This window comes from Narcine bancroftii, chromosome 12, assembly GCF_036971445.1.
Source record: "Narcine bancroftii isolate sNarBan1 chromosome 12, sNarBan1.hap1, whole genome shotgun sequence".
Taxonomy (NCBI): Eukaryota; Metazoa; Chordata; class Chondrichthyes; order Torpediniformes; family Narcinidae; genus Narcine; species Narcine bancroftii.
The window spans coordinates 59,716,167-60,004,524 of record NC_091480.1 but is presented as its reverse complement, the minus strand read 5'-3'; the positions used below and the strand labels follow the sequence as shown (position 1 = coordinate 60,004,524).

At 47.7% G+C, this 288,358-nt stretch overlaps 4 protein-coding genes across 5 annotated transcripts in view; 2 read left to right on the top strand and 2 right to left on the bottom strand.

Moving 5' to 3' along the window:
- Window positions 1-78,093: 78,093 nt before the first annotated feature.
- smug1 (single-strand-selective monofunctional uracil-DNA glycosylase 1) lies at window positions 78,094-235,927 on the bottom strand. 2 transcript variants are annotated; one of them, XM_069906182.1, is made up of 3 exons: window positions 235,840-235,927; window positions 233,808-234,081; window positions 78,094-80,315 (listed from the first exon to the last, which is right to left on the bottom strand). In XM_069906182.1, exons 2-3 carry the CDS (start codon window positions 234,066-234,068, stop codon window positions 79,773-79,775), a joined length of 804 nt encoding a protein of 267 aa, XP_069762283.1. In that variant the 5' UTR covers window positions 234,069-234,081; window positions 235,840-235,927; the 3' UTR covers window positions 78,094-79,772. The 2 variants fall into 2 exon arrangements, with proteins under 2 accessions (XP_069762283.1, XP_069762284.1); XM_069906183.1 differs by having other exon boundaries at window positions 235,852-235,921.
- Window positions 235,928-239,405: 3,478 nt separating this feature from the next.
- LOC138747188 (G-protein coupled receptor 84-like) lies at window positions 239,406-244,208 on the top strand. Its single transcript, XM_069906178.1, has 2 exons — window positions 239,406-239,652; window positions 243,095-244,208. Exons 1-2 carry the CDS (start codon window positions 239,620-239,622, stop codon window positions 244,202-244,204), a joined length of 1,143 nt encoding a protein of 380 aa, XP_069762279.1. The 5' UTR covers window positions 239,406-239,619; the 3' UTR covers window positions 244,205-244,208.
- Window positions 244,209-256,371: 12,163 nt separating this feature from the next.
- Window positions 256,372-288,358, top strand: part of LOC138747189 (transcription factor NF-E2 45 kDa subunit-like) — a 90,739-nt gene continuing 58,752 nt past the window's right edge. The window contains exon 1 of the mRNA XM_069906180.1: window positions 256,372-256,948. The gene's annotated coding sequence lies outside the window, so the exon portion shown is untranslated. The remainder of the gene's footprint in view (window positions 256,949-288,358) is intronic.
- Window positions 258,240-288,358, bottom strand: part of LOC138746638 (coatomer subunit zeta-1-like) — a 63,476-nt gene continuing 33,357 nt past the window's right edge. The window contains exons 7-14 of the mRNA XM_069904927.1: window positions 261,224-261,292; window positions 260,952-261,033; window positions 260,792-260,883; window positions 260,327-260,382; window positions 260,039-260,116; window positions 259,798-259,849; window positions 259,141-259,179; window positions 258,240-258,891 (exon numbers count right to left, since the gene is read on the bottom strand). Of these exons, the coding sequence (XP_069761028.1) occupies window positions 258,844-258,891; window positions 259,141-259,179; window positions 259,798-259,849; window positions 260,039-260,116; window positions 260,327-260,382; window positions 260,792-260,883; window positions 260,952-261,033; window positions 261,224-261,292 (516 nt within the window). The 3' untranslated portion in view covers window positions 258,240-258,843. The remainder of the gene's footprint in view (window positions 258,892-259,140; window positions 259,180-259,797; window positions 259,850-260,038; window positions 260,117-260,326; window positions 260,383-260,791; window positions 260,884-260,951; window positions 261,034-261,223; window positions 261,293-288,358) is intronic.

The following is a 288,358-nucleotide window of genomic DNA, read 5'->3' as shown; positions in this document are numbered from 1 at the left end:
ACACACACAGAGACACATACACATAGTGACACCCACAGAGGCATCCACACACGGACACATACACAGACACAAATGCACAGACACACACAGAGACACATACACGTACAGACACACAGAGACACCCACACACGGACACACACAGACACAAATACACAGACACACACAGAGACACATACACGTAGATACACACACAGTGGCTCCCATACACGGACACACATACAGACACAAATACATAGACAAAAACAGAGACACATACACATAGAGACACACACAGACACAACCACACATGGACACACACACGTACAGATAGAGAAACACAGAGGAACCCATAGACACATACAGGGGCATCGATACACACACAGAAGCACCCACACATGGACACACACAGAGACACAAATACATAGACACACACAGAGACACATTCATGTAGATGCACACACAGAGGCACCCACACATGGACACACACACACAGACTCAAATACACAGACATATAGAGTGACACGCACACATAGAGACACACACAGACACCCATACATGCACACACACACAGAGACACGTACACATAGAGACATACGGAGTCATCCACTCACCGACACACACACACAGACACAATTACACAGACACACACAGAAACAAATTCACGCAGATACACACACAGAGGCACCCACACACGGACACACACACACTGACACAAATACACAGACACACAGAGTGACATGTACACATAGAGACACACACAGAGGCACCCACACACTCACACACACACAGAGACACGTACACATAGAGACACACGGAGTCATCCACTCACCGACACACACACACAGACACAATTACACAGACACGCACAGAGACACATTCACGCAGATACACACACAGAGGCACCCACACACGGACGCACACACAGAGACACGTACACATAGAGACACACGGAGCCATCCACTCACGGACACACACACATAGACACAAATACACAGACATGCACAGAGACACATTCAGGTGGATACACACACAGAATAACCCACACACAGAGACACAAATACACAGCACACACAGAGACGCATACACATAGAGACACACATAGATGCACCCACAAACGGACACACACACATTCACAAATACACAGCACACACAGAGACACCCACACACGGACACACACAGACACAAATACACAGACACACACAGAGACACATACACGTAGATACACACACAGTGGCTCCCATACACGGACACACATACAGACACAAATACATAGACACAAACAGAGACACATACACATAGAGACACACACAGAGACAACCACACATGGACACACACACAGATATATACACATAGAGAAACACAGAGGAACCCACAGACACATACAGGGGCATGTACACATCGATACACACACAGAAGCACCCACACATGGACACACACAGAGACACAAATACGTAGACACACACAGAGACACATTCATGTAGATGCACACACAGAGGCACCCACACACGGACACACACACATACACAAATACACAGAAACGCATACACAGACACAAACACATAGTGACACACACAGAGGCATCCACACACAGACACACACACAGAAACAAATACAAAGACACACACAGAGACACATACACATAGTGACACCCACAGAGGCATCCACACACGGACACATACACAGACACAAATGCACAGACACACACAGAGACACATACACGTACAGACACACAGAGACACCCACACACGGACACACACAGACACAAATACACAGACACACACAGAGACACATACACGTAGATACACACACAGTGGCTCCCATACACGGACACACATACAGACACAAATACATAGACAAAAACAGAGACACATACACATAGAGACACACACAGACACAACCACACATGGACACACACACGTACAGATAGAGAAACACAGAGGAACCCATAGACACATACAGGGGCATCGATACACACACAGAAGCACCCACACATGGACACACACAGAGACACAAATACATAGACACACACAGAGACACATTCATGTAGATGCACACACAGAGGCACCCACACATGGACACACACACACAGACTCAAATACACAGACATATAGAGTGACACGCACACATAGAGACACACACAGACACCCATACATGCACACACACACAGAGACACGTACACATAGAGACATACGGAGTCATCCACTCACCGACACACACACACAGACACAATTACACAGACACACACAGAAACAAATTCACGCAGATACACACACAGAGGCACCCACACACGGACACACACACACTGACACAAATACACAGACACACAGAGTGACATGTACACATAGAGACACACACAGAGGCACCCACACACTCACACACACACAGAGACACGTACACATAGAGACACACGGAGTCATCCACTCACCGACACACACACACAGACACAATTACACAGACACGCACAGAGACACATTCACGCAGATACACACACAGAGGCACCCACACACGGACGCACACACAGAGACACGTACACATAGAGACACACGGAGCCATCCACTCACGGACACACACACATAGACACAAATACACAGACATGCACAGAGACACATTCAGGTGGATACACACACAGAATAACCCACACACAGAGACACAAATACACAGCACACACAGAGACGCATACACATAGAGACACACATAGATGCACCCACAAACGGACACACACACATTCACAAATACACAGCACACACAGAGACACCCACACACGGACACACACAGACACAAATACACAGACACACACAGAGACACATACACGTAGATACACACACAGTGGCTCCCATACACGGACACACATACAGACACAAATACATAGACACAAACAGAGACACATACACATAGAGACACACACAGATGCACCCAAACACGGACACACACACATACACAAATACACAGAAACGCATACACAGACACAAACACATAGTGACACACACAGAGGCATCCACACACAGACACACACACAGAAACAAATACAAAGACACACACAGAGACACATACATATAGAGACACACAGAGGCACCCACACAAGGACACATATACAGCCACAAATATACACACAAACATAGACATAGAGACACACACAGAGGCACCCACAACACAGATATACACACACACAGATACATACACTTAGAGACACACACAGAGTCACTCGGACATGAACACGCACCATACATAAATACTCAGACACACAAAGAGACACATTCACGTAGATAAAAACACATAGGCACCCACACACTGACACACACACAGTCTCAAATGCACAGACACACAGAGAGAGACACATACACATAGAGACACACACAGAGGCAAACACACAAGGACACACATACAGTCACGAATATACAGAGACACATAGACATAGAGAGACACACAGAGGCACCCACAACACAGTTATACACACACACAGATATATACACATAGAGAAACACAGAGGAACCCACAGACACATACAGGGGCACGTACACATCGATACACACACAGAGGCACCCACACACGGACACACACACACAGACTCAAATACACAGACACACAGAGTGACACGCACATATAGAGACACACACAGAGACACCCACACATGCACACACAGACAGAGACACGTACACATAGAGACACACGGAGTTATCCACTCACCAACACACACACACAGACACAAATACACAGACACGCACAGAGATACATTCATGTAGATACACACACAGAGGCACCCACACATGCACACACACAGACACAAATACATAGACACACACAGAGACACATACACGTAGATACACAAACAGAGGCACCCACACACGCACACAGACTCAAATACACAGACACACAGAGAGACACGTTCACATAGAGACACATAGAGAGGCACCCACACAAGCACACACACACAGAGACACGTACACATAGAGACACACGGAGTCATCCACTCAACGACACACACACACAGACACAATTACACAGACACGCACAGAGACACATTCACGCAGATACACACACAGAGGCACCCACACACGGACGCACACACATAGACACAAATACACAGACATGCACAGAGACACATTCAGGTGGATACACACACAGAATAACCCACACACAGAGGCACAAATACACAGCACACACGGAGACACATACACATAGAGATGCACCCACAAATGGACACACACACATTCACAAATACACAGAAACATACACAGAGACAAATACACATATAGACACACACAGAGGCACCCACACACAGACACACACATAGACACAAATACACAGATGCACACAGAGACACATTCTCGCAGATACACACAAAGAAACACCCACAAACGGACATAAATACACAGACACACACAGAGACACATGCACATAGAGACACACACAGAGGCACCCACACACCGACTCACACATAGACACAAATACACAGACACACACAGAGACACATACACATAGTGACACCCACAGAGGCATCCACACACGGACACATACACAGACACAAATGCACAGACACACACAGAGACACATACACGTACAGACACACAGAGACACCCACACACGGACACACACAGACACAAATACACAGACACACACAGAGACACATACACGTAGATACACACACAGTGGCTCCCATACACGGACACACATACAGACACAAATACATAGACAAAAACAGAGACACATACACATAGAGACACACACAGACACAACCACACATGGACACACACACGTACAGATAGAGAAACACAGAGGAACCCATAGACACATACAGGGGCATCGATACACACACAGAAGCACCCACACATGGACACACACAGAGACACAAATACATAGACACACACAGAGACACATTCATGTAGATGCACACACAGAGGCACCCACACATGGACACACACACACAGACTCAAATACACAGACATATAGAGTGACACGCACACATAGAGACACACACAGACACCCATACATGCACACACACACAGAGACACGTACACATAGAGACATACGGAGTCATCCACTCACCGACACACACACACAGACACAATTACACAGACACACACAGAAACAAATTCACGCAGATACACACACAGAGGCACCCACACACGGACACACACACACTGACACAAATACACAGACACACAGAGTGACATGTACACATAGAGACACACACAGAGGCACCCACACACTCACACACACACAGAGACACGTACACATAGAGACACACGGAGTCATCCACTCACCGACACACACACACAGACACAATTACACAGACACGCACAGAGACACATTCACGCAGATACACACACAGAGGCACCCACACACGGACGCACACACAGAGACACGTACACATAGAGACACACGGAGCCATCCACTCACGGACACACACACATAGACACAAATACACAGACATGCACAGAGACACATTCAGGTGGATACACACACAGAATAACCCACACACAGAGACACAAATACACAGCACACACAGAGACGCATACACATAGAGACACACATAGATGCACCCACAAACGGACACACACACATTCACAAATACACAGCACACACAGAGACACCCACACACGGACACACACAGACACAAATACACAGACACACACAGAGACACATACACGTAGATACACACACAGTGGCTCCCATACACGGACACACATACAGACACAAATACATAGACACAAACAGAGACACATACACATAGAGACACACACAGAGACAACCACACATGGACACACACACAGATATATACACATAGAGAAACACAGAGGAACCCACAGACACATACAGGGGCATGTACACATCGATACACACACAGAAGCACCCACACATGGACACACACAGAGACACAAATACGTAGACACACACAGAGACACATTCATGTAGATGCACACACAGAGGCACCCACACACGGACACACACACACAGACTCAAATACACAGACACACGGAGTGACACGCACGCATAGAGACACACACAGAGACACCCACACATGCACACACACACAGAGACACGTACACATAGAGACACACGGAGTCATCCACTCACTGACACACACACACACACAGACACAATTACACAGAAACGCACAGAGACAAATTCACGCAGATACACACACAGAGGCACCCACACACGGACACACACACACACACAGACTCAAATACACAGACAAACAGACGTACACATAGAGACACACACAGAGGCACCCACACATTAACACAGAGAGACATGTACACATAGAGACACACACAGAGGCACCCACACATGCACACACACACAGAGAACGTACACATAGAGACACATGGAGTCATCCACTCACGGACACACACACACAGACACAAATACACAGACACACACAGAGACACATTCACGCAGCTACACACAACGAGGCACCCACACACAGACATAAATACACAGACACGCACAGAGACACATTCATGTAGATACACACACAGAGGAACCCACACACGGACACACACAGAGACACATACACATAGAGACACACGGACTCATCCACTCATGGACACACACAGACAGACACAAATACACTGACACGCACAGAAACACATTCACGTAAATACACACACAGGGGCACCCACACACGGACACACACACCAACACAAATACATAGACACACACAGAGACACATACACATAGAGACACACACAGAGACAACCACACACGGACACACACACAGACACACACATAGACACAAATACACAGATGCACATACAAGTAGAAACACACAGAGAGGCACCCACACAAGGACACACATACAGACACAAATATGCAGAAACACACAGAGACACATGCACATAGATACACACACAGAGGCACCCACACACAGACTCCCACCCAGACACAAATACACAGACACATACAGAGAAACACACACACAAATGTGCATCATTCCCGTGGTTTCCAATAAGTTTTATCTGTTAGAAAAATAATTAAACGGGCATTTGACCATTTCCATTGCGTGGTTCCATTGGTGGCAATGTGCGCCGAATACCTGTCCATTTCCCCCCTTTCTTGTGTGAGCAGATACAGTTGTTATTGTTCGACAAAGGCGTGCTTTTGCTTTTCTGTGAATGAGTGCTGCCTTTAAAATATCATGATTGTATGTTTGCCAATACTTTTTGCCCATGTGTCTAATGCGCAATTTGAAGAAATCTTTATTTCTCTGATTAATTGTGTACATGGGGGCGTGTAAAGTGTGCTGACACCATTTGGTTGCTGTTTAAATGTCTTTCAGATTCAGAATTCCGAATCTTTTCCCCAGGGTATATATGTCACACACTGGAGGACGTGTGTTTAAGGTCAAGGAGACGGGGTTAAAGGAAATATGAGGGCACGTTTAGTTTTCCATCAAGAGTGGTGGGTAGCTGCCAGGGGCAGCAGATTTCAGATTTATTGCCAGAGGACATCCATGATATCAGATACAACCTTGAGATTCTTTTTCCTGTGGGCCAGGCAGAATGACCATTAATTGGGAGCTCAAAAAATAAACTGAACACAGCTTAAGTGTGCAAACGAATAAAGAAATGCGAACAGACAATGAATGCAAACAAGCTAACTGTGCAGCATCTGTACAAATAGTGGTGTTGGTGAAGTGTCCAGAGAGATCCATGAACAGGCAGCGAGTTGAATTGGGGACTTTGTTAAATGTGGGCTGAGTGACCTGCTCCCTTTTTGTACACTTCTCTATCGGCATCTGCATGATTACAGAAGTGTTCATGTGTGGGTGGGTGTGGGATCGGTTGCTTTGCATCTTGATATGCTGCATGAGTTTGTCTCAAACAAGCTGACTGATAATTAGGTCGGCAATGTGTACGCACATTGTAAATGTGGAAAAAAAACTCTAACTTTTAAGGTACATGTTTAATATGACCCTGTTTTGTGTGAGTGCGTCCATGTGTGTGTGCAGATGTTTAGAATATGTTCTTGTCATAGTTTGACAGAGGGTGCAGAGTTACAGAGGCCGGTGAGATTGGTGCAAAGGTGAGGTCATTTCACCCGCGTGAGGTTCGTTCAGGAGTCCGATCACGGTGGGAAAGAGCCTGTCCCTGAATCTGGTGAGGCTTTGGGATCTCCTCCGTGATGGGAAGGGGTGGGGGGGGGGGGGGGGCGTGAAGAGCGTGTGAGCAGAGTGGGATGAGTGTTTTTTGCCATGGTAGCAGGAAGTGTAGATGGAGTCGCTGGAGGGGAGTGATTGTGTGATGGCTTGGGACATGTTCGCAAGCCTCTGCAGTTTCTGATGGTCTTTGGTTGGAGCAGGTCCTGTCCCATGCAGTGACACACCCTGACAATTCAGTGGTCCTCAACCTTTTGTCTTTCCACTCACATCCCACTTGAAGTAATCCCTATGCTTCTGATTAGTAAGGGATTGCTTCAAGTGGGATGTGAGTGGGAAGGGAAGGTTGAGAATCACTGCTCTAGACCCAATTGTCACTGAAATATTTTGCTTGAGAAAAACTGGAGTTCTGAAACCGTGCACATAATGAGTCAATTTGGGACAATTAAAACAGTAGTTTTCAAACTTTTTCTTTCCACCCACATCCCACCTTAAGTAATCCTTTATTAATCACAGAGCACCGATGGCAAAGGGATTACTTAAAGTGGGATGTGAGTGGAAAGAAAAATGATTGAGAACCACTGGTTTAGACAGATGTGAGAACTGTTCATGAACCTGGAGGTGCCAGTACCTTCTGCCTGAAGGAAGCAGCGAGAAGAGATCGTGAATCATGACCAGTGTGGTGTGGAGATTTGTTCTGGTGTATTTCTTCGTGCATTCGTGAATGCATAGAAAATTCCCCTTCAGCTGGGGATACGTGAACAGAATGAAAGAAATGCAATTCTTCTGGTGGAAGAAGGTGCAGAGGGTGTTTGGCCTTCATTGGATGAGGGACTGAGTACAAGAGCAGCGTTATCCTGTTACAACTGTACAAGACATTGGTGAGGCCACACTTGGGGTACAGTGCACAATTCTGGTCACCCAGCTGTAGGAAGGGTGTGAATACCTTCGAAAAGGGTTTGAGTTATCGGAAGAGGTTAGATAGACTGCGACTTTTCTCCCTGGATGGGTGATCTTATAGAAGTTTGCAAAATTATGAGGGTTGTGGATAAAGTGAATGTCCAGTCCTTCTTACCAGGACTAGAGTGCATAGGGTTAAAATGAGAGGGGAGAGATTTAAGAGGTGCTGGGGGGGAAGGGAACAATTTTTTTCACTCAGAGGATGGTCCGTTTATGGAACAAGCTACAGAGGAAACTCGGAGTCAGTACAGTTGCATTTAAAAGAAATCCAGATGTGTGGACAGGGAGGGCTGGGAAAACATGGACCAAATGGAGGCAAATGTGAATAGCCCAGACTGGCAGGCTGGTCAGAATGGAGGAGTTGGGCTGAAGGGCCTATTTCCTTCTGCTTGACTGTTACTCCACTTATCCCTCAGTTCCAATCTTGCATTGCTACAACTTGGTTTCTCAAGGGAGTGTTTTTTTTTTCCATTCAGTACAAGTTTATTTCATTCCTGTCAACCAGTATTCAATTTCTGCAAACCCTGCCTGCAAATTAGCCAAGAAAACAGGGCCAGCTCGTCTGCTTACAGAACAAGCTCTTTTTAAAAAAATGTTTTATTGAGTTTAACATATAATTGCTACATTGCAGGAAGATTGCACTCATACGCCACTTGAGAGCTCATAGGAACGAGGACCTCGAGGGATAGCCACAATCCTCTAATAAACAAAAAACAGGTCATATCACAAATTAATATCAATGTAAATCGAAAACCATATTTGTTTATTTAACAATATTTCTTTTTTTTAAATCCTGGATAGAAAATAAGTAAAACTACATTAGACAATCTCTTGATCTGAACAAAGGGTAAATTCTGTTGAAATTAATTGTATGATCTATTGCAGTGGTTTTCAAACTGCCCCCCCTAAACTCGCATCGCACCTGAAGCAATCCCTAGGCCATCGGTACTTGGTAATTAATGAGGGATTGCTTCAGGTGGGATGCGAGTGGGAAGGGAAGGTACCTCATTGACTCATTATGTGACGGTTTCAGAACTCCAAAGGGAATGGGTCCAATGACAATTTTTCTCAAGCAAAATATTTCAGTGACAATTGGGTCTGGAGCAGTGATTCTCAACCTTCCCATCCCACCCACATCCCACTTGAAGCAATCCCTCACTAATCACAGAGCACTGATGGCCTAGGGATCACTTCAGGTCAAATGTGAGTTTAGGGGGGGCAGTTTGAAAACCACTGATCTATGAAAACCATATTTAACAAGTTAATCTAAAAAACAAGAGTAAAAAGAGAAAAAAATCTAAAATCTAAATCTAATCTGTCCCCTCCCTCAAATCAAGGTTACCTTGTAGAAAAAGATGTAAAGGTATGGATGGAATAGCGACCTTCAGACAATAGAGAATCACTAGAGCATCCAGACTCCTTCAATCTTCCCATCGTGATAATATTCTATGAACGGGCCCCACATCTTTTCAAATTGTGAGATAACCAATTCTTGAAAGTGTAATCCGATAAAGGAGTTAGACTTATTGAAAACTGTTATGAACAAGGACAATTAATGTCCTTTACTCAAATGAGACTAGAAATAGACTTCATTTTGCTATTTTCAAATAAAGAGTTTTAAAAGTCAAGATAGGATCAGAGAGATTGTTACTCCCGTGCAGTGAAGTGGAAACTCTTATTAGAGAGGGACAGTTGGGTAATTTACCTCTGCAATGTACCTTCTTCTACAAAGAGCAACTTTTAAACCTGGACTTTATAAATCTAAACAGAAGTGGGAACAGGATTTGGGTATTACCATAGAGGAACAAACATGGATGGATCTGTGCAGAGACTGTATGTCAATACAATCAATGTTCGACATAGACTGGTCCAGTATAACTTTTCTGCACCGATTATCTATCACGCCATACAAGTTGCATAAAATAAAATCGGATTTATCAAATAAATGTTTTAGGTATAGTAGAAGGTACTTTCTAGCACTCAATACGGGCGTGTCCAAAAGCAAGACCTTTCTGGGTGAAAGGTAGGGAATTAGAACAAATTAATGGTATTTCATCCCCACAAAATCCTGATCTTTTGTTTTTGCGAGTGAAAGCAGACAGGACAAATGCTAAACTGAAATGTCCACTAAATCTGAGGAAGTTTTTGAAAATAGCGTTGGCAGTGCCAAGAAAATGTATTGCAGTTACTTGGAAGTCGGACTCGTGTCTGGGTGTTGACAGATGGACGACATGTGGAAATTCAAAAATCCATCCTGTTAGAAAAAAAACTGATAATTGGAGGTATAAGTAGGAGAGATATATTTACAAATATGGAGTCCATGCGACCTTACCTGTTAGAGTGAATACTTGACTGTCGGTTAAAGTCCTTGGTGCACCATGGCCTATCCTAGTACAATCCACTGACTTTTCTGGTTTCTTTCTTTCTTTAATATGTTACAATAGAACATGAAAATGTATAAGTAATAATCAATTTTGTTTTGGGGAATTTGGGTTAGGTGGGTTTTAGTTTTAAGGGGAATGGGGTATATTTCCTTTTGTAGTCAGTTCTAATATGATGGAGGGAAAATTCTGAAGTATTCAACAAAAAAAATAGCTAAAGCTCTCTCCTGAGATGCAGACAGAGGTACATCTGGTTCACAAGAGAAAAAAAGCAAACAAGGCAATGAAGGGGCATTGTTCCCTTTTAATCTTAAAATAAATATAGATAAAGTTTGGAAAATGTTTTCCCCAAATCTTCCTAAATCGGGGCACTCCCAAAACATATGAATCAATGAAGCTTCGACAATTTTATGGGGGTGTTGTTATTTTTTAAGGCATGGTGCCTTATTTTTACAATGGTTTCTACTTTTATTTTCATCTGTCCTCCTCTCGGGACCTTGATGTGGTGTCTCCTTTCCCATGCAGTGTTCGGACAGTGCAGATCCGTGGCCATTGGACCTCCCTGTCATTCATACGGGACTGCGCAAGGTCCATCCACCCAATGAGTCAGCTCCGAAGGTACCTCAATGCCAGGGGAATGGATTCCCAGCTGGACACACCAGAATTTCAGGGTAAGTGAGAGGCCCTTTATTTGTCGATCGGAGTTTGATTTTGTGCAACAAACTCATTGCTTTTTGTGTGAAGTAATTCTGGCTGAATCTACAACGAACAACAAGTTTGCTTTCCCTGGGGAGGAGGAGGTGAAGGGGGAACATCAGTGAGGTGTGTAAAAAAAATCAAATGAATATCAAGTTGATCTTCATTGTCAGGTTGGCCAATATACAGGGGCAGATTGGCTTTGTTATCCAACAAGCAACCCCGTTCTTGGGTACAGCCCAATGAAATCAGTGACCTGACCTGGTCCACCCACGTCGATGCAACGACCCAGAAAGTGACCAGCACCACGACTTTCTCAGAAGCCAGAGGAAATTCAGCACATTCCCTGTGTCCCCCATCAACTCCGACAGGTGCCCCATTGAAAGTATCCTGTCAGGATACATCACTTTGTCCGACAGGAACTGCTCCACACAAGTTCACAAGGAACTGCACAGAGATGTGAAGGTGGCTCAGACCATCACAACCCCTCCACTCCATCGACCTCATCTACACCTCATCACAACCCCCTCCCCTCCATTGACCCCATCTACACCTCATCACACCCCTTCCCCTCCATCGACCCTATCTACACCTAGTCACATCCCCACCTCTCCATTGACCACGTCTACACCTCATCACACCCCCTCCCCAGCAGTGACCCCATCTACACCTAATCACCCCACTCCCATCCATCACCCCCATCTACACCTCATCAACCCCCTCCTCTCCATCAACCCCATCTACACCTCATTGCACCCCCTCCCCTCCATCAACTCTTACACCTCATCACACCCCTCCCCTCCACCGACCCCATCTACACCTCATCACACTGCCTCCCCTCCGTCAACGCGCTAGTGAGGGTAGAAATAGGAGGATGTGGAGGATGAATGCGTGGCTAAAGAGATGGTGCAGGGGGCAAGGGATAAGATTTCTGGATCATTGGGATCTCTTCTGGGGAAGGTCGGACCTGTACAAAAGGGACGGACTCCACTTGAACTGGAGAGGGACCAATGTGCTGGCAAGCAGATTTGCTAGAGCTGTTGGGGAAGGTTTAAACTAGTTTGGCAGGGGGTTGGGGAACAGAGTGTGAGAGCAGTGTCAAGGGAGCATGGCCACCTAGATAGGAATAATAACGATAACAAAGGTAGGATGGAGATTAGGGTAAAAGGTAGAAAAGAGAATATATGTGAGGGTCATTCTCTGAAATGCATATATTTTAATGCAAGAAGCATAGTGAACAAGGTAGATGACCTTAGAGCATGGACAGATACTTGGGGTCATGATATTGTGGCAATTAGTGAGACCTGGCTACAGGAGGGGCAGGACTGGCAACTTAATATTCCAGGATACATTTGCTTTAGATGTGATAGAGCAGGGGGTAAAAAAGGGGGAGGAGTTGCTCTGCTTGTTAAGGAGGGCATTACTGCCGTGAGGTGGCAGGATGGTCTGGAGTGATCATCCAGTGAGGCTGTTTGGGTGGAATTGAGGGGTGAAGGAGGCATGAAGGTGCTAATAGGGGTGTATTACAGACCACCAAATGGGCCAAGAAAATTAGAGGAACAAATTTGTAGGGAGATAATGTATATGTGTGAGAATCATAAGGTAGTGATCATGGGAGATTTTAACTTCCCTCACATTGATTGGGATACCCATACAGTTAGAGGGCTGGATGGGCTAGAGTTTGTTAAATGTGTTCAAGATTGTTTTCTAAATCAATTAGTAGAAGAACCAACTCAGGACGGTGTAATACTAGATCTCCTGTTAGGGAATGAGCTAGGTCAGGTATCGGACATTAATGTTGGAGAACAAATTGGGTCTAGTGATCATAACTCTGTTAGTTTTCAGGTGGATTTAGGGAAGAGCAAGGAGGGGCCTAAAGTTGAGGTTCTGGATTGGAGAAGAGCAAATTTCGAAGGAATAAGAAGGGATTTGGGGAGTATTGAGTGGGACAAAATATTTTCAGGTAAGGATGTAAATGAAAAATGGAGGATATTCAAAAAAGAAATTTTGCGGGTACAGAGTAGATATGTCCCAGTGAGGATCAAAGGAAAAGCTGGAAGTCATAGGGAGGCTTGGTTTTCGAGAAATATTGGAAATTTGGTTAGGAGAAAAAGGGAGGTGTACAAGAGGTATAAAGAGCAGGGAGCTGAGAGTTTGAAGGAGGAGTACAAGGAGTGTAGAAGGAATCTTAAGAAAGAAATTTGAAAGGCCAAAAAAAGGCCAAAAAAAGGCACGAAGAAGCTTTGGCAGACAGAGTAAAAATAAATCCAAAGGGTTTCTATAGGTACATTAAAAGTAAAAGATTAGTGAGGGATAAAATTGGACCCCTTGTAGATAGTGAGGGTAGGCTGAGTGAGAAGTCAGAGGAAATGGGGGAAATTTTGAATGATTTCTTTGCCTTGGTATTCACTAGGGAAAAAAATATTGAACCAGTTGAAGTAAAGAAAAATAGTGGGGAGGTCATGAAGCATATAAGGATAACTGAGGAGGTAGTGATGGCTGTGTTGAAAAAGATAAGGTGGATAAATCTCCGGGACCGGACAAAATATTCCCAAGGACACTCAGGGAGGCTTGTGGACAGATAGTGGGGCCATTAACAGAGATATTTAGGATGTCACTGGTCACGGGGGTAGTGCCAAAGGATTGGAGGGTGGCGCATGTGGTTCCGCTGTTTAAGAAAGGGTCCAAATGTAAACCTGGGAATTATAGGCCTGTGAATCTGACGTCTGTGGTGGGTAAGTTGATGGAAAGTGTTCTGAGGGATGGTATTTACAAATATTTGGAGGTACAGGGATTGATAGGGAGTAATATGCATGGTTTTGTCAGGGGTAGATCATGCTTGACAAACCTGATTGAGTTTTTCGAGGGGGTTACAAAAAAGGTTGATGAAGGGAAAGCTGTGGATGTTGTCTATTTAGACTTTAGTAAAGCTTTTGACAAAGTTCCCCACAGGAGGTTAGGAAAAAAGGTGGAGGCATTAGGTATAAATAAGGAGGTAGTGCAATGGATTCAGCAATGGTTGGATGGGAGGTGTCAGAGTGTAGTGGTGGAAAATTGTTTGTCCAATTGGAGGCCAGTGACTAGTGGAGTTCCTCAGGGATCGGTCCTCGGTCCACTATTGTTTGTTATATATATTAACGATCTGGAAGTAGGGGTGGAAAATTGGATAAGCAAGTTTGCAGATGACACAAAGATTGGTGGTGTTGTGGACAGTGAGGTAGATTACCGTAGATTAAAAGGTGATTTAGGAAGGCTGGAGGTGTGGGCTGAGAAATGGCTGATGGAATTTAATACAGATAAGTGTGAGGTGTTACATTTTGGAAAGGCAAATCTAATATGCATTAAATGGTAGGCTATTGAGATGTGCAGAGCAACAAAGGGATTTAGGAGTGAAGGTAAATAGTACCCTCAAGGCTGATACTCAGGTAGATGGTGTGGTGAAGAAGGCATTTGGATTGTTGGCCTTCATAAATTGGAGTATTGAATTCAAGAGTAGGGAGGTTATGATGAAATTGTACAAGGCATTGGTGAGGCCAAATTTGGAGTACTGTGTACAGTTTTGGTCACCAAATTATAAGAAAGATATAAACAAAATAGAGAGAGTACAGAGAAGGTTCACAAGAATGTTGACAGGATTTCAAGGTTTGAGTTACAGGGAAAGGTTGTGCAGACTAGGGCTTTTTTCTCTGGAGCGTAGAAGATTGAGGGGGGACTTGACAGAGGTGTTTAAGATTTTAAAAGGGACAGACAGAGTAAATGTGGATAGGCTTTTTCAATTAAGAGTGGGGGAGATTCAAACTAGAGGGCCTGGTTTAAGATTGAAGGGGGAAAATTATAAGGGGAACATGAGGGGAAATTTCTTTACGCAAAGGGTGGTAGGGATGTGGAATGAGCTTCCGACAGACATGGTCGAGGCGGGATCATTGGTTACATTTAAGGAAAGACTGGATAGTTACATGGATAGGAGAGGACTGGAGGGGTATGGACCGGGTGCTGGTCAGTGGGACTAGGAGGGTGGGGATTTGTTACGGCATGGACTAGTAGAGCCGAACTGGCCTGTTCTGTGCTGTAAGTGTTTATATGGTTATAAATGGTTATATGGTTAACACTTCATCACACCCCCTCCCCTCCGTCAACTCCGTCTACACATCATCACACCCCTCTCCCCTCCATCGACCATCTCTACACCTCATCACACCACCTCCCCTCCATTAACTCCATCTACACCTCATCACACCCCCCTCCTCTCCATCAACCCTGTTTGCACTTCCTGCTGCCTTAAGACAGCAGCCAACAGATGAAAGTGCCTGTCCCACATGGCTGCCCTCTCTTCTCCCCTCTCCTGTCGGGGAGAAGATCACATCCCACCAGATTCAGGGACAGATACTTTCCTGCTGTTATCAGACTTCCGAATGAACCTCACATGGGTGAAATGATTTCATCTTTGCACCGATCTCACTGATCTTTCTCTGTAGCCCTGCTGTCTGAAAGGGATTTTCATTGTTGTCTATATGAGATGTCCAACTGACCTGCTCCAAATGAGCCTCTATGACTGTATCTTGGTCATTGAGTTGAACTTGAAAACACAGTATATTAAGAGACCAGTTTGAATATAGTAGGGATCCACTCTCCCAACGAATATGTTACCGTGATCTCCCAGCATATTGTGTTTTATACTCATTCAGTGTGGAAACAGGCCATTCAACCCAATGTGTTAATACTAATCATATCAACCATCCACATCTATCCTTTTGGTCAGTGGCATTTGAGTAATGGTCCAGTTACTTTTCATGTGAGAGTCTCTGCCTCCCCTTCCCCTCAGGAAGAGTGTTCCTGATTCCAGTCCCATTCCCCCCCCCCCCCACTCTGTGGGAAACAATTCCCCCTAGGTCCCCTCTAAACCTTGGACACCTCACCTCCAACCTAGGCAAGTCTGCTATATCGACCTCTCAGAACTTTGCCTACCTCCAACAGGACCCCGCCAACCTCCAGCGCTCCAGGGAGAACAGACCAAGCCTCTCCGCTCTCTCCTCGTAACTGAGACACTATGTTCCAGGCAATGTCCAGGTGAATCTCCTCAGCACCCTCTCCCATGTGACCACATCTTTCCCTCGGTGCGGTGTCAAGAACGACGCACAGTACTCAGCCGTGGTCCAACCAGTGTTTTAGAAAGTTGAACCATAGCCTCCCTGCTCACATGCTCCATGCTTTGGCTCATAAAGCCCGATCTGCTGTATGAGATGAGAGTTTATTGTCAGAAACGTAAACGTAAGTACAATGTACAGATGCTCCAAAATTTTTACCTACTGCAGCCACACAGGATGTAGATAGAGCTAAAATGCAAATTAAATTACCACAATATGCCAATGCGGAAAAGATTAATGTAAAATGATAGAATTATAAATATTTACAGTTCAGAATCAGAATCAGGATTTATTGTCATGAACAAGCCATGAAATTTGTTGTTTTTTCAAACATTCATATTATAACCATTTTACAACATTGCTATAAATAAAAAAAATAAAATTAATAGTGCACAAAAAGTCAGGCAGGGTCTTTGGCAGAGGGGAAGAAGCTGTCCTTGTGCTGCTGGGTGCTCACCTTCAGGCTCCGATGGTAGCAAAGTGAAGAGGGCATGGCCTCGGTGGTGGTGGTGGGGTCTTTGAGGATAGAGGCTGCTTTTTTAAGACAGCCTCATGTCGACATCCTCAGTGGAGTGAAGTCTGGTGCCTGTGATGTTACAGGCCGAGTTAACTACCCTCTGGAGTTAATTCTTGTCCTGAGAGTTGGTGCCTCTCTACCAGGCAGTGATGCAACCAGCCAGAATGCTCTCCACGGTACACCTGTAGAAGTTTATGAGAGTCTTCAGTGATGTACTGAATTTCCTCAGACACCTCACAAAGTCTAGCCACTGATGAGCCTTCTTCGTGATTGCATCAATGTGAAGTCTCCGGAACAGATTCTCGGAGATGTTGACGCCCAGGAATTTGGAAGCTCTTGACCCTCTCCACTACTGAGCCCTTGATGAGGACTGGGTCGTGTTCCCCTGATCTCCTCCTGAAGTTCACAATCATTTCCTTGGTTTTGCTGACGTTGAGCACAAGGTTGTTGTTGTTACACCATTCAACGAGCTGATCTATCTCCCTCCTGTACACTTCCTCATTGCCCGTTTGTGATTCTGCCGACAACTGTGGTGTCATTGGCAAACTTGTAGATGGCATTGGAATTGTGCCTGGCCACACAGTCATGGGTGTATAATGAGTAGACCAGTGGGCTAAGCAGTGAGGAGGAGATGTTGTTTCTAATTCATACTGACTGTGGTCTTCCGATGAGAAAGTCAAGGATCCAGTTTCAGAGGAGGTACAGAGTTTATAGCTTTTTGACCAGCTCTGAGAAAATAATGGTGTTGAAGGCCAAGCTGTTATCTACAAAGAGCAGCCGTATGTATGAGTTGCTGTTTTCAAGGTGATCCAGAGCTGAGTGCAGATATTGCATCTGCCATGGAGCATTTTTTTTGTGACGATAGGCGAATTGCAGGGGGTCCAGATCTTTGTTTAGGAACGTGTTAATTCTGGCCATGACCAGTAGAAGTTAGAGTAGTCTACTCATTATACACCCATGACTGTGTAGTCGTTGAGACAGCTCACTCTACTCTTCTTGGGTACCAGGATGACTGATGCCCTTTTGAAGCAGGTGGGAACCTCTGACTGCAGCAAGGAGAGAGAAAAGTTGCAATCAGTGAAAGAAAAAAGTACTCTTTCGAATGAGCAGGTCCTGAAGCACTTTCTCATCAGGAGGTTCAGGAGCCCCTGATTTTAAAATAACTGTTCTTGATGACTCCTTATCCAGCCATGTTGCCAGGATCCTTGGATCTGTCCACCGAGAATCCTCTGCTCCTCAATTTCCCCTTAGGTCCATTCATTAACTGTTTTTTTTAAATTAAGTTTAGACATACAGCACAGTAACAGGCCCTTTCGGCCCACGGACCCATACTGCCCAAATACCCTAATTCACCTACTACCCCCCACCCCCCCACCATGGAGGGTGGGAGGAAACCAGAGCACCTGGAAAAAACCCATGCAGACACAGGGAGAATGTACAAATTCCTTGCAGACAGGGCTGTAACGACGTTGTTCCTCCCTTCTTAGTGGTTCCTTATTACATCACTGCACACCTTTCTCCCTGGAGTGGAGGAGGCCAAGGTTTATTAAATCATGAGGGGCAGGGTCAGGTGGATGGTCACAGCTTTTTCCCCAGGGTTGGGGAGTCTAAAACCAGAGGGCACAGGTTTAAGGGGAGAGATTTAAAGGGGACCTGAGGGGCACCTTCTTTACACACAGGGTGGTAGGTGTGTGGAACGAGCTGCCCCAGGAAGTGGTGGAGGTGGGGACAATTACACCATTTAACAGACATTTGGACAGTTCCGTGGATGGGAAAGGTTCAGAGGGAGATGGGCCGGATGCAGGGAAAGGAGGCTGGATTTGCAGGAAGGAGTGGGGCTGAAAGGCCTGTTTCCATGCTGTAGAACACCATGACTCTATCAATCCATAATACCTAGGGGAAATGCACATGGTGACAGGGAGAATGTGCAAACTTCCACACACACACATGCACAGACACAGACACACATGCTCACAGCACACATGTATAGATGCAGAAACACACAAAAATGGACACACAGAAACACACACTCACAACATATGCACACATATACACACACACATAGAAACACATGCTCACAACATACATTCACACAGAAGCACATGCACACACACACCCATAGACAGAAACAGACACACTCACATACCAATCAGAAACACACACAAAAATGGATGCACGCATGCAGCCGTTTTGAATTGTACATTGGGAGAGTTGGGTGTCTCTGCTATATCTAGGTATCTACAATTATCAGCCCTTATAACCAATTACCAGGCTGCACAATGACAGCTGCACACTCATTTACTATTTATCTCACTCTTTTTAGATTGGATCAAACTACTCAAATTGCAAGATTGGATTATGTTATGCATAAACACACATCGAGGAGACATTAACAATGGATTCGATAATTTTTCCCTCTCTCTAAGATTGTAATAGATAGCATCCATTTTTTAACATTCTCCCCAAGGGTAAATAGTTCTTTGACTCTGATGTGCACCTGTGGGTAAGTTTTTTTTTGTAAAGTTGTCTGGAATGGTTACCCTGTGAGAATGAGAGGATACGATTAAAGAAATGGGGGTGGGGAGGACGGTGGAAGAGGGGCAAGGAGAGAGAATAGTGTAAATGGGAATGAGCCAGAGAGGGTGAAAGGGGGGAGAGAGAGAGGAGTAGGGAAATGGAGAGTGAGGGAGGGGAAAGGGAGGAAGAGAGAGAGAAAAATAGACAAAGGGCCAGAGAGATAGAGATGGATTGTGAAAGCCCTTGAGAGAGGGAAGGGAGAGGGGGGGGTGTGAAACAGCATGTGATGGAGGGGGGGGGCGACACACATACAATGGGGAAAGAAAGGGGTATGAGAGAGAGAGAGAATGAGATGGAGAGGTAGTGAAAGGACAGGGAAACTGGAAGGTGGGAAAATAGAGACAGAAATACAGAGAATGTGAGAGTCGAAGAGTCATGCAGCCGAAATAGACCCTTCAGTCCAACATATCAATGCTGATCAAGTTGCCATTCTGGGCTAGCCCCATTTGCCTGCATTTGGCCCTTATTCTTCTCATGCCTCCTGTACATAAATCCATCCAGGTGTCATCTGAATATTGCAATTGCCTTCAGCTCTACAGCTTCCTTTGGCAGCTTGTTGCAGATAGATACCACTCTCTAAGTGATAATGATGCCCCTCAGATCCCTCTTAAATCTCCCCTTTCCCCATAAACCTATGCCCTCTAGTTCTGGAATCATCCAGCTGGAGAAAAGACTTGGAGATTTCACTTTATGAATTCCTCTCATGGATTTATAGACCTCCAAAATCACCCCTCAGCCTCCTACACTGAGAGAGAGGGAGGGAGGGAGATATAGTGAGGGACAGAGAGAGAGTGAGGGAGAGAGAGAGAGAGAGAGGAAAAACAGATGGAAACAGAGAGGTGGAGCATCTCAAAGAATGTTCCCTGGTTCTCTTTGATCACCTGTCGAACTGTCTCGCCCTTCCTCACTGGGTGTGAACCTTTAATGGATTAATTAAATTAAACTCCTCTTCACTTGCAGTGAACATTTTTAAACCAGACAACCTTCCCTCAGGATTCCCATCCATTCCCTTGGAGGCCTCATGTTCCTTCAATTCCCACACTGCATATTTTCAGAAGATACCACATCAATTGTTATTTGATCACCTGTCAGGTTTATTTAATTGTCACTGCATCACCCCCACCTCCACCACCCCCCCCCCCCCCACCCCGCGGCCCATTCCTTTCAAATGAGTTTGTGTTTGACAGATAGAGGGGATAAAGGGAGAAAATGATGAGGAGAGAGAAAGAGAGAAATAGATCGAGGGAGGGAGACAAGTGAATTAGTTTAGATGGGCAACCAGACATACACAGAGCTAGACATATGCACATCACATAGGCAGGTGTATAAACTCGCTCTCTCTCTCTCTCTCTCTCACCCACACACACACACACGCATACACACACAGCTGAACATATACACATCACAGGCAGGCATACATACATGCAGATGTGCAAACACAGATATATCCAGATTTACACAAACACACACATACACAGCAAGACATATACACATCACATAGGCAGGCACACATACACAACACACATACGCACACATGCAGATGAGTAAACATACATATATGCAGATTTTCACACACACACAGGCTGATCAAGAGGCAGGACAGACAAGCTACAGATAGCACTGTGACTCTATGTGTTCTCTGGAGATGAGGCTCTGTGGTTGAAATCCTGGATCCCATTGGGTTGTGATAAATGGACTTTGAGACCCGGGATAAGAGACTAGCTTTGTCTGCGTTGAGAAAAAAATATGAGAGTGGGGAGAGAGAGAGGGAGAGAGAGAGAAAAGGACAGATGAATGGTGAGCAGAAGGATGGAGAAATGAGAAGAGGTACGTTAATGGATAAGAACAGCTAGAAGAGATAGATGGGAAAGAGATCGAATGAAAGACAGAGAAAGAGATAACACATCGTTGGATTGAGAGAGTGAAGGAGAAAAGAAAGATAGAGGCAAACAGATCTACGAGAGAGATTAAACCGGGAATTTTGCAGATGCAGTCAAGAAACTCAGCAGGTCACGCAGCGCCCACACAGGAAGGGCTCGGGCCCGAAATGTTACTTCTTTACTTTTGCATCCAATAGATGCTGCGTGATCTGGTGAGTTTCTCCAGCACGTTTGTGTACTGCACTTTGGGGGGGTGGGGGGGGGGGGAGGTGAGAGAGAGAGAGAGAGAGAGAAGTAGGGCTTGACGGAGAGAGAGTTTGGAGTGGAAGGGGCTGAGGGGGCCAGAGGGAGGGGGTGATGTCGGGACGAAGGGCCTGGAGTTCGTGGTCAGAAGCAGCAAGGTGGGTAGATAGGGAAGGAGAGCGGTGGAAAGAGTGAAGGGCCAAAAAGGTGGCGAGAAACAAGGGCAGACGGAGAAAGAACGCGATCAGGAGAGGTCGAGGAATAGGAGGGAGCGCGTGTAGAGAGAGAGAGAGAAAAAAAAGCAAATTGGGAGAGAGAGAGATGGAGAGTTGGCAGAGAGAGAGGGGAAGAGAAAGAGATGTGACTGGGTTTCTGGATGAGAATGATTGAAGTATGTAGTGAGATTAACCCGTGAATGTGTCTCCGGCCCGGTGGAAGGAGCCACATTCGCGTTTTCTACGTGGACAGCCTCTTGGCTGGGCCCTGCCGAGACCCGGTCCCTTCCCCGACCCACCCGTACATCTCAACTCCGCGAACCCCGTCAATTACAGCCAATTCTTTTGTGCAATGCAACACGGACCAATGAAGCAAACATGACTTGGGTGGTGCACCCCCCCCCCCCCCCCCACTCCTTCCCGTTCCCCCTTTCCCACTCCCCCTCCCAACACCCCGACCCTCTCCCTTCATTTTTCCTTTGACTGATCCCTCGTTCTAAGGAACTTTGCGGTGTGCATCTACATGTCCCGGAGGAATTCAATCCGGGCAGTGTGTGCGTGACCTTTCTCATACCTCCCTCTAACTCCGGACGCAACTATAAAGTCGTAATCCAGCGCGCACAGCCCCCGGCCACATAAAACATGAATTGGGATTGCTGACAATTATCGCCGTCAGGAGAGACCTTTGCCGTTTAATTGCCGAGGGAGATTTACGACACTGCCAGTTCCCTGCATTTGTGAGTCGGCTGGGGATTACCCTCAGGGTGAAGAATTTTTCTTTTTATTGCAAGCCCCCTCATAAAGACGCCAGGCATAATTAACCAGTTGTGTGCCGGGTACTGAGGAAGCAGATCAAACACCAAAGAGCACCTCACCCCCGCGGCATCCGAATCCACCCCCGCCTCCCACCCCCCCCCCCCCCCCCACCAACCCAACAACCTTCTCCTGCCTCGCCCCTCCCTCAGGAGAAGTTCGGCAACCTTTCTGCAATATTCTTACGAGTCTTTGTGGTTGAGTGAACTCTCAGTACAGTAAGTGCTGGATTCCTTTGGGGCGCGCGCGCGCGCGCGCGTGTGTGTGTGTGTGTGTGTGTGTGTGTGTCTGTCTGTCTGTGGTTTTAGATTTGAGATTGGAAATTTAAGACAATTATCTGTGTTTTTCTCTCTCCCTCATAAATACAATCATTCTGTCGCCAACGCATAAAGCAGATACCTCAAAACATTTCACCCCCAATTCCTGTAATGCAATAAACACACACACAAGCACACATAGACACAACACACAGACACACACAAATCACACAGAGACACACACACAGGCACACGCACACAAACAGAGGCCGCACACGCACACACACACATTCATTCCCCTGTGGGTGGTGCAGTAAGGCAAAGTGAAAGACCGTGGTTAATTCAGATATTTTTTTAAAAAGGGAAAAATCATTAATTGTTCAAAAGATCAAAGTGAAACTAACTCGCAATGACAACGCTGACGTGAATCCACTCCAGAACAAGAAACCATCAGATTGTTTATAACTTTGAAAGAATCGGAATCTTCCCCAATCAGAGAAGTTTGGCTTAATCTCGTGAAATGCCGCCGTGAAAGGGACACCGCCAAACTAAGACATGTCATAATCCTGACCTTTATTTAATAGAAGAAGAAAAAATATAACTGATGACCACGTTTATTGTCACGGTGTGAAACTATTGGATCGTTTGGCTTTAAAGAGGGGAGTTATCAATATATATTATATATAATTTAACGTATTTTCCCTGCCAGTTTTAACCAATACTATGAAATTCCTTTAATGTCAAAAATTGAGCAGTAAAATTTGCAACAATAGGCTCTGCGTGGTAATACATAATTTATGAATTCGCGAACAGGCAGTTATTTCTGGCACCGAGTTTGGCCTGGGAGGCGAGGTGGGAGTTCTTAACCACTCTGCTAAATAAAACTCCGCAGATTGGACCCAACCACAAATTAGTGTCTCACTCCCATTTATTCTCCCCACGTTAAACGTCTTCCCTGTTAACATCCCTCATGTTAGAAGCCTCCTTTCACTGGTGGCTTAATAAATGTTCTGGTGGTGATTTGAAAACATTTCTTCATTATTTAAAAAAAACATTTAATTTCTCTGAAGCATCAATTTGAAGGGCACTCCCTTGAAAATCTTCAAAAGTCATAAAATCTAAATAAGTGTGCAGCGTTCTAACACGGTTCAAACACCCATGTCTCGCTCAACGCGAATGGTGGACCCTTCAGCTCAATCTTGGCCCAACAAATATGCAGGTTGACTGCGGATTTTTTTGCGGGGTGTATTTTACCAGGACTGGGCTGTGTGTGTGTGTGTGTGTGTGAGAGAGAGAGAGAGAGAGAGAGAGAGAGAGGTGCTGTGATTATAGTGAACTGCTGGAGAAACTCAGCCGGTCTCGCAGAGTCCTCAGCCTTTCGGTGTTTTGTGTGTAACATGATGCACAATTCACGTCCAATATTATATCTTTGGGTGTTGTTTATATAATTAAATATGGATGGGCGTATTTTTCAATCAATAACTGTGTACACGGTTCATTTCAACGCGTCTTTATTTATCCATAATTCATGTTACGTTCTCTTCCATTTTCCGTGGTCCGTTTGCGCCTATTTGACTAATCATTGCGAATGTGCATTTACGTTTGTGTTCATTAGGCAAGGAATTTGTGTGTAAGTGTGTGTCTATGGGTGTATCTATTGTGTGTGTGTGTGTCTGTGTCTGTGTCTGTGTCCGTGTAGGTGTCTATATATGTGCATGCGTTGGTGTGTGTTGTGCGTGTCCATCTCTGTGCTTGTGAACGTGTGCGCGTGTGTATGTGTATTTATGGAAATGGTATGATTGTGCATTTAGAGTAACGTGTACAGATATAAAAATGTTGAAGGTCTGTGTGTCAGTCTCTTTCTACCCAGTGATCTGAGTGCGTCTGTATGTATTATTTTATATAATTTGAGCATTCGCCCTCTTCTCGCAAAAGCTATGTGTACCTGTGCACCATTTAATCAATATGTTTGATTATGTCTGCGTTCGTCTGCAGAATATTGCTGTAATCCTTTTTTTTATCAGGATGCGTGTCTCCCGCGAGTGTGTCATGCATAGATTATGTCATTGTTTTTAAAATGTAAAAGGATCATTGTAAATGTGCATATCTGTTGCTTCTTGATATGTTGTCAGATATTACCCGGCGTCTACAGTTTGATATTACTTTCAATGTTAGGTCAAATGGGTGTTGGCCAGTGAGCTTTCATCACAGAGTTTCCGCGGCGGCCTTTCTGGTAAAACCGGACGACGTGATTCGCCGATTACAAGCGGCTCGCCTGCAGAGCCTTATAGTTCTGCCCTGACTTCAGGACGGGATGTTTTAAAGCTATAATTTCACGAAATTGATTTCTACGGTGTCAGTTGCAGAGAGAGAGAGAGAGAGAGAGAGAGAGAGATCTAGGGGGAACAACCAGAGAGGGGTGGGGAAGAGAGAAATAGACAGGCAAACAATTTGCACCGGATGACACGCGCATACCCACGCATCGAGATAAAAATCCCAAATAAATGATCAGTTGTGTATAATATTAAATCTATGACTGAAAACACGACCTTAAATATAAAATATTACACTGTGCGTGTATACAATATGTGACAATTATTTAACCATGAACGATAACGTTAACTAGCATGTGTCATATGTGATGTAGAACCTGCTGGTGAATAAACGGACAAAGCCATTTTAATGCAACGTTGCAATTTTGGATTTCTACCTGTATAAAAACATAATCTTTAGAAATAACGTTTCTGGGTGTTAACGCGTTCCTCGTTGCATATCATAGACACGGATATAACTTCATCTTTAGATATGTTCTGGATTATACATGTAGTGATCTCTGTATGACATGCACAATGTCACACATACAGATCATGTTTTCCGTGTGTATCACATGTAATGTGTAACGTGCAACCCAATTCTATAACATTACAATCTATATATAAACCTGTAATGCATTATGTAGAATTTTATGCATATAGACAATTATCTGAAGACATAACCTGCAGCGTTTTCCACGTATCAACTTAGATAACACTAGTAGCGTTTCAAATAAAGATTCTTTTATGCACGTATATTTTTGTCATAACCATTGTGTGTGTACATAAATCAAAGTATTGAGTACAGGAGCTGGGATGTTATGTTGAAGTTATTCAAGTTATTGGTGAGGCCGCACTTAGAATATTGTGTGCAGTTCTGGTTGCCCAGCAGCAGGGAAGAGATCAATAAGATTGAAAGAGGGCAGAGAAGATTTATTAAGATGTTATCGGATCTTCAGGAGTTGAGTGACCGGGAAAGATTCTCCTTGGAACGAAGAAGGGTGAGAAGAGACTTGATAGAGGTTTATAAGATGATATGGGGTATAGACAGCGTAGATGCGACAGGATGTTTCCACTTAGATTGGGGATATAAATACGAGAGGTCATAGCTTCAGGCTGAAAGGGGAGAGGTATAACGGGGACATTAGGTAAAGTTTTTCACTCAGAGAGTATGGAATGAGCTGCCATCCGATGTAGTGAAAACAGATTCAATCTTGAGTGTTAAAAATGAATTGGATCAATACATGGATAGGAGAGGTCTGGAGGGTTATTATGGAATGAGAACAGGTCAGTGGGACTGGCTAGTTTTATTGGTCAGCACAGACTAGAAAGTCTTTTTTTTTTCTGAGCTGCAATGTCCTATGGTTCTAAGTCTAAAATACGTCGAGCAAATCTCTATAACATGTAAGGTGCAGCACATTTCTCAAATTGTTGTGTATAAAAATGCACCAAAAAGTGGATTGTACATGTTACAAAATGTATTTAAATAGAAACAGTAACTATAGAGGAAACATTAAACAGGTGCCATGCATTGAAATGGAATATATATATATAACGTTATATATATAAAATGTTACATTCGAAGGGCGTCCACATTTTCCGCTCTTTATGTGTGTAGTATATATTCCACCGACACAGCATAAATTTCTGTTCCAACTGAATATTAAAGATCTAACTCAGGAATGTTCACATGTTGACTTCTAATTCTTTCTTTCTTTATTTTTTGGTAAGCCGCGCCATTTTCAGAAGCGGACACTAATTTGCTGCGTCGGGCGGCTTCCGGGATATGTCAAATATGTCCACTCAGTGAGAAGTCCTGACCTGGGCACTTTTTAACGATTAAAATAAAAATCCGGATGTATTTCTGAATTAATCCGCTGTAACCGCTGGTCTAAATTTTAAGGAAGCGTTTTTGGGAAGAAGATCAAATTTACAACGCGTGACCTGGAGTTCATTTTAATTGGAAGTGATTTTTAAATTACATTCTTAAAATCGCACTTTGATAAACTTAAAATTAAGAATTGTCTCCGGGAAATGCTCCTTCAAATAACAAAGACGATTCGCATTGACTGTTTGTTTGCCAATGTCTTTCCACACACAAAAAAACAGCTGGTAAATATTTAACACCTTCAAACGCAAGGATACTGAGGTTGGCTCCTTCATGGCGTCAGTCGAAGGTTTAGGCTGTTATCGACTGAGGAAAAGTCCATCTCTCTCTCTCTCTCTCTCTCTCTCTCTCTCGCGGGAGAATGGACTGTGAATGAGTGTGCAAGAGAGCGAGGGGAACATATTAAAGTGTCGCTGAGCTAGTGATTAGGGGGAGAGAGAGCTGGAGAGAGAGGGCGAGAAGGGGGTAGAGGGAGAAACAATGTGTGGGAGGAAGATAGATGTGAGTCTGTATGAGAGGGAGTGAGAGAGAGGTGTGATCTGTGCTGGACAGAAGGACGGGACAGAGTCTGTGAGACAGAAAGCGAATGCTAGTGAGAGAGGGCATGTGTGCACCAGAGGGGATGAGTGTGTGTCAGTGTATGTGAGAGAGATTCCCTATATTTATTTGTTTATTGTGAGTGTCATCACAACACAGGAGCAGTTTTTAAATGGCCATAAAAAGCGCGAGAGTTAATATTTTGATAAATTGTGAGCGACAGCAATTATTACTTCACACGACATGGTGTGTATGTGTGTTTATATGTGTGTGTGTTTGTGTGTGTATGTGTGTATATGTGTGTGTTTGTGTGTGTATATGTATGTGTGTTTGTGTGTGTATATGTGTGTGTGTTTGGGTGTGTATATGTATGTGTATTTGTGTGTATATGTGTGTTTGTGTATGTGTTTGTGTGTGCGTATGTGTGTTTGTGTGTGTATATATGTATGTGTGTTTGTGTGTATATGTGTGTGTTTGTGTGTGTATGTATGTGTGTTTATGTGTTTGTGTGTGTTTGTGTGTGTGTATATGTATGTGTTTGTGTGTATATGTGTGTGTGTTTGTGTGTGTATGTATGTGTGTTTATGTGTGTGTGTTTGTGTGTATATGTGTGTGTGTTTGTGTGTATATGTGTGTGTGCTCGTGTGTGTTTGCGTGTGTGTATGTATGTGTTTGTGTGTATATGTGTGTTTGTGTATGTGTGTTTGTGTGTGTATGTGTGTGTTTGTGTGTATATATGTGTGTGCGTATGTGTGTTTGTGTGTGTATATATGTATGTGTGTTTATGTGTTTGTGTGTGTGTATATGTATGTGTTTGTGTGTATATGTGTGTGTGTTTGTGTGTGTATATGTGTGTGTTTGTGTGTATGTGTGTGTGCGCTTGTGTGTGTTTGTGTATGTGTGTTTGTGTGTATATGTGTGTGTGTATGTGTGTGTATATGTATGTGTGTTTGTGTGTGTAAATGTATGTGTGTTTGTGTGTATGTGTGTATATGTATGTGTTTGTGTGTATATGTGTGTTTGTGTGTGTGTGCGCGCACGCGCGTGAGGGAGCGAAAGCATTGTTTTAAAATATATTTCAGATTGTCACGCTACGATTTCTGATAATTTATTGAATAATTCGAGCTCTCCTTCCTCCCTGACAGATTGACTTCCCAATCTTAATCAATGCGAGATTTAAATTTTGCCCTTCTTATTTTAAATTACACCCCGATGTTGTATTTCTCTCTCTCTCTCTCTCCCTCCAGCATCCTGTATTTTTACTCCAACCACGGCGTCTACAGAATTTTGTGTTTTACTCCCTCTTACACAGGAGGAGTTCCCTGACTAGTCTTTTCAAAATTCCAGCCGATCTTTCCCCGATGCGAAATGTGAGTTCAGGTGCTGTCTATTGGTCTTTATTCTGGTTCAAGCAGAGGTCAAACATCTCCCTCTTTTCTCTCTTTGTGGTGCGTCTTTTATAGGGGCATTTGAGCGGAGGGTGTGGGCCCAATTATTTGAATTTCTTCACAGTTGACAATTGCAATCTTTACAGCGTAATTTATTTGCTTTAAAATGGAGCTCCGGAACCCCCTGTTTTGTTCAATATCCGGGAGAAAATATCACACCGAATAAATCACAGTTTTAGTTTTGAGTTCACAAAAACACACACTTAATTATCTGAAGGATGAGTTTTTCAGATCACTTCAATGCAAATTAATTTAAATATGCATAATATTCCAACGTGTGGCCAACCATCGTTTCTACTGGGCTCTCGTCCTTGTTTTAATTCCCTGAGATCGGGCTTGAAATGTCCATTTTTTAAAAACACACACGCACACAAATGAACGTGATGTTGTGTGTGTGTATATGTGTGTGTTTGTGTGTACGTGTGTGTTTGTGTGTGACGCGGAGCCGTCAGAGAGGGTGGTGAATTTGGGAGCTACACGGCCAGACCCCCCCGCCCCACGAGCGAGAGAGTTCACGCGTCCAGTGCATTCGCCGGGACCGCTTTTTGCTGAGTTCACCTGAGATTGAAAGTGTGTGTTGGTGAGATCACTAACATTCGCAAAATTGTTACAATGCACGGAGGAGGGCGGGAGGGTTCAGAAACAAGAGGGGAAGGGGAGAGGAAGGAGATTTAAGGAGGACCCGTGGGGTAAGTGTTTTCACACAGAGAGTGGTCGAGATCTGGAACTGACGGCCAGAGGAGGGGGTAGAATCAGATACAATCACTGGGTTTAATGGGCAAGGCAGAAAAGGACAGGGTCCTCAGGCGGGCGGGTGGGATTCGTGTGGAGGAGGTGCTGGGCCGATGGGCCTTTTCCTCTCCTGTACATCACTATTGAGTCCAATTGATTGTAAAAAAAATACTTGTGCCTTTTTCTTGAGATGTTGAATGAGAGAAAACAAATAATGTGGATTGTGACTGATTCACCCGTGTCCCTGCTCTGAAAACCGGAGATCTAGAGTAAGAGAGATAGGGGGAGGGAGTGGAAGAAAAAGAGAGTGGGGCGGGGAAGAGAGAGAAGGGGAAGGCCACATTTCTCTCGAAGAAAAAAAATGTGGAAAATCAGAGGGGAAGAGAGGATTCTGTGTTCCCGGCACATTGGAAGAGGCAGGATTATTTTCAGCTCACATTCTCTTTGCGAAACGGCTGCTTCGCTGAATTGTTTGAAGGTATAATTTAATGTTTTTTATTCAGAACACGGCGTTTAATGAAAGAATCGCCGGAGCGTTCGGAAAATTTGCAGAAACTAAACTCATTCGCGGAATGGCGGTCAGGGGTATATTTTAATCGCACTTTTAGTCCGGTGTTTTTGTCTTGTCGTGTTTGCGAGACGGAGAGCGGGGCCGAGAGGGATATATTTGGTGAGCCCGAACCATTGCTTCATTCGACTGAAAAAACGGATGTTTCTTTCGTCCAACGTAACCCCAATGTCGTCTCCGCACGTCGATTTAATGTCAAACGTGACTGCGGGGCTTTGATTTAAGGGTGAGAATAGTGAGGTGTCCTCTGCACAAGAGTGAGAGGCCACTGATTGCGTTTTATACAGTGTGCTTGAATGAGAGTCTGCATCTCAAATATCTGTGGGAGTTTGTGCATGAAATGCATGTATATTTGTGTCTTAAATATGGGTATGTCTATGTCTAATATGTACAGTTTATGTGCAAGATGAGTGTGTTAGATGTGAATAAGTGCATGTGTAAATTCTGTATAAGGATGTATCTAAAATGTTTGTCTACAGGTATGCACATGTGCACGTATGTATGTATCTGTATAAAATGCCTGTATAATGTATTGTTACACGTGGGAATCCAATAGTAACAAAAATGAACAAACAATATAAAAATAGACAAATTGATAGACAGGCAGGCAGAGCTCGCTCTGTGTGAAGGGTGTAGCAAATGTATGTGTCCATAGTATGTCTGTGCGTAAATGTATGTTTATAACAACTATCGACCTCTCTCTATCTCTCTCTCTCTCTCACACACACACACACACAAAACTGCGAAACATTTAATCATCTTAACGGGTGTTTGAATACATAAAGTGGATTTAAATCCTTGTACAAATGGGTATTCACGTATATAAAATTATGTCTGTTAGTAATAACAATGTCTGTGTAGGCCTATAAAATTGTGATATACGACGATATAATGTGTCATGTGTGTGTGTGCAGATGTTTTTAAAAATGTGTCCATCAGTAATATGCGTACATTACAAATGGGTATTTGCGTATACTAGAAAATGTTTGCCATATGGGGGAGGGGGTTGCTAATGTGTTTATTAAATATTATTGTTCGTTAATAGCTGTGTGCAGAAATTGTGCGTCAAATAGGGATGTAAACTTGAGTGTGGGGCACATAAAATGTATGTTTCCGTTCTGAACACATAAAATAATTGGCACAGAGTCTGTCTGTGAATAAACTATATGTTGTGTATATGTAATGTAATTTTGTTACTAGTATGTTTTTAAATGTTCTAAGTGGGTAAGTGTATAAGTGTGTGTGGGCGGGTGTGTCCGTGTATAAAATGTGTTACGATGGAAAAAAGTTCTTTGTTTATGTTCTTTCTACATTTAGATATATATACACAGACATCTTTAATTATAATATATGCCCGTAAGTAGAAATAATTGTATATTTGTGTGTGTGGAAGATCTTTCAGATGGATCAACATCCCTTTGTATATGAGTATATGAAATGTGTTATATGAACATAATTGCATGTGTATGAGACCTTTAGTGATTTATGCGCGACTGTTCAAAATATGTTCATGTGCAAATATAAAATGTTTTACATTTGAATATATGTACGAGTCTATAATGTATGTCTATATATACTGTATTTTGAAATAAAAATAACCTGATAATGTGTGTCCGTGTAATGTGCGTGCACGCGCGGGTGTGTATGTGTGTGTGTGTGTGAGAGAGAGAGGGAGAGATTAAAATATTATGTTTATCTGCTTTAGATATTACCGATCTTCATCGACCAGACAAGTATGAAACCGGTTTCCCCTTGTCACTCGGGTGGAAACCCAATTTGGTTTCTCTTTATTGTGTCTGCGAGACGTGCTCTCTATCTCTCCCAAATCGCACCCTCTCGAGTGCAGAGGTTTCAGGAGACGATTTTTATACTAAATGTTAGTTCATTTCGACCTAACAGTAAAACTTCACTGAACGAAATGTTACATCTCTCCTTTTCTCTCTTCGCTCTCAAAAGTGATCGCGGGAGACTCCCCAAAAATCTGAATAAAAGATGGTACTGCGTGACTCGGGCGCGTTAACGTTTCTGTCAAAACCCGAGAGTGGACAGTTTGCCGCGCCATTGTGTGTGTGTGTGTGTGTGTGTGCGTGTGCGTGTGTTAAATCGACCCCTTTAACTCTATACAGAGAGATATGGCCACGATTTTTTTTAAAATTCAAACCAACCAAATTAAAACGATAGAGTTAAATTTATTTCAATTCGGGACACTTGGGTCTCCCTTTTAAAACGCATTAAAAGAAAACAATTTTTTTTTTATCCGTTCTCTCTTTCTCTCTCCACACCTCCCCCCCCCCCCCCCCCCCACCCGTCCCAATTCTCTTTCTCTCCCTAGACGGTGCCATCAATCTCCCGGACACTAATTTTGCGAGCAAGGGTGAGCTTGATCTGATATCTTGATTATATGTTAAGACGCCAAAACCTTTAAAAATAAATACTGGAGCAATTCTTTTCACACACTCACACTGGATGTAAACATTTTTGGAAAAGCATCGCTGCGTGTTCCTGACGTTGGGAGGAAACACGTTTCATTTCACGCAGCCTCTCCTCCGCACCACAGCCCCACCATCAACACGTTTTCTTGAGTAGTCTTCCTAACTCCGTGACCTCTCTCCCTCCCCCCTTTCTCTCACTCTCCATCTTTTCTCACTCTCTTCCTCATCCTTTCTCCCCCCTCTCCACGGTTTCTCTCCCACCCGACCTACTGTCTCTGTCTATTCTGTCACTCTCGTTTTCTCCTCTTCCTCTTTCATCCGCTCTCCTCTATCTTGTTCTGCACCTATCATTCTCTATATATCCATCGATTAATCGGTTCTTTCTCTACCCATCTCTCGGACTCCCTATCTTTCCGTGGCTATCCCCCCCCTCTCTCTCTCGCTATCCATCACCCTCTTCCTCTCTTTCTGCCCGTTCTCTCTCTCGCTCTCTCTAACCACCTATTCCTCTCGTTCCCTCTATCTTTCTCACTCAATCACTCACTCACTCACACCAGCAAGAGGAGGAGGTGGTTGAAGAATGATGAAGGCAGATCACTCCAGTAGAGTTAACTTCTCTTTTCTCTTCTCTTTTCTCCACCCCATGCTCCCTCCTTTCTCCCGAATTATCGGCGCCCAGGTGTGTCTTAACCTGCAGGGCGGTGATCTGAGCGAAGGACATCGAGGGACAAGTCGCTGGCAATTCAGAATGCTCTCCTGCTTCTGGTCTCTCCCCAAGACTTGGAAGTCCCTACTCACGCCATAGACACCCCTATACATACACACACACAGACGGTCCTACACACACACACACACACACACACACCCTAATTTTCGGGCAATCCAACCCAGAAGAAGAAAGCGAGCACCAGCGGGCTGCTGGGTTGGGAAGGGGAGAAGGGGCACCCGGTTAGGAACATGCAGCAAACTCTCCCCTACCAGAGGTTGTCCTTACGTGGATGCTGGCCGGCTCCCTGTCCCGAATCTCTGGCCGCTCCCCAGGCGGCGGGACATCCGGCCGGGCAGCCAACAACAGCCAACAGCCACGACCAACTGGCGACCGAGTCGCGGGGCTCCCGTCCGACGCCGTGCACTCCTCCGCCGGCCCGCCGGCCCGACCCGCCTGGGAGCGCCTCCAGTCTCGCGGCAGCCTGCGCCAAGCAAGTGTTTCACTGGATGCAAGATAACCGTGGAGTTGCTCGCCAGAGTTCCCTCCACGCAGGTATGTGTCTCCGCCTGTGTCTCACTCCTTCAGTCGCTAGACTCTACCTGAACTCCCACCCTCCCCCCTCCCCTCACCCGCGAATTTCCGCCTTCCCGGTCGCACAAAACTTCTTTAATAAGACTCACATTCTTATGTGTCAGCTAACCAGCGCGTCCTATTGTCTGAGATGGCCCGCCGTCTCCCTGTCTGTCTTTCCCCTGTCTCCGGCTCCCAGCCGATCACAGCCCAGGCGAGAAGAGGAATTGGGAAGGGGCAGGTAGAGTTGAGTTGGGTGGGGGGTGAAATATCGCCAAGATGTGCACAAGATTATGTCCCCCACGTCTGTGAACACTTCGCTGTGTTTATGACTGTCTGTTACTGCGTGTGTACCTGTTTTTATGAGCGTGTGTGTGTGTGTGTGTGTGTGTACTTCTGTAGGTCTGTATTGGGGCTGTTTCTTTATAACAATGTATATTGATGATTTAGATTATGGATTGAATGGTTTTGTGGTGAAGTTTGAAGATGACAGCAAGATAGGTGGTGGAGTAGCAAGTGTTGAAGTAACCAAAAGGTTGCAGAGAGACTTGGACAGTTTAGGAGAGAGGGCAAAGAAATGGCAGATGAGATCCAATGTTGAGAAATGTAGGGTTGGACATTTTGGAAGAGGAAATAAACAGGCAGATTATTATTTGGATGGGGAGAAAATTCAAAAGTGCAAAGGGGCTTGTGTGTCCTCATACAGGATAACCTAAAGGTCATCCATCAGGTTGGATTGGCAGTAAAGAAAGCGAGAGCTATGTTGACATTCATTTCAAGGGGAATAGTGTACAAGAGTAAAGAGGTGCTGATGAGGCTCTATGGGGCAAGGGTGAGATCTCGTTTGGAGAACTGTGTGCAGTTTTGGCCCTTTATCTTAGAAGGAATGTAATGATCTTGGAGAGAATACGGAGAAGATTTACCTGGATGATTCCTGGAATGTAGGGGCTAACATATGAGGAACATTTAGCAACTCTTGGACTCTATTCATTGGAGTGTAGAAGAATGAGAGGGTTCCCATGGAAACATTTTGAATGCTGAAAGGATTGGACAGAGTAGATGTGAATAAGATGTTTCCCTTGGTGGGTGATTCCAGGACAAGAGGGCACAGTCTTAGAATGAGAAGGGACCCATTTAAAACCGAGATGAGGAGAAACCTCTTTAGCCAGAGGGTCGTGGATTTGTGGAATTTGTTGCCACATCCAGCTGTGGAGGCCAGATCATTGGGGGAGTTTAAGGGGGAGATTGATAGGTATCTAATTAGTCAGGGTATCAAGGGATTATGGGGAAAAAGCCAGAACTTGGAACGAAATGTGAGAACAGTTTAGCTCAGGGTGGAGTGACAGAGCAGATTCGATGGGCTTTATCTTGTGATCTTGTATGTATTGTGTCTGTGTGTTTACTGTGTACATGTGAGCGTGTGAACACCTGTTGTTTGTGTTTGTGTCTTGCTTGTGTGTGTGTGTGTGTGTGTGTGTGTGTGTGTGTGAGTGTGTGTGTGCACGCGTGAACCTCTGTTTTGGGCTGTGTGTGTGTGCGTGCGAGACCCTCTCCCTCTTTTCCTGCCCCCCCCCCGAAATGATTCTGTTGAACGACCAAAATTGAGAGAGAATGGGGGTGGGGGTGGGGGAAAGAGTGGTGCAGACACACACACACACGCATATTAACTTTCTCTCTGTTATTCCTTTCCTCGCCGTTTATAATAAACCACCCCTTGTGCCCCGTCCACTCCGGAGTTGACGAGGGTCAGGATGGCGCTTCCAGCCGGGCGGTGAAAAGACCACGGACCTCGTACACCAGCTCACAGCTGGTGGAGTTGGAGAAGGAGTTTCACTACAGCCGCTACCTCTGCCGACCTCGGCGCTTAGAGATGGCCAGGATCCTGCACCTCACCGAGCGCCAGATCAAGATCTGGTTTCAGAACCGGCGCATGAAATACAAGAAGGATATCAAGGGGCGAGCAGGCCCCAATCCTAACCCCACCGCCCCATTCTCAATCGCTGGCCCCGGTGAGTACGAGCAGCCCTCCGCCGATCTTTACAGCAAGGCTGAGAGAAGCGTGTATGGGGAGGCGGCCTTCACAGCATCTCACTCCCCTTCTGCCGTCTGTCAGCGCCGATACGAAGCCGTCGCGCTCGACTACACGCCGTTGCCCGCTCCGGAGGAACCGGCTTACAGTTATGCCAAGACACTACTGCCTGGTTTTTGCAGTCTTCCTCACTCCTCCGCCTCGCCGTCCTCCTCTGCCAGCTCCCCCTCCTCTTCCAGCGGCAGCCCCTTGCAGTATCGCGGCTGCCTCGCCCACGCTGCCGGTCTCTATCAGATGGAGAGCTCCCACTGCGGGTTACAAGGCCCGGACTTGACACAAGAGGTTCCGAGACTCACGCACCTCTGAGGGCCGGTCGCTCCGAACCTCTGGCGTTGAGTGCACACTGTATGATTGATATGTTATATCAAAATCTAATATATATTGGTTGTACAAATTGTACATCGCTCAGACGTGTGGTATGTGCACATTTGATGTTTGCCGTTACCTTTGGTTCCTGACTGATATGGGTACAGGACACACACACACTTGCACAGACGCATGAAGCAAAAACACAACGCTGGAAAACAAAACTCGGCAAGAAACTCAACTCAACACACTCCGATGAAGGGCTCAAGCCCTTTGCTACATGAAGTGCACTGTTTGACCTGCGACATTTTTGTTTTCACACAGATACACATGTATGGACACAGACACGTGGATAGATTACGGGCACGCGCATACATACACATCCAGGCATGACTGTCCATGGTCTCATGCACTGCCAGACTGACACTACCCACAAATTGGAGCAACAACACCACATCTTCCCCCTGGGCACCCTCCAGCCCAGTAGTTTTCAAGCTGCACCCCCCTCCCCGAAACTCACATTCCACCGATGCCATAAGTGTGACTGGAAAGAAAAAGTTTGAAAGCCACTGTTTTAATCGTTGATACGGTTTCATGACTCCAAAGGAAATGGGCCAATTATTTCAGTAATAATTGGGTCTGGAGCAGTGTTTCTCAACCTTCCCTTCCCACTCACATTCCACCTTAATCAATCCCTTACTAATCACAGAGCACTAATGGGAAGGAATGACTTAAGGTGGTATGTGAGTCTCGGGGGGCAGTTGAAAAACCACTGCTCCACCCGCTCCCATTACCCTCCCCTCCCCCATCTCCCAATGTCTCCTTTCCTCCAGCCCTGTCTCTCTCTTCCCTTTTTCCGTCTCCTTTCACAGAGACACCCCCTCCCCCAATCAATTCTCGCTTTCCTCTCTCCTATCCTGTCATATGCAATTGATATATTTTTGTCTGTTGGTCTGTACTTCTCCCCGTTCTTCCCCTTTCCCCGGCCTTTTTAATACAGTCACCTATCCCTTTTTTCCCTCATACCTTGAGGAAGGGCTAAGGTCGGAAACGTCAGTAATATATCTTTACCCTCTATGGGCGCTGTGAGACCGGCTGAGTTGCTCCTGCGTTTCTGTGTTTACACACAGGTGCACGCACACAAAACCACACTCACACACATATAGTACACGTGCACACGCATATGCGTGCACACGCATATACGTGCACACACAAACACATACAAGCACACACACACACACATATGTGCACATACATACAGGGCCCTCCATAATGTTGGGACAAAGACACTTTTTTTTCTTTATTTTTCCCAGTGCTCCACAGTTTTAAACTTGTAATCAAACCATTCACGTGTGATTAAAGTGCGCATTCCAGATTTTATTCTCAGTCATTTGCATACATTTTGGTTTGACCATATAGAAATTACAGCACTTTTTATACATAGTTCCCCATTTCAGGGCACCTCAGTGTTTGGGACATTTGGCGTCACAGCTGTTTGTGGTTACTCGTTACTCAGGTCTGTTTAATTGCTTCGTTCTTTGGAGTCAGTAGTTGCCATTTTTGAACCCGAGGACCAGAGTTGTGTGAAAAAAGCCATAATGAGGCTGGAAAACGAGAATAAAACAGTAAGAGACCTCCCCCAAACCGTAGGATGACCCAAATCAACGTCTGGAACATCATTAAGAAAAAAGAGTGAACTGGTGAGTTCAGTAACCACAAAGGGACTAGTACAGGGGTGTCAAACTCAAATTCACGGAGGGCCAAAATTAAAAACTTGGACTAAGTCGAGGGCTGAACTAAATATTTATTGAAAATTTTCAACAACATCTGCATGTTTTCTCTTCTTTCAACATATGTAATGTTAAACTTTAGGATATAACTTTAGCAGGATAATGTTACAGGTCAGGAGTAGGTAGCTCAAGTTCACCCTTTGCTTGACCTGAGGGAAACCTATTTGGTCCCTGTGGAGATGTAGTCAGCATTCACAGGCTGTGTCCATTTTGGCCTGCATCAGGACTCAGCATTTCCTGATCACTCCTCAGGCTCTAGGCCTCTATTCACCCTCGACCCACCATCCCTCTACCTGACCAGTCCTTTACCCAACCTCTACTCACCCCTCACTCCACTCGCTCTGCCTCTACCCACCCCATCCTATACATGCCCCTCTACTGCCTCTCCCCTCAACCTGTTCCTCTACCCGTCTCTCACCCTCTAATCACCCCTCCCCTACTCGCCCTGTCCCTCCCCTTTTACCTCTTCCCTATCCACCCCTCCTTCTACTCATCCCTCCCTCTAACTGCCCCTCATACCACCATAACTTCCCCTGCCCATTACTCCTCACCTACACCCTCTGCCCACCCCTGCTTACCCACCCACTCAGGCCCAGCGCACTGCTGATCAGCCTTTGCGGACAGCCACCATCTCTCTTCACGTGCAGGGCCGAACCAGCCATCCCTGGGGTCCGCGCGGGTGCAAGCGCTGAAGGCCATGGCGAACGGGAGAAGTGCGCTCGCGCTGTGGAAGGGCCGTCCAGTGCCAGTCGCGCGGGGCTCGCGCTGCCCGGGGGCCGTGCGCAGCCTGCCATGCCCGTCGCGCCGACAGGAAATCACAGGCGCTCGCCCATCCGCCGCACCGCTCGACAGGTGGGAGAAGTGACTGGTTGTGCGGGGAGCCTTCCAACTGGCTTGCCGGCTGATGACATCGACAGACTTCTCGTGTTACAATTTCTCGTGTTACAATGGGGAAGGATGTGCAATGAAGGGGGAGGATGGTGGGGGTGACATAACCAAAAAACAGCATCGGCTCTCGCTGCAGGGCGGGCCACCTCTAATACATTTTTGAAATGATCTTGCAGGCCAAATATAATTATATCGCGGGCCAGAGTTTGACATGTGTGGACTAGTAGGACAAGGAAGGATTCCACGGCTGATGACAGAAGAATTCTCATCATAATGAAGAAAAATCCCCAAACGCCTGTCTGACAGGTCGGAAAATCTTCAGGAGGCAGGTGTGGATGTGTCAATGGCAACTGTCTGCAGCAGACTTCATGAACAGAAATACAGAGGCTGCACTGCACAAACCATGGCAAAGATTATATGCTTTGGATCTTGGGCAGTTCCTTTACACTTCCACATTTTGCTCTTACCATCACTTTGATACAGGTTAATTCTTGGTCTCATCTGTCCAAAAGACCTTTTTCCAGAATTCTGCAGGCTCTTTTAAATACTTCTTGGCAAACAGTAATCTGGCCATCCTGTTTCTGTGGCGAACTAGTGGTTTATATCTTTCAGTATAGCCTCTGAGCTCACCAATTCACTCTTTCTTCTCAATGATGTTCCAGGCCATTGATTTTGGTAATCCTAAGGTTTGGACGATGTCTCTTACTATTTTATTCTTGTTTTCCGGCCTCATTATGGCTTCTTTCATTGGCACAACTCTGGTCCTCGAGTTGAAAAGTGGCATCTACAGACTCCAAAGGTGATCTAAAGCTTCGAAGTAAGTCTAGTTCTCTTCTACCTGCACCAATGAAGCAATTAAACAGACCTGAGTAACGAGTAACCACAAACAGCTGTGAAGCCCATGTACCAAACACTGAGGTGCCCTGAAATGAGGGAACTAGGCATAAAAAGTGCTGTCATTTCCACTTGGTCAAACCAAAATGTACGCAAATGACCTTGAATAAAATCTGGAATGTGCACTTTAATCACACATGAATTGTTTGATTGCAAATATTAAAACCGTGAAGCACTGGGGAAAATAGAGCGCCCTGTACACACATGCATTCTCACACACACACACACACACACACACACACACACACACACACACACACACACACACACACACACACACACACACACACACACACACACACACACACACACACACTGGATGCAACTGTGACAACTGGCCACAGTCTCTGTCCCCTCTCCAGAAAGAAACGATCCTCCCTCCAACTACCCACCACCCCAATTCCAAATGTTTCCCACATCCAACATGTATCAATGTCCTTCTCTCCCATTCTTCCCAGAAAACCAGCCATTTGCTTGGGATAGAGTAGGTATGAGCAGCCGAGCGGCCTAGTCTTCCCCCTGTTTTAATCCATGAACTGATCTGAGCCCAGCCAGATCCTGAACTCCCCGCAGAGGGAAATAGGGCCTCATCAGTATTTTCCACAGCTCCGTCCAAATGCTGCACACTTCCATCAAACCCCTGTCTTACCCACCCTCCCCTCACTCTCTCTCCTTCCAGTTATCTCAATACTCCCATTCACCAGTGACCTCCGTTCTACCCTCACACTCACATCTAACCCACTCTGCCCTCACTCTCCTTGCCTCGTAACCCACATCCCCTCAACCTCCCTACTATCCCATCTTCCCTCCTCACACCTCACTCTCCTTCCAAACCATCCATCCTAACCCACCCACCCCTCACCCTCCCTTCTAATCCAGATCCTCCTTTTGCATTCAATTTCCCTCCTAACCAGCCTCCCCCATAACCCCACCTCCTCAGGCCGGGGAACCATTTCACACTGCCATCCTGGTCAGGTGAGTTCACACAATCCAATTGACAACCTGCTGGGCATGTGGGGGAGAATGGAGGCCGCTGGGGAATGGGAGCATTGAGGTAACTGGAGAGATGCTTGGGTAACTGCAGGGAGATGGAAGCATAATGAGGTGAGTGGAACATCGAGGTAACAAACTGGAGTATGGGAACATTAGGGCAATAGGGAGGACATGCAAGTAACTCGGGAAATAGGGGCCACTGGGTGATGAGGGACTTGGGGTCATGGTAGGATTGCAGTCATTGGTGTAACTGGGGAAATGGGGATATTGAGGTAACTGGGGGAGATGGGAACATTGGGATAACTGCAGGAGATGGGGACATTGGGGTAATTGGGGGAGTTGGGGACATTAAAGTAACTGGGGAGATGAGGACATTGGGAAAAGTGGGGGAGATGGGGACCCTGAGGTGACTGCGAGGAGATGGGATACAGGGGTAACTGGGGAAGATGGGAAATATTGGGATAACTTGTTAGATGAGGACATTGGCGTAACTGCAGATGGGAACTGGAGTAACTATGGGACTGTAATGAGGATGTGGACATAGTGGCAACTGGGTGAGATGGAGAAATTCGGAGTAACTGTGGGAGAGGGGAAGTTGGGGTAACTGCAAGATGGGGTTATTGGTATAACTGGGGTAGATGGGAAATTGAAGTAACTGCAGGAGATGGGGACATTGGGGTTACTGGGGGAGATGTTGTCATTGGTGTAACTGGGGTAGTTACATAGGAACATAGGAAGTAGGAACAGGAGTAGGCCCATCGAGCCTGCACCACCATTCAATACGATCATGGCTGATCTAATTTATGACCTAACTCCTACCTGCCTTCTCCCCATATCGCCTAATTCCTCTATCATGTAAAAATTTATCTTACCGAATTTTAAATATGTTTAATGAGGCAGCCTCAACCACTTCCCTGGTTAGAGAATTCCAAATATTCACTACTCTCTGGGAAAAACTATTTTTCCTCATCTCTGTCTTAAATCTACTCCCCCGAATCTTGAGACTGTGTCCTCTCGTTTTAGTTTCCCCGGCCAGCTCAAAAAACCTTCTTACATCTATCCTATCCATACCCTTCATAATCCTATATGTTTCTATAAGATCTCCTCTCATTCTTCTGAACTCGAGCGAATACAATCCTAGACGATTTAATCTTTCATCATAAGTCAACCCCTTAATCCCAGGGATCCACCTAGTAAACCTCCTCTGGACTGTCTCCAAAGCCAGTTTATCCTTCCTCAAATATGGAGACCAGAACTGGACACAGTACTCCAGGTGCGGTCTCACCAGTACCTTATACAGTTGCAACATTACCTCCCTACTCCTGAATTCAATTCCTCTAGAGATGAAGGCCAACATTCCATTTGCCTTCTTAATAACCTACTGCACCTGCAACCTAACTTTTTGCGATTCATGCACAAGTTCCTCTGCACAACAGCATGCTGTAGTTTTTCACCCTTTAAATAATATTCAGCTCTTTTATTTTTCTTGCCAAAGTGGATAACCTCACACTTACTAATATTGTACTCCATCTGCCACACCTTTGCCCACACATCCAGCTTAACTATATCCCTCTGCAGACTCTCCACATCCTCATTACAATTTGCTCTTCCACTCAATTTGGTGTCATCCGCAAACTTGGCTACACCACATTTTGTCCCCTCCTCCAAGTCATCAATGTAAATGATGAACATTTGTGGGCCTAACACTGACCCCTGCGGCACCCCACTTACCACTCTCTGCCAACCTGAAAAACTCCCACTTATCCCAACTCTCTGCCTCCTGTCAGACAACCAATTTTCAATCCAGGCCAATATACTTCCCCGGACTCCACTTTCCTGTAACTTACTGAGAAGTCTCTTGTGCGGCACCTTATCAAACGCTTTCTGGAAATCCAAATATACAACATCAACCTGTTCCCCTCTATCCACCGCACCTATTATATCCTCAAAGAATCCTAACAAGTTTGTCAAACAAGATCTTCCCTTTCTAAAACCATGCTGCGTCTGCCTGATTGAACCCTTACGTTCCAAAAGTTTCACTATTTCATCTTTAATGACGGCTTCAAGCATTTTTCCAACTACAGACGTCAAGCTAATTGACTGATAATTTCCAGTCTTCTGCCTACATCCCTTCTTAAAAAGTGACGTGACATTTGCTGTCTTCCAGTCTGCCAGGACCTGCTCAGAATCCAAGGAATTTTGGTATATGACCACCAATGCATCAACTATAACTTCTGTCATTTCCTTCAGAACCCTTGGATGCATATCATCAGGACCAGGTGATTTGTCTGGCTTTAGTCCCATTAGTTTCTCCATCACTTCTTACTTTGTAACAACTATTTTATCAAGGCCCTCCCCAACATTCTCATCCTTAACTCCGCACTTGGGCATGCTGGACGTGGCTTCCACTATGAAGACTGTCACAAAATATTTGTTTAATGCCTTGGCCATTTCCTCATTTTTTGCTACCAGTTTTCCTTTCTCATCCTCCAAGGGTCCTATGTTAACTCTGGCCACCCTCTTCTGTTTTATATATTTATAAAATTTTTTGCTTTCTGTTTTTATATTTTGTGCCAATTTACTTCCATAATCCTTTTTCCCATTTCTTATTGCTCGCTTTGTAACCCCTTGTTGTCTCTTTTCCCAATCTTCCAGTTTCCCACTGCTCTTTGCAGCTTTGTACTCCTGCGCCTTCAATTTTATACTCTCCTTTATTTCCTTTGTTAACCACGGTTGATTTTTCCCTCTCTTGCTGCCCTTTTTCCTGACCGGAATATATTTTTGTTCAGCATTACAAAATATTTCTTTGAAAATCTTCCACTGTTCCTCAACTGTTTCATCAATTAGCCTGTGCTCCCAGTCCCAGCCCAATTCCTCCCTCATCCTATGGTAGTCACCCCTGTTTAAGCATAATATATTAGTTTTAAATCTAACTATTTCCTCTTCCATCTGAATGAGAAATTCAATCATACTATGATCGCTATTTCCCAGATGCTCTCTGACTATTACATCATTTACTCTACCTATCTCATTGCACAACACTAGATCCAGGAGAGCATTTTCTCTTGTGGGTTCCTTAACATGCTGCTCAAGAAAGCTATCGCGGATGCATTCTATGAAGTCCTCTTCTAGACTCCCATGACCAACTTGATTTTCCCAATCTATGTGGAAGTTAAAGTCCCCCATGACTACTGCCATATCATTATTACATGCCTCACTTATTTCTCTATTTATTTCCTGTGCCATTAAACTATTGTTATTTGGTGGGCGATAGATAACACCCACCAATAATTTTTTCCCTTGGTTATTCTTTTTCTCTACCCAAATGGACTCAACATTATGCTCTTTAGATCTTATATCATCCCTCACTACTGCCTGGAGCTCATCTTTGATTAAGAGTGCAACTCTACCTCCCTTACCATCCTGTCTATCTCTTTGCACCACCTGATACCCTTGAAAGTTTAATTCCCATTTAGGGTCACCTTGTAGCCATGTTTCCGTGACGGCTACCAAATCATAGGCATGGGTACCGATTTGCGCCTCAAGTTCACTAACCTTATTTCTAATACTGCGGGCATTCAGATAAAGTGCCCTGATGCTCTTTGTCCTTTTAATATCATGTGACTTCTGTAACCTTTTCTTTTGATTTTTCTGCCCACTATTTTTCTTTGTAATTTTCTTAACACTATCATTGACCCGAAAACTCACTGCACCATCTGATTTTTTACTTTCTCCTCCCAACATTACTTTTCCTATTTTACTTCTCCTGGCCATTACTTTATCTTCCCTACACTTTTCCCTATCACTCTGGTTCCCATACCCCTGCCAAATTAGTTTAAAACTTGCCCCACTGCTGTACCAAACATACTTGCCAAAATGTTGACACCTTTTGGATTTAGGTGCAACCCGTCCCTCTTGTAACTGGGGGAGACAACTGGGCAAAATGGGGAACTGTGGGATAACTGGGGAGATGGGGACATTGGGTTAACTATGGGGTAATGAGGAGAATGGGACATTGATTTAACTGGGAAAGGTGGGGCAAATTTGGATAACTGGTGAGATGGGAACATGGGGTAACTGCAGGAGATCGGGAAATTTGGGTAACTACAGGAGATAGGGACATTGGGTCACTGCATGAGATGGGGACATTGGAGTAATTAGGAAGAGTTGAGGAACTGGAGTAATTGGGGGAGATGTGGACAGGGGACTAACTGGGGTAGATGGGAACATTGGGGAAACTGGGGGGATGGGATCATTTGGGAAACTAGGGGATAATGGGAAATTGGGTTAACTGGGGGAGATGTGGATATTGGGTTAACTGTGGAGATGGTGACATAGGGGTAACTGTGGAAAATGGGAAACTGTGGGATAACTGGGGGACATGGGGACATTGGGTTAACTGTGGAGATTGGGACATTGGGTTAACTATGGGGTAATGAGGAGAATGGGACATTGATTTAACTGGGAAAGGTGGGGAAAATTGGGATAACTGGTGAGATGGAGACACAGGGGTAACTGCAGGAGATTGGGAAATTTGGGTCAGTACGGGAGATAGGGACATTAGGTCACTGCATGAGATGGGGACATTGGAGTAATTAGGAAGAGTTGAGGAACTGGAGTAATTGGGGGAGATATGGACATTGGACTAACTGGAGTAGATGGGAACATTGGGGAATCTGGGGGGATGGGATCATTTGGGAAACTAGGGGATATAGGGAAATTGGGTTAACTGGGGAGATGTGGACATTGGGTTAATTGTGGAGATGGTGACATAGGGGTAACTATGGGATTGGGACACTGGGGTAACTATGGGAGATGGGGACATTGGGTTAACTATGGGATTGGGACACTGGGGTTACTATGGGAGATGGGGACATTGGGATTACTGGGGTGGTTGGAGACATTGTGGTAACTTGGAGATGTGGGGAAAATTGGGATAACTGGTGAGATGGAGACATAGGGGTAACTGCAGGAGATCGGGAAATTTGGGTAAGTACGGGAGATAGGGACATTAGGTCACTGCATGAGATGGGGACATTGGAGTAATTAGGAAGAATTGAGGAACTGGAGTAATTGGGGGAGATGTGGACATTGGACTAACTGGAGTAGATGGGAACATTGGGGAAACTGGGGGGATGGGATCATTTGGGAAACTAGGGGATATGGGGAAATTGGGTTAACTGGGGAGATGTGGACATTGGGTTAATTGTGGAGATGGTGACATAGGGGTAACTATGAGATTGGGATACTGGGGTAACTATGGGAGATGGGGACATTGGGGTAACTGGGAGAACATGGGGACGTTGGAGTAACTGGGGAGATGGGGATGTTGGGATAACTGGGGTGGTTGGGGACGTTGGGGTAACTTGGAGATGTGCGGCAAATTGGGAGAACTGGTGAGATGGAGACAGGGGTAACTGCAGGAGATCGGGACATTTGGGTAACTGGGGGAGATGTGAACATTGGGGTAACTGCATGAGATGGTGACATAAGGGTAACTGTGGAAAATGGGGAACTGAGGGATAACTGAGGAGATGGGGACATTGGGATAACTGTGGAGATTGGGACATTGGGTTAACTATGGGACATGGGGACATTGGGGTAATTGGGACAAGATGGGAACATTGGGCTAACTTGGGGAGATGGGGACATTGGAGAAACTGCAGGAGATTGCGACATTAGGTTATCTGGGGAGATGGGGACATTGGGTTAACTGTGGAGATTGGTACATTGGGTTAACTATGGGGTAATGAGGAGAATGGGACATTGATTTAACTGGGAAAGGTGGGGCAAATTTGGATAACTGGTGAGATGGGAACATGGGGTAACTGCAGGAGATCGGGAAATTTGGGTAACTACAGGAGATAGGGACATTGGGTCACTGCATGAGATGGGGACATTGGAGTAATTAGGAAGAGTTGAGGAACTGGAGTAATTGGGGGAGATGTGGACAGTGGACTAACTGGGGTAGATGGGAACATATCATTTGGGAAACTAGGGGTGTAGAGCTCGTCGAAAGAACCAAAGAATTGTTGATCCAAACCAAGGCTTTTATTAGCAAAAGACAGGAGCTCTTCACAGGTGGCCGACCAGTCCGGAATGATCCGACCTGGCTAGGGACACAACCCTTTAAGCCCCAGACAATAGGCGTGGCTTAGCTCTCAGCCAATCGCTGTAAGCACAGTCTAGATACAGTAACTATATACACTATGTACATTGGTGATAGATCTGTACTATCACATTCACCCCTTCTTGGAGAACTGACCCTGGAAAAAAAAACAAAAAAAAAACGAGGGAGAGAATGAAAGGAAGGGGTAAGTCAAGGACTGTAGCGGTCAGGGGGTCTGACCATCCGGCGTGACTGCCGTGGTGCCGGGTTTGGGGTCGCTGGGATGGTGTCGCCAGCGGGCTCATCGGGTGCGACTGCTCCGTCGCTCAATTCCCCAGTCGTGTTGTTGGCAGGGTGGCCCGGGTCGTTGGGGTGCTGTTGGTCCTTCTGTTGCGGCACGGGGCCTGGGGAATAAAGAGTTGGGGAAGGTTGGGTTGGGGGGTTTGCTGTGTCTACCGCGTGCTGAGCTAGGTCCCGCACCGAAACAGTGTCCTTCCGCCCGTCTGGGAACTCAATGTAGGCGTAATGTGGGTTCGCGTGGAGTAGAGTCACTCGGTCAACCAAGGGGTCATTCTTTGAGTGCCGGACGTGGCGTCACAAAAGGACGGGGCCAGGGACGGTGAGCCATGCCGGTAGAGTGGTTCCTGATTCGGATTTCCTCGGGAAAAGGAACATCCTTTCGTGGGGGGTGGCATTTGTTGCAGTACATAGGAGGGAGCGGATGGAGTGTAAGGCACTAGTGAGAACCTGCTGCCAGTGAGAGGTGGGGAGACCTTTAGACCGGAGAGCCAGTGTAACCGCTCTCCATATGGTGGCATTCTCCCTCTCGACCTGGCCGTTACCGCGTGGGTTATAGCTCATGGTCCTGCTTGAAGCGATACCACGTTCCAGAAGGTACTGTTGCAGCTCCGCGCTCATGAATGAGGACCCCCTGTCACTGTGGATGGAATTGGGGTATCTGAAAATGGCAAAAATACTGTGAAGGGCCTGTATCACTGAGGTGGCAGTGGTGTCTGGGCAGGGCACAGCGAACGGGAAGCGGGAGTACTCGTCGATGACCGTAAGGATGTAGGTATTACAGTTGGTCGACGGTAGGGGCCCCTTAAAGTCTACGCTAAGACGCTCGAAGGGGCGGGTGGCTTTGATAACGTGGGAGTTATCCGGATGGAAGAAGTGGGGCTTGCATTCAGCGCACACCGAACAGGCTCGGGTCATGGTGCGGATCTCCTCGACTGTGTAGGGTAGATTGCGCGCCTTGACAAAGTGGGCAAACCTAGTGACCCCTGGATGACAGAGTGCCTCATGGAGTTTCTGTAGTCTGTCCATCTGTATGCTGGCGCACGTCCCCCTGGAGAGCGCGTCAGGCGGGTCGTTGAGCTTACCAGGCCGGTACAGGATGTCATAGTTAAAGGTGGAGAGTTTGATTCTCCATCTGGCGATTTTGTCGTTTTTTATCTTACCACGCTGGGTGTTGCTGAACATGAAGGAGACTGCGCGTTGATCAGTCAACAGTGTAAAGCGCCTCCCAGCGAGGTAATGTCTCCAACGACGCACCGCTTCAACTATGGCCTGGGCCTCCTTCTCGATCGAGGAGTGTCTACTCTCCGGACCCTGGAGGGTTCTGGAGAAGAAGGCTACAGGCCAACCGGCCTGGTTCAAGGTGGCTACCAGGGCGAAGTCGGATGCATCGCTCTCGACTTGAAATGGGACAGACTCATCGATCGCGTGCAGCATCGCAGCAGCGATGTCGGATTTGATTCGATCAAAAACCGCTGTGGCTTCGGTCGAGAGGGGAAAAGAGGTGGTCTTGATAAGAGGACGTGCCTTGTCGGCGTAGTGTGGAACCCATTGGGCGTAATACGAGAAAAAGGCCCAGGCAGCATTTGAGAGCTTTCTGGGTATGGGGGGTGGAGGGGTGGGGGGGTAAGTCCATTAGGGGACACATGCGGTCAGGATCTGGCATGACTATCCCGTTCTCCACCACGCAACTTAGAATAGCGAGTCATGTGGTCCGGAAGACACACTTGTCCAAATTGTAAGTCAGGTTCAGTCGACGGGCAGTTTGAAGAAATTTGTCTAGGTTGGGGTCGTGGTCCTGCGTGTCGTGGCCGCAGATGGTGATATTGTCCAGATACGGGAAGGTAGCGGTAGCGTCAGCCCCGGGGTTGTCTGTGGCGGCGGCAGCAGCGGCGGTAGCGTCGGCCCCAGGGGTGTCTGTGGCGGCGGCAGCAGCGGCGGTAGAGTCGGCCCCGGGGGTGACTGTGGCGGCGGCAGCAGCGGCGATAGCATCGAGTGTTCCGCACGGGGGCGAGAGGCAGGCCAACACCATGGTTGCGAGGGTGAGCTGCCCCTTCCGGGTTTGGCGTCTCCGTGACGTCAGGCGTTGCCATGCAGGGGAGCCCTCGCTCTCATTGGACGAGAGCTCTGGGGAAGAAGAGTTTGAATGGTATAGTGGTGGTTGGGCTTCACACGAGGCACTGTGTTTGCCGGTGGCCATTTTTGACCTAAAGACTGCAGCAAAGTGGCCCTTTTTAAGGCATTTCTGGCACCTGACTTTTCTTGCTGGCCACTGGGACCTGCTGTGTTTGTCCCACCCGCAGAAATAACATTTTGGGTTCACAGGGGGCAGGGTAGCAGCAGCCGACAGGCCGTCAGTGGTAGGGTAGAAGGGCACTCTACTCACATCAGAACGTGGGGTCCAGTCCCTAGAGAACTCGGTGGACTTTAAGGCTGCATCCTCCATTGTGATTGCAATCCGGGCCACGTCCTCTAGTTTTTCTACCCCATGCTCGAGCAAGCGCAGCCTCACTTCGTTCGATCGGAGCCCGGCCACATAGGCATCCCGGACGAGATCATTTGTGATCTCGGCAGCAGTTTTGTCCACACAGTTACAGTCCTTGCCCAATGCCTTTAATACTTGTAAATATGCCCTGTTGGACTCGCCGGGCTGTTGCTTCCTCGAAGCAAGCACGAGCCAGGCATGAACTCTGTTCACCGGTTGATTATACAGTTCTTTCAGTACCTTTATGGTTGCAGTGTAAGTGGTCTCATCCTGGATGTTCTCGTAGACTCTCAAGGACACCATAGACAGCAATGCTGTTAGACACTGGTTATCCTCCTCCACCTCACTGAGTCTCAGGTAGTTTTCAAAGTTCAGCAGCCAGAACCTAAAGGCTTTGAAGGCTGTAGCTGACTGTGGGTCGATATCAAGTTTTTCTGGCCGAGTTAAACGTTCCATCCCTTTCAAAAAAAAAATTCTTTTTGCTAATAAAATTGTAGAGCTCGTCGAAAGAACCAAAGAATTGTTGATCCAAACCAAGGCTTTTATTAGCAAAAGACAGGAGCTCTTCACAGGTAGCCAACCAGTCCGGAATGATCCAACCTGGCTAGGGACACAACCCTTTAAGGCCCAGACAATAGGCGTGGCTTAGCTCTCAGCCAATCGCTGTAAGCACAATCTAGATACAGTAACTATATACACTATGTACATTGGTGATAGATCTTGTACTATCACAAGGGGATAATGGGAAATTGGGTTAACTGGGGAAATGTGGATATTGGGTTAACTGTGGAGATGGTGACATAGGGGTAACTGTGGAAAATGGGAAACTGTGGGATAACTGGGGGACATTGGGTTAACTGTGGAGTTGGGGACATTGGGTTAACTATGGGATTGGGACACTGGAGTAACTATGGGAGATGGGGACATTGGGATTACTGGGGTGGTTGGAGACATTGTGGTAACTTGGAGATGTGGGGAAAATTGGGATAACTGGTGAGATGGAGACATAGGGGTAACTGCAGGAGATCGGGAAATTTGGGTAAGTACGGGAGATAGGGACATTAGGTCACTGCATGAGATGGGGACATTGGAGTAATTAGGAAGAGTTGAGGAACTGGAGTAATTGGGGGAGATGTGGACATTGGACTAACTGGAGTAGATGGGAACATTGGGGAAACTGGGGGGATGGGATCATTTGGGAAACTAGGGGATATGGGGAAATTGGGTTAACTGGGGAGATGTGGACATTGGGTTAATTGTGGAGATGGTGACATAGGGGTAACTATGGGATTGGGACACTGGGGTAACTATGGGAGATGGGGACATTGGGGTAACTGGGAGAACATGGGGATGTTGGAGTAACTGGGGAGATGGGGACGTTGGGATAACTGGGGAGGTTGGGGACGTTGGGGTAACTTGGAGATGTGCGGCAAATTGGGAGAACTGGTGAGATGGAGACATAGGGGTAACTGCAGGAGATCGGGACATTTGGGTAACTGGGGGAGATGTGAACATTGGGGTAACTGCATGAGATGGTGACATAAGGGTAACTGTGGAAAATGGGGAACTGAGGGATAACTGGGGAGATGGGGACATTGGGATAACTGTGGACATTGGGACATTGGGTTAACTATGGGACATGGGGACATTGGGGTAATTGGGACAAGATGGGAACATTGGGGTAACTTGGGAAGATGGGGACATTGGAGAAACTGCAGGAAATTGCGACATTAGGTTATCTTGGGAGATGGGGACATTGGGTTAACTATGGGAGATGGGCACATTGTGGCAACGAGGGAGATGGGGACATTGGAGTCACTAGGAAGAGTTGAGTAACTGAAGTAATTGGGGGAGATGGAGACAATTGACTAACTGGGGTAGATGGGGACATTGGGGAAATTGGTGAAGATCTGATCATTGGGGAGATGGGGACATTGGATAACTGGAGGAGATGAGAAATATTGGGATAACAGGGGAGATGGGGACATTGGGGTAATGGAGGAGATCAGGAACGGGGTAAACAGGGGGAGATGGGCCATTTGGGTAACTGGGCGAATGGGATCATTGGGCAATCTTGGGGAGATGGAGACATTGGAGTAACTCGGAGGAGCTTGGAATATTAAAGTAACTGGGGACGATGGGGACAATGGACTTACTGGGGTGGAATGGGACAATGGACTTACTGGGGTGGATGGGGACATTGGGGAAACTGGGGGAGATGGGATCATTGGGAAAACGGTGAGATGGGGAAATTGGGTTAACTGGGGAGATAGGGACATTGGGTTAATTATGGGATTGGGACATTGGGGTAACTATGGGTGATGGGGACATTGGGGTAACTGGGACAGATGGGGACATTGGTGTAACTGGGGAGATGGGGATATTGGCGTAACTGTGGGAGATGGTGACGTTGGATAACTGGGGTAGTTGGGGACATTGGTGTAACTAGGAGATGTGGAGCACATTGGGATAACTGGTGAGATGGAGATGGGGTAACTGCAGGAGATCGGGACATTTGGGTAACTGGAAGAGATGGGGACATTGGGGTAACTGCATGAGATGGTACATTGGGGTAACTAGGAGAGATTGGAACATTGGGGTAACTGTGGAAAATAGAGAACAGTGGGATAACAGGGGGAGATGGGAACATTGGGGAAAGTATGGGAGATGGGGACATACGGGTAACAGGAGGAGATTGGGTCATTGGGAAAGCAGGTAGATGGGGACATTGGGTAACTGGGGTAGATGTGGACACTTGGTTTAACGGGGAGAGGGGGACATTGGGGTAACTGGGAGATAGGGATATTGGGGTAACGGAGTAGATGGGGACAGTGCAATAAATGGACGAGATAGGGACATTGGGTAACTGGGGAGATGGGGATATTGGGGAAACTGGGGGAGATGGGAACATTGGGGTAACTGGAAGAAAATGGGAAATATTGGGATAACTATGGGAGATGGGAACAATGGACTAATTGAGTTAGATGGGGCCATTGGGGAATCTGGGACAGATGGGGACATTGGTGTAACTGGGGAGATGGGGATATTGGCGTAACTGTGGGAGATGGTGACGTTGGGATAACTGGGGTAGTTGGGGACATTGGTGTAACTGGGAGAAGATCAGGAACTGGGGTAACAGAGGATTTGGGGACATTGAGGTAACTGGGGGAATGGGATCATTGGGCAATCTAGGGGAGATGGGTACATTGGGATAACTGGGAGGAGATGTAAATATTGAAGTAACTGGTGGAGATGGGGACATTGGGATAACTATGGAATTGGGACATTGGGTAACTATGGGATATGGGGACATTGGGTAACTGGGAGAGGATGGGGACATTGTGGTAACTGGGGGAGATGGGGTCATTGGAGTAACCACAGGAGATTCGGACATTAGGGTAACTGGGAGAAGATGAGGACATTGGGGTAACTTTGGGAATGGGGACATTGGGATAACTGGGGGATATGTGGAAAATTAGGTAACTATGGTGATGGGGACAGTCGAGTAAATGGGAGGAGATCGGAACTAGGTAAGAGAGAGAGAGGATGGGGACATTGGGTAATTAGGGGAGATGGAGACATTGGGGAAACCAGTGGAGATGGGGACATTCGGGGTAATGAGGAGATAGGGGGAGATGTGGACAATGGACTAACTGGAGTAGATGGGGACATTTTGGAGACCGGGGGAGATGGGATCATTGGGGAAACTAGGGGAGATGGGGAAATTGGGGTAACTGGGAGAAGATGGGGACATTGGGGTAACTGGGACAGATGGGGACATTGTGATAACTGGGGGAGATGGGGTCATTGGAGTAACCACAGGAGATTGGGACATTGGGGAAACTGGGAGAAGATGGGGACATTGGGGTAACTGTGGGAGATGGGAACATTGGGATAACTGGGGTAGTTGGGGACATTGGTGTAACTGGGAGATGTGGGTCAAATTGGGATAACTGGTGAGATGGAGATGGGGTAACTTCAGGAGATCGGGACATTTGGGTAACTGGGGGAGAAGGGGACATTGGGGTAACTGCATGAGATGGTACATTGAGGTAACTAGGGGAGATGGGAACATTGTGGTAACTGGGGGAATGGGATCATTGGGCAATCTAGGGGAGATGGGTACATTGGGATAACTGGGAGGAGATGTGAATATTGAAGTAACTGGGGGAGATGGGGATATTGGGATAACTATGGAATTGGGACATTGGGGTAACTATGGGATATGGGGACATTGGGGTAACTGGGAGAAGATGGGAACATTGGAGTAACCACAGGAAATTGGGACATTGGGGTAACTGGGGAGATGGGGACATTGCGGTAACTATGGGATATGGGGACATTGGGGTAACTGGGAGAAGTTGGGGACATTGGAGTAACCACAGGAGATTGGGACATTGGGATAACTGGGGAGATGGGGACATTGGGGTAACTGGGGAGATGGGGACATTGCGGTAACTATGGGATATGGGTACATTGGGGTAACTGGGAGAAGATGGGGACATTGGAGTAACCACAGGAGATTGGGACATTGGGATAACTGGGGAGATTGGGACACTGGGGTAACTGGGAGAAGATGGGGACATTGGAGTAACCACAGGAGATTGGGACATTGGGGTAACTGGGGAGATGGGGACATTGGGGTAACTGGGGGAGATGAGGACATTGGGGTAACTTTTGGAATGTGGACATTGCGATAACTGGGGGAGATGTGGAAAATTGGGTAACTAGGGTGATGGGGACATTCAAGTAAATGGGAGGAGATCGGAACAAGGTAAGAGAGAAAGGATGGGGACATTGGGTCATTAGGGGAGATGGGGACATTGGGGAAACAAGGGAGATGGGGACATTCGGGTAACTTGGAAGAGATTGGGAAATGGGGTAACAGGAGAGATGGGGACGTGGATCAACTGGGGAGATGGGGACATTTTAGTAACTGAGGGTGATGGGGCTAATGGAGTAACTGGGGTAGATGGTGACATTGGGTAAACTGTGGGGATGGGGACATTAGTGTAAATGTTCGAGATGGGGACATTGGTGAAATTGGGGAGAAGTGGATGTAGGGTTAACTGGGGGAGATGGAAACGTTGATGCAGCATTTTTCCCATCCCATAACTACAGGCACCCCATTTCTGTGTTCAGCCCATCATCCTCTGAACTTTTCTCATCCACAGACCTGTCTGTTAAACGGTGTAATTGTCCCCACCTCCACCAATTGCTATGGCAGCTCATTCCACACACCCACCACCCTCTGTGTGAAGAAGGTAGCCCTCAGGTCCCCTTAAACCTGTGCCCTCTCCAAGTATGGTCTCCCTAAAGTCCTGGACAGTTGTAATGGGGCGTCCCTGGCCCTGGACTCAGTCCCCTGACCCATGAAGACAAGCATAATGAAATGGATTAATTTCAAACCACTGTGAAATGGACTAACTCTTTTAAGTCTGACACTGCACTGAGAGTGCCTTGTTGCCACAGGCGGTAGTGGAAGTGATGTTGTTGGGTATATGTAAGACAGAAATTGACAGGTACTTGATTAGTCAGGGCATCAAGGGGTGAAGGCCAGGGTGAAGTCATGGGAGTGGGGCAGAATGATAAGGATCAGCTCATGATTAGATGGCAGAGGAGAACCGACAGGCCAATTGGCCTACTTCTTTCTGCTTGTGATCTTGTGAAAAGCAAATTAATTTTGTGCCCTCAGACTGCAGGGTTATATTGTGAGGTGTTAAATTCTTTTCATTATAATTTTTTATTTATCACTTCACCGTAAACATATCAATAATATTTACAAATATTTGTCATTAAAATATACAGTGACATTTTCATTTACTTGTTTATACCCCCCTTCCTCCCACCCTCCCTGCCCCACTTCATGTTAAGTAAGAAATAAAGAAAAAGCAAAAAATAAATAAAGAATAGAAGAACACAAAAGAAAAAAAGAAAAATAAATCGTGTCGTCCAAAATTCCATATTTAAGTATTTTCATACTTGTATTTTATCACTTTAAGTGATGGAGGTCTGAAATCACTGGTTTCTAATAGATTCTATGTTTGGTTCCCAAATTTGTTCAAATAAAGCATATTTGTCTTTTAGATTGTAGGTATTTTTTCTAATGGAATACACTTGTTCATTTCTATGTACTATTGATGTATTTTTTAAGGTGGCCTCCGTTTTCCACGTTATCTTCATGCACTTTTTTGCTCCTGCAAACGCAATCATAGCAAATCTCTTTTGGGTCCTGTCTAATTTTAGGCCTAATTCTTTGTCTTTTATATTGTTTAACAGAGAGATTTCTGGACCTTCTGGTATCTTATTTTTTGTAATTCTATTTAATATTAAATTTAAATCCCAGCAAAAAGTTTTCACTTTTGTACATGTCCAAATTGTGTGTAATGTTGTTCCAATTTCTTGTTTACAATGGAAGCATCTGTCCAATATTGTTGGATTCCACTCTTTTAACTTTTGAGGTGTAACATATAGTCTATGTAGCCAGTTGTATTGTATCATACGAAACCAAGTATTTATTGTATTACTCATGGTTCCTGTGCATAGTTCCTCCCATGTTTCGTTCTTTGTTCGTATATTTAAATCTTTTTCCCGACCTTGTTTCCGTTCATACATTGCTTCATCATTTTCCTTGTATTGCAATTTGCTGAATATGTTTGTAATAATTTTTTTTACTATCGCGGTGTCTGTAATTAAGTATTCATAGCAGCTACTCTCAGGTAATCTTAGGCGAGATCGCAATTTTTCTTTTAAATAAGTTTTCAACTTATAGTATGAAAATATTGTACCATGTGATATTCCATATTTCTCTTTTAATTGTTTAAATGTTAATAAATTATTTCCCAAAAAGCAATATTTTATTCTTTTAATTCCTTTTTTTAGCCCATTCTTTAAAAAATAAATTGTCTATTGTGAAAGGAATTAATGGGTTTTGCATTAGTAGCATTTTTGGTATTTGATCATTTATCATCTTTCACTCCAGATGTATTTTCTTCCATGTTTTTAGTATATGATGTAGTATTGGTGAATTGTTGTGTTGCACCAGTTTCTCATCCCATTTATAGAGTAAATGTTCTGGGACCTTTTCTCCTAATTTATGTAATTCTATCTCGAGGCAATCCGGTTTTTCTCCCGTCTGGTAAAATTCTAATAGATATCTTAACTGTGCTGCCCTGTAATAATTTTTGAAATTTTGTAGCTGCAATCCTCCTTGTTTATACCTCCATGTTAATTTTTCCAAAGCCACTCTTGATTTTTTTACCCTTCCATAAAAACTTTCTTATTAATTTATTCAGTCTCACAAAAAATCCCCTGTCAAGGGGATGTTTGGAACAAATATATTAATCTTGATGCAGTTTACTCTCCCTAATAAAATTAGTGGTAAATCTTTCCATGTCTCTAAATCTTCCTGTATTTTCTTTATTAAAGATTGATAGTTTAATTTATACAAATGATTTAAATTATTATCTAGCCTGATACCAAGGTAACGTATGGCCTGTGATTGCCATTTAAAAGGGGATTCCCTTTTACATCTTGTATAATCGACTTTGTTCATTGGCATCACTTCACTTTTATTAATATTAACCTTGTATCCTGATATCTCTCTATATTCTTTCAATTTCATATATTGATTTATTGATTTATCTGGGTCTGTTAAATATACTATGATATCGTCCGCAAATAGGCTAATTTTAAATTCTTTCTCTTTTACTTTTATTCCTTTTATCATAGGATCCCTTCTTATCAGTTCTGCTAATGGTTCTATAACCAAAGCAAACAGAGATGGTGATAATGGGCATCCCTGCCTAGTTGACCTACTCAATTTAAAGTGATCTGAAACATACCCATTTGTTACTACTTTTGCCAAAGGCCCATTATACAGTGCTCTAATCCAATTAATAAATGTTTCTGGTAATTTGAATTTCTGTAGTACCTTAAATAGATAATTCTATTCCACCCTGTCGAAAGCTTTCTCTGCATCTAGAGTAACTAACACAGATGGTGTTTTATTTATTTGCACTGTATGGATTAAATTAATAAATTTACAGACATTATCTGCCTCTCTTCTATTTTTAACAAATCCTGTCTGATCTAGCTCCACTAATTTTGGTACACAGTCTGCTAATCTATTCATTAGTAGTATTGCAATTAGTTTATAATCTGTATTTAGCAAAGATATTGGTCTATATGACGCCGGTGATAGTTTTTGGACTTACTGCAATTATTCCCGTTTTACATGAGTCAAGCAAATTCTGGGTCTCTTCCACTTGTTTCATTACCTCTAGAAGGGGCGGAATTAATAGACTACTACATACTTTATAAAACTCTGTAGGGAATCCATCTTTGCCTGGTGTTTTATCATTCGGTAATGTCATTAATGTATCCTGTATTTCTGTAATTGTCAGGGGTTTTAGTAATTTATTTTGATCTTCCAATTGTAATTGGGGTAATTTAATGTTTGATAAAAATTCATCAATTTTGTCATTCTTCCCTGCATTTTCTGTTTGATACAATTTCTTATAGAATTTTTGAAAATTTCCATTAATCTCTAATGGGTTATATGAGATCTGTTTATCCTCTTTTCTTATTACTAAGATAGTTCTTTTTGCTTGTTCTGTTTTAAGTTGCCAGGCCAATATTTTGTTGGTTTTCTCTCCTAATTCATAATATCTTTGCTTTGTTTTCATAATGTTTTTCTCCACTTTGTACATTTGTAAAGTTTCATATTTTAATTTTTTTTCTCCGCCAATTCTCTCTTTTTCTCTATGTCTTCCCTTCTCATTAAAGCTTTCTCTATAATTACTATCTCTTTTTCCAACCATTCTATTTCCCGATTATATTATTTTTTAATCTTGGTCGTGTAACTAATTATTTGTCCCCTAATAAAGGCCTTCATTGCATCCCATAATATAAATTTATCTTTTACTGAATTTGTATTTATCTCAAAATATATTTTTGATTTGTTGTTCAATCTATTCCCAAAAGTCTCGCCTTTTTAACAATATAGGGTTTAGCCTCCATCTTTATGTTTTCGGTGGAATATTCTCTAACTCAATTGTTAGTAGGTGCTAAATCCTTCTCCAATGTGGGTGGGTGGCAGCAGAGTCCAGGGGTTGGTGGGGTTATGCAGGTTGCCAACAGAAAATTAGTGGGTGTTGGTATTTCTGGGAGAGCTGTTCCTGTGATGATGGGCTGTATCGTCTGTCTTAACATGAATTTTGTTGGGCTGTATGTAATTGGAAGAAATGGAGAAGCGATTTCACCCATTGTCAGTTTTGGAGGTATGGATGCAAAGAGAATTCGGCAGGGCAACTAGATTCTGGAAAGAGGGAGAGTGGGAGCTGCTGAGTGTGTGAGATTACATGCTGAACAATGGTGCTTTGATTCATGCATAAATAAAAAAAACCCTGGCACCTGCCAGTCAAAGTTTTCACCTAAAATAAATGAACTTCGTGAGTTGTGTGCAACAGAGAGAGAGAGAGAGAGAGAGAGAGAGAGAGAGAGAGAGAGAGAGAGAGAGAGAGAGAGAGAGAGAGAGAGGTAAAATGGGAGCCAGAGTCTCACTCAATCCCTGCACATAAGGAGAAGCCATGGAGGATGCATTTGCTTCAAGGACACAGATACACGATTAGCACACATACACACACACCCACACTCACACATGCACTCACACCCAATCACACAAACACCCACCCACTCACACACATGAATGCACACTCACACACACGCATGCACACATACACACACACATGCACACGCATGCACACTCACAAACATCCACACACACTCATACACAAGCACACAGACTTATTATACACATATCCACACAAAGAGTTGTGCACAGACTCGTAGACCTCATTTTATTTATTTTAAAATAAGAAATTTTAAGAGTACATGTGCCTCTGTGTGTGTGTTTGTCTCAATGTGTATATTTGTGCCTATCGGTGTATTCATGTATAATGATGAGAGTGGCAATTTCTTTTTGTTTTCATGCAAGCAGACACACATCCCACATACACATACACTCCGACAAACACACACACCCAACAGACACACACACTCCCAGAAACACACACACCCCACAGACCCACACCCCACAGAGACACACACACCCCCAAACACACACACGCCACATACAGACACACTCGCACAAACACACACACACTCCCACAAACACACACACTTCCACAAACACACACACCCCCCAAGTACTCACACCCCACAAACACACACACCCCCAAACACACACACCCCACAAAAACATACACTCCCAAAACAAACACACACTCCCACAAATACACACACTCCCACAAAAACACACAATGCACAGACAAATACCCCAGACACACACACCCCACAAACACACACACTCCCACAGACACACACACCCCTCAAACACACACACCCCACAAACATACACACTCCCGCAAACACACAAGCATTCACATTCCCACAAACACACACACCCTGACAGACATGCACTCCCCACAGACACACACCCAAACACACACACCCAAACACATTCGACTGAAACACACTCCCAGACACACACCCCACAGACACACACACCCCACAGACACACGTACTCCCACAAACATACACCCCCCAAACACAGACACCTCACTAAAACACACCACACAAACACACACACCACAGACACACAACCCAAACAGACACACACACTCCACAAACACAACATCCCACAGACACACACCACACACAGACAAAGACACCCACACAGACACACACCACACACAGACACACATTCCAGATAGACCAACACACTCCCACAAACACACTCACACCCCATAGACACACACTCTCGCACAAACACACAAACACACCCCCAACACACACACACCCCACAGACACACACACCACACAGACACACACACCCCCAAACACCCACACCCCATATACAGATACACTCTCACAAACACACACACCACACAGACACACACCCCACACAGACATACACACCCCCAAACAGACACACACCCCACAGACACACACACCACACAGACACACACACCCCCAAACACCCACACCCCATATACAGATACACTCTCACAAACACACACCCCCCACAGACACGCACTTGCACACCCTCCCACAGACACACAGATGCACACACTCCCACACACACCCCACATACACACACACCCAACAGACACTCACACCCCACAGACAAACACCCCCCAAACAGACACACACACCCCAAACAGACGCACCCGCCCTACAGGCAGACACATGCACACCCCCCACAAACACACACTCCCACTAACAGAAACACGCCAAAAACACACACACTTCCACAAACACAAACCCCCCCACATTCTCACACACTCCCACAAGCATACACACTCCACACACACACCGCACACAGACACACACACCCTGAAACACAAACACCCCACAAGCATACACACTCCACACACACACACCGCACACAGACATACACACCCTGAAACACAAACACCCCACATACAGACACTCTCCCACAAACACACACACCCCACACAGACACACACACACACCCAAACACACACACCCCACATACAGGCACACTCCCACAAACGCATACACCCCACAGACACACACCCCACACAGACACAAACATACCCCCAAACACACACACCCCACATACAGACACAATACCACAAACACACACACCCCACAGACACACACCCCACACAGACACACACACCCCACATACAGACACACTCCCACAAATTCACACACCCCACAGACACACACCCACACAGACACACACACCCCCAAACACAAACACCCCACATACAGACACTCTCCCACAAACACACACACACCCCACAGACACACACCCCACACAGACACACACACCACACAGACACACACATACCCAAACACCCACACCCCCAAACACCCACACCCCATATACAGACACACTCTCACAAACACACACACCCCACAGACACACACCCCACAGACACACACACCCCCAAAAACACACACCACACATACAGACACACTCCCACAAAAACACACACCCCACAGACACACACCCCATACAGACACACACACCCCCACACACAGCACACATACAGACACACTCCCACAAAAACGCACACCGCAGACACACACCCCACACAGACACACACACCCCTAAACACACACACCCCACATACAGACACACTCCCACAAACACACACACCCCACAGACACACACACCACACAGACACACACACCACACAGACACACACACCCCCAAACACCCACACCCCATATACAGACACACTCTCACAAACACACACACCCCACAGACACACACCCCACACAGACACACACACTCCCACAAACACACACCCCACAGACAACCGCACACAGACACACACACCCCAAACACACACACCCCACATACAGACACACTCCCACAAACACTCACACACCCCACAGACACACACCCCACAGACACACACCCCACACAGACACACACACCCCCAAACACACACACCCACATACACACACTCCCACAAACACACACACCCCACAGACACACACTCCACATAGACATACACACCCCCAAACACACACACCCCACATACACACACACCCCACATACAGACACACTCGCACAAACACACACACCCCACAGACACACACACCCCCAAACACACACCCCACATACAGACACACTCCCACTAACACACCCCACACAGACACACACACACCCAAACACACAGACCCCACCTACAGACACACTCCCACAAACAAACACCCCACAGACACACACCCCACACAGACACACACACCCCCAAACACACACACCACACATACAGACACACTCCCACAAACACTCACACACCCCACAGACACACACCCCACACAGACACACACCCCCCCAAACACACACACCCACATACACACACTCCCACAAACACACACACCCCACAGACACACACTCCACATAGACATACACACCCCCACACACACCCCACATACAGACACACACCCCACATACAGACACACTCGCACAAACACACACACCCCACAGACACACACACCCCCAAACACACACACCCCACATACAGACACACTCCCACTAACACACCCCACAGACACACACCCCCACAGACACACACCCCCACCCAAACACACAGACCCCACCTACAGACACACTCCCACAAACACACACCCCACAGACACACACCCCACACAGACACACACCCCACACAGACACACACACCCTCAAACACACACACCCCACATCCAGACACACTCCCACAAACACACACACCCCACAGGGACACACACCCACCCATATCCAAACTCTGGGATGAGAAAATTTGTATTACTCAGCGCTGACAAGTTTTATCTAGCCTTCCCTTTCTCCCACACCACGAATAGCCATGTTCAATGTCAAGAGTCAGGCGTCATTCACGCTCTAACTTGTTGTAAATTAATTGCCTATTCCAGCCCTTTCAAAGTTGCTTTCAATTCCACCCATACTGGTGAAGAGGGAAACAATTATACGGAGAGGGTTTCTATTCATGAAAAACTCAAACATCATCTGATGTGTAAAATTGAAATGATAAATAAAATGCTGTTAACAAATTCTTTGCTGTTTGGTTCTTAATTTGGGGAGTCATTATTAAAGTACTTTTGATCATGGAAAGAATACTGTTTTCAATCTTGACAGCCTGTTGGCCTGAACTCTCTCTCTCTCTCTCTATCCCACAACAGAGATTTACACGCCCTTCTTTAACCTTCATTCGTCATCCCAGAAGAGACTCCACCCACAAGACAGTTGTTTCCCTGCTCCTTGCTCCAACCCAACACAATAGGCAAGTGGAGGTGGCGGGGGGTGGGGGGGGGGTTGGGGTGGGGGGGCAGCAGCATTCTCACCTCACCTCCATGTGACGAGACATGCTCACACATTGAGAGGGGACCTCAGCTCCACTTCTGGGCTTATCCCCAGAGCTCTTTCAAAATATGATCGCCTTCCTCTTTGAAACCCTCCACCTCAGTGCAGAGAATTCCAGAGCCTCACCACTGTGAGAAGGTTTAAATGTGTGTCCCCCTAAAGTTACACCCCTATCTCTGAAACACTCCTCCAGTCCTCCACACCCCTCCCTGTCTCTGTCACCCCTCCCAGTCCCCCACAACCCTCCATGTCTGTCTAATCTGCTTCAAATTCCTGCATGTCAAGATCTCCAAGGATCTGTCCTGGAGCCTCCATGTTGATGCAATCACAAAATAAGCTCCTCACTTTGTGAGGAATTTGAGGAGATTCGGTACATCACCGAAGACTCTCGTAAACTTCTACAGGTGGACTGTGGAGAGCATTCTGGCTGGTTCCATCACTGCCTGGTACGGAGGAGCCAACTCTCAGGACAAGAATTAACTCCAGAGGGTAGTTAACTTGCCCTGTGACATCACAGGCCCCAGACTTCACTCCATCGAGGACATCGACATGAGGCGTTGTCTTAAAAAAGCAGCTTTTATCCTCAAAGACCCCCACCACCCAGATTGGGCCCTCTTCACTCTGCTACCATCGGGAAGGAGGTACAGGACCCTAAAGACGAGCACTCAGTGGCACAAGTACAGCTTCTTCCCCACTGCCATCAGGTTCCTGAATGATCTACGAACCACAGACACAGCCTGACTTTTCATGCACTGTTATTTTTATTTTTTTTAGTTAAAGTAACATCATAAGATGGTTATTATGTAAACGTTTGCCCCAAGATGATGCAACAAAACACCGAATTTCATGACTTGTTCATAACAATAAGTTCTTATTCTGATTCAGCTCCCTGTCTCTGTAACCCCCTCCAGTTCCCCACACCCCTCTGGTCCCTATATCCTTCCATATCATTGTAAACCCCTCTGAATCCCACACCTCTCCCCATCTCTGAAACCCCCTCCAGTCACCTACACCCCTCCAGGTCTCTGTAATTCCCTCTGGACCTTACACCCCTCCCCACACCCCAGCCCCCTCTCCCCCCATCCCATTCCTGCATCACTGTGTACAGTGTTGATTAAAGCTCCCTCCACATCATCCCAACACTCCCAGGGTCAGACACAGAGTGAAGCTCCCTCCACACTGTCCCATCACACACACCCGGGGTCAGACACAGAGTGAAGCACCCTCCACACCATCCCATCACACTCGCAGGATCAGACACAGAGTGAAGCTCCCTCTGCTAAAATTATTTTCACCTCCTTAGCAGAAAGTCAATGTATATTTTTTTCTAATGTTGGGTCTGATTTGGCTACGTTTCCAACACACCCCAGATGGGCTATTTTTCCAGCGGTTAACGCATAATAAATGGCAGATTAATTTGCTGTTGTTGGCTGCCAGCAGCGACGAGAGAGAAGGGTAATGCAGTTATTAAGCAACATTTTAATCGCCTCTGTGAATCTCCCAGCCACAAAGCAGCTGCCGTGTGTACATCCCAAGAAATTAAAACCATTGCAAACAGCACATTAGAAACACGCGATCTCGGGAAGAGATTTAAATTGCGTTTAAATTGGAGCCTGGGTAATTTTAATGGGGATGAGTCTTGGCTCTTTACGAGGCACTATCAACAACGATAATTCCACTTGCTGAGTTAGTCCAACATTTTCTGTTTAGATTTCAAATTTACAGTTGTTTTCATCTTGCATGCAATTTGTGTCATTCCAGAATTTGCAGATGGGATTTAATCCTGAGAAAGCACAAGGTGATGTATTTGGAAGGTCAGATAGGGGTAGGACGTAGACAGGGGTGAGTGGCATTCCACCATTCCAGGGGGTTTTAATGAACAGAGGGACCTCAGGGTACATCCTCAGAACCCTGAAGGTGGCAGCGCAGGTCAATAAGCTGGTGAAGATTTCCCATGGGATACTGGCCTCCGTAACCTGGGGCGCTGAATGCAAGAACGGGGTGATATTACTTCAGCTTCATGAAACATTACTGCTGGGGAGCTGCCTGCAGTTCTGGTCCCACCCCCTTGAGGAGGGTGTGTCTGTGCCTGAGAGTGTACAGAGGAGAATCCCCAGGACGCTGCCTGGACTGAAAGTCGGACAGGCTGGGTGTTTTCGCTGGAGCGAAGGAGGCTGAAATGGGTGGGGTGGGGGGGGGGGGTGCTGATGGAAATGGAGGAAATTATGGGAGACACAGGCAGGGGAAGTCATCAGAAACTTTCCACAGGGAAGGTGGGGGGGGGGGGGGCGTGTAAGAAACAAGAGGGTGTCAGCTTCTGTGAGAGGAAGGAGATTTAAAGGGGTTTTGGGAGGACCTTTTTTCCCCAGTTAGGGGGGTGGAGGCAGGGTATTGGAATTGGGAATATATTTTCTCTTTCTCTCTCGTTCCTCCTCCAACCAACCTCTGCACCCAAGCTATCCATCAAATCTGTCACCTTGCCGCCCAGTGCCTCTCTGCTCTTAGACAGCACTGTGAATAACCACAGGAGATTGTTTCTCTTGTTCCATCACTGTGTCCTGTCTGTCATGGATACAGGAACCATCACATAGTGTGGGAGCTGAGAGGGACGGTGGAAGGAGTGATTGTCACCTGCGGATAACCAGGATCTGATACAAAGCTCCCTGCCCCACTTGCTTGTATTTCAAACACTGGGCCTGTAGGGAGGGAGAGATTAAACTATATCCAGAGGCTCTGGGAAAGGATTTCTTTCCCACTACATAGCTGATGGTGTGTCTCTCACGGGATGCATGTGGGTGTGTGTCAGGGTAGTAGAGTGTGTGTGCATGTGTTGGGGTAGTGGGGTGTTTGTGTGTGCGTGAGTGTGTGTCAGGATAGTGGAGTGTGTATGTGTCGAGGTAGTGAGGGGTGTGTGTGTGTTTGTGTGTGTCAGGAGAGTAGAGTGTGTGTTTGTGTTGGGGTAGTGGTGTGTGTGTGTGTGTGTGTGTGTGTGTGTGAGGATAGTGGAGTGTGTGTGTATGTGTCAGGTGTGTGTGTGTGCACGTCAGGGCAGTGGAATGTGTGTGTATGTGTTGGGGTAGTGGGGTGTCTATGTGTATATGTGTCGGGGTAGCAGAATGTGTGTGGGTGTTGGGGCAGTGTGTGTGTATTGGGGTAGTAGGGTTTGTGTATGTGCATATACACGGTAGTGGGGTGGGTGTGGGTGTGTGTGTTTGTGTATATATGTGTCAGGATAGTGGTGTATGAGTGTGTGCGCGTGTCGGGGTAGTGGGATGTGTGTGTTAGTCACAGAGTGCAGGGTGCAGTGTTACAGTGAGTCACAGAGTGCAGGGAGGGGTGTTACAGAGAGTCACAGCTCCGGAGCCGGCTGCGGGTGTGCGCGAAGTGACATTCAGGTGGGAGCGCTGAAGGCGCTGTCCTGTCACCTGAAAGGTCTGCATCAGGGAGAGGCGCCGCGGAGCAAACGCTGGCTCCTGCCGACTGTGGCCATAGTCCCACCCACTTTCAGGTGCCTAGGAGGAGTGCTGGGAAGCGGAGAATACATCTACCCGAGGAGGGTTAGGTAAGTACTCCTCGGGTCAGGGTTCTCCGCTTTCAGGTGGCCTCCCAACAGCCGCATTCAGGTATTTCAGGCGGCTTTATGTTGGGGTATTCTGAAAGCGGCTACAGTATGAAGGGTGGGGAGTTACAGTGAGTCACAGAGTGTAGGGTGCAGTGCAACAGGGAGTCACAGAGTGCAGGGTGTGGTGTTACAGGGAGTCACAGAGTGCAGGGTGTGGTGTTACAGTGAGTCACTGAGTGCAGGGTGTGGTGTTACAGGGAGTCACTGAGTGCAGGGTGTGGTGTTACAGGGAGTCACAGAGTGCAGGGTGTGGTGTTACAGGGAGTCACTGAGTGCAGGGTGTGGTGTTACAGGGAGTCACTGAGTGCAGGGTGTGGTGTTACAGGGAGTCACAGAGTGCAGGGTGTGGTGTTACAGGGAGTCACTGAGTGCAGGGTGTGGTGTTACAGGGAGTCACAGAGTGCAGGGTGTGGTGTTACAGGGAGTCACTGAGTGCAGGGTGTGGTGTTACAGGGAGTCACAGAGTGCAGGGTGTGGTGTTACAGGGAGTCACTGAGTGCAGGGTGGGGTGTTACAGGGAGTCACTGAGTGCAGGGTGTATTGTTACAGTGAGTCACTGAGTGTAGGGTGTGGTGTTACAGGGAGTCACAGAGTGCAGGGTGTGGTGTTACAGGGAGTCACTGAGTGCAGGGTGTGGTGTTACAGTGAGTCACTGAGTACAGGGTGTGGTGTTACAGGGAGTCACAGAGTGCAGGGTGTGGTGTTACAGGGAGTCACAGAGTGCAGGGTGTGGTGTTACAGGGAGTCACTGAGTGCAGGGTGTGGTGTTACAGGGAGTCACAGAGTGCAGGGTGTGGTGTTACAGGGAGTCACACTGTGCAGGGTGTGGTGTTACAGGGAGTCACTGAGTGCAGGGTGTGGTGTTACAGTGAGTCACTGAGTGCAGGGTGTGGTGTTACAGGGAGTCACAGAGTGCAGGGTGTGGTGTTACAGGGAGTCACTGAGTGCAGGGTGTGGTGTTACATGAGTCACTGAGTGCAGGGTGTGGTGTTACAGGGAGTCACTGAGTGTAGGGTGTGGTGTTACAGGGAGTCACAGAGTGCAGGGTGTGGTGTTACAGGGAGTCACTGAGTGCAGGGTGTGGTGTTACAGGGAGTCACAGAGTGCAGGGTGTGGTGTTACAGGGAGTCACTGAGTGCAGGGTGTGGTGTTACATGAGTCACTGAGTGCAGGGTGTGGTGTTACAGGGAGTCACTGAGTGTAGGGTGTGGTGTTACAGGGAGTCACAGAGTGCAGGGTGTGGTGTTACAGGGAGTCACTGAGTGCAGGGTGTGGTGTTACAGGGAGTCACTGAGTGTAGGGTGTGGTGTTACAGGGAGTCACTGAGTGCAGGGTGTGGTGTTACAGGGAGTCACACTGTGCAGGGTGTGGTGTTACAGGGAGTCACTGAGTGCAGGGTGTGGTGTTACAGGGAGTCACACTATGCAGGGTGTGGTGTTACAGGGAGTCACTGAGTGCAGGGTGTGGTGTTACAGTGAGTCACTGAGTACAGGGTGTGGTGTTACAGGGAGTCACAGAGTGCAGGGTGTGGTGTTACAGGGAGTCACACTGTGCAGGGTGTGGTGTTACAGGGAGTCACTGAGTGCAGGGTGTGGTGTTACAGTGAGTCACTGACTGCAGGGTGTGGTGTTACATGAGTCACTGAGTGCAGGGTGTGGTGTTACAGGGAGTCAAAGAGTGCAGGGTGTGGTGTTACAGGGAGTCACTGAGTGCAGGGTGTGGTGTTACATGAGTCACTGAGTGCAGGATGTGGTGTTACAGGGAGTCACTGAGTGTAGGGTGTGGTGTTACAGGGAGTCACAGAGTGCAGGGTGTGGTGTTACAGGGAGTCACTGAGTGCAGGGTGTGGTGTTACAGGGAGTCACTGAGCGTAGGGTGTGGTGTTACAGGGAGTCACTGAGTGCAGGGTGTGGTGTTACAGGGAGTCACTGAGTGCAGGGTGTGGTGTTACAGGGAGTCACTGAGTGTAGGGTGTGGTGTTACAGGGAGTCACAGAGTGCAGGGTGTGGTGTTACAGGGAGTCACTGAGTGCAGGGTGTGGTGTTACAGGGAGTCACAGAGTGCAGGGTGTGGTGTTACAGGGAGTCACTGAGTGCAGGGTGTGGTGTTACAGGGAGTCACAGAGTGCAGGGTGTGGTGTTACAGGGAGTCACTGAGTGCAGGGTGTGGTGTTACAGGGAGTCACAGAGTGCAGGGTGTGGTGTTACAGGGAGCCACTGAGTGCAGGGTGGGGTGTTACAGGTAGTCACTGAGTGCAGGGTGTATTGTTACAGTGAGTCACTGAGTGTAGGGTGTGGTGTTACAGGGAGTCACAGAGTGCAGGGTGTGGTGTTACAGGGAGTCACTGAGTGCAGGGTGTGGTGTTACAGTGAGTCACTGAGTACAGGGTGTGGTGTTACAGGGAGTCACAGAGTGCAGGGTGTGGTGTTACAGGGAGTCACAGAGTGCAGGGTGTGGTGTTACAGGGAGTCACTGAGTGCAGGGTGTGGTGTTACAGGGAGTCACAGAGTGCAGGGTGTGGTGTTACAGGGAGTCACACTGTGCAGGGTGTGGTGTTACAGGGAGTCACTGAGTGCAGGGTGTGGTGTTACAGTGAGTCACTGAGTGCAGGGTGTGGTGTTACATGAGTCACTGAGTGCAGGGTGTGGTGTTACAGGGAGTCACAGAGTGCAGGGTGTGGTGTTACAGGGAGTCACTGAGTGCAGGGTGTGGTGTTACAGGGAGTCACTGAGTGTAGGGTGTGGTGTTACAGGGAGTCACTGAGTGCAGGGTGTGGTGTTACAGGGAGTCACACTGTGCAGGGTGTGGTGTTACAGGGAGTCACTGAGTGCAGGGTGTGGTGTTACAGGGAGTCACACTGTGCAGGGTGTGGTGTTACAGGGAGTCACTGAGTGCAGGGTGTGGTGTTACAGTGAGTCACTGAGTACAGGGTGTGGTGTTACAGGGAGTCACAGAGTGCAGGGTGTGGTGTTACAGGGAGTCACACTGTGCAGGGTGTGGTGTTACAGGGAGTCACTGAGTGCAGGGTGTGGTGTTACAGTGAGTCACTGACTGCAGGGTGTGGTGTTACATGAGTCACTGAGTGCAGGGTGTGGTGTTACAGGGAGTCACAGAGTGCAGGGTGTGGTGTTACAGTGAGTCACTGAGTACAGGGTGTGGTGTTACAGGCAGTCACAGAGTGCAGGGTGTGGTGTTACAGGGAGTCACACTGTGCAGGGTGTGGTGTTACAGGGAGTCACTGAGTGCAGGGTGTGGTGTTACAGTGAGTCACTGAGTGCAGGGTGTGGTGTTACATGAGTCACTGAGTGCAGGGTGTGGTGTTACAGGGAGTCACAAAGTGCAGGGTGTGGTGTTACAGGGAGTCACTGAGTGCAGGGTGTGGTGTTACATGAGTCACTGAGTGCAGGGTGTGGTGTTACAGGGAGTCACTGAGTGTAGGGTGTGGTGTTACAGGGAGTCACAGAGTGCAGGGTGTGGTGTTACAGGAAGTCACTGAGTGCAGGGTGTGGTGTTACAGGGAGTCACTGAGTGCAGGGTGTGGTGTTACAGGGAGTCACAGAGTGCAGGGTGTGGTGTTACAGTGAGTCACTGAGTGCAGGGTGTGGTGTTACAGGGAGTCACTGAGTGCAGGGTGTGGTGTTACAGGGAGTCACAGAGTGCAGGGTGTGGTGTTACAGGGAGTCACTGAGTGCAGGGTGTGGTGTTACAGGGAGTCACTGAGTGCAGGGTGTGGTGTTACAGGGAGTCACAGAGTGCAGGGTGTGGTGTTACAGGGAGTCACTGAGTGCAGGGTGTGGTGTTACAGGGAGTCACAGAGTGCAGGGTGTGGTGTTACAGGGAGTCACTGAGTGCAGGGTGTGGTGTTACAGGGAGTCACAGAGTGCAGGGTGTGGTGTTACAGGGAGTCACTGAGTGCAGGGTGGGGTGTTACAGGGAGTCACTGAGTGCAGGGTGTATTGTTACAGTGAGTCACTGAGTGTAGGGTGTGGTGTTACAGGGAGTCACAGAGTGCAGGGTGTGGTGTTACAGGGAGTCACTGAGTGCAGGGTGTGGTGTTACAGTGAGTCACTGAGTACAGGGTGTGGTGTTACAGGGAGTCACAGAGTGCAGGGTGTGGTGTTACAGGGAGTCACAGAGTGCAGGGTGTGGTGTTACAGGGAGTCACTGAGTGCAGGGTGTGGTGTTACAGGGAGTCACAGAGTGCAGGGTGTGGTGTTACAGGGAGTCACACTGTGCAGGGTGTGGTGTTACAGGGAGTCACTGAGTGCAGGGTGTGGTGTTACAGTGAGTCACTGAGTGCAGGGTGTGGTGTTACAGGGAGTCACAGAGTGCAGGGTGTGGTGTTACAGGGAGTCACTGAGTGCAGGGTGTGGTGTTACATGAGTCACTGAGTGCAGGGTGTGGTGTTACAGGGAGTCACTGAGTGTAGGGTGTGGTGTTACAGGGAGTCACAGAGTGCAGGGTGTGGTGTTACAGGGAGTCACTGAGTGCAGGGTGTGGTGTTACAGGGAGTCACAGAGTGCAGGGTGTGGTGTTACAGGGAGTCACTGAGTGCAGGGTGTGGTGTTACATGAGTCACTGAGTGCAGGGTGTGGTGTTACAGGGAGTCACTGAGTGTAGGGTGTGGTGTTACAGGGAGTCACAGAGTGCAGGGTGTGGTGTTACAGGGAGTCACTGAGTGCAGGGTGTGGTGTTACAGGGAGTCACTGAGTGTAGGGTGTGGTGTTACAGGGAGTCACTGAGTGCAGGGTGTGGTGTTACAGGGAGTCACACTGTGCAGGGTGTGGTGTTACAGGGAGTCACTGAGTGCAGGGTGTGGTGTTACAGGGAGTCACACTATGCAGGGTGTGGTGTTACAGGGAGTCACTGAGTGCAGGGTGTGGTGTTACAGTGAGTCACTGAGTACAGGGTGTGGTGTTACAGGGAGTCACAGAGTGCAGGGTGTGGTGTTACAGGGAGTCACACTGTGCAGGGTGTGGTGTTACAGGGAGTCACTGAGTGCAGGGTGTGGTGTTACAGTGAGTCACTGACTGCAGGGTGTGGTGTTACATGAGTCACTGAGTGCAGGGTGTGGTGTTACAGGGAGTCACAGAGTGCAGGGTGTGGTGTTACAGGGAGTCACTGAGTGCAGGGTGTGGTGTTACATGAGTCACTGAGTGCAGGATGTGGTGTTACAGGGAGTCACTGAGTGTAGGGTGTGGTGTTACAGGGAGTCACAGAGTGCAGGGTGTGGTGTTACAGGGAGTCACTGAGTGCAGGGTGTGGTGTTACAGGGAGTCACTGAGCGTAGGGTGTGGTGTTACAGGGAGTCACTGAGTGCAGGGTGTGGTGTTACAGGGAGTCACTGAGTGCAGGGTGTGGTGTTACAGGGAGTCACTGAGTGTAGGGTGTGGTGTTACAGGGAGTCACAGAGTGCAGGGTGTGGTGTTACAGGGAGTCACTGAGTGCAGGGTGTGGTGTTACAGGGAGTCACAGAGTGCAGGGTGTGGTGTTACAGGGAGTCACTGAGTGCAGGGTGTGGTGTTACAGGGAGTCACAGAGTGCAGGGTGTGGTGTTACAGGGAGTCACTGAGTGCAGGGTGTGGTGTTACAGGGAGTCACAGAGTGCAGGGTGTGGTGTTACAGGGAGCCACTGAGTGCAGGGTGGGGTGTTACAGGTAGTCACTGAGTGCAGGGTGTATTGTTACAGTGAGTCACTGAGTGTAGGGTGTGGTGTTACAGGGAGTCACAGAGTGCAGGGTGTGGTGTTACAGGGAGTCACTGAGTGCAGGGTGTGGTGTTACAGTGAGTCACTGAGTACAGGGTGTGGTGTTACAGGGAGTCACAGAGTGCAGGGTGTGGTGTTACAGGGAGTCACAGAGTGCAGGGTGTGGTGTTACAGGGAGTCACTGAGTGCAGGGTGTGGTGTTACAGGGAGTCACAGAGTGCAGGGTGTGGTGTTACAGGGAGTCACACTGTGCAGGGTGTGGTGTTACAGGGAGTCACTGAGTGCAGGGTGTGGTGTTACAGTGAGTCACTGAGTGCAGGGTGTGGTGTTACATGAGTCACTGAGTGCAGGGTGTGGTGTTACAGGGAGTCACAGAGTGCAGGGTGTGGTGTTACAGGGAGTCACTGAGTGCAGGGTGTGGTGTTACAGGGAGTCACTGAGTGTAGGGTGTGGTGTTACAGGGAGTCACTGAGTGCAGGGTGTGGTGTTACAGGGAGTCACACTGTGCAGGGTGTGGTGTTACAGGGAGTCACTGAGTGCAGGGTGTGGTGTTACAGGGAGTCACACTGTGCAGGGTGTGGTGTTACAGGGAGTCACTGAGTGCAGGGTGTGGTGTTACAGTGAGTCACTGAGTACAGGGTGTGGTGTTACAGGGAGTCACAGAGTGCAGGGTGTGGTGTTACAGGGAGTCACACTGTGCAGGGTGTGGTGTTACAGGGAGTCACTGAGTGCAGGGTGTGGTGTTACAGTGAGTCACTGACTGCAGGGTGTGGTGTTACATGAGTCACTGAGTGCAGGGTGTGGTGTTACAGGGAGTCACAGAGTGCAGGGTGTGGTGTTACAGTGAGTCACTGAGTACAGGGTGTGGTGTTACAGGCAGTCACAGAGTGCAGGGTGTGGTGTTACAGGGAGTCACACTGTGCAGGGTGTGGTGTTACAGGGAGTCACTGAGTGCAGGGTGTGGTGTTACAGTGAGTCACTGAGTGCAGGGTGTGGTGTTACATGAGTCACTGAGTGCAGGGTGTGGTGTTACAGGGAGTCACAAAGTGCAGGGTGTGGTGTTACAGGGAGTCACTGAGTGCAGGGTGTGGTGTTACATGAGTCACTGAGTGCAGGGTGTGGTGTTACAGGGAGTCACTGAGTGTAGGGTGTGGTGTTACAGGGAGTCACAGAGTGCAGGGTGTGGTGTTACAGGAAGTCACTGAGTGCAGGGTGTGGTGTTACAGGGAGTCACTGAGTGTAGGGTGTGGTGTTACAGGGAGTCACTGAGTGCAGGGTGTGGTGTTACAGGGAGTCACTGAGTGCAGGGTGTGGTGTTACAGGGAGTCACTGAGTGTAGGGTGTGGTGTTACAGGGAGTCACAGAGTGCAGGGTGTGGTGTTACAGGGAGTCACTGAGTGCAGGGTGTGGTGTTACATGAGTCACTGAGTGCAGGGTGTGGTGTTACAGGGAGTCACTGAGTGTAGGGTGTGGTGTTACAGGGAGTCACAGAGTGCAGGGTGTGGTGTTACAGGGAGTCACTGAGTGCAGGGTGTGGTGTTACAGGGAGTCACTGAGTGCAGGGTGTGGTGTTACAGGGAGTCACTGAGTGTAGGGTGTGGTGTTACAGGGAGTCACAGAGTGCAGGGTGTGGTGTTACAGGGAGTCACTGAGTGCAGGGTGTGGTGTTACAGGGAGTCACAGAGTGCAGGGTGTGGTGTTACAGGGAGTCACTGAGTGCAGGGTGTGGTGTTACAGGGAGTCACAGAGTGCAGGGTGTGGTGTTACAGGGAGTCACTGAGTGCAGGGTGTGGTGTTACAGGGAGTCACAGAGTGCAGGGTGTGGTGTTACAGGGAGTCACTGAGTGCAGGGTGTGGTGTTACAGGGAGTCACTGAGTGCAGGGTGTGGTGTTACATGAGTCACTGAGTGCAGGGTGTGGTGTTACAGTGAGTCACTGAGTGCAGGGTGTGGTGTTACAGGGAGTCACAGAGTGCAGGGTGTGGTGTTACAGGGAGTCACTGAGTGCAGGGTGTGGTGTTACAGGGAGTCACTGAGTGCAGGGTGTGGTGTTACAGGGAGTCACTGAGTGCAGGGTGTGGTGTTACATGAGTCACTGAGTGCAGGGTGTGGTGTTACAGGGAGTCACAGAGTGCAGGGTGTGGTGTTACAGGGAGTCACAGAGTGCAGGGTGTGGTGTTACAGGGAGTCACTGAGTGCAGGGTGTGGTGTTACAGGGAGTCACGGAGTGCAGGGTGTGGTGTTACAGGGAGTCACGGAGTGCAGGGTGTGGTGTTACAGGGAGTCACTGAGTGCAGGGTGTGGTGTTACATGAGTCACTGAGTGCAGGGTGTGGTGTTACAGTGAGTCACTGAGTGCAGGGTGTGGTGTTACATGAGTCACTGAGTGCAGGGTGTGGTGTTACAGGGAGTCACTGAGTGCAGGGTGTGGTGTTACATGAGTCACTGAGTGCAGGGTGTGGTGTTACAGGGAGTCACTGAGTGCAGGGTGTGGTGTTACAGGGAGTCACTGAGTGTCGGGTGTGGTGTTACAGGGAGTCACTGAGTGCAGGGTGTGGTGTTACATGAGTCACTGAGTGCAGGGTGTGGTGTTACAGGGAGTCACAGAGTGCAGGGTGTGGTGTTACATGAGTCACTGAGTGCAGGGTGTGGTGTTACAGGGAGTCACTGAGTGCAGGGTGTGGTGTTACAGGGAGTCACTGAGTGTCGGGTGTGGTGTTACAGGGAGTCACAGAGTGCAGGGTGTGGTGTTACAGTGAGTCACTGAGTGCAGGGTGTGGTGTTACAGGGAGTCACAGAGTGCAGGGTGTATTGTTACAGTGAGTCACTGAGTGTAGGGTGCAGTGCAGATGGAGTCGATGGAGGGGAGCCGTAGACGGGATCAATGGAGGGGAGGGAATATGATGAGGTTAGACAGAGTCGATGGAAGGGAGGGAGTGTGATGAGGTGTAGATGGGGTCAATGGAGGGGAGGGGTGTGTGTGATGGTCTGAGCCATATTCACAACCCTGTGCAGTTCCTTGTAATCTTCTGTGGAGCAGTTCCTGTCCCACGCAGTGCTAGACCATACCTGGCTGCAATGTAGCATCTCTCCCATTGTGAGAGTTAAAGAGAGCGGGAGAGAGCGGGGAGAGAGCGGGGAGAGAGCGGGGGAGAGAGCGGGGAGAGAGCGGGGAGAGTGCGGGGAGAGAGCGGGGAGAGAGCGGGGAGAGCGCAAGGAGAGAGGGAGGAAGAGAGCGGGGAGAGAGCGGGGAGAGAGCGGGGAGAGAGCGGGGAGAGAGCGGGGAGAGAGCGGGGAAGAGAGCGGGGAGAGAGCGGGGAGAGAGCGGGGAGAGCGCGGGGAGAGAGCGGGGAGAGAGCGGGGAGAGAGCGGGGAAGAGAGCGGGGAGAGAGCGGGGAGAGAGCGGGGAGAGAGCGGGGAGAGAGCGGGGAGAGCGCGGGGAGAGCGCGGGGAGAGAGCGGGGAGAGCGCGGGGAGAGAGCGGGGAGAGAGCGGGGAGAGCGCGGGGAGAGCGCGGGGAGAGCGCGGGGAGAGAGCGGGGAGAGCGCGGGGAGAGAGCGGGGAGAGAGCGGGGAGAGAGCGGGGAGAGCGCGGGGAGAGAGCGGGGAGAGAGCGGGGAGAGAGCGGGGAGAGCGCGGGGAGAGCGCGGGGAGAGAGCGGGGAAGAGAGCGGGGAAGAGCGCGGGGAAGAGCGCGGGGGAGAGAGCAGGGGGAGACAGCGAGGGGTGAGAGAGCAGGGGGAGAGTAAGGTAAGGGGGGAAAATTAAGGTAAGGGAGATAAGAGAGGATTGTTGGACTGTTGACAGTGGGATGTCAAAGGTATAGACAGATGAGGCTGGGGAGGGTGGGGGAACTCTATCCCCTCCAGAGAGGTGGGGGAGATCAGAAGTGCTCAACCTGCAAAAGCAGGTGAAGCAGAGAGAACCACATCATTTGGGAAGTTCATTGGCCAAAGCAGCCGCAGCAGAGAGAGTTGGGGATCGGGATGAATGGTCAGCACCAATGCAATAGACAGAAAAGGCCTGGACTGCACCATAAAACACTGCGACAACTCATTTCAGATTTGAAGACAATTTTATTGCAGCTGTGTAGAGTTTGCTGTATGACCCCATACACAACCATCACACTTGTGCGTTAACATCTGGTGAACAGTCAGAATCATCATGACACGGACATCAGGGAGACAATTCCAAGCAATACCTTGCCAGCACAGCATGCAAAGAATGTCGACTCAGCACCAGTCACACAGCGGTGGGGGGAGGGGGGGGGTGTGGAATGATCACACCAGACACACAGCCTATGTGGGAATACACTCACTTGCCAGAACACCAAGGTCAGGAGGAAGGGATTGCAGAGTGAAGCTCCTTCCACACTGTCCCATCACACACTCCTGGGGTCAGTCACAGAGTGAAGCTCCTTCCACACTGTCCCATCACACACTCCTGGGGTCAGTCACAGAGTGAACCTCCCTCCACACCGTCCCATCACACATTCCTGGGGTCAGTCACAGAGTGAACCTCCCTCCACACTGTCCCATCACACATTCCTGGGATCAGACACAGAGTGAAGCTCCCTCCACACCGTCCCATCACCCACTCTTGGGGTCAGACACAGAGTGAAGCTCCCTCCACACCGTCCCATCACACACTCCTGGGGTCATTCACAGAGTGAAGGTCCCTCCACACCATCCCATCACACACAGCATAGTTCAGTGGTTCGCAATATTTCTCTTTCCACTCACGTCCCACTTTACGTAATCCCTATGCCATCGGTGCTCTGATTAGTCAGGAATTGCTTAAAGTGGGATGTGAGTTGGAAGGGAAAGCTGAGAATCACTGCTCTAGACTCATTTGTTACTGAAATATTTTGTCTGAGAAAAATTGTCATTTGCCAATTTCCTTTGGAGTTAAAAAACCGGGCAAATAACGAGTCCATTAGGGACGATTAAAACGGTGGTTTTCAAACTCTTTCTACATCCCACCTTAAGCAATCCCTTACTAATCACAGAGCACCTATGGCACAGAGATTACTTAAAGTGGGATGTGAATGGAAATAAAAAGGTTGAGAACCACTGGTATGATAGCTTATTTTGCAGAAATATAAAGCATTAGCAAATCAGTGAGTGTTTTGCATTGATACAGCTTATTGTAGTACCAGTAAGTGACAGGAGACTTTCAAAGCTTATTGAAGATTCCGTGTGGAGAGTCACGGTGTGGGAAGCACATGAGATGATGTCAATCCCCTATTGAAATCTGAGATGAATGTGGTCTCTCTCTGATCAACAGGACCACCGTTCAACTTGCAACCCTCAAGGTTTCTGCAATGCCCAAAGCAGTGTAGGGAGTAGAGAGGTTGGGGATGGGAGAGAGGCAGGAGGCCAGGGGAAGGGGTGAGGGAGGGAGTGTTAGGATCAAGAGGGAGGGGTGGAGGGCGAGAGAGGAGAGAGGTGGGGGGTGAGTGGGGGGAGGGAAGCGGGGGTGAGGGTGGAGAGAGGCGTGGGGGCAAGAGGCAGAGAGATGGGTGGGGGGTGAGGAGGGACCGAAGCGGGGGTGAGGGGGAGAAGTGGCGGGTGTGAATGGGGTGAGAGTTAAAGGGAGACATAAAGAGAGAGGGAGAGGGGGAGTGGATAGATGGGCGTGGAGAGGGAGGTTGGGAGAGGGGGAGTGTGTAGAGAGGCAGGGAGAGGGAGATTGGGAGAGGGTGGCTGGGAGGTTGGAGCAGGTCTCTCATCACCTCATGGATTGGATGACAACAGTGGTGTGATGTGCAGCTCCTGCAACCGAGCTGCCGTGGCCTGCTGCCAACCTTGGTTGGCCCTGGGGTTGCGAGGAGAAGGGTGTGAGATGCCCTCGACCCTGACCCTGGTCTCTGCTCCCTTCGCCAGTGCCTTCCTGGCTCTCGTCTCCGCTAGCCTGCCCACCCCCACCACCATACCCACCCCCAGCAAAGAGACTGTCCTTCGCAGCGAGTCCCCGCAAACCTCCAGCAACTGTTCCCTCAGGGCCTGTGGAAGGTCAGCCGGGGTCAGATTGCGTCCCGCCCCATCCACAAAGGCCAAGGGGCACAGGTTGTGGACAAAGCAGCGGTGGAAAAAGGCTTGGGCACCCGCAGCTCCACACAAGGAACGAAACAGACCCCAGAACCGGGCGCCACTCACTTCTGAACGCTGACACTGCCAACCCAGCACCGGGCGCCTGGGGTGTTCTGTTGCGGGTCGTTCCACAATGCCACTCACTCCTAGCCACTCCTGCACCATCGTCACCTCTCCGAACGGTACCTGGACATAGAGGGAAGGTGATAATCACCAAGGGGGAGCTGATCAGCAAGGGACAGATCCATCATTTAGGGAACATGAACACGGGGAATGGTGGGGAACAGAGAACAGGCCCATCATTCTGGGAATGTTGAAACGGGGAACAGTGGGAATAGAGAACAGGACGATCATTACAGGAATGTGGACACGGGGAACAGGCCCATCATTACGGAAATGTGGATATGTGGAAAAGGCCCATCATTTTGGAATGTGGAAACGAAAGACAGACCCACCATTATGGGAGAGTGGACACGGAAAAAAGACCCATCATTACGGGAATGTGGACACGGGGAACAGGCGCATCACTACGGGAATGAGATCACGGGGAACAGGCCCAACATTACGGGAATGTGGATGCGGGGAATGGACTCGTCATTACGGGAATGTGGCCATGGGGTACAGTCCCATCATTCCCCAAACGTGGACACGAAGAACAGACCCATCAATACGGGAATGTGGACGCGGGTAAGAGGACCATCAATATGGGAATGTGGAGATGGGTAACTGGCCCAATAATCCGGGAATGTGAACACAAGGAACAGGCCCATTATTACTGGAATGTGAACATGAGAAACAGGTACATCATTACGGGAATGTGGACACGGCGAACAGATCAATCATTCCGGAATTGTGGGCATAGGGAACAGGCCAATTATTCCGGGAAAGTGGACACAGGGAAAAGGCCCATCATTACAGGAATGTTGACACGGGAAACTGGACCATCATTCCGGGAAGTGGAAACAGCCCGATTATTACTGGAATGTGGACACAGGGATCAGGCCCTACCTTACGGGACTGTGGACACGGAAAACAGACCCATAATTATGGGAGTGTGGAAACAGAAAACAGACTCATCATTACGAGTATGTGGAAACGGGGAAAAGGGACATCATTATGGGAATGTAGACATGGGGTACATGCCCATCATTCCCTGAATGTCGATACGAAGAACAGACCCATCATTACGAGAATGTGGAAACAGGGAACAGAACCATCATTACAGGAATGTGGACTCGGGGAACAGGCCCAACACTACGATAATGTGGATACGGGGAAAATGCCCCATCATTCCAGGAATGTGGATACGGGGAACAGGCCCATTATTACTAGAATGTGGACACGGGGAACAGGCACATCGTTACGGGAACGTGGACACGGGTAAGAGGACCATCAATATGGGAATGTGGAGATGGGTAACTGGCCCAATAATCCGGGAATGTGAACACAAGGAACAGGCCCATTATTACTGGAATGTGAACATGAGAAACAGGTACATCATTACGGGAATGTGGACACGGCGAACAGATCAATCATTCCGGAATTGTGGGCATAGGGAACAGGCCAATTATTCTGGGAATGTGGACACAGGGAAAAGGCCCATCATTACAGGAATGTTGACACGGGAAACTGGACCATCATTCCGGGAAGTGGAAACAGCCCGATTATTACTGGAATGTGGACACAGGGATCAGGCCCTAACTTACGGGACTGTGGAAACGGAAAACAGACCCATCATTACGAGAATGTGGAAACAGGGAACAGAACCATCATTACAGGAATGTGGACTCGGGGAACAGGCCCAACATTACGATAATGTGGATACGGGGAAAATGTCCCATCATTCCGGGAATGTGGATACGGGGAACAGGCCCATTATTACTAGAATGTGGACACGGGGAACAGGCACATCATTACGGGAACGTGGACACGGGTAAGAGGACCATCAATATGGGAATGTGGAGATGGGTAACTGGCCCAATAATCCGGGAATGTGAACACAAGGAACAGGCCCATTATTACTGGAATGTGAACATGAGAAACAGGTACATCATTACGGGAATGTGGACACGGCGAACAGATCAATCATTCCGGAATTGTGGGCATAGGGAACAGGCCAATTATTCCGGGAAAGTGGACACAGGGAAAAGGCCCATCATTACAGGAATGTTGACACGGGAAACTGGACCATCATTCCGGGAAGTGGAAACAGCCCGATTATTACTGGAATGTGGACACAGGGATCAGGCCCTACCTTACGGGACTGTGGACACGGAAAACAGACCCATCATTATGGGAGTGTGGAAACGGAAAACAGACCCATCATTACGAGAATGTGGAAACAGGGAACAGAACCATCATTACAGGAATGTGGACTCGGGGAACAGGCCCAACATTACGATAATGTGGATATGGGGAAAATGCCCCATCATTCCGGGAATGTGGATACGGGGAACAGGCCCATTATTACTAGAATGTGGACACGGGGAACAGGCACATCATTACGGGAACGTGGACACGGGTAAGAGGACCATCAATATGGGAATGTGGAGATGGGTAACTGGCCCAATAATCCGGGAATGTGAACACAAGGAACAGGCCCATTATGACTGGAATGTGAACATGAGAAACAGGTACATCATTACGGGAATGTGGACACGGCGAACAGATCAATCATTCCGGAATTGTGGGCATAGGGAACAGGCCAATTATTCCGGGAAAGTGGACACAGGGAAAAGGCCCATCATTACAGGAATGTTGACACGGGAAACTGGACCATCATTCCGGGAAGTGGAAACAGCCCGATTATTACTGGAATGTGGACACAGGGATCAGGCCCTACCTTACGGGACTGTGGACACGGAAAACAGACCCATCATTATGGGAGTGTGGAAACGGAAAACAGACCCATCATTACGAGAATGTGGAAACAGGGAACAGAACCATCATTACAGGAATGTGGACTCGGGGAACAGGCCCAACATTACGATAATGTGGATATGGGGAAAATGCCCCATCATTCCGGGAATGTGGATACGGGGAACAGGCCCATTATTACTAGAATGTGGACACGGGGAACAGGCACATCGTTACGGGAACGTGGACGTGGGAAACAGGCCTATCATTACGGGAATATGGACACAGGGAGCAGGCCCCAGTATTACAGGAATGTGAACACGGGGAACATGCCCATCATTACAGGAATGTGGACACGGGGAACAGACCAATCATTACGGGAATATGGACACGAAGAACAGGCGCATCATTACGGGAAAGTGGATATGGAGAAGGGTGGGAATAGGGAACAGGACCATTATAACGGGAATGTAGAAACGGGAAACACCATCATCATTATGGGAATGTTGAAACTGGGAAAAGTCCCATCATTATGGGTATGAAAGCATGCAAAACAGGACCAATTATTCCAGGAATGTGGACACGGAGAACTGACGTATCATTACGGGAATGTGGACACAGGGAACAGGCCCATTATTGCTGGAATGTGGACACGGGGAACAGGCCCATCTTCCAGGAATGCGGACACGGGGAACAGGCCCATCTTCCAGGAATGTGACACGGGGAACAGGCCCATCATTCCCCAAAAGTGGACACGAAGAACTGATCCATCATTACAGGAATATGAACACGGGGAACAGACTGATCATTACAGAAATGTGGACAAGGGGAACAAGTCCATCATTACAGGAATGAGGACATGGGGAACATGCCAACATTATGGAAATGTGCATACGGGCAACAGGCCCAACAGTACTGGAATGTGGACTCGGGGAACAGAGCAATTATTACAGGAATGTAGATACAAGAAACAGGCCCATTATTATGGGAATGTGGAAATGGGGAAGAGGCCCCATTATTGCGGGAGTGTGGACACGGGAAACAGGCCCATCTTCCAGGAATGTGGACATGGGGTACAGGCCCATCATTCCCCGAAGGTGGACAAGAAGAACAGACCCATCATTACGGGAATGTGGACACGGTGAACAGACTGATCATTACGGGAATGTGGACACGGGGAACAGACTGATCGTTACGGGAATGTGGACATGCCCATCATTATGGTAGTGTGGACACAGTAAACAGACACATCATTACGAGTATGTGGAAACGGCGAAAAGGCACATTATTACGGGAATGTAGACATGGGGTACATGCCCATCATTCCCTGAATGTCGATACGAAGAACAGACCCATCATTACGGGAATGTGGACACGGGGAAAAGGCCCATCAATACGGGTATGTGGACACAGGGAATAGTCCCATCTTCCAGGAATGTGGACATGGGGTACAGGCCCATCTTCCAGGAATGTGGACACGGGGAACAGGCCCATCTTCCAGGAATGTGGACATGGGGTACAGGCCCATCTTCCAGGAATGTGGACACGGGGAACAGGCCCATCTTCCAGGAATGTGGACATGGGGTACAGGCCCATCATTCCCCAAAAGTGGACACGAAGAACAGACCCATCATTACGGGAATGTGAACACGGGGAACAGACCGATCATTACGGGAATGTGGACATGGGGAACAGGTCCATCATTACAGGAATGAGGACACGGGGAACATGCAAACAGTATAGTAATGTGCATACGGGCAACAGGCCCAACATTACTGGAATGTGGACACGGGGAACAGAGCAATTATTACAGGAATGTAGATACAAGAAACAGGCCCATTATTATGGGAATGTGGAAATGGGGAAGAGCCCCTACTATTGAGGGAGAGTGGACACGGGGAACAGGCCCATCATTATGGGAATTTGGACACGTGCAACAGGCCCATCATTCCTGGAATGTGGACAAGGGAAATAGGTCCATCATTACGGGAATGTGGATACGGGCTCAGGCCCAACAGTATAGGAATGTGGACACGGGGAACAGAGCAATCAATACAGGCATGTGGACATTGACAACGTGCCCATCATTACGGGAATTTGGACACGTGCAACAGGCCCATCATTAAGCGAATGTAAACACGGGAAACATGCCCATCCTTACGGGAATGTGGACATGGGAAACAGTCCCATCATTACAGGAATGTGGAAACCAGAAACAGGCCTAACATTACAGGAAGTGGACACAAGGATCAGGCCCATGCTTACGGGAATATGGAAATGGGGAACAGGCCCATCATTACGGGATTGTGAACACAGAAAACAGACCCATCATTACATGAACGGTGACATAGGGAACAGACCCATCTTTTCGGGAATGTGGACACATTGAACAAACCCATCATTTCGGGAATGTGGACATGAAGAATATGCCCATCATTACGGGAAAGTGGACATAGAGAAGGGTGGGAATTGGAAACAGAAACATTATACAGGGAATGTAGACACGGGGAACAGCATCATCATTACAGGAACGTTGATACGGGGGAAAAGTCCCATCATTATGGGAATGAGGAAATGAGGAACAGGTCCAATTATTCCAGGAATGTGGACACGGAGAACTGACGCATCATTAGGGAAATGTGGACACAGAGAACAGAACCATCTTCCAGGATTGTGGACACAGGTAACCGGCCCATTATTCCGTGAATGTGGACACAAGGAAAAGGCCCATCATTACAGGAATGTGGCCACGGGGAACAGGCCCATCATTACGGGTATGTGGATACGGGGAATGGACCCATCATTACGGGAATGTGGACATGGGGAATGTGGACAGGAAGAATAGGCCCATCCTTACAGGAATGTGGACACGGAGAACAGACCCATCTTCCGGGATTGTGGACACAGGGAACAGGCGCATTATTCCGTGAATGCGGACACAAGGAAAAGGCCCATCATTACAGGAATGTGGCCACGGGGAACATACCCATCATTCGTGGAATGTGGACACGGGGAACAGGCCCATCATTACGGGTATGTGAATATGGGGAACAGACCCATCATTACGGGAATGTGGACATGGGGAATGTGGACAGGAAGAATAGGCCCATCCTTACAGGAATGTGGACACGGAGAACAGACACATCATTACGAGTATGTGGAAACGGGGAAAAGGGACATCATTACGGGAATGTAGACATGGGGTACATGCCCATCATTCCCTGAATGTCGATACGAAGAACATACCCATCATTTGTGGAATGTGGACACGGGGAACAGGCCCATCATTACGGGTATGTGGATATGGGGAACAGACCCATCATTACGGGAATGTGGACATGGGGAATATGGGACACGGGGAACGGGCCCATCATTATGGGAGTGTGGACACGGAAAACACACATCATTACGAGTATGTGGAAACGGGGAAAAGGGACATCATTATGGGAATGTAGACATGGGGTACATGCCCATCATTCCCTGAATGTCGATACGAAGAACAGACCCATCATTACGGGAATGTGGACATGGGGAACAGTCCCATCTTCCAGGAATGTGGACATGGGGTACAGGCTCATCTTCCAGGAATGTGGACACGGGGAACAGGCCCATCTTACAGGAATGTGGACATGGGGTACAGGCCCATTTTCCAGGAATGTGGACACGGGGAACAGGCCCATCATTCCCCACAAGTGGACACAAAGAACAGACCCATCATTACGGGAATGTGGACATGGGGAACAGGCCCATCTTCCAGGAATGTGGACATGGGGTACAGGCCCATCTTCCAGGAATGTGGACATGGGGTACAGGCCCATCAATCCCCGAAAGTGGACACGAAGAACAGACTCATCATTACGGGAATGTGGACATGGGGAACATACCCATCATTCGTGGAATGTGGAGACGGGGAACAGGCCCATCATTACGGGTATGTGGACACGGGGAAAAGGCCCATCATTACGGGAATGTGGATATGGGGAACAGACCCATCATTACGGGAATGTGGACATGGGGAATGTGGACAGGAAGAATAGGCCCATCTTTACAGGAATGTGGACACGGAGAACAGACACATAAATACGAGTATGTGGAAACGGGGAAAAGGGACATCATTACGGGAATGTAGACATGGGGTACATGCCCATCATTCCCTGAATGTCGATACGAAGAACAGACCCATCATTACGGGAATGTGGACATGGGGAATGTGGGACACGGGGAACGGGCCCATCATTATGGGAGTGTGGACACAGAAAACAGACACATCATTACGAGTATGTGGAAACGGGGAAAAGGGACATCATTACGGGAATGTAGACATGGGGTACATGCCCATCATTCCCTGAATGTCGATACGAAGAACAGACCCATCATTACGGTAATGTGGAATTGGGGAACAGGCCCATCATTACAGGATTGTCAACACAGAAAACAGACGCATCATTACAGGGACATTGACATAGGGAACAGACCCATCTTTTCGGGAATGTGGACACAGGGGAAAGGCCCATCATGACAGGAATGTCTACACAGGAAACAGGCCCATCATTACGGGAATGTGGACACACGGAAAAGGCCCATCAATACGGGAATGTGGACACGGCGAAAAGGCCCATCATTACTGAAATGTGGACACGGAGAACAGACCCATCATTATGGGAATGAGGAGATGTGCAACAGGCCCATTATTCCGGGAATGTGGACACAGGAAACAGGCCCGTTAATCCGGGAATGTGGACACAGGGAACATCATTACTAGAATGTAGTCATGGGGAACAGGTCCATCATTACGGGAATGAAGACACGGAGTACAGGCCCATCCATACAGGAATGTGGAGACGGGGAACAGGCCCATCATTCCCCAAAAGTGGACACGAAGAACAGACCCATCATTACGGGAATGTGAACACGGGGAACAGACTGATCATTACGGGAATGTGGACTTGGGGAACAGGTCCATCATTACAGGAATGAGGACACGGGGAACATGCCAACAGTATAGTAATGTGCATACGGGCAACAGGTCCAACATTACTGGAATGTGGACACGGGGAACAGAGCAATTATTACAGGAATGTAGATACAAGAAACAGGCCCATTATTATGGGAATGTGGAAATGGGGAAGAGCCCCTACTATTGCGGGAGAGTGGACACGGGGAACAGGCCCATCATTCCTGGAATGTGGACAAGGGAAATAGGTCCATCATTACGGGAATGTGGATACGGGCTCAGGCCCAACAGTATAGGAATGTGGACACGGGGAACAGAGCAATCAATACAGGCATGTGGACATTGACAACGTGCCCATCATTACGGGAATTTGGACACGTGCAACAGGCCCATCATTAAGCGAATGTAAACACGGGAAACATGCCCATCCTTACGGGAATGTGGACATGGGAAACAGTCCCATCATTACAGGAATGTGGAAACCAGAAACAGGCCTAACATTACAGGAAGTGGACACAAGGATCAGGCCCATGCTTACGGGAATATGGAAATGGGGAACAGGCCCATCATTACGGGATTGTGAACACAGAAAACAGACCCATCATTACATGAACGGTGACATAGGGAACAGACACATCTTTTCGGGAATGTGGACACATTGAACAAACCCATCATTTCGGGAATGTGGACATGAAGAATATGCCCATCATTACGGGAAAGTGGACATAGAGAAGGGTGGGAATTGGAAACAGAAACATTATACTGGGAATGTAGACACAGGGAACAGCATCATCATTACAGGAACGTTGATACGGGGGAAAAGTCCCATCATTATGGGAATGAGGAAATGAGGAACAGGTCCAATTATTCCAGGAATGTGGACACGGAGAACTGACGCATCATTAGGGAAATGTGGACACAGAGAACAGAACCATCTTCCAGGATTGTGGACACAGGTAACCGGCCCATTATTCCGTGAATGTGGACACAAGGAAAAGGCCCATCATTACAGGAATGTGGCCACGGGGAACAGGCCCATCATTACGGGTATGTGGATACGGGGAATGGACCCATCATTACGGGAATGTGGACATGGGGAATGTGGACAGGAAGAATAGGCCCATCCTTACAGGAATGTGGACACGGAGAACAGACCCATCTTCCGGGATTGTGGACACAGGGAACAGGCGCATTATTCCGTGAATGCGGACACAAGGAAAAGGCCCATCATTACAGGAATGTGGCCACGGGGAACATACCCATCATTCGTGGAATGTGGACACGGGGAACAGGCCCATCATTACGGGTATGTGGATATGGGGAACAGACCCATCATTACGGGAATGTGGACATGGGGAATGTGGACAGGAAGAATAGGCCCATCCTTACAGGAATGTGGACACGGACAACAGACACATCATTACGAGTATGTGGAAACGGGGAAAAGGGACATCATTACGGGAATGTAGACATGGGGTACATGCCCATCATTCCCTGAATGTCGATACGAAAAACAGACCCATCATTCGTGGAATGTGGACACGGGGAACAGGCCCATCATTACGGGTATGTGGATATGGGGAACAGACCCATCATTACGGGAATGTGGACATGGGGAATATGGGACACGGGGAACGGGCCCATCATTATGGGAGTGTGGACACGGAAAACACACATCATTACGAGTATGTGGAAACGGGGAAAAGGGACATCATTATGGAAATGTAGACATGGGGTACATGCCCATCATTCCCTGAATGTCGATACGAAGAACAGACCCATCATTACGGGAATGTGGACATGGGGAACAGTCCGATCTTCCAGGAATGTGGACATGGGGTACAGGCCCATCTTCCAGGAATGTGGACACGGGGAACAGGCCCATCTTACAGGAATGTGGACATGGGGTACAGGCCCATCTTCCAGGAATGTGGACACGGGGAACAGGCCCATCATTCCCCACAAGTGGACACAAAGAACAGACCCATCATTACAGGAATGTGAACACGGGGAACAGACTGATCATTACGGGAATGTGGACATGGGGAACAGGCCCATCTTCCAGGAATGTGGACATGGGGTACAGGCCCATCATTCCCCGAAAGTGGACACGAAGAACAGACTCATCATTACGGGAATGTGGACATGGGGAACATACCCATCATTCGTGGAATGTGGACACGGGGAACAGGCCCATCATTACGGGTATGTGGATATGGGGAACAGACCCATCATTACGGGAATGTGGACATGGGGAATGTGGACAGGAAGAATAGGCCCATCCTTACAGGAATGTGGACACGGACAACAGACACATCATTACGAGTATGTGGAAACGGGGAAAAGGGACATCATTACGGGAATGTAGACATGGGGTACATGCCCATCATTCCCTGAATGTCGATACGAAAAACAGACCCATCATTCGTGGAATGTGGACACGGGGAACAGGCCCATCATTACGGGTATGTGGATATGGGGAACAGACCCATCATTACGGGAATGTGGACATGGGGAATATGGGACACGGGGAACGGGCCCATCATTATGGGAGTGTGGACACGGAAAACACACATCATTACGAGTATGTGGAAACGGGGAAAAGGGACATCATTATGGGAATGTAGACATGGGGTACATGCCCATCATTCCCTGAATGTCGATACGAAGAACAGACCCATCATTACGGGAATGTGGACATGGGGAACAGTCCCATCTTCCAGGAATGTGGACATGGGGTACAGGCCCATCTTCCAGGAATGTGGACACGAGGAACAGGCCCATCTTACAGGAATGTGGACATGGGGTACAGGCCCATCTTCCAGGAATGTGGACACGGGGAACAGGCCCATCATTCCCCACAAGTGGACACAAAGAACAGACCCATCATTACAGGAATGTGAACACGGGGAACAGACTGATCATTACGGGAATGTGGACATGGGGAACAGGCCCATCTTCCAGGAATGTGGACATGGGGTACAGGCCCATCATTCCCCGAAAGTGGACACGAAGAACAGACTCATCATTACGGGAATGTGGACATGGGGAACATACCCATCATTCGTGGAATGTGGAGACGGGGAACAGGCCCATCATTACGGGTATGTGGACACGGGGAAAAGGCCCATCATTACGGAAATGTCGATATGGGGAACAGACCCATCATTACGGGAATGTGGACATGGGGAATGTGGACAGGAAGAATAGGCCCATCTTTACAGGAATGTGGACACGGAGAACAGACATATAATTACGAGTATGTGGAAACGGGGAAAAGGGACATCATTACGGGAATGTAGACATGGGGTACATGCCCAACATTCCCTGAATGTCGATACGAAGAACAGACCCATCATTACGGGAATGTGGACATGGGGAATGTGGGACACGGGGAACGGGCCCATCATTATGGGAGTGTGGACACAGAAAACAGACACATCATTACGAGTATGTGGAAACGGGGAAAAGGGACATCATTACGGGAATGTAGACATGGGGTACATGCCCATCATTCCCTGAATGTCGATACGAAGAACAGACCCATCATTACGGTAATGTGGAATTGGGGAACAGGCCCATCATTACAGGATTGTCAACACAGAAAACAGACGCATCATTACAGGGACATTGACATAGGGAACAGACCCATCTTTTCGGGAATGTGGACACAGGGGAAAGGCCCATCATGACAGGAATGTCTACACAGGAAACAGGCCCATCATTACGGGAATGTGGACACACGGAAAAGGCCCATCAATACGGGAATGTGGACACGGCGAAAAGGCCCATCATTACTGAAATGTGGACACGGAGAACAGACCCATCATTATGGGAATGAGGAGATGTGCAACAGGCCCATTATTCCGGGAATGTGGACACAGGAAACAGGCCCGTTAATCCGGGAATGTGGACACAGGGAACGTCATTACTAGAATGTAGTCATGGGGAACAGGTCCATCATTACAGGAATGAGGACACGGGGAACATGCCAACAGTATAGTAATGTGCATACGGGCAACAGGTCCAACATTACTGGAATGTGGACACGGGGAACAGAGCAATTATTACAGGAATGTAGATACAAGAAACAGGCCCATTATTATGGGAATGTGGAAATGGGGAAGAGCCCCTACTATTGCGGGAGAGTGGACACGGGGAACAGGCCCATCATTCCTGGAATGTGGACAAGGGAAATAGGTCCATAATTACGGGAATGTGGATACGGGCACAGGCCCAACAGTATAGGAATGTGGACACGGGGAACAGAGCAATCAATACAGGCATGTGGACATTGACAACGTGCCCATCATTACGGGAATTTGGACACGTGCAACAGGCCCATCATTAAGCGAATGTAAACACGGGAAACATGCCCATCCTTACGGGAATGTGGACATGGGAAACAGTCCCATCATTACAGGAATGTGGAAACCAGAAACAGGCCTAACATTACAGGAAGTGGACACAAGGATCAGGCCCATGCTTACGGGAATATGGAAATGGGGAACAGGCCCATCATTACGGGATTGTGAACACAGAAAACAGACCCATCATTACATGAACGGTGACATAGGGAACAGACCCATCTTTTCGGGAATGTGGACACATTGAACAAACCCATCATTTCGGGAATGTGGACATGAAGAATATGCCCATCATTACGGGAAAGTGGACATAGAGAAGGGTGGGAATTGGAAACAGAAACATTATACCGGGAATGTAGACACGGGGAACAGCATCATCATTACAGGAACGTTGATACGGGGGAAAAGTCCCATCATTATGGGAATGAGGAAATGAGGAACAGGTCCAATTATTCCAGGAATGTGGACACGGAGAACTGACGCATCATTAGGGAAATGTGGACACAGAGAACAGAACCATCTTCCAGGATTGTGGACACAGGTAACCGGCCCATTATTCCGTGAATGTGGACACAAGGAAAAGGCCCATCATTACAGGAATGTGGCCACGGGGAACAGGCCCATCATTACGGGTATGTGGATACGGGGAATGGACCCATCATTGCGGGAATGTGGACATGGGGAATGTGGACAGGAAGAATAGGCCCATCCTTACAGGAATGTGGACACGGAGAACAGACCCATCTTCCGGGATTGTGGACACAGGGAACAGGCGCATTATTCCGTGAATGCGGACACAAGGAAAAGGCCCATCATTACAAGAATGTGGCCACGGGGAACATACCCATCATTCGTGGAATGTGGACACGGGGAACAGGCCCATCATTACGGGTATGTGGATATGGGGAACAGACCCATCATTACGGGAATGTGGACATGGGGAATGTGGACAGGAAGAATAGGCCCATCCTTACAGGAATGTGGACACGGACAACAGACACATCATTACGAGTATGTGGAAACGGGGAAAAGGGACATCATTACGGGAATGTAGACATGGGGTACATGCCCATCATTCCCTGAATGTCGATACGAAAAACAGACCCATCATTCGTGGAATGTGGACACGGGGAACAGGCCCATCATTACGGGTATGTGGATATGGGGAACAGACCCATCATTACGGGAATGTGGACATGGGGAATATGGGACACCGGGAACGGGCCCATCATTATGGGAGTGTGGACACGGAAAACACACATCATTACGAGTATGTGGAAACGGGGAAAAGGGACATCATTATGGAAATGTAGACATGGGGTACATGCCCATCATTCCCTGAATGTCGATACGAAGAACAGACCCATCATTACGGGAATGTGGACATGGGGAAAAGGCCCATCAATACGGGTATGTGGACACAGGGAACAGTCCCATCTTCCAGGAATGTGGACATGGGGTACAGGCACATTATTCCAGAAATGTGGACATGGGGAACAGGAGCATCATTACGTGCATGTGGACACGTGGAACAGGCCTATTATTAATGAAATGTGTACACGGGGAACAGGCCCCATTATTCAGGGAATGTGCACTCGGGAACAGGCCCATCATGACAGGAAGGTGGACATGGAGTAAAGGCCCATCATTACGAGAATGTGGACAGAGAAAACAGACCCATCTTTCCAGGAATGTGAACACGGGGAACAGACTGATCATTACGGGAATGTGGACTTGGGGAACAGGTCCATCATTACAGGAATGAGGACACGGGGAACATGCCAACAGTATAGTAATGTGCATACGGGCAACAGGTCCAACATTACTGGAATGTGGACACGGGGAACAGAGCAATTATTACAGGAATGTAGATACAAGAAACAGGCCCATTATTATGGGAATGTGGAAATGGGGAAGAGCCCCTACTATTGCGGGAGAGTGGACACGGGGAACAGGCCCATCATTCCTGGAATGTGGACAAGGGAAATAGGTCCATCATTACGGGAATGTGGATACGGGCACAGGCCCAACAGTATAGGAATGTGGACACGGGGAACAGAGCAATCAATACAGGCATGTGGACATTGACAACGTGCCCATCATTACGGGAATTTGGACACGTGCAACAGGCCCATCATTAAGCGAATGTAAATACGGGAAACATGCCCATCCTTACGGGAATGTGGACATGGGAAACAGTCCCATCATTACAGGAATGTGGAAACCAGAAACAGGCCTAACATTACAGGAAGTGGACACAAGGATCAGGCCCATGCTTACGGGAATCTGGAAATGGGGAACAGGCTCATCATTACGGGATTGTGAACACAGAAAACAGACCCATCATTACATGAACGGTGACATAGGGAACAGACCCATCTTTTCGGGAATGTGGACACATTGAACAAACCCATCATTTCGGGAATGTGGACATGAAGAATATGCCCATCATTACGGGAAAGTGGACATAGAGAAGGGTGGGAATTGGAAACAGAAACATTATACCGGGAATGTAGACACAGGGAACAGCATCATCATTACAGGAACGTTGATACGGGGGAAAAGTCCCATCATTATGGGAATGAGGAAATGAGGAACAGGTCCAATTATTCCAGGAATGTGGACACGGAGAACTGACGCATCATTAGGGAAATGTGGACACAGAGAACAGAACCATCTTCCAGGATTGTGGACACAGGTAACCGGCCCATTATTCCGTGAATGTGGACACAAGGAAAAGGCCCATCATTACAGGAATGTGGCCACGGGGAACAGGCCCATCATTACGGGTATGTGGATACGGGGAATGGACCCATCATTACGGGAATGTGGACATGGGGAATGTGGACAGGAAGAATAGGCCCATCCTTACAGGAATGTGGACACGGAGAACAGACCCATCTTCCGGGATTGTGGACACAGGGAACAGGCGCATTATTCCGTGAATGCGGACACAAGGAAAAGGCCCATCATTACAGGAATGTGGCCACGGGGAACATACCCATCATTCGTTGAATGTGGACACGGGGAACAGGCCCATCATTACGGGTATGTGAATATGGGGAACAGACCCATCATTACGGGAATGTGGACATGGGGAATGTGGACAGGAAGAATAGGCCCATCCTTACAGGAATGTGGACACGGAGAACAGACACATCATTACGAGTATGTGGAAACGGGGAAAAGGGACATCATTACGGGAATGTAGACATGGGGTACATGCCCATCATTCCCTGAATGTCGATACGAAGAACAGACCCATCATTCGTGGAATGTGGACACGGGGAACAGGCCCATCATTACGGGTATGTGGATATGGGGAACAGACCCATCATTACGGGAATGTGGACATGGGGAATATGGGACACGGGGAACGGGCCCATCATTATGGGAGTGTGGACACGGAAAACACACATCATTACGAGTATGTGGAAACGGGGAAAAGGGACATCATTATGGGAATGTAGACATGGGGTACATGCCCATCATTCCCTGAATGTCGATACGAAGAACAGACCCATCATTCGTGGAATGTGGACACGGGGAACAGGCCCATCATTACGGGTATGTGGATATGGGGAACAGACCCATCATTACGGGAATGTGGACATGGGGAATATGGGACACGGGGAACGGGCCCATCATTATGGGAGTGTGGACACGGAAAACACACATCATTACGAGTATGTGGAAACGGGGAAAAGGGACATCATTATGGGAATGTAGACATGGGGTACATGCCCATCATTCCCTGAATGTCGATACGAAGAACAGACCCATCATTACGGGAATGTGGACATGGGGAACAGTCCCATCTTCCAGGAATGTGGACATGGGGTACAGGCCCATCTTCCAGGAATGTGGACATGGGGAACAGGCCCATCTTACAGGAATGTGGACATGGGGTACAGGCCCATCTTCCAGGAATGTGGACACGGGAAACAGGCCCATCATTCCCCACAAGTGGACACAAAGAACAGACCCATCATTACAGGAATGTAAACACGGGGAACAGACTGATCATTACGGGAATGTGGACATGGGGAACAGGCCCATCTTCCAGGAATGTGGACATGGGGTACAGGCCCATCATTCCCCGAAAGTGGACACGAAGAACAGACTCATCATTACAGGAATGTGGACATGGGGAACATACCCATCATTCGTGGAATGTGGAGACGGGGAACAGGCCCATCATTACGGGTATGTGGACACGGGGAAAAGGCCCATCATTACGGGAATGTGGATATGGGGAACAGACCCATCATTACGGGAATGTGGACATGGGGAATGTGGACAGGAAGAATAGGCCCATCTTTACAGGAATGTGGACACGGAGAACAGACACATAATTACGAGTATGTGGAAACGGGGAAAAGGGACATCATTATGGGAATGTAGACATGGGGTACATGCCCAACATTCCCTGAATGTCGATACGAAGAACAGACCCATCATTACGGGAATGTGGACATGGGGAATGTGGGACACGGGGAACGGGCCCATCATTATCGGAGTGTGGACACAGAAAACAGACACATCATTACGAGTATGTGGAAACGGGGAAAAGGGACATCATTACGGGAATGTAGACATGGGGTACATGCCCATCATTCCCTGAATGTCGATACGAAGAAAAGACCCATCATTACGGTAATGTGGAATTGGGGAACAGGCCCATCATTACAGGATTGTCAACACAGAAAACAGACGCATCATTACAGGGACATTGACATAGGGAACAGACCCATCTTTTCGGGAATGTGGACACAGGGGAAAGGCCCATCATGACAGGAATGTCTACACAGGAAACAGGCCCATCATTACGGGAATGTGGACACACGGAAAAGGCCCATCAATACGGGAATGTGGACACGGCGAAAAGGCCCATCATTACTGAAATGTGGACACGGAGAACAGACCCATCATTATGGGAATGAGGAGATGTGCAACAGGCCCATTATTCCGGGAATGTGGACACAGGAAACAGGCCCGTTAATCCGGGAATGTGGACACAGGGAACATCATTACTAGAATGTAGTCATGGGGAACAGGTCCATCATTACGGGAATGAAGACACGGAGTACAGGCCCATCCATACAGGAATGTGGAGATGGGGAACAGGCCCATCATTCCCCAAAAGTGGACACGAAGAACAGACCCATCATTACGGGAATGTGAACACGGGGAACAGACTGATCATTACGGGAATGTGGACATGGGGAACAGGTCCATCATTACAGGAATGAGGACACGGGGAACATGCCAACAGTATAGTAATGTGCATACGGGCAACAGGTCCAACATTACTGGAATGTGGACACGGGGAACAGAGCAATTATTACAGGAATGTAGATACAAGAAACAGGCCCATTATTATGGGAATGTGGAAATGGGGAAGAGCCCCTACTATTGCGGGAGAGTGGACACGGGGAACAGGCCCATCATTCCTGGAATGTGGACAAGGGAAATAGGTCCATCATTACGGGAATGTGGATACGGGCACAGGCCCAACAGTATAGGAATGTGGACACGGGGAACAGAGCAATCAATACAGGCATGTGGACATTGACAACGTGCCCATCATTACGGGAATTTGGACACGTGCAACAGGCCCATCATTAAGCGAATGTAAACACGGGAAACATGCCCATCCTTACGGGAATGTGGACATGGGAAACAGTCCCATCATTACAGGAATGTGGAAACCAGAAACAGGCCTAACATTACAGGAAGTGGACACAAGGATCAGGCCCATGCTTACGGGAATATGGAAATGGGGAACAGGCCCATCATTACGGGATTGTGAACACAGAAAACAGACCCATCATTACATGAACGGTGACATAGGGAACAGAACCATCTTTTCGGGAATGTGGACACATTGAACAAACCCATCATTTCGGGAATGTGGACATGAAGAATATGCCCATCATTACGGGAAAGTGGACATAGAGAAGGGTGGGAATTGGAAACAGAAACATTATACAGGGAATGTAGACACGGGGAACAGCATCATCATTACAGGAACGTTGATACGGGGGAAAAGTCCCATCATTATGGGAATGAGGAAATGAGGAACAGGTCCAATTATTCCAGGAATGTGGACACGGAGAACTGACGCATCATTAGGGAAATGTGGACACAGAGAACAGAACCATCTTCCAGGATTGTGGACACAGGTAACCGGCCCATTATTCCGTGAATGTGGACACAAGGAAAAGGCCCATCATTACAGGAATGTGGCCACGGGGAACAGGCCCATCATTACGGGTATGTGGATACGGGGAATGGACCCATCATTACGGGAATGTGGACATGGGGAATGTGGACAGGAAGAATAGGCCCATCCTTACAGGAATGTGGACACGGAGAACAGACCCATCTTCCGGGATTGTGGACACAGGGAACAGGCGCATTATTCCGTGAATGCGGACACAAGGAAAAGGCCCATCATTACAGGAATGTGGCCACGGGGAACATACCCATCATTCGTGGAATGTGGACACGGGGAACAGGCCCATCATTACGGGAATGTGGACATGGGGAATGTGGACAGGAAGAATAGGCCCATCCTTACAGGAATGTGGACACGGAGAACAGACACATCATTACGAGTATGTGGAAACGGGGAAAAGGGACATCATTACGGGAATGTAGACATGGGGTACATGCCCATCATTCCCTGAATGTCGATACGAAGAACAGACCCATCATTCGTGGAATGTGGATACGGGGAACAGGCCCATCATTACGGGTATGTGGATATGGGGAACAGACCCATCATTACGGGAATGTGGACATGGGGAATGTGGGACACGGGGAACGGGCCCATCATTATGGGAGTGTGGACACGGAAAACACACATCATTACGAGTATGTGGAAACGGGGAAAAGGGACATCATTATGGGAATGTAGACATGGGGTACATGCCCATCATTCCCTGAATGTCGATACGAAGAACAGACCCATCATTACGGGAATGTGGACATGGGGAATGTGGGACACGGGGAACGGGCCCATCATTATGGGAGTGTGGACACAGAAAACAGACACATCATTACGAGTATGTGGAAACGGGGAAAAGGGACATCATTATGGGAATGTAGACATGGGGTACATGCCCATCATTCACTGAATGTCGATACGAAGAACAGACCCATCATTATGGGAATGTGGACATGGGGAATGTGGGACACGGGGAACGGGCCCATCATTATGGGAGTGTGGACACAAAAAACAGACACATCATTACGAGTATGTGGAAATGGGGAAAAGTGACATCATTATGGGAATGTAGACATGGGGTACATGCCCATCATTCCCTTAATGTCGATACGAAGAACAGACCCATCATTACGGGAATGTGGACATGGGGAATGTGGGACACGGGGAACGGGCCCATCATTATGGGAGTGTGGACACAGAAAACAGACACATCATTACGAGTATGTGGAAACGTGGAAAAGGGACATCATTACGGGAATGTAGACATGGGGTACATGCCCATCATTCCCTGAAAGTCGATACGAAGAACAGACCCATCATTACGGGAATGTGGACATGGGGAATGTGGGACACGGGGAACGGGCCCATCATTATGGGAGTGTGGACACAGAAAACAGACACATCATTACGAGTATGTGGAAACGGGTAAAAGGGACATCATTACGGGAATGTAGACATGGGGTACATGCCCATCATTCCCTGAATGTCGATACGAAGAACAGACCCATCATTACGGTAATGTGGAATTGGGGAACAGGCCCATCATTACAGGATTGTCAACACAGAAAACAGACCCATCATTACAGGGACATTGACATAGGGAACAGACCCATCTTTTCGGGAATGTGGACACAGGGGAAAGGCCCATCATGACAGGAATGTCTACACAGGAAACAGGCCCATCATTCCCGGAATGTGGACACGGAGAACAGACGCATCATCCGTGGAATGTGGACAAGGGAAACAGACCCATCATTACGGGAATGTGGACACGGCGAAAAGGCTCATCATTACTGAAATGTGGACACGGAGAAAAGACACATCATTATGGGAATGAGGAGATGTGCAACACTCCCATTATTCCGGGAATGTGGTCACAGGAAACAGGCCCGTTATTCCGGGAATGTGGACACAGGGAACATCATTACTAGAATGTAGTCATGGGGAACAGGTCCATCATTACGGGAATGAAGACACGGAGTACAGGCCCGTTATTCCGGGAATGTGGACACAGGGAACATCATTACTAGAATGTAGTCATGGGGAACAGGTCCATCATTACGGGAATGTAGACACGGAGTACAGGCCCATCCATACAGGAATGTGGAGACGGGGAACAGGCCCATCATTACGGTCATGTGGACACGGGGAAAAGGCCCATCATTACGGGAATGTGGATATGGGGAACAGACCCATCATTACGGGAATGTGGACATGGGGAATGTGGGACACGGGGAACAGGCTCATCATTATGGAATGTACACACAGAAAACAGACACATCATTACGAGTATGTGGAAACGGGGAAAAGGCACATCATTACGGGAATGTAGACATGGGGTACATGCCCATCATTCCCTGAATGTCGATACGAAGAACAGACCCATCATTACGGGAATGTGGACATGGGGAAAAGGCCCATCAATACGGGTATGTGGACACAGGGAACAGTCCCATCTTCCAGGAATGTGGACATGGGGTACAGGCACATTATTCCAGAAATGTGGACATGGGGAACAGGAGCATCATTACGTGCATGTGGACACGTGGAACAGGCCTATTATTAATGAAATGTGTACACGGGGAACAGGCCCCATTATTCAGGGAATGTGCACTCGGGAACAGGCCCATCATGACAGGAAGGTGGACATGGAGTAAAGGCCCATCATTACGAGAATGTGGACAGAGAAAACAGACCCATCTTTCCAGGAATGTGGACACAGGGAACAGGCACATTATTCCGGAAATGTGGACATGGGGAACAGGCCCATCATTACGGGAATGTGGACAGGGAGAACAGACCCATTATTCCGGGAATGTGGACTCAGGGAACAGGCCCATCATTACAGGAAGGGGGGCACGGAGAAAAGGCCAATCATTACGGGAATGTGGACCGGGATGTAGCCATATGGAAACAGCATCATCATTACGGGAACATTGAAATGGGGAAAAGTCGCATCATTATGGGAATGAGGACATGCGGAACAGGCCCAATTATTGCAGGAATGTGGAAACGGAGAACTGACGCATCAGTCGGGGAATGTGGACACGTGGAACAGGCCCATCATTAGGGGAATGTGGACACGGGGAACAGGCCCATCATTAGGGGAATGTGGACACGGGGAACGTGGACACGGGGAACAGGACTATGTATCCGGAAATGTGGACATGGGTAACAGGCCCATCATTACAGGAATGTGGATACGAAGAACAGACCCATCTATATTTGAATGTGGATACGGGGAAGAGGCCCATCATTATGGGAAAGTGGAGATGGGGAACAAGACCATTATTCCAGTAATGTGGACACGGAGAACTGACGCATCATTCGGGGAATGTGGACACGGGAAACAGGCCCATCATTACAGGAATGTGGACACAGCAAATAGGCCCATCATTCCCGGAATGTGGATACGAAGAACAGACCCATCTATATTGGAATGTGGATACGGGGAATAGGCCCATCATTACAGGACTGTGTTCAGGGATAAAAGGCACATCATTACGGGAATGTGGACACGGGGAACAGGCCTATTTTTCCAGGAATGTAGACATGGGTAACAGGCCCATCATTACAGGAATGTGGACACGACGAACAGACACATCTTTACAGGAATGTGGATATGGAGAAGGGTGGGAATAGGGAACAGGACCGTTATACTGGGATGTAGCCACGGGGAACAGCATCATCATTACGGGAACGTTGAAATAGCATCATTATGGGAATGAGGAGATAAGGAACAAGACAATTATTCCGGGAACGTGGGCACGGGGAGCAGGACTATTATGACTGGAATGTGCACACGGGGAACAGGACCATTATTCCGGGAATGTGGACATAGGTAACAGGCCCATTATTACCGGAACGTGGACGTGGGGAACAGTCCCATCATTCCCAGAATGTGGATACGAAGCACAGATCCATCAATACTGGAATGTGGACACGGGGAAGAGGCCCATCATTATAGAAATGTGGACATGGGGACAGGCCCATATTAACGGGAATGTGGAAACGGGGAACAGTTCCCATTATTCCGGAAATGTGGAATTGGGGAACAGGCCCATCATGACAGGAATATGGACATGGAGAACAGGACCATTATTCCTGGAAGGCTGACACGGGTAACAGGCACATTATTTCTGGAATGTGGATACAGGGAATAGGTCCATCTTTACAGGTCTGTGGTCACGGAGAAAAGGCACATCATTAGGAGAATGTGGACAGGGAGAACATACCAATTATTCCGGTAACGTGGACTCGGGAAGCAGGCCCACCATTTCAGGAAGGTGGACACGGAGAAAAGGCCCATCATTACAGGAATGTGGAAACAGAGAACATACCCATCTTTCCAGTAATGGGGACACAGGGAACAGGCACATTATTACGGAAATATGGACATGGGGAACAGGCCCATCATTACAGGAATGAGAAGAGGGGGAACAGGCCTTTCATTAAGGGAATGTGAACATCTAACGAAGAAGATCAAAAGTTTATGCAAGATATCTTTTTGAAGGTAGCTAATACGCAAGGGAACATACTAATAGGAGGGGATTTCAATCTGAATTTGGATCCAAATATGGATAAAACGGGGAAAAAAATTAACAGGAAGAACAAAGTAACCAAATTTATAATTAAATCAATGCAAGAAATGAAACTTGTGGACATATGGAGGAAACAAAACCCAAAAGAAAAGGAATACTCATACTACTCGACTAGACATAAAACATACTCAAGGATAGACCTATTCCTGTTATCAGCCCACATACAAGGGAGAGTTAGGAAAACGGAATATAAAGCTAGACTATTATCGGACCACTCACCCCTGTTATTGGCAATAGAGCTAGAAGACATCCCTCCAAGAATGTATAGATGGAGATTAAACCCCATGCTACTTAAAAGACAGGATTTTAGAGAATTTATTGAAAAACAATTAAAAATGTACTTTGAAGTAAATACGGAATCAGTGGAAGATAAGTTTATACTATGGGACGCAATGAAAGCATTCATTAGAGGGCAAATAATAAGTTATGCAACCAAGATGAAGAAGGACTATAATCAGGAAACAGAGCAGTTGGAAAGGGAAATAATAAACATAGAAAAAAAATTAGCAATAAAGGAAGATACAACCAAAAGAAGAGAATTGGCGGATAAAAAAATAAAATATGAAACATTACAAACATATAAGGTGGAGAAGAATATAATGAAGACAAAACAGAAATATTATGAACTAGGGGAAAAAACACACAAAATCCTAGCATGGCAGCTTAAGACAGAGCAAACTAAGAAAATGGTATTGGCAACAAGGAAAAAAGACAAACAAATTACATATAATCCAAAAGAAATTAAGGAAAACTTCAGAGAATTCTATGAACAATTATACCGAACCGAAAACGAAGGGAAAGAAGGGAAAATAGATGAATTTTTGACTAAAATTGAACTACCAAAACTACAAATAGAGGAACAAAATAAATTAACAGAACCATTTGGAACAGTAGAAATACAAGAGATAATAAAAAATTTACCAAATAATAAGACACCAGGAGAGGATGGACTCCCAATAGAATTCTACAAAACATTTAAAGACCTAATAATACCGCCCCTCCTGGATGTAATCAACCAGATTGATGAGACACAAAACTTACCAGATTCATGTAAAACAGCAATAATTACAGTGATACTAAAACAAGGGAAAGATCCACTCTCACCAGCGTCATATAGACCAATATCTTTGCTAAACACAGATTATAAGATAATAGCTAAACTATTAGCGAACAGATTAGCAGAACAGGTACCGAAAATGGTAAATTTAGACCAAACTGGATTTATCAAAAAAAGACGCACAACAGACAATATTTGTAAATTTATTAACTTAATTCATGCAGTAGAAGGAAATAAAGCACCGGCAGTAGCAGTTGCTTTAGACGCAGAGAAGGCCTTCGACAGAGTAGAATGGAATTACTTGTTCAAAGTATTGCAAAAATTCAGTTTACCGGAGAAGTATATTAATTGGATTAAAGCATTATATAAGGGACCGTTAGCGAAAGTGACAGTAAATGGACATGTATCAAAGCAATTTAACTTAAGCAGGTCAACGCGGCAGGGATGCCCACTATCACCATTATTGTTTGCGCTAGCTATAGAACCACTAGCAGAATCGATAAGAAGAGATAATAATATAAAAGGAATAAAAATAAAAGACAGGGAATATAAAATCAGTCTGTTTGCGGATGATGTGATAGTGTACTTAACAGAACCAGAACTATCAATAAAAGAACTATATAAGAAATTGAAGGAATATGGAGAAGTGTCGGGATACAAGATAAACGTAAATAAAAGTGAAGCAATGCCTATGAATAACGCGGATTTCTCAAAATTTAATGAGGAATCCCCATTCAGATGGCAAACGCAGGCAATAAGATACCTAGGTGTGCAAATAAACAAAAATCTAGGCCAATTATATAAACTCAATTACAATCCACTAATGAAAAAATTACAGGACGATTTAGAGCATTGGAAAGAGCTACCACTAACACTGATAGGAAGGATAAACTGTATTAAAATGAACATTTTTCCAAGGATACTATACTTATTTCAGGCATTGCCAATACAACTGACAGAAAAATTCTTCAAAGAGTTAAAGAAAATAATAAGGAGATTTTTATGGAGAGGGGGGAAACCGAGGATAGCACTAGACAAATTAACAGAATGGTATAAACAAGGAGGCTTACAATTGCCAAACTTCAAAAATTATTATAGAGCCGCACAATTAAGGTACCTATCAGATTTTTATCAAACAAGGGAAAAACCAGACTGGACGAGACTAGAATTAGATAAAATAGGGGAAAAGATACCTGAACACATATTATATAAATGGGACGAAAAATTGGTACAACATAGAACTTCTCCAGTATTACACCATCTCCTCAATATATGGAAGAAGATACATGTATAAAGAAATAAAATAAATTACCAAATACCAAAACTAATATTGACGCAAAATAAGCTACTCCCTTTTACAATAGACAACCTTGCCTTTAGAAAATGGGAAAAAAAAGGGATTAAAAGAATAGAAAATTGTTTTTCAGGAAGTAGATTCTTATCCTTTGAACAAATGAGAGATAAGTACAATATAACGGGAGATACAGCGCTGGCATATTACCAACTGAGATCCTACTTGAAAGATAAATTAGGAAGCAACTTGAGTTTACCAGAGGGAAGTAACCTTGAATATGTGATTACAGATACAATGTTAATCAAAAGATTTATAAAAAATATGTATATTAAACTGCAAGAAAAGGAAAATGAGGAAACAAATGGTAAAACTAAACAAAAATGGGAACAAGATTTAAATATAAAGATAAAAAAGGAAACATGGGAGAAGTTATGCTCTGGAACGATGAGAAATACAATAAATACGAGGCTGCGTATGATACAATATAATTGGTTACACAGACTATACATTACACCGCAAAAGTTAAATAAATGGGACCCAACAGTATCTGATAGATGTTTCCGATGTAAAAAAGAAAGGGGAACAACAATTCATGCAATCTGGACATGTGAGAGAGTAGAAAAATTTTGGGATGATCTCAATCAGATATTAAATAAAATAACAGAAAACAATATACCAAAGAATCCAGAGATCTTTCTCCTAAGTAACATAAAAAATAAAGAATTTGGAATTGACTTGGAGGATGCACAAAAAAGATTTGTTAAGATAGCCCTAGCTGTAGCAAAAAAATGTATTATGTCAACCTGGAAATTGGAAGATAATTTGAAAATACAACAATGGTATATAGAAATGAATAAATGTATTCCATTAGAAAAAATAACATATAGTTTAAGAAATAATATTGAAATATTCGAACAAGTATGGGAGCCTTACATTAAATACAATAGCGAAAACCTACCGGGAACAAACATTACCTAAGTTGATGGAAGGAGAAGAGAAGAAAAAAATGGACTCAGTAGAATTTCTGGTGTATTTTTGTTGAATGACAACATTGTCTAACTGAATTAATGCAACCTAGATTGTATAACTAAAATGGATGAGAGGGGGGAGGGATGGGGGGGTGGCTTGGGAGGAGGGAGGGGGGAGGGAGAAAAAGTCACTGTAAATGTGTTGAAAAGAAAAAGTGTATATCATGGCTATTGTGATTTATGGTGTGAAAAATAAAAAATTTAAAAAAAAAAAAAAAAAGGAATGTGAACATGGGGACAGTTCCAACATTACGGGAATGTGGACACGGGCAACAGGCCAATCTTTACGGGAATGTGGATGCTAAGGAAAGACCCATCAATTTGGGAATGTGGACACGTGGAAGAAGCCCGTCATTATGGGAATGTCGAGATGGTGAACAGGACCATTTTTCTGGGAACGTGGACACGAGGAACAGGCCCATTATTACTGGAATGTGGGTGGACACGGGGAACAGACCCCATTATTCAGGGAAAGTGGACTCGTCGAACAGGACCATCATTACAGGAATGTGGACACGGAGAAAAGGCCCATCATTACAGGAATGTGGACAGGGAGAACAGACCCATCATTCCGGGGATGTGGACACAGGGAACACGCCCATTATTCCAGGAGTGTGGAGATGGGGATCAGGCCCATCATTACGGGAATGTGGACAGGAGGAACAGTCCCATCCTTACGAGAATGTTGAGATGGGGAACAAGACCATTATTTCAGTAATGTGGACACGGAGAACTGACGCATCATTCGGGGAATGTGGACACGGGAAACAGGCCCATCATTACAGGAATGTGGACACAGCAAATAGGCCCATCATTCCCGGAATGTGGATACGAAGAACAGACCCATCTATATTGGAATGTGGATACGGGGAATAGGCCCATCATTACAGGACTGTGGACAGGGATAAAAGGCACATCATTACGGGAATGTGGACACGGGGAACAGGCCTATTTTTCCGGGAATGTAGACATGGGTAACAGGCCCATCATTACAGGAATGTGGACACGACGAACAGACACATCTTTACAGGAATGTGGATATGGAGAAGGGTGGGAATAGGAAACAGGACCATTATACTGGGATGTAGCCACGGGGAACAGCATCATCATTACGGGAACGTTGAAATAGCATCATTATGGGAATGAGGAGATAAGGAACAAGACAATTATTCCGGGAACGTGGGCACGGGGAGCAGGACTATTATGACTGGAATGTGCACACGGGGAACAGGACCATTATTCCGGGAATGTGGACATAGGTAACAGGCCCATTATTACCGGAACGTGGACGTGGGGAACAGTCCCATCATTCCCAGAATGTGGATACGAAGCACAGATCCATCAATACTGGAATGTGGACACGGGGAAGAGGCCCATCATTATAGAAATGTGGACATGGGGACAGGCCCATATTAACGGGAATGTGGAAACGGGGAACAGTTCCCATTATTCCGGAAATGTGGAATTGGGGAACAGGCCCATCATGACAGGAATATGGACATGGAGAACAGGACCATTATTCCTGGAATGCTGACACGGGTAACAGGCACATTATTTCTGGAATGTGGATACAGGGAATAGGTCCATCTATACAGGTCTGTGGTCACGGAGAAAAGGCACATCATTAGGAGAATGTGGACAGGGAGAACATACCCATTATTCCGGTAACGTGGACTCGGGAAGCAGGCCCACCATTTCAGGAAGGTGGACACGGAGAAAAGGCCCATCATTACAGGAATGTGGACACAGAGAACATACCCATCTTTCCAGTAATGGGGACACAGGGAACAGGCACATTATTACGGAAATATGGACATGGGGAACAGGCCCATCATTACAGGAATGAGAAGAGGGGGAACAGGCCTTTCATTAAGGGAATGTGAACATGGGGACAGTTCCAACATTACGGGAATGTGGACACGGGCAACAGGCCAATCTTTACGGGAATGTGGATGCTAAGGAAAGACCATCAATTTGGGAATGTGGACACGTGGAAGAAGCCCGTCATTATGGGAATGTCAAGATGGTGAACAGGACCATTTTTCTGGGAACGTGGACACGAGGAACAGGCCCATTATTACTGGAATGTGGGTGGACACGGGGAACAGACCCCATTATTCAGGGAAAGTGGACTCGTCGAACAGGACCATCATTACAGGAATGTGGACACGGAGAAAAGGCCCATCATTACAGGAATGTGGACAGGGAGAACAGACCCATCATTCCGGGGATGTGGACACAGGGAACACGCCCATTATTCCAGGAGTGTGGAGATGGGGATCAGGCCCATCATTACGGGAATGTGGACAGGAGGAACAGTCCCATCCTTATGAGAATGTGGACATGGAGAACAGACCCATAATTCCGAAAATATGGACACAGGGAACAGGCCCATTATTCCAGGAGTGTGGAGATGGGGAGCAGGCGCATCATAACAGGAATGTGGACACAGGCAACAGGCACATTATTCCGGAAATGTAGATATGGGTAAGAGGCCCATCTTTACAGGAATGTGGACACAGAAAACATGCCCATTATTCCTGAAATGTGCACGAAGAGAACATGCCCATCATTACAGGAAGGTGGACATGGGGAACAGGCCCATCATTCCCAGAATGTGGATACGAAGCACAGATCCATCAATACTGGAATGTGGATACGGAGAAGAGGCTCATCATTATAAAAATGTGGATATGGGGAACTTTCGCATCATTCCCGGAATGTGGACACGGAGAACAGATGCATCATTCGTGGAATGTGGACACGGGAAACAGGCCCATCATTACGGGAATGTGGACACGGCGAAAAGGCCCATCATTACTGAAATGTGGACACAGAGAACAAACCCATCATTACGGGAATGAGGAGATGTGTAACAGGCCCATTATTCCGGGAATGTGGACACAGGGAACTGGTCCATTATTATTGGAATGTGGACACGGGGAACAGGTGTTAGGTCTGCTTTGTTCATGAATGAGTGAGTCAGACACCAGACTGAGTCGAAATCAAGGTTCTTTGTTCTTTATTACCGGATTGTAACACTTGCAACTAACAGTGTTAGTTGGAGAAGGCGCATTCTCCCGTTATCAGCAAGTGGTGTTTTTTTTATACCTCAGGATACGCACTTAGTAAATTATCATACCATTACATTGTCCAATGAATAAACTGTTGCTATCCTTCTCTGTTAGTCTGCTGCACATCATTCTTGTTAGTGCAAAGCTTATCTTGAGTGTACAAGGTCACATCTGCATTCTGTTACTCCTTAGTACTGGGTGACTCCTTCTCCGGTTTCATCTCATGATGTTTTTACCTTACACAGGCCCATCATTACGGGAACGTGGACACAGGGATCAGGCCCCAGTATTACTGGAATGTGGACACGGGGAACAGGCCCATCAATACAGGCATGTGGACACGGGCAACAGGCCCATCATTACGGTAATGTGGAATTGGGGAACAGGCCCATCATTACAGGATTGTCAACACAGAAAACAGACCCATCATTACAGGGACATTGACATAGGGAACAGAACCATCATTACGGGAATGTGGACACACGGAAAAGGCCCATCAATACGGGAATGTGGACACGGCGAAAAGGCCCATCATTACTGAAATGTGGACACGGAGAACAGACCCATCATTATGGGAATGAGGAGATGTGCAACAGGCCCATTATTCCGGGAATGTGGACACAGGAAACAGGCCCGTTATTCCGGGAATGTGGACACAGGGAACATCATTACTAGAATGTAGTCATGGGGAACAGGTCCATCATTACGGGAATGAAGACACGGAGTACAGGCCCATCCATACAGGAATGTGGAGACGGGGAACAGGCCCATCATTACGGTCATGTGGACACGGGGAAAAGGCCCATCATTACGGGAATGTGGACACAGGGATCAGGCCCATACATACGGGAATGTGCAGAAGGGGAACAGGCCCATCATTACAGGAATGTGGACACAGGGAAAACACCCATTATTCTGGGAATGTGGACACAGAGGAAAGGCCCATCATTACAGGATTGAGGACAAGGGGAACAGGTCCTTCATTAAGGAAATGTGGACATGGGGACAGGCCCATACTTACGGGAATGTGGAATCGGGGAACAGTCCACATTATTCAGGGAATGTGGACATGGGGAACATGCACATCATTACGAGAATGTGGACACGGAGAACAGGCCACTAATTACAGGATTGTGGACACGGGGAACAAGCCCATGATTCCGGGCATGTGGACACGGAGAAAAGGCTCATCATTACGGGAATGTGGACAGAGAGATCAGACCCATCTTTCCAGGAATGTGGACACGGAGAAGTGACGCATAATTCGGGGAATGTGGACACGGGGAACAGGCCCATCATTACAGGAATGAGGACACAGCAAACAGGGCCATCATTCCGGGAATGTGGATACGAAGAACGGACACATCAATATTGGAATGTGGACGGGGGGAGTCACGTGATGGAGTAGTGGCCGGACGGTGAACTCCAGCCCTCTCCAGAAAAGTCGGGAAAAACAAAGGAAAGCACAAAGGCACAAAAATAAAAATTAAAGAAAAGTGAGTATAAAGGTGGAAAGAAGATGGCGACGAAAAAAGAAAAATCGAAATCAACGGTAAGAAGAGAGGAAGAGAAGACAACGGAAGAAGAAGGAGAAGGCCTTACCTGCTCGAAGAGGCCCGCGGTGGAGAGAGAAACCTGCTCCCTCAGGTCGGTAAAAAGTGGACTACAAAAATGGCTCACTGAGCCGAGTAAAAGTGCGCAACCGCGCATGCAAAAAAACACACCGATGGGAGGGGTGACCAGCTGGGGAGTCGATCTCCACAGCCGGCAATGACAGCTGCAGAACACCTGCAGCAAGAGGAGAACATAGAAGACAACGAAAACAAGAAAGAAGAAAAGGGCAACAAAGAAACAACAGATGGCCAACCCAGAGGAAGAAGAAGAGGAAGAGGAAGAATACAGTGAAATAGAAGAAGAAGGGAAAGGCAAGATAAAGGATATACTTTCTCTTATTAAAGAATACATGGAATCATTTAAAGAATGGCAAGCGCAAGAATTTAATGATTTAAGAAGAAGAATAAACAATACAGAAGAGAAAATGAATAAAATAGATATGACCTTAACAGAAATGGGAAAGAAAATGGATAAGATGGAAGAGCGGGAAGCAGCAGTATAAATGGAGGTAGAGGACTTAAAAAAGAAATTAGAGGAATCTAATAAAAAAGTTATAGAGACACAAGAACTGTTAGCTCAGAAAATAGATATAATGGAAAATTATAACAGAAGAAATAACATAAAGATAGTGGGCCTTAAGGAAGATGAAGAAGGCAAGAATATGAGAGAGTTTATAAAAGATTGGATCCCCAGGATCCTAGGATGTCCAGAACTACAGCAAGATATGGAAATAGAAAGGGCACATAGAGCATTGGCCTTTAAACCACAACCACAACAAAGGCCAAGATCTATTTTAGTAAAATTCCGAAGATATACTACAAGAGAAAAGGTACTGGAGAAGACAATGGAAAAAGTAAGAGTGGGCAACAAGCCACTGGAGTACAAAGGGCAAAAAATCTTCATTTATCCAGATATAAGTTTTGAACTCCTGAAGAAGAGAAAGGAGTTCAATACAGCAAAGGCGATTTTATGGAAGAAAGGGTATAAATTTATACTAAAGCATCCAGCGGTATTGAAAATATTTATTCCAGGACAACAAAACAGACTATTCTCGGATCCAGAGGAAGCACGAAAATTTGCAGAACAATTACAAAATAGACTGAGGGATGAAGACGTGTAACGAGAGTACAAAAGACTGAGAACTAAAAAGACACATAAGTTTTGAACTCCTGAAGAAGAGAAAGGAGTTCAATACATCGAAAATGATGTTATGGAAAAAAAAACTATTCTCGGATTCAGAGGAAGCAAGGAAATTTGCAGAACAACTACAAAACAACCAGAGAGATGAAGATATGTAATAAGAGTAAAAATGACCACGATTTATATGTATGTGGGTAAAGAGGTATATGTGTATATATGTATAATGTGCATACATGAATGTATCTGTATTTAGAGGAAAATATAGATAGTATAGACAAGAATTAATAAGGGAAGGAAATGGAATAGAGGGAATAAGGAGGGAACTAAAAGAGTGACCTTTGTTACATATGAAAAGTGAAATCTTTTCTGGGGGGGGCTGGGTGGGGAGGAGTTGCGGTCACTGCAAAATCAGCTGACGCTTGCGAGTGAATTCGCAAATCCAAATGGAGAGGGGAGATGTGGTTGTCCGACAAGGGATAAAGGACAACTCAGGAGGGGAAGGGGAGATTGGGGCTAAAGAAGTTTTAAATAGGAGAATAAGGAAAATGTTTGATGTTTTAGGAATGTTGTCTTATAAAGGGTTCAAAACAAGAAAACAGAAATGGATAAGAAGGAAAGGTAATGATGGAGAAACGGAAAGGGAAGATAAACAAAGTATAAAATGGCTACGTTGAACTATATGACTTTAAATATTAATGGAATACATAACCAAATTAAAAGGAAGAAACTGCTAAATTTACTGAAAAAAGAAAAAATTGATATAGCATTCGTGCAAGAAACACATCAAACTGAATTGGAGCACAAGAAATTAAAGAGAGATTGGGAAGGACACGTAACAGCAGCATCGTATAATCCAAAAGCAAGAGGAGTAGCTATATTAATTAGTAAAAATGTGCCATTTAAAATAGAAGAGGAAATAATAGATCCAGCAGGGAGATATGTAATGATAAAATGTCAGATATATTCGGAGTTTTGGAATCTACTCAATGTATATTCACCTAACGAAGAAGATCAAAAGTTTATGCAAGATATCATTTTGAAGGTAGCAGATACGCAAGGGAACATATTAATAGGAGGGGACTTCAACCTGAATTTGGATTCAAATATGGACAAAACTGGGAAAAAAATTAACAGAAAGAACAAAGTAACCAAATTTATAATTAAATCGATGGAAGAAATGCAACTTTTGGACATATGGAGGAAACAACACCCAAAGGAAAAGGAATATTCATATTCCTCGGCTAGACATAAAACATACTCAAGAATAGACCTATTTTTGTTATCAGCTCGTATGCAAGATAGAGTAAGAAAAACAGAATATAAAGCTAGAATACTATCGGACCATTCACCCTTAATATTGACAGTAAAGTTAGAAGACATCCCTCCAAGAATGTATAGATGGAGATTAAACCCCATGTTACTTAAAAGGCAGGATTTTAGAGAATTTATTGAAAAACAAATAAAAATGTATTTTGAAATAAATACGGAATCAGTGGAAGATAAGTTTATACTATGGGATGCAATGAAAGCATTCATTAGAGGGCAAATAATAAGTTATGTAACCAAGATGAAGAAGGACTATAACCAGGAAACAGAGCAGTTGGAAAGGGAAATAGTAAATATAGAAAAAGAATTAGCAATGAAGGAAGATACAACTAAAAGAAGAGAATTGACGGATAAAAAAATAAAATATGAAACACTACAAACATATAAGGTGGAGAAGAATATAATGAAGACAAAACAGAAATATTATGAACTAGGTGAAAAAACGCACAAAATCCTAGCATGGCAGCTTAAGACAGAACAAGCTAAGAAAATGGTATTGGCATCAAGGAAAAAAGACAAAAAAAATTACATATAATCCAAAAGAAATTAAGGAAAACTTTAGAGAATTCTATGAACAATTATACCGAACTGAAAACGAAGGGAAAGAAGGGAAAATAGATGAATTTCTGACTAAAATTGAACTACCAAAACTACAAATAGAGAAACAAAATAAATTAACAGAGCCATTTGGAATAGTAGAAATACAAGAGATAATAAAAAAGTTACCAAATAATAAGACACCAGGAGAGGATGGATTCCCAATAGAATTCTACAAAACATTTAAAGACTTATTAATTCCGCCCCTCCTGGAAGTAATCAACCAGATTGATAAAACACAAAGCTTACCAGATTCATGTAAAACAGCAATAATTACAGTAATACTAAAGCAAGGGAAAGATCCACTCTCACCAGCGTCATATAGACCAATATCTTTACTTAACACAGATTATAAGATAATAGCTAAACTATTAGCAAACAGATTAGCAGAGTATGTACCGAAAATGGTAAATTTAGACCAAACTGGATTTATCAAAAAAAGACGCACAACAGACAATATTTGTAAATTTATTAACTTAATTCATGCAGTAGAAGGGAATAAAGCACCTACAGTGGCAGTTGCTTTGGACGCAGAGAAGGCCTTTGACAGAGTAGAATGGAATTATTTGTTCAAAGTATTGCAAAAATTCAGTTTACCGGAGAAGTATATTAATTGGATTAAAGCATTATATAAGGGACCGTTAGCGAAAGTGACAGTAAATGGACATGTATCAAAGCAATTTAACTTAAGCAGGTAAACACGGCAGGGATGCCCATTATCACCTTTATTGTTTGTGTTAGCTATAGAACCACTAGCAGAATTGATAAGACCAGATAATAATATAAAAGGAATAAAAATAAAAGACAAGGAATATAAAATCAGTTTATTTGCGGATGATGTTATAGTGTACTTAACAGAACCAGAACTATCAATAAAAGAATTATATAAGAAATTGAAGGAATATGGAGAAGTGTCGGGTTACAAGATAAATGTAAATAAAAGTGAAGCAATGCCTATGAATAATGCGGATTTCTCAAAATTTAAGAAGGAATCACCATTTAGATGGCAAATGCAAGCAATAAGATACCTAGGTGTACAAATAAACAAAAATCTCGGCCAACTATATAAACTCAATTATTATCCACTAATGAAAAAATTACAGGACGATTTAGAGCATTGGAAAGATTTACCACTAACACTAATAGGAAGGATAAACTGTATTAAAATGAACATTTTTCCAAGGATATTATACTTATTTCAGGCATTGCCAATACAACTGACAGAGAAATTCTTCAAGGAGTTAAAGAAAATAATAAGGAAATTTTTATGGAGAGGGGGGAAACCGAGGATAGCACTAGATAAGTTAACAGAATGGTATAAACAAGGAGGCTTACAACTGCCAAATTTTAAAAATTATTATAGAGCCGCACAATTAAGATACCTATCAGATTTTTATCAAACAAGGGAAAAGACAGATTGGACGAGATTAGAATTAGATAAAATACGGGAAAAGATACCTGAATACATATTATATAAATGGGATGAAAAATTGGTACAACATAGAAGTTCTCCAGTATTACATCATCTCCTCAATATTTGGAAGAAGATTCATGTAGAAAGAAATAAAACAAATTATCAATTACCAAAACTAATATTGACGCAAAACAAGTTACTCCCTTTTACAATAGATAACCTTTCCTTTAGAGAATGGGAAAAAAAAAGGGATTAAAAGAATAGAAAATTGTTTTTTCGGAAATAGATTCTTATCCTTTGAACAAATGAAAGATAAGTACAATATAACTCAAGATACAGCTCTGGCATATTACCAATTGAGATCCTACTTGAAGGATAAATTAGGAAGCAGCTTGAGTTTGCCAGAGGGAAGTAACCTTGAATATGTGATTACAGATACAATGTTAATCAAAAGATTTATAACAAATATGTATATTAAACTGCAAGAAAAGGAGAATGAGGAAACAAATGGTAAAACTAAACAAAAATGGGAACAAGATTTAAATATAAAGATAAAAAAGGAAACATGGGAGAAGTTATGCTCCGGAACGATGAGAAATACAATAAATACGAGGCTACGTATGATACAATATAACTGGATACACAGGCTATACATTATACCTCAAAAGTTAAATAAATGGGACCCAACAGTATCTGATAGATGTTTTCGATGTAAAAAAGAAATGGGAACAACAATTCATGCAATCTGGACATGTGAGAAAGTAAAAAAATTTTGGGAAGATCTAAATCAGATATTAAATAAAATAACAGAAAACAATATACCAAAGAATCCAGAGATCTTCCTCCAAAGTAACATAAAAAACAAAGAATTTGGAATTGATTTGGAGGATGCACAAAAAAGATTTGTTAAGATAGCTCTAGCCGTAGCAAAAAAATGTATTATGTCAACCTGGAAATTGGAAGATAATTTGAAAATACAACAATGGTATATAGAAATGAATAAATGTATTCCATTGGAAAAAATAACATATAGTTTAAGAAATAATATTGAAATATTCAAACAAATTTGTGAGCCTTACATTAAATACAATAGCGAAAACCTACCGGGGTCAGTCATTACCTAAGTTAACGGAAGGAAAGAGCAATGAAAAGAATGGACTCAGTAGAACTTCTGGTGTATTTTTATCGAATGACAACATTGTCTGACTGGTTTAATGTATCCTAGAATATGGCACGGGGAACAGGACTATTATTACTGAAATGTGCACTCGGGGAACAGGCCCATCATGAAAAGAAGGTGGACACAGAGAAAAGTCCCATCATTATGATAATGTGGACAGGGAGAACAGACCCATTATTCTGGGAATGTTGACTCGGGTAACAGGCCCATCATTACAGGAAGGTGGACACGGAGAAAAGGCCCATATTTACAGGAATGTGGACAAGGAGAAGAGACACATCTTTCCTGGAATGTGGACATAGGGAACAGGCACATTATTCCAGAAATGTGGACATGGGGAACAGGAGCATCATTACGTGCATGTGGACATGTGGAACAGGCCTATTATTAATGAAATGTGTACACGGGGAACAGGCCCCATTATTCAGGGAATGTGCACTCGGGAACAGGCCCATCATGACAGGAAGGTGGACATGGAGTAAAGGCCCATCATTACGAGAATGTAGACAGAGAAAACAGACCCATCTTTCCAGGAATGTGGACACAGGGAACAGGCACATTATTCCGGAAATGTGGACATGGGGAACAGGCCCATCATTACGGGAATGTGGACAGGGAGAACAGACCCATTATTCCGGGAATGTGGACTCAGGGAACAGGCCCATCATTACAGGAAGGGGGGCACGGAGAAAAGGCCAATCATTACGGGAATGTGGACCGGGATGTAGCCATATGGAAACAGCATCATCATTACGGGAACATTGAAATGGGGAAAAGTCGCATCATTATGGGAATGAGGACATGTGGAACAGGCCCAATTATTGCAGGAATGTGGAAACGGAGAACTGACGCATCAGTCGGGGAATGTGGACACGTGGAACAGGCCCATCATTAGGAGAATGTGGACACGGGGAACAGGACTATGTTTCCGGAAATGTGGACATGGGTAACAGGCCCATCATTCCCGGAATATGGATACGAAGAACAGACCCATCTATATTGGAATGTGGATACGGGGAAGAGGCCCATCATTATGGGAATGTGGAAATGGGGAACAAGACCATTATTCCTGGAACGTGGACATGTGGAACAGGCCTATTATTACTGAAATGTGCACACAGGGAATGGGTCCCACTATTCAGGGAATGTGGACTCAGGGAACAGGCCCATTTTTACAGGAATGTGGACACAGGGAACACGCCCATTATTCCGGAAATGTGCACAAAGAGAACAGGCCCCACATTATGGGAATGTGGACAGTGAGAACAGACCCATTGTTCCTGTAATGTGGACTCGGGAAACAGGCCTATCTTTCCAGGAATGTGGACACAGGGAACAGGCACATTATTCTGGAAATGTGGACATGGGGAACAGGCCCATCATTACAGGAATGTGGATACAGTGAACATGCCCATTATTCCAGAAATGTAGACAAACGGAACATATCCATCATTATGGGAATGTGGACATGGAGAACAGACCCATTATTATTGAAATGTGTAATCGGGGAACAGGCCCATCATTACAGGAATGTGGTCAGGGAGAACAGACCCATCATTCCGGGAATGTGAACACAGGGAACAGGTCCATTATTCCAGGGGTGTGGAGATGGGAAACAGGCCCATCATAACAGAAATGTGGACAAGGGGAACAGGCCGATCATTACCGGAATGGAGACGCGGAAAAAGACCAATTTTTACGGGAATGTGGACACGGGGAACAGACCCATTATTACTGGAATGTGGATACGGGGAATAGGCCCATCATTACAGGACTGTGGACAGGGATAAAAGGCACATCATTACGGGAATGTGGACACGACGAACAGACACATCTTTACAGGAATGTGGATATGGAGAAGGGTGGGAATAGAGAACAGGACCATTATACCGGGATGTAGCCATGGGGAACAGCATCATCATTACGGGAACGTTGAAATTGTGAAAAATCGCATCATTATGGGAATGAGGAGATAAGGAACAAGACAATTATTCCGGGAACGTGGGCACAGGGAGCAGGACTATTATGACTGGAATGTGCACACGGGGAACAGGACCATTATTCCGGGAATGTGGACATAGGTAACAGGACCATTATTACCGGAACGTGGACGTGGGGAACAGTCCCATCATTCCCAGAATGTGGATACGAAGCACAGATCCATCAATACTGGAATGTGGACACGGGGAAGAGGCCCATCATTATAGAAATGTGGACACGGAGAAAAGGCCCATCATTACGGGAATGTGGACAGGGAGAACAGACCTATCATTCCGGGGATGTGGACACAGGGAACACGCCCATTATTCCAGGAGTGTGGAGATGGGGAGCAGGCGCATCATAACAGGAATGTGGACACAGGCAACAGGCATATTATTCCGGAAATGTAGAAATGGGTAAGAGACCCATCTTTACAGGAATGTGGACACAGGGAACATGCCCATTATTCCTGAAATGTGCATGAAGAGAACATGCCCATCATTACAGGAAGGTGGACATGGGGAACAGGCCCATCATTCCCAGAATGTGGATACGAAGCACAGATCCATCAATACTGGAATGTGGATACGGAGAAGAGGCCCATCATTATAAAAATGTGGACATGGGGTCAGGGCCATATTAACGGGAATGAGGAAACGGGAAACAGGGCCATCATTACAGGAATATGGACATGGAGAACAGGACCATTATTCCTGGAATGTTCACACGGGGAACAAGCCTATTATTACTGAAATGTGCACACAGGAAACAGGCCCCTTATTCATGGAATGTGGACTCGGGGAACAGGCCCATCATTACAGGAAGGTGGATACATGGAACACACCCATTATTCCAGAAATGTGGACACAGGGAACAGGCACATTATTCCGGAAATGTGAATATCAAGAACAGACCCATCAATAAGGGAATGTGGACACGGAGAAGACGCCCATCATTATGGAAATATGGACACAGGGAACAGGACCATTATTCCGGGAATGTGGACATAGGTAACAGGTCCATTATTACCGGAACGTGGACGTGGGGAACAGTCCCATCATTCCCAGAATGTGGATACGAAGCACAGATCCATCAATACTGGAATGTGGACACAGGGAAGAGGCCCATCATTACAGAAATGTGGACATGGCGACAGGCCGATATTAACAGGAATGTGGAAACGGGGAACAGTCCCCATTATTCTGGGAATGTGGAATTGGGGAACAGGCCCATCATGACAAGAATTTGGACATGGAGAACAGGACCATTATAACAGGAATGTGGACATAGGGTGCAGACCCGTTATTACTGGCTTGTGGACATGGGGTACAGGCACATCATTCGCCAAATGTGGACACGAAGAACAGACCCATCAATACAGGAATGTGGACACGGGTAAGAGACTGATAAATTTGGGAATGTGGACACGGGGAACAGGTGCATCATTATGGCAATGAGATCGCGGGGAACAGGCCGATCATTATGGGAACGTGGACACGAGGAACAGGCCCATTATTCGCAGAATTTGGACACGAAGAACAGACCCATCAAGACAGGAATGTGGACACGGGTAAGAGGCCGATCAATTTGGGAATGTGGGGGAGGAGTCACGTGATGGAGTAGTGGCCGGACGGAGAACTCCAGCCCTCTCCAGAAAAGTCGGGAAAAACAAGAGAAAATACAAAGGCACAGAAATACAAGTTAAAGAAAAGTGAGTATAAAGGTGGAAAGAAGATGGAGACAAAAGGAGAAAAAAGCAAAATCAACGGAAAGAAGAGAGGAAGAGAAGACAACGGAGGAAAAAGGTGAAGGCCTTACCTGTCTGAAGAGGCCCGCTGTGGAGAGAGGACCCCACTACCTCAGGTCGGTAGAAAAAGAACTACAACAATGGCTCACAGAGCCGAGTAAAAGTGCGCAACCGCGCATGAAAAAAAACACACCGACGGGAGGGGGGACCAGCTGGGGAGTCGATCTCCACAGCCGGCAACGACAGCTGCAGAACACCTGCAGCAAGAAGAGACCACAGAAGACAATGGAAACAAGAAAGAAGAGGAGGAAAGGGCATCAAAGAAACAACAGATGGCCAACCCAGAGAAAGAAGAAGAGGAAGAATACAGTGAAATAGATAAAGGGAAAGGCAAGGTAAAGGATATACTTGCTCTTGTTAGAGGATACATGGAGTCATTTAAAGAATGGCAAACACAGGAATTCAATGATTTAAGAAGAAGAATAAACAACACAGAAAAGAAAATAAATAAAATGGATATGACCTTAACAGAAATGGGGAAAAAAATGGACAAAATGGAAGAACGGGCAATAGCAGCAGAAATGGAGGTAGAAGACTTAAAAAAGAAATTGGAGGAATCTAATAAAAAAACTAGAGAGACACAAGAATTACTAGCCCAAAAAATAGATATAATGGAAAATTATAACAGAAGAAATAACATAAAGATAGTGGGCCTTAAGGAAGATGAAGAAGGCAAGAATATGAGGGAGTTTATAAAAGAATGGATCCCTAAGGCCCTAGGATGTCCAGAACTACAGCAAGAAATGGAAATAGAAAGGGCACATAGAGCATTTGCCCCTAAACCACAACCACAACAAAAACCAAGATCTGTTGTAGTAAAATTCCTAAGATATACTACAAGAGAAAAGGTACTGGAGAAGACAATGGAAAAAGTAAGAGAGGGCAACAAACCACTGAAGTATAAAGGGCAAAAAATCTTCATTTATCCAGATATAAGCTTTGAACTCCTAAAGAAGAGAAAAGAGTTCAATACAGCAAAAGCGATTTTATGGAAGAAAGGATATAAATTTACACTGAAGCATCCTGCGGTATTGAAAATATTCATTCCAGGACAACAAAACAGACTGTTCTCGGATCCAGAAGAAGCACGAAAATTTGCAGAACAATTACAAAAATAGACTGAGGGATGAAGACGGGTAATGAGAGCAAAAATTATCACGATTGATATGTATGTGGGTAAAGACAAAAATAGACTGAGGAATGAAGACGGGTAATGAGGGTAAAAATGACCACGATTGATATGTATGCGGGTAAAGAGGTATAAGAGTGAATAGAGACAATGGGCATACGTGAAAGTATCTGTAATTAGAGGAAAACATAGATAGTATAGACAAGAATTAATAAGGGAAGGTAATGGAATAGAGAGAATAAGGAGGGAATTAAAAGAGTGACCTTTGTGACATATAAAAAGTGAAATCTTTTCTGGGGGGGCTGGGTGGGGGAAAAGAGCGGTCACTGCAAAATCAGTTGACGCTTGCGAGTGGATTCGCAAATCCAAATGGAGAGGGGAGATGTGGTTGTCCGACAAGGGATAAAGGACAACTCAGGAGGAGAAGGGGAGATTGGGGATAAAGAAGATAGAAATAGGAGAATAAGGAAAATGTTGGATGTTGTAGGAATGTTGTCTGGTAAAGAGTTGAAAATAAGAAAACAGAAATGGAAAAGGAGGAAGGGTAATGATGGAAAAACGGAAAGAGAAGATAAACAAAATATAAAATGGCTACGCTGAACTATATGACTCTAAATATTAATGGAATACATAACCAAATTAAAAGGAAGAAACTACTAAATTTACTGAAAAAGGAGAAAATAGATATAGCATTTGTCCAAGAAACACACTTAACTGAATTGGAGCACAAGAAATTAAAGAGAGATTGGGTAGGACATGTAACAGCAGCATCGTATAATTCAAAAGCAAGAGGAGTGGCTATATTAATTAGCAAAAATGTGCCATTTAAAATAGAAGAGGAAATAATAGATCCAGCAGGGAGATATGTTATGATAAAATGTCAGATATATTCGGAGCTTTGGAATCTACTTAATATATATTCACCTAACGAAGAAGATCAAAAGTTTATGCAAGATATCTTTTTGAAGGTAGCTAATACGCAAGGGAACATACTAATAGGAGGGGATTTCAATCTGAATTTGGATCCAAATATGGATAAAACGGGGAAAAAAATTAACAGGAAGAACAAAGTAACCAAATTTATAATTACATCAATGCAAGAAATGAAACTTGTGGACATATGGAGGAAACAAAACCCAAAGGAAAAGGAATACTCATACTACTCGACTAGACATAAAACATACTCAAGGATAGACCTATTCCTGTTATCAGCCCACATTCAAGGGAGAGTTAGGAAAACGGAATATAAAGCTAGACTATTATCGGACCACTCACCCCTGTTATTGGCAATAGAGCTAGAGGACATCCCTCCAAGAATGTATAGATGGAGATTAAACCCCATGCTACTTAAAAGACAGGATTTTAGAGAATTTATTGAAAAACAATTAAAAATGTACTTTGAAGTAAATACGGAATCAGTGGAAGATAAGTTTATACTATGGGACGCAATGAAAGCATTCATTAGAGGACAAATAATAAGTTATGCAACCAAGATGAAGAAGGACTATAATCAGGAAACAGAGCAGTTGGAAAGGGAAATAATAAACATAGAAAAAAAATTAGCAATAAAGGAAGATACAACCAAAAGAAGAGAATTGGCGGATAAAAAAATAAAATATGACACATTACAAACATATAAGGTGGAGAAGAATATAATGAAGACAAAACAGAAATATTATGAACTAGGTGAAAAAACACACAAAATCTTAGCATGGCAGCTTAAGACAGAGCAAACTAAGAAAATGGTATTGGCAACAAGGAAAAAAGATAAACAAATTACATATAATCCAAAAGAAATTAAGGAAAACTTCAGAGAATTCTATGAACAATTATACCGAACTGAAAACAAAGGGAAAGAAGGGAAAATAGATGAATTTCTGACTAAAATTGAACTACCAAAACTACAAATAGAGGAACAAAATAAATTAACAGAACCATTTGGAACAGTAGAAATACAAGAGATAATAAAAAAATTTACCAAATAATAAGACACCAGGAGAGGATGCACTCCCAATAGAATTCTACAAAACATTTAAAGATCTAATAATACCGCCCCTCCTGGATGTAATCAACCAGATTGATGAGACACAAAACTTACCAGATTCATGTAAAACAGCAATAATTACAGTGATACTAAAACAAGGGAAAGATCCACTCTCACCAGCGTCATATAGACCAATATCGCTGCTAAACACAGATTATAAGATAATAGCTAAACTATTAGCAAACAGATTAGCAGAACAGGTACCGAAAATGGTAAATTTAGACCAAACTGGATTTATCAAAAAAAGACGCACAACAGACAATATTTGTAAATTTATTAACTTAATTCATGCAGTAGAAGGAAATAAAGCACCGGCAGTAGCAGTTGCTTTAGACGCAGAGAAGGCCTTCGACATAGTAGAATGGAATTACTTGTTCAAAGTATTGCAAAAATTCAGTTTACCGGAGAAGTATATTAATTGGATTAAAGCATTATATGAGGGACCGTTAGCGAAAGTGACAGTAAATGGACATGTATCAAAGCAATTTAACTTAAGCAGGTCAACGCGGCAGGGATGCCCACTATCACCATTATTGTTTGCGCTAGCTATAGAACCACTAGCAGAATCGATAAGAATAGATAATAATATAAAAGGAATAAAAATAAAAGACAGGGAATATAAAATCAGTCTATTTGCGGATGATGTGATAGTGTACTTAACAGAACCAGAACTATCAATAAAAGAACTATATAAGAAATTGAAGGAATATGGAGAAGTGTCGGGATACAAGATAAACGTAAATAAAAGTGAAGCAATGCCTATGAATAACGTGGATTTCTCAAAATTTAAGGAGGAATCCCCATTCAGATGGCAAATGCAGGCAATAAGATACCTAGGTGTGCAAATAAACAAAAATCTAGGCCAATTATATAAACTCAATTACAATCCGCTAATGAAAAAATTACAGGACGATTTAGAGCATTGGAAAGAGCTACCACTAACACTGATAGGAAGGATAAACTGTATTAAAATGAACATTTTTCCAAGGATACTATACTTATTTCAGGCATTGCCAATACAACTGATAGAAAAATTCTTCAAAGAGTTAAAGAAAATAATAAGGAGATTTTTATGGAGAGGGGGGAAACCGAGGATAGCACTAGATAAATTAACAGAATGGTATAAACAAGGAGGCTTACAATTGCCAAACTTCAAAAATTATTATAGAGCCGCACAATTAAGGTACCTATCAGATTTTTATCAAACAAGGGAAAAACCAGACTGGACGAGACTAGAATTAGATAAAATAGGGGAAAAGATACCTGAACACATATTATATAAATGGGACGAAAAATTGGTACAACATAGAACTTCTCCAGTATTACACCATCTCCTCAATATATGGAAGAAGATTCATGTAGAAAGAAATAAAATAAATTATCAAATACCAAAACTAATATTGACGCAAAATAAGCTACTCCCTTTTACAATAGACAACCTTTCCTTTAGAAAATGGGAAAAAAAAGGGATTAAAAGAATAGAAAATTGTTTTTCAGGAAGTAGATTCTTATCCTTTGAACAAATGAGAGATAAGTACAATATAACTGGAGATACAGCGCTGGCATATTACCAACTGAGATCCTACTTGAAAGATAAATTAGGAAGCAATTTGAGTTTACCAGAGGGAAGTAACCTTGAATATGTGATTACAGATACAATGTTAATCAAAAGATTTATAACAAATATGTATATCAAACTGCAAGAAAAGGAGAATGAGGAAACAAATGGTAAAACTAAACAAAAATGGGAACAAGATTTAAATATAAAGATAAAAAAGGAAACATGGGAGAAATTATGTTCTGGAACGATGAGAAATACAATAAATACGAGGCTGCGTATGATACAATATAATTGGTTACACAGACTATACATTACACCGCAAAAGTTAAATAAATGGGACCCAACAGTATCTGATAGATGTTTTCGATGTAAAAAAGAAAGGGGAACAACAATTCATGCAATCTGGACATGTGAGAGAGTAGAAAAATTTTGGGATGATCTCAATCAGATATTAAATAAAATAACAGAAAACAATATACCAAAGAATCCAGAGATCTTTCTCCGAAGTAACATAAAAAATAAAGAATTTGGAATTGACTTGGAAGATGCACAAAAAAGATTTGTCAAGATAGCCCTAGCCGTAGCAAAAAAATGTATTATGTCAACCTGGAAATTGGAAGATAATTTGAAAATACAACAATGGTATATAGAAATGAATAAATGTATTCCATTAGAAAAAATAACATATAGTTTAAGAAATAATATTGAAATATTCGAACAAATATGGGAGCCTTACATTAAATACAATAGCAAAAACCTACCGGGAACAAACATTACCTAAGTTGATGGAAGGAGAAGAAAAGAAAAGAATGGACTCAGTAGAATTTCTGGTGTATTTTTGTTGAATGACAACATTGTCTGACTGAATTAATGCAACCTAGATTGTATACCTAAAATGGATGAGAGGGGGGGGGTGGGGGGGTGGCTTGGGAGGAGGGAGGGGGAGGGGAGAAAAAATCACTGTAAATGTGTGGAAAAGAAAAAGTGTATATCATGGCTATTGTGATTTACGGTGTGAAAAATAAAAAAATTTATATACAAAAAAAAAATTGGGAATGTGGACACAGGGAACAGGCGCATCATTACGCCACTGAGATCACGGGGAACAGGTCCATCATGATGGGAATGTGGACACGGGGAACAGGCCCATTATTATGGGAATGTAGAGATGGCGAACAGGACCATTATTCCTGGAATGTTGACAAGGGAAACAGGCCAATTATTACTGAAATGTGTACACGGGTAACAGGCCCCATTATTCAGGGAATGTGCACTCGGAGAACAGGCCCATCATTACAGGAAGATGGACACGGAGAAAACGCCCATGATTACGGGAATGTGGACAGAGAAAATACCCCATCTTTCCAGTAATGTGGACACAGGGAACAGGCGCATTATTCCAGAAATGTGCACATGGGGAACAGGCCCATCATTACAGGAATGTGGACAGGGGAACAGGCCCTTCATTAACGGAATGTGAACATGGGGCTGGCCCATCATTATGGGAAAGTGGAAACAAGGAACAATCCCCATTATTCTGGGAATGAGGACATGGGGAACAGGCCCATCAAAATAGGAATGTGGACACGGAGATCAGGCCCATAATTACAGGAATGTGGACATGGGGAACAGGCACATTATTCCGGAAATGTGGACACGGTGAACAGGCCCACCATTATGGGAATGTGAAGATGGGGAACAGGACCATTATTCCTGCAACGTGGACACGTGGAACAGGCCAATTATTACTGAAATGTGCAAACGAGGAATAGGCCCCATTATTCAGGGAATGTTCACTCGGGTAACAGGCCCATCATTACAGGGCAGTTGACACGGATAAAAGGCCCATCATTACGGGAATGTGGACAGGGAGAACAGACCCATCTTTCCAGGAATGTGGACACGGGTAAGAGGCCGATCAATTTGGGAATGTGGACACAGGGAACAGGCGCATCATTACGCCACTGAGATCACGGGGAACAGGTCCATCATGATGGGAATGTGGACACGGGGAACAGGCCCATCATTATGGGAATGTAGAGATGGCGAACAGGACCATTATTCCTGGAATGTTGACAAGGGGAACAGGCCAATTATTACTGAAATGTGTACACGGGTAACAGGCCCCATTATTCAGGGAATGTGCACTCGGAGAACAGGCCCATCATTACAGGAAGATGGACAAGGAGAAAACGCCCATGATTACGGGAATGTGGACATAGAGAAATACCCCATCTTTCCAGTAATGTGGACACAGGGAACAGGCGCATTATTCCAGAAATGTGCACATGGGGAACAGGCCCATCATTACAGGAATGTGGACAGGGGAACAGGCCCTTCATTAACGGAATGTGAACATGGGGCTGGCTCATCATTATGGGAAAGTGGAAACAAGGAACATTCCCCATTATTCTGGGAATGAGGACATGGGGAACAGGCCCATCAAAATAGGAATGTGGACACGGAGATCAGGCCCATAATTACAGGAATGTGGACACGGGGAACAGGCACATTATTCCGGAAATGTGGACACGGTGAACAGGCCCATCATTATGGGAACGTGAAGATGGGGAACAGGACCATTATTCCTGGAACGTGGACACGTGGAACAGGCCAATTATTACTGAAATGTGCAAACGAGGAATAGGCCCCATTATTCAGGGAATGTTCACTCGGATAACAGGCCCATCATTACAGGATGGTTGACACGGACAAAAGGCCCATCATTACGGGAATGTGGACAGGGAGAACAGACCCATCTTTCCAGGAATGTGGACACGGGTAAGAGGCCGATCAATTTGGGAATGTGGACAAGGGGAACAGGCGCATCATTACGGCAATGAGATCGCGGGGAACAGGCCGATCATTATGGGAACGTGGACACGAGGAACAGGCCCATTATTCGCAGAATGTGGACACGAAGAACAGACCCATCAATACAGGAATGTGGACACGGGTAAGAGGCCGATCAATTTGTGAATGTGGACACGGGGAACAGGCCCATCATTATGGGAATGTAGAGATGGCGAACAGGACCATTATTCCTGGAATGTCGACAAGGGGAACAGGCCAATTATTACTGAAATGTGTACACGGGTAACAGGTCCCATTATTCAGGGACTGTGCACTCGGAGAACAGGCCCATCATTACAGGAAGATGGACACGGACAAAATGCCCATCAGTACGGGAATGTGGACAGAGAAAATGCTCCATCTTTCCAGGAATGTGGACACGGGAAACAGGCGCATTATTCCAGAAATGTGCACATGGGGAACAGGCCCATCATTACAGGAATGTGGACGGGGGAACAGGCCCTTCATTAAGGGAATGTGAACATGGGGCAGGCCCATCATTATGGCAATGTGGAAACAGGGAACATTCCCCATTATTCTGGGAATGTGGACATGGGGAACAGGCCCATCATAACAGGAATGAGAAGAGGGGGAACTGGCCATTCATTAAGGGAATGTGAACATGGGGACAGGTCCAACATTACGGGAATGTGGACACGGGCAACAGGCCAATCATTACGGGAATGTGGATGCTAAGGAAAGACCCATCAATTCGGGAATGTGGACACGTGGAAGAAGCCCGTCATTATGGGAATGTCGAGATGGTGAACAGGACCATTTTTCTGGGAACGTGGACACGAGGAACAGGCCCATTATTACTGGAATGTGGGTGGACACGGGGAACAGGCCCCATTATTCAGGGAAAGTGGACTCGTCGAACAGGACCATCATTACAGGAATGTGGACACGGAGAAAAGGCCCATCATTACAGGAATGTGGACACGGAGAAAAGGCCCATCATTACAGGAATGTGGACAGGGAGAACAGACCCATCATTCTGGGGATGTGGACACAGGGAACACGCCCATTATTCCAGTAGTGTGGAGATGGGGATCAGGCCCATCATTACGGGAATGTGGACAGGAGGAACAGTCCCATCGTTCCGAGAATGTGGACATGGAGAACAGACCCATAATTCTGAAAATATGGACACAGGTAACAGGCCCATTATTCCAGGAGTGTGGAGATGGGGAGCAGGCCCATCTTTACAGGAATGTGGACACAGGGAACATGCCCATTATTCCTGAAATGTGCACGAAGAGAACATGCCCATCATTACGGGAAGGTGGACATGGGGACAGGCCCATATTAACGGGAATGAAGAAACGGGAAACAGGCCCATCATTACAGGAATATGGACATGGAGAACAGGACCATTATTCCTGGAACTTTCACACGGGGAACAGGCCTATTATTACTGAAATGTGCACACAGGAAAAAGGCCCCTTATTCATGGAATGTGGACTCGGGGAACAGGCCCATCATTACAGGAAGATGGACACGGAGAAAATGCCCATGATTACGGGAATGTGGACAGAGAGAAATGCCCCATCTTTCCAGGAATGTGGACACAGGGACCAGGTGCATTATTCCAGAAATGTGCACATGGGGAACAGGCCCATCATTACAGGAATGTGGACAAGGGAACAGGCCCTTCATTAACGGAATGTGAACATGGGGCAGGCCCATCATTATGGGAAAGTGGAAACAAGGAACATTCCCCATTATTCTGGGAATGAGGACATGGGGAACAGGCCCATCAAAACAGGAATGTGGACACGGAGATCAGGCCCATAATTACAGGAATGTGGATACGGGGAACAGGCACATTATTCCGGAAATGTGGACACGGTGAACAGGCCCATCATTATGAGAATGTGGAGATGGGGAACAGGACCATTATTCCGGGAACGTGGACACGTGGAACAGGCCAATTATTACTGAAATGTGCAAACGAGGAATAGGCCCCATTATTCAGGGAATGTTCACTCGGACAACAGGCCCATCATTACAGGAAAGTTGACACGGACAAAAGGCCCATCATTACGGGAATGTGGACAGGGAGAACACACCCATCTTTCCAGAAATGTGGACATGGGGAACAGGCCCATCATTACAGGAATGTGGACATAGGCTACAGACCCGTTATTACTGGATTGTGGATATGGGGTACAGGCACATCATTCGCCGAATGTGGACACGAAGAACAGACCCATCAATACAGGAATGTGGACACGGGTAAGAGGCCGTTAATTCGGAAATGTGGACACGGGGTACAGGCCCATCATTTGCAGAATGTGGACACGGGTAAGAGGCCGTTAATTCGGAAATGTGGACACGGGGTACAGGCCCATCATTCGCAGAATGTGGACACGAAGAACAGACCCATCAATACAGGAATGTGGACACGGATAAGAGGCCGATCAATTTGTGAATGTGGACACGGGGAACAGGCCCATCATTATGGGAATGTAGAGATGGCGAACAGGACCATTATTCCTGGAATGTCGACAAGGGGAACAGGCCAATTATTACTGAAATGTGTACACGGGTAACAGGTCCCATTATTCAGGGACTGTGCACTCGGAGAACAGGCCCATCATTACAGGAAGATGGACACGGACAAAATGCCCATCAGTACGGGAATGTGGACAGAGAAAATGCTCCATCTTTCCAGGAATGTGGACACGGGAAACAGGCGCATTATTCCAGAAATGTGCACATGGGGAACAGGCCCATCATTACAGGAATGTGGACGGGGGAACAGGCCCTTCATTAAGGGAATGTGAACATGGGGACAGGTCCAACATTACGGGAATGTGGACACGGGCAACAGGCCAATCTTTACGGGAATGTGGATGCTAAGGAAAGACCCATCAATTCGGGAATGTGGACACGTGGAAGAAGCCCGTCATTATGGGAATGTCGAGATGGTGAACAGGACCATTTTTCTGGGAACGTGGACACGAGGAACAGGCCCATTATTACTGGAATGTGGGTGGACACGGGGAACAGGCCCCATTATTCAGGGAAAGTGGACTCGTCGAACAGGCCCATCATTACAGGAATATGGACATGGAGAACAGGACCATTATTCCTGGAACGTTCACACGGGGAACAGGGCTATTATTACTGAAATGTGCACACAGGAAACAGGCCCCTTATTCATGGAATGTGGACTCGGGGAACAGGCCCATCATTACAGGAAGGTGGACACAGACAAAAGGCCCATTATTACGGGAATGTGGACAGGGTGAACATACCCATTATTCCGGTAACGTGGACTCGGGAAGCAGGCCCACCATTTCAGGAAGGTGGACACGGAGAAAAGGCCCATCATTACAGGAATGTGGACACGGAGAACATACCCATCTTTCCAGGAATGGGGACACAGGGAACAGGCACATTATTACGGAAATGTGGACATGGGGAAAAGGCCCATCATTACAGGAATGTGGACATAGGCTAGAGACCCGTTATTACTGGATTGTAGATATGGGGTACAGGCACATCATTCGCCGAATGTGGACACGAAGAACAGACCCATCAATACAGGAATGTGGACACAGGTAAGAGGCCTATCAATTTGGGAATGTGGACAAGTGGAACAGGCGCATCATTACGGCAATGAGATCGTGGGGAACAGGCCGATCATTATGGGAATGTAGACACAGGGTATAGGCCCATTATTCGCAGAATGTGGACATGAAGAACAGACCCATCAATACAGGAATATGGACACGGGTAAGAGGCCGTTAATTCGGGAATGTGGACACGGGGTACAGGCCCATCATTCGCAGAATGTGGACACGAAGAACAAACCCATCAATACAGGAATGTGGACACGGGTAAGACGCCGATCAATTTGTGAATGTGGACACGGGGAACAGGCCCATCATCATGGGAATGTAGAGATGGCGAACAGGACCATTATTCCTGGAATGTCGACAAGGGGAACAGGCCAATTATTACTGAAATGTGTACACGGGTAACAGGTCCCATTATTCAGGGAATGTGCACTCGGAGAACAGGCCCATCATTACAGGAAGATGGACACGGAATAAATGCCCATCAGTACGGGAATGTGGACAGAGAGAAATGCTTCATCTTTCCAGGAATGTGGACACGGGAAACAGGCGCATTATTCCAGAAATGTGCACATGGGGAACAGGCCCATCATTACAGGAATGTGGACGGGGGAACAGGCCCTTCATTAAGGGAATGTGAACATGGGGCAGGCCAATCATTATGGCAATGTGGAAACAGGGAACATTCCCCATTATTCTGGGAATGTGGACATGGGGAACAGGCCCATCATAACAGGAATGTGGACACGGAGATCAGGCCCATAATTACGGGAATGTGGATACGGGGAACAAGTCCATCATTCCAGGAAAGGAAATGGGGTATAGGCCCATCAATCCGCAAATGTGGATGCGAAGAACAGACCCATCACTTGACAGGAATGTGGACACGGGGAACAGGCCCTACATTATTGGAATGCAGACACGGAAAAAGACACATCATTACAGGAATGTGGAGGTGGAGAACAGGCCCATCATTAAATGAATGAAGTGACGGGGAACAAGCCCATTGTTCTGGAAATGTGGAAACGGGGAATTGGCCCATTATTCCTCGAATGTGGACACAGGGAATAAGCAGATTATTCTGGAAATGTGGACATGGGGAACAGCCCTATCATTATGGGAATGTGGAAACGGGGAACAGATCCATTGTTTCTGGAATGTGGATACGGGGAATAGGCCCAACTTTACAGCACTGTGGACACAGAGAAAAGGCCCATCATTACGGGAATGTGGACAGGGATAACAGAACCATTGTTCCGGTAATGTGGACTCGGGAAACAGGCCCATCTTTCCAGGAAAGTGGACACAGGGATAGACACATTATTCCGGAAATGTGGACATGGGGAAAAGGCCCATTATTACAGGAATATAGACGGGGAAACAGGCCCTTCATTAAGGGAATGTGAACATGGGGCAGACCCATCATTACGGGAAAGTGGAAACGGGGAACAGGCCCCATTATTCAGGGAATGTGGACATAGGGAACGGGCCCATTATTCCAAGAGTGTGGAGATGGGGAACAGGCCTATCATAACAGCAATGTGGACACGGGGAACAGGCCCCATTATTCAGGGAATGTGGACCCGGGGAACAGGCCCATCATTATGGAAATGGGGACACATGGAACAGGCCCATTATTCTAGGAGTGTGGAGATGGGGAACAGGCCCATCATAACAGGAATGTAGACACGGAAAAAGACCCATCATTACGGGAATGTGGAGAAGGTGAACAGGCCCATTATTCCGGGAATGTGGACACAGGGAAGAGGCCCATTATTCCGGGAATATTGACTCGGGGAACAGGCCCATCATTACAGGAAAGTGGACACGAAGAAAAGGCCCATCATTACGGGAATGTGGACAGAGAAAACAGACCCATCTTTCCAGGAATGTGGACACAGGGAACAGGCACATTATTCTGGAAATGTGGACATGGGGAACAGGCCCATTGTTATGGGTATGTGGAAACGGGGAACAGGACTATTATGACTGGAATGTGCACACGGGAAAAAGGCCCCATTACTCATGGAATGTGGACTTGGGCAACAGGCCCATTATTAAATGAAGGTGGACACAGAGAAAATGCCCATCATTATGTTAATGTGGACAGGGAGAACAAACCCTTTATTCCAGGAATGTGAACTCGGGTAACAGGCCCATCATTACAGGAAGGTGGACACAGAGAAAAGGCCCATCATTACAGGAATGAGGACAGGGAGAAGAGACCCATTTTTCCTGGAATGTGGACAAAGGGGGCGGAAGTCACGTGATGGAGTAGTGGCCGGACGGTGAACTCCAGCCCTCTCCAGAAAAGTTGAAAAAAATAAAGGAAAGCACAAAGGCACAAAAATAAAAATTAAAGTAAAGTGAATATAAAGGTGGAAAGAAGATGGCGACGAAAAAAGAAAAGTCGAAACCAACGGTCAGAAGAGAGGAAGAGAAGACAACGGAAGAAGAAGGAGAAGGCCTTACCTGTTCGAAGAGGCCCGCGGTGGAGAGAGAAGCCCGCTCCCTCAGGTCGGTAGAAAGTGGACTACAAAAATGGCTCGCTGAGCCGAGTAAAAGTGCGCAACCGCGCATGCAAAAAAACACACCGACCGGAGGGGCGACCAGCTGGGGAGTCGATCTCCACAGCCGGCAATGACAGCTACAGAACAGCAGCAGCAAGAGGAGAACCTAGAAGACAACGAAAACAAGAAAGAAGAGAAGAAAAAGAAAACAAAGAAACAACAGATGGCCAACCCAGAGGAAGAAGAAGAGGAAGAGGAAGAGTACAGTGAAATGGAAGAAGAAGGGAAAGGCAAGAAAATGGATATATTTTCTCTTATTAAAGAATACATGGATTCATTTAAAGAATGGCAAGCACAAGAATTTAGTGATTTAAGAAGAAGAATAAACAGTACAGAAGAGAAAGTGAATAAAATAGATATGACCATATCAGAAATAGGAAAAAGAATGGACAAGGTGGAAGAACGAGAAGCAGCAGTAGAAATGGAGGTAGAGGACTTAAAAAAGAAATTAGAAGAATCTAATAAAAAAGTTAAAAAGACACAAGAGCTGTTAGCTCAGAAAATAGATATAATGGAAAATTATAACAGAAGAAATAATATCAAGATAGTGGGCCTTAAGGAAGATGAAGAAGGCAAGAATATGAGAGAGCTTATAAAAGATCGGATCCCCAGGATCCTAGGATGTCCAGAACTACAGCAAGAAATGGAAATAGAAAGGGCACATAGAGCATTAGCCTTTAAACCACAACCACAACAAAAGCCAAGATCCATTTTAGTAAAATTCCTAAGATATACTACAAGAGAAAAGATACTGGAGAAAACAATGGAGAAAGTAAGAGAGGACAACAAACCACTGGAGTACAAAGGGCGAAAAATCTTTATTTATCCAGATATAAGTTTTGAACTCCTGAAGAAGAGAAAGGAGTTCAATACAGCAAAGGCGATTTTATGGAAGAAAGGGTATAAATTTATACTAAAGCATCCAGCGGTATTGAAAATATTTATTCCAGGACAGCAAAACAGACTATTCTCGGATCCAGAGGAAGCACGAAAATTTGCAGAACAATTACAAAATAGACTGAGAGATGAAGACGTGTAACGAGAGTACAAAAGACTGCGAACTAAAAAGACGTGTGTATAGGACTATATACATATATAATACATATATTACATAAGTGTACGTGCATTTAAAAGAAAATATATAGTGTATAGAGAAGAATTAATGAGGGAAAAAAAGGGGAAGAGAGGAGTAAAGAGGGAATTTAGAGAGTGACCTTTGTTGTATATAAAAATTGAAATCTTTTCTGGGGGGTGCTGGGTAGGGAGAAATTACAGTCACTGCAAAATCAGTTAACGCTTGCGAGTGAATTCGCAAATCCAAATGGAGAGGGGAGATGTGGTTGCCCGACAAGGGATAATGGGCAACTCAGGAAGGGGAAGGGACAATGGGGTTAAAGAAATATTAGGTAGGAGAATAAGGGGAATGTTTGATGTGTTAAAAATGTTGTCTTATAAACTGTTCAAAGAAAGGAAGCAGAAATGGATGAGAAGGAAAGGTGATGATGAGGAAATGGAAGGGAAAGATAAACAAAGTATAAAATGGCTACATTAAACTATATAACTTTAAATATTAATGGAATACATAACCAAATCAAAAGGAAGAAACTGCTAAATTTACTGAAAAAAGAAAAAATTGAAATTGCATTTGTGCAAGAAACACACTTAACTGAAGTGGAGCACAAGAAATTAAAGAGAGATTGGATAGGACATGTAACGGCAGCGTCATATAACTCAAAAGCTAGAGGAGTGGCTATATTAATCAGTAAAAATATACCAATTAAAATAGAAGAGGAAATAATAGATCCAGCAGGAAGATATGTAATGATAAAATGTCAGATATATTCGGAGATTTGGAATTTACTTAATATATATTCGCCTAATGAAGAAGATCAAAAATTTATGCAGGATATTTTTCTGAAGATAGCAGATACGCAAGGGAATATATTAATAGGAGGGGATTTCAATCTCAATTTGGATTCAAACATAGATAAAACCGGGAAAAAAATTAACAGAAAGAGTAAAGTAACCAAATTTATAATTAAATAGATGCAAGAAATGCAACTTTTGGATATATGGAGGAAACAACACCCAAAGGAAAAGGAATATTCATATTATTCAGATAGACATAAAACATATTCAAGAATAGATTTATTCCTGTTATCAGCTTGTATACAAGATAGAGTTAGGAAAACAGAATATAAAGCTAGAATATTATCAGACCATTCACCCTTGATATTGACAATAGAGTTCGAGGATATCCCTCTAAAAATGTATAGATGGAGATTAAACCCCATGCTACTTAGAAGACAGGATTTTAGAGAATTCATAGAAAGACAAATTAAAATGTATTTTGAAATAAATACGGAATCAGTGAAGGATAAGTTTATATTATGGGACGCAATGAAAGCGTTCATCAGAGGGCAAATAATAAGTTACGTAACTAAGATGAAGAAGGATTATAATCAGGAAACAGAACAGTTGGAAAAGGAAATAGCAGATATAGAGAAAGAATTAGCAAGGAAGGAAGACACTACTAAAAGAAGGGAATTGGTAGATAAAAAAATAAAATATGAAACATTTCAAACATATAAGGTGGAGAAAAATATAATGAAGACAAAGCAGAAATATTACGAACTAGGAGAAAAAACGCACAAAATTCTAGCGTGGCAGCTTAAGACAGAACAAACTAAAAGAATGGTATTGGCATCAAGGAAAAAAGACAAACAGATCACATATAATCCAACGGAAATTAATGAAAATTTCAGAGAATTCTACGAACAATTATACCAAACTGAAAACGAAGGGAAAGAAGGCAAAATAGATGAATTCTTAACTAAAATTGAACTACCGAAATTACAAACAGAGGAACAAAATAAATTAATAGAACCATTTGAAATAGTAGAAATACAAGAGACAATAAAAAATCTGCCGAATAATAAAACACCAGGAGAGGATGGTCTCCCAATAGAATTCTATAAAACATTTAAAGATTTATTAATTCCTCCCCTCCTGGAAGTAATCAACCAGATTGATAAAACACAAAGCTTACCAGATTCGTGCAAAACAGCAATAATTACAGTAATACCAAAGGCAGGGAAAGATCCACTTGCACCAGCATCATATCGACCAATATCTCTACTTAACACAGATTACAAGATAATAGCTAAATTATTAGCAAACAGATTAGCTGATTATGTACCAAAAATAGTAAGTCTAGACCAAACTGGATTCATTAAAAAAAAGACGAACAACAGATAATATTTGTAAGTTTATTAACTTAATTCATGCAGTAGAAGGAAATAAAACTCCAACAGTAGCGGTTGCTTTAGACGCAGAGAAGGCCTTCGACAGAGTAGAATGGAATTATTTATTCAAGGTACTACAAAAATTTAGTTTACCAGAGAAATATATTAATTGGATTAAAGCATTATATAAGGGGCCATTGGCAAGAGTGACAGTAAATGGATATGTATCAAAACATTTTAACTTAAGCAGATCAACAAGACAGGGATGCCCACTATCGCCCTTATTGTTCGCGTTAGCCATAGAACCACTTGCAGAACTGATAAGAACAGAAAATAAAATAAAAGGGATAAAAATAAAAGGCAAGGAATACAAAATCAGTTTATTTGCAGATGATGTTATAGTATACCTAATGGAACCAGAAACATCAATAAAAGAATGACATAAGAAATTGAAGGAGTATGGAGAAGTGTCGGGATACAAGATTAATGCAAATAAAAGTGAAGCAATGCCAATGAATAATGCGGATTTCTCAAAATTCAAGAAAGAATCACCGTTTAGATGGCAAATGCAAACAATACGATACCTAGGTATACAAATAAATAGAAACCTCAGCCATCTATATAAACTTAATTATTATCCACTAATGAAAAAAATACAGGAAGATTTAGAGCATTGGAAAGACTTACCATTAACACTAATAGGAAGGATAAACTGTATTAAAATGAACATTTTTCCAACGATACAATACCTATTTCAGGCACTGCCAATACACTTGACAGAAAAAATCTTTAAGGAGTTAAAGAAAATAATAAGGAAATTTTTATGGAAAGGGGGGAAACCGAGGATAGCACTAGATAAATTAACAGAATGGTATAGACAAGGAGGCTTACAACTGCCAAATTTTAAAAATTATTATAGAGCCGCACAATTAAGATATCTATCAGATTTTTACCAAACAAACGAAAATAGGGGAGAAGATACCTGAACATATATTTTATAAATGGGATGAAAAATTGGTAAAACATAGGAATTCTCCAGTATTGCACCATTTGCTTAATATTTGGAAGAAGATTCATGTAGAAAGAAATAAAACAAACTACCAATTATCAAAACTAATACTGACGCAAAATCAGCTAATCCCTTTTACGGTAGATAACCTGTCTTTTAGAGAATGGGAGAAAAAAGGGATTAAAAGAATAGAAAATTGTTTTTCAGGGAATAAATTATTATCCTTTGAACAAATTAAGGATAAATATAATATAACTCAAGATACAGTGCTGGCATATTACCAATTGAAATCCTATTTAAAGGATAAATTGGGAAGTAGTCTGAAGTTACCAGAAGGAAGCAATTTTGAATATCTGATTACAGACACAATGATAATTTAAAAATTTATAACAAACATGTATATCAAATTACAAGAAAAGGAGAATGAGGAAATAAATGATAAAACTAAACAAAACTGGGAACAAGATCTAAACATAAAGATAAAAAAGGAAACATGGGAGAGGTTATGTTTAGGAACTATGAGAAATACAATAAATACGAGATTACATATGATACAATATAATTGGATACATAGGTTATATATCACTCCTCAAAAGTTAAATAAATGGGATCCAACAGTATCTGACAGATGATTTCGTTGTAAAAAAGAAATAAGAACAACAATTCATGCAATCTGGACTTGTGAAAAGGTGAAAAAATTTTGGGAAGATCTAAACCAGATATTAAATAAAATTACAGAAAGCAATATACCAAAAAACCCAGAGATCTTCCTCCTAAGTAACATAAAAAATAAAGAATTTGGAATTGATTTGGAGGGTGTACAAAAAAGATTTGTTAAGATAGCTCTAGCCGTAGCAAAAAAATGTATTATGTCAAATTAGAAGATAATTTGAAAATACAGCAATGGTATATAGAAATGAATAAATGTATTCCATTAGAAAAAATAACATAATTTAAGAAATAATATAACATTATTTGAACAAATATGGGAGCCGTACATGTAATATAATAGAGAAAACATACCGGGACATCTATCACCTAAAATGACAGAAGGAAAAGAGAATGGAAAGAATTGACTCAGTGGAAGTTTTTGTTCGTTAATGTTGAGTTACAACATTGTTTGATGGGTTTGATGTATCTTGGACTCAGAGTTTTGAATGGATGGAGGGAGAGGTGGGGGGGAGGGGAGGAGGGAGGGGGGGAGAAAACGACATTGTATATATTTGAAAGGAGAAATGTGTATATCTTGAATAATGTGATCTATAGTGATAAAAATAAAAAAATTTAAAAAAAAAGAATGTGGACAAAGGGAACAGGCATATTATTCCAGAAATGTGGAAATGGGGAACAGGCCCATCATTACAGGATTGTGGACAAGGGGAACAGGTCCTTCATTAAGGAAATGTGGACATGAGCACAGGCCAATGCTTACGGGAATGTGGAAACGGGGAACAGGCCCCATTATTCCTGGACTGTGGACATGGGGAACAGGCCCATCATTACAGGAATGTGGACACGGAGAACAGGCCCATAATTACAGGACTGTGGACACGGGGATCAAGCCCATCATTCCAGTCATGTGGACACGTGGATCAGGCCCATCAATATGGGAATGTAGACACAGGGTACAGGCGCATCATTCCCCGAATGTGTATGCAAAGAACAGACGCATCAATACGGGAATGTGGACACGGGGAAGGGGCCCATCATTACAGGAAAGTGGACAGGGAGAAAAGGCCCATCTTTCCAGGAATGTGGACACAGAGAATAGGCACATTATTCCGGAAATGTGGACATGGGGAACAGGCCCATCATTACAGGAATATAGACGGGGGAACAGACCCTTCATTAAGCGAATGTAAACATGGGGCAGACCCATCATTACGGGAATGTGGAAACGGTGAACAGGCCCCATTATTCAGGGAATGTGGACTAGGGGAACAGGCCCCATTATTCAGAGAATGTGGACCCGGGGAACAGGCCCATCATTACGGAAATGTGGACACATGGAACAGACCCATCATTACGGGAATGTGGACACGGGGTACAGGCCTATTATTACAGGATCGTGGACACGGGGTACAGGCCCATCATTCCCAGAATGTGGATACAAAGAACAGATCCATCAATACTGGAATGTGGACACGGGGAAGAGACCCATCATTACAGGAAGGTGGAGACGGAGAAAAGGCCCATCATTATGGGAATGTAGACCTAGAAAACAGACCCATCTTTCCAGGAATGTGGACACAGGGAACAGGCACATTCTTCCGGAAATGTGGACATGGGAAACAGCCCATCATTATGGGAATATGGACACGGGGAACAGACCCATTATTTCTGGAATGTGGATACGGGGAATAGGTCCAACTTTACAGGACTGAGGACACAGAGAAAAGGCCCATCATTACGAGAATGTGGACAGGGAGAACAGACCCATTGTTCCGGTAACGTGGACTCGGGAAACAGGCCAACCATTTCAGGAAGGTGGACACGGAGAAAATGCCCATCATTACAGGAATATGAACACCGAGAACAGACCCATCTTTCCAGGAATGTGGACATAGGGAACAGGCACATTATTCTGGAAATGTGGACATGGGGAACAGGCCCATCATTATGGGTATGTGGAAACGGGGAACAGGACTATTATGACTGGAATGTGCACACGGGAAAAAGGCCCCATTACTCAGGGAATGTGAACTTGGGCAACAGGCCCATTATTAAATGAAGGTGGACACAGAGAAAATGCCCATCATTATGGTAATGTGGACAGGGAGAACAAACCCTTCATTCCAGGAATGTGAACTCGGGTAACAGGCCCATCATTACAGGAAGGTGGACACAGAGAAAAGGCCCATCATTACAGGAATGAGGACAGGGAGAAGAGACCCATCTTTCCTGGAATGTGGACAAAGGGAACAGGCATATTATTCCAGAAATGTGGACATGGGGAACAGGCCCATCATTACAGGATTGTGGACAAGGGGAACAGGTCCTTCATTAAGGAAATGTGGACATGAGCACAGACCAATACTTACGGGAATGTGGAAACGGGGAACAGGCCCCATTATTCCTGGAATGTGGACATGGGGAACAGGCCCATCATTGCAGGAATGTGGACACAGGGAACAGGCACATTATTCTGGAAATGTGGACATGGGGAACAGGCCCATCATTATGGGTATGTGGAAACGGGGAACAGGACTATTATGACTGGAATGTGCACACAAGAAAAAGGCCCCATTGCTCAGGGAATGTGGACTTGGGCAACAGGCCCATTATTAAATGAAGGTGGACACAGAGAAAATGCCCATCATTATGGTAATGTGGACAGGGAGAACAAATCCTTTATTCCAGGAATGTGAACTCGGGTAACAGGCCCATCATTACAGGAAGGTGGACACAGAGAAAAGGCCCATCATTACAGGAATGAGGACAGGGAGAAGAGACCCATCTTTCCTGGAATGTGGACAAAGGGAACAGGCATATTATTCCAGAAATGTGGACATGGGGAACAGGCCCATCATTACAGGATTGTGGACAAGGGGAACAGGTCCTTCATTAAGGAAATGTGGACATCCAAGATCTATTGTAGTAAAATTCCTAAGATATACTACAAGAGAAAAGGTACTGGAGAAGACAATGGAAAAATTAAGAGAGGGCAACAAACCACTGGAGTATAAAGGGCAAAAAATCTTCATTTATCCAGATATAAGTTTTGAACTCCTAAAGAAGAGAAAAGAGTTTAATACAGCAAAGGCGATTTTATGGAAGAAAGGGTATAAATTTATACTAAAGCATCCAGCGGTATTGAAAATATTTATTCCAGGACAACAAAACAGACTATTCTCGGATCCAGAAGAAGCACGAAAATTTGCAGAACAATTACAAAAATAGACTGAGGGAGGAAGACGGGTAATGAGAGTTAAAATGATCACGATTGATATGTATGTGGGTAAAGACAAAAATAGACTGAGGGATGAAGACGGCTAATGAGAGTAAAAATGATCACGATTGATATGTATGCGGGTAAAGAGGTATAAGAGTGAATAGAGACAAGGTGCATACGTTAATGTATCTGTACTTAGAGGAAAATATAGATAGTATAGACAAGAATTAATAGGGAAGGTAATGGAATAGAGAGAATAAGGAGGGAATTAAAAGAGTGACCTTTGTGACATATGAAAAGTGAAATCTTTTCTGGGGGGGGCGGGGTGAGGGGAAATAGCGGTCACTGCAAAATCAGTTGACGCTTGCGAGTGGATTCGCAAATCCAAATGGAGAGGGGAGATGTGGTTGTCCGACAAGGGATAAAGGACAACTCAGGAGGGGAAGGGGAGATTGGGGATAAATAAGATAGAAATAGGAGAATAAGGAAAATGTTGGATGTTGTAGGAATGTTGTCTTATAAAGAGTTGAAAATAAGAAAACAGAAATGGAAAAGGAGGAAAGGTAATGATGGAAAAACGGAAAGAGAAGATAAACAAAATATAAAAGGGCCATGCTGAACTATATGACTTTAAATATTAATGGAATACATAACCAAATTTAAATGTATGCCATTAGAAAAAATAACATATAGGTTAAGAAATAATATTGAAATATTCGAACAAGTATAGGAGCCTTACATTAAATACAATAGCGAAAACCTACCGGGGACAAACATTACCTAAGTTGATGGAAGGAGAAGGAAAAAAAAGAATGGACTCAGTAGAATTTCTGGTGTATTTTTGTTGAATGACAACATTGTCTGACTGGCTTAATGCAACCTAGATTGTATACCTAAAATGGATGAGGAGGGGGGTGGTGGGGGGGTGGCTTGGGAGGAGGGGGTGGGGGGAGAAAAAATCACTGTATATGTGTGAAAAAGAAATAGTGTATATCATGGCTAATGTGATTTATGGTGTGAAAAATAAAAAATTAATTAAAAAAAAAAGGAAATGTGGACATGAGCACAGGCCAATACTTACGGGAATGTGGAAACGGGGAACAGGCCCCATTATTCCTGGAATATGGACATGGGGAACAGGCCCATCATTGCAGGAATGTGGACACGGGAAACAGGCCCCATTATTCAGGGAATGTGGACTTGGGGAACAGGAACATCTTTACAGGAATGTGTACACAGAGAAAACGCCCATCATTACGGGAATGTGGACACCGGGAACAGGCACATTATTCTGGAAATGTGAATACGAAGAACACACCCATCAATAAGGGAATGTGGAAACGGAGAAGAGGCCCATCATTATGGGAATGTGGACACAGGGAACAGGACCATTATTTCCGGGAACGTGCACATAGGTAAGAGGCCCATTATTACAGGATCGTGGACACGGGGTACAGGTCCATCATTCCCAGAATGTGGATATGAAGAACAGATCCATCAATACTGGAATGTGGACACCGGGAACAGGCCCATCATTACAAGAAGGTGGACATAGAGAACACGCCCATCATTCCAGGAATGTGGACACAGGGAACAGGCACATTATTCCGGAAATGTGGACACGGGGAACAGGCCCATCATTTCAGGAATGTGGACATAGGGAATAGGCCCGTTATTACTGGATTGTGGACATGGGGTACAGGCCTATTATTACAGGACCGTGGACACGGTGTACAGGCCCATCATTCCCAGAATGTGGATACGAAGAACAGATCCATCAATACTGGAATGTGGACACGGGGAAGAGGCCCATCATTACAGGAAGGTGGAGACGGAGAAAAGGCCCATCATTACGGGAATGTGGACCGAGAAAACAGACCCATCTTTCCAGGAATGTGGACACAGGGAACAGGCACATTATTCCGGAAATGTGGATATGGGAAACAGCCCATCATTATGGGAATGTGGACACGGGGAAAAGACCCATTATTTCTAGAATGTGGATACGGGGAATAGGTCCAACTTTACAGGACTGAGGACACAGAGAAAAGGCCCATCATTACGAGAATGTGGACAGGGAGAACAGACCCATTGTTCCGGTAACGTGGACTCGGGAAACAGGCCCACCATTTCAGGAAGGTGGAAACGGAGAAAATGCCCATCATTACACGAATATGCACATCGAGAACAGACCCATCTTTCCAGGAATGTGGACACAGGGAACAGGCACATTATTCTGGAAATGTGGACATGGGGAACAGGCCCATCATTATGGGTATATGGAAACGGGGAACAGGACTATTATGACTGGAATGTGCACACAAGAAAAAGGCGCCATTGCTCAGGGAATGTGGACTTGGGCAACAGGCCCATTATTAAATGAAGGTGGACACAGAGAAAATGCCCATCATTATGGTAATGTGGACAGGGAGAACAAACCCTTTATTCCAGGAATGTGGACTCGGGTAACAGGCCCATCATTACAGGAAGGTGGACAGGGAGAAGAGACCCATCTTTCCTGGAATGTGGACAAAGGGAACAGGCATATTATTCCAGAAATGTGGACATGGGGAACAGGCCCATCATTACAGGATTGTGGACAAGGGGAACAGGTCCTTCATTAAGGAAATGTGGACACAGGGAACAGGCCAATCTTTACGGGAATGTGGATGCAAAGGAAAGACCCATCAATTCGAGAATGTGGACACGTGGAAGAAGCCCGAATTACGGAAATGTGGAGATGGTGAACAGGACCATTATTCCATGAACGTGGACACGAGGAACAGGCCCATTATTACTGGAATGTGGGTGGAAACGGGGAACAGGCCCCATTATTCAGGAAATGTGGACACATGGAACAGGCCCATCATTATGGGAATGTGGACTTGGGGAACAGGACCATCTTTACAGGAATGTGGACACAGAGAAAAGGCCCATCATTACGGGAATGTGGACACAGGGAACAGGCACATTATTCTGGAAATGTGAATACGAAGAACAGACCCATCAATAAGGGAATGTGGAAACGGAGAAGAGGCCCATCATTATGGGAATGTGGACCCAGGGAACAGGCCCATCATTACAAGAAGATGGACATAGAGAACAGGCCCATCATTCCAGGAATGTGGACACGGGGAACATGCCCATTATTCCGGAAATGTGCACTAAGAGAACAGTCCCATCATTACGGGAATGTGGACACATGGAACAGGCCTATTATTAATGAAATGTGCACACGGGGAACAGGCCCCATTATTCAGGGAATGTGCACTCGGGAAACAGGCGCATCATTAAAGGAAGGTGGACACGGAGAAAAGGCCCATCATTACGGGAATGTGGACAGAGAAAACAGACCCATCTTTCCAGGAATGTGGACACAGGGAACAGGCACATTATTCTGGAAATGTGGACATGGGGAACAGGCCCATCATTATGGGTATGTGGAAACAGGGAACAGGACTATCATGACTGGAATGTGCACACGGGAAACAGGCCCCATTAGTCAGGGAATGTGGACTTGGGGAACAGGCCAATTATTAAATCAAGGTGGACACAGTGAAAAGGCCCATCATTGCAGGAATGAGGACAGGGAGAAGAGACCCATCTTTCCTGGAATGTGGACAAAGGGAACAGGCACATTATTCCAGAAATGTGGACATGGGGAACAGGCCCATCATTACAGGAATGTGGACACGGAGAACAGGCCCATAATTACAGGACTGTGGACACGGGGATCAAGCCCATCATTCCAGTCATGTGGACACGTGGATCAGGCCCATCATTATGGGAATGTAGACACAGGGTACAGGCGCATCATTCCCCGAATGAGTATGCGAAGAACAGACGCATCAATACGGGAATGTGGACACGGGGAAGGGACCCATCATTACAGGAAAGTGGACAGGGAGAAAAGGCCCATCTTTCCAGGAATGTGGACACAGAGAATAGGCACATTATTCCGGAAATGTGGACATGGGGAACAGGCCCATCATTACAGGAATATAGACGGGGGAACAGACCCTTCATTAAGCGAATGTAAACATGGGGCAGACCCATCATTACAGGAATGTGAAAACGGTGAACAGGCCCCATTATTCAGGGAATGTGGACAAGGGGAAAAGGCCCCATTATTCAGGAAATGTGGACCCGGGGAACAGGCCCATCATTACTGAAATGTGGACACAAGGAACAGGCCCATCATTATGGGAATGTGGACACGGGGAACAGGACCATTATTCCAGGAATGTGGACATAGGTAAAAGGCCTATTATTACAGGATCGTGGACACGGGGTACAGGCCTATTATTACAGGATCGTGGACACGGGGTACAGGCCTATTAGTACAGGATCGTGGACATGGGGTACAGGCCCCATTATTCAGGGAATGTGGACCCGGGGAACAGGCCCATCATTACGGAAATGTGGACACATGGAACAGGCCCATTATTCTAGGAGTGTGGAGATGGGGACAAGCCCATCATTCCCCGAATGTGGATACGAAGAACAGATCCATCAATACTGGAATGTGGACACGGGGAAGGGGCCCATCATTACAGGAAAGTGGTCACGGAGAAGGGGCCCATCATTACAGGAAAGTGCACACAGAGAAAAGGCCCATCTTTCCAGGAATGTGGACACAGGGAATAGGCACATTATTCCGGAAATGTGGACATGGGGAACAGGCCCATCATTACAGGAATATAGACGGGAGAACAGAACCTTCATTAAGCGAATATAAACATGGGGCAGACCCATCATTACGGGAATGTGGAAACGGGGAACAGGTCCCATTATTCAGAGAATGTGGACCCGGGGAACAGGCCCCATTATTCAGAGAATGTGGAACCGGGGAACAGGCCCATCATTACGGAAATGTGGACACATGGAACAGACCCATCATTATGGGAATGTGGACACTGGGTACAGGCCTATTATTACAGGATCGTGGACACGGGGTACAGGCCCATCATTCCCAGAATGTGGATACAAAGAACAGATCCATCAATACTGGAATGTGGACACAGGGAAGAGACCCATCATTACAGGAAGGTGGAGACGGAGAAAAGGCCCATCATTACGGGAATGTGGACCTAGAAAACAGACCCATCTTTCCAGGAATGTGGACACAGGGAACAGGCACATTATTCCGGAAATGTGGACATGGGAAACAGCCCATCATTATGGGAATATGGACACGGGGAACAGACCCATTATTTCTGGAATGTGGATACGGGGAATAGGTCCAACTTTACAGGACTGAGGACACAGAGAAAAGGCCCATCATTACGAGAATGTGGACAGAGAGAACAGACCCATTGTTCCGGTAACGTGGACTCGGGAAACAGGCCAACCATTTCAGGAAGGTGGACACGGAGAAAATGCCCATCATTACACGAATATGCACACCGAGAACAGACCCATCTTTCCAGGAATGTGGACACAGGGAACAGGCACATTATTCTGGAAATGTGGACATGGGGAACAGGCCCATCATTATAGGTATGTGGAAATGGGGAACAGGACTATTATGACTGGAATGTGCACACAGGAAAAAGGCCCCATTACTCAGGGAATGTGGACTTGGGCAACAGGCCCATTATTAAATGAAGGTGGACACAGAGAAAATGCCCATCATTATGGTAATGTGGACAGGGAGAACAAACCCTTCATTCCAGGAATGTGAACTCGGGTAACAGGCCCATCATTACAGGAATGAGGACAGGGAGAAGAGACCCATCTTTCCTGGAATGTGGACAAAGGGAACAGGCATATTATTCCAGAAATGTGGACATGGGGAACAGGCCCATCATTACAGGATTGTGGACAAGGGGAACAGGTCCTTCATTAAGGAAATGTGGACATGAGCACAGACCAATACTTACGGGAATGTGGAAACGGGGAACAGGCCCCATTATTCCTGGAATGTGGACATGGGGAACAGGCCCATCATTGCAGGAATGTGGACACAGGGAACAGGCACATTATTCTGGAAATGTGGACATGGGGAACAGGCCCATCATTATGGGTATGTGGAAACGGGGAACAGGACTATTGTGACTGGAATGTGCACACAAGAAAAAGGCCCCATTGCTCAGGGAATGTGGACTTGGGCAACAGGCCCATTATTAAATGAAGGTGGACACAGAGAAAATGCCCATCATTATGGTAATGTGGACAGGGAGAACAAATCCTTTATTCCAGGAATGTGAACTCGGGTAACAGGCCCATCATTACAGGAAGGTGGACACAGAGAAAAGGCCCATCATTACAGGAATGAGGACAGGGAGAAGAGACCCATCTTTCCTGGAATGTGGACAAAGGGAACAGGCATATTATTCCAGAAATGTGGACATGGGGAACAGGCCCATCATTACAGGATTGTGGACAAGGGGAACAGGTCCTTCATTAAGGAAATGTGGACATCCAAGATCTATTGTAGTAAAATTCCTAAGATATACTACAAGAGAAAAGGTACTGGAGAAGACAATGGAAAAATTAAGAGAGGGCAACAAACCACTGGAGTATAAAGGGCAAAAAATCTTCATTTATCCAGATATAAGTTTTGAACTCCTAAAGAAAAGAGTTCAATACAGCAAAGGCGATTTTATGGAAGAAAGGGTATAAATTTATACTAAAGCATCCAGCGGTATTGAAAATATTTATTCCAGGACAACAAAACAGACTATTCTCGGATCCAGAAGAAGCACGAAAATTTGCAGAACAATTACAAAAATAGACTGAGGGAGGAAGACGGGTAATGAGAGTTAAAATGAACACGATTGATATGTATGTGGGTAAAGACAAAAATAGACTGAGGGATGAAGACGGCTAATGAGAGTAAAAATGATCACGATTGATATGTATGCGGGTAAAGAGGTATAAGAGTGAATAGAGACAAGGTGCATACGTGAATGTATCTGTACTTAGAGGAAAATATAGATAGTATAGACAAGAATTAATAAGGGAAGGTAATGGAATAGAGAGAATAAGGAGGGAATTAAAAGAGTGACCTTTGTGACATATGAAAAGTGAAATCTTTTCTGGGGGGGGGCGGGGTGAGGGGAAATAGCGGTCACTGCAAAATCAGTTGACGCTTGCGAGTGGATTCGCAAATCCAAATGGAGAGGGGAGATGTGGTTGTCCGACAAGGGATAAAGGACAACTCAGGAGGGGAAGGGGAGATTGGGGATAAATAAGATAGAAATAGGAGAATAAGGAAAATGTTGGATGTTGTAGGAATGTTGTCTTATAAAGAGTTGAAAATAAGAAAACAGAAATGGAAAAGGAGGAAAGGTAATGATGGAAAAACGGAAAGAGAAGATAAACAAAATATAAAAGGGCCATGCTGAACTATATGACTTTAAATATTAATGGAATACATAACCAAATTTAAATGTATGCCATTAGAAAAAATAACATATAGGTTAAGAAATAATATTGAAATATTCGAACAAGTATAGGAGCCTTACATTAAATACAATAGCGAAAACCTACCGGGGACAAACATTACCTAAGTTGATGGAAGGAGAAGGAAAAAAAAGAATGGACTCAGTAGAATTTCTGGTGTATTTTTGTTGAATGACAACATTGTCTGACTGGCTTAATGCAACCTAGATTGTATACCTAAAATGGATGAGGAGGGGGGTGGTGGGGGGGTGGCTTGGGAGGAGGGGGTGGGGGGAGAAAAAATCACTGTATATGTGTGAAAAAGAAATAGTGTTTATCATGGCTAATGTGATTTATGGTGTGAAAAATAAAAAATTAATTAAAAAAAAAGGAAATGTGGACATGAGCACAGGCCAATACTTACGGGAATGTGGAAACGGGGAACAGGCCCCATTATTCCTGGAATATGGACATGGGGAACAGGCCCATCATTGCAGGAATGTGGACACGGGAAACAGGACCCATTATTCAGGGAATGTGGACTTGGGGAACAGGACCATCTTTACAGGAATGTGGACACAGAGAAAAAGCCCATCATTACGGGAATGTGGACACAGGGAACAGGCACATTATTCTGGAAATGTGAATACGAAGAACACACCCATCAATAAGGGAATGTGGAAACGGAGAAGAGGCCCATTATTATGGGAATGTGGACACAGGGAACAGGACCATTATTCCGGGAACGTGCACATAGGTAAGAGGCCCATTATTACAGGATCGTGGACACGGGGTACAGGTCCATCATTCCCAGAATGTGGATATGAAGAACAGATCCATCAATACTGGAATGTGGACACCGGCAACAGGCCCATCATTACAAGAAGGTGGACATAGAGAACAGGCCCATCATTCCAGGAATGTGGACACAGGGAACAGGCACATTATTCCGGAAATGTGGACACGGGGAACAGGCCCGTTATTACTGGATTGTGGACATGGGGTACAGGCACATCATTTGCCGAATGTGGACACAAAGGACAGACCCATCAATACAAGAATATGGACACGGGGAACAGACCCATTATTTCTGGAATGTGGAGACAGGGAAAAGGCCCATCTTTACGGAGAAAAGGGTCAGAGAAAAGGCACATCATTAGGGGAATGTGGACAGGGAGAACAGACCCATTATTCCGGTAACGTGGACTCGGGAAACAGGCCCACCATTTCAGGAAGGTGGACACGGAGAAAAGGCCGATCATTACAGGAATGTGAACACGGAGAACAGACCCATCATTCCGGGAATGAGGACACAGGGAACAGGCCTATTATTCCAGGAGTGTGGAGATGGGGAACAGGCCCATCATTACAGGAATGAGAAGAGGGGGAACAGGCCCTTCATTAAGGGAATGTGAACATGGGGAGAGGTCCATCATTTCGGAAATGTGGACATGTGGAACAGGCCAATCTTTACAGGAATGTGGATGCAAATGAAAAACCCATCAATTCGAGAATGTGGACATGTGGAAGAAGCCCGTCATTACGAAAATGTGGAGATGGTGAACAGGACCATTATTCCAGGAACGTGGACACGAGGAACAGGCCCATTATTACTGGAATGTGGGTGGACACGGGGAACAGGCCCCATTATTCAGGGAATGTGGACTCGGGGAACAGGACCATCATTACGGGAACGTGGACAGGGAGAACAGACCCATCATTCAGCGAATGTGGATACAGGGAACAGGCCCATTATTCCAGGAGTGTGGAGGTGGGGAACAGGCCCAACGTTACGGGAATGTGGACATGAGGAACAGGCCTATTATTCTGGAAATGTGGACATTGGGAACAGGCCTATCATTATGGGAATGTGGAAACAAGGAACAGACCCATTGTTTCTGGAATGTGGATACGAGGAATAGGCCCATCTTTATGGAGAAAATGGACAGAGAAAAGGAACATCATTAGGGGAATGTGGACAGGGAGAACAGACCCATTATTCCGGTAACGTGGACTCGGGAAACAGGCCCAGCATTTCAGGAAGGTGTACACGGAGAAAAGGCCCATCATTACAGAAATGTGCACACGGAGAACAGACCCATCTTTCCAGGAATGGAGACACAGGGAACAGGCACATTATTCTGGAAATGTGGACATGGGGAACAGGCCCATCATGAAAGGAATGAGAAGGGGGGAACAGGCCCTTCATTAAGGGAATGTGAACATGGGGAGAGGTCCATCATTACGGAAATGTGGACACGGGGAACAGGCCAATCTTTACGGGAATGTGGATGCAAAGGAAAGACCCATCAATTCGAGAATGTGGACACGTGGAAGAAGCCCGAATTACGGAAATGTGGAGATGGTGAACAGGACCATTATTCCATGAACGTGGACACGAGGAACAGGCCCATTATTACTGGAATGTGGGTGGAAATGGGGAACAGGCCCCATTATTCAGGAAATGTGGACACATGGAACAGGCCCATCATTATGGGAATGTGGACTTGGGGAACAGGACCATCTTTGCAGGAATGTGGACACAGAGAAAAGGCCCATCATTACGGGAATGTGGACACAGGGAACAGGCACATTATTCTGGAAATGTGAATACGAAGAACAGACCCATCAATAAGGGAATGTGGAAATGGAGAAGAGGCCCATCATTATGGGAATGTGGACACAGGGAACAGGCCCATCATTACAAGAAGGTGGACATAGAGAACAGGCCCATCATTCCAGGAATGTGGACACGGGGAACATGCCCATTATTCCGGAAATGTGCACTAAGAGAACAGTCCCATCATTACGGGAATGTGGACACATGGAACAGGCCTATTATTTATGAAATGTGCACACGGGGAACAGACCCCATTATTCAGGGAATGTGCACTCGGGAAACAGGCGCATCATTACAGGAAGGTGGACACAGCGAAAAGGCCCATCATTACGGGAATGTGGACAGAGAAAACAGACCCATCTTTCCAGGAATGTGGACACAGGGAACAGGCACATTATTCTGGAAATGTGGACATGGGGAACAGGCCCATCATTATGGGTATGTGGAAACAGGGAACAGGACTATCATGACTGGAATGTGCACACGGGGAACAGGCCCCATTAGTCAGGGAATGTGGACTTGGGGAACAGGCCAATTATTAAATGAAGGTGGACACAGAGAAAAGGCCCATCATTACAGGAATGAGGACAGGGAGAAGAGACCCATCTTTCCTGGAATGTGGACAAAGGGAACAGGCACATTATTCCAGAAATGTGGACATGGGGAACAGGCCCATCATTACAGGAATGTGGACACGGAGAACAGGCCCATAATTACAGGACTGTGGACACGGGGATCAAGTCCATCATTCCAGTCATGTGGACACGTGGATCAGGCCCATCATTATGGGAATGTAGACATGGGGTACAGGCCCATCATTCCCCGAATGTGTATGCGAAGAACAGATACATCAATACGAGAATGTGGACACGGGGAAGGGACCCATCATTACAGGAAAGTGGACACGGAGAAAAGGCCCATCTTTCCAGGAATGTGGACACAGGGAATAGGCACATTATTCTGGAAATGTGGACATGGGGAGCACGCCCATCATTACAGGAATATAGACGGGGGAACAGACCCTTCATTAAGCGAATGTAAACATGGGGCAGACCCATCATTACGGGAATGTGGAAACGGGGAACAGGCCCCATTATTCAGGGAATGTGGACCCGGGGAACAGGCCCATCATTACGGAAATGTGGACACATGGAACAGGCCCATCATTATGGGAATGTGGAATCGGGGACAGACCCATTGTTTCTGGAATGTGGATACGGGGAATAGGACCATTATTCTGGGAATTTTTTTCTTTTTTTTTTTCTTTGGCTTGGCTTCGCGGACGAAGATTTATGGAGGGGGTAAAAGTCCACGTCAGCTGCAGGCTTGTTTGTGGCTGACAAGTCCGATGCGGGACAGGCAGACACTGTTGCAGCGGCTGCAGGGGAAAATTGGTTGGTTGGGGTTGGGTGTTGGGTTTTTCCTCCTTTGCCTTTTGTCAGTGAGGTGGGCTCTGCGGTCTTCTTCAAAGGAGGTTGCTGCCCGCCAAACTGTGAGGCGCCAAGATGCACAGTTTGAGGCGATATCAGCCCACTGGCGGTGGTCAATGTGGCAGGCACCAAGAGATTTCTTTAGGCAGTCCTTGTACCTTTTCTTTGGTGCACCTCTGTCACGGTGGCCAGTGGAGAGCTCGCCATATAACACGATCTTGGGAAGGCGATGGTCCTCCATTCTGGAGACGTGACCCATCCAGCACAGCTGGATCTTCAGCAGCGTGGACTCGATGCTGTCGACCTCTGCCATCTCGAGTACTTCGACGTTAGGGATGAAAGCGCTCCCATGGATGTTGAGGATGGAGCGGAGACAACGCTGGTGGAAGCGTTCTAGGAGCTGTAGGTGATGCCGGTAGAGGACCCATGATTCGAAGCCGAACAGGAGTGTGGGTATGACAACGGCTCTGTATACGCTTATCTTTGTGAGGTTTTTCAGTTGGTTGTTTTTCCAGACTCTTTTGTGTAGTCTTCCAAAGGCGCTATTTGCCTTGGCGAGTCTGTTGTCTATCTCATTGTCGATCCTTGCATCTGATGAAATGGTGCAGCCGAGATAGGTAAACTGGTTGACCGTTTTGAGTTTTGTGTGCCCGATGGAGATGTGGGGGGGCTGGTAGTCATGGTGGGGAGCTGGCTGATGGAGGACCTCAGTTTTCTTCAGGCTGACTTCCAGGCCAAACATTTTGGCAGTTTCCGCAAAGCAGGACGTCAAGCGCTGAAGAGCTGGCTCTGAATGGGCAACTAAAGCGGCATCGTCTGCAAAGAGTAGTTCACGGACAAGTTTCTCTTGTGTCTTAGTGTGAGCTTGCAGGCGCCTCAGATTGAAGAGACTGCCATCCGTGCGGTACCGGATGTAAACAGCGTCTTCATTGTTGGCGTCTTTCATGGCTTGGTTCAGCATCATGCTGAAGAAGATTGAAAAGAGGATTGGTGCGAGAACACAGCCTTGCTTCACGCCATTGTTAATGGAGAAGGGTTCAGAGAGCTCATTGCTGTATCTGACCCGACCTTGTTGGTTTTCGTGCAGTTGGATAATCATGTTGAGGAACTTTGGGGGACATCCGATGCGCTCAAGTATTTGCCAAAGCCCTTTCCTGCTCACGGTGTCGAAGGCTTTGGTGAGGTCAACAAAGGTGATGTAGAGTCTTGTTTTGTTCTCTGCACTTTTCTTGGAGCTGTCTGAGGGCAAAGACCATGTCAGTAGTTCCTCTGTTTGCGCGAAAGCCGCACTGTGATTCTGGGAGAATATTCTCGGCGACACTAGGTATTATTCTATTTAGTAGAATCCTAGCGAAGATTTTGCCTGCAATGGAGAGCAACGTGATTCCCCCGTAGTTTGAGTAGTCTGATTTCTCGCCTTTGTTTTTGTACAGGGTGATGATGGTGGCATCACGAAGATCCTGAGGCAGTTTTCCTTGGTCCCAACAAAGCTTGAAAAACTCATGCAGTTTGGAATGTGGACATAGGTAAAAGGCCTATTATTACAGGATCATGGACATGGGGTACAGGCCTATTATTACAGGATCGTGGAAACGGGGTACAGGTCCCATTATTCAGGAAATGTGGACCCGGGGAACAGGCCCATCATTACGGAAATGTGGACACATGGAACAGTCCCATTATTCTAGGAGTGTGGAGATGGGGAACAGGCCCATCATTCCCAGGATGTGGATACGAAGAACAGATCCATCAATACTGGATTGTGGACACGGTGAAGGGGCCCATCATTACAGGAATGTGCACACGGGGAACAGGCCCCATTATTCAGGGAATGTGGACCCGGGGAACAGGCCCATCATTACGGAAATGTGGACACATAGAACAGGCCCATCATTGTGGGAATGTGGACTTGGGGAACAGGACCATCTTTGCAGGAATGTGGACACAGAGAAAAGGCCCATCATTACGGGAATGTGGACACCGGGAACAGGCACATTATTCTGGAAATGTGAATACGAAGAACAGACCCATCAATAAGGGAATGTGGAAACGGAGAAGAGGCCCATCATTATGGGAATGTGGACACAGGGAACAGGACCATTATTCCGGGAACGTGCACATAGGTAAGAGGCCCATTATTACAGGATCGTGGACACGGGGTACAGGTCCATCATTCCCAGAATGTGGATATGAAGAACAGATCCATCAATACTGGAATGTGGACACCGGCAACAGGCCCATCATTACAAGAAGGTGGACATAGAGAACAGGCCCATCATTCCAGGAATGTGGACACGGGGAACAGGACGATTATTCCGGGAATGTGGACATAGGTAAAAGGCCTATTATTACAGGATCGTGGACACGGGGTGCAGGCCTATTATTACAGGAACGTGGACACGGGGTACAGGCCCATCATTCCCAAAATGTGGATACGAAGAACAGATCCACCAATACTGGAATGTGGACACGGGGAAGAGGCCCATCATTACAGGAAGGAGGAGACGGAGAAAAGGCCCATCATTACTGGAATGTGGACCGAGAAAACAGACCCATCTTTCCAGGAATGTGGACACAGGGAACAGGGACATTATTCTGGAAATGTGGACATGGGGAACAGGCCCATCAAAATGGGTATGTGGAAACGGGGAACAGGACTATTATGACTGGAATGTGCACACGGGAAAAAGGCCCCAGTATTCAGCGAATGTGGACTTGGGCAACAGGCCCATTATTAAATGAAGGTGGACACAGAGAAAATGCCCATCATTATGGTAATGTGGACAGGGAGAACAAACCCTTTATTCCAGGAATGTGGACTCGGGTAACAGGCCCATCATTACAGGAATCTGGACACAGAGAAAAGGCCCATCATTACAGGAATGAGGACAGGGAGAAGAGACCCATCTTTCCTGGAATGTGGACAATGGGAACAGGCATATTATTCCAGAAATGTGGACATGGGGAACAGGCCCATCATTACAGGATTGTGGACAAGGGGAACAGGTCCTTCATTAAGGAAATGTGGACATGAGCACAGGCCAATACTTACGGGAATGTGGAAACGGGGAACAGGCCCCATTATTGCTGGAATGTGGACATGGGGAACAGGCCCATCATTGCAGGAATGTGGACACGGGAAACAGGCCCCATTATTCAGGGAATGTGGACTTGGGGAACAGGACCATCTTTACAGGAATGTGGACACAGAGAAAACGCCCATCATTATGGGAATGTGGACACAGGGAACAGGCACATTATTCTGGAAATGTGAATACGAAGAACACACCCATCAATAAGGGAATGTGGAAACGGAGAAGAGGCCCATCATTATGGGAATGTGGACACAGGCAACAGGACCATTATTCCGGGAACGTGCACATAGGTAAGAGGCCCATTATTACAGGATCGTAGACACGGGGTACATGCCCATCATTCCCAGAATGTGGATACGAAGAACAGATCCATCAATACTGGAATGTGGACACCGGGAACAGGCCCATCATTACAAGAAGGTGGACATAGAGAACAGGCCCATCATTCCAGGAATGTGGACACAGGGAACAGGCACATTATTCCGGAAATGTGGACACGGGGAACAGGCCCATCATTTCAGGAATGTGGACATAGGGAATAGGCCCGTTATTACTGGATTGTGGACATGGGGTACAGGCACATCATTCGCCGAATGTGGACACAAAGGACAGACCCATCAGTACAAGAATATGGACAGGGGGAACAGACCCATTATTTCTGGAATGTGGATACAGGGAATAGGCCCATCTTTACGGAGAAAAGGGACAAAGAAAAGGCACATTATTAGGGGAATGTGGACAGGGAGAACAGACCCATTATTCCGGTAACGTGGACTCGGGAAACAGGCCCAGCATTTCAGGAAGGTGGACACGGAGAAAAGGCCTATCATTACAGAAATGTGCACACGGAGAACAGACCCATCTTTGCAGGAATGTAGACACAGGGAACAGGCACATTATTCTGGAAATGTGGAGATGGGGAACAGGCCCATCATTACAGGAATGAGAAGAAGGGGAACAGGCCCTTCATTAAGGGAATGTGAACATGGGCAGAGGTCCATCATTACGGAAATGTGGACACGGGGAACAGGCCAATCTTTACGGGAATGTGGATGCAAAGGAAAGACCCATCAATTCGAGAATGTGGACACGTGGAGGAAGCCCGAATTACGGAAATGTGGAGATGGTGAACAGGACCATTATTCCATGAACGTGGACACGAGGAACAGGCCCATTATTACTGGAATGTGGGTGGAAACGGGGAACAGGCCCCATTATTCAGGAAATGTGGACACATGGAACAGGCCCATCATTATGGGAATGTGGACTTGGGGAACAGGACCATCTTTACAGGAATGTGGACACAGAGAAAAGGCCCATCATTACGGGAATGTGGACACAGGGAACAGGCACATTATTCTGGAAATGTGAATACGAAGAACAGACCCATCAATAAGGGAATGTGGAAACGGAGAAGAGGCCCATCATTATGGGAATGTGGACACAGGGAACAGGCCCATCATTACAAGAAGGTGGACATAGAGAACAGGCCCATCATTCCAGGAATGTGGACACGGGGAACATGCCCATTATTCCAGAAATGTGCACTAAGAGAACAGTCCCATCATTACGGAATGTGGACACATGGAACAGGCCTATTATTAATGAAATGTGCACACGGGGAACAGGCCCCATTATTCAGGAAATGTGCACTCGGGAAACAGGCGCATCATTACAGGAAGGTGGACACGGAGAAAAGGCCCATCATTACGGGAATGTGAACAGAGAAAACAGACCCATCTTTCCAGGAAAGTGGACACAGGGAACAGGCACATTATTCTGGAAATGTGGACATGGGGAACAGGCCCATCATTATGGGTATGTGGAAACAGGGAACAGGATTATCATGACTGGAATGTGCACACGGGGAACAGGCCCCATTATTCAGGGAATGTGGACTTGGGGAACAGGCCAATTATTAAATGAAGGTGGACACAGTGAAAAGGCCCATCATTACAGGAATGAGGACAGGGAGAAGAGACCCATCTTTCTTGGAATGTGGACAAAGGGAACAGGCACATTATTCCAGAAATGTGGACATGGGGAACAGGCCCATAATTACAGGACTGTGGACACGGGGATCAAGCCCATCATTCCAGTAATGTGGACACATGGATCAGGCCCATCATTATGGGAATGTAGACACAGAGTACAGGTGCATTATTCCCCGAATGTGTATGCGAAGAACAGACGCATCAATACGGGAATGTGGACACGGGGAAGGGGCCCATCATTACAGGAAAGAGGACAGGGAGAAAAGGCCCATCTTTCCAGGAATGTGGACACAGAGAATAGGCACATTATTCCGGAAATGTGGACATGGGGAACAGGCCCATCATTACAGGAATATAGACGGGGGAACAGACCCATCATTAAGCGAATGTAAACATGGGGCAGACCCATCATTACGGGAATGTTGAAACGGTGAACAGGCCCCATTATTCAGGGAATGTGGACAAGGGGAACAGGCCCCATTATTCAGGAAATGTGGACCCGGGGAACAGGCCCATCATTACGGAAATGTGGACACAAGGAACAGGCCCATCATTATGGGAATGTGGACACGGGGAACAGGACCATTATTCCGGGAATGAAGACATAGGTAAAAGGCCTATTATTACAGGATCGTGGACACGGGGTACAGGCCTATTATTACAGGATCGTGGACACGGGGTACAGGCCCCATTATTCAGGGAATGTGGACCAGGGGAACAGGCCCATCATTACGGAAATGTGGACACATGGAACAGGCCCATTATTCTAGGAGTGTGGAGATGGGGAACAGGCCCATCATACCCCGGATGTGGATACGAAGAACAGATCCATCAATACTGGAATGTGGACACGGGGAAGGGGCCCATCATTACAGGAAAGTGGAGACGGAGAAGGGGCCCATCATTACAGGAAAGTGCACACAGAGAAAAGGCCCATCTTTCCAGGAATGTGGACACAGGGAATAGGCACATTATTCCGGAAATGTGGACATGGGGAACAGGCCCATCATTACAGGAATATAGACGGGGGAACAGAACCTTCATTAAGCGAATATAAACATGGGGCAGACCCATCATTACGGGAATGTGGAAACGGGGAACAGGCCCCATTATTCAGGGAATGTGGACACGGGGAACAGGCCCCATTATTCAGAGAATGTGGACCCGGGGAACAGGCCCATCATTTCGGAAATGTGGACACATGGAACAGGCCCATCATTATGGGAATGTGGACACGGGGTACAGGCCTATTATTACAGGATCGTGGACACGGGGTACAGGCCCATCATTCCCAGAATGTGGATACAAAGAACAGATCCATCAATACTGGAATGTGGACACGGGGAAGAGACCCACCATTACAGGACGGTGGAGACGGAGAAAAGGCCCATCATTACAGGAAAGTGGAGACGGAGAAGGGGCCCATCATTACAGGAAAGTGCACACAGAGAAAAGGCCCATCTTTCCAGGAATGTGGACACAGGGAATAGGCACATTATTCCGGAAATGTGGACATGGGGAACAGGCCCATCATTACAGGAATATAGACGGGGGAACAGAACCTTCATTAAGCGAATATAAACATGGGGCAGACCCATCATTACGGGAATGTGGAAACGGGGAACAGGCCCCATTATTCAGGGAATGTGGACACGGGGAACAGGCCCCATTATTCAGAGAATGTGGACCCGGGGAACAGGCCCATCATTTCGGAAATGTGGACACATGGAACAGGCCCATCATTATGGGAATGTGGACACGGGGTACAGGCCTATTATTACAGGATCGTGGACACGGGGTACAGGCCCATCATTCCCAGAATGTGGATACAAAGAACAGATCCATCAATACTGGAATGTGGACACGGGGAAGAGACCCACCATTACAGGACGGTGGAGACGGAGAAAAGGCCCATCATTACGGGAATGTGGACCTAGAAAACAGACCCATCTTTCCAGGAATGTGGACACAGGGAACAGGCACATTATTCCGGAAATGTGGACATGGGAAACAGCCCATCATTATGGGAATGTGGACACGGGGAACAGACCCATTATTTCTGGAATGTGGATACGGGGAATAGGTCCAACTTTACAGGACTGAGGACACAGAGAAAAGGCCCATCATTACGAGAATGTGGACAGGGAGAACAGACCCATTGTTCCGGTAACGTGGACTCGGGAAACAGGCCAACCATTTCAGGAAGGTGGACACGGAGAAAATGCCCATCATTACAGGAATATGCACACCGAGAACAGACCCATTCTTCCAGGAATGTGGACATAGGGAACAGGCACATTATTCTGGAAATGTGGACATGGGGAACAGGCCCATCATTATGGGTATGTGGAAACGGGGAACAGGACTATTATGACTGGAATGTGCACACGGGAAAAAGGCCCCATTACTCAGGGAATGTGAACTTGGGCAACAGGCCCATTATTAAATGAAGGTGGACACAGAGAAAATGCCCATCATTATGGTAATGTGGACAGGGAGAACAAACCCTTCATTCCAGGAATGTGAACTCGGGTAACAGGCCCATCATTACAGGAAGGTGGACACAGAGAAAATGCCCATCATTATGGTAATGTGGACAGGGAGAACAAACCCTTTATTCCAGGAATGTGGACTCGGGTAACAGGCCCATCATTACAGGAATCTGGACACAGAGAAAAGGCCCATCATTACAGGAATGAGGACAGGGAGAAGAGACGCATCTTTCCTGGAATGTGGACAAAGGGAACAGGCATATTATACCAGAAATGTGGACATGGGGAACAGGCCCATCATTACAGGATTGTGGACAAGGGGAACAGGTCCTTCATTAAGGAAATGTGGACATGAGCACAGACCAATACTTACGGGAATATGGAAACGGGGAACAGGCCCCATTATTCCTGGAATGTGGACATGGGGAACAGGCCCATCATTGCAGGAATGTGGACACGGGAAACAGGCCCCATTATTCAGGGAATATGGACTTGGGGAACAGGACCATCTTTACAGGAATGTGGACACAGAGAAAACGCCCATCATTATGGGAATGTGGACACAGGGAACAGGCACATTATTCTGGAAATGTGAATACGAAGAACACACCCATCAATAAGGGAATGTGGAAACGGAGAAGAGGCCTATCATTATGGGAATGTGGACACAGGCAACAGGACCATTATTCCAGGAACGTGCACATAGGTAAGAGGCCCATTATTACAGGATCGTGGACACGGAGTACAGGTCCATCATTCCCAGAATGTGGATATGAAGAACAGATCCATCAATACTGGAATGTGGACACCGGGAACAGGCCCATCATTACAAGAAGGTGGACATAGAGAACAGGCCCATCATTTAAGTAATGTGGACACAGGGAACAGGCACATTATTCCGGAAATGTGGACACGGGGAACAGGCCCATCATTTCAGGAATGTGGACATAGGGAATAGGCCCGTTATTACTGGATTGTGGACATGGGGTACAGGCCTATTATTACAGGATCGTGGACACGGGGTACAGGCCCATCATTCCCAGAATGTGGATACGAAGAACAGATCCATCAATACTGGAATGTGGACACGGGGAAGAGGCCCATCATTACAGGAAGGTGGAGATGGAGAAAAGGCCCATCATTACGGGAATGTGGACCGAGAAAACAGACCCATCTTTCCAGGAATGTGGACACAGGGAACAGGCACATTATTCCGGAAATGTGGACATGGGAAACAGCCCATCATTATGGGAATGTGGACACAGGGAAAAGACCCATTATTTCTGGAATGTGGATACAGGGAATAGGTCCAACTTTACAGGACTGAGGACACAGAGAAAAGGCCCATCATTACGAGAATGTGGACATGGAGAACAGACCCATTGTTCCGGTAACGTAGACTCGGGAAACAGGCCAACCATTTCAGGAAGGTGGACACGGAGAAAATGCCCATCATTACACGAATATGCACACCGAGAACAGACGCATCTTTCCAGGAATGTGGACACAGGGAACAGGCACATTATTCTGGAAATGTGGACATGGGGAACAGGCCCATCATTATGGGTATGTGGAAACGGGGAACAGGACTATTATGACTGGAATGTGCACACGGGAAAAAGGCCCCATTACTCAGGGAATGTGAACTTGGGCAACAGGCCCATTATTAAATGAAGGTGGACACAGAGAAAATGCCCATCATTATGGTAATGTGGACAGGGAGAACAAACCCTTCATTTCAGGAATGTGAACTCGGGTAACAGGCCCATCATTACAGGAAGGTGGACACAGAGAAAATGCCCATCATTATGGTAATGTGGACAGGGAGAACAAACCCTTCATTCCAGGAATGTGAACTCGGGTAACAGGCCCATCATTACAGGAAGGTGGACACAGAGAAAAGGCCCATCATTACAGGAATGAGGACAGGGAGAAGAGATGCATCTTTCCTGGAATGTGGACAAAGGGAACAGGCATATTATACCAGAAATGTGGACATGGGGAACAGGCCCATCATTACAGGATTGTGGACAAGGGGAACAGGTCCTTCATTAAGGAAATGTGGACATGAGCACAGGCCAATACTTACGGGAATGTGGAAACAGGGAACAGGCCCCATTATTCAGGGAATGTGGACTTGGGGAACAGGACCATCTTTACAGGAATGTGGTCACAGAGAAAAGGCCCATCATTACGGGAATGTGGACACAGGGAACAGGCACATTATTCTGGAAATGTGAATACGAAGAACACACCCATCAATAAGGGAATGTGGAAACGGAGAAGAGGCCCATCATAATGGGAATGTGGACACAGAGAACAGGACCAGTATTCCGGGAACGTGCACATGGGTAAGAGGCCCATTATTACAGGATCGTGGACACGGGGTACAGGTCCATCATTCCCAGAATGTGGATATGAAGAACAGATCCATCAATACTGGAATGTGGACACCGGCAACAGGCCCATCATTACAAGAAGGTGGACATAGAGAACAGGCCCATCATTCCAGGAATGTGGACACAGGGAACAGGCACATTATTCCGGAAATGTGGACACGGGGAACTGGCCCATCATTTCAGGAATGTGGACATAGGGAATAGGCCCGTTATTACTGGATTGTGGACATGGGGTACAGGCACATCATTTGCCGAATGTGGACACAAAGGACAGACCCATCAATACAAGAATATGGACACGGGGAACAGACCCATTATTTCTGGAATGTGGAGACAGGGAATAGGCCCATCTTTACGGAGAAAAGGGTCAGAGAAAAGGCACATCATTAGGGGAATGTGGACAGGGAGAACAGACCCATTATTCCGGTAACGTGGACTCGGGAAACAGGCCCACCATTTCAGGAAGGTGGACACGGAAAAAAGGCCGATCATTACAGGAATGTGAACACGGAGAAATGGCCCATCATTACAGGAATGTGGACAGGGAGAACAGACCCATCATTCCGGGAATGAGGACACAGGGAACAGGCCTATTATTCCAGGAGTGTGGAGGTGGGGAACAGGCCCATCATTTCAGGAATGAGAAGAGGGGGAACAGGCCCTTCATTAAGGGAATGTGAACATGGGGAGAGGTCCATCATTACGGAAATGTGGACTCGGGGAACAGGCCAATCTTTACAGGAATGTGCATGCAAAGGAAAAACCAATCAATTCGAGTATGTGGACATGTGGAAGAAGCCCGTCATTACGAAAATGTGGAGATGGTGAACAGGACCATTATTCCAGGAACGTGGACACGAGGAACAGGCCCATTATTACTGGAATGTGGGTGGACACGGGGAACAGGCCCCATTATTCAGGGAATGTGGACTCGGGGAACAGGACCATCATTACGGGAACGTGGACAGGGAGAACAGACCCATCATTCAGCTAATGTGGATACAGGGAACAGGCCCATTATTCCACGAGTGTGGTGGTGGGGAACAGGCCCATCGTTACGGGAATGTGGACATGAGGAACAGGCCTATCATTTTGGGAATGTGGAAACGAGGAACAGACCCATTGTTTCTGGAATGTGGATATGGGGATGCGAAGAACAGACGCATCAATACGGGAATGTGTACACGGAAATCAGGCCCATCATTATGGGAATGTGGATATGGGGAACAGGACTATTATTCCTGAAATGTCGATATCGGGAGGAGTCACGTGATGGAGTAGTGGCCGGACGGTGAACTCCAGCCCTCTCCAGAAAAGTCGAAAAAAACAAAGGAAACCACAAAGGCACAAAAATAAAAATTAAAGTAAAGTGAACATAAAGGTGGAAAGAAGATGGCGACGAAAAAAGAAAAATCGAAACCAACGGTAAGAAGAGAGGTAGAGAAGACAACGGAAGGAGAAGGAGAAGGCCTTACCTGTTCGAAGAGGCCCGCGGTGAAGAGAGAAACCCGCTCCCTCAGGTCGGTAGAAAGTGGACTACAAAAATGGCTCGCTGAGCCGAGTAAAAGTGCGCAACCGTGCATGCACGACTCCTCGTGCATGCGCGATGCACATGCAAAAAAACACACCAACTGGAGGGGCGACCAGCTAGGGAGTCGATCTCCACAGCCGGCAATGACAGCTGCAGAACAGCAACAGCAAGAGGAGAACATAGAAGACAACGAAAACAAGAAAGAGAAGAAAAAGACAACAAAGAAACAACAGATGGCCAACCCAGAGGAAGAAGAAGAGGAAGAGGAAGAGTACAGTGAAATGGAAGAAGAAGGGAAAGGCAAGATAAAGGATATACTTTCTCTTATTAAAGAATACATGGAATCATTTAAAGAATGGCAAGCACAAGAATTTAGTGATTTAAGAAGAATAAACAGTTCAGAAGAGAAAGGGAATAAAATAGATATGACCATAGCAGAAATAGGAAAAAGAATGGACAAGGTGGAAGAACGAGAAGCAGCAGTAGAAACGGAGGTAGAGGACTTAAAAAAGAAATTAGAGGAATCTAATAAAAAAGTTAAAGAGACACAAGAGCTGTTAGCTCAGAAAATAGATATAATGGAAAATTATAACAGAAGAAATAACATAAAGATAGTGGGCCTTAAGGAAGATGAAGGCAAGAATATGAGAGAGTTTATAAAAGATTGGATCCCCAGGATCTTAGGATGTCCAGAACTACAGCAAGAAATGGAAATAGAAAGGGCACATAGAGCATTAGCCTTTAAACCACAACTACAACAAAAGCCAAGATCTATTTTAGTAAAATTCCTAAGATATACTACAAGAGAAAAGATACTGGAGAAAACAATGGAGAAAGTAAGAGAGGACAACAAACCACTGGAGTACAAAGGGCGAAAAATCTTTATTTATCCAGATATAAGTTTTGAACTCCTGAAGAAGAGAAAGGAGTTCAATACAGCAAAGGCGATTTTATGGAAGAAAGGGTATAAATTTATACTAAAGCATCCAGCGGTATTGAAAATATTTATTCCAGGACAGCAAAACAGACTATTCTCGGATCCAGAGGAAGCACGAAAATTTGCAGAACAATTACAAAATAGACTGAGAGATGAAGACGTGTAACGAGAGTACAAAAGACTGCGAACTAAAAGGACACATAAGTTTTGAACTCCTGAAGAAGAGGAAGGAGTTCAATACAGCGAAAATGATCTTATGGAAAAAGACTATTCTCGGATCCAGAGGAAGCAAGGAAATTTGCAGAACTACAGAAAAAGCAGAGAGATGAAGACATGTAATAAGAGTAAAAATGACCACGATCTATATGTATGTGTGTAAAGGGGTATATGTGTGTATATATATAGTGTGCATACATGAATGTATCCGTATTTAGAGGAAAATATATAGAGTATAGACAAGAATTAAAAAGGGAGGGAAATGGAATAGAGGGAATAAGGAGGGAATTAAAAGAGTGACCTTTGTTACATATGAAAATTGAAATCTTTTCTGGGGGGGGCTGGGTGGGGAGGAGTTACGGTCACTGCAAAATCAGCTGACGTTTGCGAGTGAATTCGCAAATCCAAATGGAGAGGGGAGATGTGGTTGTCCGACAAGGGATAAAGGACAACTCAGGAGGGGAAGGGGAGATTGGGATTAAAGAAGTTTTAAATAGGAGAATAGGGAAAATGTTTGATGTTTTAGAAATGTTGTCTTATAAAGTGTTCAAAACAAGAAAGCAGAAATTGATAAGAAGGAAAGGTAATGATGTAGAAACGGAAAGGGAAGATAAACAAAGTATAAAATGGCTACGCTGAACTATATGACTTTACATATTAACGGAATACATAACCAAGTTAAAAGGAAGAAACTGCTAAATTTACTGAAAAAAGAAAAAAATTGATATAGCATTTGTGCAAGAAACACATTTAACTGAATTGGAGCACAAGAAATTAAAGAGAGTTTGGTTAGGACACGTAACAGCAGCATCGTATAATTCAAAAGCAAGAGGAGTAGCTATATTAATTAGTAAAAATGTGCCATTTAAAATAGAAGAGGAAATAATAGATCCAGCAGGGAGATATGTAATGATAAAATGTCAGATATATTCGGAGTTTTGGAATCTACTCAATGTATATTCATCTAACGAAGAAGATCAAAAGTTTATGCAAGATATTTTTTTGAAGATAGCAGATACGCAAGGGAACATATTAATAGGAGGGGATTTCAACCTGAATTTGGACTCAAATATGGACAAAACTGGGAAAAAAATTAACAGAAAGAACAAAGTAACCAAATTTATAATTAAATCGATGGAAGAAATGCAACTTTTGGATATATGAAGCAAACACACCCAAAGGAAAAGGAATATTCATATTACTCGGCTAGACATAAAACATACTCAAGAATAGACCTATTTTTGTTATCAGCTCGTATGCAAGATAGAGTAAGAAAAACAGAATATAAAGCTAGAATATTATCGGACCATTCACCCTAAATATTGACAATAAAGTTAGAGGACATCCCTCCAAGAATGTATAGATGGAGATTAAAACCCATGTTACTCAAAAGGCAGGATTTTAGAGAATTTATTGAAAGACAAATTAAAATGTATTTTGAAATAAATACGAAATCAGTGAAAGATAAGTTTATACTATGGGATGCAATGAAAGCATTCATTAGAGGGCAAATAATAAGTTATGTTTCTCTTTGGCTTGGCTTCGCGGACGAAGATTTATGGAGGGGGTAAAAAGTCCACGTCAGCTGCAGGCTCGTTAAGTTATGTAACCAAGATGAAAAAGGACTACAATCAGAAAACAGAGCAGTTAGAAAGGGAAATAGTAAATATAGAAAAAGAATTAGCAATGAAGGAAGATACAACTAAAAGATGAGAATTGGCAGATAAAAAAATAAAATATGAAACTACAAACATATAAGGTGGAGAAGAATATAATGAAGACAAAACAGAAATATTATGAACTAGGTGAAAAAACGCACAAAATTCTAGCATGGCAGCTTAAGACAGAACAAGCTAAGAAAATGGTATTGGCATCAAGGAAAAAAGACAAACAAATCACATATAATCCAAAGGAGATCAAGGAAAACTTTAGAGAATTCTATGAACAATTATACCAAACTGAAAACGAAGGGAAAGAAGGGAAAATAGATGAATTTCTAACTAAAATTGAACTACCAAAACTACAAATAGAGGAACAAAATAAATTAACAGAGCCATTTGGAATAGTAGAAATACAAGAGATAATTAAAAAATATGGATACGGGGAATAGGCCCAACTTCACAGGACTGAGGACACGGAGAAAATGCCCATCATTACGAGAATGTGGACAGGGAGAACAGACCCATTGTTCTGGTAACGTGGACTCGGGAAACAGGCCCACCATTTCAGGAAGGTGGACACGGAAAAAATGCCCATCATTACAGGAATATGCACACCGAGAACAGACCCATCTTTCCAGGAATGTGGACACGTGTATCACGCCCATCATTATGGGAATGTTGACACGGGGTACAGGCCCATCAACCCCCAATGTGGATGCGAAGAACAGACGCATCAATACAGGAATGTGTACATGGAAATCAGGCCCATCATTATGGGAATGTGGAGATGGGGAACAGGATTATTATTCCTGCAATGTTGATATCGGAAACAGGCCTATTATTACTGAAATGTGCACACGGGGACCAGGCCCCATTATTCAGGGAATGTGCACTCGGGGAACAGGCCCATCATTACAGGAAGGGGGACACAGAGAAAAGGCCCATAATTACAGGAATCTCTCGACGGGGAACATGACCATCATTCGTGGAATGTGGACACGGGTAACAGGCCCATCATTACAGGAATGTGGACAAGGGGAATGTGGACACAATGAACAGGCCCATCCTTACGGGAATTTAGACACGGTGAACAGGCACATCATTACTGGAATGTGGACACGGGGAACATACCCATTATTTCTGGAATGTGGATACGGGGAATAGGCCCATCATTACCGAAATGTAGACACGGAAAAAGACCCATCATTACGGGAATGAGGACATGCGGAACAAGCGCGATTATTCCAGGAATGTGGACACGGAGAACTGACGCATCATTCGGGGAATGTGGACACTGGAAACAGGCCCATCATTACAGGAATGTAGACAGGGAGTGTCTACATATGCACACGGAGAAAAGGTCCATCATTACAGGAATGTGGACAGGGAGAACAGACCCATCATTCCGGGAATGAGGACACAGGGAACAGGCCTATTATTCCAGGAGTGTGGAGATGGGGAACAGGCCCATTATTCCATGAACGTGGACACAGGGAACAAGCCCATTATTCCTGGATTGTGGACATAGGTAACAGGCCCATTATTACAGGATCATGGACACGGGGTACAGGCCCATCATTCCCAGAATGTGGATACGAAGAACAGATCCATCAATACTGGAATGTGACCCGGGGAACAGGCACATCATTACGGAAATGTGGACATGGGGAACAGTCCCATCATTACGAGAATGTGGACAGAGAAAACAGACCCATCTTTCCAGGAATGTGGACACAGGGAACAGGCACATTATTCTGGAAATGTGCACACGGGGACCAGGCCCCATTATTCATGGAATGTGCACTCGGGGAACAGGCCCATCATTACAGGAAGGGGGACACAGAGAAAAGGCCCATAATTACAGGAATCTCTCGATGGGGAACATGACCATCATTCGTGGAATGTGGACACGGGTAACAGGCCCATCATTACAGGAATGTGGACACAATGAACAGGCCCATCCTTACGGGAATTTAGACACGGTGAACAGGCACATCATTACTGGAATGTGGACATGGGGAACAGACCCATTATTTCTGGAATGTGGATACGGGGAATAGGCCCATCATGACCGAAATGTAGACACGGAAAAAGACCCATCATTACGGGAATGAGGACATGCGGAACAAGCGCGATTATTCCTGGAATGTGGACACGGAGAACTGACGCATCATTCGGGGAATGTGGACACAGGAAACAGGCCCATCATTACAGGAATGTAGACAGGGAGTGTCTACATATGCACACGGAGAAAAGGTCCATCATTACAGGAATGTGGACAGGGAGAACAGACCCATCATTCCGGGAATGAGGACACAGGGAACAGGCCTATTATTCCAGGAGTGGGGAGATGGGGAACAGGCCCATTATTCCATGAACGTGGACACAGGGAACAAGCCCATTATTCCTAGAATGTGGACATAGGTAACAGGCCCATTATTACAGGATCATGGACACGGGGTGCAGGCCCATCATTCCCAGAATGTGGATACGAAGAACAGATCCATCAATACTGGAATGTGACCCGGGGAACAGGCACATCATTACGGAAATGTGGACATGGGGAACAGTCCCATCATTACGAGAATGTGGTCAGAGAAAACAGACCCATCTTTCCAGGAATGTGGACACAGGGAACAGGCACATTATTCTGGAAATGTGGACATGGGGAACAGGCCCATCATTAAGGGTATGTGGAAATGGGGAACATGACTATTATGACTGAAATGTGCACACGGGGAACAGGCCCCATTATTCAGGGAATGTGGACTTGGGCAACATTCCCATTATTAAATGAAGGTGGACACAGAGAAAAGGCCCATCATTATGGTAATGTGGACAGGGAGAACAGACCCATCATTCCGAAAATATGGACACAGGGAACAGGCCCATTATTCCAGGAATGTGGAGATGGGGAGCAGGCCCATCATAACAGGAATGTGGACACAGGGAACATGCCCATTATTCCGGAAATGTGCACTAAGAGAATAGGCCCATCATTACGGGAATGTGGACAAATGGAACAGGCCCATTATTAATAAATTGTGCACATGGGGAACAGGCCCCATTATTCAGGGAATGTGCACTCGGGGAACAGGCGTATCATTACAGGAAGGTGGACACGAAGAAAAGGCCCATCATTACGGGAATGTGGACAGAGAAAACAGACCCATTTTTCCAGGAATGTGGACACAGGGAACAGGCACATTATTCTGGAAATGTGGACATGGGGAACAGGCCCATCATTATGGGTATGTGGAAACGGGCAACTGGACTATTATGACTGGAATGTGCACACGGGGAACAGGCCCCATTATTAAGGGAATGTGGACTTGGGCAACAGGCCCATTATTAAATGAAGGTGGACACAGAGAAAATGCCCATCATTATGGTAATGTGGACAGGGAGAACAAACCCTTTATTCCGGGAATGTGGACTCGGGTAACAGGCCCATCATTACAGGAAGGTGGACACAGAGAAAAGGCCCATCATTACAGGAATGAGGACAGGGAGAAGAGACCCATTTTTCCTGGAATGTGGACAAAGGGAACAGGCATTTTATTCCAGAAATGTGGACATGGGGAACAGGCCCATCATTACAGGATTGTGGACAAGGGGAACAGGTCCTTCATTAAGGAAATGTGGACATGAGCACAGGCCAATACTTACGGGAATGTGGAAACGGGGAACAGGCCCCATTATTCCTGGAATGTGGACATGGGGAACAGGCCCATCATTACAGGAATGTGGAAACGGAGAACAGGCCCATAATTACAGGACTGTGGACACAGGGATCAAACCCATCATTCCAGTCATGTGGACACGTGGATCAGGCCCATCATTATGGGAATGTCGACATGGGGTACAGGCCCATCATTCCCCGAATGTGGATGCGAAGAACAGACGCATCAATACGTGAATGTGTACCCGGAAATCAGGCCCATCATTATGGGAATGTGGAGATGGGGAACAGGACTATTATTCCTGGAATGTCGATATCGGAAACAGGCCTATTATTACTGAAATGTGTACACGGGGACCAGGCCCCATTATTCAGGGAATGTGCACTCGGGGTACAGGACAGGGGACACAGAGAAAAGGCCCATAATTACAGGAATCTCTCGACGGGGAACATGCCCATCTTTCGTGGAATCTGGACACGGGTAACAGGCCCATTATTATGGGTATGTGGATAAGGGGAACAGACCTATCATTACAGGAATGTGGACAAGGGGAATGTGGACACGATGAACAGGCCCATCCTTACGGGAATTTAGACACGGTGAACAGGCACATCATTACTGGAATGTGGACACGGGGAACAGACCCATTATTTCTGGAATGTGGATACGGGGAATAGGCCTATCATGACCAGAATGTAGACACGGAAAAAGACCCATCATTACGGGAATGAGGACATGCGGAACAGGTGCAATTATTCCAGGAATGTGGACACGGAGAACTGACGCATCATTCAGGGAATGTGGACACGGAGAAAAGGCCCATCATAACAGGAATGTGGACAGGGAGAACAGACCCATCATTCCGGGAATGAGGACACAGGAAACAGGCCTATTATTCCAGGAGTGTGGAGATGGGGAACAGGCCCATCATTCCCAGGATGTGGATACAAAGAACAGATCCATCAATACTGGAATGTGGACACGGGGAAGGGGCCCATCATTACAGGAAAGTGGACACAGAGAAAAGACCCATCTTTCCAGGAATGTGGACACAGGGAATGGGCACATTATTCCAGAAATGTGGACATGGGGAACAGGCCTTTCATTACAGGAATATAGATGGGGGAACAGACCCTTCATTAAGGGAATGTAAACATGAGGCAGACCCATCATTGCAGGAATGTTGAAACGGGGAACAGGCCCCATTATTCAGGGAATGTGGACACGGGGAACAGGCCCCATTATTCAGGGAATGAGGACCCGGGGAACAGGCCCATCATTACGGAAATGTGGACACATGGAACAGGCCCATCATTATGGGAATGTGGACACGGGGAACAGGACCATTATTCCGGGAATGTGTACATAGGTAAGAGGCCCATTATTACAGGATCGTGGACACGGGTACAGGCCCATCATTCCCAGAATGTCGATACGAACAACAGATCCATCAATACTGGAATGTGGACACGGGGAAGAGGCCCATCATTATAGGAATGTGGACACGGGGAACAGGACCATTGTTCCGGAAATGTGGACATGGGAAACAGCCCAGCATTATGGGGATGTGGACACGGGGAACAGACCCATTATTTCTGGAATGTGGATACGGGGAATAGGCCCAACTTCACAGGACTGAAGACACCGAGAAAAGGCCCATCATTACGAGAATGTGGACAGGGAGAACAGACCCATTGTTCCGGTAACGTGGACTCGGGAAACAGGCCCACCATTTCAGGAAGGTGGACATTGGGTAAAGGCCTTTCATTATGGGAATGTGCACAGGGAGAACACACCCATCTTTCCAGGAATGTGGAGACAGGGAACAGGCACAATATTCTGGAAATGTGAATACGAACAACAGACTCATCAATAATGGAATGTGGACACGGAGAAGAGGGCCATCATTATGGGAATTTGGACACGGGGAACAGGACCATTATTCCGTGAATGTGGACATAGGTAACAGGCACATTATTACAGGATTGTGGACACAGGGAACAGGCACATCATTCCAAGAATGTGGATACGAAGAACAGATCCATCAATACTGGAATGTGGACATGGAGAAAAGGCCCATCATTACAGGAATGTGGACAGAGAAAACAGTCCCATCTTTCCAGGAATGTGGACACAGGGAACAGGCACATTATTCTGGAAATGTTGACATGGGGAACAGGCCTATCATTATGGGAATGTGGAAACGTGGAACAGACCCATTGTTTCTGGAATGTGGATACGGGGAATAGGCCCAACTTTACAGGACTGTGGACACAGAGAAAAGACCCATCATTATGGGAATGTGGACAGAGAGAACAGACCCATTGTTCTGGTGATGTGCACTCGGGAAACAGGCCCAGCATTTCAGGAATGTGCACACGGAGAACAGACCCATCTTTCCAGGAATGTGGACACAGGGAACAGGCATATTATTCCGGAAATGTGGACATGGGGAACAGGCCCATCATTACAGGAATGTGAAGAGGGGGAACAGGCCCTTCATTAAGGGAATGTGAACATGGGGACAGGTCCAACATTACGGGAATGTGTTCACGGGGAACACACCAATCATTACGGGAATGTGGATGCAAAGGAAAGACCCATCAATACGGGAATGTGGACACGTGGAAGAAACCCGTCATTATGAGAATGTGGAGATGGTGAACAGGACCATTATTCCGGGAACATGGACATGGGGAACAGGCCCATAATTAAAGGAATGTGGACACTGGGAACAGGCCCATCATTACAGGAATGTGCACACGGAGAACAGACCCATCTTTCCAGGAATGGAGACACAGGGAACTGGCACATTATTCCGGAAATGTGGACATGGGGAACAGGCCCATCATTTCTAGAATTTAGACACGGAAAAAGACCCATCATTATGGGAATGTGGAGATGGTGAACAAGCCCATTATTCTGGGAATGTAGACACTGGGAACAGGCCCATTATTCTGGGAATGTTGACTCGGGGAACAGGCCCATCATTACAGGAAGGTGGACATTGCGAAAAGGCCTATCATTACGGGAATGTGCACAAAGAGAACACAACCATCTTTCCAGGAATGTGGACTCAGGGAACAGGCACAGTATTCTGGAAATGTGGACACGGAGAAGAGACCCATCATTATGGGAATGTGGACATGGGGAACAGGACCATTATTCCAGGAATGTGGACATAGGTAAAAGACCTATTATTACAGGATCGTGGACACAGGGTACAGGCCCATTATTCCCAGAATGTGGATACGAAGAACAGATCCATCAATACTAGAATGTGGACACGGGGAAGAGGCCCATCATTACAGGAAGGTGGACACAGAGAAAATGCCCATCATTACGGGAATGAGGACAATGAGAACAGACCCATTGTTCTGATAATGTGGACTCGGGAAACAGGCCCACCGTTTCAGGAAGGTAAAAACGGAGAAATGGCCCATCATTACAGGAATGTGCACACGGAGAACAGACCCATCTTTCCAGGAATGTGGACACAGGGAACAGGCATATTATTACGGAAATGTGGACATGGGGAACAGGCCCATCATTACAGGAATGTGAAGAGGGGGAATAGGACCTTCATTAAGGGAATGTGAACATGGGGACAGGTCCATCATTACGGGACTGTGGATGCAAAGGAAAGACCCATCAATACGGGAATGTGGACACGTGGAAGAAACCCGGCATTATGAGAATGTGGAGATGGTGAACAGGACCATTATTCCGGGAACATGGACATGGGGAACAGGCCCATTATTACTGGAATGTGGACACGGGGAACAGGCCCCATTATTCAGGGAATGTGGACTTGGGGAACAGGACCATATTTACAAGAATGTGGACATGGAGAAAAGGACCATCATTACGGGAATGTGGACAGGGAGAACAGACCCATCTTTCCGGAAATATGGAAATGGGGAACAGGCCCATCATTACAGGAGTGAGAAGAGCGGGAACTGGCCCTTCATTAGGGAATGAGAACATGGAGAACAGACCCATCTTTCCAGGAATGTGGACACAGGGAACATGCATATTATTCCGGAAATGTGGACATAGGTAACAGGCCCATTATTACAGGATCATGGATACGGGGTACAGGCCCATCATTCCCAGAATGTGGATACGAAGAACAGATCCATCAATACTGGAATGTGACCCGGGGAACGGGCACATCATTACGGAAATGTGGACATGGGGAACAGTCCCATCATTACGTGAATGTCGACAAAGAGAACAGGCCCATGATTCCGAAAATGTGGACACATGGAACAGGCCCATTATTCCATGAGTGTGGAGATGGGGAACAGGCCCATCATAACAGGAATGTGGACACGGAAAAAGACCCATTATTACGGAAATGTGGAGATGGTGAACAGGCCCATTATTCCAGGAACGTGGACACAGGGAACAGGCCCATTATTCCGGGAATGTTGACTCAGGGAACAGGCCCATCATTACAGGAAGGTGGACATTGGGTAAAGGCCTATCATCACGGGAATGTGCACCGGGAGAACACACCCATATTTCCAGGAATGTGGAGACAGCGAACAGGCACAATTTTCTGGAAATGTGAATACAAAGAACAGACCCATCAATAAGGGAATGTGGACATGGAGAAGAAGCCCATCATTATGGGAATTTGGACACGGGGAATAGGAGCATTACTCCGGGAACGTGCACATAGGTAACAGGCCCATTATTACAGGATCGTGGACACGGGGTACAGGCCCATTATTCCCAGAATGTGGATACGAAGAACAGATCCATCAATACTGGAATGTGGACACGGGGAAGTGGCCGATCATTACAGGAAGGTGGACACGGAGAAAAGGCCCATCATTACGGGAATGTGGACAGAGAAAACAGACCCATCTTTCCAGGAATGTGGACACAGGGAACAGGCACATTATTCCGGAAATGTGGACATGGGGAACAGGCCCATCATTTCAGGAATGTGGACATAGGGAATAGGCCCGTTATTACTGGATTGTGGACATGGGGTACAGGCCTATTATTACAGGATCGTGGACACGGGGTACAGGCCCATCATTCCCAGAATGTGGATACGAAGAACAGATTCATCAATACTGGAATGTGGACACGGGGAAGAGGCCCATCATTACAGGAAGGTGGAGACGGAGAAAAGGCCCATCATTACGGGAATGTGGAATCGGGGACAGACCCATTGTTTCTGGAATGTGGATACGGGGAATAGGCCCAACTTTACAGGACTGAAGACACAGAGAAAAGGCCCATCATTACGGGAATGTGGACAGGGAGAACAGACCCATTGTTCCGGTAATGTGGACTCGGGAAACAGGCCCACCATTTCAGGAAGGTAGACACGGAGAAAAGGCCCATCATTACAGGAATGTGTACACGGAGGACAGACCCATCTTTCCAGGAATGTGGACACAGGGAACAGGCACATTATTCCGGAAATGTGGACATGGGGAACAGGCCCACCATTATGGGAATGTGGAATCGGGGAACAGACCCATTGTTTCTGGAATGTGGATACGGGGAATAGGCCCAACTTTACAGGACTGAAGACACAGAGAAAAGGCCCATCATTACGGGAATGTGGACAGGGAGAACAGACCCATTGTTCCGGTAATGTGGACTCGGGAAACAGGCCCACCATTTCAGGAAGGCAGACACAGAGAAAAGGCCCATCATTACAGGAATGTGTACACGGAAGACAGACCCATCTTTCCAGGAATATGGACACAGGGAACAGGCCCATTATTACAGGAATATAGACGGGGGAACAGGCCCTTCATTGAGGGAATGTGAACATGGGGCAGACCCATCATTACGGGAAAGTGGAAACAGGGAACAGGCCCCATTATTCAGGAAATGTGGACATAAGGAACAGGCCCATTATTCCAGGAGAGTGGAGATGGGGAACAGGCCTAACATAACAGCAATGTGGACACATGAAACAGGCCCATCATTACCAGAATGTAGACACGGAAAAAGACCCATCATTACGGGAATGTGGAGATGGTGAACAGGCCCATTATTCCGGGAATGTGGACACAGGGAACAGGCCCATTATTCCGGGAATGTTGACTTGGGGAACAGGCCCATCATTACAGGAAGGTAGACATTGGGTAAAAGCCTATCATTACTGGAATGTGCACAGGGAGAACACAACCATCTTTCCAGGAATGTGGACACAGGGAGCAGGCCCATTATTCCGGTAATGCTGACTCGGGGAACAGCCCCATCATTACAGGAAGGTGGACATTGGGAAAAGGCCTATCATTACGGGAATGTGCACAAGGAGAACACAACCATCTTTCCAGGAATGTGGACACAGGGAACAGGCACATTATTCTGGAAATGTGGACATGGGGAACAGGTCCATCATTAAGGGTATGTGGAAACGGGGAACAGGAGTATTATGACTGGAATGTGCACACGGGGAACAGGCCCCATTATTCAGGGAATGTGGACTTGGGCAACAGGCCCATTATTAAATGAAGGTGGACACAGAGAAAATGCCCATCATTATGGTAATGTGGACAGGGAGAACAAACCCTTTATTCCGGGAATGTGGACTCGGGTAACAGGCCAATCATTACAGGAAGGTGGACACAAAGAAAAGGCCCATCATTACAGGAATGAGGACAGGGAGAAGAGACCCATCTTTCCTGGAATGTGGACAAAGGGAACAGGCACATTATTCCGGAAATGTGGAAATGGGGAACAGGCCCATCATTACAGGAATGTGAAGAGGGGGAACAGGCCCTTCATTAAGGGAATGTGAACATGGGGACAGTTCCATAATTACGGGAATGTGTTCATGGGGAACACGCCAATCATTACGGGAATGTGGATGCAAAGGAAAGACCCATCAATACGGGAATGTGGGCACGTGGAAGAAACCAGTCATTATGGGAACGTGGAGATAGTGAACAGAACCATTATTCCGGGAACATGGACATGGGGAACAGGCCCATTATTACTGGAAGGTGGACACGGGGAACAGGACCATTATTCCGGGAATGTGGACATAGATAAGAGGCCCATTATTACAGGATCGTAGACACGGGGTAAATGCCCATCATTCCCAGAATGTGGATACGAAGAACAGATCCATCAATACTGGAATGTGGACACCGGGAACATGCCCATCATTACAAGAAGGTGGACATAGAGAACAGGCTCATCATTCCAGGAATGTGGACACAGGGAACAGGCACATTATTCCGGAAATGTGGACACGGGGAACAGGCCCATCATTTCAGGAATGTGGGCATAGGGAACAGGCCCGTTATTACTGAATTTTGGACATCGGGTACAGGCACATCATGCGCCAAATGTGGACACGAAGGACAGACCCATCAATACAAGAATATGGACACGGGTAACAGACCCATTATTTCTGGAATGTGGATACAGGGAATAGGCCCATCTTTATGGAGAAAAGGCACAGAGAAAAGGCACATAATTATGGTAATGTGGACAGGGAGAACAAACCCTTTATTCCAGGAATGTGGACTCGGGTAACAGGCCCATCATTACAGGAAGGTGGACACAGAGAAAAGGCCCATCATTACAGGAATGAGGACAGGGAGAAGAGACCCATCTTTCCTGGAATGTGGACAAAGGGAACAGGTACATTATTCCAGAAATGTGGACATGGAGAACAGGCCCATCATTACAGGATTGTGGACAAGGGGAACAGGTCCTTCATTAAGGAAATGTGAATATGGGCACAGGCCAATAATTACAGGAATGAGGAAAGGGGGAACAGGCCCCATTATTCCGGGAATGTGGACATGCGGAACAGGCCCATCATTACAGGAATGTGGACGCGGAGAACAGGCCCATAATTACAGGACTGTGGACACGGGGATCAAGCCCATCATACCAGTCATGTGGACACGTGGATCAGGCCCATCATTATGGGAATGTAGACACGGGGTACAGGCCCATCATTCCCCCATTGTGGATGCGAAGAACAGACGCATCAATACAGGAATGTGTACACGGAAATCAGGCCCATCATTATGGGAATGTGGAAATGGGGAACAGGACTATTATTCCTGGAATGTCGATATCGGAAACAGGCCTCGACGGGGAACATGCCCATCATTCGTGGAATGTGAACACGGGGAACAGGCCCATCGTTACAGGAATGTAGACACGGGGAACAAGCTCATCAAGACAGGAATGTGGACACGGGGAAAAGGCCCATCATGACCGGAATGTAGACACGGAAAAAGACCCATCATTACGGGAATGAGGACATGCGGAACAGGCGCAATTATTCCAGGAATGTGGACACGGAGAACTGACGCATCATTCAGGGAATGTGGACACGGGAAACAGGCCCATCTTTCCAGGAATGTGCACACAGGGAACAGGCACATTATTCTGGAAATGTGGACATGGGGAACAGGCCTATCATTATGGGAATGTGGAAACGGGGAACAGACCCATTGTTTCTGGAATGTGGATTCTGGAAACAGGCCCATCTTTCCAGGAAAGTGGACACAGGGATAAGACACATTATTCCGGAAATGTGGACATGGGGAACAGGCCCATTATTACAGGAATATAGACGGGGGAACAGGCCCTTCATTGAGGGAATGTGAACATGGGGCAGACCCATCATTACGGGAAAGTGGAAACAGGGAACAGGCCCCATTATTCAGGAAATGTGGACATAGGGAACAGGCCCATTATTCCAGGAGAGTGGAGATGGGGAATAGGCCTATCATAACAGCAATGTGGACACATGAAACAGGCCCATCATTACAGGAAGGTGGACATTGGGTACAGGCCTATCATTACGGGAATGTGCACAAGGAGAACACAACCATCTTTCCAGGAATGTGGACACAGGGAGCAGGCCCATTATTCCGGTAATGCTGACTCGGGGAACAGCCCCATCATTACAGGAAGGTGGACAGTGGGAAAAGGCCTATCATTACGGGAATGTGCACAAGGAGAACACAACCATCTTTCCAGGAATGTGGACACAGGGAACAGGCACATTATTCTGGAAATGTGGACATGGGGAACAGGTCCATCATTAAGGGTATGTGGAAACGGGGAACAGGACTATTATGACTGGAATGTGCACACGGGGAACAGGCCCCATTATTCAGGGAATGTGGACTTGGGCAACAGGCCCATTATTAAATGAAGGTGGACACAGAGAAAATGCCCATCATTATGGTAATGTGGACAGGGAGAACAAACCCTTTATTCCGGGAATGTGGACTCGGATAACAGGCCCATCATTATAGGAATGTAGACACGGGGAACAAGCTCATCAAGACAGGAATGTGGACACGGGGAAAAGGCCCATCATGACCGGAATGTAGACACGGAAAAAGACCCATCATTACGGGAATGAGGACATGCGGAACAGGCGCAATAATTCCAGGAATGTGGACACGGAGAACTGACGCATCATTCAGGGAATGTGGACACGGGAAACAGGCCCATCTTTCCAGGAATGTGCACACAGGAAACAGGCACATTATTCTGGAAATGTGGACATGGGGAACAGGCCTATCATTATGGGAATGTGGAAACGGGGAACAGACCCATTGTTTCTGGAATGTGGATTCTGGAAACAGGCCCATCTTTCCAGGAAAGTGGACACAGGGATAAGACACATTATTCCGGAAATGTGGACATGGGGAACAGGCCCATTATTACAGGAATATAGACGGGGGAACAGGCCCTTCATTGAGGGAATGTGAACATGGGGCAGACCCATCATTACGGGAAAGTGGAAACAGGGAACAGGCCCCATTATTCAGGAAATGTGGACATAGGGAACAGGCCCATTATTCCAGGAGAGTGGAGATGGGGAATAGGCCTATCATAACAGCAATGTGGACACATGAAACAGGCCCATCATTACAGGAAGGTGGACATTGGGTACAGGCCTATCATTACGGGAATGTGCACAAGGAGAACACAACCATCTTTCCAGGAATGTGGACACAGGGAGCAGGCCCATTATTCCGGTAATGCTGACTCGGGGAACAGCCCCATCATTACAGGAAGGTGGACAGTGGGAAAAGGCCTATCATTACGGGAATGTGCACAAGGAGAACACAACCATCTTTCCAGGAATGTGGACACAGGGAACAGGCACATTATTCTGGAAATGTGGACATGGGGAACAGGTCCATCATTAAGGGTATGTGGAAACGGGGAACAGGACTATTATGACTGGAATGTGCACACGGGGAACAGGCCCCATTATTCAGGGAATGTGGACAGGGAGAACAAACCCTTTATTCCGGGAATGTGGACTCGGATAACAGGCCCATCATTACAGGAAGGTGGACACAAAGAAAAGGCCCATCATTACAGGAATGAGGACAGGGAGAAAAGACCCATCTTTCCTGGAATGTGGACAAAGGGAACAGGCACATTATTCCAGAAATGTGGACATGGGGAACAGGCCCATCATTACAGGATTGTGGACAAGGGGAACAGGTCCTTCATTAAGGAAATGTGGACATGAGCACAGGCCAATACTTACGGGAATGTGGAAACGGGGAACAGGCCCCATTATTCCTGGAATGTGGACATGGGGAACAGGCCCATCATTACAGGAATGTGAAGAGGGGGAACAGGCCCTTCATTAAGGGAATGTGAACATGGGGATAGGTCCAACATTATGGGAATGTGTTCACGGGGAACACACCAATCATTACGGGAATGTGGATGCAAAGGAAAGACCCATCAATACGGGAATGTGGACACGTGGAAGAAACCCGTCATTATGAGAATGTGGAGATGGTGAACAGGACCATTATTCCGGGAACATGGACATGGGGAACAGGCCCATTATTAAAGGAATGTAGACACCGGGAACAGGCCCATCATTACAGGAATGTGCACACGGAGAACAGACCCATCTTTCCAGGAATGGAGACACAGGGAACAGGCACATTATTCCGGAAATGTGGACATGGGGAACAGCCCCATCATTTCTAGAATGTAGACAAGGAAAAAGACCCATCATTACGGGAATGTGGTGATGGTGAACAAGCCCATTATTCTGGGAATGTAGACACTGGGAACAGGCCCATTATTCTGGGAATGTTGACTCGGGGAACAGGCCCATCATTACAGGAAGGTGGACATTGGGAAAAGGCCTATCATTACGGGAATGTGCACAAAGAGAACACAACCATCTTTCCAGGAATGTGGACTCAGGGAACAGGCACATTATTCTGGAAACGTGGACACGGAGAAGAGGCCCATCACTATGGGAATGTGGACATGGGGAACAGGACCATTATTCCGGGAATGTGGACATAGGTAAAAGACCTATTATTGCAGGATCGTGGACACAGGGTACAGGCCCATTATTCCCAGAATGTGGATACGAAGAACAGATCCATCAATACTAGAATGTGGACACGGGGAAGAGGCCCATCATTACAGGAAAGTGGACACAGAGAAAATGCTCCTCATTACGGGAATGAGGACAATGAGAACAGACCCATTGTTCTGATAATGTGGACTCGGGAAACAGGCCCACCATTTCAGGAAGGTAAAAACGGAGAAATGGCCCATCATTACAGGAATGTGCACACGGAGAACAGACCCATCTTTCCAGGAATGTGGACACAGGGAACAGGCATATTATTACGGAAATGTGGACATGGGGAACAGGCCCATCATTACAGGAATGTGAAGAGGGGGAATAGGTCCTTCATTAAGGGAATGTGAACATGGGGACAGGTCCATCATTACGGGAATGTGTTCACAGGGAACAGGCCAATCATTACGGGAATGTGGATGCAAAGCAAAGACCCATCAATACGGGAATGTGGACACGTGGAAGAAACCCGGCATTATGAGAATGTGGAGATGGTGAACAGGACCATTATTCCAGGAACATGGACATGGGGAACAGGCCCATTATTACTGGAATGTGGACACGGGGAACAGGCCCCATTATTCAGGGAATGTGGACTTGGGGAACAGGACCATATTTACAAGAATGTGGACACGGAGAAAAGGACCATCATTACGGGAATGTGGACAGGGAGAACAGACCCATCTTTCCGGAAATATGGAAATGGGGAACAGGCCCATCATTACAGGAATGAGAAGAGCGGGAACTGGCCCTTCATTAGGGAATGTGAACATGGAGAACAGACCCAACTTTCCAGGAATGTGGACACAGGGAACATGCACATTATTCCGGAAATGTGGACATAGGTACAGGCCCATCATTCCCAGAATGTGGATACGAAGAACAGATCCATCAATACTGGAATGTGACCCGGGGAACGGGCACATCATTACGGAAATGTGGACATGGGGAACAGTCCCATCATTACGTGAATGTCGACAAAGAGAACAGGCCCATGATTCCGAAAATGTGGACACATGGAACAGGCCCATTATTCCATGAGTGTGGAGATGGGGAACAGGCCCATCATAACAGGAATGTGGACACGGAAAAAGACCCATTATTACGGAAATGTGGAGATGGTGAACAGGCCCATTATTCCAGGAACGTGGACACAGGGAACAGGCCCATTATTGCGGGAATGTTGACTCAGGGAACAGCCCATCATTACAGGAAGGTGGACATTGGGTAAAGGCCTATCATCACGGGAATGTGCACCAGGAGAACACACCCATATTTCCAGGAATGTGGAGGCAGGGAACAGGCACAATATTCTGGAAATGTGAATACAAAGAACAGACCCATCAATAAGGGAATGTGGACATGGAGAAGAAGACCATCATTATGGGAATTTGGACACGGGGAATAGGAGCATTACTCCGGGAACGTGCACATAGGTAACAGGCCCATTATTACAGGATCGTGGACACGGGGTACAGGCCCATCATTCCCAGAATGTGGATACGAAGAACAGATCCATCAATACTGGAATGTGGACACGGGGAAGTGGCCGATCATTACAGGAAGGTGGACACGGAGAAAAGGCCCATCATTACGGGAATGTGGACAGAGAAAACAGACCCATCTTTCCAGGAATGTGGACACAGGGAACAGGCACATTATTCCAGAAATGTGGACATAGGTAACAGGCCCATTATTACAGGATCATGGATACGGGGTACAGGCCCATCATTCCCAGAATGTGGATACGAAGAACAGATCCATCAATACTGGAATGTGACCCGGGGAACGGGCACATCATTACGGAAATGTGGACATGGGGAACAGTCCCATCATTACGTGAATGTCGACAAAGAGAACAGGCCCATGATTCCGAAAATGTGGACACATGGAACAGGCCCATTATTCCATGAGTGTGGAGATGGGGAACAGGCCCATCATAACATGAATGTGGACACGGAAAAAGACCCATTATTACGGAAATGTGGAGATGGTGAACAGGCCCATTATTCCAGGAACGTGGACACAGGGAACAGGCCCATTATTGCGGGAATGTTGACTCAGGGAACAGCCCATCATTACAGGAAGGTGGACATTGGGTAAAGGCCTATCATCACGGGAATGTGCACCGGGAGAACACACCCATATTTCCAGGAATGTGGAGACAGCGAACAGGCACAATATTCTGGAAATGTGAATACAAAGAACAGACCCATCAATAAGGGAATGTGGACATGGAGAAGAAGCCCATCATTATGGGAATTTGGACACGGGGAATAGGAGCATTACTCCGGGAACGTGCACATAGGTAACAGGCCCATTATTACAGGATCGTGGACACGGGGTACAGGCCCATCATTCCCAGAATGTGGATACGAAGAACAGATCCATCAGTACTGGAATGTGGACACGGGGAAGAGGCCGATCATTACAGGAAGGTGGACACGGAGAAAAGGCCCATCATTACGGGAATGTGGACAGAGAAAACAGACCCATCTTTCCAGGAATGTGGACACAGGGAACAGGCACATTATTCCGGAAATGTGGACATGGGGAACAGGCCCATCATTTCAGGAATGTGGACATAGAGAATAGGCCCGTTATTGCTGGATTGTGGACATGGGGTACAGGCCTATTATTACAGGATCGTGGACACGGGGTACAGGCCCATCATTCCCAGAATGTGGATACAAAGAACAGATCCATCAATACTGGAATGTGGACACGGGGAAGAGGCCCATCATTACAGGAAGGTGGAGACGGAGAAAAGGCCCATCATTACGGGAATGTGGAATCGGGGACAGACCCATTGCTTCTGGAATGTGGATACGGGGAATAGGCCCAACTTTACAGGACTGAAGATACAGAGAAAAGGCCCATCATTACGGGAATGTGGACAGGGAGAACAGACCCATTGTTCCGGTAATGTGGACTCGGGAAACAGGCCCACCATTTCAGGAAGGTAGACACGGAGAAAAGGCCCATCATTACAGGAATGTGTACACGGAGGACAGACCCATCTTTCCAGGAATGTGGACACAGGGAACAGGCACATTATTCCGGAAATGTGGACATGGGGAACAGGCCCACCATTATGGGATGTGGAATCGGGGAACAGACCCATTGTTTCTGGAATGTGGATAAGGGGAATAGGCCCAACTTTACAGGACTGAAGACACAGAGAAAAGGCCCATCATTACGGGAATGTGGACAGGGAGAACAGACCCATTTTTCCGGTAATGTGGACTCGGGAAACAGGCCCACCATTTCAGGAAGGCAGACACAGAGAAAAGGCCCATCATTACAGGAATGTGTGCACGGAAGACAGACACATCTTTCCAGGAATATGGACACAGGGAACAGGCCCATTATTACAGGAATATAGACAGGGGAACAGGGCCTTCATTGAGGGAATGTGAACATGGGGCAGACCCATCATTACGGGAAAGTGGAAACAGGGAACAGGCCCCATTATTCAGGAAATGTGGACATAAGGAACAGGCCCATTATTCCAGGAGAGTGGAGATGGGGAACAGGCCTAACATAACAGCAATGTGGACACATGAAACAGGCCCATCATTACCAGAATGTAGACATGGAAAAAGACCCATCATTACGGGAATGTGGAGATGGTGAACAGGCCCATTATTCCGGGAATGTGGACACAGGGAACAGGCCCATTATTCCGGGAATGTTGACTTGGGGAACAGGCCCATCATTACAGGAAGGTGGACATTGGGTAAAGGCCTATCATTACTGGAATGTGCACAGGGAGAACACAACCATCTTTCTAGGAATGTGGACACAGGGAGCAGGCCCATTATTCCGGTAATGCTGACTCGGGGAACAGCCCCATCATTACAGGAAGGTGGACATTGGGAAAAGGCCTATCATTACGGGAATGTGCACAAGGAGAACACAACCATCTTTCCAGGAATGTGGACACAGGGAACAGGTACATTATTCTGGAAATGTGGACATGGGGAACAGGTCCATCATTAAGGGTATGTGGAGACGGGGAACAGGAGTATTATGACTGGAATGTGCACACGGGGAACAGGCCCCATTATTCAGGGAATGTGGACTTGGGCAACAGGCCCATTATTAAATGAAGGTGGACACAGAGAAAATGCCCATCATTATGGTAATGTGGACAGGGAGAACAAACCCTTTATTCCGGGAATGTGGACTCGGGTAACAGGCCCATCATTACAGGAAGGTGGACACAAAGAAAAGGCCCATCATTACAGGAATGAGGACAGGGAGAAGAGACCCATCTTTCCTGGAATGTGGACAAAGGGAACAGGCACATTATTCCGGAAATGTGGAAATGGGGAACAGGCCCATCATTACAGGAATGTGAAGAGGGGGAACAGGCCCTTCATTAAGGGAATGTGAACATGGGGACAGTTCCATAATTACGGGAATGTGTTCATGGGGAACACGCCAATCATTACGGGAATGTGGATGCAAAGGAAAGACCCATCAATACGGGAATGTGGACACGTGGAAGAAACCAGTCATTATGGGAACGTGGAGATAGTGAACAGAACCATTATTCCGGGAACATGGACATGGGGAACAGGCCCATTATTACTGGAAGGTGGACACGGGGAACAGGACCATTATTCCGGGAATGTGGACATAGATAAGAGGCCCATTATTACAGGATCGTAGACACGGGGTACATGCCCATCATTCCCAGAATGTGGATACGAAGAACAGATCCATCAATACTGGAATGTGACCCGGGGAACGGGCACATCATTACGGAAATGTGGACATGGGGAACAGTCCCATCATTACGTGAATGTCGACAAAGAGAACAGGCCCATGATTCCGAAAATGTGGACACATGGAACAGGCCCATTATTCCATGAGTGTGGAGATGGGGAACAGGCCCATCATAACATGAATGTGGACACGGAAAAAGACCCATTATTACGGAAATGTGGAGATGGTGAACAGGCCCATTATTCCAGGAACGTGGACACAGGGAACAGGCCCATTATTGCGGGAATGTTGACTCAGGGAACAGCCCATCATTACAGGAAGGTGGACATTGGGTAAAGGCCTATCATCACGGGAATGTGCACCGGGAGAACACACCCATATTTCCAGGAATGTGGAGACAGCGAACAGGCACAATATTCTGGAAATGTGAATACAAAGAACAGACCCATCAATAAGGGAATGTGGACATGGAGAAGAAGCCCATCATTATGGGAATTTGGACACGGGGAATAGGAGCATTACTCCGGGAACGTGCACATAGGTAACAGGCCCATTATTACAGGATCGTGGACACGGGGTACAGGCCCATCATTCCCAGAATGTGGATACGAAGAACAGATCCATCAATACTGGAATGTGGACACGGGGAAGAGGCCGATCATTACAGGAAGGTGGACACGGAGAAAAGGCCCATCATTACGGGAATGTGGACAGAGAAAACAGACCCATCTTTCCAGGAATGTGGACACAGGGAACAGGCACATTATTCCGGAAATGTGGACATGGGGAACAGGCCCATCATTTCAGGAATGTGGACATAGGGAATAGGCCCGTTATTACTGGATTGTGGACATGGGGTACAGGCCTATTATTACAGGATCGTGGACACGGGGTACAGGCCCATCATTCCCAGAATGTGGATACGAAGAACAGATCCATCAATACTGGAATGTGGACACGGGGAAGAGGCCCATCATTACAGGAAGGTGGAGACGGAGAAAAGGCCCATCATTACGGGAATGTGGAATCGGGGAAAGACCCATTGTTTCTGGAATGTGGATACGGGGAATAGGCCCAACTTTACAGGACTGAAGACACAGAGAAAAGGCCCATCATTACGGGAATGTGGACAGGGAGAACAGACCCATTGTTCCGGTAATGTGGACTCGGGAAACAGGCCCACCATTTCAGGAAGGTAGACACGGAGAAAAGGCCCATCATTACAGGAATGTGTACACGGAGGACAGACCCATCTTTCCAGGAATGTGGACACAGGGAACAGGCACATTATTCCGGAAATGTGGACATGGGGAACAGGCCCACCATTATGGGAATGTGGAATCGGGGAACAGACCCATTGTTTCTGGAATGTGGATACGGGGAATAGGCCCAACTTTACAGGACTGAAGACACAGAGAAAAGGCCCATCATTACGGGAATGTGGACAGGGAGAACAGACCCATTGTTCCGGTAATGTGGACTCGGGAAACAGGCCCACCATTTCAGGAAGGCAGACACAGAGAAAAGGCACATCATTACAGGAATGTGTACACGGAAGACAGACCCATCTTTCCAGGAATATGGACACAGGGAACAGGCCCATTATTACAGGAATATAGACGGGGGAACAGGGCCTTCATTGAGGGAATGTGAACATGGGGCAGACCCATCATTATGGGAAAGTGGAAACAGGGAACAGGCCCTATTATTCAGGAAATGTGGACATAAGGAACAGGCCCATTATTCCAGGAGAGTGGAGATGGGGAACAGGCCTTACATAACAGCAATGTGGACACATGAAACAGGCCCATCATTACCAGAATGTAGACACGGAAAAAGACCCATCATTACGGGAATGTGGAGATGGTGAACAGGCCCATTATTCCGGGAATGTGGACACAGGGAACAGGCCCATTATTCCGGGAATGTTGACTTGGGGAACAGGCCCATCATTACAGGAAGGTGGACATTGGGTAAAGGCCTATCATTACTGGAATGTGCACAGGGAGAACACAACCATCTTTCTAGGAATGTGGACACAGGGAGCAGGCCCATTATTCCGGTAATGCTGACTCGGGGAACAGCCCCATCATTACAGGAAGGTGGACATTGGGAAAAGGCCTATCATTACGGGAATGTGCACAAGGAGAAGACAACCATCTTTCCAGGAATGTGGACACAGGGAACAGGCACATTATTCTGGAAATGTGGACATGGGGAACAGGTCCATCATTAAGGGTATGTGGAAACGGGGAACAGGAGTATTATGACTGGAATGTGCACACGGGGAACAGGCCCCATTATTCAGGGAATGTGGACTTGGGCAACAGGCCCATTATTAAATGAAGGTGGACACAGAGAAAATGCCCATCATTATGGTAATGTGGACAGGGAGAACAAACCCTTTATTCCGGGAATGTGGACTCGGGTAACAGGCCCATCATTACAGGAAGGTGGACACAAAGAAAAGGCCCATCATTACAGGAATGAGGACAGGGAGAAGAGACCCATCTTTCCTGGAATGTGGACAAAGGGAACAGGCACATTATTCCGGAAATGTGGAAATGGGGAACAGGCCCATCATTACAGGAATGTGAAGAGGGGGAACAGGCCCTTCATTAAGGGAATGTGAACATGGGGACAGTTCCATAATTACGGGAATGTGTTCATGGGGAACACGCCAATCATTACGGGAATGTGGATGCAAAGGAAAGACCCATCAATACGGGAATGTGGACACGTGGAAGAAACCAGTCATTATGGGAACGTGGAGATAGTGAACAGAACCATTATTCCGGGAACATGGACATGGGGAACAGGCCCATTATTACTGGAAGGTGGACACGGGGAACAGGACCATTATTCCGGGAATGTGGACATAGATAAGAGGCCCATTATTACAGGATCGTAGACACGGGGTACATGCCCATCATTCCCAGAATGTGGATACGAAGAACAGATCCATCAATACTGGAATGTGGACACCGGGAACATGCCCATCATTACAAGAAGGTGGACATAGAGAACAGGCTCATCATTCCAGGAATGTGGACACAGGGAACAGGCACATTATTCCGGAAATGTGGACACGGGGAACAGGCCCATCATTTCAGGAATGTGGGCATAGGGAACAGGCCCGTTATTACTGAATTTTGGACATCGGGTACAGGCACATCATGCGCCAAATGTGGACACGAAGGACAGACCCATCAATACAAGAATATGGACACGGGTAACAGACCCATTATTTCTGGAATGTGGATACAGGGAATAGGCCCATCTTTATGGAGAAAAGGCACAGAGAAAAGGCACATAATTATGGTAATGTGGACAGGGAGAACAAACCCTTTATTCCAGGAATGTGGACTCGGGTAACAGGCCCATCATTACAGGAAGGTGGACACAGAGAAAAGGCCCATCATTACAGGAATGAGGACAGGGAGAAGAGACCCATCTTTCCTGGAATGTGGACAAAGGGAACAGGTACATTATTCCAGAAATGTGGACATGGAGAACAGGCCCATCATTACAGGATTGTGGACAAGGGGAACAGGTCCTTCATTAAGGAAATGTGAATATGGGCACAGGCCAATAATTACAGGAATGAGGAAAGGGGGAACAGGCCCCATTATTCCGGGAATGTGGACATGCGGAACAGGCCCATCATTACAGGAATGTGGACGTGGAGAACAGGCCCATAATTACAGGACTGTGGACACGGGGATCAAGCCCATCATACCAGTCATGTGGACACGTGGATCAGGCCCATCATTATGGGAATGTAGACACGGGGTACAGGCCCATCATTCCCCCATTGTGGATGCGAAGAACAGACGCATCAATACAGGAATGTGTACACGGAAATCAGGCCCATCATTATGGGAATGTGGAGATGGGGAACAGGACTATTATTCCTGGAATGTCGATATCGGAAACAGGCCTCGACGGGGAACATGCCCATCATTCGTGGAATGTGAACACGGGGAACAGGCCCATCGTTACAGGAATGTAGACACGGGGAACAAGCTCATCAAGACAGGAATGTGGACACGGGGAAAAGGCCCATCATGACCGGAATGTAGACACGGAAAAAGACCCATCATTACGGGAATGAGGACATGCGGAACAGGCGCAATTATTCCAGGAATGTGGACACGGAGAACTGACGCATCATTCAGGGAATGTGGACACGGGAAACAGGCCCATCTTTCCAGGAATGTGCACACAGGGAACAGGCACATTATTCTGGAAATGTGGACATGGGGAACAGGCCTATCATTATGGGAATGTGGAAACGGGGAACAGACCCATTGTTTCTGGAATGTGGATTCTGGAAACAGGCCCATCTTTCCAGGAAAGTGGACACAGGGATAAGACACATTATTCCGGAAATGTGGACATGGGGAACAGGCCCATTATTACAGGAATATAGACGGGGGAACAGGCCCTTCATTGAGGGAATGTGAACATGGGGCAGACCCATCATTACGGGAAAGTGGAAACAGGGAACAGGCCCCATTATTCAGGAAATGTGGACATAGGGAACAGGCCCATTATTCCAGGAGAGTGGAGATGGGGAATAGGCCTATCATAACAGCAATGTGGACACATGAAACAGGCCCAGCATTACAGGAAGGTGGACATTGGGTACAGGCCTATCATTACGGGAATGTGCACAAGGAGAACACAACCATCTTTCCAGGAATGTGGACACAGGGAGCAGGCCCATTATTCCGGTAATGCTGACTCGGGGAACAGCCCCATCATTACAGGAAGGTGGACAGTGGGAAAAGGCCTATCATTACGGGAATGTGCACAAGGAGAACACAACCATCTTTCCAGGAATGTGGACACAGGGAACAGGCACATTATTCTGGAAATGTGGACATGGGGAACAGGTCCATCATTAAGGGTATGTGGAAACGGGGAACAGGACTATTATGACTGGAATGTGCACACGGGGAACAGGCCCCATTATTCAGGGAATGTGGACAGGGAGAACAAACCCTTTATTCCGGGAATGTGGACTCGGATAACAGGCCCATCATTACAGGAAGGTGGACACAAAGAAAAGGCCCATCATTACAGGAATGAGGACAGGGAGAAAAGACCCATCTTTCCTGGAATGTGGACAAAGGGAACAGGCACATTATTCCAGAAATGTGGACATGGGGAACAGGCCCATCATTACAGGATTGTGGACAAGGGGAACAGGTCCTTCATTAAGGAAATGTGGACATGAGCACAGGCCAATACTTACGGGAATGTGGAAACGGGGAACAGGCCCCATTATTCCTGGAATGTGGACATGGGGAACAGGCCCATCATTACAGGAATGTGAAGAGGGGGAACAGGCCCTTCATTAAGGGAATGTGAACATGGGGATAGGTCCAACATTATGGGAATGTGTTCACGGGGAACACACCAATCATTACGGGAATGTGGATGCAAAGGAAAGACCCATCAATACGGGAATGTGGACACGTGGAAGAAACCCGTCATTATGAGAATGTGGAGATGGTGAACAGGACCATTATTCCGGGAACATGGACATGGGGAACAGGCCCATTATTAAAGGAATGTAGACACCGGGAACAGGCCCATCATTACAGGAATGTGCACACGGAGAACAGACCCATCTTTCCAGGAATGGAGACACAGGGAACAGGCACATTATTCCGGAAATGTGGACATGGGGAACAGGCCCATCATTTCTAGAATGTAGACAAGGAAAAAGACCCATCATTACGGGAATGTGGTGATGGTGAACAAGCCCATTATTCTGGGAATGTAGACACTGGGAACAGGCCCATTATTCTGGGAATGTTGACTCGGGGAACAGGCCCATCATTACAGGAAGGTGGACATTGGGAAAAGGCCTATCATTACGGGAATGTGCACAAAGAGAACACAACCATCTTTCCAGGAATGTGGACTCAGGGAACAGGCACATTATTCTGGAAACGTGGACACGGAGAAGAGGCCCATCACTATGGGAATGTGGACATGGGGAACAGGACCATTATTCCGGGAATGTGGACATAGGTAAAAGACCTATTATTGCAGGATCGTGGACACAGGGTACAGGCCCATTATTCCCAGAATGTGGATACGAAGAACAGATCCATCAATACTAGAATGTGGACACGGGGAAGAGGCCCATCATTACAGGAAAGTGGACACAGAGAAAATGCTCCTCATTACGGGAATGAGGACAATGAGAACAGACCCATTGTTCTGATAATGTGGACTCGGGAAACAGGCCCACCATTTCAGGAAGGTAAAAACGGAGAAATGGCCCATCATTACAGGAATGTGCACACGGAGAACAGACCCATCTTTCCAGGAATGTGGACACAGGGAACAGGCATATTATTACGGAAATGTGGACATGGGGAACAGGCCCATCATTACAGGAATGTGAAGAGGGGGAATAGGTCCTTCATTAAGGGAATGTGAACATGGGGACAGGTCCATCATTACGGGAATGTGTTCACAGGGAACAGGCCAATCATTACGGGAATGTGGATGCAAAGCAAAGACCCATCAATACGGGAATGTGGACACGTGGAAGAAACCCGGCATTATGAGAATGTGGAGATGGTGAACAGGACCATTATTCCAGGAACATGGACATGGGGAACAGGCCCATTATTACTGGAATGTGGACACGGGGAACAGGCCCCATTATTCAGGGAATGTGGACTTGGGGAACAGGACCATATTTACAAGAATGTGGACACGGAGAAAAGGACCATCATTACGGGAATGTGGACAGGGAGAACAGACCCATCTTTCCGGAAATATGGACTCGGGTAACAGGCCCATCATTACAGGAAGGTGGACACAAAGAAAAGGCCCATCATTACAGGAATGAGGACAGGGAGAAGAGACCCATCTTTCCTGGAATGTGGACAAAGGGAACAGGCACATTATTCCGGAAATGTGGAAATGGGGAACAGGCCCATCATTACAGGAATGTGAAGAGGGGGAACAGGCCCTTCATTAAGGGAATGTGAACATGGGGACAGTTCCATAATTACGGGAATGTGTTCATGGGGAACACGCCAATCATTACGGGAATGTGGATGCAAAGGAAAGACCCATCAATACGGGAATGTGGACACGTGGAAGAAACCAGTCATTATGGGAACGTGGAGATAGTGAACAGAACCATTATTCCGGGAACATGGACATGGGGAACAGGCCCATTATTACTGGAAGGTGGACACGGGGAACAGGACCATTATTCCGGGAATGTGGACATAGATAAGAGGCCCATTATTACAGGATCGTAGACACGGGGTACATGCCCATCATTCCCAGAATGTGGATACGAAGAACAGATCCATCAATACTGGAATGTGGACACCGGGAACATGCCCATCATTACAAGAAGGTGGACATAGAGAACAGGCTCATCATTCCAGGAATGTGGACACAGGGAACAGGCACATTATTCCGGAAATGTGGACACGGGGAACAGGCCCATCATTTCAGGAATGTGGGCATAGGGAACAGGCCCGTTATTACTGAATTTTGGACATCGGGTACAGGCACATCATGCGCCAAATGTGGACACGAAGGACAGACCCATCAATACAAGAATATGGACACGGGTAACAGACCCATTATTTCTGGAATGTGGATACAGGGAATAGGCCCATCTTTACGGAGAAAAGGCACAGAGAAAAGGCACATAATTATGGTAATGTGGACAGGGAGAACAAACCCTTTATTCCAGGAATGTGGACTCGGGTAACAGGCCCATCATTACAGGAAGGTGGACACAGAGAAAAGGCCCATCATTACAGGAATGAGGACAGGGAGAAGAGACCCATCTTTCCTGGAATGTGGACAAAGGGAACAGGTACATTATTCCAGAAATGTGGACATGGGGAACAGGCCCATCATTACAGGATTGTGGACAAGGGGAACAGGTCCTTCATTAAGGGAATGTGAATATGGGCACAGGCCAATACTTACAGGAATGAGGAAAGGGGGAACAGGCCCCATTATTCCGGGAATGTGGACATGCGGAACAGGCCCATCATTACAGGAATGTGGACGCGGAGAACAGGCCCATAATTACAGGACTGTGGACACGGGGATCAAGCCCATCATACCAGTCATGTGGACACGTGGATCAGGCCCATCATTATGGGAATGTAGATACGGGGTACAGGCCCATCATTCCCCCATTGTGGATGCGAAGAACAGACGCATCAATACGGGAATGTGTACACGGAAATCAGGCCCATCATTATGGGAATGTGGAGATGGGGAACAGGACTATTATTCCTGGAATGTCGATATCGGAAACAGGCCTATTATTACTTAAATGTGTACACAGGGACCAGGCCCCATTATTCAGGGAACGTGCACTCGGGGAACAGGCCCATCATTACAGGAAGGGGGACACAGAGAAAAGGCCTATAATTACAGGAATCTCTCGACGGGGAACATGCCCATCATTCGTGGAATGTGGACATGGGTAACAGACCCATCATTACGGGTATGTAGATACGGGGTTAAGACCCATCATTACAGGAATGTGAACACGGGGAACAGGCCCATCATTACAGGAATGTAGACACGGGGAACAAGCTCATCAAGACAGGAATGTGGACACGGGGAAAAGGCCCATCATGACCGGAATGTAGACACGGAAAAAGACCCATCATTACGGGAATGAGGACATGCGGAACAGGCGCAATTATTCCAGGAATGTGGACACGGAGAACTGACGCATCATTCAGGGAATGTGGACACGGGAAACAGGCCCATCTTTCCAGGAATGTGCACACAGGAAACAGGCACATTATTCTGGAAATGTGGACATGGGGAACAGGTCTATCATTATGGGAATGTGGAAACGGGGAACAGACCCATTGTTTCTGGAATGTGGATTCTGGAAACAGGCCCATCTTTCCAGGAAAGTGGACACAGGGATAAGACACATTATTCCGGAAATGTGGACATGGGGAACAGGCCCATTATTACAGGAATATAGACGGGGGAACAGGCCCTTCATTGAGGGAATGTGAACATGGGGCAGACCCATCATTACGGGAAAGTGGAAACAGGGAACAGGCCCCATTATTCAGGAAATGTGGACATAGGGAACAGGCCCATTATTCCAGGAGAGTGGAGATGGGGAATAGGCCTATCATAACAGCAATGTGGACACATGAAACAGGCCCATCATTACAGGAAGGTGGACATTGGGTACAGGCCTATCATTACGGGAATGTGCACAAGGAGAACACAACCATCTTTCCAGGAATGTGGACACAGGGAGCAGGCCCATTATTCCGGTAATGCTGACTCGGGGAACAGCCCCATCATTACAGGAAGGTGGACAGTGGGAAAAGGCCTATCATTACGGGAATGTGCACAAGGAGAACACAACCATCTTTCCAGGAATGTGGACACAGGGAACAGGCACATTATTCTGGAAATGTGGACATGGGGAACAGGTCCATCATTAAGGGTATGTGGAAACGGGGAACAGGACTATTATGACTGGAATGTGCACACGGGGAACAGGCCCCATTATTCAGGGAATGTGGACAGGGAGAACAAACCCTTTATTCCGGGAATGTGGACTCGGATAACAGGCCCATCATTACAGGAAGGTGGACACAAAGAAAAGGCCCATCATTACAGGAATGAGGACAGGGAGAAAAGACCCATCTTTCCTGGAATGTGGACAAAGGGAACAGGCACATTATTCCAGAAATGTGGACATGGGGAACAGGCCCATCATTACAGGATTGTGGACAAGGGGAACAGGTCCTTCATTAAGGAAATGTGGACATGAGCACAGGCCAATACTTACGGGAATGTGGAAACGGGGAACAGGCCCCATTATTCCTGGAATGTGGACATGGGGAACAGGCCCATCATTACAGGAATGTGAAGAGGGGGAACAGGCCCTTCATTAAGGGAATGTGAACATGGGGATAGGTCCAACATTATGGGAATGTGTTCACGGGGAACACACCAATCATTACGGGAATGTGGATGCAAAGGAAAGACCCATCAATACGGGAATGTGGACACGTGGAAGAAACCCGTCATTATGAGAATGTGGAGATGGTGAACAGGACCATTATTCCGGGAACATGGACATGGGGAACAGGCCCATTATTAAAGGAATGTAGACACCGGGAACAGGCCCATCATTACAGGAATGTGCACACGGAGAACAGACCCATCTTTCCAGGAATGGAGACACAGGGAACAGGCACATTATTCCGGAAATGTGGACATGGGGAACAGGCCCATCATTTCTAGAATGTAGACAAGGAAAAAGACCCATCATTACGGGAATGTGGTGATGGTGAACAAGCCCATTATTCTGGGAATGTAGACACTGGGAACAGGCCCATTATTCTGGGAATGTTGACTCGGGGAACAGGCCCATCATTACAGGAAGGTGGACATTGGGAAAAGGCCTATCATTACGGGAATGTGCACAAAGAGAACACAACCATCTTTCCAGGAATGTGGACTCAGGGAACAGGCACATTATTCTGGAAACGTGGACACGGAGAAGAGGCCCATCACTATGGGAATGTGGACATGGGGAACAGGACCATTATTCCGGGAATGTGGACATAGGTAAAAGACCTATTATTGCAGGATCGTGGACACAGGGTACAGGCCCATTATTCCCAGAATGTGGATACGAAGAACAGATCCATCAATACTAGAATGTGGACACGGGGAAGAGGCCCATCATTACAGGAAAGTGGACACAGAGAAAATGCTCCTCATTACGGGAATGAGGACAATGAGAACAGACCCATTGTTCTGATAATGTGGACTCGGGAAACAGGCCCACCATTTCAGGAAGGTAAAAACGGAGAAATGGCCCATCATTACAGGAATGTGCACACGGAGAACAGACCCATCTTTCCAGGAATGTGGACACAGGGAACAGGCATATTATTACGGAAATGTGGACATGGGGAACAGGCCCATCATTACAGGAATGTGAAGAGGGGGAATAGGTCCTTCATTAAGGGAATGTGAACATGGGGACAGGTCCATCATTACGGGAATGTGTTCACAGGGAACAGGCCAATCATTACGGGAATGTGGATGCAAAGCAAAGACCCATCAATACGGGAATGTGGACACGTGGAAGAAACCCGGCATTATGAGAATGTGGAGATGGTGAACAGGACCATTATTCCAGGAACATGGACATGGGGAACAGGCCCATTATTACTGGAATGTGGACACGGGGAACAGGCCCCATTATTCAGGGAATGTGGACTTGGGGAACAGGACCATATTTACAAGAATGTGGACACGGAGAAAAGGACCATCATTACGGGAATGTGGACAGGGAGAACAGACCCATCTTTCCGGAAATATGGACTCGGGTAACAGGCCCATCATTACAGGAAGGTGGACACAAAGAAAAGGCCCATCATTACAGGAATGAGGACAGGGAGAAGAGACCCATCTTTCCTGGAATGTGGACAAAGGGAACAGGCACATTATTCCGGAAATGTGGAAATGGGGAACAGGCCCATCATTACAGGAATGTGAAGAGGGGGAACAGGCCCTTCATTAAGGGAATGTGAACATGGGGACAGTTCCATAATTACGGGAATGTGTTCATGGGGAACACGCCAATCATTACGGGAATGTGGATGCAAAGGAAAGACCCATCAATACGGGAATGTGGACACGTGGAAGAAACCAGTCATTATGGGAACGTGGAGATAGTGAACAGAACCATTATTCCGGGAACATGGACATGGGGAACAGGCCCATTATTACTGGAAGGTGGACACGGGGAACAGGACCATTATTCCGGGAATGTGGACATAGATAAGAGGCCCATTATTACAGGATCGTAGACACGGGGTACATGCCCATCATTCCCAGAATGTGGATACGAAGAACAGATCCATCAATACTGGAATGTGGACACCGGGAACATGCCCATCATTACAAGAAGGTGGACATAGAGAACAGGCTCATCATTCCAGGAATGTGGACACAGGGAACAGGCACATTATTCCGGAAATGTGGACACGGGGAACAGGCCCATCATTTCAGGAATGTGGGCATAGGGAACAGGCCCGTTATTACTGAATTTTGGACATCGGGTACAGGCACATCATGCGCCAAATGTGGACACGAAGGACAGACCCATCAATACAAGAATATGGACACGGGTAACAGACCCATTATTTCTGGAATGTGGATACAGGGAATAGGCCCATCTTTACGGAGAAAAGGCACAGAGAAAAGGCACATAATTATGGTAATGTGGACAGGGAGAACAAACCCTTTATTCCAGGAATGTGGACTCGGGTAACAGGCCCATCATTACAGGAAGGTGGACACAGAGAAAAGGCCCATCATTACAGGAATGAGGACAGGGAGAAGAGACCCATCTTTCCTGGAATGTGGACAAAGGGAACAGGTACATTATTCCAGAAATGTGGACATGGGGAACAGGCCCATCATTACAGGATTGTGGACAAGGGGAACAGGTCCTTCATTAAAGGAATGTGAATATGGGCACAGGCCAATACTTACAGGAATGAGGAAAGGGGGAACAGGCCCCATTATTCCGGGAATGTGGACATGCGGAACAGGCCCATCATTACAGGAATGTGGACGCGGAGAACAGGCCCATAATTACAGGACTGTGGACACGGGGATCAAGCCCATCATACCAGTCATGTGGACACGTGGATCAGGCCCATCATTATGGGAATGTAGATACGGGGTACAGGCCCATCATTCCCCCATTGTGGATGCGAAGAACAGACGCATCAATACGGGAATGTGTACACGGAAATCAGGCCCATCATTATGGGAATGTGGAGATGGGGAACAGGACTATTATTCCTGGAATGTCGATATCGGAAACAGGCCTATTATTACTTAAATGTGCACACAGGGACCAGGCCCCATTATTCAGGGAACGTGCACTCGGGGAACAGGCCCATCATTACAGGAAGGGGGACACAGAGAAAAGGCCTATAATTACAGGAATCTCTCGACGGGGAACATGCCCATCATTCGTGGAATGTGGACATGGGTAACAGACCCATCATTACGGGTATGTAGATACGGGGTTAAGACCCATCATTACAGGAATGTGAACACGGGGAACAGGCCCATCATTACAGGAATGTAGACACGGGGAACAAGCTCATCAAGACAGGAATGTGGACACGGGGAAAAGGCCCATCATGACCGGAATGTAGACACGGAAAAAGACCCATCATTACGGGAATGAGGACATGCGGAACAGGCGCAATTATTCCAGGAATGTGGACACGGAGAACTGACGCATCATTCAGGGAATGTGGACACGGGAAACAGGCCCATCTTTCCAGGAATGTGCACACAGGGAACAGGCACATTATTCTGGAAATGTGGACATGGGGAACAGGTCCATCATTAAGGGTATGTGGAAACGGGGAACAGGAGTATTATGACTGGAATGTGCACACGGGGAACAGGCCCCATTATTCAGGGAATGTGGACTTGGGCAACAGGCCCATTATTAAATGAAGGTGGACACAGAGAAAATGCCCATCATTATGGTAATGTGGACAGGGAGAACAAACCCTTTATTCCGGGAATGTGGACTCGGGTAACAGGCCCATCATTACAGGAAGGTGGACACAAAGAAAAGGCCCATCATTACAGGAATGAGGACAGGGAGAAGAGACCCATCTTTCCTGGAATGTGGACAAAGGGAACAGGCACATTATTCCGGAAATGTGGAAATGGGGAACAGGCCCATCATTACAGGAATGTGAAGAGGGGGAACAGGCCCTTCATTAAGGGAATGTGAACATGGGGACAGTTCCATAATTACGGGAATGTGTTCATGGGGAACACGCCAATCATTACGGGAATGTGGATGCAAAGGAAAGACCCATCAATACGGGAATGTGGACACGTGGAAGAAACCAGTCATTATGGGAACGTGGAGATAGTGAACAGAACCATTATTCCGGGAACATGGACATGGGGAACAGGCCCATTATTACTGGAAGCTGGACACGGGGAACAGGACCATTATTCCGGGAATGTGGACATAGATAAGAGGCCCATTATTACAGGATCGTAGACACGGGGTACATGCCCATCATTCCCAGAATGTGGATACGAAGAACAGATCCATCAATACTGGAATGTGGACACCGGGAACATGCCCATCATTACAAGAAGGTGGACATAGAGAACAGGCTCATCATTCCAGGAATGTGGACACAGGGAACAGGCACATTATTCCGGAAATGTGGACACGGGGAACAGGCCCATCATTTCAGGAATGTGGGCATAGGGAACAGGCCCGTTATTACTGAATTTTGGACATCGGGTACAGGCACATCATGCGCCAAATGTGGACACGAAGGACAGACCCATCAATACAAGAATATGGACACGGGTAACAGACCCATTATTTCTGGAATGTGGATACAGGGAATAGGCCCATCTTTACGGAGAAAAGGCACAGAGAAAAGGCACATAATTATGGTAATGTGGACAGGGAGAACAAACCCTTTATTCCAGGAATGTGGACTCGGGTAACAGGCCCATCATTACAGGAAGGTGGACACAGAGAAAAGGCCCATCATTACAGGAATGAGGACAGGGAGAAGAGACCCATCTTTCCTGGAATGTGGACAAAGGGAACAGGTACATTATTCCAGAAATGTGGACATGGGGAACAGGCCCATCATTACAGGATTGTGGACAAGGGGAACAGGTCCTTCATTAAGGGAATGTGAATATGGGCACAGGCCAATACTTACAGGAATGAGGAAAGGGGGAACAGGCCCCATTATTCCGGGAATGTGGACATGCGGAACAGGCCCATCATTACAGGAATGTGGACGCGGAGAACAGGCCCATAATTACAGGACTGTGGACACGGGGATCAAGCCCATCATACCAGTCATGTGGACACGTGGATCAGGCCCATCATTATGGGAATGTAGATACGGGGTACAGGCCCATCATTCCCCCATTGTGGATGCGAAGAACAGACGCATCAATACGGGAATGTGTACACGGAAATCAGGCCCATCATTATGGGAATGTGGAGATGGGGAACAGGACTATTATTCCTGGAATGTCGATATCGGAAACAGGCCTATTATTACTTAAATGTGCACACAGGGACCAGGCCCCATTATTCAGGGAACGTGCACTCGGGGAACAGGCCCATCATTACAGGAAGGGGGACACAGAGAAAAGGCCTATAATTACAGGAATCTCTCGACGGGGAACATGCCCATCATTCGTGGAATGTGGACATGGGTAACAGACCCATCATTACGGGTATGTAGATACGGGGTTAAGACCCATCATTACAGGAATGTGAACACGGGGAACAGGCCCATCATTACAGGAATGTAGACACGGGGAACAAGCTCATCAAGACAGGAATGTGGACACGGGGAAAAGGCCCATCATGACCGGAATGTAGACACGGAAAAAGACCCATCATTACGGGAATGAGGACATGCGGAACAGGCGCAATTATTCCAGGAATGTGGACACGGAGAACTGACGCATCATTCAGGGAATGTGGACACGGGAAACAGGCCCATCTTTCCAGGAATGTGCACACAGGGAACAGGCACATTATTCTGGAAATGTGGACATGGGGAACAGGTCCATCATTAAGGGTATGTGGAAACGGGGAACAGGAGTATTATGACTGGAATGTGCACACGGGGAACAGGCCCCATTATTCAGGGAATGTGGACTTGGGCAACAGGCCCATTATTAAATGAAGGTGGACACAGAGAAAATGCCCATCATTATGGTAATGTGGACAGGGAGAACAAACCCTTTATTCCGGGAATGTGGACTCGGGTAACAGGCCCATCATTACAGGAAGGTGGACACAAAGAAAAGGCCCATCATTACAGGAATGAGGACAGGGAGAAGAGACCCATCTTTCCTGGAATGTGGACAAAGGGAACAGGCACATTATTCCGGAAATGTGGAAATGGGGAACAGGCCCATCATTACAGGAATGTGAAGAGGGGGAACAGGCCCTTCATTAAGGGAATGTGAACATGGGGACAGTTCCATAATTACGGGAATGTGTTCATGGGGAACACGCCAATCATTACGGGAATGTGGATGCAAAGGAAAGACCCATCAATACGGGAATGTGGACACGTGGAAGAAACCAGTCATTATGGGAACGTGGAGATAGTGAACAGAACCATTATTCCGGGAACATGGACATGGGGAACAGGCCCATTATTACTGGAAGGTGGACACGGGGAACAGGACCATTATTCCGGGAATGTGGACATAGATAAGAGGCCCATTATTACAGGATCGTAGACACGGGGTACATGCCCATCATTCCCAGAATGTGGATACGAAGAACAGATCCATCAATACTGGAATGTGGACACCGGGAACATGCCCATCATTACAAGAAGGTGGACATAGAGAACAGGCTCATCATTCCAGGAATGTGGACACAGGGAACAGGCACATTATTCCGGAAATGTGGACACGGGGAACAGGCCCATCATTTCAGGAATGTGGGCATAGGGAACAGGCCCGTTATTACTGAATTTTGGACATCGGGTACAGGCACATCATGCGCCAAATGTGGACACGAAGGACAGACCCATCAATACAAGAATATGGACACGGGTAACAGACCCATTATTTCTGGAATGTGGATACAGGGAATAGGCCCATCTTTACGGAGAAAAGGCACAGAGAAAAGTCACATAATTATGGTAATGTGGACAGGGAGAACAAACCCTTTATTCCAGGAATGTGGACTCGGGTAACAGGCCCATCATTACAGGAAGGTGGACACAGAGAAAAGGCCCATCATTACAGGAATGAGGACAGGGAGAAGAGACCCATCTTTCCTGGAATGTGGACAAAGGGAACAGGTACATTATTCCAGAAATGTGGACATGGGGAACAGGCCCATCATTACAGGATTGTGGACAAGGGGAACAGGTCCTTCATTAAGGGAATGTGAATATGGGCACAGGCCAATACTTACAGGAATGAGGAAAGGGGGAACAGGCCCCATTATTCCGGGAATGTGGACATGCGGAACAGGCCCATCATTACAGGAATGTGGACGCGGAGAACAGGCCCATAATTACAGGACTGTGGACACGGGGATCAAGCCCATCATACCAGTCATGTGGACACGTGGATCAGGCCCATCATTATGGGAATGTAGATACGGGGTACAGGCCCATCATTCCCCCATTGTGGATGCGAAGAACAGACGCATCAATACGGGAATGTGTACACGGAAATCAGGCCCATCATTATGGGAATGTGGAGATGGGGAACAGGACTATTATTCCTGGAATGTCGATATCGGAAACAGGCCTATTATTACTTAAATGTGCACACAGGGACCAGGCCCCATTATTCAGGGAACGTGCACTCGGGGAACAGGCCCATCATTACAGGAAGGGGGACACAGAGAAAAGGCCTATAATTACAGGAATCTCTCGACGGGGAACATGCCCATCATTCGTGGAATGTGGACATGGGTAACAGACCCATCATTACGGGTATGTAGATACGGGGTTAAGACCCATCATTACAGGAATGTGAACACGGGGAACAGGCCCATCATTACAGGAATGTAGACACGGGGAACAAGCTCATCAAGACAGGAATGTGGACACGGGGAAAAGGCCCATCATGACCGGAATGTAGACACGGAAAAAGACCCATCATTACGGGAATGAGGACATGCGGAACAGGCGCAATTATTCCAGGAATGTGGACACGGAGAACTGACGCATCATTCAGGGAATGTGGACACGGGAAACAGGCCCATCTTTCCAGGAATGTGCACACAGGGAACAGGCACATTATTCTGGAAATGTGGACATGGGGAACAGGCCTATCATTATGGGAATGTGGAAACGGGGAACAGACCCATTGTTTCTGGAATGTGGATTCTGGAAACAGGCCCATCTTTCCAGGAAAGTGGACACAGGGATAAGACACATTATTCCGGAAATGTGGACATGGGGAACAGGCCCATTATTACAGGAATATAGACGGGGGAACAGGCCCTTCATTGAGGGAATGTGAACATGGGGCAGACCCATCATTACGGGAAAGTGGAAACAGGGAACAGGCCCCATTATTCAGGAAATGTGGACATAGGGAACAGGCCCATTATTCCAGGAGAGTGGAGATGGGGAATAGGCCTATCATAACAGCAATGTGGACACATGAAACAGGCCCAGCATTACAGGAAGGTGGACATTGGGTACAGGCCTATCATTACGGGAATGTGCACAAGGAGAACACAACCATCTTTCCAGGAATGTGGACACAGGGAGCAGGCCCATTATTCCGGTAATGCTGACTCGGGGAACAGCCCCATCATTACAGGAAGGTGGACAGTGGGAAAAGGCCTATCATTACGGGAATGTGCACAAGGAGAACACAACCATCTTTCCAGGAATGTGGACACAGGGAACAGGCACATTATTCTGGAAATGTGGACATGGGGAACAGGTCCATCATTAAGGGTATGTGGAAACGGGGAACAGGACTATTATGACTGGAATGTGCACACGGGGAACAGGCCCCATTATTCAGGGAATGTGGACAGGGAGAACAAACCCTTTATTCCGGGAATGTGGACTCGGATAACAGGCCCATCATTACAGGAAGGTGGACACAAAGAAAAGGCCCATCATTACAGGAATGAGGACAGGGAGAAAAGACCCATCTTTCCTGGAATGTGGACAAAGGGAACAGGCACATTATTCCAGAAATGTGGACATGGGGAACAGGCCCATCATTACAGGATTGTGGACAAGGGGAACAGGTCCTTCATTAAGGAAATGTGGACATGAGCACAGGCCAATACTTACGGGAATGTGGAAACGGGGAACAGGCCCCATTATTCCTGGAATGTGGACATGGGGAACAGGCCCATCATTACAGGAATGTGAAGAGGGGGAACAGGCCCTTCATTAAGGGAATGTGAACATGGGGATAGGTCCAACATTATGGGAATGTGTTCACGGGGAACACACCAATCATTACGGGAATGTGGATGCAAAGGAAAGACCCATCAATACGGGAATGTGGACACGTGGAAGAAACCCGTCATTATGAGAATGTGGAGATGGTGAACAGGACCATTATTCCGGGAACATGGACATGGGGAACAGGCCCATTATTAAAGGAATGTAGACACCGGGAACAGGCCCATCATTACAGGAATGTGCACACGGAGAACAGACCCATCTTTCCAGGAATGGAGACACAGGGAACAGGCACATTATTCCGGAAATGTGGACATGGGGAACAGGCCCATCATTTCTAGAATGTAGACAAGGAAAAAGACCCATCATTACGGGAATGTGGTGATGGTGAACAAGCCCATTATTCTGGGAATGTAGACACTGGGAACAGGCCCATTATTCTGGGAATGTTGACTCGGGGAACAGGCCCATCATTACAGGAAGGTGGACATTGGGAAAAGGCCTATCATTACGGGAATGTGCACAAAGAGAACACAACCATCTTTCCAGGAATGTGGACTCAGGGAACAGGCACATTATTCTGGAAACGTGGACACGGAGAAGAGGCCCATCACTATGGGAATGTGGACATGGGGAACAGGACCATTATTCCGGGAATGTGGACATAGGTAAAAGACCTATTATTGCAGGATCGTGGACACAGGGTACAGGCCCATTATTCCCAGAATGTGGATACGAAGAACAGATCCATCAATACTAGAATGTGGACACGGGGAAGAGGCCCATCATTACAGGAAAGTGGACACAGAGAAAATGCTCCTCATTACGGGAATGAGGACAATGAGAACAGACCCATTGTTCTGATAATGTGGACTCGGGAAACAGGCCCACCATTTCAGGAAGGTAAAAACGGAGAAATGGCCCATCATTACAGGAATGTGCACACGGAGAACAGACCCATCTTTCCAGGAATGTGGACACAGGGAACAGGCATATTATTACGGAAATGTGGACATGGGGAACAGGCCCATCATTACAGGAATGTGAAGAGGGGGAATAGGTCCTTCATTAAGGGAATGTGAACATGGGGACAGGTCCATCATTACGGGAATGTGTTCACAGGGAACAGGCCAATCATTACGGGAATGTGGATGCAAAGCAAAGACCCATCAATACGGGAATGTGGACACGTGGAAGAAACCCGGCATTATGAGAATGTGGAGATGGTGAACAGGACCATTATTCCAGGAACATGGACATGGGGAACAGGCCCATTATTACTGGAATGTGGACACGGGGAACAGGCCCCATTATTCAGGGAATGTGGACTTGGGGAACAGGACCATATTTACAAGAATGTGGACACGGAGAAAAGGACCATCATTACGGGAATGTGGACAGGGAGAACAGACCCATCTTTCCGGAAATATGGACTCGGGTAACAGGCCCATCATTACAGGAAGGTGGACACAAAGAAAAGGCCCATCATTACAGGAATGAGGACAGGGAGAAGAGACCCATCTTTCCTGGAATGTGGACAAAGGGAACAGGCACATTATTCCGGAAATGTGGAAATGGGGAACAGGCCCATCATTACAGGAATGTGAAGAGGGGGAACAGGCCCTTCATTAAGGGAATGTGAACATGGGGACAGTTCCATAATTACGGGAATGTGTTCATGGGGAACACGCCAATCATTACGGGAATGTGGATGCAAAGGAAAGACCCATCAATACGGGAATGTGGACACGTGGAAGAAACCAGTCATTATGGGAACGTGGAGATAGTGAACAGAACCATTATTCCGGGAACATGGACATGGGGAACAGGCCCATTATTACTGGAAGGTGGACACGGGGAACAGGACCATTATTCCGGGAATGTGGACATAGATAAGAGGCCCATTATTACAGGATCGTAGACACGGGGTACATGCCCATCATTCCCAGAATGTGGATACGAAGAACAGATCCATCAATACTGGAATGTGGACACCGGGAACATGCCCATCATTACAAGAAGGTGGACATAGAGAACAGGCTCATCATTCCAGGAATGTGGACACAGGGAACAGGCACATTATTCCGGAAATGTGGACACGGGGAACAGGCCCATCATTTCAGGAATGTGGGCATAGGGAACAGGCCCGTTATTACTGAATTTTGGACATCGGGTACAGGCACATCATGCGCCAAATGTGGACACGAAGGACAGACCCATCAATACAAGAATATGGACACGGGTAACAGACCCATTATTTCTGGAATGTGGATACAGGGAATAGGCCCATCTTTACGGAGAAAAGGCACAGAGAAAAGGCACATAATTATGGTAATGTGGACAGGGAGAACAAACCCTTTATTCCAGGAATGTGGACTCGGGTAACAGGCCCATCATTACAGGAAGGTGGACACAGAGAAAAGGCCCATCATTACAGGAATGAGGACAGGGAGAAGAGACCCATCTTTCCTGGAATGTGGACAAAGGGAACAGGTACATTATTCCAGAAATGTGGACATGGGGAACAGGCCCATCATTACAGGATTGTGGACAAGGGGAACAGGTCCTTCATTAAGGGAATGTGAATATGGGCACAGGCCAATACTTACAGGAATGAGGAAAGGGGGAACAGGCCCCATTATTCCGGGAATGTGGACATGCGGAACAGGCCCATCATTACAGGAATGTGGACGCGGAGAACAGGCCCATAATTACAGGACTGTGGACACGGGGATCAAGCCCATCATACCAGTCATGTGGACACGTGGATCAGGCCCATCATTATGGGAATGTAGATACGGGGTACAGGCCCATCATTCCCCCATTGTGGATGCGAAGAACAGACGCATCAATACGGGAATGTGTACACGGAAATCAGGCCCATCATTATGGGAATGTGGAGATGGGGAACAGGACTATTATTCCTGGAATGTCGATATCGGAAACAGGCCTATTATTACTTAAATGTGCACACAGGGACCAGGCCCCATTATTCAGGGAACGTGCACTCGGGGAACAGGCCCATCATTACAGGAAGGGGGACACAGAGAAAAGGCCTATAATTACAGGAATCTCTCGACGGGGAACATGCCCATCATTCGTGGAATGTGGACATGGGTAACAGACCCATCATTACGGGTATGTAGATACGGGGTTAAGACCCATCATTACAGGAATGTGAACACGGGGAACAGGCCCATCATTACAGGAATGTAGACACGGGGAACAAGCTCATCAAGACAGGAATGTGGACACGGGGAAAAGGCCCATCATGACCGGAATGTAGACACGGAAAAAGACCCATCATTACGGGAATGAGGACATGCGGAACAGGCGCAATTATTCCAGGAATGTGGACACGGAGAACTGACGCATCATTCAGGGAATGTGGACACGGGAAACAGGCCCATCTTTCCAGGAATGTGCACACAGGGAACAGGCACATTATTCTGGAAATGTGGACATGGGGAACAGGTCCATCATTAAGGGTATGTGGAAACGGGGAACAGGAGTATTATGACTGGAATGTGCACACGGGGAACAGGCCCCATTATTCAGGGAATGTGGACTTGGGCAACAGGCCCATTATTAAATGAAGGTGGACACAGAGAAAATGCCCATCATTATGGTAATGTGGACAGGGAGAACAAACCCTTTATTCCGGGAATGTGGACTCGGGTAACAGGCCCATCATTACAGGAAGGTGGACACAAAGAAAAGGCCCATCATTACAGGAATGAGGACAGGGAGAAGAGACCCATCTTTCCTGGAATGTGGACAAAGGGAACAGGCACATTATTCAGGAAATGTGGAAATGGGGAACAGGCCCATCATTACAGGAATGTGAAGAGGGGGAACAGGCCCTTCATTAAGGGAATGTGAACATGGGGACAGTTCCATAATTACGGGAATGTGTTCATGGGGAACACGCCAATCATTACGGGAATGTGGATGCAAAGGAAAGACCCATCAATACGGGAATGTGGACACGTGGAAGAAACCAGTCATTATGGGAACGTGGAGATAGTGAACAGAACCATTATTCCGGGAACATGGACATGGGGAACAGGCCCATTATTACTGGAAGGTGGACACGGGGAACAGGACCATTATTCCGGGAATGTGGACATAGATAAGAGGCCCATTATTACAGGATCGTAGACACGGGGTACATGCCCATCATTCCCAGAATGTGGATACGAAGAACAGATCCATCAATACTGGAATGTGGACACCGGGAACATGCCCATCATTACAAGAAGGTGGACATAGAGAACAGGCTCATCATTCCAGGAATGTGGACACAGGGAACAGGCACATTATTCCGGAAATGTGGACACGGGGAACAGGCCCATCATTTCAGGAATGTGGGCATAGGGAACAGGCCCGTTATTACTGAATTTTGGACATCGGGTACAGGCACATCATGCGCCAAATGTGGACACGAAGGACAGACCCATCAATACAAGAATATGGACACGGGTAACAGACCCATTATTTCTGGAATGTGGATACAGGGAATAGGCCCATCTTTACGGAGAAAAGGCACAGAGAAAAGGCACATAATTATGGTAATGTGGACAGGGAGAACAAACCCTTTATTCCAGGAATGTGGACTCGGGTAACAGGCCCATCATTACAGGAAGGTGGACACAGAGAAAAGGCCCATCATTACAGGAATGAGGACAGGGAGAAGAGACCCATCTTTCCTGGAATGTGGACAAAGGGAACAGGTACATTATTCCAGAAATGTGGACATGGGGAACAGGCCCATCATTACAGGATTGTGGACAAGGGGAACAGGTCCTTCATTAAGGGAATGTGAATATGGGCACAGGCCAATACTTACAGGAATGAGGAAAGGGGGAACAGGCCCCATTATTCCGGGAATGTGGACATGCGGAACAGGCCCATCATTACAGGAATGTGGACGCGGAGAACAGGCCCATAATTACAGGACTGTGGACACGGGGATCAAGCCCATCATACCAGTCATGTGGACACGTGGATCAGGCCCATCATTATGGGAATGTAGATACGGGGTACAGGCCCATCATTCCCCCATTGTGGATGCGAAGAACAGACGCATCAATACGGGAATGTGTACACGGAAATCAGGCCCATCATTATGGGAATGTGGAGATGGGGAACAGGACTATTATTCCTGGAATGTCGATATCGGAAACAGGCCTATTATTACTTAAATGTGCACACAGGGACCAGGCCCCATTATTCAGGGAACGTGCACTCGGGGAACAGGCCCATCATTACAGGAAGGGGGACACAGAGAAAAGGCCTATAATTACAGGAATCTCTCGACGGGGAACATGCCCATCATTCGTGGAATGTGGACATGGGTAACAGACCCATCATTACGGGTATGTAGATACGGGGTTAAGACCCATCATTACAGGAATGTGAACACGGGGAACAGGCCCATCATTACAGGAATGTAGACACGGGGAACAAGCTCATCAAGACAGGAATGTGGACACGGGGAAAAGGCCCATCATGACCGGAATGTAGACACGGAAAAAGACCCATCATTACGGGAATGAGGACATGCGGAACAGGCGCAATTATTCCAGGAATGTGGACACGGAGAACTGACGCATCATTCAGGGAATGTGGACACGGGAAACAGGCCCATCTTTCCAGGAATGTGCACACAGGGAACAGGCACATTATTCTGGAAATGTGGACATGGGGAACAGGCCTATCATTATGGGAATGTGGAAACGGGGAACAGACCCATTGTTTCTGGAATGTGGATTCTGGAAACAGGCCCATCTTTCCAGGAAAGTGGACACAGGGATAAGACACATTATTCCGGAAATGTGGACATGGGGAACAGGCCCATTATTACAGGAATATAGACGGGGGAACAGGCCCTTCATTGAGGGAATGTGAACATGGGGCAGACCCATCATTACGGGAAAGTGGAAACAGGGAACAGGCCCCATTATTCAGGAAATGTGGACATAGGGAACAGGCCCATTATTCCAGGAGAGTGGAGATGGGGAATAGGCCTATCATAACAGCAATGTGGACACATGAAACAGGCCCAGCATTACAGGAAGGTGGACATTGGGTACAGGCCTATCATTACGGGAATGTGCACAAGGAGAACACAACCATCTTTCCAGGAATGTGGACACAGGGAGCAGGCCCATTATTCCGGTAATGCTGACTCGGGGAACAGCCCCATCATTACAGGAAGGTGGACAGTGGGAAAAGGCCTATCATTACGGGAATGTGCACAAGGAGAACACAACCATCTTTCCAGGAATGTGGACACAGGGAACAGGCACATTATTCTGGAAATGTGGACATGGGGAACAGGTCCATCATTAAGGGTATGTGGAAACGGGGAACAGGACTATTATGACTGGAATGTGCACACGGGGAACAGGCCCCATTATTCAGGGAATGTGGACTTGGGCAAAAGGCCCATTATTAAATGAAGGTGGACACAGAGAAAATGCCCATCATTATGGTAATGTGGACAGGGAGAACAAACCCTTTATTCCGGGAATGTGGACTCGGATAACAGGCCCATCATTACAGGAAGGTGGACACAAAGAAAAGGCCCATCATTAAAGGAATGAGGACAGGGAGAAAAGACCCATCTTTCCTGGAATGTGGACAAAGGGAACAGGCACATTATTCCAGAAATGTGGACATGGGGAACAGGCCCATCATTACAGGATTGTGGACAAGGGGAACAGGTCCTTCATTAAGGAAATGTGGACATGAGCACAGGCCAATACTTACGGGAATGTGGAAACGGGGAACAGGCCCCATTATTCCTGGAATGTGGACATGGGGAACAGGCCCATCATTACAGGAATGTGAAGAGGGGGAACAGGCCCTTCATTAAGGGAATGTGAACATGGGGACAGGTCCAACATTATGGGAATGTGTTCACGGGGAACACACCAATCATTACGGGAATGTGGATGCAAAGGAAAGACCCATCAATACGGGAATGTGGACACGTGGAAGAAACCCGTCATTATGAGAATGTGGAGATGGTGAACAGGACCATTATTCCGGGAACATGGACATGGGGAACAGGCCCATTATTAAAGGAATGTGGACACCGGGAACAGGCCCATCATTACAGGAATGTGCACACGGAGAACAGACCCATCTTTCCAGGAATGGAGACACAGGGAACAGGCACATTATTCCGGAAATGTGGACATGGGAAACAGGCCCACCATTTCAGGAAGGTAAAAACGGAGAAATGGCCCATCATTACAGGAATGTGCACACGGAGAACAGACCCATCTTTCCAGGAATGTGGACACAGGGAACAGGCATATTATTACGGAAATGTGGACATGGGGAACAGGCCCATCATTACAGGAATGTGAAGAGGGGGAATAGGCCCTTCATTAAGGGAATGTGAACATGGGGACAGGTCCATCATTACGGGAATGTGTTCACAGGGAACAGGCCAATCATTACGGGAATGTGGATGCAAAGGAAAGACCCATCAATACGGGAATGTGGACAAGTGGAAGAAACCCGGCATTATGAGAATGTGGAGATGGTGAACAGGACCATTATTCCAGGAACATGGACATGGGGAACAGGCCCATTATTACTGGAATGTGGACACGGGGAACAGGCCCCATTATTCAGGGAATGTGGACTTGGGGAACAGGACCATATTTACAAGAATGTGGACACGGAGAAAAGGACCATCATTACGGGAATGTGGACAGGGAGAACAGACCCATCTTTCCGGAAATATGGAAATGGGGAACAGGCCCATCATTACAGGAATGAGAAGAGCGGGAACTGGCCCTTCATTAGGGAATGTGAACATGGAGAACAGACCCATCTTTCCAGGAATGTGGACACAGGGAACATGCACATTATTCCGGAAATGTGGACATAGGTAACAGGCCCATTATTACAGGATCATGGATACGGGGTACAGGCCCATCATTCCCAGAATGTGGATACGAAGAACAGATCCATCAATACTGGAATGTGACCCGGGGAACGGGCACATCATTACGGAAATGTGGACATGGGGAACAGTCCCATCATTACGTGAATGTCGACAAAGAGAACAGGCCCATGATTCTGAAAATGTGGACACATGGAACAGGCCCATTATTCCATGAGTGTGGAGATGGGGAACAGGCCCATCATAACAGGAATGTGGACACGGAAAAAGACCCATTATTACGGAAATGTGGAGATGGTGAACAGGCCCATTATTCCAGGAACGTGGACACAGGGAACAGGCCCATTATTCCGGGAATGTTGACTCAGGGAAAAGGCCCATCATTACAGGAAGGTGGACATTGGGTAAAGGCCTATCATCACGGGAATGTGCACCAGGAGAACACACCCATATTTCCAGGAATGTGGAGACAGGGAACAGGCACAATATTCTGGAAATGTGAATACAAAGAACAGACCCATCAATAAGGGAATGTGGACATGGAGAAGAAGCCCATCATTATGGGAATTTGGACATGGGGAACAGACCCGTTATTTCTGGAATGTGGATACGGGGAATAGGCCCAACTTTACAGGACTGAAGACACAGAGAAAAGGCCCATCATTACGGGAATGTGGACAGGGAGAACAGACCCATTGTTCCGGTAATGTGGACTCGGGAAACAGGCCCACCATTTCAGGAAGGTAGACACGGAGAAAAGGCCCATCATTACGGGAATGTGGACAGAGAAAACAGACCCATCTTTCCAGGAATGTGGACACAGAGAACAGGCACATTATTCCGGAAATGTGGACATGGGGAAAAGGCCCATCATTTCAGGAATGTGGACAAAGGGAATAGGCCCGTTATTACTGGATTGTGGACATGGGGTACAGGCCTATTATTACAGGATCGTGGACACGGGGTACAGGCCCATCATTCCAAGAATGTGGATACGAAGAACAGATCCATCAATACTGGAATGTGGACACGGGGAAGAGGCCCATCATTACAGGAAGGTGGAGACGGAGAAAAGGCCCATCATTACGGGAATGTGGAATCGGGGACAGACCCATTGTTTCTGGAATGTGGATACGGGGAATAGGCCCAACTTTACAGGACTGAAGACACAGAGAAAAGGCCCATCATTACAGGAATGTGGACAGGGAGAACAGACCCATTGTTCCGGTAATGTGGACTCGGGAAACAGGCCCACCATTTCAGGAAGGTAGACACGGAGAAAAGGCCCATCATTACGGGAATGTGGACAGAGAAAACAGACCCATCTTTCCAGGAATGTGGACACAGGGAACAGGCACATTATTCCGGAAATGTGGACATGGGGAACAGGCCCATCATTTCAGGAATGTGGACATAGGGAATAGGCCCGTTATTACTGGATTGTGGACATGGGATACAGGCCTATTATTACAGGATCGTGGACACGGGGTACAGGCCCATCATTCCCAGAATGTGGATACGAAGAACAGATCCATCAATACTGGAATGTGGACACGGGGAAGAGGCCCATCATTACAGGAAGGTGGAGACGGAGAAAAGGCCCATCATTACGGGAATGTGGAATCGGGGACAGACCCGTTGTTTCTGGAATATGGATACGGGGAATAGGCCCAACTTTACAGGACTGAAGACACAGAGAAAAGGCCCATCATTACGGGAACGTGGACAGGGAGAACAGACCCATTGTTCCGGTAATGTGGACTCAGGAAACAGGCCCACCATTTCAGGAAGGTAGACACGGAGAAAAGGCCCATCATTACAGGAATGTGTACACGGAGGACAGACCCATCTTTCCAGGAATGTGGACACAGGGAACAGGCACATTATTCCGGAAATGTGGACATGGGGAACAGGCCCACCATTATGGGAATGTGGAATCGGGGAACAGACCTATTGTTTCTGGAATGTGGATACGGGGAATAGGCCCAACTTTACAGGACTGAAGACACAGAGAAAAGGCCCATCATTACGGGAATGTGGACAGGGAGAACAGACCCATTGTTCCGGTAATGTGGACTCGGGAAACAGGCCCACCATTTCAGGAAGGCAGACACAGAGAAAAGGCCCATCATTACGGGAATGTGCACAAGGAGAACACAACCATCTTTCCAGGAATGTGGACACAGGGAACAGGCACATTATTCTGGAAATGTGGACATGGGGAACAGGTCCATCATTAAGGGTATGTGGAAACGGGGAACAGGAGTATTATGACTGGAATGTGCACACGGGGAACAGGCCCCATTATTCAGGGAATGTGGACTTGGGCAACAGGCCCATTATTAAATGAAGGTGGACACAGAGAAAATGCCCATCATTATGGTAATGTGGACAGGGAGAACAAACCCTTTATTCCGGGAATGTGGACTCGGGTAACAGGCCCATCATTACAGGAAGGTGGACACAAAGAAAAGGTCCATCATTACAGGAATGAGGACAGGGAGAAGAGACCCATCTTTCCTGGAATGTGGACAAAGGGAACAGGCACATTATTCCGGAAATGTGGAAATGGGGAACAGGCCCATCATTACAGGGATGTGAAGAGGGGGAACAGGCCCTTCATTAAGGGAATGTGAACATGGGGACAGTTCCATAATTACGGGAATGTGTTCATGGGGAACACGCCAATCATTACGGGAATGTGGATGCAAAGGAAAGACCCATCAATACGGGAATGTGGACACGTGGAAGAAACCAGTCATTATGGGAACGTGGAGATAGTGAACAGAACCATTATTCCGGGAATGTGGACATAGATAAGAGGCCCATTATTACAGGATCGTAGACACGGGGTACATGCCCATCATTCCCAGAATGTGGATACGAAGAACAGATCCATCAATACTGGAATGTGGACACCGGGAACATGCCCATCATTACAAGAAGGTGGACATAGAGAACAGGCTCATCATTCCAGGAATGTGGACACAGGGAACAGGCACATTATTCCGGAAATGTGGACACGGGGAACAGGCCCATTATTTCAGGAATGTGGGCATAGGGAACAGGCCCGTTATTACTGAATTTTGGACATCGGGTACAGGCACATCATGCGCCAAATGTGGACACGAAGGACAGACCCATCAATACAAGAATATGGACACGGGTAACAGACCCATTATTTCTGGAATGTGGATACAGGGAATAGGCCCATCTTTACGGAGAAAAGGCACAGAGAAAAGGCACATAATTATGGTAATGTGGACAGGGAGAACAAACCCTTTATTCCAGGAATGTGGACTCGGGTAACAGGCCCATCATTACAGGAAGGTGGACACAGAGAAAAGGCCCATCATTACAGGAATGAGGACAGGGAGAAGAGACCCATCTTTCCTAGAATGTGGACAAAGGGAACAGGTACATTATTCCAGAAATGTGGACATGGGGAACAGGCCCATCATTACAGGATTGTGGACAAGGGGAACAGGTCCTTCATTAAGGAAATGTGAATATGGGCACAGGCCAATACTTACAGGAATGAGGAAAGGGGGAACAGGCCCCATTATTCCGGGAATGTGGACATGCGGAACAGGCCCATCATTACAGGAATGTGGACGCGGAGAACAGGCCCATATTACACGACTGTGGACACGGGGATCAAGCCCATCATACCAGTCATGTGGACACGTGGATCAGGCCTATCATTATGGGAATGTGGAAACGGGGAACAGACCCATTGTTTCTGGAATGTGGATTCTGGAAACAGGCCCATCTTTCCAGGAAAGTGGACACAGGGATAAGACACATTATTCCGGAAATGTGGACATGGGGAACAGGCCCATTATTACAGGAATATAGACGGGGGAACAGGCCCTTCATTGAGGGAATGTGAACATGGGGCAGACCCATCATTACGGGAAAGTGGAAACAGGGAACAGGCCCCATTATTCAGGAAATGTGGACATAGGGAACAGGCCCATTATTCCAGGAGAGTGGAGATGGGGAATAGGCCTATCATAACAGCAATGTGGACACATGAAACAGGCCCAGCATTACAGGAAGGTGGACATTGGGTACAGGCCTATCATTACGGGAATGTGCACAAGGAGAACACAACCATCTTTCCAGGAATGTGGACACAGGGAGCAGGCCCATTATTCCGGTAATGCTGACTCGGGGAACAGCCCCATCATTACAGGAAGGTGGACAGTGGGAAAAGGCCTATCATTACGGGAATGTGCACAAGGAGAACACAACCATCTTTCCAGGAATGTGGACACAGGGAACAGGCACATTATTCTGGAAATGTGGACATGGGGAACAGGTCCATCATTAAGGGTATGTGGAAACGGGGAACAGGACTATTATGACTGGAATGTGCACACGGGGAACAGGCCCCATTATTCAGGGAATGTGGACTTGGGCAAAAGGCCCATTATTAAATGAAGGTGGACACAGAGAAAATGCCCATCATTATGGTAATGTGGACAGGGAGAACAAACCCTTTATTCCGGGAATGTGGACTCGGATAACAGGCCCATCATTACAGGAAGGTGGACACAAAGAAAAGGCCCATCATTAAAGGAATGAGGACAGGGAGAAAAGACCCATCTTTCCTGGAATGTGGACAAAGGGAACAGGCACATTATTCCAGAAATGTGGACATGGGGAACAGGCCCATCATTACAGGATTGTGGACAAGGGGAACAGGTCCTTCATTAAGGAAATGTGGACATGAGCACAGGCCAATACTTACGGGAATGTGGAAACGGGGAACAGGCCCCATTATTCCTGGAATGTGGACATGGGGAACAGGCCCATCATTACAGGAATGTGAAGAGGGGGAACAGGCCCTTCATTAAGGGAATGTGAACATGGGGACAGGTCCAACATTATGGGAATGTGTTCACGGGGAACACACCAATCATTACGGGAATGTGGATGCAAAGGAAAGACCCATCAATACGGGAATGTGGACACGTGGAAGAAACCCGTCATTATGAGAATGTGGAGATGGTGAACAGGACCATTATTCCGGGAACATGGACATGGGGAACAGGCCCATTATTAAAGGAATGTGGACACCGGGAACAGGCCCATCATTACAGGAATGTGCACACGGAGAACAGACCCATCTTTCCAGGAATGGAGACACAGGGAACAGGCACATTATTCCGGAAATGTGGACATGGGAAACAGGCCCACCATTTCAGGAAGGTAAAAACGGAGAAATGGCCCATCATTACAGGAATGTGCACACGGAGAACAGACCCATCTTTCCAGGAATGTGGACACAGGGAACAGGCATATTATTACGGAAATGTGGACATGGGGAACAGGCCCATCATTACAGGAATGTGAAGAGGGGGAATAGGCCCTTCATTAAGGGAATGTGAACATGGGGACAGGTCCATCATTACGGGAATGTGTTCACAGGGAACAGGCCAATCATTACGGGAATGTGGATGCAAAGGAAAGACCCATCAATACGGGAATGTGGACAAGTGGAAGAAACCCGGCATTATGAGAATGTGGAGATGGTGAACAGGACCATTATTCCAGGAACATGGACATGGGGAACAGGCCCATTATTACTGGAATGTGGACACGGGGAACAGGCCCCATTATTCAGGGAATGTGGACTTGGGGAACAGGACCATATTTACAAGAATGTGGACACGGAGAAAAGGACCATCATTACGGGAATGTGGACAGGGAGAACAGACCCATCTTTCCGGAAATATGGAAATGGGGAACAGGCCCATCATTACAGGAATGAGAAGAGCGGGAACTGGCCCTTCATTAGGGAATGTGAACATGGAGAACAGACCCATCTTTCCAGGAATGTGGACACAGGGAACATGCACATTATTCCGGAAATGTGGACATAGGTAACAGGCCCATTATTACAGGATCATGGATACGGGGTACAGGCCCATCATTCCCAGAATGTGGATACGAAGAACAGATCCATCAATACTGGAATGTGACCCGGGGAACGGGCACATCATTACGGAAATGTGGACATGGGGAACAGTCCCATCATTACGTGAATGTCGACAAAGAGAACAGGCCCATGATTCTGAAAATGTGGACACATGGAACAGGCCCATTATTCCATGAGTGTGGAGATGGGGAACAGGCCCATCATAACAGGAATGTGGACACGGAAAAAGACCCATTATTACGGAAATGTGGAGATGGTGAACAGGCCCATTATTCCAGGAACGTGGACACAGGGAACAGGCCCATTATTCCGGGAATGTTGACTCAGGGAAAAGGCCCATCATTACAGGAAGGTGGACATTGGGTAAAGGCCTATCATCACGGGAATGTGCACCAGGAGAACACACCCATATTTCCAGGAATGTGGAGACAGGGAACAGGCACAATATTCTGGAAATGTGAATACAAAGAACAGACCCATCAATAAGGGAATGTGGACATGGAGAAGAAGCCCATCATTATGGGAATTTGGACATGGGGAACAGACCCGTTATTTCTGGAATGTGGATACGGGGAATAGGCCCAACTTTACAGGACTGAAGACACAGAGAAAAGGCCCATCATTACGGGAATGTGGACAGGGAGAACAGACCCATTGTTCCGGTAATGTGGACTCGGGAAACAGGCCCACCATTTCAGGAAGGTAGACACGGAGAAAAGGCCCATCATTACGGGAATGTGGACAGAGAAAACAGACCCATCTTTCCAGGAATGTGGACACAGAGAACAGGCACATTATTCCGGAAATGTGGACATGGGGAAAAGGCCCATCATTTCAGGAATGTGGACAAAGGGAATAGGCCCGTTATTACTGGATTGTGGACATGGGGTACAGGCCTATTATTACAGGATCGTGGACACGGGGTACAGGCCCATCATTCCAAGAATGTGGATACGAAGAACAGATCCATCAATACTGGAATGTGGACACGGGGAAGAGGCCCATCATTACAGGAAGGTGGAGACGGAGAAAAGGCCCATCATTACGGGAATGTGGAATCGGGGACAGACCCATTGTTTCTGGAATGTGGATACGGGGAATAGGCCCAACTTTACAGGACTGAAGACACAGAGAAAAGGCCCATCATTACAGGAATGTGGACAGGGAGAACAGACCCATTGTTCCGGTAATGTGGACTCGGGAAACAGGCCCACCATTTCAGGAAGGTAGACACGGAGAAAAGGCCCATCATTACGGGAATGTGGACAGAGAAAACAGACCCATCTTTCCAGGAATGTGGACACAGGGAACAGGCACATTATTCCGGAAATGTGGACATGGGGAACAGGCCCATCATTTCAGGAATGTGGACATAGGGAATAGGCCCGTTATTACTGGATTGTGGACATGGGATACAGGCCTATTATTACAGGATCGTGGACACGGGGTACAGGCCCATCATTCCCAGAATGTGGATACGAAGAACAGATCCATCAATACTGGAATGTGGACACGGGGAAGAGGCCCATCATTACAGGAAGGTGGAGACGGAGAAAAGGCCCATCATTACGGGAATGTGGAATCGGGGACAGACCCGTTGTTTCTGGAATATGGATACGGGGAATAGGCCCAACTTTACAGGACTGAAGACACAGAGAAAAGGCCCATCATTACGGGAACGTGGACAGGGAGAACAGACCCATTGTTCCGGTAATGTGGACTCAGGAAACAGGCCCACCATTTCAGGAAGGTAGACACGGAGAAAAGGCCCATCATTACAGGAATGTGTACACGGAGGACAGACCCATCTTTCCAGGAATGTGGACACAGGGAACAGGCACATTATTCCGGAAATGTGGACATGGGGAACAGGCCCACCATTATGGGAATGTGGAATCGGGGAACAGACCTATTGTTTCTGGAATGTGGATACGGGGAATAGGCCCAACTTTACAGGACTGAAGACACAGAGAAAAGGCCCATCATTACGGGAATGTGGACAGGGAGAACAGACCCATTGTTCCGGTAATGTGGACTCGGGAAACAGGCCCACCATTTCAGGAAGGCAGACACAGAGAAAAGGCCCATCATTACGGGAATGTGCACAAGGAGAACACAACCATCTTTCCAGGAATGTGGACACAGGGAACAGGCACATTATTCTGGAAATGTGGACATGGGGAACAGGTCCATCATTAAGGGTATGTGGAAACGGGGAACAGGAGTATTATGACTGGAATGTGCACACGGGGAACAGGCCCCATTATTCAGGGAATGTGGACTTGGGCAACAGGCCCATTATTAAATGAAGGTGGACACAGAGAAAATGCCCATCATTATGGTAATGTGGACAGGGAGAACAAACCCTTTATTCCGGGAATGTGGACTCGGGTAACAGGCCCATCATTACAGGAAGGTGGACACAAAGAAAAGGTCCATCATTACAGGAATGAGGACAGGGAGAAGAGACCCATCTTTCCTGGAATGTGGACAAAGGGAACAGGCACATTATTCCGGAAATGTGGAAATGGGGAACAGGCCCATCATTACAGGGATGTGAAGAGGGGGAACAGGCCCTTCATTAAGGGAATGTGAACATGGGGACAGTTCCATAATTACGGGAATGTGTTCATGGGGAACACGCCAATCATTACGGGAATGTGGATGCAAAGGAAAGACCCATCAATACGGGAATGTGGACACGTGGAAGAAACCAGTCATTATGGGAACGTGGAGATAGTGAACAGAACCATTATTCCGGGAATGTGGACATAGATAAGAGGCCCATTATTACAGGATCGTAGACACGGGGTACATGCCCATCATTCCCAGAATGTGGATACGAAGAACAGATCCATCAATACTGGAATGTGGACACCGGGAACATGCCCATCATTACAAGAAGGTGGACATAGAGAACAGGCTCATCATTCCAGGAATGTGGACACAGGGAACAGGCACATTATTCCGGAAATGTGGACACGGGGAACAGGCCCATTATTTCAGGAATGTGGGCATAGGGAACAGGCCCGTTATTACTGAATTTTGGACATCGGGTACAGGCACATCATGCGCCAAATGTGGACACGAAGGACAGACCCATCAATACAAGAATATGGACACGGGTAACAGACCCATTATTTCTGGAATGTGGATACAGGGAATAGGCCCATCTTTACGGAGAAAAGGCACAGAGAAAAGGCACATAATTATGGTAATGTGGACAGGGAGAACAAACCCTTTATTCCAGGAATGTGGACTCGGGTAACAGGCCCATCATTACAGGAAGGTGGACACAGAGAAAAGGCCCATCATTACAGGAATGAGGACAGGGAGAAGAGACCCATCTTTCCTAGAATGTGGACAAAGGGAACAGGTACATTATTCCAGAAATGTGGACATGGGGAACAGGCCCATCATTACAGGATTGTGGACAAGGGGAACAGGTCCTTCATTAAGGAAATGTGAATATGGGCACAGGCCAATACTTACAGGAATGAGGAAAGGGGGAACAGGCCCCATTATTCCGGGAATGTGGACATGCGGAACAGGCCCATCATTACAGGAATGTGGACGCGGAGAACAGGCCCATATTACACGACTGTGGACACGGGGATCAAGCCCATCATACCAGTCATGTGGACACGTGGATCAGGCCTATCATTATGGGAATGTGGAAACGGGGAACAGACCCATTGTTTCTGGAATGTGGATTCTGGAAACAGGCCCATCTTTCCAGGAAAGTGGACACAGGGATAAGACACATTATTCCGGAAATGTGGACATGGGGAACAGGCCCATTATTACAGGAATATAGACGGGGGAACAGGCCCTTCATTGAGGGAATGTGAACATGGGGCAGACCCATCATTACGGGAAAGTGGAAACAGGGAACAGGCCCCATTATTCAGGAAATGTGGACATAGGGAACAGGCCCATTATTCCAGGAGAGTGGAGATGGGGAATAGGCCTATCATAACAGCAATGTGGACACATGAAACAGGCCCATCATTACCAGAATGCAGACACGGAAAAAAACCATCATTCCGGGAATGTTGACTTGGGGAACAGGCCCATCATTACAGGAAGGTGGACATTGGGTACAGGCCTATCATTACGGGAATGTGCACAAGGAGAACACAACCATCTTTCCAGGAATGTGGACACAGGGAGCAGGCCCATTATTCCGGTAATGCTGACTCGGGGAACAGCCCCATCATTACAGGAAGGTGGACAGTGGGAAAAGGCCTATCATTACGGGAATGTGCACAAGGAGAACACAACCATCTTTCCAGGAATGTGGACACAGGGAACAGGCACATTATTCTGGAAATGTGGACATGGGGAACAGGTCCATCATTAAGGGTATGTGGAAACGGGGAACAGGACTATTATGACTGGAATGTGCACACGGGGAACAGGCCCCATTATTCAGGGAATGTGGACTTGGGCAACAGGCCCATTATTAAATGAAGGTGGACACAGAGAAAATGCCCATCATTATGGTAATGTGGACAGGGAGAACAAACCCTTTATTCCGGGAATGTGGACTCGGATAACAGGCCCATCATTACAGGAAGGTGGACACAAAGAAAAGGCCCATCATTACAGGAATGAGGACAGGGAGAAAAGACCCATCTTTCCTGGAATGTGGACAAAGAGAACAGGCACATTATTCCAGAAATGTGGACATGGGGAACAGGCCCATCATTACAGGATTGTGGACAAGGGGAACAGGTCCTTCATTAAGGAAATGTGGACATGAGCACAGGACAATACTTACGGGAATGTGGAAACGGGGAACAGGCCCCATTATTCCTGGAATGTGGACATGGGGAACAGGCCCATCATTACAGGAATGTGAAGAGGGGGAACAGGCCCTTCATTAAGGGAATGTGAACATGGGGACAGGTCCAACATTACGGGAATGTGTTCATGGGGAACACACCAATCATTACGGGAATGTGGATGCAAAGGAAAGACCCATCAATACGGGAATGTGGACACGTGGAAGAAACCCGTCATTATGAGAATGTGGAGATGGTGAACAGGACCATTATTCCGGGAACATGGACATGGGGAACAGGCCCATTATTAAAGGAATGTGGACACCGGGAACAGGCCCATCATTACAGGAATGTGCACACGGAGAACAGACCCATCTTTCCAGGAATGGAGACACAGGGAACAGGCACATTATTCCGGAAATGTGGACATGGGGAACAGGCCCATCATTTCTAGAATGTAGACACGGAAAAAGACCCATCATTACGGGAATGTGGTGATGGTGAACAAGCCCATTATTCTGGGAATGTAGACACTGGGAACAGGCCCATTATTCTGGGAATGTTGACTCGGGGAACAGGCCCATCATTACAGGAAGGTGGACATTGGGAAAAGGCCTATCATTACGGGAATGTGCACAAAGAGAACACAACCATCTTTCCAGGAATGTGGACTCAGGGAACAGGCACATTATTCTGGAAATGTGGACACGGAGAAGAGGCCCATTATTCCCAGAATGTGGATACGAAGAACAGATCCATCAATTCTAGAATGTGGACACGGGGAAGAGGCCCATCATTTCAGGAAGGTGGACACAGAGAAAATGCTCCTCTTTACGGGAATGAGGACAATGAGAACAGACCCATTGTTCTGATAATGTGGACTCGGGAAACAGGCCCACCATTTCAGGAAGGTAAAAACGGAGAAATGGCCCATCATTACAGGAATGTGCACACGGAGAACAGACCCATCTTTCCAGGAATGTGGACACAGGGAACAGGCATATTATTACGGAAATGTGGACATGGGGAACAGGCCCATCATTACAGGAATGTGAAGAGGGGGAATAGGCCCTTCATTAAGGGAATGTGAACATGGGGACAGGTCCATCATTACGGGAATGTGTTCACAGGGAACAGGCCAATCATTACGGGAATGTGGATGCAAAGGAAAGACCCATCAATACGGGAATGTGGACACGTGGAAGAAACCCGGCATTATGAGAATGTGGAGATGGTGAACAGGACCATTATTCCAGGAACATGGACATGGGGAACAGGCCCATTATTACTGGAATGTGGACACGGGGAACAGGCCCCATTATTCAGGGAATGTGGACTTGGGGAACAGGACCATATTTACAAGAATGTGGACACGGAGAAAAGGACCATCATTACGGGAATGTGGACAGGGAGAACAGACCCATCTTTCCGGAAATATGGAAATGGGGAACAGGCCCATCATTACAGGAATGAGAAGAGCGGGAACTGGCCCTTCATTAGGGAATGTGAACATGGAGAACAGACCCATCTTTCCAGGAATGTGGACACAGGGAACATGCACATTATTCCGGAAATGTGGACATAGGTAACAGGCCCATTATTACAGGATCATGGATACGGGGTACAGGCCCATCATTCCCAGAATGTGGATACGAAGAACAGATCCATCAATACTGGAATGTGACCCGGGGAACGGGCACATCATTACGGAAATGTGGACATGGGGAACAGTCCCATCATTACGTGAATGTCGACAAAGAGAACAGGCCCATGATTCCGAAAATGTGGACACATGGAACAGGCCCATTATTCCATGAGTGTGGTGATGGGGAACAGGCCCATCATAACAGGAATGTGGACACGGAAAAAGACCCATTATTACGGAAATGTGGAGATGGTGAACAGGCCCATTATTCCAGGAACGTGGACACAGGGAACAGGCCCATTATTCCGGGAATGTTGACTCAGGGAAAAGGCCCATCATTACAGGAAGGTGGACATTGGGTAAAGGCCTATCATCACGGGAATGTGCACCAGGAGAACACACCCATATTTCCAGGAATGTGGAGACAGGGAACAGGCACAATATTCTGGAAATGTGAATACAAAGAACAGACCCATCAATAAGGGAATGTGGACATGGAGAAGAAGCCCATCATTATGGGAATTTGGACACGGGGAACAGACCCATTATTTCTGGAATGTGGATACGGGGAATAGGCCCAACTTTACAGGACTGAAGACACAGAGAAAAGGCCCATCATTACGGGAATGTGGACAGGGAGAACAGACCCATTGTTCCGGTAATGTGGACTCGGGAAACAGGCCCACCATTTCAGGAAGGTAGACACGGAGAAAAGGCCCATCATTACGGGAATGTGGACAGAGAAAACAGACCCATCTTTCCAGGAATGTGGACACAGGGAACAGGCACATTATTCCGGAAATGTGGACATGGGGAAAAGGCCCATCATTTCAGGAATGTGGACAAAGGGAATAGGCCCGTTATTACTGGATTGTGGACATGGGGTACAGGCCTATTATTACAGGATGGTGGACACGGGGTACAGGCCCATCATTCCAAGAATGTGGATACGAAGAACAGATCCATCAATACTGTAATGTGGACACGGGGAAGAGGCCCATCATTACAGGAAGGTGGAGACGGAGAAAAGGCCCATCATTACGGGAATGTGGAATCGGGGACAGACCCATTGTTTCTGGAATGTGGATACGGGGAATAGGCCCAACTTTACAGGACTGAAGACATAGAGAAAAGGCCCATCATTACGGGAATGTGGACAGGGAGAACAGACCCATTGTTCCGGTAATGTGGACTCGGGAAACAGGCCCACCATTTCAGGAAGGTAGACACGGAGAAAAGGCCCATCATTACGGGAATGTGGACAGAGAAAACAGAGCCATCTTTCCAGGAATGTGGACACAGGGAACAGGCACATTATTCCGGAAATGTGGACATGGGGAACAGGCCCATCATTTCAGGAATGTAGACATAGGGAATAGGCCCGTTATTACTGGATTGTGGACATGGGATACAGGCCTATTATTACAGGATCGTGGACACGGGGTACAGGCCCATCATTCCCAGAATGTGGATACGAAGAACAGATCCATCAATACTGGAATGTGGACACGGGGAAGAGGCCCATCATTACAGGAAGGTGGAGACGGAGAAAAGGCCCATCATTACGGGAATGTGGAATCGGGGACAGACCCATTGTTTCTGGAATATGGATACGGGGAATAGGCCCAACTTTACAGGACTGAAGACACAGAGAAAAGGCCCATCATTACGGGAATGTGGACAGGGAGAACAGACCCATTGTTCCGGTAATGTGGACTCAGGAAACAGGCCCACCATTTCAGGAAGGTAGACACGGAGAAAAGGCCCATCATTACAGGAATGTGTACACGGGGGACAGACCCATCTTTCCAGGAATGTGGACACAGGGAACAGGCACATTATTCCGGAAATGTGGACATGGGGAACAGGCCCACCATTATGGGAATGTGGAATCGGGGAACAGACCCATTGTTTCTGGAATGTGGATACGGGGAATAGGCCCAACTTTACAGGACTGAAGACACAGAGAAAAGGCCCATCATTACGGGAATGTGGACAGGGAGAACAGACCCATTGTTCCGGTAATGTGGACTCGGGAAACAGGCCCACCATTTCAGGAAGGCAGACACAGAGAAAAGGCCCATCATTACAGGAATGTGTACACGGAAGACAGACCCATCTTTCCAGGAATATGGACACAGGGAACAGGCCCGTTATTACAGGAATATAGACGGGGGAACAGGCCCTTCATTGAGGGAATGTGAACATGGGGCAGACCCATCATTACGGGAAAGTGGAAACAGGGAACAGGCCCCATTATTCAGGAAATGTGGACATAAGGAACAGGCCCATTATTCCAGGAGAGTGGAGATGGGGAACAGGCCTAACATAACAGCAATGTGGACACATGAAAGAGGCCCATCATTACCAGAATGTAGACACGGAAAAAGACCCATCATTACGGGAATGTGGAGATGGTGAACAGGCCCATTATTCCGGGAATGTGGACACAGGGAACAGGCCCATTATTCCGGGAATGTTGACTTGGGGAACAGGCCCATCATTACAGGAAGGTGGACATTGGGTAAAGGCCTATCATTACTGGAATGTGCACAGGGAGAACACAACCATCTTTCCAGGAATGTGGACACAGGGAGCAGGCCCATTATTCCGGTAATGCTGACTCGGGGAACAGCCCCATCATTACAGGAAGGTGGACATTGGGAAAAGGTCTATCATTACGGGAATGTGCACAAGGAGAACACAACCATCTTTCCAGGAATGTGGACACAGGGAACAGGCACATTATTCTGGAAATGTGGACATGGGGAACAGGTCCATCATTAAGGGTATGTGGAAACGGGGAACAGGAGTATTATGACTGGAATGTGCACACGGGGAACAGGCACCATTATTCAGGGAATGTGGACTTGGGCAACAGGCCCATTATTAAATGAAGGTGGACACAGAGAAAATGCCCATCATTATGGTAATGTGGACAGGGAGAACAAACCCTTTATTCCGGGAATGTGGACTCGGGTAACAGGCCCATCATTACAGGAAGGTGGACACAAAGAAAAGGCCCATCATTACAGGAATGAGGACAGGGAGAAGAGACCCATCTTTCCTGGAATGTGGACAAAGGGAACAGGCACATTATTCCGGAAATGTGGAAATGGGGAACAGGCCCATCATTACAGAAATGTGAAGAGGGGGAACAGGCCCTTCATTAAGGGAATGTGAACATGGGGACAGTTCCATAATTACGGGAATGTGTTCATGGGGAACACGCCAATCATTACGGGAATGTGGATGCAAAGGAAAGACCCATCAATACGGGAAAGTGGACACGTGGAAGAAACCAGTCATTATGGGAACGTGGAGATAGTGAACAGAACCATTATTCTGGGAACATGGACATGGGGAACAGGCCCATTATTACTGGAAGGTGGACACGGGGAACAGGACCATTATTCCGGGAATGTGGACAGAGGTAAGAGGCCCATTATTACAGGATCGTAGACACGGGGTACATGCCCATCATTCCCAGAATGTGGATACGAAGAACAGATCCATCAATACTGGAATGTGGACACCGGGAACATGCCCATCATTACAAGAAGGTGGACATAGAGAACAGGCTCATCATTCCAGGAATGTGGACACAGGGAACAGGCACATTATTCCGGAAATGTGGACACGGGGAACAGGCCCATCATTTCAGGAATGTGGGCATAGGGAACAGGCCCGTTATTACTGAATTTTGGACATCGGGTACAGGCACATCATGCGCCAAATGTGGACACGAAGGACAGACCCATCAATACAAGAATATGGACACGGGTAACAGACCCATTATTTCTGGAATGTGGATACAGGGAATAGGCCCATCTTTACGGAGAAAAGGCACAGAGAAAAGGCACATAATTATGGCAATGTGGACAGGGAGAACAAACCCTTTATTCCAGGAATGTGGACTCGGGTAACAGGCCCATCATTACAGGAAGGTGGACACAGAGAAAAGGCCCATCATTACAGGAATGAGGACAGGGAGAAGAGACCCATCTTTCCTGGAATGTGGACAAAGGGAACAGGTACATTATTCCAGAAATGTGGACATGGGGAACAGGCCCATCATTACAGGATTGTGGAAAGGGGGAACAGGCCCCATTATTCCGGGAATGTGGACATGCGGAACAGGCCCATCATTACAGGAATGTGGACGCGGAGAACAGGCCCATAATTACAGGACTGTGGACACTGGGATCAAGCCCATCATACCAGTCATGTGGACACGTGGATCAGGCCCATCATTATGGGAATGTAGACACGGGGTACAGGCCCATCATTCCCCCATTGTGGATGCGAAGAACAGACGCATCAATATGGGAATGTGTACACGGAAATCAGGCCCATCATTATGGGAATGTGGAGATGGGGAACAGGACTATTATTCCTGGAATGTCGATATCGGAAACAGGCCTATTATTACTTAAATGTGCACACAGGGACCAGGCCCCAGTATTCAGGGAATGTGCACTCAGGGAACAGGCCCATCATTACAGGAAGGGGGACACAGAGAAAAGGCCTATAATTACAGGAATCTCTCGACGGGGAACATGCCCATCATTCGTGGAATGTGGACAAGGGTAACAGACCCATCATTACGGGTATGTAGATACGGGGAACAGACCCATCATTACAGGAATGTGAACACGGGGAACAGGCCCATCATTACAGGAATGTAGACACGGGGAACAAGCTCATCAAGACAGGAATGCGGACACGGGGAAAAGGCCCATCATGACCGGAATGTAGACATGGAAAAAGACCCATCATTACGGGAATGAGGACATGCGGAACAGGCGCAATTATTCCAGGAATGTGGACACGGAGAACTGATGCATCATTCAGGGAATGTGGACACGGGAAACAGGCCCATCTTTCCAGGAATGTGCACACAGGGAACAGGCACATTATTCTGGAAATGTGGACATGGGGAACAGGCCTATCATTATGGGAATGTGGAAACGGGGAACAGACCCATTGTTTCTGGAATGTGGATTCTGGAAACAGGCCCATCTTTCCAGGAAAGTGGACACAGGGATAAGACACATTATTCCGGAAATGTGGACATGGGGAACAGGCCCATTATTACAGGAATATAGACGGGGGAACAGGCCCTTCATTGAGGGAATGTGAACATGGGGCAGACCCATCATTACGGGAAAGTGGAAACAGGGAACAGGCCCCATTATTCAGGAAATGTGGACATAGGGAACAGGCCCATTATTCCAGGAGAGTGGAGATGGGGAATAGGCCTATCATAACAGCAATGTGGACACATGAAACAGGCCCATCATTACCAGAATGCAGACACGGAAAAAGACCCATCATTCCGGGAATGTTGACTTGGGGAACAGGCCCATCATTACAGGAAGGTGGACATTGGGTAAAGGCCTATCATTACGGGAATGTGCACAAGGAGAACACAACCATCTTTCCAGGAATGTGGACACAGGGAGCAGGCCCATTATTCCGGTAATGCTGACTCGGGGAACAGCCCCATCATTACAGGAAGGTGGACACAGAGAAAAGACCCATCATTACGGGAATGTTGACAGAGAAAACAGACCCATCTTTCCAGGAATGTGGACACAGGGAACAGGCACATTATTCTGGAAATGTGGACATGGGGAACAGGCCCATCATTATGGGTATGTGGAAACGGGGAACAGGACTATTATGACTGGAATGTGCACACAGGGAACAGGCCCCATTATTCAGGGAATGTGGACTTGGGGAAAAGGCCCATCATTACGGGAATGTGGACAGAGAAAACAGACCCATTCTTCCGGTAATGTGGACTCGGGAAACAGGCCCACCATTTCAGGAAGGTGGACATGGAGAAAAGGCCCATCATTACAGGAATGGAGACACAGGGAACAGGCACATTATTCCGGAAATGTGGACATGGGGAACAGGCCCATTATTACAGGATCGTGGACACGGGGTACAGGCCCATTATTCATAACGGAAATGTGGAGATGGTGAACAGGCCCATTATTCCACGAACGTGGACACAGGGAACAGGTCCATTATTCCGGGAATGTTGACTCAGAGAACAGACCCTTCATTCCCCGATTGTGGACACGGAGTATAACTAGACTCTGGGCTGTCTACAAGCATGTTGCATGGAGTTATGGTGTTTTACAGCACGGAAACATGTACCTCTGCCCACCTCGCTCTACTGACCCAGTTACTTCTACTTGACTATATTCATCCCATAACTCTGAAACTTGTTAGTGAGAGGACAACTCCAGAAACCAGTGGCAGATGAGCGAACGTAGGGAGGAGGGGCAGCCAGTTGCCATCCTTTGGAAATCAGGCAAAGAGCACCCCTGGCCATCTCCTGCCCTCTCCCATCCTCTGGTTGCTGTATCTTTCACGTACCCCAGTCTGAACCATGCCAAAGGGTCCCGGGTTCATTCCCAAGAACAGGACATCCTTCTGCGAGGAGCAGTACTTCTCCACGTAACATCGGTGAGGTTCCCAGGCGTATTCCAGAGGGTTGTAAACATGGCAAACTGGTGGTGGGAACTGGATCTCCCTCAGAAGAGCCAACAACTCTAGCTCCAGGTGAAGGAAAGACTCGGCCACTCCCTCCACCTTCGCCGTCTCCTGCTTGTCCATTGGCCTCACCCCAGAGGCCATTGGGGTCCCAGGCCTGCAGTGGGAAGTGATGCCAAGGTGAGGTGGTGGGGAACAGAAAAGCTAAACCCTGATCTCCTGCACTACAATCTACCCCCAAGACCCCTCTCACTGCACTCTCCCCATTTCCTCTCGTTCCTCCCCCTCTTGTACCCCTTTCTCCCTTCCCCTCAAATATTCCTCTCCCTCCCTCACCCCTTCTTCCCCTCCATTGCTACCCAAATTCTCACCACCTCTCCTCTCCCCCTCAAACCCTATTCCCTTTGCTAACCCAAACCACCTCCCCTCTCCCCTCATCTCAACCCCTACTCCCTTCTGCACTTTCCCTCCCTCCCCTCAAGCACTCCTCCCCAAGCCCCATCACCTGCCACTCCACTCACACCACCCCTTCACCCACTTCCCACCCCTATTTTGCACCCCTCACTGTTCTCCCTGCCCCTCACCCCCTCCTTCCCACGTACTACCCCCTCACTCTCCACAACCACTCCTTCCCAAACCCCTTCACCCTCAACCATGCATACCTGAAACCACTTTCCCTCCCTTCCAACAACTCAACACCTTCCCAACCCCTTCACCTGCCACCCCTCCCCTCCCCTCCATCTAAACCCCTACCCCCCTCGCTCCATCCATCACTGCCCTCTTGAATTTCCCACATCCTAACTCTCCAATCCATTACTTCTCCCTCTCCCTCCATCTCAACTCCCATCACTCCACTCCTCCAACCACCTCCACCATTCTCCGTCCCCCGCAGCCCCTTCTCCCCTCCCTCCCTGCTGGACCCACTTCCAACCCCCCCCACCCTTCTCCCTGCTTGTCCCACTTCCAAACCTACCCACTTCCCTCCCCTTTAGCCCCTCCCTCCCAGCTGGTACCATCTCCTACCCCCCCACCCCTCACCTTTCTCCCTCCCCCTCGGCCCCTCCCTCCCAGCTGGTCCCATCTCATACCCCCCCCACCCCTCACCTTTCTCCCTCCCCCTCGGCCCCTCCCTCCCAGCTGGTCCCACCTCCAAACCCCCCCCCACCCTTCCTACGCCCCTCCCTCCCTCCCTACTGGTCCAAACTCTAACACCCCCCACCCTTCTCCCTCCCCGCTGCCCCCCACCCTTCTCCCTCCCCGCTGCCCCCCACCCTTCTCCCTCCCCGCTGCCCCCCACCCTTCTCCCTCCCCGCTGCCCCCCCACCCTTCTCCCTCCCCGCTGCCCCCCACCCTTCTCCCTCCCCGCTGCCCCCCCACCCTTCTCCCTCCCCGCTGCCCCCCCACCCTTCTCCCTCCCCGCTGCCCCCCACCCTTCTCCCTCCCCGCTGCCCCCCCACCCTTCTCCCTCCCCGCTGCCCCCCACCCTTCTCCCTCCCCGCTGCCCCCCACCCTTCTCCCACGGCCCCTCCCTCCCTCCCTCCCTCCCTGCTGCTCACATCCCCTAGCCCCACGCTTCTCCCTCCCTCCCTGCTGGTCACAGCTCCTACCTCCCCCACATTTCTCCCTCAGCCCCTCCCTCCCTGCTGGTCCAACTTCCAACCTCCCCCACCCTTCTCCCACCCCCTCGGCCCCTCCCTCCCTACTAGTCCCACCTCCAACCCTCCGCTCCCTTCTCCCTCCGCTCCTCCTTTCCTGCTGGTCCCACCTCCAAAACCTCCACCCCCCATTTCTTCGGCCCTCCTCCTCCCCTCACGCCCACCTGAACTTCCCACTTTCTCCTCCCCCTCACGCCCACCTGAACTTCCCACTTTCTCCTCCCCATCACTCCGTTTCCACATTCCCCTCTTTCCCTCACCTCCAAAATCACCTTCTTCCTTCTCTCCCAAAACCTTTCTCCCAGTGGCCCCCGCCGCGCAAGGGTGGCTGGGATCTGTAGTTCAGCTCCGCGCATTAAAGCATTGCGCACGCGCAGAAGTCACGTTCTCGCATCCGAGCCTTCGCATTTTGCCGTGCCGTGAAAGGCGCCTGCGTTCCTCGGCCAAACCGAACGGGCATGCTCCTCGACAGCAGCCTCCTGCGAGGCGAGCCCAACAGCGTAGTGTTCCTTAGAGCGCCGCCACCGCCTGGGAGGGATTCCAACAGGCAGAGAAAGCCAACTTTTCCCCAACAAAACTTGGGCTGCTGGGGACAAAGTTTGTTGGGAAAATTAGCTGGGCAAGTATTGACATAATGGGACGAGGGATTGTTTTCATTGTGTGCCTATCAGCAATCAAGACATCATAGGGTATAGGGAGGGGTGTATGGACTACGGTGACAGAGATAGGGTAGGGTGTAGGGGCAGCCGGCGGGGAGGGAGCCTGTGGGGGGGGGGGGGTGAGGAGGGAGACTGTGGGAGGGTGGGAGGGCGTGAGGAGGGAGAATGTGGGAGGGGATGAGGAGGGAGGCTGTGGGACGGAGGGCGTGAGGAGGGAGACTGTGGGAGGGAGGGGGTGAGGAGGGAGGCTATGGAAGGGGGTGAGGAGGGAGGCTGTGGAAGGGGGTGAGGAGGGAGGCTGTGGGAGGGAGGGGGTGAGGAGGGAGGCTGTGGGAGGGAGGGGGTGAGGAGGGAGGCTGTGGGAGGGAGGGGGTGAGGAGGGAGGCTGTGGAAGGGGGTGAGGAGGGAGGCTGTGGAAGGGGGTGAGGAGGGAGACTGGGAGGGGGTCAGGAAGGAGACTGGGAGGGGGGGGACTGGGATGGAGTGAGGAGGGGAGACTATGGGAGGGAGGGGGTGAGGAGGGAGACTGTGGGAAGCAGAAACAGTGAGGAAATGCACCTCATAGCGGACGTTAAACACATTTCACTGTTGTTGGTTATTATGCATTCAAGACAAGTTCCTCTGCATTGGGAGTTAATCTTCACAGCCATCACAATTAAAAGGTTAAGGTTCTATTTCCTGTCACGTAACACTTTATTTTGAATACATACATGAATTTCTTTAACTTTTGTCCACCATACGGTAAACAGAGAGTCACCACTTTGTCCAGTGTCCCTCACAGAAACCTTCAGGTGGTCTCCCGTCCGAGTACTGGCCAGGCCTGAGCCTGCTTCGCGTCCGACATCAGACAATCTCAGGCATATTCAGGTCATATTAAACACTTCTGCAAACCTGCAGCCCTGGCAACCCTCAGCAAAGTGAAAAGTGGTCTGACATCGGAGTTAAAGTGAAGAGGTCACACATTCAAAGACTGTGGGGATAAAGTGAGGCTTGAGACAGAAAGAAGGAAAAAGAGAGAGAGGACAGAGAGATAGAAAGAAAAATAGAGCTAATTAGGAAGTGGAAAGGGAGAGAACACCATGGATGGATAAAGAGAGTGCAGGAGCGAGAGAGTGTGGAAATAGGATTAAAGGAATGGGAGAGAGAAGTGAGGAAAGTGGAGGAGAAAGGGGAGAGGTAAATGGAGAGAGAGAGTGAGAGTGAGAGGGAGAGAGAAAGACACTGGCTGTATCTCTCTCCCTCTCCCTGCCTCTCATCCATTCTGGCACTCCCTCTCCCTCTGTCTTGTCCACCTCCTCACTTCCACCAATGTTTTGGATTTTGCCCACTCCTCAGCCCATCCACCCCCATCTCTGCCCCCCCACCCAGCTGCTGAAGTGCAACTTTCCTTCCCCTCCTCTAATTCTGTGCACTTTTCTCCAGGTGACATTTTCACACATGTTTGTGTCAGGTTTTGCATCCTAAGCAGTCGATTAAAGGTCTTTCACAGCCTCTCAGACCACTGGGATGGTCTGATCACTGATGTGGCCTTGCATCCCTGATCCTGTATTCTGCCTGTTGGAGCCTAACCTTGGCTTGGTCGATACCTGCACTTATATTCCAGAAGTCTTTTGCTCTTTGTGGAAGTGAAGCCTTCATTTGTTGCTTACAAAGCAACACTGGGATTAATGGTCTCTTTCCCAGGGTTTAACCACCATTCATCCATGGGAATAACTCTCATTAAAGGGATTAAATACAAGTCCTCCCTTGGTCTAACACTAAACTGGGATTTATGGTGTCATGACGACAACCTTGCGCTCAATGTCAGCAAAACCAAGGAGATGATTGTGGGCTTCAAGAGGAAGTCGGGGAACTGACCCAGTCCTCATCAAGGGCTCAGTCATGGAGAGGGTCAAGAGCTTCCGAATTCCTGGGGGGTCAACATCTCCGAGAATCTGTCCTGGAGTCTCCACGTTGATGCATTTACAAAGAAACCTCGCCAGCGGCTATACTTTGAGGTGTCTGAGGAGATTCAATATTGTCACCAAAGACACTCGTAAACTTCTACAGGTGGACCGTGGGGAGCATTCTAGCTGGTTGCATCACTGCCTGGTATGGAGGCACCAACTCTCAGGACAAGAATAAACTCCAGAGGGTTGTTAACTCGCCCTGCAGCATCACAGACACCAGACTTCACTCCATCGAAAACATTGACATGAAGCGTTGTCTTAAGAAAGCAGCCTTTATCCTCAAAGACCCCACCACCCAGGCCGGGCCCTCTTCACTTTACTACCATCGGGGTAAAAGGTACAGGAGCCCAAAGACGAGCACCCAGCGGCACAAGAACAGCTTCTTCCCCGCTGCCATCAGATTACTGAATGATCAACGAACCAAAGACACTGCCTGACTTTTCATGCACTATTTTTATTCATTTTGTAAGGTGGTTAAAAATGTTTGCCCAGTGATGCTGTCGGAACAATACATTCTGAATCTGATTCTGAACTTCTTCACATAGCGTAGTGGAGTGTGCAGCAAGCTGCCAGCTGAAGTGGTGAATGGGGGCTCAGGTCCATGGATGGGAGGGGTATGGAGGGATCTGGACTGGGTGCAGGTCAGTGGGACGCGGCAGAATAATAGTTCAGCAAGACCCCAGGCATGAGTAATTACCCACCTCGGATTAAAACCCCCTCCCCCCCTTGGCGATTGACACACCCCCCCCCCTACCCGGGAATTGACTGCCCCTTGGGATTGATCCCCTAACCTGGGGATTGACCCTTCCTCACCCTGGAGATTGACCCCCGACTCCGTGGATACCACCACACTCCAAGGGGACCGAACGGCCGACGCCAGCGTGGTCATGAGCGATGATCTGCTGCTCCCGACTGGCGGCATTCCGGTACTGCAGGCTTCGCACTGCATTTCCCCCTTCCCCGTCCCTCTTCTCTCAACCCCCTCTCCCTCACTCCTCTCCACCCCACTTCTCCCCTCTCCCTCTCCACAGCCCCATCTACCCTTCCCTCAAGCCTCTCCCCCTCCAGTCAGCCCCCTCTACCCTTCCCTCTCCCCCTCACACCCTTCTCCCCTCAACCCCCTCTCCCCTTTACCCTTCCCTCGACCCCTCTTTCTCCCTCTCCCCTCAGCCCCCTCTCTCATTCTCCCCTCAGCCCCTCTCCTCTCCCATCACCCCACTTTCCCCTCAGCCCCCTCTCTCCCTCTCCCCTCACCCTTTCTCCCCTCAGCCCCCTCTCCCAACCAATCTGCCTCACCCTCCCACACCCTACCTCCCACACTCCCTCCCCCTCTACTGACCACATTCCACCACCATCATTGTGAAATGCATCCTGGATTGCAACAAAGAATCCTTGGAGGGGATAAAACAGACAGAAACTGGTGGCTGTGTACATGGTTCGAATGAGAGACATCACATTAATGCAGGTAAATGAGATGAACGGGGTGGGGGGGGGGAAGAGATTAGACTGGGTGGGGTATTACAGGCTTGATTATACTGAGTGGGATATTACAGGCGGGATTAGACTGGGTGGGGTATTACAGGGGGAATTAGACTGGGTGGAGTATTACAGGGGGATTAGACTGGGTGGGGTATTACAGGCTTGATTATACTGAGTGGGGTATTACAGGCGGGATTAGACTGGGTGGGGTATTACAGGCTTGATTATACTGAGTGGGGTATTACAGGCGGGATTAGACTGGGTGGGGTATTACAGGCTTGATTATACTGAGTGGGGTATTGCAGGCGGGATTAGACTGGGTGGGGTATTACAGGGGTATTAGACTGGGTGGGGTATTACAGGGGGATTAGACTGGGTGGGGTATTACAGGGGGATTAGACTGGGTGGGGTATTACAGGGGGATTAGACTGGGTGGGGTATTACAGGGGGATTAGACTGGGTGGGGTATTACAGGGGGATTAGACTGGGTGGGGTATTACAGGGGGATTAGACTGGGTGGGGTATTACAGGGGGATTAGACTGGGTGGGGTATTACAGGGAGATTAGACTGGGTGGGATATTACAGGGGATTAGACCGGGTGGGGTATTACAGGGGGATTAGTGTGGGTGGGGTATTACAGGGGGGGGATTAGACTGAGTGGGGTATTACAGGCTTGATTATTCTGTGGGGTATTACAGGGGGGGATTAGACTGGGTGGGGTATTACAGGCTTGATTATTCTGTGGGGTATTACAGGTGAAACAGATTGGGTGGGATATTACAGGGGATTAGACTAGGTGGGGTATACAGGGGTTTAGATCAGTTGGGGTATTACAGGGGATTTGACTAGGTGGGGTATACAGGGGTTTAGACCAGTTGGGGTATTACAGGGGATTTGACTAGGTGGGGTATACAGGGGTTTAGACCAGTTGGGGTATTACAGGGGGATTAGTGTGGGTGGGGTATTACAGGCTTGATTATACTGAGTGGGGTATTACAGTCGGGATTAGACTGGGTGGGGTATTACAGGGGGATTAGACTGGGTGGGGTATTACAGGGAGATTAGACTGGGTGGAGTATTACAGGGGGATTAGTGTGGGTGGGGTATTACAGGCTTGATTATACTGAGTGGGGTATTACAGGCGGGATTAGACTGGGTGGGGTATTACAGGGGGATTAGACTGGTGGGGTATTACAGGGGATTAGACCGGGTGGGGTATTACAGGGAGATTAGTGTGGGTGGGGTATTACAGGCTTGATTATTCTGTGGGGTATTACAGGGGGGATTAGACTGGGTGGGGTATTACAGGATTGATTATTCTGTGGGGTATAACAGGTGGAACAGACTAGGTTGGGTATTACAGGCAGGATTAGATTGGGTGGGGTATTACAGGGGATTAGACTAGGTGGGGTATACAGGGGTTTAGACCAGTTGGGGTATTACAGGGGGATTAGTGTGGGTGGGGTATTACAGGGGGGATTAGACTGGATGGGGAAATTACAGGTGGGATTAGACTGGTTAGGTATTACAGGAGGATTAGACTGGGTGGGGTATTACAGGTGGGATTAGACTGGGTGGGGTATTACAGGTGGGATGAGACTGGGTGGGGTATTACAAGGGGGATTAGACTGGATGGGGTATTACAGGGGGATTAGATTGGGTGGGGCTTTATTGGTGTACCAACAGTAGATACGTGGAGGCCTTGGCAGAGCATCTCCGAAAGCAGGTACACACTCCAGCCCCCCCCCCCACCCCCCCCCCCCCCCCACACACCCGGGAGACCTGGGTCTGCAATTCCCGGAAAGAGGGGGTCCCTTTGACAGGGACTGGACAGGTTGGGGCTTGTGATCCTTGGAGCTTTGAAAGACGAAGGGCTCCCATCCTGAGGAGGATCAGCAGGAAAGACTTGGAGGGAGGTGTGGGAGGGACCCAAAGGAGGGGATAGAGGGACAGGATCAGGGGCCGGTCGATTAAAACAGGTCGGGGGGTGCGTCTCCTCTCAGAGGCAGGGATGAGATCCCTGCCTCTGAGGATGCTGGGGGCCCAATCACTGATGTATTGAAGGATATTTGGTAAGACGTAGGGGTTGAGGGGAATGGGTACAGGGGGAGGTTGTGTAGGAGAGGTGGCAGAGGAGATTCACCAGGTTGTTCCAGGACAGTGTCCCATTGACGGGAAGAGCGGAGTGACTTGGTCCCTACTCCCTGAAACACAGGAGGGTGAAGGGGATGTGATCGAGGGGTATAAATCCCACAGATCAGAGGTGGATTGAAAGGACCGATTTTGGGTGAGGGAGAAGAGATTGAGAGGGGATGTGAAGGAGGGCTTTCTCCCCACCCCCCACCCCCACTCCCGAGAATGGTGAGAACCTGGACCATACTGCTGGGGAGAGGGGGAGAAGCAGGGTAACTGACAGTGTTTAGGAAGTGTGCAGACCAGCAGAGGGCGGTAGGATTAACAGATGTGGATGCCTGCACAGACGGTGGGCCGAATGGCCTGTTTTGTGCAATATGGCTCTGGGATTCTCGGGGTGAAGAAGGGGTTTGACACACTTGCTTCATGGGTCAGGGCGCTGAGTCCAGGAGCAGGACGTCCCGTTACAACTCTCCAGGATGTTGGGGAGACCACACTTGGAATATTGTGTTCAGTTCTGGTCACCTCATTTCAGGAAGGATGTGGACACTATGGAGAGGGGGCAGAGGAGATTTATCAGGATGTTGCCTGGATTGGGAAACAAGTCTTATGAGGCCAGGTTATGGGACTTTTCTCTTTAAAGCGTAGAAGGATGGGAGGAGACTTGATAGAGGTCTACAAGATTATGAGAGGCATAGATAGGGTGGACAGTCAGCACCTGTTTCCCAGGGCAGGATCAGCAAACACCAGAGGACGTCCGTACAGTGAAGGGAGGGAAGTTTAAGGGAGAGATCAGGGGTAAGTTTTTTTATACAGAGAGTTGTGGGGGCCTGGAATGCCTTGCTAGGGGTAGTGGTGGAGGCTGGAACATTGGGGGCATTTAAGAGACTCTTAGACAGGAACATGAATGGAAGAAAAATATAGGGTTACAGGGTTGGGAGGGTGCAGTACTTTCTAAAATTTATTTAAATTTTTCTTAGACATTCAGCACATTAACGGGCCATTTCAGCCCACGAGTCCGTGCCACCCTATTTACAGCCAATTAACCGATAACCACCAGTACGTTTCGAACGGTGGGAGGAAACTGGAGCACCCATCCCGGGGAAAATCCATGGGGAGAATGTACCAGTCCCTCACAGACAGGACAGGATTTGAACCCCAATCCTGATCAATGGTGCTGTAAAGGTGTTGCGCTCATTGCTACGCCAACCGTTCAGGGATATCTGGGTTGGCACAGCATCGAGGGGAGAAGGGCCTGTACTGTGCTGTAGTGTTCTATGTTCTATGTTCCTAGGCCTCATCTCAGCTGGGACCAATGGTCACCAATGACAGCTGGGCCTTGCTGACCTGCGATGCATCCGCCTCGGAGTACCGCCACTTCGGGGCCTTCCTGGGAATGGCAGTGTGTGCTGTGGGCACCCTGGGCAACGGGCTGACCATCCTGGCCTTCGTGCTGGACCCTCGCCTCCGCACCACCTTCAACCTGCTCATCCTCAATCTGACGCTGGCGGACCTGGCCTACTGCGCCCTCCTGCAGCCCGTCACCATCCACACCTACATGCAGGAGGCCTGGAACTGGGGCCGGGCACCCTGCCAGGTCTTTGGCCTGTTGCTCTTCACCCTCAACCTGGTCTCCATCCTCAGCATGGGCCTGGTGGCTGGCAGCCGCTATGCCCTGGTGACCAGGCCTGAAGCATTCCGTCGGGCTTTCCGCCCCCTGGCTCTGCCTCTGTGGCTGGGCCTGCCCTGGATGCTTTCTTTCACCTGCCTGGCCCCCTTCTGGGATGTCTTTGAGTTCCTGCCCGCAGTGTGCACCTGCTCGTTCAACCGTCGGCGGGGCAGGCCTTACACCAGCATCCTGCACGGCCTCACCTTCGGCCTGGGCCTCTCCTCCATTGGGGTCTTCTACCTGCTGATACACCGCAGGATGAGGAAAGTGTCGCAGGCCCTGAGCAGCTACGGGGCGCGGAGGAACGAGGGCGAGAGAGAAGGCAGCCTGGTGCAGGCCAGGAAGTCCAGGGGCAGGCGGGGCAAGGAGGCTGAGTTCTCCAGGGTGACAGCCATGTGCTTCGCCATGTTCCTGGTCTACCTGGGCTGCTACTTACCCTTTTGCCTGCTCCACCTGGTGGGCAAATGGCTGTCGGCTTCGGCCCTGGCTCAAACCCTGGTCGGCAACCTCACCTGGTTCAACAGCTGCCTCAACCCCCTGCTCTATGCCGCCATGAACCGCCAGTTTCGCCAGGGCTACCAGGCCGTATTCCAGAGGCTGGCCTGCTGGGCCGTGGGAAGGGGAGCTGCCTCCAGAACCCAGGGGTCCAGTGGTGGAAGGCCGAGCAGGGTGTCGGAACCAGGGAACGGCCTCAGGCTGGGAGGGGGATCCAGGGCAGGCGAGGGAGGCCTGTGATTAGTGTGGGGGTGGGGGGGGAGATGGTGGGTGGTTGAGGGGGGTGACCAGGAGGAGTGTGACCGTCAGCACAATGCCATTAGAGTGAACAGAACCGGGGTTCAAATCCCACACTGTAAGGAGTTTGTACGCTCTCCCCAAGTCTGTGTGGGTGTTCCCCGGGGGAATGGTTTCCTCCCACCATTCGAAATGTACTGTGGGGGGGAGTAGATGTAATTGGGCAGCATGGACTCGTGGGCCGATGGGACCTGTTACCGTGCTGTAGATCTAAATTTAAATTTTGACAGGGGAGAAGGTGACCATGTGGGGTTCAGGGTCTCTGGGCAACACACAGGGTTGGATTTCACTTGCAAGCCTTTTTCAACAGCGTTCTTCCCCACATCACCCCGAAAGGCACACAATCCACACCGGGACCCGGCCCTTCTGCTCACAAGTTCCCCTCTCCGATTCCCTGCACTGAAAATAACAACATATTTATGCTACAAAGTGATTTTTATTGTGTTTATCTCTCTCGTTGATGGGATGGACAAGGTCACGGTGAGAGAAGTGTCGGGGTCATGGTGAGGTCAGGTCATGGTGAGGTGAGTGTCAGGGTCATAGTGAGGGGAGTGTCAGGGTCACAGTGAAGTCAGGGTCACGGTGAGGGGAGTGTCAGGGTCATGATGAGGGGAGTGTCAGGGACATGGTGAGGCCGGGGTCACAATGAGGGGATTGTCAGGGTCATGGTGAGGTTTGGGACACCTTGTCAGAGTTACGATGAGATCGGGGTCAAAGTGAGGTCATGGTCACGATGAGGTCTGGATCACAGAGGTTGAGGTTATGGAGCGGTCAAGGTCACAGTGAGATCGGGTCATGGCGAGGATGTGGCAAGGTGAGGTTGGGGGTCACTGTCTCATTCGCCCAGTCGACAGGGTTGTAGAATCATAGATTACCCACCTCTCCCTGTGGGATCACAGAGCAGTTTCTCTCCTACCCCTTCACCGCCTCACCCCCTCACCAAACCTTCATCACCACTCCCTCCCCCTCACCATCCCCTCCCTCCCCCTCACCGTCCCCTCCCTCCCCCTCACCATCCTCTCCCTCCCCTCACCATCCCCTCTCTCCCTCCTCACCACCACCTACCATGGTTGTTCTTCATCGCTGAATCTTCAGCAGCACTCCCTCCTCATGACCTACAATCCCCAGCAGGCGGAGGTGAGTACAGGTGGGGTGTGAGGTAGTGAAGAGGAGGGTGAGGGGATGGGTGGGGTAGTGAGTAGGGGAGTGAGGTGATGGGTGGGGAAGTGAGGAGGGGGAGAGGGGATGGTGGGGTGTGGGGTAGTGAGGAGGGGGTGAGGTGATGGATGGGGTAGTGAGTAAGGGAGTGAAGGGATGGGTGGGGTAGTGAGTAGGGGAGTGAGGGAATGGGTGGGATAGTGAGTAGGGCAGTGAAGGGATGGAAGGGGTGAGGGGACAGGTGGGGTGTGGGGTAGTGAGGATGGGAGTAAGAGGATGTGTGGGATGTGGAGTAATGAGGAGGTGGGTGATGGGACAGGTGGTGTAGTGAGGGGGGATGAAGGGATGGATGGAGTAGTGAGTAGGGGAGTGAGGGGATGGGTGGGGTAGTGAGGAGGGGGTGAGGGGATAGGTGGGGTGTGGGGAGGGTGGTGAGGAGATGGGTGGGTAGTGAGTAGGGGTTGAGGGGATGGGTGGGGTGTGGGGTAGTGAGGAGGGGAGTAAGAGGATGGGTGGGATGTGTAGTGAGGAGGGAGGTGATGGGACAGGTGGCCTGTGGGGTAGTGAGGAGGGGGGTGAGGGGATGGGTGGGTAGTGAGTAGGGGTTGAGGGGATGGGTGGGGTGTGGGGTACTGAGAAGGGCGTGAGAGGATGGGTGGGGTAGTGAGAAGTGGATGAGGGGATGGATGGGGTGTGGGTTAGTGAAGAAGGAGTGAGAAGATGGGTGGGGTGTGGGGTAGTGAGGTGGGTGAGGAGATGGGTGAATTGGATTCTGGAATTATGACATTGTTGCCATCAGTGAAACTTGGTTGCAGGAAGGTCAGGACTGGCAGTTCAATGTTCTGGGCTTCCGTTAATTTAGACGCGATAGAGCGGGGGACTGAAAGGGGGAGGAGAGGCATTGCTCATCAGGGAAAATATCACAGCTGTGCTCAGGCAGAACAGAGAAGAGAGGTGTCTACTGAGGTTATATGGGTCAAGCTGAGAAACAGGAAAGGCAATGACCACACTCATGGGTTTGTATTATAGACTAACCGATAGTCAACAAGAATTGGAGGATGAATTCTGTCGAGAGATAGCAGACAGCTGCAGGAAACATAAGGTTGTGATCGGAGGGGATTTTAACTTTCAACATACTGACTGGGACTTCCAGACCGTAAAAGGGCTGGATGGCTCGGAGTTTGTCAGATCTGTTCAGGAAATTTTTCTGATTTTATAAATCAATATATCGAGGAACCAACCAGAAAGAATGCAATACTGGATCTCCTATTAGGGAACGAGAGAGGACAGGTGACATTTTGGGTCCAGTGATCATAATGCCATTAGTTTCAAGTTAATTATGGAGAAGGATCGGTCTGGGTCTTGGGTTGAGGTTCTAAATTGGAGAAAGGCCACTTTGAGGAAATGAGAAAGGTCTGGAATGTGTGGATTTGGATACATTGTTTTCTGGCAAGAACCTGCGAGGTAAGTGGAGGAACTTCAAAGGCTATGTAATTGAGCCAAAAGAAATGGGGGAGATCTTTGATGCATATTTTTGCATCTGTATTTACTCAGGAAATTGGCACAGATTCTGGGGCAGTGAGGCACACAAGCAGTAAGATCATCGATCCTTTCCAGGTTAAAGAGGAGGAGGTGCTTGCTGTCTTAAAGCAGAGCAAGGTGAATAAATCCCCAATCCCTGACAAAGTACTCCCTCAGTCCTTGAGGGAGACAAGTGCAGACATTGCGGGGACCCTCGCCAGATATATTTAAAACGTCCTTAGCCACCAGAGGTGCTGGAGGTAGCTCATGCTGTTCTGTTCTTGAGAAATGGCTCCAAAAATATCACAGGAAATTATAGGCCAGTGAGGCAGAAGTCAATAGTGGGTGTGTTATTGGAAGATGTTCGAAGAGATTGGATATCCAAGTGTTTGGAGTGTCAGGGACTGATTAGGGATACTCAGCATGACTTTGTGCATGGTATGTGTGTTTAACTAATCTTGTAGAGTTTTTCGAGGAGGTTACCAGGAAAGTTTACGAAGGAAAGGCTGTGGATGTTGTCCACACGAACTTTAGGAAGGACCTTGAGACAAGGTCTCAAATGGGAAGTGAGGCAGGAAGGTTCAGTCACTTGGATTTCATGGTGAGGTTGTAAACTGGATTCAGCATCGGCTTTATGGGAGAAGCCAGAGAGTAGTGATGGATGATTGCTTCTCAGACTGGACGCCCGTGATTAGTGATGTGTCTCAGGGATCGGTGCTGGGACCATTGTTGTTTGTCATCTATATCAATGATCTGGATGATAATGTGGTAAATTGGATCAGCAAGTTTGCAGGTGACACTAAGATTAGAGGTGTGTACAGTGAAGAAGGTTTTCAAAGCTTGCAGAGGGATCTGGACCAGCTGGAAAAATGGGCTGAACAATGGCATTTAATGCAGACAAGTGTGAGGTGTTGCATTTGGAAGGACAAACCAAGAAAGGACAAACACAGTAAATGGTCAGGCACTGAGGAGTGAGGAGGAGCAGAGAGATATGGGAATTCAGATACATTGTTCCCTGAAGGTGGCATTGCATGTGGACAGGGTTGTAAACAGAGCTCTTGGCACCTTGGCCTTTAGAAATCAAAGTATTGAGTACAGGAGATGGGATGTTATGTTGAAGTTATTCAAGTTATTGGTGAGGCCACACTTAGAATATTGTTTGCAGTTCTGGTTGCCCAGCAGCAGGGAGGAGATCAATAAGATTGAAAGAGGGCAGAGAAGATTTACTAAGATGTTACCGGATCTTCAGGAGTTGAGTGACCGGGAAAGATTCTCCTTGGAACGAAGAAGGGTGAGAAGAGACTTGATATGGGTATAGACAGCGTAGATGCGACAGGATGTTTCCAATTAGATTGGGGAGATAAATTTGAGAGGTCATAGCTTCAGGCTGAAAGGGGAGAGGTATAACGGGGACATTGGGTAAGGTTTTTCACTCAGAGAGAATGGAATGAGCTGCCATCCGATGTAGTGAAAACAGATTCAATCTTGAGTGTTAAAAATGAATTGGATCAATACATGGATAGGAGAGGTCTGAAGGGTTATGGAATGAGAGCAGATCAGTGGGACTGGCTAGTTTTATTAGTCAGCACAGACTGGAAGGGTTGAATGGCCTGTTTTCTGTGCTGTAACGTTCTGTGGTTCTAAGGCAGATGACCAAAGCAAGTTCATAGATAACTGTGCAAAGGCCATGGTGGGAGAATTATACCAGAAAGCAGAGCGAGTATCATTGTTAAGTAACATGGAAGTCCGACTCCCAACTAAAAACCACACGATGGAATGTGGAAATGCAGAGTTGCGTTCCCCTGGAGAAAATCGTGTACTATCTAAAGAGGAAATGAGACACATTCGTTAAAGTGTGGCAACCCTATTTGAAATACATGGGCACGCAGATGTGACTAGTTCTCCCTCCCTTCGAAATATGGACACTTTAAAAATCTATCCTGGCAGGGAAAGGAGTGGAGTCAAGGAAGTGGGACATGGCACATTTTGTTTACTTCTTTCTTTTTATTCCTTCCCTGTGTTATTTAGTGAGTGAGGTTGGTTTTTTCTCAAGTTTCTTGTATAATCTGTATGATTATATGTTTGGGGTATGGGAGGGGTGTGGTGATATGAAAAAACTGCTATGTATGAGTTGCTGGCCCACCCACTGATATCTCATTCCCCCTGTGACCTGGCCATATAGGTCAGCCTCCCTCCCCCTGTCCATTCATTTGAGCACGTGGAGTCAGGCCAGCTACAATCTAAAGTGTATTAAAGCCTATCGTTCTCACTCAGTCTTTGGAGTAATTGATAGAGCGTATCGGGGGGTGGGGGGAGTAAATACAGACTCTGTATGCTATTTGAATGTGGGAAAAGATGTTGGTATTGGTTGTTTGAATTGTGTTATGAGTCTATGAAAACCAAAATAAAATATATAAATAAAGAATCACAACAACTAAACATTTACTGTGTTTCCAGCAGTTTCGATTTTCTTTCCCATTTTTTGCATCTGCTGATTCTTTTCTCTATTTCCCTATTTTCTTGAGTATCTTGCAGTGAGATTGAATGATCATTATAAATTTTTATTTCTTATCAACTCATAAGACAATTTTCCACTCTGGCCTGTGTTACATCCTAAAGACCAGCAGAAATAGAATTTCACCAGGATAATGGTATCTTCAAAACAATAATTTTTATTAATAAACTATTAATAATATCAAATTTTACTTAACTCTAAACTTAACCCCCAACTATGTGCCTGTGTATGTGTGTGTGTGTGTGTGTGTGTGTGTGTGTGTGTGTGTTAGTGTGTACGTGTGTTTGTGTGTACATGTGTGTACGTGTGTGTGTGTTTTCAGGCACGATTCTGAAAAGTCAATTTCAAACTTCAGTCTTATAAATCTTTTGTGCTGAAACTCAGAGTTGTTCAAAAGTATTTATGGAGTAGGTGAGGTGCCAAGGCATCAGACCTCTCAAAACTCACAAATTCTTGTAGAGTTTCTTTCAGATATATGTTCCTTTGTACGAATGGATCAGAGGTGGCGCGACGTCGGACACAGCAGCCTCTCCAGGTCACCAGTAGTTTCACTTTGTTCTTTTAATGACAGTTAAATAGTTTAGTTAAAGTACTGTATAATTATATAATTTTAGTTTGTAAAGTCATGACTACCCATCATTACAGTTTAAAATACTTAAGTTAGTTAGAAATGTAACTACTTACCTCTGGGCCAAGCTACGTGACTATGGGCTGCTGCCATAAAGGTTTGGGATCACAGAGGGGAAGGAAGTGGGGCACGAGGTGGAGAAAACGCAGTAAGCGAGCAGGGGTCCATGCCAGGCTGAGAGCAAACTCCTGCTGCCCGGCTCTCCCATCCATCATGCTCACCAATGTCTGCTCCCAAGTGAATAAAATGGATCACATCCGACTCCGGAGAGCCATGCAGTGTGAGTGCAGGGACCGCTGTGTTTTGGTCTTCACTGAAATATGCCTCAGTGACAGGGTCCGGACACCTCCATTCAACTGGACGGGCTCACTTTATTTCGGGCTGACAGAGATGCTGCTCTGTGTGGAAAAGCCCATGGCTCCACCTGATACATAAACATCTCCGACGCATATCAGACTGAGCCCCAACCCCATCTCAGATACTCAGACCACATCTCTGGACTGCTAATCCCAGAATACAGACTACTCGCTAGATGCTCTAGACCAGTCCTGAAGCTGGTTAAAACTTGGCCAGCGGGGGCCATTCATGCAATTCAAGACTGCTTTGAGCTCACTGGATGGCACATGTTGAAGGAAGCTACTGGGAGGTCCCTGTCACTGGTGCAGACAGAGTGAAGGTGCTCAGCGAAGTGATCTCCCAGTCTCTCCAGTGTAGAAAAGGCCATAAAGGGAGCACCAGATGCGGTAAATCAATCCTGTGGATACACCAGTGAAATGTTGCTTCACTTAAAAGGACTGTTTGGGGCCTTGGACCGTGGTGAGGGGTGGGTGCAGGTGTGCCACCTCCTGTGGCCACAGGGGAAGGTGCCGGGGGTGCAATTGGTGGGGAGGGATGAATACACAAAGGAGTCATTGAGGAAGCAGTCCCGATGGAAGGCAGAGGGGGAAGATGTGTCAAACTTGCCCTTGTCAGCTGCTTTGTCAAAAACAAATGTCTTGAAACCCTGTAATGCTTGAAGTCTCACCACAGTAAGTAGCAGTGCCATCTTCCATGCGTCAGCTTTGCTATGGAGTCCAATGGCTTGCAGGTACAGCATCAATCATTGTTTGAACAGCCTCCACTCATGGTCAACATTTCCAGTCCAATTTACAGCATCAGATCCTTCACACTCTCCATTTCTCTGCTGCTATCGACTGATTCTCACTCCTGGTACCATGTGATGTTTCTTTTATTGTAGTAAACAAACTTGGGTTCTTTTAAACAACTATACTTTATTAGCTAAAGTACACACAAGACCATGAGGAGGCATCCGTCCTGAATCCAACTGAAGCTGAAACGTCTCTGGTTCCCTCTGGTGGTCAGGAGGATCGCTAGCATTCTATCATTACAGTAGGATCCTGCTGTAAGTGGTGAAAATTCCAGTGGATGATGAGTTAGATGTGAGGGCTGGTGGGGTGGTAGGTGAGGATGAGGGGGATTCTGGGGGCAGAGGGGGCCAGGGCAGATGAGTGGAAAATGAAGGAGATGCAGGTGAGGGCTGAGTTGATGGTGGTGGAGGGGAAGCCACATTTCTGGAAGAAGCCAGACATTTTGGAAGATCTGGACTGGAAGGCCTCACCTTGGGAAAAGAGGCAGCGGAGAGGGAGAAATTGCAAGAGTCTGTGGTCTCATGTACTGTCCCACCAAGACCACCTGCAAATTGAAGGAACAACACCCGATTTTCTGTCTGGGCACCCTCCGGCCAATGGCATGAACATCGACTTCTCTGGTTTCTGCTCACCTGTTCTCCCTTTCTCCATCCCATCCCTTCCCCGTCTGCTTTCTCTCAGGCTCTCCACCCCTTTCCTCTACCCATCTCCCCCACCATCCTGCTTGCTGCTGTGCCCTCCCTCCCTTCTCCAACTATTACCTCCTGCCCTCGGGACTGTGCCCCTCCCCATTACCTTTTTATTCAGATGCCTGTCAACATTTTGTCCATAATTTGATGAACATTGGTTCTGTATGTGGCATCATGTATAAAGCCCGTCAGCGCCTTGACTTCCTCAGGAGTTTGCGGAGGTTTGGTACGACACTGGAAATCCCAGCAAATTTCTACAGGTGTGTGGTGGAAAGTGCACTTACCGGCTGCATCATGGTCTGTTATGGGGACACCAATACTCCTGAGTGTAAAGCCCTGCAAAAAGTAGTGGACACAGCCCAGGGCATCGCAAGCAAAGCCCTCCCCACCATCGAGAACATCTATGGGGAATGCTGCCATCAGAGAGCAGCAGTGATCATCAAAGACCCACACCACCCAGCACATGCTCTGTTCTCGCTGCTGCCATCAGGAAACCACAAGACTCGCACCACCAGGTTCAGGAACAGCTGCTCCACCCCCCACCCCACCATCAGACTCCTCAACAACAAACTCCATCAGGGACTCATTTAAGGACTCTGACTTTGGACATAATTTTTTTTTACTAATTTCTCGGTTATTAGAAATGCTGCCTCGCCCGGAAAAGGAATCTCAGGATTGCATGTGATTTACTCTGATAAATCTGAACTTCTTTGGCTTGGCTTCGCTGACGAAGATTTATGGAGGGGGTAAAAAGTCCACGTCAGCTGCAGGCTCGTTTGTGGCTGACAAGTCCGATGCGGGACAGGCAGACACGGTTGCAGCGGAAAATTTGTTGGTTGGGGTTGGGTGTTGGGTTTTTCCTCCTTTGCCTTTTGTCAGTGAGGTGAGCTCTGCGGTCTTCTTCAAAGGAGGTTGCTGCCCGCCAAACTGTGAGGCGCCAAGATGCACGGTTTGAGGCGTTATCAGCCCACTGGCGGTGGTCAATGTGGCAGGCACCAAGAGATTTCTTTAGGCAGTCCTTGTACCTTTTCTTTGGTGCACCTCTGTCACGGTGGCCAGTGGAGAGCTCGCCATATAACACGATCTTGGGAAGGCGATGGTCCTCCATTCTGGAGACGTGACCCATCCAGCGCAGCTGGATCTTCAGCAGCGTGGACTCGATGCTGTCAACCTCTGCCATCTCAAGTACTTCGACGTTAGGGATGAAAGCGCTCCAATGGATGTTGAGGATGGAGCAGAGACAACGCTGGTGGAAGCGTTCTAGGAGCCGTAGGTGGTGCCGGTAGAGGACCCATGATTCGGAGCCGAACAGGAGTGTGGGTATGAACTTAGAACATCTATAAATGTGACTTGTTGGACTGATTGACAAGTAACCAGGACTCTGAACAAGGTACTTTCTCTCAACGAAGAGGATCACGGATATCGGGGCAGGGGGCAGTGTCCACACCCCCTGTCCACACTAATGGTGCTGAAGTGATGAGGAGCGAGCCTCCCACTGACCTCACCTGGTTGACGAGACGGTGAAGAAAGCACCAATCCCTCTCCTTTCACTGAACAGAAAGGTAGTTTATTGGCCCCCGATCCCACACCTTCTGCAGGTGCCCGTTGAGAGCAGAACTCGCTGGGTGGATCTCAGCGTGGGACGGGAGCTGATCTGCTCAAGGTTGGGAGAAGCTGCAGACAGTGGTGAATGGAGCCTAGAACATCACGTAAACCCCCCCTCTCCTCCACGGACTCCACCTACATCTCCCACTGCCTGGGAAAGTCAGCCGACATCCTGAAGGCAGTGGCTGATCCAGGTAAAATAGTGCCAATGGCAAACGCTGAAATTGCGCCCCCCGTTAAACAAAAATCGCAACTAAAGTTGGCAGTTGAGCGATTTCCACGCACAATTGGGCGTTTTGGAAATCGGCTACAGGAATTTCCTGAGCGCCTGGGAGTTGTCTTTGGGCGTCGCCACAGATTTAAAAGGGACCCTCTATCCTGGATGGGGTTGAATTCCAAGGGGGAAGTGGGGAGCACCCCACATCCATTTCATCGCAGACACCAGTCGCCCAGCACCCAAGGGTGAGAATGGGGAGCAGGGGAAGAGGTAGGGAGAAAGGATGGAGACACATGGGGAGGGGAGAAGGGCTGAGAAAGACGGTTAGAGAGAGGGTCGGGGGGAAGAGTTCACGCTGTGTCCCGGGACGAATCGACCCACGTACTTATCTGCCCTTCACTGTGAGATCGGCTCCTGGGATCGTTTCAGGCACACAGACACCCCCCCCCTCCCCCGTCCTCAAACCCCCGCCCCAACACCACCACCCTTCCAACAGATCCACCAGGACGAAATCCGAGAGCGAGGGAGAAACTTTCCAAAAGGTTTGGGGAAACATTTCTTGAACTGCCGAAAAGTTGATTTCTCTGGGGTTCTGGGCGGTGGGGTTTTTTTTTCCTGGGTTCGGTTTGGCTCACCTGTCTCTGGAGAAGGGGGTTTTCGCTCTCTTTGTCCAGGGACGATTCCGCAGCGCAGGGATCCCAAGGCCCGAGGAAACGAGTTTGGCACAAAACGGTGCGCTCCCGATAGCCAGGGACGCGCTCCCGACACGAGAGAGTGAGTGGGGGGGGGGGGGGGTGAAAGAGGGAGACAGTGGAGAGGCCGAGGCTGTTGGGGCGACGGATATGGCGAGCTTCCAACCGAGCCCCACCCATTGTCCTCGCACCTAACTCCCGACGCCCGACTTCGCCAATCCCTGGGTGAGGGGGAACGCCACGTGACAGGAATTCCCGTTTCCCTGGCGCAGGCAGAGCGGTTCCAGCTGCGTGGGGGATTATGGTAGCACAGGCGGCCATTGATCCATCTCCGCCAGCGAGCCCATTTGGAGCCGGACCGGTCCCGGAGTAACCTAATGAGGTACCGGGGCGCTGCCGTGACCCTGGTTGGTTGGGATCGGGAGTTTGATATTGAGCGGGTGAGGGCAGATACACCTCTGCCTGAAGGACTCACCACTCCCTGGACACTTATCTCGCTCCTTCTGTCGGTTGGAATGGAGCAAAGGCGACGTCATTTCACTCGTGAGCTTCGTTAAGGAGTGTGAAAACAGCAGGAAAGAAACTGCCCCCCCCCCCCCCTCAGCCACTTTCACACTTGCAAGTGATCCCAGGAATTAACCACTAATCGGCCTTTAAAATGTCTAGTGTAAATGCAAAATCACCCCAATGCCTGCATTAGATGATGGCCTTGTCCCCAGTACAATCCCCGGACTCCAATCAGGCAAGTGTGAAACAGGTAACTGTGGGATTGAAAAGACCCAATTTTTTGCCTGAAGGTGAAGGAGGAAAACATCAAAATGAAAGTATCAACTTGCGTGGGAAAGTCACAGCGGGAGAGAGGTATTCGGTGGTGATGGTCGATGGAGGGGATGTGATGAGGTGTAGACAGGGTCGATGGAGGGGAGGGGGGTGTGAAGAGGTGTAGACAGAGTCAATGGAGGGGAGGGGTGTGATGAGGTGTAGACGGGTCGATGGAGGGGAGGGGGGGCCATGAGGTGTAGACAGAGATGTAGTTGATGAAGGGGAGGGAGGGTGTGTGATGGACAGTCCCATTATAACCATAACCATATAACCTTGATGGGGACCAGGGAGGTAGAGGTCCAACTCTCCAGATGACTGTGACCAGCTAGCACCACAGACTTTTCTCTCCAACACATACACTGAACACACAATCTGTCAATTTTGCTGCCACAAACTCACTCACCATGCTATCTACATTGTCATCCTTGTCACCTTGTCATTAATACAGACGACAAACAACGTGGACCCAGCACTGACCTCTACAACACATCCTTGATCACAGGGCTTCGATCTGAGTGTCATCCTCCACTCCCAGCCTGTCTCCTGTCAGACCACTTCTGTACCCAAATGGTGGCTTACACTGGCAATTTGACTGTGAACACCAGATGTCTGATGAAGTGCCATCGTGGGAGTGGGATGGATGGTGCAGCTCACCGCAGTTAGCTTCTTGAGTTGGAGACCCCCCATCCTGTCAAGTCCAGGGGTGGGGAGAGGTCTGTCACTGACAAAGCAAGGTGATATACCAATGCTGGGGCACAAAGACAATCCTCGTACCACCAGCCATCTGTGTCATCAGAGCAGTCAGGCAGCAAGATAAAGTCAGTGTTAGAGGCACCTCCACCTCTGACTGGGGTTGGGGGGGGGGGGGAGATTGGACGCAGAAGGACGTGTGGCAACAATGGATTGTCACATGCAAGCCCCAGTCACTAATGCATCAAATCCACACGCCCCCTCCCTCAATACCCAACAACCCAGACACAGAGAACAGATTGTTAGCTCAGGGATGAATAGGTCGCAGGGATACCAGGATCTCTCATTCCAATCTGAGAAGAGTGAGAAGGGAGAAAGAGAGGGCGAGAAGGGTGGGGGAGAGGGTGGGGGAAGAGTGAGGGGGAGACAGTGAGTGGGAGAGAATGAGGGGAATGAGTGGGAGAGAGTGAGGGGGAGACAGACAGACCCTGGATCATACCACACCGGAGGCACCGTGCACAGTTCCCATCTCAGTGTCCCTGGGACAGACCACACCGGGAACACCGTACACAATTCCCGTGTCTGTATCCCTGAGTCAGACCACAGTATCTGTCTCTGCCCTGAGGGATGGGGATGTGAAAGTTGACTGTCTCGAATCCTGGAGTGAAGGGGATGCCCCCAGAGGAAGGGTTGACTAGGGTGGAACCTGGACTCATTGGTGTTCAGAACAAGGGGTGGCCTCATTGGATCTTGAGGTTCAACAAGGTGGATGGAGGATTCCAGAACTATTGACAGGGAAGGGCCACTGTTACAGAATAAAGGGGCCCAGTTCCAAGGAATGAAGATGAATCCCTTCTTGGAAAGGCAGTTGGATTTCCGGAACAAGCTCCTGAGAGCCGTGGGGTCAGGTCCATGACCACTGTCGAGCTCCACCTCAGAACTTGAGCAAGGGAAAAGCGACTGCTATTTCTGTTTGACAGTTTCTGTCATTAACACCATGACGTACGTTTGAATTTCTATGTTTTGTCACCATGTTTCACAGTAGCCTCAAGCACACTCTGGTGGCCTACATGTGTAAAGGGAGCAGGAGACATCAGGGAAAGGGGTAAAAGGCGACGGAGGGTAAAGAGAGACGGGGTCCTCAGGGAGGGTAAAGGGCGATGGGGTCCTCAGGGAGGGTAAAGGGCGATGGGGTCCTCAGGGAGGGTAAAGGGCGACGGGGTCCTCAGGGAGGGTAAAGGGCGACGGGGTCCTCAGAGAGGGTAAAGGGCGACGGGGTCCTCAGGGAGGGTAAAGGGCGACGGGGTCCCGGGGAGTGTAAAGGGAGATGGGGTCCCAGGGAGGATAAAGGGAGACGGGGTAAATGGGGTAACGGGGAGGGTAAAGGGAGACGGGGTAACGGGGAGGGTAAAGGGAGACGGGGTAACGGGGAGGGTAAAGGGAGACGGGGTAACGGAGAGGGTAAAGGGAGACGGGGTCCCGGGGAGTGTATAGGGAGACAGGGTCCCGGGGAGGGTAAAGGGAGACGAGGTCCCGGGGAGGGTAAAGGGAGACGAGGTCCCGGGGAGGGTAAAGGGAGACGAGGTCCCGGGGAGGGTAAAGGGAGACGAGGTCCCGGGGAGGGTAAAGGGAGACGAGGTCCCGGGGAGGGTAAAGGGAGACAGGGTCCCAGGGAGGGTAAAGGGAGACGGGGTAAACGGGGAGGGTAAAGGGAGATGGGCTAACGGGGAGGGTAAAGGGAGACAGGGTAACGGGGAGGGTAAAGGGAGACGGGGTAACGGGGAGGGTAAAGGGAGATGGGGTAACGGGGAGGGTAAAGGGAGACGGGGTAACGGGGAGGGTAAAGGGAGACGGGGTAACGGGGAGGGTAAAGGGAGACGGGGTAACGGAGAGGGTAAAGGGAGACGGGGTCCCGGGGAGTGTATAGGGAGACAGGGTCCCGGGGAGTGTAAAGGGAGACGAGGTCCCGGGGAGGGTAAAGGAGACAGGGTCCCAGGGAAGGTAAAGGGAGACAGGGTCCCAGGGAGGGTAAAGGGAGACGGGGTAAACGGGGAGGGTAAAGGGAGACAGGGTAACGGGGAGGGTAAAGGGAGACAGGGTAACGGGGAGGGTAAAGGGAGACAGGGTAACGGGGAGGGTAAAGGGAGACAGGGTAACGGGGAGGGTAAAGGGAGACAGGGTCCCAGGTGTGTAAAGGGAATGGAAGGAAGGGTCCTGGGAGATGGAAAGCCCTCTCCAATTCCACACACAGAAGCACTAGCCTGGTCTGGCCAGCGAGGGAGATGAGACTGAGCACAAGACAGCACCAGGGTTTATTTAAGAACAAGTGGAGGGGGACAGTCAACAAGGTGTGGGAGAACAATAGACACCTCTTCCACTGCCTGGGTGGGGTGAAGGAGAAGGGATGGGGAGGGGAGAGAGAGGGAGGGGGAGAGAAGAGGGGAGGAGGGGGGAGTGGAGGGGAGGTGGAAGGACGGGGAGAGAGGAGGGGAGAGAGGAGGGGAGAGAGGGGGGGAGAGAGGGGGGAGGGGGGAAGGGAAGGAGGGGGGAAGGGAAGGAGGGGGAAGAGTGGGGAGGCGGAGAGAGGAGGGTTGGGGAGAGAGGAGGGGAGGGGATGCGTAGAGGGGGAAGGACAGAGAGGGGAGGGGAGAGAGGGAGGAAGAGGGTGATCTGCCCTAGTCTGGCCCCTCCATGTCCAGAGCCCAGACATGCTTCCATTGCAGACCTGATTCTATTGCAGACCTGATTCAGTGCAGTCGACAGGGAAACTTGACCCCAGCAACAGGCAGCTGATAAGCTCAGCCCCTTTGCAGGGAGGAGGATAGGATTCTCGGTGAATATTCAGTGCAGATTAGCCGGGAATGTGGGAGTTCAAAGAGACTTCCCCATAACATCAACTACCGTAGCAGAGACCACTTGATCTGCTCCTTGGCGGACTGCAGGACCTGTGACAGGAATGGGAGAGAGGTTAGTTGGTTACAGTCCAGATAGAGTGGGAGAAGAGAGGGAGGGATGGTACAGTGGTTGTGGGGGGGGGGGGGAGTGAGAGAGGAAAGATATGATGAGGGGGAGGGAGAGAGGGGACAATGGGAGGGTGGGTATGAAAGAGAGGGGGAGGGAAAGAGAAGGGGAAGTGAGCAGAGAGAAGGGTTAGGGGGCAGAAAGAGGTGGGAGTGTGGTGGGGCAGCACGTACCTGCGCTACGGTCTGTTCTGTCAAGGGGATGTCGTCAGCCTGCGTTGAAACAGATTGCACATCATGAACATCCCTTCATACAACTGGATCATCCTCTCTTGTCCCCAACCCATCGAGAAGCCCTCCCTCCTCGGGACACAACTCTATTCACCGCCCCCTCCCTCCTCATTACCCCACTCATTCCCTGACCCTCCCTCCTCTCTACCCTATACATCCCCTCACCCACCCTCCTCACTACTCCCTCACCTCACCACCCCACACGTTCCCTGACCCTCCATCCCCATGCAGTCAATGCTCCAGATTTCACATCTCAATGCGGACTGTGGCACTGCTATTCGCGGCATGAGCCAGCAGAGGGAGCAAGCGAGCAGAGCAGGGGAGTGAAGGGTGGGTAAGTTACCGGGTAAAATTGCCCGGTTAACACATATGTATTTGGCGGTGTGAAAAAGCAAATTGTGCTTTTAAACCAGCAGAAGGCAATTAGTGAGGAAACTCGGCCAGGCTCTGACACTTGCCCCCACCAAGTGTCAAAGTCCCATTGAATTTAACTCACCCTGCCAGGTTCTTCACATGGCGCTATTACCGGGAATGGACCCACTACATTAACCAGTGTGAAAAGGGGAGATGGTGGGCCTGCAAAGCCAAGCCTCTCCTTACCCTTAATGCCACTCTCTGCACCACCTGCTGCGAGTCGCTCTCCAGGATAACTCTGTAACAGAACGTTAAGTTAGCTGAGCATTATACAGCATAAAACCCCACAGAGGCAGTTTGGGTGTTTCACAGATAGAGTAGGAGCTGAACGGCCCATCCTGGTAACAGATTGGAGAGCGGCTGAATAGCCTTCTGTCTCGGTGCAACAGGCTGGAGAAGGGATGAATGAAGGTGGCCAGGGACTTACCCGCCATCTACAATCTCATCAATGGCAAGGAACAATCCTTCCATGTTGTCCAACAACGCACGCTTCTCCACGTTTTTCCTGAAGACACAAAACAAAGATTGAGTTGAAACTCATGTGGAACAGAGCAGTGGCATTCCTGTCAGCAAGACAGAAGAGGCTGGCACCAAAGGACAGGGTAGAGACATGGTTACAATTGTACAGGAGAGAAAGGGAGGGGTGTGGGGGTTACATAGAGAGGGGGGGGGTTACAGAGATAGGGAGGGGAGTGGGAGATTTTCAAACACTTACCTGAACATCAGACTGAGTGAATCAAAGAGACAGTTTAGCACAGCCACAAGCATCAACTGTGGAGGTAGGAGGGAGAGGGGAGGTTTAGATCACAGCACCGTGACATGGGATCATGTACCCCTTCACTGCCCCTCCCTCCCGTGGCAGACCCCCCTCACCATCCCACAACACCTCTTGACTCTCCCTCCTCACACCCCTCCAAGCTAACTGCCCCTCCCTCTTAATCCCTCACTGCCCATCCCTCCTCACCTCTCCAACCCCTCCTCACCCTACCTGTCCCTCACACCCCTCCAGGTTTGCCAGCCCTACCTCCTCACCCATCCCCCTTACTACTCCCTCTTCACCACTCCTCTCTCTTCACACCCCTCCCTCCTCACACCTCCTTGTTAGCCCTCCCTCATGCTGGCACTTGCCCTTCACTGCCCTCCCTGCCCCTCACATGATCCCTCCCACAGACATTCCTACCTCATTTTCTTGTGCACTGCCAATGACGTAAAAATAGAGATCAATATTACTCTTGTACACCACTGTCAGGCCTTCCAATAAAGCGATCTCACCTGCAAACAATGGTTCAATTTAGTTAAGGAGACAGGAATGGAGAAAATCTCTTCACATGGGGACTTACCGTCCATTCTGTGCGTGGTGTTGAAGATGTTCTTCTCAAAGATTTTCTGTTCCTTGACGGTGGAGTAGGTGTTGTCGTAGTACTGAAGGGGAAGAGAAGAATCCCAAATAACAGTGATGACTGAGAGGGAGTGGCATACAGGGTGCGGGCTAGTGGTGTACGTGGTGTGGAGCAGAGAGGTATTGGGAGGGGGAGGTGAGGGCCTCTGAGCTGTGAAATGTGGGCAGAGGAAGGAAAAGAGAGAGGCCTGAAGAGGAAGAGAGTTGCTGTACCTTGGCAAGGATTCTTTCACCATCGTTGTCCAGTATTAGGACTGCCTTCACAGTGTAGAGGCTGGGATCCTGTAAAGACACATCACAGAGGACCCAATGATTAAACATGTTCCAGCAGTTAAATCACCACAACTCAACAAATCCACTCCCCACCCACCAGTTGTCTCCCCACCCACCAGTTGTGTCCCCACATTCCTGGATCAGTCCCCACAGTGATCCCACTGCCCCACTCTCCCTACAACCCTGTATCAGTCCCCACACTCATCCCACTCTCTCGCCACAGACAGATATAAAGTCCCCACACTGATCCCACTGCCCCACTCTATTCCCACAGACCTGTATCGGCCACCACACTGATCCCACTCTCTCCCCACAGCTCTGTATCAGTCCCCACACTGATCCCACTGTCCTGTTCTATCCCAACATGTCCACCACCCCACTCTCCTGTCTTGTCTCACATGGGCGCCCGTGTTCCTCGCTGTTTATACCAATGCACGTCCAGTGCCACCGAGACAAAGTTCTGTGATGCACTGACTTTTTCTATATCTCAGCCTGAGTGTACGACAGAACTTGGGCTCAGAGGCAGGGCATTGGGGTCTCTCCGTAATGCATTGAAAGAAGCTGGGTCCCCTCCAGCATGCCAAGGAGCCCACAAACCCCTCAACATCCTCGCAATCAATGAAAGTGCAGCACAGGGTCACAGCAGGCAGAGCACATTTCCCACAGCTTCATCACCACATCATATCCCAACAAGTCACTGTTCGAGTGCCCAGGTGTCTGAGCAAGTGGTTATGTCAGCGAGTATGGGTGTGGGTGTGATGTGTGTTTTGTGGGGGTAGGCGGCTGTGTGATGAGTGTTGGTGGGTGTGTGGGTTGTGTGTCTTGTGGGGTAGGTGAGTGTGTGATGAGTGTGGGTGGATGTGTGTTTTATGGGGGAAGGTGGGTGTGTGATGTGAGTTTTGTGGGGGTAGGTGGGTGTGTGATGTGCGTTTTGTGGATATGTCTTTTGTGGGAATAGGTGGCTGTGTGTTGATGTGGGTGGGTGTGTGATATGCGTTTTGTGGGGTAGGCGGGTGTGTGATGGGTGTGGGTGGGTGTGTCATGTGTGTTTTGTGGTGGTAGGTGGGTGTCTGATGGGTGTGGGTTGGTGTGTGATATGAGTTTTGTGGGGGTAGGTGGGTGTGTGATGAGAGTGGGTGGGTGGGCGATGTGTGTTTTGTAGGAGTAGGTGGGTGTGTGTTGAGTGTGGATGGGTGTGTGATGTGTGTTTTGTGGGGGTAGGTGGGTATGTGATGGGTGTGGGTGAATGTGTATATGTGTTTTGTAGGGGTAGGTGAGTGTGTGTTGAGTGTGGGTGGGTGTGCAATGTGCATTTTCTGGGGGTAGGTGGGTGTGTGATGAGTGTGGGTGTGTGTGATGTGTGTTTTGTGGGGCAGGTGAGTGTGCGATGGGTGTGAGTGGGTGTGTGATGTGTGTTTTGTGGGGGTAGGTGGGTGTGTGATGGTGTGGGGATATGTGTGATGTCTGTTTTGTGGGAGAGGGTGAGTGTGTGATGGGCGTGGGTGGGTGTGTGATGTGTATGGATGGGTGTAAGATGAGTATGGGTGGGTGTGTGATGTGTGTTTAGTGGGGGTAGGTGGGTGTGTGATGGGTGTGGGTAGGTGTGTGATATGTGTTTTGTGGGGTACGTGGGTGTGTGATGAGTGTGGGTGGGTGTGTGATGTGTTTTTTGTGGGGTAGGTGGGTGTGTGATGTGTGTTTTGTGGGGGTAGGTGGGTGTGTGATGAGTGTGTGTGGGTGTGTGATGTGTGTTTTGTGGGGTAGGTGGGTGTGTGATGACTGTGCGTGGGTGTCCTTTGTGGAGATAGGTAGGTGTCTGATGGGTGTGCGTTGGTGTGTGATATGAGTTTTGTGGGGGTAGGTGGGTGTGTGATGAGAGTGGGTGGGTGGGCGATGTGTGTTTTGTGCGTGTAGGTGGGTGTGTGTTGCGTGTGGATGGGTGTGTGATGTGTGTTTTGTGGGGGGAGGTGGGTATGTGATGGGTGTGGGTGGGTGTGTTTATGTGTTTTGTGGGGGTAGGTGTATATATGATGAGTGTGGGTGGGCGCATGATGTGTTCTATGGGGTAGGTGAGTGTGTGTTGAGTGTGGGTGGGTGTGCAATGTGCATTTTGTGGGGGTAGGTGGGTGTGTGATGGTGTGGGGATATGTGTGATGTCTGTTTTGTGGGAGAGGGTGAGTGTGTGATGGGCGTGGGTGGGTGTGTGATGTGTATGGATGGGTGTAAGATGAGTATGGGTGGGTGTGTGATGTGTGTTTAGTGGGGGTAGGTGGGTGTGTGATGGGTGTGGGTAGGTGTGTGATATGTGTTTTGTGGGGTACGTGGGTGTGTGATGAGTGTGGGTGGGTGTGTGATGTGTTTTTTGTGGGGTAGGTGGGTGTGTGATGTGTGTTTTGTGGGGGTAGGTGGGTGTGTGATGAGTGTGTGTGGGTGTGTGATGTGTGTTTTGTGGGGTAGGTGGGTGTGTGATGACTGTGCGTGGGTGTCCTTTGTGGAGATAGGTAGGTGTCTGATGGGTGTGCGTTGGTGTGTGATATGAGTTTTGTGGGGGTAGGTGGGTGTGTGATGAGAGTGGGTGGGTGGGCGATGTGTGTTTTGTGCGGGTAGGTGGGTGTGTGTTGCGTGTGTGATGTGTGTTTTGTGGGGGGAGGTGGGTATGTGATGGGTGTGGGTGGGTGTGTTTATGTGTTTTGTGGGGGTAGGTGTATGTATGATGAGTGTGGGTGGGCGCATGATGTGTTCTATGGGGTAGGTGAGTGTGTGTTGAGTGTGGGTGGGTGTGCAATGTGCATTTTGTGGGGGTAGGTGGGTGTGTGATGAGTGTGGGTGTGTGTGATTTGTGTTTTGTGGGGTTAGGTGAGTGTGCGATGGGTGTGAGTGGGTGTGTGATGTGTGATTTGTGGCAGAGGGTGGGTGTGTGATGGGCGTGGGTGGGTGTGTTTTGTGGGGGTAGATGGGTGTGTGATGTGTATGGATGGGTGTAAGATGAGTGTGGGTGGGTGTGTGATGTATGTTTTGTGGGGGTAGGTGGGTGTGTGAAGGGTAATGTGTGAATGTGTGATGTGTATTGTGGGTATAGATGGCTGTGAGTTTGGGTGGGTGTGTCATATGTGCTTTGTGTGTGGGTGCGTGTGATGGGTGTCAGTTGGGGAGGTGGGTGTGTGCTGAGTGTTGGTGGGTGTGTGATGTGTGTTTTGTGGGGGTAGGTGGGTGTATGATGTGTGTGGGGGTAGGTGGGTGTGTGATGGGTGTGGGGATGTGTGTGATGAATGTTTTGTGGGAGAGGGTGGGTGTGTGATGGGCGTGGGTGGGTGTGTTTTGTGGGGGTAGATGGGTGTGATGTGTATGGATGGGTGTAAGATGAGTGTGGGTGGGTGTGTGATGTATGTTTTGTGGGGGTAGGTGGGTGTGTGAAGGGTAATGGGTGGATGTGTGATGTGTGTATTGTGGGTGTAGATGGCTGTGAGTTTGGGTGGGTGTGTCATATGTGCTTTGTGGGTGTGGGTGCGTGTGATGGGTGTGGGTATGTGTGTGATGTGTGTTTGGTGGGAGAGGATGGGTGTGTGATGGGCGTGGGTGGGTGTGTTTTGTGGGGGTAGATGGGTGTGTGATGTGTATGGATGGGTGTAAGATGAGTGTGGGTGGGTGTGTGATGTATGTTTTGTCGGGGTAGGTGGGTGTGTGAAGGGTAATGGGTGGATGTGTGATATGTCTATTGTGGATGTAGATGGCTGTGAGTTTGGGTTGGTGTGTCATGTGCTTTGTGGGTGTGGGAACGTGTGATGGGTGTGGGTATGTGTGTGATGTGGGTTTGGTGGGAGTAAGTGGGTGTGCGATGTGTTTTGTAGGGTTAGGTGGGTGTGTGATGTGTGTTTTGTGGGGGTAGGTGGGTGTGTGATGTCCGTTTCGTGGGGGTCCCTGGGTGTGTGATGAGTGTGGGTGGGTGCGTGATGTGTGTTCTGTGGGGTAGGAGAGTGTGTGTTGAGTGTTGGTGGGTGTGCAATGTGCATTTTGTGGGGTAGGTGGGTGTGTGATGAGTGTGGGTGTGTGTGATTTGTGTTTTGTGGGGGTAGGTGAGTGTGCGATGGGTGTGAGTGGGTGTGTGATGTGTGATTTGTGGGGGTAGTTGGTTGTGTGATGAGTGTGGGTGGGTTTGTGATTTGTCGGGGTAGATGGCTGTGTGTTGAGTTTGGATCAGTGTGTGATGTGAGTTTTGTGGGTGTGGGTGCGTGTGATGGGTGTGGGTATGTGTGTGATGTGTGTTTGGTGGGAATAGGTGGGAGTGTGATGTGTGTTTTGTGGGGGTTGGTGGGTGTGTGATGGGTGTGGGTGGGTGTGTGATGTTTGTTTTGTGGGTGTAGTTGGGTGTGTGATGGGTGTGGGAAGGTGTGTGATAAGTGTTTTGTGGGGTAGGTGGGTGTGTGATGAGTGTGGGTGGGAGTGTGATATGTTTTTTATGGATGTAGGTGGATGAGTGATGAGTGTGGGTGGGTGTCTTTTGGGGGGCAGGTGGGTGTGTGATGAGTGTGAGTGGGTGTGTGATGTGTGTTTTGGGGGTAGATGGGTGTGTGATGTGAGTTTTGTGGGGGTAGGTGGGTGTGTGATGGGTATGGGTGGGTGTGTGGTATGTATTTTGTGGGGATAGGTGGCTGTGTGTTGAGTGTGGGTGGGTGTGTGATGTGCGTTTTGTGGGGTAGGTGGGTGTGTGATGGGTGAGAGTGCGTGTGTGATGTGTGTTTTGTGGATGTCGGTGCGTGTGATGGGTGTGGGTGGGTGTCAGTTGGGGAGGTGGGTATGTGATGAGTGTTGGTGGGTGTGTGATGTGTGTTTTGTGGGGGTAGGTGGATGTATGATGTGTGTTTTGTGGGGGTAGGTGGGTGTTTGATGGGCATGGGTGGGTGTGTTTTGTGGGGGTAGGTGTGTGTGTAATGAGTGTGGGTGGGTGTGTGATGTGTTTTTTGTGGATGTAGGTGGGTGTGTGATGGGTATGGGTGGGTGTGTGACATGTGTTTTTTGGGGGTAGGTGGGTGTGTGATGTGTGGGGGTGGGTGTGTGATGTGTTTTTTGTGGATGTAGGTGGGTGTGTGATGGGTGTGGGTGGGTGTATGACATGTGTTTTTTGGGGGTAGGTGGGTGTGTGATGTGTGGGGGTAGGTGGGTGTGTGAAGGGTAATGGGTGGATGTGTGATATGTGCATTGTGGGTGTAGATGGCTGTGAATGTGTGTCATGTGGGTGTGTCATGTGTGCTTTGTGGGTGTGTACGTGTGATGAGTGTGGGTATGTGTGTGATGTGAGTTTGGTGGGTGTGTGATGTATGCTTTGTGGGGGTAGGTGTGTGTGTGATGAGTGTGGGTGCGTGTGTGATTTGAAGGGGTAGGTGGGTGTGTGATGGGTGTGGGTAGGAGTGTGATAAGTGTTTTGTGGGGTAGGTGGGTGTGTGATGAGTGTGGGTGGGTGTGTGATGCATTTTTTGTGAATGTAGGTGGATGAGTGATGAGTGTGGGTGGGTGTCTTTTGGGGGGCAGGTGGGTGTGTGATGAGTGTGAGTGGGTGTGTGATGTGCGTTTTGTGGGGTAAGTGGGTGTGTAATGAGTGTGGGTGGGTGTGTGATGTGTGTTTTGTGGGGGTAGGTGGATGTGTGATGGTGTGGGAGGGGGTGTGTTTTGTGGGGTAGGTGGGTGTGTGATGTGTTTTGTGGGGTAGGTGGGTGTGTGATGTGTGTATTGTGGGGGTAGGTGGGTGTGTGATGGGTGTGGGTGGGTGTGTGATGTGTGTTTTATGGGGTAGGTGTGTGTGTAATGTGTGTTTTGTGGTGGTAGGTGGGTGTGTGATGGGCATGGGTGGGTGTGTTTTGTGGGGGTAGATGGGTGTGTGATTTGTATGGATGGGTGTAAGATGAGTGTGGGTGGGTGTGTGATGTATGTTTTGTGGTGGTCGGTGGGTGTGTGAAGGGTAATGGGTGGATGTGTGATATGTGTATTGTGGGTGTAGATGACTGTGATTTTGAGTGGGTGTGTCATGTGTGCTTTGTGGGTGTGGTTGCGTGCGATGGGTGTGGGTATGTGTGTGATGTGTGTTTGGTGGGAGTAGGTGGGTGTGTGATGGGTGTTTTGTGGGGGTAGGTGGGTGTGTGATGAGTGTGGGAGGGTGTGTGATGTGTGTTTTGTGGATGTAGGTGGGTTTCTGATGTGTGTTTTGTGGGGCTAGGTGGGTGTGAGATGAGTGTGGGTGGGTGTGTGATATCAGTTTTGTGGATGTAGGTGGATGAGTGATGAATGTGGGTGGGTGTCTTTTGTGGGGGCAGGTGGGTGTGTGATGAGTGTGAGTGGGTGTGTGATGTGCGTTTTGTGCGGTAGATGGGAGTGTGATGGTGTGGGTGGATGTGTGATGTGGGTTTTGTGGAGGTAGGTGGGTGTGTGATGGGTGTGGGTGGGTATGTGATGTGTGTTTTGTGGATGTAGGTGGATGTGTGATGAGTGTGCGTGGGTGTCCTTTGTGGAGATAGGTGGGTGTCTGATGGGTGTGCGTTGGTGTGTGATATGAGTTTTGTGGGGGTGGGTGGGCGATGTGTGTTTTATGCGGGTAGGTGGGTGTGTTGAGTGTGGATGTGTGTGTGATGTGTGTTTTGTGGGGGTAGGTGGGTATGTGATGGGTGTGGGTGGGTGTGTTTATGTGTTTTGTGGGGGGGGTGGATGTATGATGAGTGTGGGTGGGTGCGTGATGTGTGTTCTGTGGGGTAGGTGAGTGTGTGTTGAGTGTGGGTGGGTGTGCAATGTGCATTATGTGGGGGTAGGTGGGTGTGTGATGAGTGTGGGTGTGTTTGATTTGTGTTTTGTGGGGGTAGGTGAGTGTGCGATGGGTGTGAATGGGTTTGTGATGTGTGATTTGTGGGGGTAGTTGGTTGTGTGATAAGTGTGGGTGGGTTTGTGATTTGTGTTTTGTGGGGGTAGATGGCTGTGTGTTGAGTTTGGGTCAGTGTGTGATGTGTGTTTTGTGGGTGTGGGTGCGTGTGATGGGTGTGGGTATGTGCGTGATGTGTGTTTGGTGGGAATAGGTGGGAGTGTGATGTGTGTTTTGTGGGGGTAGGTGGGTGTGGGTGGGTGTGTGACGTGTGTTTTTTGGGGGTAGGTGGCTGTGTGATGAGTGTGTGTGGGTGTGTGATGTGTATTTTGTGGGGTAGGTGGGTGTGTGATGAGTGTGGGTGGGTGTGCAATGTGTGTTTTCTGGATGTAGGTGGGTGTGTGATGAGTGTGGGTGCGTGTGTTTTGTGGGGGTAGCTGGGTGTGTGATGTGTATGGGTACATGTGTGATGTGTGTTTTGGGGGTAGATGGGTGTGTGATGTGAGTTTTGTGGGGGTAGGTGGGTGTGTGATGGGTATGGGTGGGTGTGTGGTATGTATTTTGTGGGGATAGGTGGCTGTGTGTTGAGTGTGGGTGGGTGTGTGATGTGCGTTTTGTGGGGTAGGTGGGTGTGTGATGTGCGTTTTGTGGGGTAGGTGGGTGTGTGATGTGCGTTTTGTGGGGTAGGTGGGTGTGTGATGTGTGTTTTGTGGGTGTAGATGGGTGTGTGATGGGTGAGAGTGCGTGTGTGATGTGTGTTTTGTGGATGTCGGTGCGTGTGATGGGTGTGGGTGGGTGTAAGTTGGGGAGGTAGGTGTGTGATGAGTGTTGGTGGGTGTGTGATGTATGTTTTGTGGGGGTAGGTGGGTGTGTGATGGGTGTGGGGATGTGTGTGATGTCTGTTTTGTGGGAGACGGTGGGTGTTTGATGGGCATGGGTGGGTGTGTTTTGTGGGGTTAGATGGGTGTGTGATGTGTATGGATGTGTGTAAGATGAGTGTGGGTGGGTGTGTGATGTATTTTTTGTGGGGATAGGTGGGTGTGTGAAGGGTAATGGGTGGATGTGTGATATGTGTACTGTGGGTGTAGATGGCTGTGATTTTGGGTGGGTGTGTCATGTGCTTTGTGGGTGTGGGTGTGTGTGATGTGTGTTTGGTGGGAGTAAGTGGGTGTGTGATGTGTGTTTTGTGGGGGTAGGTGGGTGTGTGATGTGTGGGGGTATGTTTTGTGGGGGTAGGTGGGTGTGTGAAGGGTAATGGGTGGATGTGTGATATGTGCATTGTGGGTGTAGATGGCTGTGAGTGTGTGTCATGTGGGTGTGTCATGTGTGCTTTGTGGGTGTGTACGTGTGATGAGTGTGGGTTTGTGTGTGATGTGAGTTTGGTGGGTGTGTGATGTGTGCTTTGTGGATGTAGGTGGGTGTGTGATGGGTGTGGGTGGGTGTGTGACATGTGTGTTATGGGGGTAGGTGGGTGATGTGTGTTTTGTGAGTGAAGGTGGGTGTGTGATGGGTGTGGGTGCGTGTGTGATGTGTGGTTTGTGGGGGTAGGTGGGTGTGTGATGGGTGTGGGTAGGAGTGTGATAAGTGTTTTGTGGGGTAGGTGGGTGTGTGATGAGTGTGGGTGGGTGTGTGATACATTTTTTGTGAATGTAGGTGGATGAGTGATGAGTGTGGGTGGGTGTGTTTTGGGGGGCAGGTGGGTGTGTGATGAGTGTGAGTGGGTGTGTGATGTGCGTTTTGTGGGGTAAGTGGGTGTGTGATGAGTGTGGGTGGGTGTGTGATGTATGTTTTGTGGGGGTAGGAGGGTGTGTGAAGGATAGAGGGTGGATGTGTGATATGTGTATGGTGGGTGTAGATGGCTGAGAGTTTGGTTGGGTGTGTCATGTGTGCTTTGTGGGTGTGTACGTGTGATGGGTGTGGGTTTGTGTGTGATGTGTGTTTTCTGTGGTAGGTGGGTGTGTGATGAGTGTGGGTAGGTGTGTGATGTGTGGTTTGTGGGGTAGGTGGGTGTGTGATGTGTGTTTTGTGGGAGTAGGTGGGTGTGTGGTGTGTGTTTTGTGGGGGTAGGTGGGTATGTGAAGGGTAATTGGTGGTTGTGTGATGTGTGTCTTGTGGGTGTAGATGGCTGTGAGTTTGGGTGGGTGTGTCATATGTGCTTTGTGGGTGTGGGTGCGTGTGATGGGTGTGGGTATGTGTGTGATGTGTGTTTGGTGGGAGTAGGTGGGTGTGTGATGTGTGTTTTGTGGGGGTAGGTGGGTGTGTGATGAGTGTGGGTGGGTGTGTGATGTGTGTTTTGAGGATGTCGGTGCGTGTGATGGGTGTGGGTGGGTCTCAGTTGGGTAGGTGGGTGTGTGATGTGTGTGAGTGGGTGTGTGATATGTGTTTTGTGGGGGTAGGTGTGTGTGAGATGTGTGTGGGAGGGTGTGTGATGTGTGTTTTGTGGATGTAGGTGGGTTTCTGATGTGTGTTTTGTGGGGGTAGGTGGGTGTGAGATGAGTGTGGGTGGGTGTGTGATGTATTTTTTGTGGGGATAGGTGGGTGTGTGAAGGGTAATGGGTGGATGTGTGATATGTGTACTGTGGGTGTAGATGGCTGTGATTTTGGGTGGGTGTGTCATGTGCTTTGTGGGTGTGGGTGCGTGTGATGGGTATGGGTGTGTGTGATGTGTGTTTGGTGGGAGTAAGTGGGTGTGTGATGTGTGTTTTGTGGGGGTAGGTGGGTGTGTGATGTGTGGGGGTATGTTTTGTGGGGGTAGGTGGGTGTGTGAAGGGTAATGGGTGGATGTGTGATATGTGCATTGTGGGTGTAGATGGCTGTGAGTGTGTGTCATGTGGGTGTGTCATGTGTGCTTTGTGGGTGTGTACGTGTGATGAGTGTGGGTTTGTGTGTGATGTGAGTTTGGTGGGTGTGTGATGTGTGCTTTGTGGGGGTAGGTGGGTGTGTGATGAGTGTGGGTGGGTGTGTGATGTGTTTTTTGTGGATGTAGGTGGGTGTGTGATGGGTGTGGGTGGGTGTGTGACATGTGTGTTATGGGGGTAGGTGGGTGATGTGTGTTTTGTGAGTGAAGGTGGGTGTGTGATGGGTGTGGGTGCGTGTGTGATGTGTGGTTTGTGGGGGTAGGTGGGTGTGTGATGGGTGTGGGTAGGAGTGTGATAAGTGTTTTGTGGGGTAGGTGGGTGTGTGATGAGTGTGGGTGGGTGTGTGATACATTTTTTGTGAATGTAGGTGGATGAGTGATGAGTGTGGGTGGGTGTGTTTTGGGGGGCAGGTGGGTGTGTGATGAGTGTGAGTGGGTGTGTGATGTGCGTTTTGTGGGGTAAGTGGGTGTGTGATGAGTGTGGGTGGGTGTGTGATGTATGTTTTGTGGGGGTAGGAGGGTGTGTGAAGGATAATGGGTGGATGTGTGATATGTGTATGGTGGGTGTAGATGGCTGAGAGTTTGGTTGGGTGTGTCATGTGTGCTTTGTGGGTGTGTACGTGTGATGGGTGTGGGTATGTGTGTGATGTGTGTTTTCTGTGGTAGGTGGGTGTGTGATGAGTGTGGGTAGGTGTGTGATGTGTGTTTTGTGGGGTAGGTGGGTGTGTGATGTGTGTTTTGTGGGAGTAGGTGGGTGTATGATGTGTGTGGGGGTAGGTGGGTGTGTGATGAGTGTGGGTGTGTGTGATATGTTTTGTTCGGCAGGTGAGTGTGCGATGGGTGTGAGTGGGTGTGTGATGTATGTTTTGTGGGGGTAGGTGGGTGTGTGATGGTGTGGGGATATGTGTGATGTCTGTTTTGTGGGAGAGGGTGAGTGTGTGATGGGCGTGGGTGGGTGTGTTTTGTGGGGGGTAGGTGGGTGTGTGATGTGTATGGATGGGTGTAAGATGAGTGTGGGTGGGTGTGTGATGTGTGTTTTGTGGGGTTAGGTGGGTGTGTGTTGAGCGTGGATGGGTGTGTGATGTGTGTTTTGTGGGGGTAGGTGGGTGTGTGATGAGTGTGTGTGGGTGTGTGATGTTTGTTTTGTTGGGTAGGTGGGTGTGTGATGAGTGTGGGTGGGTGTGTGATGTGTGTTTTGTGGGGGTAGGTGGGTGTGTGATGAGTGTGTGTGGGTGTGTGATGTGTGTTTTGTGGAGTAGGTGGGTGTATGATCAGTGTGGGTGAGTGTGTGATGTGTGTTTTATGGGGTAGGTGGGTGTGTGATGTGTGTTTTGTGGGGTAGGTGGGTGTGTGATGTGTGTTTTGTGGGGGTAGGTGGGTGTGTGATGGGTGTGGGTGGGTGTGTGATGTGTGTTTTGTGGGGTAGGTGGGTGTGTGATGTGTGTTTTGTGGAGGTAGGTGGGTGTGTGATGGGCATGGGTGGGTGTGTTTTGTGGGGGTAGATGGGTGTGTGATGTGTATGGATGGGTGTAAGATGAGTGTGGGTGGGTTTGTGATGTATGTTTTGTGGGTGTAGGTGGGTGTGTGATGGGTGTGTGATGTGTGTTTTGTGGGGTAGGTGGGTGTGTGATGAGTGTGGGTGTGTGTGATGTGTGTTTTGTGGGGCAGGTGAGTGTGCGATGGGTGTGAGTGGGTGTGTGATGTGTGTTTTGTGGGGGTAGGTGGGTGTGTGATGGTGTGGGGATATGTGTGATGTCTGTTTTGTGGGAGAGGGTGAGTGTGTGATGGGCGTGGGTGGGTGTGTTTTGTGGGGGTAGGTGGGTGTGTGATGTGTATGGATGGGTGTAAGATGAGTGTGGGTGGGTGTGTGATGTGTGTTTTGTGGGGGTAGGTGGGTGCGAGTTTGGGTGGGTGTGTGATGTGTGTTTTGTGGGGGTAGGTGGGTGTGTGATGAGTGTGGGTGGGTGTGTGATGTGTTTTGTGGGGTAGGTGGGTGTGTGATGTGTGTTTTGTGGAGGTAGGTGGGTGTGTGATGGGCATGGGTGGGTGTGTTTTGTGGGGTAGATGGGTGTGTGATGTGTATGGATGGGTGTAAGATGAGTGTGGGTGGGTTCGTGATGTATGTTTTGTGGGGGTAGGTGGGTGTGTGAAGGGTAATGGGTGGATGTGTGATATGTGTACTGTGGGTGTAGATGGCTGTGATTTTGGGTGGGTGTGTCATGTGTGCTTTGTGGGTGTGGGTGCTTGTGATGGGTGTGGGTATGTGTGTGATGTGTGTTTGGTGGGAGTAGGTGGGTGTGTGATGTGTGTTTTGTGGGGGTGGATGGGTGCATGATGGGTGAGGCTGCGTGAGTGATGTGTGTTTTGTGGATGTCGGTGCGTCTGATGGGTGTGGGTGGGTGTGTGATGTGTGTTTTGAGGATGTCAGTGCGTGTGATGAGTGTGGGTGGATGTGTGATATGTGTTTTGTGGGGGTAGTTGGGTGTGTGATGTGTATGGATGGGTGTAAGATGAGTGGGTGGGTGTGTGATGTATGTTTTGTGGGTGTAGGTGGGTGTGTGAAGGGTAATGGGTGGATCTGTGATATGTGTATTGCGGGTGTAGATGGCTGTCAGTTTGGGTGGGTGTGTCATATGTGCTTTGTGGGTGTGGGTGCGTGTGATGGGTGTGGGTATGTGTGTGTAGTGTGTTTGGTGGGAGTAGGTGGGTGTGTGGTGTGTTTTGTGGGGGAAGGTGGGTGTGTGATGTGTGTTTTGTGGGGGTAGGTGGGTGTGTGATGGGTGTGGGTGGGTGTGTGATGTGTGTTTTGTGCAGTAGATGGGAGTGTGATGGTGTGGGAGGGTAGGTGAGGTGTGTTTTGTGGGGGTAGGTGGGTGTGTGATGGGTGTGGGTGGGTGTGTGATGTGTGTTTGGTGGTAGAGGGTGGGAGTGTGATGTGTGTTTTGTGGCGGCAGGTCGGTGTGTGATGGGTGTGGGTGGGTGTGTGATGTGTGTTTTGTGGATGTCCGTGCGTGTGATGGGTGTGGGTGGGTGTCAGTTGGGTAGGTGGGTGTGTGATGAGTGTGGGTGGGTGTGTGATATGTGTTTTGTGGGGGTAGATGGGTGTGTGATGAGTGTGGGAGGGTGTGTGATGTGTGTTTTGTGGATGTAGATGGGTTTCTGATGTGTGTTTTGTGGGGGTAGTTGGTTGTGTGATGAGTGTGGGTGGGTTTGTGATTTGTGTTTTGTGGGGGTAGATGCCTGCGTGTGAAGTTTGCGTCAGTGTGTGATGTGTGTTTTGTGGGTGTTGGTGCGTGTGATGGCTGTGTGATGTGTGTTTTGTGGGGGTAGGTGGGTGTGTGATGGGTGTGGGTGGGTGTCTTTTGGGGGGCAGGTGGGTGTGTGATGAGTGTGAGTAGGTGTGTGATGTGTGTTTTGTGGGGGTAGGTGGGTGTGTGATGGGTGTGGGTGGGTGTGTGATGTGTGTTTTGTGGGGTAGGTGGGTGTGTGATGAGTGTGGGTGGGTGTGAGATGTGTGTTTTGTGGGGTAGATGGGTGTGTGATGTGTGTTTTGTGGGGTAGGTGGGTGTGTGATGAGTGTGAGTGGGTGTGTGATGTGTGTTTTGTGGGGTACATGGGTGTGTGATGTGTGTTTTGTGGGGGTAGATGGGTGTGTGATGGGTGAGGGTGCGTGTGTGATGTGTGTTTTGTGGATGTCGGTACGTGTGATGGGTGTGGGTGGGTGTCAGTTGGGGAGGTGGGTGTGTGATGAGTGTTGGTGGGTGTGTCATGTGTGTTTTGTGGGTGTAGCTGGGTGTATGATGTGTGTGGGGGTAGGTGGGTGTGTGATGGGTGTGGGGATGTGTGTGATGTATGTTTTATGGGAGAGGGTGGGTGTGTGATGGGCGTGGGTGGGTGTGTTTTGTGGGGGTAGGTGTGTGTGTGAAGGGTAATGGGTGGATGTGTGATGTGTGTATTGTGGGTGTAGATGGTTGTGAGTTTGGGTGGGTGTGTCATATGTGCTTTGTGGGTGTGGGTGCGTGTGATGCGTGTGGGTAGATGTGTGATGTGTGTTTGGTGGGAGAGGATGGGTGTGTGATGGGCGTGGGTGGGTGTGTTTTGTGGGGGTAGATGGGTGTGTGATGTTTATGGATGGGTGTAAGATGAGTGTGGGTGGGTGTGTGATGTATGTTTGGTCGGGGTAGGTGGATGTGTGAAGGGTAATGGGTGGATGTGTGATATGTCTATTGTGGATGTAGATGGCTGTGAGTTTGGGTTGGAGTGTCATGTGCTTTGTGGGTGTGGGTACGTGTGATGGGTGTGTGATGTGTGTTTTGTGGGGTAGGTGGGTGTGTGATGAGTGTGGGTGTGTGTCTGATGTGTGTTTTGTGGGGTGGGTGGGTGTGTGATGTGTGTTTTGTGGGGTTAGGTGGGTGTGTGATGTGTGTTTTGTGGGGGTAGGTGGGTGTGTCATGGGTGTGTGATGTCCATTTTGTGGGGGTAGCTGGGTGTGTAATGAGTGTGGGTGGGTGCGTGATGTGTGTTCTGTGGGGTAGGAGAGTGTGTGTTGAGTGTTGGTGGGTGTGCAATGTGCATTTTGTGGGGGTAGGTGGGTGTGTGATGAGTGTGGGTGTGTGTGATTTGTGTTTTGTGGGGATAGGTGAGTGTACGATGGGTGTGAGTGGAGTGTGATGTGTGATTTGTGGGGGTAGTTGGTTGTGTGATGAGTGTGGGTGGGTTTGTGATTTGTCGGGGTAGATGGCTGTGTGTTGAGTTTGGATCAGTGTGTGATGTGAGTTTTGTGGGTGTGGGTGCGTGTGATGGGTGTGGGTATGTGTGTGATGTGTGTTTGGTGGGAATAGGTGGGAGTGTGATGTGTGTTTTGTGGGGGTAGGTGGGTGTGTGATGGGTGTGGGTGGATGTGTGACGTGTCTTCTTTGGGGGTAGGTGGGTGTGTGATGAGTGTGTGTGGGTGGGTGATGTGTGTTTTTTGGGTGTAGGTGGGTGTGTGTGGCTGTGTGATGTTTGTTTTGTGGGTGTAGTTGGGTGTGTGATGGGTGTGGGTAGGTGTGTGATAAGTGTTTTGTGGGGTAGGTGTGTGTGTGATGAGTGTGGGTGGGTGTGTGATATGTTTTTTATGGATGTAGGTGGATGAGTGATGAGTGTGGGTGGGTGTCTTTTGGGGAGCAGGTGGGTGTGTGATGAGTGTGAGTGGGTGTGTGATGTGCGTTTTGTGGGGTAGGTGGGTGTATGATGGGTGTGGGTGGGTGTGTGATATGTGTTTTGTGGGTGTAGGTGGGTGTGTGATGGGTGTGGGTGGGTGTGTGATGTGTGTTTTGTGGGGTAGGTGGGTGTGTGATGAGTGTGGGTGTGTGTCTGATGTGTGTTTTGTGGGGTGGGTGGGTGTGTGATGTGTGTTTTGTGTGGTAGGTGGGTGTGATGTGTATTTTGTGGGGGTAGGTGGGTGTGTGATGAGTGGGGGTACGTTTTGTGGGGGTAGGTGGGTGTATGATGGGTGTGGGTGGGTGTGTGATGTGTGTTTTGTGGGGTGGGTGGGTGTGTGATGTGTGTTTTGTGGGGTGGGTGGGTGTGTGATGTGTTTTGTGGGGGTAGGTGGGTGTGTGAAGGGTAATGGGTGGATGTGTGATATGTGTATTGTGGGTGTAGATGGCTGTGAGTTTGGGTGGGTGTGTCATGTGTGCTTTGTGGGTGTGTACGTGTGATGGGTGTGGGTGTGTGTGTGATGTGTGTTTTGTGGGTGTAGGTGGGTGTGTGATGTGTGTTTTGTGGGTGTAGGTGGGTGTGTGATGGGTGTGGGTGGGTGTGTGATGTATGTTCTGTGGGGTAGGTGAGTGTGTGTTGAGTGTGGGTGGGTGTGCAATGTGCATTTTGTGTGGGTTGGTGGGTATGTCATGAGTGTGGGTGTGTGTGATTTGTGTTTAGTGGGGGTAGGTGAGTGTGTGATGGGTGTTAGTGGGTGTGTGATGTGTGATTTGTGGGTGTACTTGGTTGTGTGATGAGTGTGGGTGGGTTTGTGATTTGTGTTTTGTGGGGGTAGATGCCTGTGTGTTGAGTTTGGGTCAGTGTGTGATGTGTGTTTTGTGGGTGTGGGTGCGTGTGATGGCTGTGTGATGTGTGTTTTGTGGGGGTAGGTGGGTGTGTGATGGGTGTGGGTGGGTGTCTTTTGGGGGGCAGGTGGGTGTGTGATGAGTGTGAGTGGGTGTGTGATGTGTGTTTTGTGGGGGTAGGTGGGTGTGTGATGGGTGTGGGTGGGTGTGTGATGTGTGTTTTGTGGGGTAGGTGGGTGTGTGATTAGAGTGGGTGGGTGTGTGATGTGTGTTTTGTGGGGTAGATGGGTGTGTGATGTGTGTTTTGTGGGGGTAGATGGGTGTGTGATGGGTGAGGGTGCGTGTGTGATGTGTGTTTTGTGGATGTCGGTGCGTGTGATCGGTGTGGGTGGGTGGGTGATGTGTGTTTTGTGGGGTAGGTGGGTGTGTGATGTGTGTTTTGTGGGAGTAGGTGGGTGTGTGATGTGTGTTTTGTGGGGGTAGGTGGATGTATGATGTGTGTGGGGGTAGGTGGGTGTGTGATGGGTGTGGGGATGTGTGTGATGAATGTTTTGTGGGAGAGGGTGGGTGTGTGATGGGCGTGAGTGGGTGTGTGATGTGTGATTTCTGGGGGTAGTTGGTTGTGTGATGAGTGTGGGTGGGTTTGTGATTTGTGTTTTGTGGGGGTAGATGCCTGTGTGTTGAGTTTGGGTCAGTGTGTGATGTGTGTTTTGTGGGTGTTGGTGCGTGTGATGGCTGTGTGATGTGTGTTTTGTGGGGTAGGTGGGTGTGTGATGTGTGTTTTGTGGGAGTAGGTGGGTGTGTGATGTGTGTTTTGTGGGGGTAGGTGGGTGTATGATGTGTGTGGGGGTAGGTGGGTGTGTGATGGGTGTGGGGATGTGTGTGATGTATGTTTTGTGGGAGAGGGTGGGTGTGTGATGGGCGTGGGTGGGTGTGTTTTGTGGGGGTAGATGGGTGTGTGATGTGTATGGATGGGTGTAAGATGAGTGTGGGTGGGTGTGTGATGTATGTTTTGTGGGGGTAGGTGGGTGTGTGAAGGGTAATGGGTGGATGTGTGATGTGTGTATTGTGGGTGTAGATGGCTGTGAGTTTGGGTGGGTGTGTCATATGTGCTTTGTGGGTGTGGTGCGTGTGATGGGTGTGGGTATGTGTGTGATGCATGTTTGGTGGAAGAGGGTGGGTGTGTGATGGGCGTGGGAGGGTGTGTGATGTGTGTTTTGTGGGGTAGGTGGGTGTGTGCTGTGTGTTTTGTGGGGTAGGTGGGTGTGTGATGTGTGTGGGTGGGTGTGTGATGTGTGTTTTGTGGGGTAGGTGGGTGCGTGAGGAGTCTGGATGGGTGTGTGATGTGTGTTTTGTGGATGTCCGTGCGTGTGATGGGTGTGGGTGGGTGTCAGTTGGGTAGGTGGGTGTGTGATGAGTGTGGGTGGGTGTGTGATATGTGATTTGTGGGGGTAGGTGGGTGTTTGATGAGTGTGGGAGGGTGTGTGATGTGTGTTTTGTGGATGTAGTTGGGTTTCTGATGTGTGTTTTGTGGGGGTAGGTGGGTTTCTGATGTGTGTTTTGTGGGGGTAGGTGGGTGTGAGATGAGTGTGGGTGGGTGTCTTTTGTGGGGGCAGGTGGGTGTGTGATGAGTGTGAGTGGGTGTGTGATGTGCGTTTTGTGCGGTAGATGGGAGTGTGATGGTGTGGGTGGGTGTATGAGGTGTGTTTTGTGGGGGTAGGTGGGTGTGTGATGGGTGTGGGTGGGTGTGTGATATGTCTTTTGTGGGGTAGGTAGGTGTGTGATGAGTGTGGGTGGGTATGTGATGTGTGTTTTGTGGATGTAGGTGGATGTGTGATGAGTGTGCGTGGGTGTCCTTTGTGGAGATAGGTGGGTGTCTGATGGGTGTGCGTTGGTGTGTGATATGAGTTTTGTGGGGGTGGGTGGGCGATGTGTGTTTTGTGCGGGTAGGTGGGTGTGTTGAGTGTGGATGTGTGTGTGATGTGTGTTTTGTGGGTGTAGGTGGGTATGTGATGGGTGTGGGTGGGTGTGTTTATGTGTTTTGTGGGGGGGTGGATGTATGATGAGTGTGGGTGGGTGCGTGATGTGTATTCTGTGGGGTAGGTGAGTGTGTGTTGAGTGTTGGTGGGTGTGCAATGTGCATTATGTGGGGGTAGGTGGGTGTGTGATGAGTGTGGGTGTGTTTGATTTGTGTTTTCTGGGGGTAGGTGAGTGTGCGATGGGTGTGAGTGGGTTTGTGATGTGTGATTTGTGGGGGTAGTTGGTTGTGTGATAAGTGTGGGTGGGTTTGTGATTTGTGTTTTGTGGGGGTAGATGGCTGTGTGTTGAGTTTGGGTCAGTGTGTGATGTGTGTTTTGTGGGTGTGGGCGCGTGTGATGGGTGTTTGATGTGTGTTTTGTGGGGTAGGTGGGTGTGTGATGAGTGTGGGTGTGTGTCTGATGTGTGTTTTGTGGGGTGGGTGGGTGTGTGATGTGTGTTTTGTGGGGTTAGGTGGGTGTGTGATGTGTGTTTTGTGGGGGTAGGTGGGTGTGTGATGGGTGTGTGATGTCCGTTTTGTGGGGGTAGCTGGTTGTGTAATGAGTGTGGGTGGGTGCGTGATGTGTGTTCTGTGGGGTAGGAGAGTGTGTGTTGAGTGTTGGTGGGTGTGCAATGTGCATTTTGTGGGGGTAGGTGGGTGTGTGATGAGTGTGGGTGTGTGTGATTTGTGTTTTGTGGGGATAGGTGAGTGTACGATGGGTGTGATTGGTGTGTGATGTGTGATTTGTGGGGGTAGTTGGTTGTGTGATGAGTGTGGGTGGGTTTGTGATTTGTCGGGGTAGATGGCTGTGTGTTGAGTTTGGATCAGTGTGTGATGTGAGTTTTGTGGGTGTGGGTGCGTGTGATGGGTGTGGGTATGTGTGTGATGTGTGTTTGGTGGGAATAGGTGGGAGTGTGATGTGTGTTTTGTGGGGGTAGGTGGGTGTGTGATGGGTGTGGATGGATGTGTGACGTGTCTTTTTTGGGGGTAGGTGGTTGTGTGATGAGTGTGTGTGGGTGGGTGATGTGTGTTTTGTGGGTGTAGGTGGATGATGTGTGTTTTGTGGGTGTAGGTGGGTGTGTGTGGGTGTGTGATGTTTGTTTTGTGGGTGTAGTTGGGTGTGTGATGGGTGTGGGTAGGTGTGTGATAAGTGTTTTGTGGGGTAGGTGGGTGTGTGATGAGTGTGGGTGGGTGTGTGATATGTTTTTTATGGATGTAGGTGGATGAGTCATGAGTGTGAGTGGGTGTGTGATGTGCGTTTTGTGGGGTAGGTGGGTTTATGATGGGTGTGGGTGGGTGTGTGATGTGTGTTTTGTGGGGGTAGGTGGGTGTGTGATGTGCGGGGGAAAGTTTTGTGGGGGTAGGTGGGTGTATGATGGGTGTGTGTGGGGGTGTGATGTGTGTTTTGTGGGGTAGGTGGGTGTGTGATGTGTGTGAGTGGGTGTGTGATGTGCGTTTTGTGGGGTAGGTGGGTGTATGATGGGTGTGGGTGGGTGTGTGATGTGTGTTTTGTGGGGGTAGGTGGGTGTGTGATGTGTGGGGGTAAGTTTTGTGGGGGTAGGTGGGTGTATGATGGGTGTGGGTGGGTGTGTGATGTGTGTTTTGTGGGGTGGGTGGGTGTGTGATGTGTGTTTTGTGGGGTAGGTGGGTGTGTGATGTGTTTTTTGGGGGTAGGTGGGTGTGTGAAGGGTAATGGGTGGATGTGTGATATGTGTATTGTGGGTGTAGATGGCTGTGAGTTTGGGTGGGTGTGTCATGTGTGCTTTGTGGGTGTGTACGTGTGATGGGTGTGGGTGTGTTTGTGATGTGTGTTTTCTGGGGTAGGTGGGTGTGTGATGTGTGTTTTGTGGGGGTAGGTGGGTGTGTGATGGGTGTGGGTGGGTGTGTGATGTATGTTCTGTGGGGTAGGTGAGTGTGTGTTGAGTGTGGGTGGGTGTGCAATGTGCATTTTGTGTGGGTTGGTGGGTATGTCATGAGTGTGGGTGTGTGTGATTTGTGTTTAGTGGGGGTAGGTGAGTATGCGATGGGTGTTAGTGGGTGTGTGATGTGTGATTTGTGGGGGTAGTTGGTTGTGTGATGAGTGTGGGTGGGTTTGTGATTTGTCGGGGTAGATGGCTGTGTGTTGAGTTTGGATCAGTGTGTGATGTGAGTTTTGTGGGTGTGGGTGCGTGTGATGGGTGTGGGTATGTGTGTGATGTGTGTTTGGTGGGAATAGGTGGGAGTGTGATGTGTGTTTTGTGGGGGTAGGTGGGTGTGTGATGGGTGTGGGTGGATGTGTGACGTGTCTTTTTTGGGGGTAGGTGGGTGTGTGATGAGTGTGTGTGGGTGGGTGATGTGTGTTTTGTGGGTGTAGGTGGATGATGTGTGTTTTGTGGGTGTAGGTGGGTGTGTGTGGGTGTGTGATGTTTGTTTTGTGGGTGTAGTTGGGTGTGTGATGGGTGTGGGTAGGTGTGTGATAAGTGTTTTGTGGGGTAGGTGGGTGTGTGATGAGTGTGGGTGGGTGTGTGATATGTTTTTTATGGATGTAGGTGGATGAGTCATGAGTGTGAGTGGGTGTGTGATGTGCGTTTTGTGGGGTAGGTGGGTTTATGATGGGTGTGGGTGGGTGTGTGATGTGTGTTTTGTGGGGGTAGGTGGGTGTGTGATGTGTGGGGGTACGTTTTGTGGGGGTAGGTGGGTGTAGGATGGGTGTGGGTGGGTGTGTGATGTGTGTTTTGTGGGGTAGGTGGGTGTGTGATGAGTGTTTTGTGGGGTAGGTGGGTGTGTGATGTGTTTTTTGGGGGTAGGTGGGTGTGTGAAGGGTAATGGGTGGATGTGTGATATGTGTATTGTGGGTGTAGATGGCTGTGAGTTTGGGTGGGTGTGTCATGTGTGTTTTGTGTGGTAGATGGGAGTGTGATGGTGTGGGTGGGTGTGTGAGGTGTGTTTTGTGGATGTAGGTGGGTTTCTGATGTGTGTTTTGTGGGGGTAGGTGGGTGTGAGATGAGTGTGGGTGGGTGTGTGATGTCAGTTTTGTGGATGTAGGTGGATGAGTGATGAGTGTGGGTGGGTGTCTTTTGTGGGGGCAGGTGGGTGTGTGATGAGTGTGAGTGGGTGTGCGATGTGCGTTTTGTGGGGTAGGTGGGTGTGTGATGAGTGTGCGTGGGTGTGTGATGTGCGTTTTGTGGGGTAGGTGGGTTTATGATGGGTGTGGGTGGGTGTGTGATGTGTGTTTTGTGGGGGTAAGTGGGTGTGTGATGTGTGGGGGTACGTTTTGTGGGGGTAGGTGGGTGTATGATGGGTGTGGGTGGGTGTGTGATGTGTGTTTTGTGGGGTAGGTGGGTGTGTGATGAGTGTGAGTGGGTGTGTGATGTGCGTTTTGTGGGGTAGGTGGGTGTATGATGGGTGTGGGTGGGTGTGTGATGTGTGTTTTGTGGGGGTAGGTGGGTGTGTGATGTGTGGGGGTAAGTTTTGTGGGGGTAGGTGGGTGTATGATGGGTGTGGGTGGGTGTGTGATGTGTGTTTTGTGGGGTGGGTGGGTGTGTGATGTGTGTTTTGTGGGGTAGGTGGGTGTGTGATGTGTTTTTTGGGGGTAGGTGGGTGTGTGAAGGGTAATGGGTGGATGTGTGATATGTGTATTGTGGGTGTAGATGGCTGTGAGTTTGGGTGGGTGTGTCATGTGTGCTTTGTGGGTGTGTACGTGTGATGGGTGTGGGTGTGTGTGTGATGTGTGTTTTCTGGGGTAGGTGGGTGTGTGATGTGTGTTTTGTGGGGGTAGATGGGTGTGTGATGTATGTTCTGTGGGGTAGGTGAGTGTGTGTTGACTGTGGGTGGGTGTGCAATGTGCATTTTGTGTGGGTTGGTGGGTATGTCATGAGTGTGGGTGTGTGTGATTTGTGTTTAGTGGGGGTAGGTGAGTATGCGATGGGTGTTAGTGGGTGTGTGATGTGTGATTTGTGGGGGTACTTGGTTGTGTGATGAGTGTGGGTGGGTTTGTGATTTGTGGGGGTAGATGCCTGTGTGTTGAGTTTGGGTCAGTGTGTGATGTGTGTTTTGTGGGTGTGGGTGCGTGTGATGGCTGTGTGATGTGTGTTTTGTGGGGGTAGGTGGGTGTGTGATGGGTGTGGGTGGGTGTCTTTTGGGGGGAAGGTGGGTGTGTGATGAGTGTGAGTGGGTGTGTGATGTGTGTTTTGTGGGGCAGGTGAGTGTGCGATGGGTGTGAGTGGGTGTGTGATGTGTGTTTTGTGGGGGTAGGTGGGTGTGTGATGGTGTGGGGATATGTGTGATGTCTGTTTTGTGGGAGAGGGTGAGTGTGTGATGGGCGTGGGTGGGTGTGTTTTGTGGGGGTAGGTGGGTGTGTGATGTGTATGGATAGGTGTAAGATGAGTGTGGGTGGGTGTGTGATTTGTGTTTTGTGGGGGTAGGTGGGTGTGAGTTTGGGTGGGTGTGTGATGTGTGTTTTGTGGGGGTAGGTGGGTGTGTGATGAGTGTGGGTGGGTGTGTGATGTGTTTTGTGGGGTAGGTGGGTGTGTGATGTGTGTTTTGTGGAGGTAGGTGGGTGTGTGATGGGCATGGGTGGGTGTGTTTTGTGGGGTAGATGGGTGTGTGATGTGTATGGATGGGTGTAAGATGAGTGTGGGTGGGTTTGTGATGTATGTTTTGTGGGGGTAGGTGGGTCTGTGAAGGGTAATGGGTGGATGTGTGATATGTGTACTGTGGGTGTAGATGGCTGTGATTTTGGGTGGGTGTGTCATGTGTGCTTTGTGGGTGTGGGTGCTTGTGATGGGTGTGGGTATGTGTGTGATGTGTGTTTGGTGGGAGTAGGTGGGTGTGTGATGTGTGTTTTGTGGGGGTAGATGGGTGCGTGATGGGTGAGGCTGCGTGAGTGATGTGAGTTTTGTGGATGTCGGTGCATCTGATGGGTGTGGGTGGGTGTGTGATGTGTGTTTTGAGGATGTCAGTGCGTGTGATGAGTGTGGGTGGATGTGTGATATGTGTTTTGTGGGGGTAGGTGGGTGTGTGATGTGTATGGATGGGTGTAAGATGAGTGGGTGGGTGTGTGATGTATGTTTTGTGGGTGTAGGTGGGTGTGTGAAGGGTAATGGGTGGATCTGTGATATGTGTATTGCGGGTGTAGATGGCTGTCAGTTTGGGTGGGTGTGTCATATGTGCTTTGTGGGTGTGGGTGCGTGTGATGGGTATGGGTATGTGTGTGTAGTGTGTTTGGTGGGAGTAGGTGGGTGTGTGGTGTGTTTTGTGGGCGAAGATGGGTGTGTGATGGGTGTGGGTGGGTGTGTGATGTGTGTTTTGTGCAGTAGATGGGAGTGTGATGGTGTGGGAGGGTAGGTGAGGTGTGTTTTGTGGGGGTAGGTGGGTGTGTGATGGGTGTGGGTGGGTGTGTGATGTGTGTTTGGTGGGAGAGGGTGGGAGTGTGATGTGTGTTTTGTGGCGGTAGGTCGGTGTGTGATGGGTGTGAGTGGGTGTGTGATGTGTGTTTTGTGGATGTCCGTACGTGTGATGGGTGTGGGTGGGTGTCAGTTGGGTAGGTGGGTGTGTGATGAGTGTGGGTGGGTGTGTGATATGTGTTTTGTGGGGGTAGGTGGGTGTGTGATGAGTGTGGGAGGGTGTGTGATGTGTGTTTTGTGGATGTAGGTGGGTTTCTGATGTGTGTTTTGTGGGGGTAGGTGGGTGTGAGATGAGTGTGGGTGGGTGTGTGATGTCAGTTTTGTGGATGTAGGTGGATGAGTGATGAGTGTGGGTGGGTGTCTTTTGTGGGGGCAGGTGGGTGTGTGATGAGTGTGAGTGGGTGTGCGATGTGCGTTTTGTGGGGTAGGTGGGTGTGTGATGAGTGTGCGTGGGTGTGTGATGTGCGTTTTGTGGGGTAGGTGGGTTTATGATGGGTGTGTGATGTGTGTTTTGTGGGGGTAGGTGGGTGTGTGATGTGTGGGGGTACGTTTTGTGGGGGTAGGTGGGTGTATGATGGGTGTGGGTGGGTGTGTGATGTGTGTTTTGTGGGGTAGGTGGGTGTGTGATGAGTGTGAGTGGGTGTGTGATGTGCGTTTTGTGGGGTAGGTGGGTGTATGATGGGTGTGGGTGGGTGTGTGATGTGTGTTTTGTGGGGGTAGGTGGGTGTGTGATGTGTGGGGGTAAGTTTTGTGGGGGTAGGTGGGTGTATGATGGGTGTGGGTGGGTGTGTGATGTGTGTTTTGTGGGGTGGGTGGGTGTGTGATGTGTGTTTTGTGGGGTAGGTGGGTGTGTGATGTGTTTTTTGGGGGTAGGTGGGTGTGTGAAGGGTAATGGGTGGATGTGTGATATGTGTATTGTGGGTGTAGATGGCTGTGAGTTTGGGTGGGTGTGTCATGTGTGCTTTGTGGGTGTGTACGTGTGATGGGTGTGGGTGTGTGTGTGATGTGTGTTTTCTGGGGTAGGTGGGTGTGTGATGTGTGTTTTGTGGGGGTAGATGGGTGTGTGATGTATGTTCTGTGGGGTAGGTGAGTGTGTGTTGACTGTGGGTGGGTGTGCAATGTGCATTTTGTGTGGGTTGGTGGGTATGTCATGAGTGTGGGTGTGTGTGATTTGTGTTTAGTGGGGGTAGGTGAGTATGCGATGGGTGTTAGTGGGTGTGTGATGTGTGATTTGTGGGGGTACTTGGTTGTGTGATGAGTGTGGGTGGGTTTGTGATTTGTGGGGGTAGATGCCTGTGTGTTGAGTTTGGGTCAGTGTGTGATGTGTGTTTTGTGGGTGTGGGTGCGTGTGATGGCTGTGTGATGTGTGTTTTGTGGGGGTAGGTGGGTGTGTGATGGGTGTGGGTGGGTGTCTTTTGGGGGGAAGGTGGGTGTGTGATGAGTGTGAGTGGGTGTGTGATGTGTGTTTTGTGGGGCAGGTGAGTGTGCGATGGGTGTGAGTGGGTGTGTGATGTGTGTTTTGTGGGGGTAGGTGGGTGTGTGATGGTGTGGGGATATGTGTGATGTCTGTTTTGTGGGAGAGGGTGAGTGTGTGATGGGCGTGGGTGGGTGTGTTTTGTGGGGGTAGGTGGGTGTGTGATGTGTATGGATAGGTGTAAGATGAGTGTGGGTGGGTGTGTGATTTGTGTTTTGTGGGGGTAGGTGGGTGTGAGTTTGGGTGGGTGTGTGATGTGTGTTTTGTGGGGGTAGGTGGGTGTGTGATGAGTGTGGGTGGGTGTGTGATGTGTTTTGTGGGGTAGGTGGGTGTGTGATGTGTGTTTTGTGGAGGTAGGTGGGTGTGTGATGGGCATGGGTGGGTGTGTTTTGTGGGGTAGATGGGTGTGTGATGTGTATGGATGGGTGTAAGATGAGTGTGGGTGGGTTTGTGATGTATGTTTTGTGGGGGTAGGTGGGTCTGTGAAGGGTAATGGGTGGATGTGTGATATGTGTACTGTGGGTGTAGATGGCTGTGATTTTGGGTGGGTGTGTCATGTGTGCTTTGTGGGTGTGGGTGCTTGTGATGGGTGTGGGTATGTGTGTGATGTGTGTTTGGTGGGAGTAGGTGGGTGTGTGATGTGTGTTTTGTGGGGGTAGATGGGTGCGTGATGGGTGAGGCTGCGTGAGTGATGTGAGTTTTGTGGATGTCGGTGCATCTGATGGGTGTGGGTGGGTGTGTGATGTGTGTTTTGAGGATGTCAGTGCGTGTGATGAGTGTGGGTGGATGTGTGATATGTGTTTTGTGGGGGTAGGTGGGTGTGTGATGTGTATGGATGGGTGTAAGATGAGTGGGTGGGTGTGTGATGTATGTTTTGTGGGTGTAGGTGGGTGTGTGAAGGGTAATGGGTGGATCTGTGATATGTGTATTGCGGGTGTAGATGGCTGTCAGTTTGGGTGGGTGTGTCATATGTGCTTTGTGGGTGTGGGTGCGTGTGATGGGTATGGGTATGTGTGTGTAGTGTGTTTGGTGGGAGTAGGTGGGTGTGTGGTGTGTTTTGTGGGCGAAGATGGGTGTGTGATGGGTGTGGGTGGGTGTGTGATGTGTGTTTTGTGCAGTAGATGGGAGTGTGATGGTGTGGGAGGGTAGGTGAGGTGTGTTTTGTGGGGGTAGGTGGGTGTGTGATGGGTGTGGGTGGGTGTGTGATGTGTGTTTGGTGGGAGAGGGTGGGAGTGTGATGTGTGTTTTGTGGCGGTAGGTCGGTGTGTGATGGGTGTGAGTGGGTGTGTGATGTGTGTTTTGTGGATGTCCGTACGTGTGATGGGTGTGGGTGGGTGTCAGTTGGGTAGGTGGGTGTGTGATGAGTGTGGGTGGGTGTGTGATATGTGTTTTGTGGGGGTAGGTGGGTGTGTGATGAGTGTGGGAGGGTGTGTGATGTGTGTTTTGTGGATGTAGGTGGGTTTCTGATGTGTGTTTTGTGGGGGTAGGTGGGTGTGAGATGAGTGTGGGTGGGTGTGTGATGTCAGTTTTGTGGATGTAGGTGGATGAGTGATGAGTGTGGGTGGGTGTCTTTTGTGGGGGCAGGTGGGTGTGTGATGAGTGTGAGTGGGTGTGCGATGTGCGTTTTGTGTGGTAGATGGGAGTGTGATGGTGTGGGTGGGTGTGTGAGGTGTGTTTTGTGGGGGTAGGTGGGTGTGTGATGAGTGTGGGTTGATGTGTGATGCGTGTTTTGTGGATGTAGGTGGATGTGTGATGAGTGTGCGTGGGTGTTCTTTGTGGAGATAGGTAGGTGTCCGATGGGTGTGCGTTGGTGTGTGATATGAGTTTTGTGGGGGTAGGTGGGTGTGTGGTGTGTGTGGGGGTAGGTGGGTGTGTGATGGGTGTGGGGATGTGTGTGATGTATGTTTTGTGGGAGAGGGTGGGTGTGTGATGGGCGTGAGTGGGTGTGTGATGTGTGATTTCTGGGGGTAGTTGGTTGTGTGATGAGTGTGGGTGGGTTTGTGATTTGTGTTTTGTGGGGGTAGATGCCTGTGTGTTGAGTTTAGGTCAGTGTGTGATGTGTGTTTTGTGGGTGTTGGTGCGTGTGATGGCTGTGTGATGTGTGTTTTGTGGGGGTAGGTGGGTGTGTGATGGGTGTGGGTGGGTGTGTGATGTGTGTTTTGTGGGGTAGGTGGGTGTGTGATGAGTGTGGGTGGGTGTGACATGTGTGTTTTGTGAGGTAGATGGGTGTGTGATGTGTGTTTTGTGGGGTAGATGGGTGTGTGATGTGCGTTTTGTGGGGTAGGTGGGTGTATGATGGGTTTTGGTGGGTGTGTGATGTGTGTTTTGTGGGTGTAGGTGGGTGTGTGAAGGGTGTGTGATGTGTGTTTTGTGGGGTAGGTGGGTGTGTGATGAGTGTGGGTGTGTGTCTGATGTGTGTTTTGTGGGGTGGGTGGGTGTGTGATGTGTGTTTTGT

Excerpts from the sequence above, each read along its gene's own strand:
- smug1 (XM_069906182.1), bottom strand. The coding sequence starts at position 234,068 with ATGGCCTCTGGGGTGAGGCCAATGGACAAGCAGGAGACGGCGAAGGTG. Across the intron at positions 80,316-233,807 it reads TTGGCATGGTTCAGACTGGG|GTACCGTTCGGAGAGGTGAC; the intron begins GTACGTGAAAGA and ends CTCTATGTCCAG.
- LOC138747188 (XM_069906178.1), top strand. The coding sequence starts at position 239,620 with ATGGTTCGAATGAGAGACATCACATTAATGCAG. Across the intron at positions 239,653-243,094 it reads GAGACATCACATTAATGCAG|GCCTCATCTCAGCTGGGACC; the intron begins GTAAATGAGATG and ends CTATGTTCCTAG.